This window comes from Budorcas taxicolor, chromosome 7, assembly GCF_023091745.1.
Source record: "Budorcas taxicolor isolate Tak-1 chromosome 7, Takin1.1, whole genome shotgun sequence".
NCBI classification, from domain to species: Eukaryota; Metazoa; Chordata; class Mammalia; order Artiodactyla; family Bovidae; genus Budorcas; species Budorcas taxicolor.
Genome location: NC_068916.1, coordinates 95311968 through 95600039, shown reverse-complemented (window position 1 = coordinate 95600039; position 288072 = coordinate 95311968). Strand labels below are relative to the sequence as shown.

General features: G+C 42.4%; 2 protein-coding genes across 13 annotated transcripts; one reads left to right on the top strand and one right to left on the bottom strand.

The window, feature by feature from the left end:
* Positions 1–104796: 104796 nt before the first annotated feature.
* On the top strand, positions 104797–142756 carry ERAP1 (endoplasmic reticulum aminopeptidase 1). The gene is made up of 19 exons (XM_052643728.1): positions 104797–104834; positions 110360–110900; positions 113004–113142; positions 116064–116198; positions 119093–119213; positions 119901–120055; positions 120414–120527; positions 121869–122000; positions 125374–125505; positions 125666–125737; positions 127036–127190; positions 129449–129528; positions 130303–130486; positions 132332–132488; positions 133124–133308; positions 134973–135134; positions 135576–135716; positions 136263–136344; positions 140505–142756. Exons 2-19 carry the CDS (start codon positions 110374–110376, stop codon positions 140658–140660), a joined length of 2829 nt encoding a protein of 942 aa, XP_052499688.1. The 5' UTR covers positions 104797–104834; positions 110360–110373; the 3' UTR covers positions 140661–142756.
* CAST (calpastatin) lies at positions 142450–278062 on the bottom strand. 12 transcript variants are annotated; one of them, XM_052643730.1, is made up of 32 exons: positions 277931–278062; positions 261695–261757; positions 236386–236457; positions 200453–200512; positions 193281–193346; positions 192516–192557; positions 191087–191143; positions 190601–190714; positions 189084–189170; positions 185169–185237; positions 183774–183872; positions 182183–182263; positions 180575–180613; positions 179990–180082; positions 179428–179517; positions 178312–178413; positions 174335–174418; positions 173351–173398; positions 170937–171032; positions 168765–168860; positions 163466–163567; positions 162940–163023; positions 160269–160319; positions 160024–160095; positions 158799–158897; positions 157105–157209; positions 154446–154538; positions 152839–152886; positions 152316–152408; positions 150928–150999; positions 145825–145890; positions 142450–144650 (listed from the first exon to the last, which is right to left on the bottom strand). In XM_052643730.1, the coding sequence occupies exons 1-31, from the start codon at positions 277997–277999 to the stop codon at positions 145840–145842; spliced, it is 2397 nt and encodes a 798-aa protein (XP_052499690.1). In that variant the 5' UTR covers positions 278000–278062; the 3' UTR covers positions 142450–144650; positions 145825–145839. The 12 variants fall into 12 exon arrangements, with proteins under 12 accessions (XP_052499690.1, XP_052499693.1, XP_052499698.1 ...); XM_052643729.1 differs by having other exon boundaries at positions 142452–144650; positions 157105–157212; positions 277931–278061; XM_052643731.1 differs by lacking the exon at positions 277931–278062 and adding an exon at positions 276996–277040 and having other exon boundaries at positions 142452–144650; positions 157105–157212.
* Positions 278063–288072: the final 10010 nt, after the last annotated feature.

Here is a 288072-nt window from a genome sequence, read left to right as displayed (position 1 = left end):
TGGAAAAGATAACAAATCTGACTTTGGTCCAGCCACTTGGAAAGGATAGCTCCCAGCCAGGTTTAATGGCCTTTAACAGAGGTGCTAGACCCCCTTCCCTCCGTCTGTAAACTGCCTGCCTCCTGGGCATAAAGGGGCTGTGTCCCACCTTTATGTCTCTCCATCTTTCATGAGTCTTCTCTTCCTTTCCACCCTGTGTATGGGCCTTCCACAGAGAAAAAGCCTCTGTTCTCTGCTCTTGTCCCACTTTACTCTTTCCCTAAGAGAATATGTTCATTAAGGAGTTTTCTCACTTACCCTCAGCCATCCCACCTTTCTCTCTCCCAGTCTCTCCTCTGCTGCTGCAATTCCAACAGCCCGATGGACGGCCTTGGCACAGATGTTCTAACAACTCACACGTTGTCTTGTTTTGCCAAAGCAGAAGGACCGGAGCCTTTTGATTTAGCTTCAGCTTCATCTGCTTCACGTCTTCCGCTGCTGTCCATGATTTGGACCACATCGCTGTTTTGATTCAGCTTCACTCTGGTTTGCTACCAAGTTCTGTTGATTCTTCCTTCTTAATCTTTTTGTATCCAACATAAAAAAATTGGTCTCCACAATCGTGAAAGCAGATCATGTCATCACTCCTCACCATGGCCTTCAAACAAGACTTGCTGCTTCTCGAGACATGTCCTTGCAGTCCACCCATACGGTGCCCGGCAGCAGATTATTTCAGACACTGCTTGATCATGCCATGTGGAGAAGAAAATGGCAACCCACTCCAGTCTTCTTGCCTGGAGAATTCCATGGACAGAGGAGCCAGGTGGGCTCCCATCCTTGGGGTCGCAAAAAGTTGGACACAGCTGAGCGACTCTCACGCACTCACACTCACGCACTCACTTGATCACGCCATGCCCCTGCTCCAAAACTTTCCATGGTTCCTTCCCCTGTTTACACACAGAGGCAGTTCCCATGTAGAGACCGTGCATGGCCCACTGGCAGCCTAAAGGCCACAGGACCTCGTACAAGGCTCGTCTGGTATTTTGTTTAGATCCTAGTACGTTAGAGGGCCGCACACACACACACACACACGTTTTCTCACGTGAAATGTAACAGGCTTGGCTCCTGTTGTCCTTAGGCCTCCTTCACACACTGGTTTTCATGCCTTCTCTGAGGTGCATCCCTATATGTAACCTGTGCTTTGGTTTGACGTTCACATCCTGCCATAGTTAAATCCTACTTAGCTCTCAAGCCTTCATTTCTTTCCTCTTTTTATATTTTATCGTTCCAACCCTAATAAAGCAGAAGGAGCAAAACCAAGGAGGTGGCCTATACTTAGGGCCACAGGTGCAGGCCTGAACAGAATCTCTCAGAGTGGGATTTCCTGTGGTTAAAGGGGTACCGCAGGGCAGGGCGGAGGATAGAAACAGGTGACTGGGGTAAGTATTAGTCACTGAGTCGTGCCTGACTCTGCGACCCCATGGACTGTAGCCCACCAGGCTCCTTCGTCTGTGGGATTCTCCAGGCAAGATTACTGGAATGGGTTGCCATTCCCTGCTCCAGGGTATCTTCCTGACCCAGGGATCGAACCTGGGTCTCCTTCATTGCAGGCAAATTCTTTACCATCTGAACCACAGGGAAGACTGGGGTAAACTGGCCCTTGGTGCCAGTTCTTGGAAATCTCATTTTGCAGTGGGGGAGCGGTGGGGGGAATGAGGAAGTGTAGCAAGCTGGGAGTGGTTCTGTGACTTTATCACAAGACCCAGCCCAGTCGTGTGTGTCTGTGTGCGCTCAGAACTACCCCCTACCCGTGAGAATGGAAGTGATGACAGAGAACGGAGAGAAGAGGCTGTCAGATTGAGCTACTGAGTTTCAGAAGAGGAAGATGAGTAGGGTCCAGGTGACTTCATAGTGTATTATTTAAAACTGCTGCTGCTACTGCTGCTAAGTTGCTTCAGTCGTGTCTGACTCTGTGCGACCCCATAGATGGCAGCCCACCAGGCCCCTCTGTCCCTGGGATTCTCCAGGCAAGAACACTGGAGTGGGTTGCCATTTAAAACTATTTCTCACCAAAAAGTGTTTCTAATCCTTTTATTTCCTAATAAGGGAATAAGCTTTGGGTGTTGGCTGCACAGAATTCACACACCACTTCCTTCTGGTCTTCTGATCTGTCTCTTGCTCAGAGACTCTCCTTTTTGGCTCCAAACAGAGTAGCAGTCTTCAGTCCACCCCTGCCGCCATCCAGCGTGTATCCATCAGCTTGCTCTTTTATTCCTTAGCATTGATCAATTCCTGAGTAACTATGTATTGATTTATTCGTTTTATTTGTCTCCCCACTGGAACTTGGGCTCCCCAGGTGGCTCAGGGGGAAAGAATCCACCTCCAATGCCAGAGACGCGGGAGACCTGGGTTCAGTCCCTGGGTCAGTAAGATCCCCTGGAGGAGGAAATGCACCCCACTCCAGAATTCTTCCCTGGTAAATCCTATGGACAGAGGAGTCTGGCGAGCTACAGACCATAGGGTCGCAAAGAGTCAGACACGATGGAGCACAGCTTGGCCACAGCATGCCTCTAGAACAAGCGCTCCTTGCTGGCAGGGAGTTTGTCTGCTCTGCTTGCCTCCTAACACCTGGAGTCTAGAGCAGAGCCTGGTGTATGAGACCTTCAGGAAACACATATAAATATCTGCTGGACATGTGAGCGCATTTGCAATACTTTTTGTTTTTTCTTTCTAGATTGCCCTATGCGTGCCCCTTGTTTCAGGCAAGCCAGGGAACTTTCCATTTCTGCACGAACCCAGTGTTCCCTCACCTTTACTGAGGCTGCCACTGTGAGCAGTTCGTCTTTCTCAACGTCCCCTGTGTAAACTTCTCACTGTCAGGCAAATGCCTCCTCCAGGAAGTCACCTTGGAAGTGACACCTCCCTTCCATTCCAGTCCCTAACTGCAGGCACTTGTTGAGTCAGTTCCATTGGCCCTTACTTCACACTCTGACGCTTGTTCTTCATGTCCTTCCTTAAACTATCAACTCCTGAAGAAGCCTGGGGCCAAGCACTATGCCTGCACCCCTCTCCAGCACCTCTCAGAGCATCGCGCACCGCGGAGGCCCTCAACAAACGGGCAAGAGTGAGTGAGTCGAAGTTTCCAAAAAGGTGAAACACTTATTTTTCAAAATGCTCAAAGTTTTTTTTTTTTTTAATTAATTTTAATGGAAATCTTTCTCATGAAAATCACAGCTATTTCTATCCCCTTAGGGTATCCCCAATAGATTTAGAATCATAGTGACCCAAGTTTTTAATTACAAACTGGGCCTAGAATCAAGAGAATTGGACTTGAAGCCATCTTCTGAAAATAAATCATTTCTTTTCCAAATTAGAGGCATGAATACTTTACTAATACTTTATTACACAGGATTATTGTCTATTTGGAGAAGGAAATGGCAACCCACTCCAGTATTCTTGCCTGGGGAATCCTGTGGACAGAGGAGCCTGGTGGGCTGCTTGCTGTCCATGGGGTCGCACAAAATCGGACACAACTGAAGCGACTTAGCATGCAAGCATACATTGTCTACTGGAATCAATTTGAGGTAATGTGGAAGACAGTTTATAAATGTTTTATAAAATAAACTTTAAACTTGTTGACATGTATCAGCTACCTTAATAACAATAATCAGTGATTCTGTTGGGTTATAGTAAAGTGCTGCCCTTGAGGCAAATGAAAGGTAACAAATGCTCCCATGTTGCTGAATTGTTAAGGATATTATGCAACGTTTATTCCAGGTCCCACATTATCATCAAATTTTTATTTGCCTTTTGTTGTTACCTTCAGACATCCTCAGCTTTCTCCCTAGACCTGTGTCCAGACTGTCCCTTCTACAGGGCCACAAGGTGAAAACTCAGCAAATGAAGCTAGCTTGACACTATTTCAAACACCCAGATGCCTTAAAAATTATTTTCTAGTGCTGCCTGTGTTGCAGGTGGGGAGAGTTCAGGATAAATGAAATGATAAATGGCGTCCTGACAAATGCGATGTCCCTGAATCTCCTCCTCGCTTTCTGCCGTTGAATTTCCTCCCCTGAACACAGCTCTGCATTTGTCCAGGCTAGATGGTATCACGCTGAACACCTGCCAACTTCCGGGCTTAAAACCACTTCCTCTTCTCTGCCTCTAACTTCTTTTCAAAAGGATCTCTAAAATTCTGTTGAAAGCACTTCGTGGAATTATTCTGTCTCTGTATAACTTCAAATCAAATGATGTCAGAATCTATAACATGGTTTTAAAAATCTTAACAAAGAAAAAAAGGTTTCTAATACCACAAAGATCCAGGGTCTATGCAAAATACAAGGTGGTACATTTTATCGTGAAAGCATTTTATAGTTTTTCAAAAATTCAGCTTCAGCAGAAAATTAAATGAGCATAATGGTAGAATTTTAAGTCAGTAACTGATAGATGGATTTTCAAAAATTTAGAGCTTTAGTAAGTCTTACACAACATTTACTAAAAGTAACAACAGAAGGCTGCAACAATAAAAACAATCTTGCATTGCTGAAGTAGAACACACATTAAGCAAACCTGACTTTGAATCACGAATGATACACAGGTGGGTGAATGCATGGACGCGAAGCCTGCAGCTCCTGGGGGCTGACTGTGGTCTTTGTGATACCATTTCATAGCAGGGACTTGAGCACTGCAGGGTCTTGGTGTTTGTGGGGCTCCTGGAACCAAAGCCCCAGGTGTGCCGATGGGTGACTCTACCCACATTTCGAACTTTTAATAGCCAAACGAAAATTTTTGGTGCTTCTGGCATTTTCCAGGGAAAGATTATCTAAATAACTGATGACACACTTTCAAACAAGAAACATTGTTGCAAAATAAGCCAGTGGTTCTGAGCTTGTTATATACCTTATTCTGAAAGGAAGATTTTGTGCTTCCAATTGATAAAACCAACGGATTGAAGTAAATGAGTATTGCTTGGCTTCCTATTACTTAGAAGACTTAAAGGTCTGTGAGAATTTCTACTCTGGCCATTAACGAGTAGGGGCGGGGATTTATCCTCTCACTTTAAACACCACCTCACCCCCACCCCCCCAAATGGATAAAAGACCGTTTTCAGATAAGTGCAGGCAGCCATCCTGGAAAGATGCACCCAAAGGCGTTCAGGGCCGCAACTGTCCCAGCTCAGCGCCCTGAGACAGGTTCTTCGTGCTATGCAGAGAAGGAAGCCCGTGGCAGAGCCCGGGGAACTTTTAGGTCGAGGGAGAGCTGCTGAGTCTGGGAGGCCAAGGAGAGGAGAATTCACAGGACGGATCCAGAGAGGACAGAGCTGGAGAGAGAGATGGGGAGAGGAGGGAGAGGAGAGGAGAGAGACAGAGAGGAGAGAGAGACCAGACAGGGAGAGAGGAGAAGAGAGAAGGGAAGAGAGATGGAGGCTGAGACAGCGAGAGGGAGGAAGGGAGAGAGCCGGCACTTGGGAGACCCGCTCCCTTTGCGGATTCAGCTGATCACTGAGCTGCACAAACATGTGCGGAAAACCCAGAGCCCGAGGCTGAGCCACTGGAAAAATGGCAGAGGCTGCGGTTCATGCAGCGCTCCGGCCCAGAGCTTGGGGAGTGGAAGGACCTGCATCCACCGGTCAAACTGGAGAACGTCAAGATCTGCGGGCCCGCAGGTAAAGTACCCAGAAGGGTGTTGACTCGGCAGTGCGGAGCAGTTGCTGCTGCTGCTAAGTCTCTTCAGTCGTGTCCGACTCTGTGCGACCCCACAGACGGCAGCCCATCAGGGCAAATTCTCTGTTTTATCCAAGAGGAATTAGAAGCTGTCTCTTTCCACTAATGTACCTTGTTTATACATCCCCCAAATCAGTCGGACATGACTGAGCGACTTCACTTTCACTTTTCACTTTCCTGCATTGGAGAAGGAAATGGCAACCCACTCCAGTATTCTTGCCTGGAGAATCCCAAAGATGGAGAAGCCTGGTGGGCTACAGTCCGGGGGGGTTCGCAAAGATTCAGATAGGACTGAGCCACTTCACTTCACTTCAGTGGGAGGAGGTTGGTCCCTCCCTGCCCGCTCCCCCAACTTTCCTAGGTCTCAGAAAGCCTCTTACAAGACCTTTTACTTGGATACCATCCTCATTTACCAGAACTGTTTCAATCTGACTAGCTGTCTGATTACTTTATAATAGCTCCCCAAAGTTGATGGTCGGAAGACTGAGTAGTTTTTATCCCACTCAAGTTCAGTCTTTCCTAACTCAATGCTCATCACCTCCTTCAGCTCTCTCTGAACTCTCCAGAGAGTCAGGTAACCATGTCCTTCGTATGCCATTGCAGCTACAAACACCCTGCCATCAGTCCTTCTTGCAGCTGGATTGCTCCTGCCACCTTCTTTTATGGGAATTTTCAGACTACCTGTTCCCTCTAGTAAATCTGTAAACTATGTAAAAGTGGGTGGGCTTGTGGTTACACTTTTGAAATTATGTTAAGTAGGCAAATTCTCTGTTTTATCCAAGAGGAATTAGAAGCTCTCTCTTTCCACTAATGTACCTTGTTTATACATCCCCCAAATCAGTAATTGGTATAAAACTAGTCAGTATATAGTAGGGAATGTAGAGTAGGAAAAAAATTTTTTTTTTAATAAATTTATCAACCAGAGAAGTCATGTGTTAGTGTTAAGGCCATTTACGTGTACTTCAATACTTAGCCCTTTGAGCTGTAATAATTAGCCCTTTGAACTTACTGAAATTAGCAAAATAGACTTGTCACCTTGCTCTCAGAACAAAGCAACCCTAAATTTCACATCAAGGTCATCCAGTAGCCAACCAACAAATTCTCTTGAGAGGAGACCAAAAGCAGCGGTAGCTTCACCTAGTGGTGACGATGATAGCTGCAGAGGGTCATTTTTCATAGTGCTGGCTGGTCCTTCAGGCAAACATACATCCTACGGTAAATCACACAATCTTAAAAACAATTAGACGCATTCATCCAGTGTACAGCCCAGACCTAAGATAATCAGATTTATAGGCTTGGATTTTTGACATGTGAGCTTGAGAACTAGGGATCAGAACTTATAGGAGTCTACTACTAAACATAATTTGGATACTTGAATAACTATGCTTTGGGATTCTAGCTTTCTTTATATCTGTGGGGACATTAGAAATGGAAGAATTGGACCTCCCTTCAAACCTGTCCTGGTTGGGTGCTTTAACCACATTTTTTAAATAGAAAGTTTTCTACCAATTGCAGATCTTGAATGATTTTTCCTGTGTCTGCAAGAATATTCAGAGACCTTTTCCATTATTTGGACAAGAATTTCACTTGTTTTGAAGATAATAAGGAGGAGTGAGGAGGTCACATGTCAGTTCAAGGCAAGAAAAGCCAGCATTATCTCGGGGACCACACTCTTGTCACCCCCGCTGTACTTGTAATTATTGCCTAAAAGACCCATAGAAAGAGTTCTGGACACAGAGAGCAAAGATGAAATACTGAAATACAATATTAGCTTTAATCCAGGATTCTTTTTCTTCTGGAGAGAAGTATGTCTTTTATTTTTGGCTTCAGATATGCTTTTTGATATTAAAAATGTTGACAAGAAATTGAACTTTTTCTTCTCTTTTTCCTCCTCCTTGTATTAATAGTAATTAAAAAGCTAATTTGCATTGCCTTCAATAATTTTATATTCTACTTTTCATTTTTTCCACCTCCTGTTTTTCTCTGGATCTTTCCTACGATCAGCAGTGGAGGCAGGTGACTGGAAGCAAAGGGGAAAGGTCCTTTTGCTTGTCAGGATACTGCTTACCCAGCTCTCTTTGGTCCTTGAAGCTGTCTGAGTGTGACATGCTTGCATATGCGTTCTCTTTTGTGGATTTGTTCTTAGTGTTTTTGGCTCTCTGCTCCTTCCTAAATGTCTTTCAAATTACTAGGCTAGTTTTCCGCATATCAATAAGATTATCACTGAACACACACACGGTTCTATGAATTGGATGGCTGCTAAGAAAATGTTTAAAGTTTTAGCCGACACCTAAGTAAATCACTTTGAAAAAAATATATTGTTCTCTTGCACAACCTATTAAATCTTTCCAATATTCTAACAAAGTTACTACCGAAATTGCATCTTTAAAACATCCAAATCCAAATGATCAGATATAATATAGCTTACTGAAAACAGAATTCCATTTCAAAGCATTGTATCCCTATAAGAGCTTAGATAAGTCCCTTTTATAATTAATTGACTTTTAACATTTTGCTTTACAATTATATTTTATGAAAAATAACCTTAAACCCTGAAATATGACTTCTGTTTATCATTTGCTAGAATGTTTCCAAGCAATTTGTACCAACTTGATGCATACTGACTATGCGAAAGCCTTTGACTATGTGGATCACAATAAACTGTGGAAAATTCTGAAACAGATGGGAATACCAGACCACCTGACCTGCCTCTTGAGAAACCTATATGCAGACCAGGAAGCAACAGTTAGAACTGGACATGGAACAACAGACTGGTTCCAAATAGGAAAAGAAGTATGTCAAGGCTGTATATTGGCACCCTGCTTACTTAACTTCTATGCAGAGTACATCATGATAAATGTGGGGCTGGAAGAAGCACAAGCTGGAATTGCTGGGAGAAATATCAATAACCTCAGATATGCAGATGACACCACCTTTATGGCAGAAAGTGAAGAGGAACTAAAAAGCCTCTTGATGAAAGTGAAAGAGGAGAGTGAAAAAGTTGGCTTAAAGCTCAACATTCAGAAAACGAAGATCATGGCATCCAGTCCCATCACTTCATGGGAAATAGATGGGGAAACAGTAGAAAGTGTCAGACTTTATTTTTTTGGGCTCCAAAATCACTGCAGATGGTGATTGCAGCCATGAAATTCAGACGCTTACTCCTTGGAAGGAAAGTTATGACCAACCTAGATAGCATATAGCATAAGCAGAGACATTACTTTGCCAACAAAGGTCTGTCTGGTCAAGGCTATGGTTTCTCCAGTGGTCATGTATGGATGTGAGAGTTGGACTATGAAGGAAGCTGAGTGCCAAAGAATTGATGCTTTTGTGGTGTTGGAGAAGACTCTTGAGAGTCCCTTGGACTGCAAGGAGATCCAACCAGTCCATCCTAAGTGAGACCAGTCCTGGGTGTTCATTGGAAGGACTGATGCTGAAGCTGAAACTCCAGTACTTTGGCCACCTCATGCGAAGAGTTGAGTCATTGGAAAAGACTCTGATGCTGGGAGGGACTGGGGGCAGGAGGAGAAGGGGACAACAGAGGATGAGATGGCTGGATGGCCTCACTGACTCGATGGATGTGAGTCTGAGTGAACTCCGAGAGTTGGTGATGGACAGGGAGGCCTGGAGTGCTGTGATTCATGGGGTCTCAAAGAGTCGGACATGACTGAGCGACTGAACTGAACTGAATTGATGCATACAAAAGGTAGCAAAGTAACCTGAAACTTTATCACTATCATCTCTTTTTTTTTTGTACTGAGAAACATGTCATTTTCAGTGTACATTCATTTTCCTTGAAGTTCTAAGAACACAGAGTATTACTTTGAGAGAAGAAGGAGCATTTGTTTGATAATCTAAGTGAAAACACAAAGACTCACAGGCTGATGTATTTGGCATAAGTTAAATAATGTTTCAGAGAAGGCAATGGCACCCCACTCCAGTACTCTTGCCTGGAAAATCCCATGGATGGAGGAGCCTGGTAGGCTGCAGTCCATGAGGTCGCTGAGGGTCGGACACGACTGAGCGACTTCACTTTCACTTTTCACTTTCATGCATTGGAGAAGGACATGGCAACCCACTCCAATGTTCTTGCCTGGAGAATCCCAGGGACAGGGGAGCCTGGTGGGCTGCCGTCTATGGGGTCGCACTGGTGGGCTGCCATCTATGGGGTCACACAGAGTCGGACACGACTAAAGCGATTTAGCAGCAAATAATGTTTAGCTCAGTTACTATATTAATAAGGCAATCGTAATTGCTTTGGAAGGTAACAGTGTCAAATAACAATGTCAGACCTCACTCAAATACAAGTGAAGGTGGCAACATTATTTAACAGATGCGTACTGTGTTTACATTTTGGCAAAATGCTATATTAGGTTCATCCAGGGAGTGAAACAATCCTTGTGCCTGTTTGATGGATCTCGTACATTTGAGTGTGAAAGTGCATGAATGCTTCCACATTTGAAAAACCACAGCGATATATGCACGTAGTAAGAAAAATCAAGTATTTATAGTAGAAAAGTCACAATGAAAAGCAATGGAAAGGCTCTGTCCTCCTTCCTTCTTCCAGTCACATTTTCCAGAAGCAACTATTTATAAGCTTCTCTGTTTTGTTTTCTGGGTTTTTTTAGCCGAATTTTCAATAGTATTTTGGAACACTGTATCTTAACATGGGGCTTCCCTGGTGGCTCAGTGATAAAGAATCTGTGTGTCAGTGTCAGAGACGTGGGTTCGATCCCTGGGTCAGGAAGCTCCCCTGGAGAAGGAAATGGCAACCCACTCCAGTACTCGTGCCTGGAGAATCCCATGGACAGAGGAGCCTGGTGGGCTACAGTCCGTGAGGTTGCAGAGAGTCAGATACGGCTAAGGGCTCAGCACTCATCCTAGGAGAAGCAAGTGTGCCAGCACTACTTTTTCTATCTCTTGAAATATTTGAAGGCCTTCCTTCATTCATTTCTTCCTTTATATGATCAAGAAATCTTTTTGAAAGTTTGCTAAGTTTTGGAATATACAGAAGGGAGGTAGAGATGACTATAGTAAGAAATATAGTACTGTCTAGGCCCTTGACCCTTGCCTTAGGAATTTATAGTACAGAATTTACAACATACCTGGGGTCAAAGAAGGCTTTGAGGAGATGAGGGAGTATAAACTGGGCCTTAAAGAATGATAAGAATTTGAAAAGGGAAATGATACAAAATGAGCAAAGTGATAGAGATGGGATTATTTTTTTCTAAGAGATGAGATTGCTAAATTGCCAGCTTAGAGCAAGTGGTTTGCACTAGGGGAGTGTGTCAATGAAAATTCAATTAGCAATCAAGCTAATCAGAAAAAAGAATTTTATTCAAGTCAAAGTAGAGGTTATAACTTGGGAGACAGACTCTCAGAAGCTCTGAGAGTTCGTCCACTGGTCAGAAGCTAAAGTTGCAACTTTATACATTTTCGAGACAAAGAATTGTCAATCACGTTGACAGGTTAACGTTATACATAAAATTTATCAGAGATGTTTTGGTCAGGTATGCACATACAGAGCAAGCCTTTAGGTCGGTGGGACCTGCTGTGCAGGATGAAAAAGTAATTTTAGTCTTAAAAATTACAGTGCTGGCCTTAGGAAAAAGGGATCATTTTTCTCCAAGGTTGCTTCTGTCCTCCTGCCTTGAGGAGGTCTGGTTAACCTGTGGGCTTCCCTGGGGGCTCACATGGTAAAGAATCCGCCTGCGATGCAGGAGACCTGGATTCGATCTCTGGGTCAGGAAGATCCCCTGGAGAAGGGACAGATATACACAGTGTATTGAAAAGCCCGACACAAATGGGGGCATGTTATGTGTGTTTCAATTCTGACAGTTAATTTGATTATCCTGCCATAGAGAAATGTATGATTTTTCCCCATTATTTCCCCGCTTTGGAGCATGAATCTTTGGAGAGAAAGTGTTAAGTGATCAAACATTTTGTCCCCTGATGCCAGGGTGTTTTCTTACCATCCTGAATCCATGATGTCCCTCTAAGCTGGGTCTTGATAGTTTGGTTTTTTCTTTCTTTCTTCTGGGGATTATACTATTAATAGTACAATGCTTGGCAGGGACTGGACTTTCAATTCTAGGATGTCCAATAGAATTTATGCCAATTGTATCCCATATGTGCATTATGTGTGCCCATTACCCTAAGTAGAACTATAGATATGATCAATAGTTTCAGATTATTTAAACATTATTATTTTATTTGGAATTGCAAATATACAGCAAAAAGCACAAGGGATTATTACTCTATAAATAATATGGAATACAATCAATATAGCCAAAAACAATAGTAAAGTCATGAACAGAGATTAAACCATAAATCCCATTGCTGAATTATTTACCTGAGATTTCATTTAGGCAGAGTATCCTTCAATGTAGAAATGTGATTTTTCCTGGAAGTCACTAAATGGGCCATATTAGAGGGCTCATCTGGTATGAAAATACAACATTCATTTGGGATTAGAGTATAAATTCCCCCCTGTAACAAAGATCATGGCATCTGGTCCCATCACTTCATGGGAAATAGATGGGGAAATAGTGTCAGACTTTATTTTTTTGGGCTCCAAAAGCACTGCAGATGGTGACTGCAGCCATGAAATTAAAAGACACTTACTCCTTGGAAGAAAAGTTATGAGCAACCTAGATAGTATATTCAAAAGCAGAGACATTACTTTGCCAACTAAGGTCCGTCTAGTCAAGGCTATGGTTTTTCCAGTGGTCATGTATGGATGTGAGATTTGGACTGTGAAGAAGGCTGAGTGCCTAAGAATTGATGCTTTTGAACTGTGGTGTTGGAGAAGACTCTTGAGAGTTCCTTGGACTGCAAGGAGATCCAACCAGTCCATTCTGAAGGAGATCAGCCCTGGGATTTCTTTGGAAGGAATGATGCTAAAGCTGAAACTCCAGTACTTTGGCCACCTCACGTGAAGAGATGACTCATTGGAAAAGACTTTGATCCTGGGAGGGATTGGGGGCAGGAGAAGAAGGGGATGACTGAGGATGAGATGGCTGGATGGCATCACTGACTTGGTGGACGTGAGTCTGAGTGAACTTCGGGAGTTGGTGATGGACAGGAAGGCCTGGCGTGCTGTGGATCATGGGGTCGCAAAGAGTCAGACATGACTGAGCGACTGAACTGAACTGAAAGCTGTTTTAAAATTAAGAGCCATTCAGTTTTATAAAACTGGTTCTCTCATCATGGGCTTCCCTGATAGCTCAGTTGGTAGAGTCCACCTGCAATGCAGGAGACCCTGGTTGGATTCCTGGGTTGGGAAGATCCCCTGGAAAAGGGATTGGCTACCCACTCCAGTATTCTTGGGTATCTCTTGTGGCTCAGCTGGTAAAGAATCCGCCTGCTATGCAGGAGACCTGGGTTTGATCCCTGGGTTGGCAAGATTCCCTGGAGAAGGGAAAGGCTACCCACTCCAGTGTTCTGGCCTAGAGAATTCCATGGACTGTATAGTCCAGGGTCACAAAGAGTCAGACACAGCTGAGCGACTTTCACTTTCTCTCATCATGGAACTTTAGAACTGAGTAAATTAATCAAATATAGTAAACAAGCATGCTCAGTTGCTAAGGCATGTCCCACTCTTTGCAACCCCATGGACTCTAGCCCACCAGGCTCCTCTGTGCATGAGATTTTCCAGGTAAGAATACTGCAGTGGGTAGCCGTGCCTTCCTCCTGGGGATCTTCTAGACCCAGGGACAGAACCTGTATCTCCTCCACTTGCAGGCAGATTCTTTACTACTGAGCCACCTGGGGAGCCCAACAAGCACAGAGAAGGATATAGTGATGGGGAAACATTTTGTAGATTACAGACTTGATCAGTCATCTTGGTTTGCTGTACAATTGTACAACAGTGCTGTTGGCAGCAGGCTTGAAGCAAGAAGTGATAGGTGCCATGAGTAACTTGGTAGCTAGGAAAAGAATAATGACACATTTTATGAAAATAGTAATCATCTGTAAAGCGGAGCAGGAAAAATTGCCTAGTCCTGAAAGGAACCAACTGAACAGATCATTTAAATGATCAGTCTTTCTTACATCTTGTAACCATTTTGCAGTTTGGAAATTATTTTTCCTAGGTGCATCTCAACTTCTCTGGAAATCTTGATGTTAGTGCAACAAATAATCTGAACAGTAGTAGAAGCACTTCCTTTTTTAGGCCAGTAGAAAATCTACAGCAATTCTATTATCTAGTACTACTTGGGCTAAGGAGTTTAGGAATGTTTGTTACGCTGCAAGGCTTTTTGTAGTCTCTTGGGCCATTTGACCAATGGTGGCTGGTAGATTTCCGCACATACCCCTGTTTACATATATTCTTGCAGTAGGAACCAAGGTTCCTTAAAGCTGTTGCCATCAGTTCTCTTGATACCCTGCTAGTATGGATCTCCTGACTTCATTGAGAAGAGAGAGAAGATCCGTCTGTCTCTGTGTATATAGACAGTGGGCTAACATAACACCCCAGTAAGTGTAAACTTTCTACCTGCTAGCTATTAATTCATTTATGTGCCCGTCCTTGGGAAGGTGGGTCAATTCCAGTATTACATATGGAGACAGAACCTGGAGGAGCACAAGTGATTCACTTAGTGCTCTCATTGGGAGCTTCATCAATTGGAAGTTTTGTTAACACAGTATTAAATCATGGGTCACTTTGCAGGCTTTCCGACATCTATTGTATGATGTGAGAGAGTTGCTGGCATAAGTGACCTGTATGCTTCTCTTTGGAGAAGGCAATGGCACCCGACTCCAGTACTCTTGCCTGGAAAATCCTATGGATGGAGGAGCCTAGTAGACTGTAGCCCATGGGGTCGCTAAGAGTCGGACACGACTAAGTGACTTCACTTTCACCTTTCACTTTCATGCACTGGAGAAGGAAATGGCAACCCACTCCAGTGTTCTTGCCTGGAGAATCCCAGGGACAGGGGTGCCTGGCGGGCTGCCGTCTATGGGGTCGCACAGAGTCAGACACGACTGAAGTGACTTAGCAGCATGCTTCTTTTTAAGACACTTGTTAATTAAGTAAGGGACAGAGTGAGGTGGTCTTAGGACAAGTTGTGTCCAGACTGTTAAGGACCTACAATAGTGTTGAGCAGGAGATGGGCATATTAATACACTGGAGAATTTGGACCTGAAAGGTTAGAGGGAGGCCAATCTGAGTAAATAGTAACATTAGGAACATCTGAAATCAGTGATAGGAATTACAAGGGGTTTAAAGCAGCCTTGAATTGAATGAGAAGTTGGATAACAAATCAACAATCAGTTAAATTGCCCCTGTGATAACTTTACTAAGAGTTTTCTTTCTACTTTAAACAGTGGGGCAAAAACATAGCTAGAAATAAAACAACTTGCAATTTTGATAGGCGTTTGGTAAATGGCACAATTTGAAAGAATAAAAGAGGTCTTAGAGTCCTGGTCTGGACACATGGGTTAGCTGTCTGCCATTGCCGTTGTCTTCTTCTCTTCCTGGCTTGGTGGCATCAGTCTCAGTCGAAGCCAGGTTTTAGAAACGGTACATTCAGGGAAGGATGCTTTTCTGAGGCAAGAAAGGTGAATCCAAGAGTTTACTCCTTTGAGTTTTGCAGCACAGAGGTTTGTTTGTAAAATCTCTTATGGTCCCTTCCAACACGGCAGTAAAGAGTCCTTTATCTGATGGTTTTCCAATAGACAAAATCTCTAGATTGTCACCTGTAGTCCTTAAGGTCTTTGTATTCATGGAGCTCACTTTTGAAGGAGTCAGTTAACTAAAGTTTCATCTTCTTTAAGCACTTCGAGTCCCTGACAAAAATTTAAAATATCACTTTTAAGAAGTGGTTCATATATAACTTCATCTAAATACATCAGTTCAATTCAGTTCAGTCGCTCAGCTGTGTCCGACTCTTTGTGACCCCATGAATCACAGCACACCAGGCCTCCCTGTCCATCACCAACTCCCGGAGTTCACTCAAACTCATGTCCATCGAATCGGTGATTTGCCACCTTTGGGGCAGGTGCAGGGACTGCAAGCCGCCAGATGGCTGCATTCTTTATGTGTAAACCAGACTGCGGGGAAACGAAATCCATTCCTTCCTCCCGAGGACCTGGCTTCCTCCCCTAAGAAGGCTGTGCAACCCCATGTCCAAGGAGCAGCAGCTGCGTGGGTGCAGGAGGGCCCAGAGGAGCTACTCCACGTTCAAGCTCAGGAGAGGCAGCCGTGAGGAGATACCCCTCGTCCGAGGTAAGGAGTAGCGGCTGCGCTTTCTGGAGCAGCCGTGAAGAGATACCCCACGTCCAGGGTGAGAGAAACCCAAGTAAGACAGTAGGTGTTGAGAGAGGGCATCAGAGGACAGACACTCTGAAACCATAATCACAAACAACTAGCCAATCTGATCACATGGACCACAACAGCTTTGTCTAACTCAATGAAACTTAGCCATGCTGTGTGGGTCCACCCAAGATGGGAGGGTCATGGTGGAGAGGTCTGACAGAATGTGGTCCACTGGAGAAGGGAATGGCAAACCACTTCAGTATTCTTGCCTTGAGAACCCCATGAACAGTATGAAAAGGCAAAATGATAGGATACTGAAAGGGGAACTGCCCAGTTCAGTAGGTGCCCAATATGATACTAGAGATCAGTGGAGAAATAACTCCAGAAAGAATGAAGGGATGGAGCCAAAACAAAAACAATACCCAGTTGTGGATGTGACTGGTGATAAAAGCAAGGTCCAATGCTGTAAAGAGCAATATTGCATAGGAACCTGGAATGTCAGGTCCATGAATCAAGGCAAATTGGAAGTGGTCAAACAGGAGATGGCAAGAGTGAATGTCAACATTCTAGGAATCAGCAAACTAAAATGGACTGGAATGGGTGAATTTAACTCAGATGACCATTATATCTACTACTGTGGGCGGGAATCCCTTAGAAGAAATGGAGTAGCCATCATGGTCAACTAAAGAGTCCGAAATGCAGTCCTTGGATGCAATCTCAAAAATGACAGAATGACCTCTGTTCATTTCCAAGGCAAACCATTCAATATCACACTAATCCAAGCCTATGCCCCGACCAGTAACACTGAAGAAGCCGAAGTTCAATGGTTCTGTGAAGACCTACAAGACCTTTTAGAACTAACACCCAAGAAAGATGTCCTTTTCATTATAGGGGCCAGGAATGCAAAAGTAGGAAGTCAAGAAACACATGGAGTAACAGGCAAATTTGGCCTTGGAATACGGAATGAAGAGGGCAAAGACTAATAGAGTTTTGCCAAGAGAATGCACTGGTCATAACAAACACTCTCTTCCAGCAACACAAGAGAAGACTCTACACATGGACATCACCAGATGGTCAACACCGAAATCAGATGGATTATATTCTTTGCAGCCAAAGATGGAGAAGCTCTATACAGTCAGCAAAAACAAGACTAGGAGCTGACTGTGGCTCAGATCATGAACTCCTTATTGTCAAATTCAGACTTAAATTAAAGAAAGTGGGGAAAACCACTAGACCATTCGTGTCCAACTCTTTGCAACCCCATGGACTGTAGCCTATCAGGCTCCTCCGTCCATGGGATTTTCCAGGCAAGAGTGCTGAAGTGGATTGCTATTTCCTTCTTGCAGGCAGACTCTTTGCTGTCTGAGCCACCAGGGAAATCCCACTAGACCACTCAGGTATGACCTAAATCAAATCCCTTATGATTATACAGTGGAAGTGAGAAATAGATTTAAGGGACTAAATCTGATAGATAGAGTGCCTGATGAACTATGGATGAAGGTTCGTGACATTGTACCGGAGACAGGGATCAAGACCATCCCCATGGAAAAGAAATGCAAAAAAGTAAAATGGCTGTCTGAGGAGGCCTTACAAATAGCTGTGAAAAGAACTGAAAAGCAAAGGAGAAAAGGAAAGATATAAGCATCTGAATGCAGAGTTCCAAAGAATGGCAAGGAAAGAGAAGAAAGCCTTCCTCAGCAATCAATGCAAAGAAATAGCAGAAAACAACAGAATGGGAAAGACTAGAGATTTCTTCAAGAAAATTAGAGATACCAAGGGAATATTTCATGCAAAGATGGGCTCAGTAAAGGAGAGAAATGGTATGGATCTAACAGAAGCAGAAGATATTAAGAAGAGGTGGCATGAATACACAGAAGAACTGTACAAAAAAGATCTTCACAACCCAGATAATCATGATGGTGTGATCATTCACCAAGAGCCAGACATCCTGGAATGTGAAGTCAAGTGGGCCTCAGAAAGCATCTAAATGCATGGGCCATCCATTTATTATTTCTAAAGGAGACAGTTGATGTTTACCTAAGTTTGAGGAGAACCAAGGAAAGAGCTTTTGTCCATGGAAGATTAAAAGCCTCTGAAAATTTAGCCAGTTGGGGTTTAATATTATTGTTCTTTTTTACCAGCCCTGGAGATTGAGGGTGATAAATATAGTGAAAATACAGCATTATCAGCCATGTGTTACAAATGGATTTAATAGTCTGTCCAGGAAAATACATTCCTCAGTTGCTTCGCAATTCAGAAGGAATTCCCCACACTGGAATTATACTTTCCAAAAGTAATTTGCCTACTGTTAAAGCCATTTCTCCTCTGCAATGAAATGCCTCCACCTGATATGAAGACATGCATACCGTTACCAGGATGTATTTGCAGCCCTGTAAGGGAGGTACCTGGATGGAGTCCAACTGCCAAATTTCAAAGGGCCCCTAAGGGAGGGGAAAGCGGCCTTGAGAGGGATTTACCAGAATTATATTTAGACAGATAGACCATTGATCATAAACCTTATGAGCTACAGTGGGAGAAAGTTTCCAGAAACATTGCATTCTCCATAATATCATTTTTTTTCAGGTGTCCAGTGGGTCAGGGAATGCACATGTTTGAGTGAAAGTAACTGGGCATTTGTAAGTTTTATAGGCCTTTTATATTTGTGGGATGGGATTAAAAAAAAATCCCCCTTTTTTTCTTTGAGGCCTGCTTTTCACTTTCTGAAGCCAGTTCTTCAGCCTGCAAAAGAAATTTCTTAATAATTTCATCAGAATCATGTTTGAACAGAGGCTATTCTCGAAAATGGACAGAGGCAAGGCTTCCCAGGTGGCACTACTGGTAAAGAACCTGTCTGCCAATGCAGAGACATAAGAGATGCAGGTTCAATCCCTGGGAAAGGAAGATCCCCTAGAGGAGGCCATGACAACCTGCTTCAATATTCTTGCCTGGAAAATCCCATGGACAAAGGAGCCTGGTGAGCTACAGCCCATAGGGTTGCAAAGAGTTGGACATGAACAAAGAGACTTAGCGTGCACACTCACGGCTTAGGCATCTGTTCAGCTGCAGCATCAGCCACTTGACTCTCTTTGGTTTCCACTGGATCAGGCTTGAAGTGTCCAGGTATTTTAATGATAGCCAGCTGTTTGGGAAATTGCATGGGTTCTAATAGTTTTGAAACTAGTTATCCTTTTTTTTTTTTTAATGGATTGGCCAGAAGAGGTGAGAAATCCTCTTTATTTCTACAACATTGCAAGATCGCGAGCCACTCCAAAGCCACAGTGACCGTCAGTGTAAATTTCTATTTGATCCTTAGATAATTGCCAAGCCCTAATTAATACAGCTAGTTCAGCCTGTTGAGTCAATCTGATGTCTGGTAAATAAGAACTTTTATTTATACCATCAAGGTTATTGTGTACCTAGTTTGATAATGCCTTGTCCTCCTTTAAATAGGATCCACCTGTAAACCAAATTAAATCAGCATTATCAATGGTAATTTCTTGAAAGTCTGTCCTAGCAGTAGGAAGTTAGTCAGTTAACATAATGTAGTCATGGTTGTCATCATCTTTAGGTGCTGGAAGCAAAGTTGTTGGGTTATAATTGTTATAGCAAACAAAATAATATTGATTGAAGAGAGTAACAGTATTTCATAAGAAGCCAACTGGCTCACAGAATAGTGCTAAGATGAGAATTTAAGAGAGATTCAACAGAGTGAGGAACATAAATAGAGACCCCATTACAAATTCTTCACCAGCTTTGCATAAGAGAGCTGTCACTGAAATAGTTCTCACACAGGGTGGGAGCCCTTTTGCCACCTAATCTAGCTTCTGATTATGCGGTCTGTGGATCGATGCTGGTCACCAGGCCTCTGAGTTGGTACACCCAGGGTGTTTCCTTTTCTTTCATGCCAAAAGAGGAAAAAAGAATGGCAGTTTATAATGAGAATGGCCTACTGCTGGAGCCTGAGTCAGTGCAGATTTTGAAGTGCCTATAGCCTTTTCTCCTCTGTCATCCATGCAGCTGGGTATGGTTCGACAGGTTTAAGTAATGCATAGAGAAGTTGGGGCAATAAAGGGAAAAAGAGCTACCCAAAGGGAAGCCTGGCATGCTGCAGTCCATGGGGTCGCAAAGAGTTGAACACCACTGAAAAACTGAACTGAATTCCTACAATATCTGGTTAGACCCCGAAATCTCCTCAGTTTGTTTTATTTTGTTTTGAGAAGTTAGAAAGTTAAGATTCTCTTAATTCTTTCAGCATCAGTTAACTAGTCTTTCTTAGATAACAGACGACCTGAATATTTCATAGTTACTTAACAGAATTGTCTTTTGACTTTGGAAACCTTAGGTCCCTTAGAGGTTAATTATTGTAGCAGATGGATAGTGTCTATTTGGGAGTCCTATTCAGTTTCAGAACACAAAACAAGATTATCTACATATTGAATTAAAGCAGAGTCATTAGTAAAGTTTACATCAGTCAAATCAGCTTTAAGTATTTGAGCCTTCAGTATAGCCTTGTGGCATAACTGTTCATGTATAGTGACCATCTTCCCACATGAAGGCAAAGAGTTACTAGCTTCCTTCTTCCCCTGGAATACTAAAGAACATCCCACCTGAAAAACAACAGGTAGGATGAGAGCGGGGTGTGAGGATTAAGAAGCACAGGGTGGTAAAGGATGACAATGTTATTTATAGTGCTCACATCCTGAACAAACCTCCAGCCTTTTTCATTTTGCTTTCTTACTGGTAAAATGGTGGTGATGGGGTGGGGTGGGGGTATTGCCAAGACTGGTACAAGGAATTACAAGTCCTTTCTCAGGGAATTTCTGAATAATAGGTCTTATTCCATTTAATTTAACCATCCTTTGATTTAAGTGGATATTGTCAAATATCGGGTAGAAGCTTGGAATTATCAATAGTTGCTTTAGTTAGAGTGGCTGTGTTAATTTTCCCAGTATTTGAGGAAGAAGATGACCATAAGTTCTCAGGTACACATACTGTCAAAGTGTCAGTTCCTCCTGACCTGTTTTCATAACCAATAATCTCTCAGTTGTCACGCTCTGACCTCTATCTACGTCTTCTAAATCTAAAATCATTTCACCCTCAGGTGAGAAGGCAATATGGGAATTCTATGCCTCTAAAAGGACTCATCATATTAACTGGACCACAATTTCACCAAAAGAAACACGTGTTTTCCTGTGATAGTTCCTAGCTGAAACGTTACTGACTCTAATTTAAAAACCTACACAGGAAAATTTGAAACCTTTACCATTTTAATTCTTTATTCTGGGGGAGAGGCCAGTGAATAAGGACTTTTGCCCAATCCATTCTCTTTGGGAAGATTTTTGGTATAGCCTGATAGAGCTTGTGGGCAATTTCTCTTCATTTCTGGTGGTCTGAAGCCTCATGTTTATGAAAATCTTCCATAGGCATCTTCTAATTTAGCTCTCTGAGCCATTCTTTTGATTTATGTCCAGAGACTAGTAAATGTACAAGCTGGTACAAGTCTGAATATCCAGGCTTATACATTCTTACTGTAAGAAAGATCAAATACTTTAGAAAAACTCAAGGGATCCTGTAAGGGATCTGGAAAATCCTTAGTTAGGTTCTGTCTCAGTCCAAGGAGTCTATTTAAGAGCGAGTTCCCCTTTGTCTCTGAACTTCTCCTTAAGGGAAGCTGCTGTTACCTCTGGGCTGCTGCTTTCATTTTCTGCCTTGGACTCAGGTTTTTGTTTTTTTTTTTCCTTTTGGTGTTGGAGGTAGGAAAGCAGACAGGGCAGGGCAGGGGAAAGGCAAGAATACAAAGTTCGGGGGAGACTTCTGAATGGAATGGCTTCTGAAGTTTTTTGCTAATTTGGCCACCATTAGTCATGATTTTTCCATTTGCATCATTGAATGAAGAAGACATTTTCTCATTTCCCTATGTTGAGGCTTTCAGGTACCTACTAAACATGTCTCCCATTCTGGTTGTTGGATCTTATAGCCTTTTTTTTTTTCTGAGTGTGCAAATAAGTCAGTTTAGATCAATCAGAAGTGCCCCATTTTAACAACAGGCCCCATGGGGTAATGGTTAGCACTCTGGACTCTGAATCCAAAAGTGCCCCATTTTGACCATCTCAGGGAGAAGTTATCTTTGTTGTATCTTTCCATTTAGTTAAATGTTGCAAGTGTTAGGCCCATAGGCCACTATACAGAAACCTAGCTGGTGTTCCCTCATGTGGCTGTCTGTCTGCCTTTGAAGCATGGTTTCCCATTATTAGCTAGGTAGCCTGATTCAGATATGATCTGAACAACTTTCTAAGGACCATGTGATAGATTGGATGTGCGCTGCTTCTGAGTCTGGCTCTCCAAGGAGCTACCTTTGGGTCGATTTGACTATATTATGTCTCAGTTTCTCCTTCCAAGAATCGAAAACCACTGCGGGTTCCCCGAGCACTAGCTGATCAGTCTCTGTCCTGTTCCCTGGAAGAGCAGTGCTTACTTAGTGGTTATGGTGGGGTTCTCTGGGGGGCCGCTGCGCAGCACCAGGATTAATCCTCAGACACCTCCACCAGGCTCTGTCATCTGAGAATGCTCTGTGCCCGGAAGAAGCAGGTATCTGTTTGGAGGTGAATTCAGGCACAGTCTCTCATTTCACTAGCAGTTTGTTCAGACTGTATACCAACTTGTTTTTCAGTTTGAGCCAACTTCAACCAAGATTGACTTCCCTGGTGGCTCAGATGGTAAAGCGTCTGTCTACAATGTGGCAGACCTGGGTTCGATCCCTGGGTCGGGAAGTTCCCTGGAGAAGGAAATGGCAACCCACTCTAGTACTCTTGCCTGGAAAATCCCATGGATGGAGGAGCCTGGTGTTCATGGGGTCGCAAAGAGTTGGACACGACTGAGCAACTTCACTTTCTTTCTTTTCTTTCTTTTAACCAAGATTAGTGACTTATGTTTTCCTAGTTGCCTCCCTAGATCACCCTCTAGGTCCTCGCCCCTGAAGACTCCAAGTTTTAAGTAGAAACAGCTCAAAATTCTTAGGATCATCACTTCAGCATGAGGTCCTGATGTCAGGAGAACTCACCAGAATGCCTGAGAGATATGGGGAAGCCTGTGGGGCCCGATGGCCCCATGCTGGTACTGAGCACAGATCCAGGCATCCTCTAGAGGTGCTCTGGAATCCTTCTGACTACACCGTGAAATGTTCCAAAATCCAATTAGCAATCAAAATCTGTTGCAATCTCTTTTTTTCCTACGAAGGAAAAAATAGAATCTTATTCAAGCCAAACTGAGTATTATAACCTAGAGAGACAGACTCTCAGAAGCTCTGATGACTGTTCCACTGGTTAGGTGCTACAGATGCAGTTTTATACATTTTTTGAGACAGAGAATTATGAATCATACTGACAGGTTAACATTATGCATAAAACTCATCAGATGTTTTGGTCAGGTATGCACAAACAGAGTGAGACATTAGGTCAACACAACCCCCTGTACAGGATGACATAGTAATAGTAATCTTAAAAATTACAATGCTGGCATCAGGTAAAAGCAACCATTTTTCTTGAAGGTTGCTTATTTCCTCCTGCCTTGAGGATGTCTGGTTAATGTACAATGTCTATGCACATAGTGTGTTGAGAAAAGGCCCATCACAAATGTGTGTTTCAGTTCTGACTTAGTTTGATTATCCTGCCATGGAGAAATTTAAGATTTTTCCTCATCAAGGTGTGATTTGAGCCTGATCATTTGTGCCTTGAACTAAACTGCTGAAGTGTTGTTCAGTCGTGTCTGACTCTTTGCAACCCCATGGATGGTAGCCCACCAGGCTCCTCTATCCATGGAATTCTCCAGGCAAGAATACTGGAGTGGGTTGCCATTCCCTTCTCCAGGGGATCTTTCTGACTCAGGGATCAAACCCAGGTCTCCTGCATTGCAGGCTGATTCTTTACCATCTGAGGCACCTAGGAAGCCTGCTGTTAAAAGGAAGAAGAAAAACAGGACAGTGTTTGGGAAGTGAGAACATGATCAGAGGTTGAAGAAAAGTTTACATTAATAGTACAGTAGAAATCACTGCAGATGGTGATTGCAGCCATGAAATTAAAAGACGCTTACTCCTTGGAAGGAAAGTTATGACCAACCTAGACAGCACATTAAAAAGCAGAGACATTACTTTGCCAACAAAGGTCTGTCTAGTTAAAGCTATGGTTTTTCCAGTGGTCATGTATGGATGTGAGAGTTGGACTGTGAAGAAAGCTGAGCATCGAAGAATTGATGCTTTTGAAAACTGTGGTGTTGGAGAAGATTCTTGAGAGTCCCTTGGAGTGCAAGGAGATCCAACCAGTCCATCCTGAAGATCAGTCCTGGGTGTTCATTGGAAGGACTGATGTTGAAGCTGAAACTCCAATCCTTTGGCCACCTAATGGGAAGAGCTGACTCATTGGAAAAGACCCTGATGCTGGGAGGGATTTGGGGCAGGAGGAGAAGGGGATGATAGAAGATGAGATGGCTGGATGGCATCACTGACTCGATGGATGCGAGTCTGAGTGAACTCTGGGAGTTGGTGATGGACAGGGAGGCCTGGCGTGCTGTGGATCATGGGGTCGCAAAGAGTCAGACACGACTGAGCGACTGAACTGAATTGAACTGAACTGAACTGAAGTGAGAAGAAACTTGAACATATTGTTGAGCAAGGGGAAAGAGAGGAAATGACAGAGGAGTGAGACTCTGGAGGAAGCACATGGAAATAGGGTAGAAGTTTAGCTCTGGAGATAAGCCCACAACATATGTTTTGGGTGTTTTCCATAAGTGCATTGGAAACCCACTGGGGGATATAGAGCAAGAAACTGACATAATCCAATTTGCATTTTGAGAATACCACTTTGCTATATGGATGCTGGGTTAAGTTCAGTCGCTCAGTCATTTCCGACTCTTTGCGACCCCGTGAACCACAGCACGCCAGGCCTCCCTGTCTATCACCAACTCCTGGAGTTCACCCAAACTCATGTCCATTGAGTTGGTGATGCCATCCAACTATCTCATCCTCTGTCGTCACTTTTTCCTCCTGACCCCAATCCCTCCCATCATCAGGGTCTTTTCCAATGAGTCAGCTCTTTGCATCAGGTGGCCAAAGGATTGGAGTTTCAGCTTTAGCATCATTCCTTCCAAAGAAATGCCAGGGCTCATCTCCTTCAGAATGGACTGGTTGGATCTCCTTGCAGTCCAAGGGACTCTCAAGAGTCTTCTCCAACGCCACAGTTCAAAAGCATCAATTCTTCGGTGCTCGGCTTTCTTTATAGTCCAACTCTCACATCCATACATGATCACTGGAAAAACCATAGCCTTGACTAGGCGGACCTTAGTCAGCAAAGTAATGTCTCTGCTTTTGAATATGCTATCCTTGTTGGTCATAACTTTCCTTCCAAGGAGTAAGCGTCTTTTAATTTCATGGCTGCAGTCACCATCTGCAGTGATTTTGGAGCCCAGAAAAATAGTCAGCCACTGTTTGCTCTGTTTTCCCATCTATTTGCCATGAAGTGATGGGACCAGATGCCATGATCTTCATTTTCTGAATGTTGAGCTTTAAGCCAACTTTTTCACTCTCCTCTTTCACTTTCATCAAGAGATTCTTTAGTTCTTCTTCACTTTCTGCCATAATGATGGTGTTATCTGCATATCTGAGGTTATTTGATATTTCTCCTGGCAATCTTGATTCCAGCTTGTGCTTATTCCAGCCCAGCATTTCTCATGATGTACTCTGCATAGAAATTAAATAAGCAGGGTGACAATATATAGCCTTGATGTACTCCTTTTCCTATTTGCAACCAGTCTGTTGTTCCATGTTCAGTTCTAACTGTTGCTTCCTGGCCTGCATATAGGTTTCTCAAGAGGCAGGTCAGGTGGTCTGGTATCCCCATCTCCTTCAGAATTTTCCACAGTTTATTGTGATGCACACAGTCAAAGGCTTTGGCATAGTCAATAAAGCAGAAATAGATGTTTTTCTGGAACTCTCTTGCTTTTTCCACGATCCAGTGGATGTTGGCAATTTGATCTCTGGTTCCTCTGCCTTTTCTAAAACCAGCTTGAACGTCTGGAAGTTCACCATTCACGTATTGCTGAAGCCTGGATTGAAGAATTTTGAGCATTACTTTGCTAGTGTGTGGGATGAGTGCAATTGTGCGGTAGTTTGAGTATTCTTTGCCATTGCCTTTCTCTGGGATTGGATTGAAAACTGACCTTTTCCAGTCCTGTGGCCACTGCTGAGTTTTCCAGATTTGCTGACATATTGAGTGCAGCACTTTCACAGCATCATCTCTTAGGATTTGAAATAGTTCAACTGGAATTCCATCTCCTCCACTAGCTTTGTTTGTAGTGATGCTTCCTAAGGCTCACTTAACTTTGTATAAATAGGAGAGGACAATCTTATCTTAAATATACACACCCAATACTGGTATTGGAAATATGATTCAGTGAAACTTTCAATGTATTCCAGAGGGGTGAATGAATTGGGCAATCATAAAGTGAAGTTGCTCAGTCATATCTGACTCTTTGTGATCCCATGGACTGTAGCCTGCCAGGCTCCTCTGTCCATGGTGTTTTCCAGGTAAGAAAACTGGAGTGGGTTGCCATTTCCTTCTCCAGAGGATCTTCCCAACTCAGGGATCGAACCCAGGTCTCCCACATTGTAGGCAGATGCTTTTACCGTCTGAGCCACCGGGGAAGTCAGGCCATCATAAGTTGAAACTTAACCCTTGAGTATCTCCTTCTACATTTCTTAAGTTCCAGAGTGCTGGGTCTAAGTGGCTTCTATAAGTGCTGATGTAGTAAGGAGTTAGTCGCTCAGTGGTGTCCAGCTCTTTGCGACTCCATGGAATGTAGCCCTCCAGGATTCTCTGTCCATGGACTTCTTCAGGCAAGAATACTGTAGTGGGTTGCCATTCCCATCTCCCAGGGAATCTTCCTGACCCAGAGATCAAGCCTGGGTTTCCTGTATTGTAGGCAGATTCTTTACCATGTGAGCCACCAGGGAAGTCCAGAGTGGACTTTAACATCAGACAATTTTGGACACAGTTCTTGGTTCTACCATTTAAAAATTGTGTGATCTGAATTACCTCTCTGAGTTTCAAATTCCTTCTCTGGAAATTGCATATAAAAACTGCTTCAGTTCAGTTCAGTTTCTCAGTTGTGTCCAACTCTTTGGGACGCCATGGACTGCAGCATGCCAGACTTCCCTGTCTATCACCAACTCCCAGAGCTTACCCAAACTCATATCCATCACGTTGGTGATGCCATCCAACCATCCCATCCTCTGTCGTCCCCTTCTCCTCCTGCCTTCAATCTTTCCCAGCATCAGGGTCTCATTGGAAAAAATGAGTCAGTTCTTCGCGTCAGGTCGCCAAAGTATTGGAGTTTCAGTATCAACATCAGTCCCTCCAATGAACACCCAGGACTTTAGGATGGACTGGTTGGATCTCCTTGCAGTCCAAGGGATGCTCAAGAGTCTTCTCCAACACCACAGTTCATAAGCATCAGTTCTTCAGCGCTCAGCTTTCTTTATAGTCCAGCTCTCATTGTATGTTCATTGTAATGAAATAGAATCAATATCTCAATAATAGTTGTGCAAGGAAGCTCTTTATATTTTTTCATATCTTTCACATTTGCTTCGTAGTTTTATAGTGTCTCAACTTTAATATGCTCATCTTAAAAGGAAACAGGAAGTGCAAAAGGTAGAAAACTCCATGAGTTCAAAGAGAAAGAGCAGTAGAAAAAGAGTCACGAAGGGTGAGATCAAGCCTGAGATAAGCGAGGCTGGGACCGGTGTGCCAGGTCCCAAGGTGAAGACAATGGCAGGAAGACAAGAGCAGAGTGAGGGGCCCTGGGAGCCTGGGTGTCCGGCAGCAGGAGGGAATAAAGCACGCGCCAGCCTGGGGTGGTTGGAAGGAGGAGGGCTGGTGATGGGAATCCACCGAGCTTGTGATGGAGAGACTCTGCCACTGACTGAGGGTGACTGGCTGAGGGCAGGGCAGGCGATGAGACCCACTGGGCAAAAACCTGGGGGGCTTGGGAGAGGAGCCTGAGATGGTAAGGTTGAGAAGCCAAGATTAAGGCGAAACAGTGGGTTTAGAGATGTGAGATTGGAGGGCATAGTGCAGGTGGGTCTTGAAGAAAAACATATTTATGTCAAGAAGGAAGTTAAGCCTTTTTTCATGTTCCAAGAGCCTAAGTTAACACGGCAGTTGTGCTGGTTTTATTAGACCCTGTTTGACCCCGATACGAGTGAGGATAAGGCAGGTGAGGTCTGAAGCCGCTCAAGAAAGGAGTAACAGCAAAATGGCAGGGAGATGGAGAGCGTTTGAGAAATGAGACTGCCCCCCCCAACCCCTTCCTGGGAATGGGCCTGGAGAAGGGCTCAGGGAAGGTCTGGCAAGGAAAATTCCTCTTTCTGCTTAACCTCTCAGTTGCTCCATACGCATCCTGGGATGCGGCAGGGCCTGGAGAGTAATATATAGTCGGCCCCTGATGGCTTCAGAGCAGGTGACACTGTGGCCATCAGGAAAACACCAGCTTAAAATGTAACACAGGCGGTCCTTAGAACTCGTTAGCTACTGAAAATCAACCATTCACTAGATAAGGTATTGAAGGAGTCTTGCAATGTCCTTTGTTCACACCCACTCAAAGTTCAGTTCAGTTCAGTCGCTCAGTTGTGTCTGACTCTTTGTGACCCCATGAACCGCAGCACGCCAGGCCTCCCTGTCCATCACCAACTCCCGAAGTTCACCCAAACTCATGTCCATTGAGTCGGCCATCCAACCATCTCATCCTCTGTCGTCCCCTTCTCCTCCTGCAGAGACTTTCAGAAGTTCTAGCTCGTTGTCATACACTGAGAGGCATGCTTCAAGCTGTCTTCTGATGTCAGTGGATGATTGGTTTAGCTCATTCTCGGGCCACCTTTACCTTGGTGGGCAGCCTCAATATCCCTAATAAGACAGCACATTAGTTAGCTTAAGGAGTTTGCTTTTTTTGAGACATGGCACTCAGGTGACAATGTCTTGTCAACTAAAGAACTTAAGAGCAGTGATCGCCCTTTATAAACATTTAGTCCCCTATTTATGGGAATGATTTCCTAGTTCGAGCTAAGCTTCAAAATATACCTTGGTTCACAAAAAATACAAGTTGTTTTAGGACAGGAAAGGTATTGGGATGCTTCAGACTGCAAATTTATTTTGATCATAAAAAGTACTGGGTAAAATTAGTACTAAGTAATTGTCATAGAATTTCCATAAAACACGACCTTTTCTCTGCTCCCCTAGTAATGTCCTGTGGGAATCCTTTGGCATTTTATTTTACCCAGCACTTTTTATGATCAAAATAAGTTTGCAATTTGAAGCATCCCAATACGTTTCCTCTTGTAAAATAACTTGTAGTGAAGAACAGGGAAGCCTGGCATGCTGCCTGCCGTTCATGGGGTTGCAAAGTCAGACACAGCTTAGCAACTGAACACAAATGCCGTAGAATTTCCACAAGACGTGACCTGCTCCCTTAGCGGAGTGTGGAGTATAAAGGCTTCAGAGTTAAATAACCTGAGTCCAAAGCTGTGACATGCACTTAGATTAGGTCAGTTAGTTAAGTTCTGTTGCCTCAGTTTCCTTATTTGTAAAGGGAGGATACTTAAAGTACCTTGTTTGAAGGATTAACTAGATCAAGTGACATGGTACACTGTAGAGCCTGGTGTATGATAAGTACTTGGTACATATTAGTCATTACTCTTACTGATAGTGACGGATGTTAGCAGAAGCATCCAAGGAAACAGTGCCAAGTCAGGTTCAGACTTTCAAATACCTTCCATTTTATTTGGAGCTGCTTCTGAACATTGACACTGTCTACATGAAACCTTTAAATGAGAATCAGCAAACAGCAATCCAAAGCCACTTAGGTTTTTACCATTGGGGTTCATGTTATTCTTCATAAACTAAGATAGTCCCTCGTTTTGCCTGAGAGTTAGTTGCCGACTGCCCTGCTGAAGGATCCATGTGTTCTTTATCTCTGTGACATCAAGATGTTTGCAGGGAAAACTCACACCCATGCCATTTGCTCCTGGGTACTGCCGCAGATAATAAGACTCGTGAATCCCAAGGTCAGGCACTCTTTCTCACACCTCCTTTGCTGTGAAATGATTGGATGCAGTATCTGTGGTGTTCAAAGATAAATCGGGGCATATTAAAAATTGGAAGAGTTTCACTTGCACAAAACTAGCTTCCAATGGACCAGTGCCAGAGCAGAAGTGGTTAGGAGTGTTCCACTGATGGGAGCTGGGATGCATGCGGGTGAAGGAGAGGGGATACTTTTATGGAGAAGTGTGTGAGTGCGAAGTCACTTCAGTCGTGTCTGACTCTCTACGACTCCATGAACTGTAGCCTGCCAGGCTCCTCTGTCCATGGAATTCTCCAGGCAAGAATACTGAGGTGAAGAAGCAGCAGAAGCAAAGTAAGGAAATCATTTGCCTGGCTATAGTTTTAGCTGTTGCATTACGAGGGCCAGGCTTGTTGGCTACTAGTGACTGGTTGTCCTTAGGTTTCCATTTCTCAACCTTAAGGCATTTTATAGGCTTAAGCTTTGGTTCCCTTACATAGGCTGCTAAGAGAACTACCTCAGACTAATGGCCTCCTTGTTTAACTCATTTAACAGTGGAACTTTTTTAAGGGATTTTTTGGCAGTTCAAAAAATTGTTATGAGGTTAATAGAAATAAATTGACTTGCAAACGTGCCAGAAAATAACACCACAATTTAGCCACAGGAACATGTCAGAATTGTGACCTTAAATAATTGCTCTCATTAAGTAGCTAGATTGCTCTGCCTACACCATGTTTAGGGGAGAAAAATGAGGCTGCAGCCACCTGAAAGCTGGTTACCATGAAGTGTTGCTCACTTCTGAATCAAAGTACATTAGTGCAGAAGACTGGAAAAGCACCTTCGCTGTAAGGGAGGCTGTGTAGTTAAGTTCTTTGGGACAGTGGGACTGCAATGTGAGACAACGCTCGTGAAGACGATAAACAGCTACCGAATGACACCGTCTCAGCAGATTGTTCCACCTCCCTTCTTATCCTCCTTCCCTGGACCCTAGACAAGTCCTCATTGAAGTCTTCCATAAACTGACTCTTGCCAAACGAAACCTTCCTCATGCCCTAGACTGCACTGGGTTACAAGACTGTAATTCATAAAGGTGGGGACCGTGCCTGTCTTGCCCAGTGCTCTGTCCTTAGTATCTAACACAGGCTGTTTAGCACAGAGTAGCTGCTCAATAAATTTGTTAAACGAATGTTCAGTTGCCAAAGTGGAAGGAAGAGAAAGTCACTCAGTCATGTCCAACTCTTTGGGACCCCATGGACTTATACAGTCCATGGAATTCTCCAGGCCAGAATACTGGAGTGGGTAGCCTATCCCTTCTCCAGAGGATCTTCCTGATCCAGGAGTCAAACTGGAGTCTCCTGGATTGCACACATATTCTTTACCAACTGAGTTATGAGGGAAACCCCAGTCGCCAAATCATCTCCAACTCTTCGTGACCCCATGGACTGCAACCCACCAAGGTTCCCTGTCCCTCACCATCTCCCTGACTTTGCCCAAGTTCATCTCCATTGCATTGGTGATGCCATCCAGCCATCTCATCCTCTGTTGCCCCCTTCTCCTTCTGCTTTCAATCTTTCCCAGCATCAGGGTCTTTTTCAATGAGTCAACTCTTCGCATGAGGTGGCCAAAGTATTGGAGTTTCAGCTTCAGCATCAGTCCTTCCCATGAGCATTCAGAATTGATTTCCTTTCAGACTGACCAGTTCCATCTTCTTGCAGTCTAAGGGACTCTCAAGAGTCTTTTTCAGCATCACAGCTTGAAGATATCGATTCTTTGGCATTCTACCTTCTTTATGGTTGAGCTCTCACAAACAGTTAAATTAATATGAGCTATCTATTCTCTTCTGTAAATCCAGCCTAATACCACCACAACCAGCAACCCAGGCCTGATTTATAATTAGGGCATGTAAAATACAGTCATACTGGTAGAGATATATGTATGTGGGGGCTAAAATTTGTCTCGGAGTGACACAAAATTACACACATGGAATGCCATCCTATGTCAAGTAACTAAACCTTAGCCCTGCCTGGCTGCCCCAGGCAGAAAATATGCTGGCCGTCCTTCTATACCATTTGGACTGTATTTCCAATTTCACATGTGAAAAATCTCCCTCCAACAGTAACACAGCCTACTTGACATTACTGATTTTATGAAGCTGAGGTCACTAGGTCAGAGTCACAGAAAACAGCCAAGACTGAGAATGCCACAAATACTACCAATAATACCAGTTACATTTATTAGGCTTGCTTACAGCTGTAAAAGCACTTTCATATAGATTATACCATTGATCCTGAGACCAATTCTGTACAGAATTCACGGCATGTATTACCTCATTTTACAAATGAGTAAACTGAAGCTTGATGAGGTTAAGTGACTTGTTTGGATCTTACTAGTGACCACTGGAAGCATCAAGGCAGGGGTCTAGCCTTCCAGCTTTGTCCGGGGCATTCTCTACGTTACAAGGCAACCAGAGGGACATTGAGGCCCAGATGGTCCCCACTCTGGAGAGAGCTGAGCAGGGACCACCCTCCTCCTAGAGGAGAACGTTCCTCCTGGTTCAGAGCACAGTCTGGCAGCACTGGGCAGCCAGCAAACCCCTGCTCTCAGCACACAGTTGCCAAAGAGTAGCTGGGAGGGTGAAGCCAGAGCCCGCCTGCCATGGGTGGCTGTCCGCTGACTCTGAAGGGCTCTGTGCTCACGTGGAAGGGCCCGGGAACAGCCTGCATGGGGCGAGAAGAGTGCTCCTGTGTGGCTCAGAGACCAGGTCAGCAAACCTCTGATGCCTAATAAGCCAGCCTCTGTGCTAGTTACGGGGGTCCAGAGGTGAGGAAAGGAGTTCTGTGCATGTGTATGGGGTGGGGAGGTAATCTAACATGAGCTTCATCTTTCTCATTTGAAGCATCAGTCAGCTCAGTCGCTCAGTCGTGTCCGACTCTTTGCGATCCCATCGACTGCAGCACGCCAGGCCTCCCTGTCCATCACCAACTCCCAGAGTTTACTCAAACTCATGTTCATTGAGTCAGTGATGCCATCCAACCATCTCATCCTCTCTCATCCCTTTCTCCTCCTGCCTTCAATCTTTCTCAGCATCAGGGTCTCTTCCAGTGAGTCAGCTCTTCACATCAGGTGGCCAAAGTATTGGAGTTTCAGCTTCAGCATCAGTCCTTCCAATGAATATTCAGGACTGATTTCCTTTAGGATGGACTGGTTGGATCTCCTGGCAGTCCAAGGGACTCTCAAGAGTCTTCTCCAACACCACACTTCAAAAGCATCAATCATTTGGCACTCAGCTTTCTTTATAGTCCAACCCTTACATCCATACATGACCACTGGAAAAACCATAGCTTTGACTCTATGGACCTTTGTTAGCAAAGTAATATCTCTGCTTTTTAATATGCCTTCTAGGTTGGTCATAGCTTTTCTTCCAAGGAGCAAGCGTCTTTTAATTTCATGGCTGTAGTCACCATCTGCAGTGATTTTTGGAGCTCCCCAAAATAAAGTCTGTGACTGTTTCCATTGTTTTCCCATCTATTTGCCATGAAGTGATGGGACCAGATGCCATGATCTTAGTTTTCTGAGTGTTGAGTTTTAAGCCAACTTTTTCACTCTCCTCTTTCACTTTCATCATTTGAAGCACAACAGCCAATAATATGTTCTGAAGGAGCAGCCTTCAGAGCCAGGCTTCTTAGCATTCTTTGGTGGCTGATACCATTTGATTTGTATGCGCCTATGAACGCAGCACACACGGGAGTTTTAAAATGAGAACATCTTGTCAGTATTCAACTTTGTTATTCTTTCTTTTCTCACTTATATTCCCTTGCTGGCCTTCCATTCTGGGCATGAAATATTAGGGATATTGACTATTTATTTGCATACCATGATTAATCTAAGTTAGGGGCTTCTCTGGGCCCTATTAAGTCAGCACATCTGACAAGTGAAATGCTGGCCCGGGGGAGCATTGCCATGTGCTGTAAATCTGGTTAACTCTGTTACTGAAGACAAGCACTGTCAGCCACATTTAAGGCTCAGAGATATCCGAGAAATGCTCAATATTCTTTGGCATAAGCCACAAGTCGAATGGCAGTCACCAATCATCAAGTTATTAGTTCGAGGTTATCAGGTGCAGTGCAACAAAGAGAAAGTTCATGACTGTACCATGACTCAATGTTTGCCATAACCAAACCGATCTCCCATTGTGGCTTAACGGCAAAAGCGTGTAGAAGCTACAGTCCCGCCTCTTTGCCCCTCCAACCTGCTGCTCCCTGTTCTTGTTCTCACAAATTCCCATCTCAGCTCTGCCCTCTGACCCATTCTGAACACATTTTGGGGACCTGATCTTGGCTTAACCTTTGGACATAATTTTAAAAATATTTTCCCTCTGAGCTCACTTGTTTTCTTCGTTACTCTCTTCTCCAGCCCCAGGGGACCTGCCATCTAGGCCTGTATATAAAATAAATTTTATTGTCAGGATTAAGATAGGCTGAATAAATACATTTTCTCACCAGATACACGTCTTTTAAATTTAAGGGTATTTTGAGCTAATGGGAAACAATACTGTATTAATGGTATGATTTTACCCCTCATAACTCACGAGTAAGAGGCATAGAGTAGTGATTATAGAGTCTCTGGAGACAGGCTACCGGGATCTGAAACTTGGTTTTGTATTACTTGATTGTGTAACTTTGGGAAAGTCACTTCATTTCTCTGTGTTCACTTTCCTCATCTGTAAAGTGGGAATGATAAGATAGCTGCTTCACAGTGACATGAGAAATCGTAACAGTTTATGTTGCATCTTACTTTCATAGTTCATTACAGAATAAAATGTATTGAGAGTTTTCGATGTCAGGCAGTGTGCTAGCTATTGAGGAAAAATGAGCACAAGATGCCGTTTCCCCCCCAGAGAACTCATCTCTATTGGGAAAAACAGAAAGGTAGCAATGGCTTAGTGTAAGTGTGTAGGAAGAGTAAGACAAGATGCTCTGAGAGCATGTAGGAGCCTAATTGAACCCAGCCGTGGGCAGTCCAGGAAGGCTTTCTGGAGGAAGTGACATGACATTGAGTCCTGACAAGATGAGAGGGCGTTAGCCAGGCAGAGTGAAGATCACATCCTAGGCAAAGAAAGCAACACGTGCAGAGGTCTGGAGGCAGAAGAAAAAATGGGTCACACTGGGAGTAACTGGTTTAATGGAGTGATTGTGGTACAACCTGAGTGAGAAAGATCTGTGAGGATGAGGCTCTGAGGGAAGGAGCCCGCTGAGACTGCAGCCATCAGGATGCAGAAAGAGCAGATGGCAGTCAGGGTCCAGAGGGGGGCGATAAAAGAAGCGACTGATCAGTGTTCACAGGTCCAGAAGAGGTAAGAGATGCAGGACCCAGCAGAAGACCGAAATTAGTAAAATGAAGACATTTTAATCAGAAAGTCAGTTCAGTTCAGTTCAGTCACTCAGTTGTGTCCAACTCTTTGGGACCCCATGGATTGCAGCACCCAACTCCCAGAGTTTACCCAAACTCATGTCCATCGAGTCGGTGATGTCATCCAACCATCTCATCCTCTGTCGTCCCCTTCTCCTCCTGCCCTCAATCCCTCCCAGCATCAGGGTCTTTTCCAATGAGTCAGCTCTTTGCATCAGGTGGCCAGCGTATTGGGGTTTTAGCTTCAACATCAGTCCTTCCAATGGACACCCAGGACTGATCTCCTTTAGGATGGACTGGTTGGATCTCCTTGCAGTTCAAGGGACTCTCAAGAGTCTTCACCAACACCACAGTTCAAAAGCATCAATTCTTCAGTGCTCAGCTTTCTTTATAGTCCAACTCTCACATCCATACATGACCACTGGAAAAACCATAGCCTTGACTAGATGGACCTTTGTTGGCAAAGTAATGTCTCTGCTTTTTAATGTGCTATCTAGGTTGATCATAGCTTTTCTTCCAAGGAGCGAGCATCTTTTAATTTCATGGCTGCAGTCACCACGTGCAGTGATTTTGGAGCCCAAGAAAATAAAGTCTTTCACAATAAAGAAAGTCAGTGGCACACATTTCATGTAGTGTTACATGGGAGAGATGGATGACAGCAGTGCCCTTACTGAGAACAGGGCCTGGGGTGGGGGATATGGGGTGGGCCAAACATGGCTGGGGGGACCAGCCATGAATCTATCAGTTCAGTTCAGTTCAGTCAATCAGTTTGTCCGACTGTTTGCGACCCCATGAATCGCAGCACTCCAGGCCTCCCTGTCCATCACCAACTCCCGGAGTTCACTCAGACTCACAGCCATCGAGTCAGTGATGCCATCCAGCCATCTCATCCTCGGTCGTCCCCTTCTGCTCCTGCCCCCAGTCCCTCCCAGCATCAGAGTGTTTTCCAATGAGTCAACTCTTTGCATGAGGTGGCCAGAGTACTGGAGCTTCAGCTTTAGCATCATTCCTTCCAAAGAAATCCCAGGGCTGATCTCCTTCAGAATGGATTGGTTGGATCTCCTTGCAGTCCAAGGGACTCTCAAGAGTCTTCTCCAACACCACAGTTCAAAAGCATCAATTCTTCAGTGCTCAGCCTTCTTCACAGTCCAACCCTCGCATCCATACATGACCACAGGAAAAACCATAGCCTTGACTAGACGGACCTTAGTCGGCAAAGTAATGTCTCTGCTTTTGAATATACTATCTAGGTTGGTCATAACTTTCTTCCAAGGTGTAAGCGTCTTTTAATTTCATGGCTGCAGTCACCATCTGCAGTGATTTTGGAGCCCCCCAAAATAAAGTCTGACACTGTTTCCACTGTTTCCCCATCTATTTCCCATGAAGTGATGGGACCAGATGCCATGATCTTCGTTTTCTGAATGTTGAGCTTTAAGCCAACTTTTTCACTCTCCTCTCTCACTTTCATCCAGAGGCTTTTTAGTTCCTCTTCACTATCTGCCATAAGGGTGGTGTCATCTGCATATCTGAGGTTATTGATATTTCTCCCAGCAATCTTGATTCCAGCTTGTGTTTCTTCCAGTCCAGCATTTCTCATAATGTACTCTGCATATAAGTTAAATAATCAGGGTGACAATATAGCCAAGGGCTAATTAATGGGATGAGAGCAACAGAGCAGAAGCAGCAGGTAAGTTGATATAATGGTTATAGCGAACTGTGAACTAGCTCTTTCAATGTTCCCGAGCACAGGATGGGTGCTGGGATGTGAGACTTTGAGCATGGTGAGAGCAAGGTGGAAGTTGACATCAGAGTGCTCAAACTGAATTAGACACTAGCATATTCACATTCCAGAGGGGCTAACAACTTGTCTTTTTCCAAACTAATATTCTTTAAATATTGATATTTGGAGAAAATATATTTGTAGGGGAGGTTGAATACTGCATGTAAGGAAGAGAGAATAGTTTTTTCCCCAATGGTCCCAGCAATTCAGACGTGGGCCACGGTCTTTCCCAACACTGTACTTAACAGGACCCTCTCTTTCTTAGATGACAGTCAAGCACATTGCTTGAGGTCTCATCCTGTTTTGCATCTCAGGAATTTTAACACTGTTCCACCAAACTCCATACAGTGGTCTTCTTTATAACAATTTCAGCATTTGCAAATTCCTCCCGCCTGTGACATTTCCCATGAGGTTTAGCAAGGAGTGACATTTAAAGTATTTAATACTCGGTGTTATACACATGGGCTTTCCTGGTGGCTCAGCAGTGAAGAATCTGCCTGCCAATGCAGGAGATGCAAGTTCGATTCCTTTGTTGGGAAGATCCTCTGAAGAAGGAACTGACAACCCACTCTAGTATGCTTGCCTGGACAATCCCATGGACAGAGGAGACTGCAGGTTACAGTCCATGGGGTCACAAAAGAGTCAGACACAACTTATCAACTAAACAACGATACACATACCGATCAGAATAGCATCTGCGTGAGTGCCGAGCAAAGGCAGGCTGCCTGCTGGGCCAGACAGTAAACCTTCTGTGTCTGGTTGGTGAAGGAGTCCAGAGGGGCATGAGCTGGGGTGGTGGGGAACTTCTGGAAGGTCCCAGGTGGAAACTAGGGAGACCAAAACAGGGGTCAAGAGACCTACAGGCTCAGAAAAACCGTATGGAAGTACTTCAACATTTGAAGTACTGGGGCAATTATGCTGTTCGTATCTGTTCGTCAGCAGCTCTGGTTTTGACACCCATCAGAGGTTGGTGCTGCGGTAAAGTACTTAGCTCTACTGTTTTCTGAGTCCAGCTGTGGGCTTCTGTGATGCTGAGAGGAGATGTCCTGGGGCAGAAAGGCAGGTAATCTACATGAGACACGCTGGGTGTTTACTGGAGGAGAAAAAGCACAACCTGCAAACACATACGTGCATACACGTGTGCGTGTGTGAGTGAATTTGCACTGATTACCAGAGAACCGAAAATTCCCTTCCTCTTTATCTTTCTATTCCTTTTACCTATAAGACCAAGAAGGAGATGCCTTAGAGTTCAAATTCACTTGACCGTGAAGGCAGATTTAAGTGTAGCTCAAGCTCTTAAATGGAAGAAAGGTGGAAATAACCCAAAGGTGACCAAAATTCTGCTGCAATCTCTTCTGGTGGTGAGCTAAAGCTTAAAAACTGCATCACCATTTTTTTTTTTTTTTTTTTTTAGAAAAATGCCTGGTTGCTGTGAGTCATGGAGAGGGACCATAGTCTTTAACCTAAAATCAGGAGTTGCTGTGCAATTCACTAGGGAATCCCCGCAGCCACCTTTGTCAGATAACAGCTCTGCCCACCAACTTGGGATGAGTTTTCCTCCAAAGCCTTCCTTCTTAATGCATTGTTGTTTCAAGAGTGAGAGAGTCAATGTATCTTGTGAAAATAGCTTTGACAGAATTACTGTTTACATTCTTGCAGCTCAAGTTCATGGGATATTTCTTCAATTTTCCTCAGCACAGGTAAGAGGTCCTAGTGGTGAGTACCTTCATTACGTTGTTATCCTGATCATGATGTTGTGAACATGTAGTCTGTTCTCTTAGGTGTTTCCTTAATGCCAATTCACTCAAGTGTGTTAGAAAATAAACCGAAGCTTGTTAAAAGTGTTGAGAGTTTGAGCGACAATTTGAATCAGGTAGCATCAGCCCAATCGTGTCGTGCATGCTGTACCTCCAGGAGCTCGGGGAAAGACTACAGAGAAGAGATAGAGGCAAAGCCAGAAAATTACTTGATTGGCTGGGGTTTAAGCAGCTGCTTTCTTTGAATAAGCCTGGTTGGTGATTTGTGATTGGTTGTCCTTCGGTTTCCATTTCTTAACCTTGAGACATTTATAGGTTTGGGGTTGGTTTGCTTAGTAGACTGCTAACATGTTAGAACCATCTCATTCTGTTGATTTCTTGTTTGATTGACTTACATAGGTATTTGTAAATTGGGAATAAAGGCAGTATATTGTGGAAGCTGGGTGGGTTCATACATAATTCTCCTCAGCATGTTAATGTTTCAAAGCCAAGCTTTCTCACAATTAGTGAGGAAGCTTCTGAGAGTATTAAAACAAGATAAAAGCTAAAAATTCTGCAGAAATACCTTTTCTTTGTATGAAATGTGGCTTGTTAGAGGCTTCAAGAATCACTGCATTTTCTTGTTAAGCTCTCTGGGGAGTTTCAGGTAGAGAGGAGAAGTGGAAGGATGTTTACTCCATTTCAAAAGAGAAATTAGTGATAAATTAGGCCATTCTTGGATTGTATTTTAAATTTTGGTTAAACTGATTTCTGTGGAACTGCTTGTCTTCAAGGACATTCATTTCAAAAGAAAGAAAGCATGATTCTAGTTCAAAAGGCCATAAAATTTGAGTGACTGAGGTTCTAAGGCAAATGCCCATGGAAATTTAACCATGCTAGCATAATTATATTAGAATTCTAATTGGTTTTGTTAGGGTGCTGATTTCAAAATTGTATTTTTATCAATACATATTATTATATATTATATTAGTTTCAGATATTCAACATAGTGATTCAACATTTTGATAGATTAAACTCCATATAAAATTATTATAAAATATTGGTCACATTCCCTGCACTGTACATGTATCCTTGTAGCTTATTCATTTTATATATAATGTATGCGATTAGTCACTCAGTCGTGTCTGACTCTTTGTATGGACTGTACATGTATGGACTGGCACGGACTGTAGCCTGCCAGGCTCCTCTGTCCATGGGGATTCTCCAGGCAAGAACACTGGAGTGGGTTGCCATGCCCTCCTCTAGGGGATCTTCCCAACCCAGGGATTGAACCCAGGTCTCCTGCACTGCAGGCAGATTCTTTACCGTCTGAGCCACCAGGGAAGCCCATATCGTATATATAATTGTTTGTGCTGATTAATACCCTACCTCTATCAAGCCCTTCCCCGCTCTCATCTCCCCAGCAGTAACCGCTAGCTTGTTCTCTGTATCTGTGAGCTCGTTTCTGCTTTGTTATATTAATTCATGTGTTTTATTTTGTAGATGCCACATATAAGTGATAACATAGAGTATTTGTCTTTTTTCTGACTTATTTCACTAAGCATAATACCCTCCGAGGCCATCCATATTGTTGCAAAAGGCAACATTTTCACACTTTAATGGCTGAGTGATATTCCATTGTGTATATATATGCACCACATTTTATCCATTCGTCAATGAACACCAGATTGCTTCCGTATCTTGATTATTATAAATAATGCTACTATGGACATCGAAGTGCATTTATCTACTCCAGTTAGTGTTTTCTTTTTCTTCAGATGCACACCTAGGGATGAAATTGCTGCATTACATGGTAGTTCTATTTTTAGTTTTTTGAAGAACATCCACACTGTTTTCCATAGTGGATTTTCAAATTTCCATTTCCACCAGCAGTTTATAAGGGTTCCCTTTTATCTACGTCTGTACCAAATATCTGTTATTTGTGGTCTTTTTTGATGTTAGCCATTCTGGAAGGTGTGAGGAGATATCTTTATTGTAGTTTTGATCTGCATCTCTCCAGTAGCTAGTGATGTTCAGCATCTTTTCATGTGCCTGTTAGCTGTCTGTCTTTTTAGGAAAAACGTCTTTTTAGGTCTTCAATTTTTCAGTTGGGTGTTTTTGTTTTTTTATATTGAATTGTATGAGCTGTTTATACATTTTGGATTTCATCCCTTTATCGGTCACATTATTAACAAATACTTCCTCCCATTCTGCAAGTTGTCTTTTCATTTTGTCTAAACAGTTTCCTTTACTGTTCAAAAGCTTTTAAGTTCAATTCAGTCCCATTTGTTTATTTTTGCTTTTGTTTTCTTTGCCTTGGGAGACAGATTCAAAAAAATAGTGCTATGATTTATGTCAAAGTGTATTCTGCCTATATTTTCTTCAAGGGGTTTTATGGTTTACAGTATTCATATTTAGGTCTTGAATCCAATATCTGTAAATGCTGTGAGAAGATGTTCTAAATTCATGCTTTTACATGTAGCTGTCAGGTTCTTCAGGCACCATGCAGTGAAGAGAATGTCTCGGCCCATTGTGTATTCTTACGCCCTTTGTTGTAGATTAATTGACCATAAGTGCATACGTTTATTTCTGGACTCTGTTGTGTTCCATTGAACAGAACCATATGGCTCTGTTTTTGTGTCAGTACCATACTGTTTTGATTACTGTGAATTTATAATATGAAAATTCAGGGAACATGATACCTCCAGCTCTGTTCTTCTCAAGATTGCTTTGGCTATCTGGGATCTTTTGTGTTTCCATACAAATTTTAGAATTATTTATTCTATTTCTGTGGAAAATGCCATTAGTATTTTGATAAAGTTTACATTGAATCTTTGATTGCCTTGAGTAGCATGATCGTTTTAACATTAATTCTTCCAATCCACGCACACAATACAGCTTTCTATCTGTTGTGTTATCTTCAATTTCTTTCATCACTGTCTTAAATTTTTTTAAGAACAGGTCCTTTTCCACCTTAGGTTGGTTTATTCCTAGATATTTTATTCTCTTTGATGTGCTGGTAAATGCGATTATTTTCTTAATTTCTCTTTCTGATAGTTTATTGTTATTCTATATAAATGCAATAAATTTCTTTATATTAATTTTGTATCCTGCAACTTTACCACATTCATTGACAAGGTCTGGTAGTTTTCTGTTGGAATCTTTAGGATTTTCTATGTATAGTATTGTGTCATCTCTAAACAACATCAGGCACATAGATCAGTGGAACAGAAGAGAGAGCCCCAAAGTAAACCAATGCACTTACGTTCAATCGATCTCCAACAAAGAACACAGGAATACACAATGGGGAATAAAAGTGACAGGAGTGGGCATCTTTGTCTTGTTTCTGATCTCAGAAAGAATGCTTTCACCTTTTCACCATAAGTGTGGTGTTAGCTGTGGGCTTATATCCAGCCTTTACTATGCTGAAGAACGTTCCCTCTATACTCCCTTTGTGGAGAGTTTGTGCCATAAATGCATGCTTACTTTTGTAAAAAAAAGCTTTGCCTGCATCTATTGAAACAATCATATGGTTTTTATTTGTCAATTTGTTAATGATCTATATCCCATTGACTTTGGTTTGTGAATACAGGGCCATCTTTGCATCCCTGGGATAAATCTCATTTGATTGTGGTGTATGATCCTTTTAATATACCGTTGCTTTCATTTTGCTAATATTTTGTTGGAGAAATTTTACATCTATGTTCATCAGTGATAATGGCCTATAATTTTGGTTTTTTTGTGTGATATATATGTATACATATATATCTGCTAAGTCTATTTAGTCTAATGTGTGATTTAAGGCCAATGTTTCATTACTGATTTTCTATCTGGATGATCTATTGATGTAAGTCGGTGTTAAAGTACCCTACTATCGTTATGTTACTGTACATTTCTCCCTATGTCTGTTACTATTTGCTTTATATATTTAGGTAGTCCTATGTTGGCTAACTATCTTCAATCTATTTATTTATGTATTTATAATTGTTATATCTTCTATGTGAATTGATCCCTTGATCATTATGTAATGTCCTTCTTTGTTTTTTGTTAGAGTCTTTATTTTATAGTCTATTTTATCTGATAGAAGTATTGCTGTGCCTTTCTTTTGCATGGAATATCTTCTTCCATCCCCTCACTTTCAGTTTGTGTGTGTCTTTAGATCTGAACTGAGTCTTTAGTAGGCAACATACATATGGATTGTGTGTGTGTGTGTGTGTGTGTGTGTGTGCATGCATGTACGTACAGCCTGAAGTAGTGGCAATGGTTAGAGAATGATTATTAAAAACTCAGGAGAGGAGTCAGAAATGTCCTTGGCCATGTATTTCTTCCAGTGAGGTTGTGTCCTTCAAAAACCCATCTTTTATCAACATTCATAAATAAGTGTTTCCTCCTCTTTGGGCACAAATGCAATGGCTACTATTAATAAAAGTCTCAACTGCTTTGCTTGCCTTTTAAGGTTCAGGAAAGTCATTTTCTAAGAACTTTAAGTACTTTGAGGTTGATTGGTCTTCAGACTTGTTACACTGTCTTGTATCGCCTTAGGCACTTGAAACACACTGTGTGGAGAAAGCAATCTTTTCAAAGCCAGATTCCAATGTGAGTTCCAAATTTATGACTGCCACTGGTATGTACAGGAAAGAGAGAGACAATTCCTAGGCAGGCTGATAAGTCTGGGGTCCCTGAGGAGGAGAGAGGGATCTGGGGCTCTTGAAGAGGAGATACAGTCTGGAATTCTCAAGGAGGAGGAAAGAACAAACGTTTTTTCCCTACATTCCTTAGTAAGGATTATATAACAGCAATGTTCTCAAGGCAACAATACTGAAGTGGTTTGCCATTCCCTTCTCCAGTGGACCACATTCTGTCAGAGCAATATTGCATAGGAACCTGGAATGTCAAGTCCATGATCAAACAGGAGATGGCAAGAGTGAACATCAACATTCTAGGAATCAGCGAACTAAAATGGACTGGAATGGGTGAATTTAACTCAGATGACCATTATATCTACTACTGCGGGCAGGAATCCCTCAGAAGAAATGGAGTAGCCATCATGGTCAACAAAACAGTCTGAAATGCAGTACTTGGATACAATCTCAAAAATGACAGAATGATCTCTGTTCGTCTCCAAGGCAAACCATTCAATATCACAGTTATCCAAGTCTATGCCCCAACCAGTAATGCTGAAGAAGCTGAAGTTGAACGATTCTATGAAGACCTACTAGACCTTTTAGAACTAACACCCAAGAAAGATGTCCTTTTCATTATAGGGGACTCGAATGCAAAAGTAGGAAGTCAAGAAACATCTGGAGTAACAGGCAAATTTGGCCTTGGAATGAAGAATGAAGCAGGGCAAAGGCTAATAGAGTTCTGCCAAGAAAATGCACTGGTCATAGCAAACACCCTCTTCCAACAACGCAAGAGAAGACTCTACACATGGGCATCACCAGATGGTCAACACCGAAATCAGATGGATTATATTCTTTGCAGCCAAAGCTGGAGAAGCTCTATACAGTCAAGAAAAACAAGAGCAGGAGCTGACTGTGGCTCAGATCATGAACTCCTTATTACCAAATTCAGACTGAAATTGAAGAAAGCAGGGAAAACCGCTAGACCATTCAGGTATGACCTAAATCAAATCCCTTATTATTATACAGTGGAAGTGAGAAATAGATTTAAGGGACTAGATCTGATAGATACAGTGCCTGATGAGCTATGGAATGAGGTTCATGACATTGTACAGGAGACAGGGATCAAGACCATCTCCATGGAAAAGAAATGCAAAAAAGCAAAATGGCTGTCTGAGGAGGCCTTACAAATAGCTGTGAAAAGAAGAGAAGCAAAAAGCAAAGGAGAAAAGGAAAGATATAAGCATCTGAATGCAGAGTTCCAAAGAATAGCAAGAAGAGATAAGAAAAGCCTTCCTCAGCGATCAGTGCAAAGAAATAGAGGAAAACAACAGAATGGGAAAGACTAGAGATCTCTTCAAGAAAATTAGAGATACCAAGGGAACATTTCATTCAAAGATGGGCTCAATAAAGGACAGAAATGGTATGGACCTAACAGAAGGAGAAGATATCAAGAAGAGGTGGCAAGAATACACAGAAGAACTGTACAAAAAAGATCTTTATGACCCAGTTAATCACGATGGTGTGATCACTCATCTAGACCCAGACATCCTGGAATGTGAAGTCAAGTGGGCCTTAGAAAGCATCACTACGAACAAAGCTAGTGGAGGTGATGGCATTTCAGATGCCAACAAATTTGGAAAACTCAGCAGTGGCTACAGGACTGGAAAAGGTCAGTTTTCATTCCAATGCCAAAGAAAGGCAATGCCAAAGAATGCTCAAACTACCACACAATTGCACTCATCTCACATGCTAGTAAAGTAATGCTCAAAATTCTCCAAGCCAGGCTTCAGCAATACGTGAACCATGAACTTCTTGATGTTCAAGCTGGTTTTAGAAAAGGCAGAGGAACCAGAGATCAAATTGCCAACATCCGCTGGATCATGGAAAAAGCAAGAGAGTTCCAGAAAAACATCTATTTCTGCTTTATTGACTATACCAAAGCCTTTGACTGAGTGCATCACAATAAACTGTGGAAAATTCTGAGAGAGATGGGAATATCAGACCACCTGACCTGCCTCTTGAGGAATCTGTATGCAGGCCAGGAAGCAACAGTTAGAACTGGACATAGAACAACAGACTGGTTCCAAACAGGAAAAGGGGTATGTCAAGGCTGTATATTGGCACCCTGCTTATTTAACTTATATGCAGAGTACATCATGAGAAATGCTGGGCTGGAGGAAGCACAACCTGGAATCAAGATTGCTGGGAGAAATATCAATAATCTCAGATATGCAGATGACACCACCCTTATGGCAGAAAGTGAAGAGGAACTAAAAAGCCTCTGGATGAAAGTGAAAGAGGAGAGTGAAAAAGTTGGCTTAAAACTCAACATTCAGAAAATGAAGATCATGGCATCCGGTCCCATCACTTCATGGCAAATAGATGGGGAAACAGTGGAAACAGTGGCAGACTTTATTTTGGGGGGCTCCAAAATCACTGCAGATGGTGACTGCAGCCATGAAATTAAAAGACGCTTAGTCCTTGGAAGAAAAGTTATGACCAACCCAGATAGTATATTCAAAAGCAGAGATATTACTTTGCCGACTAAGGTCCGTCTAGTCAAGGCTATGGTTTTTCCAGTGATCATGTATGGATGTGAGAGTTGGACTGTGAAGAAGACTGAGCACTGAAGAATTGATGCTTTTGAACTGTGGTGTTGGAGAAGACTCTTGAGAGTCCCTTGAACTGCAAGGAGATCCAACCAGTCCATTCAGAATGAGATCAGCCCTGGGATTTCTTTGGAAGGAATGATGCTAAAGCTGAAACTCCAGTACTTTGGCCACCTCATGCGAAGAGTTGACTCATTGGAAAAGACTCTGATGCTGGGAGGGATTGGGGGCAGGAGAAGAAGGGGACGACAGAGGATAAGATGGCTGGATGGCATCACTGACTCCATGGACGTGAATCTGAGCGAACTCTGGGAGTTGGTGATGGACAGGGAGGCCTGGTGTGCTGGGATTCATGGGGTCACAAAGAGTCGGACAGGACTGAGCGACTGAACTGAACTGAACAACAATGTATCCTGCTTGAGGACAGTTTCTCCTTCTTGAAAACCTTCTGCCTAATCCTGTTAGCTTAGAATGTATATTTTGGGAGTGGGTCTGGTAAGATCTTTACAACCTTGAGACATTCTTTTGATTTATTGTAAGAACTAATTTAAAAAAGTATATAATTCCCTTGCTTAGACTAGCGAGGGGGGCACTCTCTGTCCCCCTTCTGATGTCTATGTCGGAACCTTTCTCTGTCCCTTTTTCACTTTAATAAAACTCTGCTACACAAAAGCTCTTGAGTGATCAAGGCTGGTCCCTGGTCCCGAAGCTAAATGTTCTTCTTCGGAGACCATGAATCCAACATCGTTCACCGTAAGCTATCAAAAGGAACTTTGACTTTCTAAGTTTGTTCTCCTGTTTACAATTTGAATAAATACAACTCATATTATTTGAACCCTTTCTGGGGAAAAATGGGTCCATTGGGCGCAGTTAAGGTGGTCATAGCTGCCCTTCTTACCTAACGTGATTTTATAGCTTCGAGTTCTTGGTGTTTGTCCCTTTTTACACATTTCTAACTGGAGATAAGTATACAACCATTGATACTGCTTTTTGGAATAATTTTTGGAACGTTTCAGCATTGATATGAGGTGAAAGGAAGGTTAGTCTTTCTGTTTTGGCAGCTTCCCTGGTGGCTCAGAGGTTAAAGCGTCTGCCTCCAATGTTGGAGACCCGGGTTCGATCCCTGGATCGGGAAGATCCCCTGGAGAAGGAAATGGCACCCCACTCCAGTATTCTCGCCTGGAGAATCCCATGGAGGGAGAAGCCTAGTAGGTTACAGTCCATGGGGTCGCAAAGAGTCGGACACGACTGAGCGACTTCACCTTACCCTTACCCTAATCAGATTTACCTGCAGACTTCTGGTCTATTTCTACTACAGTCTGATTTGGTTCTACCTTCTGTCTACATTTTGTTTCAAACTAGGGCAGAGAGCAAACGACCTCTGCCCTGGAATCAGTGGCCCCAATCCTGTCCGAAGAGAGCATTGGTTTTCCCACCCTTCCTTGGTAGGCTTCTGGGTGTGACAATTAGTTTTCTTTTTCTGGTTTCAGCAGAGGTTTCGGCCTTGATCCTTTATCTACTTTGCTCTGTATTTGCTGAGTGAATGAACAAGTACACGTAGGTCAGTCCAGTCTCCCAAGCCTGCCTCTTAACACAAATCAAAGGACATGATTTTTAGCCACCTAAGAAAAATGTTTTAATAAAGTGTCTCTAGAAAATCAAATTTAAAATCATCTACAGCCTATAACATATTATTCTGCCTTATTTTACTGTGTGTACAGTGCATTCATTTTTCAAGGTGGATGAATCATAAGCTAATTTAAAACAATTTAGCCATGAAAATCCCTGTAGCATGTGCAGAACAAAGATTAAATTTAAGGCAATAATAATCCCCTGTCAGGAGAAAATGAATATATTTCATCACAGTACTTCACTTGAAAAGTAATTGAGTCACCATTTCTATTCCCATTACCATCTGAACATTGTAAACTAAATTACAAACTATGAAATTGTAATATAGTTATTTGAAAAGTCTATTTTAATTGTCCGACTTGAATGTGAGACTTTGCATCTAACACAAGTTATTTTTTCAAAAGTAGGAAAGCCCTAAATTATATTTATGGAAACATAATACCATTTGGGGCATTAAATGAAAGTACTATTCATATATCTGGTCATAAAATTTTAACTAGAAAATTCTGGGAATGGATTTTTTTCAATATTTCTCTCAAAACTAAGAACAAATCTTTCTTAAGCTACAGACTTAGATATTCAAAAATTGTATTTTTTTCCTATCTTGAGTTCCTAGTATACCCAATAGTAGAGAATTACTTTTAGAAATTCAGGAGTTTTCTTAGCGAATTCTGGGATTATGTGTTTCTTGTTCAGGGTTTATTTACTACCTGGAAGTGGGGAGAGGGCTTTAAGTTACACACAGATGGGGCAGTTGTTGGAGACAGGGGCCTGGTCCTCAAACAGCATTCATCTTCTCATAAAAATGATATTCGTTTATGTTATCACTGTCAGATTTCATGCTCCTGAGTGTACATGGCCAGAAAAATGTAGTGACGCTTTCCTTGTTACGGCAGATCAGGGAATCTGATAACCTTGGTCCATGGCAAAAGAAGTAGGGGTTTTGGAAGTGAATCAGGCTTCTACTGCAGATGTTGGATGAATGAATGAATGCATAAATAAGTAAATGTTTCTGTTGCTACAGTTTTGAGAACCAGGAAGCTATTTGTCTCTCTTTCCACAGGACAGAACTGGACTGTCTGTTTATCGCTTGTTCTCAGCTCTCAGAGGACTTGCTGCTTGCCTTTTCCCTGTGCTGTTCCTGCCACTGGTCTCCTTTACTCCTGTTTTGTTTTTTGCTTTTGGTTTTTATTTCCTCTGGCTCGTATTCTTTCTCCTATGTGCCTTGGCTTTCCTGAGAAAAGGTTAATATTGCATTGCCTTTTTCGGCCAGACTAGTCTTGCACCAGCAGCCCCAGTGTAAGGAGCAGAGCTGTCTTCTTTGGCTCCTCATGACTGTGTATCTGCTGCTTCTGTGTCATAATCCAGTCCCAGGGCTCGCGAGGCAGACTGCCAGAACACAGAGATAGTACTCACAGTGCTGGCTGCAGACATCAAGCAGAATCAGCATTTGTGTGTAGGTCTGCTGCGTCATGCTTGCAGGTTGTTTGAACACAAACCTGTAGGGCCCAGACTGGGCAAACCAAACCCAAAGAGGAAAAACTGCATAAACAAAAGTTTGACATTGTTTGATGATCAAGCATTCCAGTCTAATTATAGTGCTAGACCATGCCAAGCATTGATTTGTCTCCTAAGTTTGCAGAGGACGCTAGGCTTTTGTTTTCTCATAATTAGTTTCTAACCTAATTATTATGTAGGTTCTGATGAACCGGCTCATTCTTCATCAGTAGAAGGAGACCCCAGTGTCAGGCTTGTGTGGTGTAAGTTCACCCCATTCTCAAACTCGTGCTTTAATAGAGTAATTGCTTAGAAAATCACTTTCAGATAATCAGCTCAAACTCCTGCCTTCAATTAGAAGAAAAGTTCATTTAATTACTATAAAGTATTAATTAAATGCAGACCATAATTTAATTATCCCAGACCTACTGAATCCAGAATCTGCATGTTGACAAGATTCCTATGAAATTCATATGCATGTTAAAGTTTAAGAAGACCAGTTCTCAAACTTGGTGGCATAGTGCAATAACCCCTGGAGTTACTAAAACTTACTGCTGGCTGCTGCTGCTGCTGCTGCTAAGTCACTTCAGTCGTGTCCAACTCTGTGCAACCCCATAAACGGCCTCCCACCAGGCTCCCCTGTCCCTGGGATTCTCCAGGCAAGAACACTGGAGTGGGTTGCCATTTCTTTCTCCAATGCATGAAAGTGGAAAGTGAAGTGAAGTTGCTCAGTCGTGTCCAACTCTTCGCAACCCCATGGACTGCAGCCTAGCAGGCTCCTCCATCCATGGGATTTTCCAGGCAAGAGTACTGGAGTGGGGTGCCATTGCCTTCTCCGTTAGCTTCCTCTTAAGAAGATTCTGATTCAGCTGGCATGGGGTCTGGTTTAAGCATCAGGATTTGTGAAAAACTTCTTAGGTGTTTCAAATGTGCAGAAAACTTTGAGAATCACTGGTCAAGGAGAGTAAAAGGGTAAATAGACCAGAACAGTCGTCCTCAATCTTTGTGGGTATCACCACCAAATACAGAGAGCCAGGCTGACGGACTAGGATAGACCCTGAGCTCTTGTATGTGCCAAGTTTCCCATTGGCTCTGACGAACACCAATGTTTAAGAACCACTCAAGCAGGAAAGCATACATAACCATCAGGCAGCTTTCAGGGTCTCTTTGACATTGCTGGGGCATCTCCCTTTGGTTCTGTTTTTATCACTTGGTGAGAACACTGATATGAGTATCTGTGTGACCATCCTATTAACTCCCTATTTTATCACCGAAGAAGTATCTAGAACTGATTCTTCAGGGATTAAATCATGCCCTGATTGTTTGCTGCTGCTGGTAAGTAGCGTAGTGCTACTAAGAACATTTTTTATGTGGGACGGAGTGAGTGAGTACCCCAAGGTCACACAGAGAAAGGCAGAGTATGAGCAATAGCTCTGATAATCTTTAAAAGTTTGAGCAGATAAGCCTGCAACCTCAGCCTAAACCATATGGTTAATTATTACAAAGATAAATTAGTCCAATAAAAGAATGAAGTTTACCGGTAATATATTTACTGACATGCACGTACCATCATTTGTAGCATAATTATGCCCAAATGGTGAGGAGTTTGACTAGATGGCTATAATTGATGTTACTTTCATACTGGCATCCTTGTTTTTATCAATTTTTCTATCCCCAATTTAAGTCTGTGTTATATATCAATACAATCAGCACAAGAGCTTGGTTTTCCCCCAGTAGCGTACAGTTTGTCCTATGAAACACGCATGTCATTCTGTAGGCATTTGTAAACGTGGAGGAGAAGAAGCCTTAGCACCCCAGCATATCTGAGAAGAGACTCAGTTGGCTTTGCCCCATTTGCTCTATAACTCCTCTGGCTCCCATCTCTGCTCCTCAAAGCTGCCGTCTCTCAGCTTTCTTACAGAATCGAAGATGAGTGCCTGTAAATAGACAAACCTGGTGTCCATAGTGTTTGGATCAATTGCCCTTCTTAAATATTTGAGCAGTTCTCTCCAAAGGAAGTCGAGCGTGCCCTGCTGGGCAGATTTCTGAAGATAAGGCTTCTTTTTCATGCTCCCTTGCCATCCACTCCACCTGTGACCTCCTCAGTGTCTCCCAAGAAGCACACGGTGCCCTTGAGCTGCCCTTTGGCTGCTTGGTATTTCCCCACTGGAATTCTTTTACCAGGCCCACCCTCTAGTCGTTCTTCCTTCATCTCTCAGGGACTTGAGTATCTGATAGATTTTGATTTAAGATTCATATAGGTAATTCTGCATTAATGAGTGACCACATTATTTTAAGTTGTTGTTGTTGTTGTTGTTGTTTTTGGCACACACAGAAAAACTGGTTGTAACTAGCTTAAATTTTTAAAAAGACTTACAAAGGAAAATGAACAGGAAGGAGGGAGTGTCTCAGAGAATTTAAGAAAGAATTACACCACTTTGCCCTGGTAAAGGCAAGGAATAGGGCAGAAAGAGTACTTGAATCTTACCAGAGGAGCTGAAAGTAAAGTGACTTGTCTCCACGGCTGTGTTGGAGCTGGTTCAGAGAGGCTTGGCAGAACAAGTTATATTTTCTGGAGCTTTGCAAACCAAATGACATTACGTTAGTACCTTGAAATTGGCCATAAGGTATTTACACCAAGGAAATTGGCGACTGCTACAAAAAGCATTACCAGCATACCACCACTCAGGTCTATCTTTGTTCTGAACTTCAGATTCCAAAGGGTTGTATTGGAATGGGGCATTTTAAGTGTCCGTTTCTGTGTTAATTATGTATGGCAAGGACAACAGGGTTATAATATACAGACACGGCAAGCACTGTTTATCAATGATGCCCCCAGGAAAGGGGATCTTTATGAACTGGGAAGCCACCCAAAGCTTTTCTGCACAGTTTCTATCCCTTTTCAAATGTTTGCTTCTTAAGCGAGGTTAAGCAATTAGGAAATTATGAAATATGACATGTTTCCCTCACTGGGAGAGAATTTATGTACTTAGCCATGACTGTAATAAATGCTACAGCCACTTCAGAGGGTCACAACTGACTGCGTGTTGTAACCACTTGGGACCTTTAACAGTAGACCAGTTCCTGGGCCCCATCAGACAGATCCATGCTTGAACTGAGTGTCACCAAGTTTTAAAAGCATCTCAGCATGGAGACTGTTGTTGTATAGTTGCTAAGTCGTGTCCAGCTCTTTGCAACCCCATGGATTGCGGCATGCCATGCTTCCCTGTCCTTCACTATTTCACAGAGTTTGCTCAAATTCATGTCCACTGAGTCAGTGATGCCACCCAACCATCTCATTCTCTGCCGTGCTCTTCTCCTTTGTCCTTCCATCTTTCCCAGAATCAAGGTCTTTTCTGATGAGTTGTCTCTTTGCATCAGGTGGCCAAATCATTGAAGCTTCAGCTTCAGCATCATTCCTTCCATTGAATATTTGGAGCTGATTTCCGTTAAAAGAGTATTATTTTGTATGTTTGAAAGTTGCTAAAAAAAAGTAGATTTTTCCTGTGTTTTCATTGCAAGAAAAATAAAATTGTAACTATAGGTGGGGATGAATGTTAAGTAAATCATTTCATATATATTTCACAATATATAGATGTATCAAAGCACATTCTTCTGCACATAAAACAAATATAAGATTTCACATCAATTATATCTCAACAAGAAAAGAAGAAAGCATCTCATATAATTCCAAAGAAAACCAGGGCTGAAAACAACTGAAGTTATGAGATGGCATCATTAAAGCCTTTGTTGTTGGTGTTGCTGTTGTTCAGTCGCTTAGTTGTGTCCAACTATTTGCTACCCCATGGACTGCAGCATGCCAGGCTTCCCCGTCCTTCACTATCTCCCTGAGTTTGCTCAAACTCATGTCCATTGAGTTGATGAGGCTATCCAACCGTCTCATTGACTGTCATCCCCTTCTCCTGCCCTCAGTCTTTCCCAGCATCAGGGTCTTTTCAAATGAGTCAGTTCTTTGCATCAGGTGGCCAAAGGATTGGAGATTCAGCTTCAATATCAGTTCTTCCAATGAATACTCAGGGTTAATTTTCTTTAGGATTGACTAATTTGATCTCCTTGCTGTCCAAGGGACTCTCAAAAGTCTGTTCCAGCACCACAGTTCAAAAGCATCAGTTCTTCATTGCTCAGGCTTTTCTATTGTCTAGCTCTCACGTCTGTACATGACTACTGGAAAAACCATCGCTTTGACTGTACAGACCTTCGTTGACAAAGTAATGTCTCTGCTTTTTAATACGCTGTTTGCCATAGCTTTTCTTCCAAGGAGTAAGCATCTTTTAATTTCATGACAGCAGTCATCATCCGCAGTGATTTTGGAACCCAAGAAAATAAAATTTCTCACTGTTTCCACTTTTTTCCCTTCTATTTGCCATGAAGTGATGGGATTAAGTGCCATGATCTCAGTTTTTTGAATGTTGAGTTTTAAGCCAGCTTTTCCACTCTCCTCTTTCACCTTTATCAATAGACTCTTTAGTTCCTGTTTGCTTTTTTTTAGTTCCTCTTTTTTTTCTGCCATTAGAGTGGTGTCATCTGCATATTTAAAGTTATTCATTTCTCCCCACAATCTTGATTCCAGCTTGTGATTCAGCCAGGTACATTCTTTTCACATGATGTACCCTGCATATAAGTTAAATAAGCAGAGTGACAATACGCACTCTGGAATGAATGGAATTGTGCAGCAGTTTAAACATTCTTCAGCATTGCCCTTCTTCGAGGTTGGAATGACAACTGACCTTCTCCAGTCCTGTGACCACAGCTGAGTTTTCCAAGTTTGCTGACATATTGAGTGCAACACTTCAATAGTATCATCTTTTAGGATATGATATAGCTCAGCTGGAATTCCATCTTCTCCATTAACTTTGTTCGTAGTAATGCTTCCTAAGGCCCACTTGACTTCACACTCCAGGATGTCTGGCTCTAGGTGAATGACCATACCATCATGGTTATCCTGGTCATTAAGACCTTTTTTTTGTACAGTCCTGTGCATTCTTGCCACCTCTTCTTAATCTCTTCTGCTTCTGTTATTTCCTTGGAGTTTCTGTCCTTTATTGTGCGCATCTTTGCATGAGATGTTCTCTTGGTGTCTCTAATTTTCTTGAAGAGATCTCTATTCTTTCCCATTCTATTGTTTTCCTCTATTTCTTTGTATTGTTCTTTGAAGAAGGCCTTCTTTTTTCTCCTTGCTATTCTCTAGAACTCTGCATTCATTTGGGCATAGCTTTCCCTTTCTCCCTTGCTTTTCCATTCTCTTCTTTTCTCAGCTATTTGTAAGGCCTCCTCAGACAACCATTTTGCCTTCTTGCATTTCTCTTAGGGATGGTTTTGGTCACCACCTCCAGTACAATGTTACATACCTCCATCCATAGTTCTTTAGGCCTAATCCCTTGAGTCTATTTGTCACTTCCACCATATCATAAGGGGTTTTATTTAGGTCATACATGAAAGGCCTAGTGGTTTTCCCTACTTTCTTTAATTTAAGTCTGAATTTCGCAATAAGGAGCTCATGATCTCAGCCACAGTCAGCTCCAGGTCTTGTTTTTCCTGAGTAAATAGAGTGTCTCTATATTTGGCTGCAAAGAATATAATCAATCTGATTTTGGTATTGACCATCTGGTGATGTCCGTGTGTAGTCATCTATTCTGTTGTTGGAAGAGGGTGTTTGCTATGACCATTGCATTCTCTTGGCAAAACTCTCTTAGCCTTTGCCCTGCTTCACTTTGTACTCCAAGGCCAAACTTGCCTGTTACTCCAGATATCTCTTGAATTCCAACTTTTGCATTCCAGTTCCCTGTGATGAAAGGGACATCTCTTTGGTGTTAGTTCTAGAAGGCCTCATAGACTGTAGCCTACCAAGCTCCTCTGTCCATGGGATTTTCCAGGCAACAGTACTGGAGTGGATTGCCATTTCCTTCTCCAATAGGTCTTCATAGAACCATTCAACTTCAGCTTTTTTGGCATTAGTGGTTGGATATAGACTTGGATTACCTTAATGTTGAATGGTTCGTCTGGGAAACGAACTGAGATCATTCTGTCATTTTTGAGATTACACCCAAGTACTACTGCATTTCGGACTCTTTTGTTGACTATGAGGGTTACTCACTTCTTCTAAGGGAGTCTTGCCCACAGCAGTAGATATAATGGTCATCTGAATTCAAGTCACCCCATTCCCATCCATTTTAGTTCACTGATTTCTGAAATGTCGATGTTCACTCTTGCTGTCTCCTGTGTGACCACATCTAATTTACCTTGATTTATGAATTTAACATTCCAGGTTCCTGTGTAATATTGTTCTTTACAGCATTGGACACTCAGCACCAGACACATCCACGACTGGTCATTGTTTCTGCTTTGGCTCAGTCCCCAATTTTTTGGAGCTATTTCTCCGCTCTTCTCCTGACTTGCGGGGCTCGTCTTTCAGTGCCCTATCTTTCTGCCTTTTCACACTGTTCATGGGGTTCTCAAGGCAAGAATGCTGGAGTGGTTTGCCATTGCCTTCTCCAGCAGACCACGTTTTGTCAGAACTCTCCACCATGACCTGTTCATCTTGGGTGTCCATGCATTGCATGACTCATAGTTTCATTGAATTGCACAAGGCTGTGACCCATATGATCATTTTGGTTACTTTTCTATTATTTTGATTCTCATTCTGGAGGCCATGGGATTGAAGTTCTTGCTGCTTCTGTCTGCCCTCTGATGGCTGAGAATAAGAGGCTTGTGCAAGGTTCCTGATGGGAGGGATTGGCTGTGGGAAAGACTGGGTCTTGCTCTGGTAGGCAGGGTCATGCTCGGTAAATCTTTAATCCAATTTTCTGCTGATGGGTGGGGCTGTGCTCACTCCCTGTGGTTTGACCTGAGGCAGCCAGGTCCTGGAGTTTGCCGTCTCTATGGCAGGGCTACAGGCTCTGTGGTAGGACTAAGGGTGACTTTCTCCAAAAGGATTTATGCCAGCAGGCTGCGCCTCCCAGGATTGCTGCTGCCAGTGCCCGTGACCCCGTGGCAGGCCACTGTCAACCCATGCCTTCTCCAGAGACTCCCAAAACACTCACAGACAAGTCTGGCTCAGTCTCCTGTGGGGTCACAGCTCCTTTCCCCTGCACCCTGGTGCACACAAGGTTTTGTCTGTGTCCTCCAAGACTCTCTATTTCCCCAGTCCTGTGGAAGTTCTATAATCAAATCTTGCTGACCTTCAAATTCAGATTCCCTGGGGATTCCCAGTCCCTTTGCCCGATCCCCAGGTGGGGATGTCTGTTGTGGAGTCCAGAATCTTTGTGACAGCATGAGAATTAGGGAAGTGAAATCTTGACATGTTTGTCACTTGCTGCTAAGTCAGAAGTCTTATCTATAGACTTACACCACACATAGACTTAAATTTTACATGATATTAAAGGTTCTGAATGGTTTCTGATTCATTGTGGACTGGGGGAAAGCAATTGACATGCCCTCCAGGGTCAGGGACAAGCTCACTCCTTAGGGAATGAGAAAGAGTGCAATTTCAGGCTGATAAACTGAAAAATGATGGATTTAGGAACTTGGCAATGAAGTGTCAGGCTCTCTGCTTGGGTTAATAAATTATATAATACCTATATGTGAATCTTAAAAGTTTTGAGACAGATAGTATGGGTTAAGGGATTTTCACTATTGGAAAGATAAGAATGCTTAAAAGCAGCATTTTAGCCAGCTTTCCAAGAGATGCAGTGGAAGAGACTCCGCCTGCCAATACAGGAGAGACAGGGTCCATCCCTGGGTCAGGAAGATCCCCCGGAATAGGAAGTACCAACCCACTCCAGTATTCTTACCTGGGAAATCCCATGAACAAGAGTCTTGCGGGCTGTAGTCCATGGGGTCGTAAACAGGCAGACATGACTAGCACATGCCCATAAAGCAGCATTGACTCACTCATTTATTCCACTCTTTCCTTCATCCAGTGATTATTTATTGGGCAGGTATTATATGCAAGATGCTGTGTTAGCCTCTCGTAAACTAGCACGTAATCCTGCTGAATTTCCATTTTACCAGAAGAACCAAGAAATAAATCATTACACAATTAAGCATTTAGTTACGAATGTGGACAGTGCTATGAAAGAGAAGGACAGATTTTATGAGACCATGAACAGGAAGGTATGAGACCTGAGACCTAATCCTGGGAAGTCAGGTGAGGTCAGAGGAGCCTTCTGAAAGTGGTGTTTGAGCTAAAAATCTGAAAATTTGTGAGACTTATTAAGGAAAACTGAGGATGGAGATTGTTTCTAGAAGGTAAAATATCAATCATGCCTAGGTAATAAGATTCTTATAAAAATTCTGGACACCCGAAGAGCTCGGGTGAGTTTCCTTTTCTCCCCTGCCCTTTAAACACACACACACACACACACACACACACACACACACACACACACACACACACACAATTGTATGGGTTGTAGGAGCTCATTTCCCCAAACAGGGGTTGAACCCAGGCCCAGGTAAAGCCTGTTATCCTAAACCTAGGCCACTAGGGAACTCCCTTGGGTGAGTCTTCTGGTTGGTTATAGACATCAAATGCCCAATGGTGAAATGTCCTGGGGACACAGAAGCTTTGGGACTCTGACCTTGCCCCTGTGTCTCTTCATTTGTCTGTTCCTGATGCGTCCTTTACAATAAAACTGTAATTTTAAATATGTGCTTTCCTGAATTCTGTGAGTCACCCTAGCAAATCATCAAATCCGAGGGGTCATGGGAGCCCCTGAATTTGTAGACAGTTGGTGAGAAGTATGAACAGCAAGGAATCCCCAAGCCTGTGGATTATATCTGACATGAGGAGAGCCCTGTGGGAGGCTATATCCTTTCCCTGTGAAACTGCACCAATTCTGTTGTTCAATTGCTAAGTAAGGTCCAACTCTTTTGCTACCCCATGGACTGTAGCCCACCAGGCTCCTCTGTCTATGGGATTTTCCAGGCAAGAATACTGGAGTGGGTTGCCATTGCCTACTCCAGGGTTTCTTCCCCACCCAGGGAGTGAATCTGCGTCTCCTGCTTGGCAGGTGGAATCTTTACCACTGAGCCACCTGGGAAGCGCACTAACTCTAGGTAGTTACTCCAAGAATTGCATTGCAAATAGAGCGTCTGTGTGCGAGGGCGAGTGATTTACTCGGTTCTTTCATGTTTCTTTACTGGGCTCAAGCAGTTGTGTACTTCCTCTTAGAAGTGCTTCCCTGTGGCTCAGATGGTGAAGAATCTGCCTGCAATGAAGGAGACTCGGGTTCAGTCCTTGGGTTGGGAAGATCCCCTGGAGAAGGGAATGGCTACCCACTACAGTATTCTTTTTTTTTTTTTAATTAATTTATTTATTTTAATTGGAGGCTAATTACTACAATATTGTGGTGGCTTTTGCCATACATTGACATGAATCTGCCGTGGGTATACATGTGTCCCCCCATCCTGAAATGCCTCCCACCTCCCTCCCTGTCCCACTCCTCAGGGTTGTCCCAGAGCACCAGCTTTGAGTGCCCTGCTTCATGTTTCCAACTTGCACTGGTCATCTATTTCACATATGGCAATATACATGTTTCAATGCTATTCTCTCAAATCATCCCACCCTTGCCTTCTCCCACAGAGTCCAAAAATCTGTTCTTTACATCTGTGTCTCTTTTGCTGTCTTGCATATAGGGTCATTGTTACCATCTTTCTAAATTCCATTTATAAGCACTAATATACAGTATTGGTATTTCTCTTTCTGACTTACTTCACTCTGTATAATAGGCTCCAGTTTCATCCACCTCATTAGAACTGACTCAAATGTATTCTTTGTTATAGCTGAGTAATATTCCATTGTGTATATGTACCATAACTTGTCCATTCATCTGCTGATGGACATCTAGGTTGCTTCTGTATCCTAGCTCTTCTAAACAGTACTGCAATGAACATTGGACTACATGTGTCTCTTTCAATTCTGGTTTCCTCAGTGTATATGCCCAGTAATGGGATTGCTGGGTCGTATGGCAGTTCTATTTAGTTTTTTAAGGACTCTCCACACTGTTCTCCATACTGGCTGTACTAGTTTGCATTCCCACCAGCAGTGTAAGAGGTTTCCCTTTTCTCCACACCCTCTCCAGCATTTATTGTTTGTAGACTTTTTGATGGCAGCCATTCTGACCAGTGTGAGATTGTACATCACTGTGATTTTGATTTGCATTTCTCTGATAATGCCACTCCAGTGTTCATACCTGGAGGATTCCATGGACAGAGCAGCCTGGCAGGCTATAGTCCATGGGATCTCAAAGAGTCAGACACGACTGTGTGACTAACACCAATAGCCTGGTTCTACTAATGACAGGACTTCAGCAAACTTCTGGACTTAATTTCTCATTTTTCCTTCCTCTTAAAAACTTTTCCAACAATTTAAGGCACCATTTTTATACCTCCTTACTGTACTTGCATTCCCAAAGTCCTTCATTCTTTTCTTTGTTCTGATATTTATCCAATGTATGAAAAATAATTGATTCACATGGCTCATTTGGCTGGAAGCTACTCGAGGGCAGGGAGATTGCCTGCTTCTTCTTCAGATCCTCAGGCCCCATCCTAGGCCCTGAATGAATGAATGTTAGTTCAGTTCAGTTACTCAGTCATGTCCGACTCTTTGCGACCCATGAACTGCAGCACGCCAGGCCTCCCTGCCCATCACCAACTTCCGGAGTCCACCCAAACCCATGTCCACTAAGTCGGTGATGCCATCCAGCCATCTCATCCTCTGTCACCCCCTTCTTCTCCAGCCCTCAGTCTTTTCCAGCATCAGGGTCTTTTCCAATGAGCGAGCTCTTCACATCAGGTGGCCAAAATTTTGGAGTTTCAGCTTCAACATCAGTCCTTCCAATGAACACCCAGGACTGACCTCCTTTAGGATGGAATGGTTGGATCTCCTTGCAGTCCAAGAGACTCTCAAGAGTCTTCTCCAACATCACAGTTCAAAAGCATCAATTCTTCAGTGCTCAGCTTTCTTCACAGTCCAACTCTCACATCCATACATGAGCACTGGAAAAACCAAGCCTTGACTAGATGGACCTTTGTTGGCAATGTCTATGCTTTTTGATACGCTGTCTAGGTTGGTCATAACTTTCCTTCCAAGGAGTAAGTGTCTTTTAATTTCATGGCTGCAATCACCATCTGCAGTGATTTTGGAGCCCAGAAAAATAAAGTCAGTCACCGTTTCCACTCTTTCCCCATCTATTTCCCATGAAGTGATGGGACCAGATGCCATGATCTTCGTTTTCTGAATGTTGAGCTTTAAGCCAACTTTTTCACTTTCCTCTTTCACTTCCATCAAGAGGCTCTTTAATTCTTCTTCACTTTCTGCCATAAGGGTGGTGTCATCTGCATATCTGAGGTTATTGATATTTCTCCCAGCAATCTTGATTCCAGCTTGTGCTTCCTTCAGCCCAGCATTTCTCATGATGTACTCTGCATAGAAGTTAAATAAGCAGGGTGACAATATAGCCTTGACGTACTCCTTTTCCTATTTGGAACCAGTCTGTTGTTCCATGTCCAGTTCTAACTGTTGCTTCCTGACCTGCATACAGATTTCTCAAGAGGCAGGTCAGGTGGTCTGATATTCCCATCTCTTCAAGAATTTTCCACAGTTTATTGTGATGCACACAGTCAAAGGCTTTGGCATAGTCAATAAAGCAGAAATAGATGTTTTTTTTGGAACTCTCTTGCTTTTTCCATGATCCAGCGGATGTTGGCAATTTGATCTCTGGTTCCTCTGCCTTTTCTAAAACCAGCTTGAACAGCTGGAAGATCATAGTTCACATATTGCTGAAGCCTGGTTTGGAGAATTTTAAGCATTATTTTACTAGCGTGTGAGATGAGTGCAGTTGCGTGGTAGTTTGAGCATCCTTTGGCAGAATGTTAGAAGCAATACAGGCAGAGCCCTGCTCATTGAACTTGAGCAGTTTTTATGGCTTCTTACATGGCTTCACATTGTTATCATGGATGGACTTCGGGAAGAAGTATCTGGATAGCAGTAAGGAAGTAATAAAACTGGACAACTTTATCTCCTAAGGTCCCACAAGGTACAGAATTCAAACTGCATGCAAGAAATACTGTATTATTAACATGTACATATGGGTAAATCTACACCTCTAAATGACTGTCCCAAAACTGGGGAGAAAGGGAGCCTAAATGAAAGTGTTCTCCCCAAGTTGCAGTTCTTGGGGCTATTCGCATCAGAATCCCCCTGCAGTCATGACAACCCACTCAGCAGTCCAGATATTAGCGTATCCCTATTAGCCTACCGATGGTCCTAAGTGTTTTGCTGCTTTTTCTTATAATTTTGAAAAGCTATGTACCCTTCCAGCATTTGAAACAACTTAAATTTCTATCTGAATTTCACATATTTGAATTACTTAGATACTTTCCATAGTTGAAAATGATGTAATTTCTGGTATGTTATAAATATTGGCATTTACAACTCGTATATTACATTTTAGAATATGTCCAATAGAACAAAAATGTGACTAACCTTTGATACCTATCATATGTATACTAAAACAATGAAAATGTTCTTTTTAATAGTTAAATTTTTTCCTTTGTCCCCACTTCACTTCTTCCCCAGAATTTTAACCTAATATAATTTGTGATTGACAGTCTTTACTCAATCATGATCTTCTGAAACAAAAATATGTATATAAATGGACATGCAAATTAAGATTTAATTTCCAGTAACTAGTAAAGTCATGCTCAAAATTCTCCAAGCCAGACTTCAGCAATATGTGAACCATGAACTCCCTGATGTTCAAGCTGGTTTTAGAAAAGGCAGAGGAACCAGAGATCAAATTGCCAACATCCGCTGGATCATGGAAAAAGCAAGAGAGTTCCAGAAAAACATCTATTTCTGCTTTATTGACTATGCCAAAGCCTTTGACTGTGTGGATCACAATAAACTGTGGAAAATTCTGAGAGAGATGGGAATACCAGACCACCTGACCTGCCTCTTGAGAAATCTGTATGCAGGTCAGGAAGCAACAGTTAGAACTGGACATGGAACAACAGACTGGTTCCAAATAGGAAAAGGAGTATGTCAAGGCTGTATATTGTCACCCTGCTTATTTAACTTCTATGCAGAGTACATCATGAGAAATGCTGGACTGGAAGAAACACAAGCTGGAATCAAGATTGCTGGGAGAAATATATCAATAACATCAGATATGCAGATGATACCACCCTTATGGCAGAAAGTGAAGAGGAGCTAAAAAGCCTCTTGGTGAAAGTGAAAGAGGAGAGTGAAAAAGTTGGCTTAAAGCTCAACATTCAGAAAACGAAGATCATGGCATCTGGTCCCATCACTTCATGGGAAATAGATGGGGAAACAGTAGAAACAGTGTCAGACTTTATTTTTTGGGGCTCCAAAATCACTGCAGATGGTGATTGCAGCCATGAAATTAAAAGACGCTTACTCCTTGGAAGAAAAGTTATGACCAACCTAGATAGTATATTCAAAAGCAGAGACATTACTTTGCTGACTAAGGTCCATCTAGTCAAGGCGATTTTTCCTGTGGTCATGTATGGATGCGAGAGTTGGACTGTGAAGAAGGCTGAGCCCCAAAGAATTGATGCTTTTGAACTGTGGTGTTGGAAAAGACTCTTGAGAGTCCCTTGGACTGCAAGGAGATCCAACCAGTCCATTCAGAATGAGATCAGCCCTGGGATTTCTTTGGAAGGAATGATGCTAAAGCTGAAGCTCCAGTACTTTGGCCACCTCATGCGATGAGTTGACTCATTGGAAAAGACTCTGATGCTGGGAGGGATTGGGGGCAGGAGGAGAGGGGGACGACCCAGGATGAGATGGCTGGATGGCATCACAGACTCGATGGACGTGAGTCTGAGTGAGCTCCGGGAGATGGTGATGGACGGGGAGGCCTGGCGTGCTGCAGTTCATGGGGTCACAAAGAGTCGGACACAACTGAGCGACTGAACTGAACTGAACTGAACCTTAAGGATATTTTATTTTTTCCTACCATTTAATTCTTTTTGAAAACTTTTATTTTGTATTATAATATAGGATATTAACAGACAATGTTGTGATAGTTTCAGATAAACAGAGAAGGGATTCAGTCATACATATATCTATTCTCCCCTAGACTTCCATCCCAGGCTGTCACATAACATTGAGCAGAGTTTCATGTGCTATACAGTAGGTCCTTGTTGGTTAACCATTTATAATATAGCAGTGCATACGTGTCCATCCCAAACTCCTTAACTATCCCTTTCTCCCAACCTTACCCCCAACAGCCATAAGTTCATTCTCTAGGTCTGTGAGACTCTGTTTTGTAAGTAAATTCATCTGTATCATTTCTTTTTAGATTCCACATATATTCGTACAATCTTTCTCCTTCTCTGACTCACGTCATTTAGTGTGACAGTCTCTAGGTCCGTCCACGTTGCTGCAAATGGCATTATTTCATTCTTTTTGATGGCTGAGTAATATTCCTTTGTATATACGTACCACATCTTTAGCCATTCCTCTGTTGATGGCCAATTAGGTTGCTTCCGTGTCTTGGCTATTGTAAATAGTGTTGCAGTGAACGTTGGGGTATGTGTATCCTTTCAGATCACGTTTTTCTCTGGGTATATGTTCAGGAGTGGGATTGCTGGGTCAGACGGTAGCTCTATTTATAGTTTTTTAAGGAACTTCCATACTGTTCTCCATAGTGGCTGTACCAATTTACATCCCTAAAACCAACAGTGTAGGAGTGTTCCCTCTTAAAACTATTTTTTAAACCTCTGGTTTGCACTATCATTAGAATCAAAATAACAGAAATATTGATAATTTTTTGACAATTGACAAAACAAACATTGACAATTATTTATCATTCTTTATCTATTAAGGAGATGAATGAGTCTTACTTTTCAATCAGTGCATCTGTGTATAATTCTTTATTGCTAGAAACAGTCAGAATTCAGTGTCAATTTTATTTCTATTTTAAATTATTATTGTATAACTGCTGAAGAGCTTTGTTCATGTAAGTTAGTTGAGAATGTAATAAGTTTTATTCTGATGGTGTCACTCAATTCTTTGAACTATTCTCCACTTACACACCCAAAATCACACCTCAGTCTATCATTGATAACTGTTTCTAATTATCTATTAGCTATGTATTCCTTTAATTTTGTTGAAAGCAAACGTTGAAGTCATTTAAAAATGAAAATGGATTTATTACCCAATCATTAGAGGCATTCATTTTATCAGCTTCAACAAAAATACTTCATGTTTTTCTTTATTTGCATCATGGAGGTTTTCTTAACCTAGGGATTGCATCATAGAACGATTAGCCATGGGGAGAGGTTGGCTTTTCTTTGTAAAGTAAAGCAAAGGTGGAAAGAAGATCTTGTATGACCTCTAAACCTTAGGAGGCACTTGGATAATGTGTGAAGTTGGGGTTCTGGAACTGATCCCCTGAGAGCCACCTGTTTGCCTGGGTATCCCTTGGCTAGTCCTGTATTCCCAGCGGCCTGATTACTCCTATTGAAGGCTCTGACCTGGCGAATGACCTAGCTAATGAGGTTTATGATAACTAACAAGGAGGATGGGCCTGGACCCTTACTGCTTCTCCTGGCTTCAGATGATTTATTTACACTTCTATAACTGAATGTAGCTGTCATCATGCAGTTTAAAACATGGTCATACAGGAAAAGGGCACACTATAAACTTTGACTTTAAATTCATGTACATAGAGATACCAAATTATAAAATAATCAGCAATAAAATGTTTAAAGCATCTGTTTTTCTTTTCTTTTTTTTTTAACATGATTGCATACATTTTACTGTTAAACTGTTTGGCAAAGATTTCTGACCACAGGATTAATATTGGAGACGAGCATCTGAGCTTCTATCTGGCTTTCATTTGTGTTTTTCAAGATCCTTCTAGTGATTCATACCATTAAATGAGGGAAATGGCCTGACCTCAGTGTCCTCAGGGAACTTGGTAAGTCCCTGAGGACCCCTGATGCAGCAAGAATCACTCAACAAGCCCCAGAGCAGTTCCAGACCAGCTTTTGTCATAACCCACTTGGCAGTTCCAGTTACCTTTGAGCCTCTGGGATAGTCAACAAACAGGTTATGCTTTCCTCAACTGGCAATGTTATAATATTACCCCGAGCCACAGACAGTGTCATGGTGTTACCTTTTTCCACTGGAATCAAAGCAAACTTCTCAACCACCTGTATACTCTAACAGCTTCACAGTATTTCCTAAGATCTGGAAGTGTCCAACATATAGCAATTACTATTCTAGTGGTTCCAAATTGGTTGTATGCATAAGAATCATGTGGAAGTGCGTCTTTAAAATGTAAAATTAAAAGTTGGAGGGGGAGGATAAATTAGGAATTGGGGCTTAACAGATATGCACTGTTTATATAAACAGATAAACAAGGACCCACTATATATCTTAAGAGACTATTTTCAATATCTTGTAATAACCTATAATAGAAAAGAATCTGAAAGCTGAATCATTTTCCTGTATATCTGAACCTAATGCAACATTGTAAATCAACTGTATATCAATAAAAATAAATAAAACAAAAGTTCTTCAATCAGTTTGATTCAGTTGATCTGAAAAACTGCATGTTATTAGGGAATTATTATCTCATGTGTCTTTGCATGATCAATATTTGTATCTTAACAAAACTTTAGAAATGAATCTTCATTAAATGACAAACAGTTTGGGTTCAACACAATGCATCAATCATTCAGTAATGACAGTGAAATAGAAAAATTATTTCTTCACACAGCATCAAACACTTTCAGTGATCGCATGCCCAGGTCTGTTCTCAGTGTTCTTTACAGAAGAATATCAGCAAATTGCAGCCACTGGTTTTCATTGATTTCATTTTGATTATGTTCCTAAATCTATCTTTATTCTTCTTCAAGTAATTCATTTTGCTGTGTACCAGGCAAAATATGAAAATTCTGTCTCATTGGAAGTTTATATTCATCAAACTCAGGATGCCTCTTACCATACAACAATTTGGCAACTAAATTAAATTCTTTAAATTGGTCATGCCCTGATAACTGTGTTAAAATGAAAGAAGGAATCAATATTAACAATATGCCTGCTATGCACAGCACTCTTTATGATTGGGGTTATTATTTCCATTTTATAGATGAAAAAACCCAGGCTAGAAAGCTTAAGAAACTGTCATAGATAGAAACTGGCAGCGCTGGAATAGAAACTCAGTCTGTTAAACTGCAAACCCATGAGTTTAGCTTGTTTGTCAAACTACACACACATCTTTGGAAAAAAGAAAGTTAATGTATAGAAGGAGACTCTTGTAACAGTGAGCTAATCAAATCATTCTTCTTCGATGAAATCCCACTATAATTATGGATGTAGTTGAGTTACTAAGGAGCCCCAAATCCTAGGGTACTAACAATTTAAAGCAACTCTTAAAAAAATTAATTTATTTTTAATTGAAGTATAATTGATTTTAAATGTGTTAATTTCAACTGTATAGCAAAATGATTCAGTTATATATGTATAACTGAATGTATATATTTATATATATATATACTTTCAAATCCTGAAAGATGATGCTGTGAAAGTGCTGCACTCAATATGCCAACAAATTTGGAAAACTCAGCAGTGGCCACAGGACTGGAAAAGGTCAGTTTTCATTCCAATTCCAAAGAAAGGCAATGCCAAAGAATGCTCAAACTACCACACAATTGCACTCATCTCACATGCTAGTAAAATAATGCTCAAAATTCTCCAAGCAAGGCTTCAGCAATACGTGAACCGTGAACTTCCTGATGTTCAAGCTGGTTTTAGAAAAGGCAGAGGAACCAGAGATCAAATTGCCAACATCCGCTGGATCATGGAAAAAGCAAGAGAGTTCCAGAAAAACATCTATTTCTGCTTTATTGACTATGCCAAAGCCTTTGACTGTGTGCATCACAACAAACTGTGGAAAATTCTGAGAGAGATGGGAATACCAGACCACCTGACCTGCCTCTTGAGAAATCTATATGCAGGTCAGGAAGCAACAGTTAGAACTGGGCATGGAACAACAGACTGGTTCCAAATAGGAAAAGGAGTACGTCAAGGCTGTATATTGTCACCCTGCTTATTTAACTGATATGCAGAGTACATCATGAGAAATGCTGGACTGGAAGAAACACAAGCTGGAATCAAGATTGCCAGGAGAAATATCAAATAACCTCAGATATGCAGATGACACCACCCTTATGGCAGAAAGTGAAGAGGAGCTAAAAAGCCTGAGCGACTGAACTGAACTGATACTTTTAAAGATTCTTTTCCCATGGGTTATTATAAGATGTTGAGTATAGCTTCTGAGCTATACAATAGGTCCTCGTTTATTTTATACATAGTTGTGTTTTTATGTTACTTCCAAATTCCTTGTTTATCTCCCCCACACCCTACCATCTGTCCCCTTTGGAAGCAATAAGTTTGTTTTCTTTGTCTGTGGATCTGGTTCTATTTTGTAAATAAGTTCATTTGTATCATTTTGTTTAGATTCCACATGTAAGTGATAGCATATGGTACTCATCTTTGTTTGACTTAGTATGATAACCTCTAGGTCCATCCATGTTGCTATAAATGGCATTATTTCACTCTTTTTCTGTGGCTGATTAGTATTCCATTTGTGTGTGTATGTATGTATGTATCACATCTTCTTTCACCAATTATCTGTCGATGGATATTTAGATTGCTTCCATGTCTTGGCTATTGTAAATAGTGCTACAATGAACATTGGCAGGCATGCATCTCTTTAAATGATGGTTTTCTCTGTGTATATGCCCATGAGTGGGATTGTAGAATCACATGGTAGCTCTATTTTTAGTTTTTTAAGGAACCTCCATACTATACTTCACAGTGGTTAAAGCAATTTACATGTTCACCAATAATGTAGAAGGGTCCCCTTTTCTCCACACCATCTTTAGCATTTATTATCTGTAGACTTTTTGATGATGGCTGTCCTGAACAGTGTAGAGTGATACCTCATTGTAGTTTTGATTTGCATTTCTCTAATAATTAGCAATGTTGAGCATCTTTTCATGTGCCTCTTGATCATCTTAGATGTTTTTGGAGAAGAAGACATGTATGTCTTGTTTGGAGAAACGTCTATTTACAGTTGCTTATTTTTTGTTTGGTTTGCTTGCTTGTTTTTGATATCAAGCTGTATGAGTTATTTGTGTATAATTGGTTTTCAGTTAAACTGTTTACAAATACTTCTTCCCATTCTATAGGTGGTCTCTTTATGCACGGTTTCTTTTACTGTGAAAATGCTTTTAAGGTTAATTAGGTCCCTTTTGTTTATTTGTGCTTTTAGTTTCGTTACTGCGAGAGACAGATCAAAAAAGATATTGCTGTGATTTATCTCAAAGAGTGTCCTGCTTATGTTTTTCTCCAGGTAGTTCACAATATTGGGTCTTATATTTAGGTAATTAACCCATTTTGAGCTTATTTTTGTGTATGGTGTTACAGAACATGCTTGTTTCACACTTTTACACATCCAGTTTCCCCAGCATCACTTATTGAAGAGACTGTCTTTTTTACATTGTATATTCTACTCACTTTTTTGTAGATTAATTGATCATCGGTTCACGAGTGTATTTCAGGGCTTTCTGTCCTGTTCCACTGGTGTATATTTCTGGTTTTGCAGCACTACTATGCTGTTTTGATGACTCTACCTTTGTGGTATACTCTGAAGTCAGGGAGTATGATTCTTCCAGCACCCTTTTTTGGTTGATTTTGTTGTTTTCTCTCAAGATTGCTTTGACTATTTGGGGTCATTTGTGTTTCCATACAAATAGAAAATATTTTTGTTCTAGTTCTGTGAAAAATGCCATTGGTAATTTGATAGGGGTTGCATTAAATCTATAGATTCCTTTGCATAGTATAGTTGTTTTGACAATATTTATCCCTCCAATCTAAAAATATGGTAATCTTTTCATCTGTTTCATCTTTGATTTCTTTCATCAGCATCTTATAGCTTTCTGAGTACAGATCTTTTGCCTCCTTACATAGGTTTAATCCTAGGTATTTTATTTCTTTTGATAAAATGGCAAATGATATTGTTTCCTTAATTTCCTGTTCAGATACTTCATTGTTAGTGCGTAGAAATCCAGAATCTTATTTGTTAATAAACACAGCAGAGCTCTGTGTTATTAGTTTTGCATTCTGCAACTTTACTAAATTTATTGATGAGCTCTAATAGTTTTCTATTAGCCACTAATAGTTTTCTGTAGCCACTTCAGGATTTTCTGTGTATAATATTGTATCATCTGTAAACAGTAACTGTTGTATTTCTTTTTCAATTTGAATCCCCTTGTGGCTCAGAGGTTAAGGCGTCTGCCTGGAATGCAGAAGAACCAGGTTCGATCCCTGGGTTGGGAAGATCCCCTGGAGAAGGAAATGGCAACCCACTCCAGTATTCTTGCTTGGAGAATCCCATGGAGGGAGGAGCCTGGTAGGCTACAGTCCATGGGGTCGCAAAGAGTCGGACATGACTGAGCGTCCCCGAAGCAAACCAAAGCTATTTATTTTTATTCTCTGATTTCCATGCCTAGGACTTCCAAACATTTTTTTTAATATAAATTTATTTATTTTAATTGGAGGCTAATTACTTTACAATATTGTAGGGTTCAGGGAACACACGTACACCTGTGGCGGATTCATGTCAATGTATGGCAAAACCGATACAATACTGTAAAGTAGAACTTCCAAAATTTTAAGTAAAGGCGGCTAGAGTGAACATTCTTATGCTTCATCTTACTGGAAACGCTTTCAGCTTTTCACTGTGGAGTATGATGTTAGCTGTAGGTTTGAATTTTATCAGAAGCTTTTTCTGCATCTATTAAGATGATCATGTCCTTTTTATTCTTTGTTAATGTGGTGTATCACACAGATTGATTTTTGGATATCGAAAAATCCTTGCATCCCTGGAATACATTCCAGTTGATCATGGTGTATGATCCTTTTAATGTATTGTTGGATTTGGTTTCCTATTATTTTGTTGAGGATTTTTGCATCTGTGTTCATCAGTGATATTAACCTATAATTTTGTGTGTGTGTGTGTGTCTGGTTTTGATATCAGGGTGATTTAGCACTCATACAATGAATTTGAAAGTGTGCATTCCTCTGCAAATTTTAGAACAGTTTCAGAAGGATGTGTTAACTCTTCTCTAAATATTTGGTAGAATTTACCTGCAAAGCCATCAGGTCCTGGATTTTTGTTTGTTGGGAGGTTTTTAATCACAGTTTCAATTCTAGTACTGGTGATTCCCCTGTTTATATTTTCTCTTTCTTCCTCATTCAGTCTTGGGAGATTTCACATTTCTAAGAATTTGTCCATTTCTTCTAGCTTGTCCATTTTATTGACATGAGAAATAGTTACTTGTAAGAGTCTATTGTGATCCTTTGTATTTCTGTGGTATAGATTGTAAAGTCTCCCTTTTCATTTCTAAATTTTTTTTTATTGTGCCCTTTCCTTTTTTCCTGATGAATTTTACTAAAGATTTATCAATTTTGTTTATCTTTTCGGAGAACAAGGCTTTAGTTTTTTTTTTCTATTGTTTTCTTGGTCTCTTATTTATTTCTGCTCTGATCTTTATGATTTCTCATTGATTAACTTTTGGGTTCTTTTTGTTCTTTCTCTGTTTGCTTTAGATGTAAAGCTAGGTTATTTATTTGAGGTTTTGGGGTTTTATTTATTTATTTATTTGATATGTTTCCTGAGGTAAGGGGTAAGGCTGTATGGCTGTAAATTTCCCACTTAGAGCTGCTTTCCTGCATCTCATAGGTTTTGGATCATCACAGTTTTGTTTTCATTTGTCTCCAGGTGTGTTTTCGTTTCCTCTTTGATTTCTTCAATGATCCATTCGCATATTGTTTAGCCTCCATGTGTCTGTCTTTTTTGCAGTTTTTATTGTAGAAGATTTCTAATTTCATATTGTTATGGTAAGAAAAGGTGATTTTAATTTTCCTAAATTTACTGAGAATGGGGAAACAATGGAAATCGTGACAGACTTTATTTTGGGGGGCTCCAAAATCACTGCAGATGGTGACTGAAGCCATGAAATTAAAAGACGCCTACTCTTTGGAAGAAAAGTTATGACCAACCTAGATAGCATATTAAAAAGCAGAGATATTACTTTACCAACAAAGGTCCATCTAGTCAAAGCTATGGTTTTTCTATTAGTCACGTATGGATGTGAAAGTTAGACTATAAAGAAAGCTGAGCACTAAAGGATTAATGCTTTTGAACTATGGTGTTGGAGAATACTCTTGAGAGTCACTTGGACTGCAAGGAGATCCAACCAGTCTATCCTAAAGGAAATCAGTCCTGAAAATTCATTTGAAGGACTGATGTTGAAGCTGAAACTCCAAAATTTTGGCCACCTGGTGCAGAGCTGACTCATTTGAAAAGACCCTGATGCTGGGAAAGATTGAGGGCAGGAGAAGAAGGGGACGACAGAGGAATGGGATGGCTGGATGGCATCACCAACTCAATGGACATGGTTTGGGTAGACTCTGGAGTTGGTGATGGACAGGGAATCCTGGGGTGCTGCAGTCCATGGGGTCACAAAGAGTTGGACATGATTGAGCGACTGAACCAAAATTTGCCAAGGCCTGCTGTGTGGCCCAGCATGTGATCTATCTTGGAGAATGTTTCATATCCACTTAAAAACAGTATGTATTCTGCTGTTGGATGGAAAGTTCTATAGATATCAACTAAGTTTATGTATTCTAATGTGTCATTTAAATCCCAGTAGTGCTTATTGATTTTCTATGTGGATAATCTGTCCATCGATATAAATGGTGTGTTAAAGTCCCCCACTATTATTGTGTTACTGTTAGTTTCTTTTTATATCTGTTAATACTTGCCGTATATATTGAGGTGCTCTTGTGTTAAAATTGTTATATCTTCTTCTTGGATTGATCCCTTGATCACTATGGAGTGTCCATCGTTGTCTTCAGTGTTCATCCCCTCACTTTCAGTCTGTCTGTGTCTCTAGATTTGAATTGAGCCTCTAATAAATAACATATATCTGGGTCTTCTTTTTCATTCAGCCAGACTATGTGTTTTGGTCAGAGCATTTTGTACGTTTACATTGAAGGTAATTATCAATATGTATGTTCTTATTCCCATTTCATTAATAGTTTTGGATTTGTTTTAGTAGACCTTTTTTCTTACTTTGCTCTTTTTTTTCTCTTATGATTTGATGACTTTCTTTAGGGTTGTGTTTGGTTTCCTTTTTATTTAGGGTCCTTCATGTCTGCATACAAATTCTGAGATTTTTTTGTTGTTCTAGTCCTGTGAAAAACGTCATGGATAATTTGATAGGAATTTCATTGAATCTGTAGACTGCCTTAGGTAGCTTAGTGATTTTGATCATTTTGATTCTTCTAATCCAAGGATACTCTATATCTTTCCATATGATTGTGTCTTCTTTGATTTCTTTCATTCAGTTCAGTTCAGTTCAGTTGCTCAGTCGTGTCTGACTCTTTGCCACCCAATGAATTGCAGCACGCCAGGCCCTCATGTCTATCACCAACTCCTGGAGTTCACCCAAACTCATGTGCATCGAGTCGGTGATGCCATCCAGCCATCTCATCCTCTGTCGTCCCCTTCTGCTACTGCCCCCAATCCGTCCCAACATCAGGGTCTTTTCCAATGAGTATACTCTTCGCATGAGGTGGCCAAAGTATTGGAGTTTCAGCTTCAGCATAAGTCCTTCCAATGAACACCCAGGACTGGTCTCACTTAGGATGGACTGGTTGGATCTCCTTGCAGTCCAAGGGACTCTCAAGAGTCTTCTCTAACACCGCAGTTCAAAAGCATCAATTCTTCAGCGCTCAGCCTTCTTCACAGTCCAACTCTCATATCCATACATGACTACTGGAAAAACCATAGCCTTAACTAGAGAGACCTTTGTTGGCAAAGTAATATCTCTGCTTTTTACTATGCTATCTAGGTTGGTCATAACTTTCCTTCCAAAGAGTAAGTGTCTTTTAATTTCATGGCTGCAATCACCATCTGCAGTGATTTTGGAGCTCCCCCCCAAAATAAAGTCTGACACTGTTTCCACTGTTTCCCCATCTATTTCCCATGAAGTGATGGGACCAGATGCCACGATCTTCGTTTTCTGAATGTTGAGCTTTAAGCCAACTTTTTCACTCTCCTCTTTCACTTTCATCAAGAGGCTCTTTAGTTCCTCTTCCCTTTCTGCCATAAGGGTGGTGTCATCTGCATATCTGAGGTTATTGATATTTCTCCCGGCAATCTTGATTCCAGCTTGTGCTTCTTCCAGCCCAGAGTTTCTCATGATGTACTCTGCATAAAAGTTAAATAAGCAGGGTGACCATATACAGCCTTGACGTACTCCTTTTCCTATTTGGAACCAGTCTGTTGTTCCATGTCCAGTTCTGACTGTTGCTTCTTGACCTGCATATAGGTTTCTCAAGAGGTAGGTTATTGTGATCCACACAGTCAAAGGTTTTGGCATAGTCAATAAAGCAGAAATAGATGTTTTTCCAGAACTCTCTTGCTTTTTCAATGATCCAGTCGATGTTGACAATTTGACCTCTGGTTCCTCTGCCTTTCCTAAGACCAGCTTGAACATCTGGAAGTTCATGGTTCATGTATTGCTGAAGCCTGGCTTGGAGAATTTTTAGCATTACTTTACTATCATGTGAGATATAATTGTCAGAATACAGTTTTGTAGGTTTATTCCTAGATATTTTATCTTTGTGATGGAATGGCAAGTTGAATAGTTTCGTGAATTTCTTTCTGATTTTTCATTGACTAACACTAAGTATAGAGATGTAATAGATTTCTGTGTATTAATTTTGTAACCTGCAACTTTGCCAAATTCATTGAGTTTTAGTAGTTTTCAGGTAGCATATTTAGGACCTCCTATGTATAGTACTATGTCATCAACAACTAGTGACTGTGTAACTTCTTTTTCTACTTTGGATTCCCTTTACTTCTTTTTCTTCTCTGATTGCTGCAGCTAAGACTTCCAAAACTATGTTGAATAAAAGTGGCAAGAATGGACATCCTTGTCTTGTTCCTAATCTTAGATGAAATGCTTTCAGTTTTTCATTGTTGAGTATGATGTCAGTTGTAGGTTTGTCATAGATGGCCTGTCTTATGTTGATATATGTTCCTTCTATGTTCACTTTCTGGAGGGTTTTTATCATAAAATTTATCAAAATCTTTTGAGATATATATTTTTTTAATTTTTCATTTTGTTCATGTGGAATTCCATTGGAAATATTGAAAACTTCTTGCATCCCTAGGTGAATCCCACTTAGTCATGCTGTATGACATTTTTAATGTATGGTTGGATTTTGATGACTATTATTTTGTTGAGAATATTTGTGTCTATATTCATGGAACCAGAGATCAAATTGCCAGCATCCGCTGGATCATGGAAAAAGCAAGAGAGTTCCAGAAAAACATCTATTTCTGCTTTATTGACTATGCCAAAGCCTTTGACTGTGTGGATCATGATAAACTGTGGAAAATTCTGAAAGAGAGGTGAATACCAGACCACCTGACCTGCCTCTTGAGAAATCTGTATGCAGGTCAGGAAGCAACAGTCAGAACTGGACATGGAACAACAGACTGGTTCCAAATAGGAAAAGGAGTACGTCAAGGCTATATATTGGCACCCTGCATATTTAACTTATATGCAGAGTACATCATGAGAAATGCTGGACTGGAGGAAACATAAGCTGGAATCAAGATTGCTGGGAGAAATATCAGTAACCTCAGATATGCAGATGACACCACCCTTATGACAGAAACTGTTGCTGAAGAAGCTGAAGTAGAATGGTTCTATGAAGACCTACAAGACCTTTTAGAACTAACACCCAAAAAAGATGTCCTTTTCATTATAGGGGCCAGGAATGCAAAAGTAGGAAGTCAAGACACACCTTGAGTAACAGGCAAATTTGGCCCTGGAATACAGAATGAAGCAGGGCAAAGGCTAATAGAGTTTTGCCAAGAGAACGCACTGGTCATAGCAAACACCCGCTTCCAACAACACAAGAGAAGACTCTACACGTGGACATCACCAGATGGTCAACACCGAAATCAGATTGATTATATCCTTTGCAGCCAAAGCTGGAGAAGCTCTATACAGTCAGCAAAAACAAGACCAGGAGCTGACTGTGGCTCAGATTATGAACTCCTTATTACCAAATTCAGACTTCAATTGAAGAAAGTAGGGGAAACCACTAGACCATTCAGGTATGACCGCAATCAAATCCCTTATGACTATACAGTGGAAGTGAGCAATAGATCTAAGGGACTAGATCTGATAGATACAGTGCCTGATGACCTATGGATGAAGGTTCATGACATTGTACAGGAGACAGGGATCAAGACCATGGAAAAGAAATGCAAAAAAGCAAAATGGCTGTCTGAGGAGGCCTTGCAAATAGCTGTGAAAAGAAGAGTAGTGAAAAGCAAAGGAGAAAAGGAAAGATAAGCATCTGAATGCAGAGTTCCAAAGAACAGCAAGAAGAGATAAGAAAGCCTTCCTCAGCGATCAATGCAAAGAAATAGAGGAAAACAACAGCATGGGAAAGACTAGAGATCTCTTCAAGAAAATCAGAGATACCAAGGGAACATTTCACGCAAAGATGAGCTCAATAGAGGACAGAAATGGTATGGACCTAACAGAAGCAGAAGATATTAAGAAGAGATGGCAAGAATACACAGAAGAACTGTACAAAAAGGATCTTCATGACCCGGATAATCACGATGGTGTGATCACTCATCTAGAGCCAGACATCCTGGAATGTAAAGTCAAGTGGGCCTTAGAAAGCTTCACTACAAACAAAGCTAGTGGAGGTGATGGCATTCCAGTTGAGCTCTTTCAAATCCTGAAAGATGATGCTGTGAAAGTGCTGCACTCAATATGCCAACAAATTTGGAAAAGTCAGCAGTGGTCACAGGACTGGAAAAGGTCAGTTTTCATTCCAATGCCAAAGAAAGGCAATGCCAAAAAATGCTCAAACTACCACACAATTACTCCCATCTCACATGCTAGTAAAGTAATGCTCAAAATTCTCCAAGCAAGGCTTCAGCAATATGTGAACCGTGAACTCCCTGATGTTCAAGCTGGTTTTAGAAAAGGCAGAGGAACCAGAGATCAAATTGCCAATATCCGCTAGATCATGGAAAAAGCACGAGAGTTCCAGAAAAACATTTATTTCTGCTTTATTGACTAGGCCAAAGCCTTTGACTGTGTGGATCACAATAAACTGTGGAAAATTCTTAGAGAGATGGGAATACCAGACCACCTGACCTGCCTCTTGAGAAAGCTATATGCAGGTCAGGAAGCAACAGTTAGAACTGGGCATGGAACAATACACTGGTTCCAAATAGGAAAAGGAGTACGTCAAGGCTGTATATTGTCACCCTGCTTATTTAACTTATATGCAGAGTACATCATGAGAAATGCTGGGCTGGAGGAAGCACAAGCTGGAATCAAGATTGCCGGGAGAAATATCAATAGCCTCAGATATGCAGATGACACCACCCTTATGGCAGAAAGTGAATAGTAACCAAAAAGCTTCTTGATGAAAGTGAAAGAGGAGAGTGAAAAAGCTGGCTTAAAGCTCAACATTCAGAAAACCAAGATTATGGCATCTGGTCCCATCACTTCTTGGGAAATAGATGGGAAAACAATGGAAACAGTGTCAGACTTTATTTTGGGAGGCTCCAAAATCACTACAGATGGTGATTGCGGCCATGAAATTAAAAGACGCTCACTCCTTGGAAGGAATGTTATGACCAACCTAGACAGCATATTAATAAGCAGAGATATTACTTTGCCAACAAAGGTCCATCTAATCAAGGCTATGATTTTTCCAGTGGTCATGTATGGATGTGAGAGTTGGACTGTGAAGAAAGCTGAGCACTGAAGAATTGATGCTTTTGAACTGTGGTGTTGGAGAAGGCTATTGAGAGTCCCTTGGACTGCAAGGAGATCCAATCAGTCCATTCTAAAGATCAGCCCTGAGATTTCTTTGGAAGGAATGATGCTAAAGCTGAAACTCTAGAACTTGGGCCAGCTCATGCAAAGAGTTGACTCATTGGAAAAGACCCTGATGCTGGGAGGGATTGGGGGCAGGAGGAGAAGGGGATGACAGAGGATGAGATAGCTGGATGGCATCACCGACTCGAAGGACGTGAGTTTGAGTGAACTCCAGAAGTTGGTGATGGACAGGGAGGCCTGGCGTGCTGCTATTCATGGGTTGGCAAAGAGTCAGACATGACTGAGTGACTGAACTGAACTGAATTGAAGTTTGTCATAGCTTTTCTTCCAAGGGGTAAGCGTCTTTCAATTTCATGGCTGCAGTCACCATCTGTAGTGATTCTGGAGCCCCCCAAAATAACATCTGTACTGTTTCCATTGAGAATTCCATTGAGAATATCTCTGAAGAGAACATGATTAATATGGTTGAAACATCCTGCACCAGTAGTCAACACTACCCTGAATTTTATGATTGTTGCCTTGCTTTTAAGTTTGACTACATTATATATTCCTGAACAACATGTTATTAATACTGCTTGCTTTAGAATTTTGTATTATTAATATCACACTATATGTATTCTGCTACATAATTTTTCTGCTGAATATTATATTCATGAGATTTATCTGTACTGATGCATGCAGCAGTAGTTATTATTTTTACTGCTTTATATTTTGCAATTACATGAATATCTCATCTTGTTGATGAACATTTGGATTGTTTCCAGTTTTTAGTCATCCCTATACTGCCGTGGATATTCTTTGCATGTCCCCTGGGTACATATTGCTACAGTTTTCTGAAGTTACATAGCTGGATGGTGCTCATTTTCTTCTCTAGAGAAAATTTGGGGCCTAGGATGATGTTATTTTCCTCCAAAGAATATTTTTGTTTCCTTCTATCAAGTGTCAGAATTGTCATCCAACTTCAGGGCCTCCTTAAGGACCTGGAACTGGTCTGCAGTTGGTGTGATGGTTCCTTTCCTTCCAAGTTTATCCTTATTCTTGGGGGGGAGGGGGGGGGCAGGGAGCAGCCTTCCTGTGTCTCATCCCACAGTGGGATAGGGTTTCCCAGGGTCCCCAACTTCGGATGACCCTGGACTCCAACTTTTTCAAAATTTCTTTCAAAGTGACCCCAAATGTCTTTCTTTGACATCTCATTAGGTGTTTGGCAAATTTTTTAAAAATTCCTTTTAAGAATTGTCATTCTTTTTTAGTCATCATTGGGAAAATTGGTCTGTTTTCCCTCATCATTAGCAAAGGAAGAAATTCCACACTTTCAACCCTACTAGTTAATGCCAACTTGGTATCCAAACATGTTTTATGTACTCACTAATGGAGAACAGCATTCCCACTGATAAGAGTGACTTACTTTCCCATGTGTACCATTTTGTACTCTTTGCCTTTTGTGCTCGGGCATATATTAGTCATTCAAAAAATACATATAAAAATCATGAAAAATAAAAGAGTGAATCATCATTAATTTATAAGGCAATTTGCCCTCAAGGAAACTAAACCACATGTTGCAATTTCTTAATCCTGCTTCCTAGTGTTTTCTTTAATTCAATATTGAGCTGATTATTATGTCAGCCAGGAAAGTTTTTTTTATAGATAACAATGTCTGTGTTCATAGAACCTAAAATGGTTAGTGTTGTTGGATTAGAATGTATAAAAAGATCACAGTAATGGGGAAAATGCAATCAGGAAGTCTTAATGTATATAGAAAAATGGCTAGTTCATTTGTTGCTATGGGGAAAATGATGGTTTCAATTCCTTCTGCATTAACGGCATTCTTGGATTTAGTAAAATTTAAAACAGGTCAGCATGCCAGTAATGTTAATGCTGTAGGATATAATGGTTTAAAGAAACTCATACTGAATTCTGAAAATCCTTTGTATTTTATTTAGTATGTGAAAAAAACAAGTAATCTTCTAATAGGGCACGTGTCTGTACACATGTGTAAGTTATTTGGGATGAGCTCCTAGGGAACTGCAGAGTTTGTTTAAGGTAATGAAAAAGCAGAACTAAAATGCCAGGAAGAAGAATACAAAGTTAATTTTGATTGCAGTGAGTGAGTAATTTCTTAAAGTCTAGATTATTTTGAAGCGTATTGGCTTTTCCCTATCAGGTATCTAGAGTTGCTGAAATGTAACATGTAAGTAATGTTTATAACTGAGAATTTAATATCTAAAAGACTAACACCTAATGTGTCCAATAAATGCTTATTGTAGGGAACAAGGTTTAAGGAAGGTTGAGAAGTGCTTGCAAACGAGACTCTCAACCAGGGCTGAACATTCTTGCAAACGAGATGTTCAGCTAAGAATCCTGTTTGTTCCTGTGGGAAAAGAACATTTCTTGCACACAAGGATGTTTCTCTGATTCCTCAAAAGGAACAGACCCAGGGACAAAACGGATTCTAAGTTGATAAGGAAGTTCCCCAAAACACAGTCTTAGCTGCAGTAAATAAGTCAAGGTAAAGGTTATCTCGCCCTGCGCCTGCGCACTGTATAGTCTCTGAATCATAGTGCTTGGCAGCTTGCCCTGTAGCTTGTTGTGATAGGGATATAAAATAAAATAGCTGTAAGAAGCAAGTGTTAAAATATAAAGATTTAAACCACTCTGCAGTGTTGGTGTTTCATTCCGTCTCCAGCAGCTTATTATTATTACTAAAATACATTTAATACTGAGTCTAGAGCCTTTTATATTATTAGTAATCCATTTATTTTTATTTTTATCCATTTAAATTAAATAGTTGATTATAAACTTTAAAAATGTATCAATATTTATTTTGTAGTTATGTCCCAGGTGGCTCAATGGTGAAAAATCTGCCTGCAGTGCAGAAGCCACAGATTCGATCCATGTATCAGGAAAATTCCCTGGAGAAGGAAAGGGCAGTCCACTTCAGTATTCTTGCCTGGAAAATCCCACAGACAGAGTAGCCTAGTTGGCTACAGTCCCTGGGGTCGCAAAAGAGGCAGATATAACTTAGCAACTAAACAATAAATGATCCATAAAAGACCTATAAATTAGATTATCTCAATAACAAGAAAAAAGTATTTGAGAAAATGTAACACCCTTTTTAGGAGAAGGCAATGGCACCCCACTCCAGTACTCTTGCCTGGAAAATCCCATGGATGGAGGAGCCTGGTAGGCTGCAGTCCATGGGGTCGCTAACAGTCGGACACGACTGAGTGACTTCACTTTCACTTTTCACTTTCCTGCATTAGAGAAGGAAATAGCAACCCACTCCAGTGTTTTTGCCCGGAGAATCCCAGGGACGAGAGAGCCTGGTGGGCTGCCGCCTATGTGGTTGCACAGAGTCGGACACGACTGAAGCGACTTAGCAGCAGCAGCAGCAGCAGCAACACCCTTTTTAGGACAAAAACCCTGAACAAGTTGGTTATAGAAGGAACATACCCCAAAATAATACAGGCCACAAATAACAAACCTATGTCATACTCAATGTGAAAGGTTGAGTGCTTTTCCTCTAAGATCAGGAATAAAGCAAGGATGCCCACTCTCACTAATCTTATTCAGCTGGTAATCTGAGCTACAGAAATCAAGCGTGATAAAGAAATAAAAGACATGCAAATGGTAATTATATGATGGGATGGAAGTGTTAGCTGATGCTATGTTGTTAATCATTTTTAATACGTAAATATATCAAATCAACATGCTACACACCTTAACTTACACAAATTCATACGTCAATTATATCTCAATAACAAAAAAATCTATAAAGGCTTGATCCTGTAAGAGGTAGAAAATTCAAAGGTACTTGGAGTTAGACATCACAAAAGGGAGGAGAGATGGTGCCTGTATTTTCAAGGGTTCTATTCTGTGTGTGCTTAATAGGAAATTTCTATTTTTATTTAAAAGCCTGGAGAATTTCAGGCTGAAATTTAAAATAATTTACAAGTTGAGTGTGGGTCATTTCTAATAGACCTAATTTATCACAGTAGCTTTAAATAGGTTAGTCTGTGAATTAAAAAGTCTTATTGGAAAATAATTCTAAAACCTAATAAAGTTGACTTTAAACTGGCCCAGTAGAAAAAATAATGGTTACTGTTTCAGAACCCACTGCTCTTCTGTTACCTTCATTGAGTTAACCAATACAGAGGTCTAGTGTTCTTTAAATAAGCATTTGAAACCTTCAGGGTTTTTTTTTTTCTGTTTGTTTTTTGGTTTTTGTTTTTGCAGGGCTGAGGAGCATGCAGGGAAGAGGAGGCAGGGGGAAAGGTGAGGTGGAGGGGAAAAGGAAATGGAAACTTCTATTAAAAGATGAAAAGCAGCCAATTCCAGAGAATGTCTTTGTATTTTCGTTCCTTAAAACAGAGGGAAGCATTTCAGTTTTATTTTTAACTTCCTAATCACTTGTTTTCTATAGCCAATTGACTTTTAAAAGGATACAAAAAAGCACTTATCCCTTGTGGCCATGAATTAAAGGACTCCGTAGAACTACTCCAGGTCTTTGCAGTTTCATTCAAAACTATCTCCCTGTGCCTGGGCTCTATTAAAATCTAAGCAAAAACACAGGAAAGCTCTATTTTGGAAGGTGTGAATTAGAGCTAGGGTTTAGAGGGAGGTCTCAGATCCCAAAACGCTTGATACAATTTTAAACGTTAACATCGTGACACTATTTTTTATTCTGTCCCCTCCCCTCTTCAATACTACCTCATAAATACCGCGGGTGTTTAAACCTTGTGGGAATAGAGGCAAGGGTTATTTTTACAGCTACACCCTGCCCCAATAAGTATATCTAATAAACATTTCTATAATCCAGTTTATTTCAACTTCAGGGTATCGTTTTTTTTTGCAGTTAGAGAAACGGAACCATCTCTAATGGCCAATTAATCTCAAAATCACGGTGAAAAACTTAAGAGGCCATGGTGAGCTGGAGGTCTTCCTGGAGAAGAAAACCACACATTCAAGCCAGGGGTCAAAAATGCAGATACTTTCAAGGGTCCTGTGGGTAATAGGAATATGTGAAACTACTGCAGTAAAATTGTTCAGAAATGATGTGCTGGCCAATGGGAAAATGCCCTGCCAATTCACATGTTTAAAAAACACCCCGCTGGCGGAACTGAGTGGCCATATTTACTCCATCACAGTAAATACGGGTTCCCAAAGGAACCCATGTGGAATCCTTTTTTAAAAAGTCCTGTATAAAAGAGATGAAAAGGAATAGGGTTTATTTGACTAGGGTAAAACCCTTGAGTTTTACTTCTTTTTTTCACTTTTCCTAAATAGACATTAAAAAACAAATAAAACTTAGACAAAAACCATCTCAGTGAATCAGTTCAGTTCAGTTCAGTTCAGTTACTCAGTCATGTCCGACTCTTTGTGACCCCACAAACCGCAGCACGCCAGGCCTCCCTGTCCATTACCAACTCCCGGAGTCCATCCAAATCCGTGTCCATTGAGTCGGTGATGCCATCCAACCATCTCATCCTCTGTTGTCCCCTTCTCCTTCTGCCCTCAATCTTTCCCAGCATCAGGGTCTTTTCCAATGAGTGAGCTCTTCGTATCAGGTGGCCTAAGTATTGGAGTTTCAGCTTTAACATCAGTCCTTCCAATGAATATTCAGGACTGATTTCCTTTAGGATGGACTGGTTGGATCTCCTTGCAGTCCAAGGGACTCTCAAGAGTCTTCTCTAACACCACAGTTCAAAAGCATCAGTTCTTCAGTGCTCAGCTTTCTTCACAGTCCAACTCTCACATCCATACATGACCACTGAAAAAACCATAGCCTTGACTAGATGGACCTTTATTGGCAAAGTAATGTCTCTGCTTTTTAATATGCTGTCTAGGTTGGTCATAACTTTCCTTCCAAGGAGTAAGTGTCTTTTAATTTCATGGCTGCAGTCACCATCTGCAGTGATTTTGGAGTCCCCCAAAATAAAGTCAGCCACTGTTTCCACTGTTTCCCTATTTCCCATGAAGTGATGGGACCGGATGCCATGATCTTAGTTTTCTGAATGTTGAGTTTTAAGCCAACTTTTTCACTCTCCTCTTTCACTTTCATCAAGAGGCTTTTTAGTTCCTCTTCACTTTCTGCCATAAGGGTGGTGTCATCTGCATATCGGAGGTTATTGACATTTCTCCTGGCAATCTTGATTCCAGCTTGCGCTTCCTCCAGTCCAGCATTTCTCATGATGTACTCTGCATAGAAGTTAAATAAGCAGGGTGCCAATATACAGCCTTGATGTACTCCTTTCCCTATTCGGAACCAGTCTGTTTTTCCATGTCCAGTTCCAACTGTTGCTTCCTGACCTGCATACAGGTTTCTGTATGCCTTAGATGAGACCACAGTGCTGGATGACACCTTGAATGCAGTCTTGTGAGACTTTTAGCATAGGACCCAGAGAAGTTGTGCCTGGACTCTAGACCAACAGAAACTGAAACAATAGATATATATTGTTCAAGCTGATAAATTTGTTACATAAAATAGGAAACAAATACAATGTCCTTAAGAGCATCTTTCTGTTCCCACCCACAGGCAAATTTTAATTATCAGATAAGAAATCATGACTTTCTATTCACACTCTTTCTCAATTTGTTCATCTTACTGAACTAGTTATAGCCTCTCTGCCCAAGACCTGGCTTTTGAATCTGTGCAGGGTCCTAGTTAGAATGATACCTCCGCTGGACTTTATGTAGCTGTCTGGGCCCACCTTTTCCCTGGATGATAATTTTTATTCTATTTCCCTTTCCACCAATCCTCTTGTATCCTAATCCCACTTTCCTACACTCCCTGCCCTCCTTCCCCATCAGGAGCTGTTCTGTCTTAATCCCTTGCCAATCTCTGGCTTCCCAGGTAAGATTTATGGGACCCTTGCTTGTATAGGGTGGCAGTTTAGACAGGAGACAAAAAGAGAACAGACTGAATAAGGCAAAGAGATTCTAAGTTAAAATACTAGTGAAGATGATACTATCTATATAATAACATAAGTGAAATGGTTAGAGGTTGTGGGAATGGAAACGAAAGATTCAAGACAACTTTTGTGAGTAATATTGACAGGACCTGGTGGGGCTGACTGGCAAAGGAATGAAGGATCCTAGATGATGTTACTTAATTGACCTAGCTTGGAGGAATAGGTCAAAGGCAAAATCTTTAGTTCAGTTCAGTTCAGTCGCTCAGTCGTGTCCGACTCTTTGCGACCCCATGAATCGCAGCACGCCAGGCCTCCCTGTTCATCACCATCTCCCAGAGTTCACCCAGACTCACGTCCGTCAAGTCCGTGATGCTATCCAGCCATCTCATCCTCTGTCGTCCCCTTCTCCTCCTGCCCCCAATCCCTCCCAGCATCAGAGTTTTTTCCAATGAGTCAACTCTTCTCATGAGGTGGCCAAAGTACTGGAGTTTCAGCTTTAGCATCATTCCTTCCAAAGAAATCCCAGGGTTGATCTCCTTCAGAATGGACTGGTTGGATCTCCTTACAGTCCAAGGGACTCTCAAGAGTCTTCTCCAACACCACAGTTCAAACACATCAATTCTTCGGGGCTCAGCCTTCTTCACAGTCCAACTCTCACATCCATACATGACCACTGGAAAAACCATAGCCTTGACTAGATGGACCTTAGTCAGTGAAGTAATGTCTCTGGTTTTGAATATGCTATCTAGGTTGGTCATAACCCCACTTTAAATAGTCTACCCCTCACTGATGCCAAGATAGCAGACAAGTAGAAAGCGGGAGCACTTAATCTCTAGAATTCATCCTTGTCCCATCGCTAACTTGGCTCTGTCATTTCCGAGCCATATATCTCACAGCTAACCTTTCAGAGCCTCCATTTTCTCAATGGAAATGATAATGGTATATACCCTGTAGGGTTGTGAGGAATAATGACACAGTTCATATAAAGTGTTGGATGGTGCTTGGCACACAGGAAATGCTAGAAATATTCCAGATCTTATTGTTGAGATGTGCTCCCTCTGGTCCACTCATGCTTTTACCAGGCTCAGATTTCCTACTGTTTATTTCTTTTTTAAAAAAATAACATTTATTTACTTATTTATGGCTGTGCTGGGTCTTTGTTGCTGCTGGGGCTTCTCTCTAGTTGCAGCCAGTGGGGGCCACTCTCTAGCTGTGGTCTATGGGTTTGGTTGCTCCACAGCATGTGGGATCTTCCCAGGCCAGGGATTGAGCACATGTCTCCTGCATTGACAGGCAGATTCTTTACCACTGAGCCACCAGGGAAGCTACCAGAGGGCAGACAGAATGAAAACCATAATCTCAGAACACTAACCAGCTGATCACATGGACCAGAGCCTTGTCTAACTCAATGAAACTATGAGCCATGCTATGTAGGGCCACCCAAGATGGACCAGTCATGGTGGAGAGTTCTGGCGAAACATGGTCCACCGGAGATGGGAATGGAAAAACATTTCAGTATTCTTGCCTTGAGAACCCCATGAACAGTATGAAAAGGCAAAAAGATAGGACACTGAAAGAGGAACTCCCCAAGTCAGTAGGTGCCCAATATGCTACTGGAGATCAGTGAGAAATAACTCCAGAAAGAAAGAATGAAGAGACGGAGTCAAAGCTAAAACAATGCCCAGTTGTGGATGTGACTGGTGATGGAAGTAACGTCTGATGCTGTAAAGAGCACTATTGCATAGGAACCTGGAATGTTAGGTCCATGAATCAAGGTAAATTGGAAGTGGCCAAACAGGAGATGTCAAGAGTGAACATCGACATTTTAGGAATCAGTGAACTAAAATGGACTGGAATGGGTGAATTTAACTCAGATGACCATTATATCTACTACTGTGGGCAAGAATCTCTTAGAAGAAATGAACTAACCCTTATAGTCAACAAGAGTCCAAAATGCAGTACTTGGATATAATCTCAAAAATGACAAAATGATCTCTTCGTTTCCATGGCAAACCATTCAATATCACAGTAATCCAAGTCTATGCCCAACCAGTAATGCTGAAGAAGCTGAAGTTGAACAGTTCTTTGATGACCTATATGACCCTCTAGAACTAACACCCACAAAAGATGTCCTTTTCATCACAGGGCACTGGAATGCAAAAGTAGGAAGTCAAGAGATACCTGGAATAACAGGCAAGCATGGCCTTGGAGTACAGAATGAAGCAGGGCAAAGGCTAAAAGTTTTGCCAAAAGAACGCACTGGTCATAGCAAACACCCTCTTCCAACAACACAAGCGATGACTCTAGGTGTAGACATCACTAGGTGCTCAACACTGAAATCAGATTGATTATGTTCTTTGCAGCCAAAGATGGAGAAGCTCTATACAGTCAACAAAAACAAGACCGAGAGCCGACTGTGGCTCAGATCATGAACTCCTTATTACCAAATTCAGACTCAAATTAAAGAAAGTAGGGAAAACCGCTAGCCATTCAGGTATGACCTAAATCAAATCCCTTATGATTATACAGTAGATGTGACAAGCAGATTCAAGGGATTAGATCTGATAAAATGTCTGAAGAACTATAGAGAGCGGTTTGTGACATTGTACAGAAGGTAGTGATCAAGACCATCCTCAAGGAAAAGAAATGCAAAAAGGCAAAATGGTTGTGTGAGGAGGCCTTTCAAATAGCTGAGAAAAGAAAAATGAAAGGCAAAGGAGAAATGAAAGATATACCCATCTGAGTGCAGAGTTCCAAAGAACAGCAAGGAAAGTTAAGAAAGTCCTCCTCAGTGATCAGTGCAAAGAAATAGAGGAAAACAATAGAATGGGAAAGACTAGAGATCTCAAGAAAATTAGAGATACCAAGGCAACATTTCATGTGAAGATGGGCTCAATAAAGGACAGAAATGGTATGGCCCTAACAGAAGCAGAAGATATTAAGAAGAGGGGGCAAGAATACACAGAAGAACTATACAAAAAAGATTTTAATGACCTAGATAACCACGATAGTGTGATCACTCACCTAGAGGCAGACATCCTGGAATGTGAAGTCAAATGGGCCTTAGGAAGCATTACTATGAACAAAGCTAGTGAAAGGGATGGAATTGCAGCTGAGCTATTTCAAATCCTGAAAGATGATGCTGTGAAAGTGCTGCACTCAATATGCCAGCAGATTTGGAAAACTCAGCAGTGGCCACAGGACTGGAAAAGGTCAGTTTTTATTCCAATCCCAAAGAAAGGCAATGCCAAAGAATGTTCAAGCTACCACACAGTTGCACTCATCTCACACGCTAGCAAAGTAATGCTCAAAATTCTCCAAGCTAGGCTTCAATAGTACATGAACCGAGAACATCCAGATGTTCAAGCTGGATTTAGAAAAGGCAGAGGAACCAGAGATCAAACTGTTAACATCCATTGGGTCATAGAAAAAGCAAGAGAGTTCTAGAAAACCATCTACTTCTGCTTTATTGACTACACCAAAGCCTTTGTGTGGATCACAACAAACTGTGGAAAATTCTTAAAAAGATGGGAATACCAGAACACCTTACCTGCTTCCTGAGAAATCTGTATGCAGGTCAAGAAGTGACAATTAGAACCGGACATGGAACAACGGACTGATTCAAAATTGAGAAAGGAGTACATCAAGGCTGCATATTGTCACCCTGCTTATTTAATTTAAATGTGGAGTACCTCATGCAAAATGCCAGGCTGGATGAAGCATGAGCTGGAATCAAGATTGCCAGGAGAAATATCAATAACTTCAGATATGCAGATGACCCACCCTTATGGTAGAAAGCAAGGAGGAACTGAAGAGCCTCTAGATGAAAGTGAAAGAGGAGAGTGAAAAAGTTGGCTTAAACCTCAACATTCAAAAAAACTAAGATCATACTGAGTGACTGAACTGAACCAGGGAAGCTCATCAGATTTCCTCTTGTTTTGAAAGCTCCTTTAAAAAAAATTAATTAAAGGGTTATTGATTTACAATATTGTGTTGGTTTCTGCCATATATCAACATGAATCAGTCATAGGTATACATATATCCCCTCCCTTTTGAACTTCCCTCCCACCTCTCTAGGCTGTCACAGGCCTGGTTTGAGTTCCCTGAGCCATACAGCAAATTCTCCCTGGCTATCTGCCTTGCATATGGTAATGTAAGTTTCTGTATTACTCTGTCCATACATCCCACCCTCTCCTTCCTCCCTAACCCCCCCCACCCTGTGTCCATAAGTCTGTTCTCTGTCTGCAGCCCGTTGCTGCCCTGCAAATATGTTCATCAGTACCGTCTTTCTCAATTTCATATATATACATTAATATACAATATTTGTTTTTCTCTTTCTGACTTACTTCACTCTGTATAACGGGCTCTATGTTCATCCACCTCATTAGTATCGGCTGAAGTGTGTTCCACTATATGGTTGAGTAATATTCCATTGTATTTATGTATCACAACTTCTTTATCCATTCACCTGTTAGTGGACATCTCGGTTACTTCCATGTCCTAGCTATTGTAAATAGTGCTGCAGTGAACAATGGGGTACATGTGTCTTTTTCAATTATGGTTTTCTCAGGTTATATTCCCAGTAGTGGGATTGTTGGGTCATATTGTAGTTGTTTTCCTAGTTTTTTAAGGATTTTCTATCCTGTCCTCCGTGGTGGCGGTATCGATTTACATTCCCAACAACCATGCAAGAGCGTTCTCTTTTCCCCACATCCTCTCCAGCATTATTGTTAGTAATGCTTTGATGATGGCAGTTCTGACCAGTGTGAGGTGATATCTCATTGCAGTTTTGCTTTCCATTTCTCTAATAATAAGTGATGTTGAGCATCTTTCCATGTGTTTGTTATTCATCTGTATGTCTTCTTTGGAGAAATGTCTGTTTAGGTCCTTGAGATCTCCTTTGTAAGCTGTATGTTTTATCTCCTAATTTCCACTGAGCTCCTGGGTTAGACGTGTGTCACGCGAGTGTGTGTTCCTCGATTCTTTGTCTCATCACAACAAAGATTTGGAGAGACGGACATTAAAGCCCCCTCGGCGTGTTACAGCTCTCGGGTCTTGAATGGACCGTGTTATAGCTCTTAGACAAATCAGTGTTACAGCTCAGTGTTACAGCTCTATCTTATTTAGAAGATAGCAAGAAAATCTATCTTCGAGGCGTGAGGGCACGTTGATCTAAAGACACGAGGAGAAGAGCGCCCCAGCGTGCAGGAGAGAGCGAGCTGGCTCTGGCTCCTCTGTTTATACGTTTATCTCGCCCTGGGCCTGTCCTATGTAAAGTGGGCCAGGCAGGAGTGTTGTTTGTTTTACCTGAGGTCCTCACTCCGGCCCTCGGACCTTCTTTTGCTTTATTTTTGCGGGCGTTTTTCTTCCTTGTCTTGTAGCCACCACCATTTTGGACTCCTTTTCCCAGTCTACCTACCTGACACTTGTTTTACCTGCTTTGACTTTGGCACTCATCCAGGTATAAGACATGCTCATCAGTAGCTGCTCAAAGATAAGGAATCCCTCTGCGCCTTGCCCTTTACTTTGTCTTGCGTTTTTCTCAAGTCCGTGGGACTGAATGATGAGTCCTGTAGATTCACCAACGGGGTCAAGAATCAAAAAGGGAAGATAGAAGCAGGTTATGGGCTTGTGAGGGACGAGGGCAGCTTCTTCTGGAGTCTGTTGAAAACTTCCCAAAATAAGTAGTGTTAATAGAGATACACGGTTCAGGAGAGAAATCAAAGTAAGTAAATACATTTGAAATTATTCATGTAAGAGTGGTATCTCTAAAACCAAGGCAGGTAAGAGATTGCAAGTGAAACTATTACCTCCGATTGGGACTCAACCCCACATGGCTGGGACTCAAACCCAGCCAAAACCTTGCTTGGGACTTGAACCCATGTGGCTGGGACTCAAACCCCAACAAAACTCATAGTACCTGGTTTCAGGACCTAATGAAGCTCAGGTTCTTGATGTCTCCTCGCAGAAAGAATTCAGTGAGAGACAAAGTGATAGGTAAGACGTGGATTTATTCAGCTACAGAGAGAGAAGCACACTCCACAGATGGAGTGTGGGTCATCGCAGAGGGTGAATGCAGTCTTGAAACTTGGAGTGGTTAGTTTTTATAGGCTGGATAATTTCATATGCTAATGAGTGGGAGGGTTATTCCAACTATTTTGGGGAAGGAGTGGAGATTTCCAGAATTTGGGCCACTGCCCACTCCTTGGTCATTTAACAGGGCTCTCCTGGCGCCTCTGGGTGTGTCTTTTCACTTGTTGATTGAGGATTAAGGTCTAGTCTCGTCTGCCATCTTGGTCCCATGTGATTCTAATCAGTTTATATTGTGTCCTTGGGCCATGTCATTCTTTCAAAAGTTGTGCCCTGCCTCTTTCCCTCCTGTTACACAAGGGAGAGGTTATAAATGACATCAAATACTGCACTTAAAACGAACAGGGTAAAAAGTGAAAAAAGAGCATTTGATCTGGCAACTAACCAGAATTTTCTGTTCACAAAGGATATGAGTCTTTTTTTTTCTTTTTTTTTTGACAAGTGAAAGAAAATTTCTTTTTCTGGAATAGTCAACAGTTTTATAGGACTCACTCTAAAAAAAACCTTATGTGGTCTTATTCATGGTTTATGCTTTCATCAACAGCTTAAGGAAAACTAGTAATTTTTAGACGATAGCATATTTTCGTAAGACTTCAGTCTCAAACGTCATTTGAGTATGCACTTTTCCCATGAAATATACAAAAATGCATTTTTGAATGTTAAGTAACCCCTTTAAGATACTTAATGAAATTGTAGAAGGCAGCTTCAAATTGTTTCGCTTTTGCCACCTCAGAAATTGACTGTGCCTGTGACGCTGACTTGAGACCAGCAGAAGTGGACTGGGATGTGGATTCTGAATGGTTGGGCAGGACACTCAAGGCTTCTCCTGGAGCTCCAGCCAGAATAAGCCTGAGCAAGGCCTCTGATTGCTCTGGTTTGAGTCACGTGCCAGTCCTTGGACCTATCACTCTAGCTAGAGAACGCAGATGCTCTGATCATCCCAGACTCACACTGAGCCACATGACTGTGTATTTCCCAGAAGGAGCAGAAGAACCAGTGCTGAATGGGCAAAAGGGGAAAAAAATGAGGCCCTAGAGACATTTCAGAGATACCACATCATACCCTGTTGCTTGACAATATGCTTACATCACAGCAGTACTCAATCCCACTCCAAAGTACCCCATGCTTCTCATAATCTAAATGTACCATTGATTTCCCAGTTATGTTTTTGTTCATAAAAACACTCAAAATTCCCTGAGGTTTCCTCATAGTTGTTTCCTTTCTTTTTCATTTGTTCAGTCTCAACACCGTTTAACATCGGGGGTGTAGATTGTATCTGGTTCACTCAGTACCTCATCCAGCCCCCTTTCAGGATTCCTTACTCCACTGCAGAGTCTGGAAAGCAAAATCTTCATCTCCCAGAGGCCCTTGCTCCAGGTTCTGAATGTTCATCAGGCTCGGCCAAACAGGGGCACTGGTAGGAGACTTGAACCTGGAGCTGAGTTAAGTGGGGAGAGAGGCAAAGCTTGAGTTATTCCTTTGGCTGGGACAGTTGTAGCATCCCCGACATAGTTCAGGAGCCAGCAGCTATAGTAATTGCTGCCCAGAATAGCAGATAGCTTCTGGGTCATGGCAAGGGAAGCAGCTTTGTTGGTGGCCAAGTTCTACATGGTGGCTTTGGGATTTGTTCTGGAAGCTCCTTCCAGTGTGTGTGTTTTAAGCCTTCCCAATGATTATGTAATAGCCTGTAATAAATCATTTTCTGGTTAAATAGCTTGAATAGATTCAGTTCTCTGTGACTGAACCCTGACTGATACATCATAGAGGTTAGATTTTTAAATGTCACTGGTCTTTTTGGCAATTTTATTTTTCTTTCTCATCTTTGTAATTACATGGATACAAGCTTGAAGTGAGGTTGGCATTGTTTGTTGATTTCAATGCACTGGTCAGTTGTAAGGTGATCACCGTCCCTAACTGACCTGTGGTTAGTTAGATTCCCAGGGACACACTCCATTATTCAATATACCTATGCTGAGATCTGCCATTCGCGTCTCCAGATCCACTGGGCACCCTTCTCATTCCATTTCACACCCTGGGCCTGCCCAGCAGCAGGGGGCTCCCTTGTGTTCTGACTTTGCCAGTGAGGAGGCCTGCTTTATGCTGGCCCTCTGCCCCTCCCGGCCCCCACTACCCCTCCCCATCAGGGAGGCATTCACTTAGTTTTTCAGAAGTTTCCTTGCTGGTTTAGCCCTCCTATCTGTGGGCCATCTTTCTCCCTAGAGTTCGAACTCTTGGAACAGTTCTCATGTATTAATTTCTCCCTGTACAGCCTCTTTCACAAGCTGAGGATTCAGAAACCAAACCCACAAAGAGAATGCCCTCTCTGGCCCTTTCCCAGCATTAAATGCACGTATTTTGATCTCCAAACTTGAAACTTTCCCATTCTTCATTGGTAAAGAGCAGTTTGATGGAACGCTCTAGACAGTTGTCAACAACCATAGCAGACTCCAGACACTGTTCGCCTCTTTCTTCCTCTATCTGCATTATTTTCAGTAGTTTCTCCCAGGTTCCAGAACTCAAATAGCTGGTGCTGCCAACTTTTGAGGTCTGGCCCTCAGGAGTTCACTAATCCTCCTACTTTTCCAGCTAAGGTATGGAGAATGCCCTTTGTCCTCAGGGCAGCAGTGTAAACAAAAAAAAAAAAAAATTTTTTTTTTCTCTCAGAGAAAGTTTATACTTTCCCTTGAATTTAATGTATATATCAACCAAGATCGGTTGAATCAGAATTTCTGATGGTGGAGGTAAGGAATCTTTTGCTAGGACAACTACCCTAAAATTATTCTGGTGCATTTCTTTGCTTCTGTTTACTCACTGCATCAATTAATATCTGTTGAAAGGAAGGAAGGTAAAGAAAAAAAAAAAGAAATTTCAGTAGTTTGGGTATTTTATTTACTAGTGCACTACAAAGGTTAAATGAGTAATATAAAATTGTACTGTATTATGATTTTTCAGTTTTCACTCTTTAGAAAGGGGACTGTTGGATGGCTAGGCTAATATAGATGCTGTAAAAGTTTAGCAAACCACCACCAGGACTGGGAAGCTCAGAGAGGGAAAACAAATCCAACACAATGCTACAGAAGCAGAAGAGCCCAGTATTTTCACTAATTTAACTCGAGTTTCATTTTGACATCTTTGGTTGAGCCACCCACTCATCGCTGGACTCTTCCCCTTCTTGTGGCCCTTCCGCTGAAGCAGGTTAGCAATTGAACAACCAGAATCTCTGGTGCTGGACCCAAGTGACTCAGGTCTGCAGTGCTCTGCAGTGCTCTGCAGCTGCCCTGGCCTTCTCAGATCTTGCCCGGACTCTTTGACTTTGGGTTATTCCTGGACCTTTAATACATTCCCTATCCTGTATAAGCTCTTTCTACCTTTGGTCACCTTCTTTATCAAATCCATTTACTGTTCAGATCATTTTATTCAGCTCTGATTTCTTTATTGGTTAGAATCTCAGGTGTAATCTTTCTTCTGAGCTTGGAATAAGTTCTTCTGATAGAAGCTGACTCATTTTCCATCAGTGAACATTTTCAGCCTGCTATTAATTTCTCATTTCTTATTTGGGAGATATTCACATTTTCAGCAAAATGAAGAATCAAATCTTTCGTTTCTGGAGTTGAGGTCCTTCCTTAGTTTCTGATCAAGTATTCCCTCATCAATCACTCCCCAGAGCTACATATCCTTCTTGCCTCAATGAGATAGGCTGTCATATCCTGTGATTACAATAACAGAAATACCTAGATGTACAGTGTACAGTAATATTAATGTGGCAAATAGGCATTTTCCTCTCCCCTCTCTCATGTGAGAGAACATGAGAACTGTTTGGTAGCATGATACTCTGGTTCTTTAGAAAATATAGTTGACATCTATTTCTGCTTCATTGACTATATTAAAGCCTTGACTGTGAGCATCACAACAAACTGGAAAATTCTTAAAGAGATGGGGATACCTGCCTCCTGAGAAACCCGTATGCAGGTCAAGAAGTGACAGAACTGGTCATGGAACAACAGACTGGTTGAAAATTGGGAAAGGAGTATGTCAAGGCTGCATATTGTTACCCTGCTTATTTAATTTAAATGCAGAGTACGTCGTGCAAAATGTCGGGCTCTATGAAACACAAGTTGGAATCAAGATTGATGAGAGAAATCTCAATAATCTCAGATATGCAAATGATACCACCCTTATGACAGAAAGTGAAGAGGAACCAAAGAGCCTTTTGATGTAAGTGAAAGAAGAGAATGAAGAAGTAAGCTTAAAACTCAACATTCAAAAAACTAAGATATGGCATCCACTCCCATCACGTCAAGGAAATTAGCTGAAGCTCCAATACTTTGGCCACCTGATGGGAAGAACTGACTCATTGGAAAAGACCCTGATGCTGGGAAAGGTTGAAGGCAGGAAGAGCAGGGGACGACAGAGGATGAGATGCTTGGATGGCATCACCAACTCAATGGACATGAGTTTGAGCAAGCTCAGGGAGATGGTGATGGACAGGGAAGCCTGGGTAGCTGCAGTCTATGGGGTTGCAGAGTCGGACATGTGTGAACAACAACCTATGTTTTCAAACCAATATTTTTATTATTTCTTTTGGAATATGCAAAGTACATGCTCACTCCTGGGTAACTCATTTGTTTTTCTCAGCTTTTTGTTGTTGTTCAGTTACTGAGTCTTGTCCAACTCTTTGGTAACCATGAATTCATTCTCTAAGTCTGTTCCTGTTTTGTGAATAAGTTCATTTTTTTAAAGATTCCACATATAAAAGATATCATACGATAATTGTCTTTCTGACTTACTTCACTTAGTATGATATAATCTCCAGATCCATCCATGTTGCTGCAAGTGGCATTATTTCATTCTTTTTAATGGCTGAGTAATATTCCACTGTATATAGGTACCACATCTTCTTTATCCATTTATCTGTCAGTGGACATTTAGGTTCCTTCCACGTCTTGGCTATTGTAAACAGTGGTGCTATGAACATTGGGTACATATATCCTTTCGAACCATGGCTTACTCCAGATACAGGCCAAGGAGTGGGATTGCTGGGTCACATGGTAGCTCCACTTTTAGTTTCTTAAGGATCCTCCATACTGTTCTCCATAGTGGCTGTATCAATTTACATTCCCACCAACAGGGTAGGAGAATTCTGTTTTCTCCACATCCTCTCCAGCATTTATTGTTTATGGACTTTGATGATGCCCATTCTGACTGGTATGAGGTGGTACCTCATTGTAGTTTTGACTTGCATTTCTCTAATAGTGATGTTGAGCATCTTTTCATGTGCCTATTGGCCATCTGTATGTCTTCCTTGGAGAAATGTTTCTTTGGGTGTTCTGCCCATTTCTTTTTGACTGGATTGTTTATTTATTTCTTCATTTTGATATTGAGCTGCATGAGGTGTTTGTAAATTTTGGAGATTAAGCCCTTGTCAGTCGCTTAGTTGCTTCGTTTGCAAATAGTTTCTCCCATTCTGTAAGTTGTCTTTTTGTTTGGTTTATGGTTTCCTTTGCTGTGCAAAAGCTTTTGACTTTAATTAGGTCCCATTTTGTATATTTTTGTTTTCATTTCTGTTACTCTAGGATGTGTACCCAAAAAGATGTTGCTGCAATTTATATCAAAGAGTGTTCTGCCTATGTTTTTCTCCAGGAGTTTTATAGTATCTGGTCTTACATTTAGATCTTCAATCCATTTTGAGTTTATTTTTGTGTATGGCATTAAAGAATATTCTAGCTTCATTTTTTTAAACATGTATCTGCCCAGTTTTCCCAGCACCATTTATTGAAGTCATTGTCTTTTCTCTGTTGTATATTCTTGCCTCCTTTGTTATAGATTAATTGACTGTAGGTGTAGGAGTTGACCATAGGTGCATTTGGGCTTTTAATCCTGTTCCATTTGGTATATATTTCTATTTTTTTGTGCCAGTATCACATTGTTTTGATGACTATAGATTTGTATAGTTGAAAGTTAGGGAGCCTGATTCTTCCAGCTCTGTTTTTTCTTAAAATTACTTTGAATATTCAGGGTCTTTTTTGTCTCCCTACAAATTTTACAATTTCTTTAATTCTAGTTCTGTGAAAAATGTCGTTGATAATTTGATAGAGATTGCATTGAATCTGTAGATTGCCTTGGGTAGTATATTCATTTTTTAAAATATTGATTCTTCCAATCTAAGAACATGGTATATCCTATCTGTGTCATTTTTTATTTCTTTCACCAGCAAGTTATACTTTTCAGATTACAGGCCTTTTGCTTCCTTAGGTAGCTTTATTCCTAGGTATTTTATTCTTTTTGATGCAATAGTAAATGGGATTTTCCCCTTAATTTATCTTTCTGATCTTCTGTTGTTAGTTTATAGAAACACAACAGATTTCTGTATATTAATTTTGTATCCTGTAACTTTACCAAATTCATTGCTGAGCTCCAGTAGTTTTCTGGTAGCATCTTCAGGATCTTCTGTGCATAGTATTGATGGCTTATGGTGTCGGAATCGTGATCTCCAAAGAAGATTTAACTTCAGGACCAGGGACCAGGCTTGATCACTCAAGAGGTTTTGTATAGCAGAGTTTCAGTAAAGTGAAGAGAGACGGAGAAAGCTTCTGCTGTAGACATCAGAAGGGGGGTGGAGAGTGCCCCCCTCTCTAGTCTAAGCAAGGGAGTCACATAATTTCTTAATTAGTTATCGCAATAAATCGAAAGAATATCTCAAGGTTGTAAAGATCTTACTAGACCCACTCCCATAGTTTACATTTTAAGATAACAGGATTAGCCAGGAGGTTTTCAGGAAGGAGAAACTGTCCTCAAGCAAGGATACATGTTGTTATATAATCCTTAGTAGAGAGTTTAAACCGAGCTGTTTGATGTATAATCATCAGTTCCAGGCTTAGAGAAAAAAGACATTTTATGTGACTAAGACTAAGGAACATAGAGAAGAAGAAAAAAAAAGATATTTGTTCTTTCCTCCTGCTTGAGAATTCTAGACCCCTATCTCCACTTTGATAGCCCCAGACCCCTTCCTCCTCCTTGGGGACCTGGGACTTCTTATCAACCTGCCTAGGAACTGACTCTCTCAATATCATGCCATCTGCAGACAGTGACAGCTTTACTTCTTTCCCAACTTAAATTCCTTGTATTTCTTTTTCTTCTCTGATTGCCATGGCTAGGACTTTGAAAGATATGCTGAATAAAAGAGGTGAAGTTGAACATCTGTGTTTTATTCTTGATCTTAGAGAAAATGATTTCAGCTTTTTGCTGTTGAGTATGATGTTAGCTATAGGTTTGTCATACATGGCCTTTATTATGTTGAGGTAGATTCTTCTGTGACCACTTTATGGAGAGCTTTTATCATAAGTGGGTGTACAATTTTGTCAAACGCTTTTTCTGCATCTGTTGAGATGATCATATGGTTTCTATTCTTCAGTTTGTTGATGTGGTGTATCACATTGATTGGTTTGTGGATACTGAAAAATCCTTGCATTCCTGGGATAAGTCCTATTGATCATGGTGTGTGATCCTTAATGTATTGGTTTCAGATTGCTTGTATTTTGTGGAGGATTTTTACATATATTTTCATCAGTAATATTGGCCTGTAACTTTCTTTTTCTGTGGTATCTTTGTTTGGTTTTGGTAGATCAGGGTGATGGTGGTCCCATAAAATGAGCTGGGGAATTTTCCTTCCTCTGCAATTTTTTGAAATAGTTTCAGAAGGATAGGTATTAGCTCTTCTCCAAATGTTTGATAGAATTTGCCTGTGAAGCTGCTAGGTCCCAGGCTTTTGTTCTGTGGAGTTTTAAAATCACTGTTTTGATTTCAGTACCTGTGATTGGTCTGTTTATACTTTCTAGTTCTTCTGCTTCATGCTTGGGAGAGTGTACCTTTTTAAGAATTTGTCCATTTCTTCTAGGCTGTCTATTTTGTTGACATATAGTTGCTTGTAGTAGTCTCGTACGATCCTGTACATTTTTGTGGTGTCCATTGTAAATTCTCCTTTTCTACTTCAAAATTTTATTGATGTAAGTCCTCTCCCCCTTTTTTTTCCCCTTGATGAGTCTGCTTAAACATTTATCAATTTTGCATGTCTTTTTAAAGAATCAGCTTTTAATTTTATTGATCTTTTCTGTGGTTTTCTTTATCATTATTTAATTTATTTCTGCTTGGATCTTTATTTCTTTCCTTCCACTGGCTTTGGCTTTCGTTTGCTCTTCTTTCTCCAACTGCTTTAGGTATAAGGATAGGTTGTTTCTTTGAGATATTTCTAGCTTTCTGAGGTAAGGTTGTATTGCTATAAACTTCCTTCTTCAAACTGCTTTTGCTGCATTCCATAATTTTGGGTCGTCACGCTTATGCTTTCATTTTCATTTGTTTCTAGGTTCTTTTTGCTTTCTTCAGTGATCCATTGGCTTTTTAAGTAAAATATTGTTTAACCTCCACGTGTTTGTGTTTTTTAGTTTTTTTCTTGTAGTGATTTTTAATCTCCTAGTATTGTGGTTGGAAACGGTTTTTGATATGATTTCACCTTTTAAAAAATTACTGAGGCTCAGTATGTCATCCAGAATGTGATCAGCCCTGGAGAATGCTCCACGTGCCCTTGAGAAGAACGTGTTGTTGTTCAGTCACTCAGTCCTGTCTGACTCTTTGTGACCCCATGGACTGTGGCACAGCAGGCTTCCCTGTCCTCCACCATCTTCGGAAGCTTGCGCAAACTCATGTCCATTGAGTCAGTGATGCCATCCAACCATCTCATCCTCTGTCGTCCACTTCTCCTCCTGCCTTCACTCTTTCCCAGCATCAGGGTCTTTTCTGATGAGTCAGCTCTTCGAGTTAGGTGGGCAAAGTTATTGGAACTTTAGCATCAGTACTTCTAATGAATTTTCAGGGTTGATTTCCTTTAGGATAGACTGGTTTGATCTCCTTGCAGTCCAAAGGACTATCAAGACTCTTCTCCAACACCACAGTTCAAAAGCATCAGTTCTTCAATGCTCAGCCTTCTTTATGGTTCAACTCTCACATCCATACATGACCATTGGAAAAACAATAGCTTTGACTATATAGACTTTTGTTGGCAAAGTAATGTCTCTGCTTCTTAATATGCTGTCTAGGTTTGTCATAGCTTTTCTTCCAAGGAGAAAGAGTCTTTTAATTTCATGGCTGAGAAGCACATGTATTCTTTTTCTTTTGGGTGAAATGTTCAGTTGTTGTGGCAGAAAGAGCCATAAACAAGATCAAACCTGAATATCAGGTTTCCTGAACCACTATTTGTTTAATGTTCAAGTTAACAATATCTGGTAAACAAACTCCAACATCTCAAATAACTTCACAAAGCAGGTACAGGTCTGGGATTTTAATAAACTGACATGATTCGTTTAGACATACTTGCAGGACTGCTTTGAAACAACAAACCTTACTGATTGTGATATTTTACATTTTTAATAGAATTCAGGGATTTCTCTGGAGTGTCATAGAAAATTTTTATGTAACTAAGTAATGACTTTCTAGTAGATAAATGGGCAACAAACATAAACATATAATTCTCAAAATAGGAAATAAAACGTAAAACATCTAATCAACATATATTCAGTATAGTGTTGAACCTCACAGTAATGAAAGAAGTGCAAAGCTTAAAAACATGTGTTAATGATGACTTACTTCCTAGTTGAAATGAACAGAGGGAAAACCCACAGGAATACAGATTATCGGCTGGAGGGGGTGAGGTCGGCCTGTCATTTACTGAAGAGGGACAGAAGAGGGTGAGGTCTCTGGGTTCCGTCAAGCTGCAGGAACTAGGGGCACGCTCAGATTACTCTAGGTGGCAGAAGTTTGTCAAATAGATGTCTAGGGTGGGGAGAATGGGAAACAAGTCATCAGTCCTCAAGGCACCCAAAAAGTTCTCCACGAGTCCTAGCAGTCTGACTGCAGTTTTGATCACTTATTGAGAACTCTTGTTGTTTACTCTTAATAGAATCCACCTATACAGGTACACTCTGAGGATTCAATGAGATAGAGTACATGTAAATACTTTCGCACCACAATGTTTTAGAGGGACTTATTAGTTGTTGTGGGGTCACTGGCCTTCTTTGAAGTAGTGTTTCTTTTAACTTGACATCTATATTTTCTTCCTTTTTTTTTGATTTTCAGTACAATGGTATAGATTTTGTTGAGTAGGCCTGGCTTGTGATTTGGCCTGTAGGGGAGAAAACTATCATTCTCTTTGTTAATATCAAGATATCAGGAATATCAAGAATGAGGGACATGGCTCTTTTTTGTTTGTTTGTTTTATTCTTTTTTAAGGTGGTGTTTATAAAATTAAGTTCTGGGGTCATAGGAGCCTATGGAGGTACCTAAGCATTCACAGTGTGTGTGAGGGGGTAGATGTGGGAATGGAGTTGAGAGCCAGTTGGCAAGGACTGAACGGGCGGGTTTGTTCCTCTTCATCAGAACAGCTCTGTCTGTTTTTGACATCATGATTATGGGTAAGATTTTACATCGAAAAGGAAAGTGGTGACAGGTTCAAATGGTAGCAACTTTGGCAGCAAAAGAGAAGAAATGAACCCAATGCTGACATTAATTGGCAAAAGCTAATGAAGACAGAGAGGCCTGGCGTGCTGCAGTCCATGGGGTCGCAAAGAGTTGGACACAACTGAGAGACTGAACTGAACTGAACTGAATGAAGACAGAACTGATGCAATTAATCAGAGCAAAACTGAACACTACTTGATCAACATCTGGAATCCAAGCTGGCAAAAGAGAACTGATCAACAATAAGCCACCGCAAGGAGATCTAACCAGTCCATCCAAAAGGAAATCAGTCCTGAATGTTCATTGGAAGGACTGATGCTGAATCGCCGATACATTGGCCACCGGATGGGAAGAGCTGACTCACTGGAAAAGACCCTGATGCTGGGAAAGATTGAAGGCAGGAGGAGAAGGGGACGACAGAGGATGAGATGGTTGGGTGGCATCACCGACTAAATAGACATGAGTTTGAGTAAACTCTGGGAGTTGATGGTGGACAGGGAGGCCTGGCGTGCTGCAGTCCATGGGGTCGCAAAGAGTTGGACACGACTGAGCAACTGAGCTGAACTGAAGCCATGGTTGTGTGTGTTGCAATGGCTAAAGCCTGGGATGGACTGCCTCCTCCTCCCGGGCTCCGTCTGAGACTAAGGACGCTGAACTTTTGAAAGGTAAGACTCCTCTGACCCTGTTACACTGTGTGGAGGACAATATTAGTGTTTTCCAACCTCGCCCTGTATTTGCAGAAGACCATGTAGCTAGTTCTGGTCAATGAAATGTGAGTGGAAGGGATATATAGTATTCAGCAATGAGGTGGGAAAAAGCTGATGCCTAATTCTTTGGACTTACTCTTCCTTACCGCAGTGATCAAGAAGGCCAAAAGCTTCAGATGAATGTACCAACAGGATGATGGTCCTCCAGCACGCTGAGCCCCAGCTGGCTGTGCAGGGCAGAGGACCCTGCCTACAGACAGTGCACCATGAGCAAGGAATAAAGCTTTAGATTCTTTAGCTACTGCTGTATAGAGCAGCATATACTGAATATCCACCAGGAGGTGGAGCAGCATAACTGAATATCCACCAGGAAGAAATGGGGAGGCTCCAGAAAGGTTTTTCAAGGTGGGAAATTCCCAGGGGCTGCTTGGAAGACAGCAAAGCTAGAAGTGCCAAGTGAAGCGGTGACAAGGTGAAGTGGGTGGAGAGTACATAACAGCTAGCTGAGGAAGGGGTGTGAGTCAGTGGAAAAAACATGTACTTTGGACTCAAATTGACCCACCTAGGGTTCAAATTTAGGTGCTTTTTTTTTTTTTTTTGAGCAAGTTGCCAATCTCTCTTACTTTTCTAAGTTTATAAAGCATAATACCTACATTACATGATTGCTGAAAAGATTAAATTATACATACATACATACAAATCCATTTAGCACAATATCTAACAGTTGGTAAATAATCAATAAACCTAGATGCCCCTTCTTTCTGGCCATTTCCCTCTAAGACCATTTCTGAGCTTGGTGGCTGCTAACTTTTGATCTCACGGACTCTACAAATGGGAATTCTTCAAGTTTAAAGTCCTTGCTCCAAGGTCTGCATCCCACAGATCCCTGCTGGAGCTTTGAAACAGGAAGGGAATGCTGCCAAATCCTTGTCTTAATTGTTTTATTTGTAGTGTCCTTGGATTTTGAAGAGGGAATCTTAGCACTGTAACTGAGTCTAAAGTCTGGGCAAGGGAACGGCTGTGAGAAAGAAGTCTGGTGGCCAGCGTTCTCCTTACTGACATTTCAGTTCCCTTCTGCCCAGTATGGGTGAAAGAATTCCCCTCTCCCTGCCTTAACTGGTCATTTAGAGCACCCTCTGGGCTTCCCCGGTGGCTCAGCTGGTAAAGAATCCGCCTGCAATGCAGGAGACCTGGGTTCGATCCCTGGGTTGGGAAGGTCCCCTGCAGAAGGGAAAGGCTACCCACTCCAATATTCTGGCCTGGAGAATTCCATGTCCATGGGGTCGCAAAGAGTCTGTCACAACTGAGCAACTTTCACTTTCTTTCCCACCTGTTTGGTGCCTTCACTTCCTTCCATTCTGACCATCAAGAAATCTTTTCAAAGAAACTAAGCTTATTAGAAACTGAAGGGAAACACCAAGTCCCAAAATACAAATATGAAAACAAAGAAATGCAGGAGTTTACTGGACCAGTAGCTCTCATCTGAGCAAACTGGAATCATTCCCTGACACCCAGAGGCCTGGGCACCATGAGTACAATGAGATCGTGGGAAACAGGCAGAAATTACCTGATCCCAGAGTTGGTTTTATGGTTGAATTTTAGTGAAAATACTTCCCTTGGTCCCTCTCTGGTTGGGCTCGGGGACAGGGCGTTAATTTTTTATTACAAAATAACCTTGACTGGAGAGACTATGCAGAAGAAAAAAAATTGTATTTTTTAAAAGGAGGCATAAGATCGAGGGGGAAAAGAACTTGAGAAATACTCTTCGAGTAACTTAGAACCCCAGGGTTTCAAAGGCAGCAGAGAAGGAAGTGAGAAAAGAAAGCCTGTATTTACTGAGAAAAAGGTCTGAGAGAGGCCAGGGCAGCACTCTGTGAGTAGGAACATTTGTGTCTTCTTGGCCTCTTACCCCATTTACTCTCAACTGTTTAAAGGTGGGCTTCTTGGGACATTTCATCCAGTCTTAATGTTCCAAGGGGAGCACAGAAATGGTCATTCGATTTGAAAAAGTAGGGAGAATTTTATTGAGTTCTTTATTTTTAAGGAACTTTAGTAAGTTCTTTATTAAGATTCATTGATTCATTTTACTGGCTGGGTTGACTCTCTCGTTCTTGCATGAGCTTTCCTCCAGTGGCAGCAAGTGGGAGCTACTGTCTAGTTGCAATGCACAGACTTCCTTTGCTGCAGAGCAAGGCCGGGGCTCTGGGGCGCAATGGCTTCAGTAGCCGGGGTGCCTGGGGTCGTAGTTGCAGCTCTTGGGCCCAGAGCACAGGCTCAGTAGCTGGGGCGCACAGTCTCTGCTGCTCTGAGGCATCTGGGATCTTCTGAGATAAAGGCTTGCACACATGTCTCCTGCAATAGCAGGCAGACGCTTCACCACGGAGCCACGGTGGAAGCCCAGGGAGAAACTTGTAGTGTGGGTGGAGCATCTCCGCGGGGTCCGAGGGCCCCTTGTATGGGTGGGGCAGTTCTGCACCTCTGTTTCTCTCTTCTTCCTCTTCCGCGTCTGCAGCCCAACGTCTCTGCAACGGAAACGCTGAACCAACCAGCATTTTGCAGAGCAGTTCTGGGTTCCTGCTTGGTTCTGAGGCGGGCCCGGGGCTCTCGGCTCATTTGCGGAGGTGAGATGATGGACATGCCTTGAGTCCAACGGCGCTGTGAGCTGGTTCAGGCGGGGCAGGGGCGGGGGGAAAGAGGGGAGCTCGGCTCCACCCAAGTGCCCTCAAAGAGTGCCAGCCCTCTCCTTATGTCCCCAAACCTCCGCTGCCCCAAAGGCTAATCTATTGGGGAAACCACCCTCCCCCCATCTCCAGAGAAGTGTAGGGAAAATAATTTGCATCCCTAAAGGGGTGCTTCTGCCCGCTGGTTCCCTCTGCCCCGTACGCCTTATTGTTTTGTGAGTCCCTGTCTTGGGATGGCATCAGCGACTCGATGCACATGAGTTTGGGTAAACTCCGGGAATTGGTGATGGACAGGAAGGCCTGGCTTGCTGCGGTCCCTGGGGTGGCAAAGAGTCGGACACGACCGAGCGACTGAACTGAACTGTCCTGGGAACATGGGGGTCTGCTCGTCCCGCCGGGTTTCCCCTGCCTCAGCTAGCCACCCCCTCGGCGGAGGCTCCCCTGCGCCTGCAGGGCTCGGCCCAGCGCCCCGCGCGCCTGTGCTTGCCGCTCCGGCTTCACTTTCGTTTTCACTTTTGGTCCCGGTCCCGGGGCGGCCAGGGCAGGCGACAGCGGCGTGGTCCCCGAGTCCCAGGTACTGAGTGAGAGAGACCCCAGTACGTCCCGCTGTGGGGGGAGGCTGAGTGTTTGGGGGAAGAGCGAGGCAGGGCATCCTTTCCGCGCCGAGAGGTGTGGCGGTCCAGGGACCCGGGGAGGAAGGGAATCAGCCGGGGGCGGCGGCGAAGTGGGGCCCGGGGGGTGCGGGGTGGGTCGCGAGGCTGGGGATCGTGTCCGCGGGGAGGGTGGTGGGGTTGGCTCAGGCTCAACAGTGGCCTTCCGTCTTTCTGCACCGGGGGCTGGCCAGGGGCGCAGAGCTCCCCTAAGCCCCGCCACTTCCCGGCAGGCAGGCAGGAACCGTCCTCTGCGCTTCTCCTTGAGGCTGGGTTCCTGCCAGCCTCGCCTGCTGGACTCCAGAGGAGGGCCAAGTGAGGTGGTGGGTGGATGGCGGGGGAGAAGGGTTGGGGTTTGGCCAAAGAGAGCACCTGGCCGGTAGTAGTTGGAGAAACAAACCTGAGTTCGGTGAGTTGCAGGCGCAGGGATGTCGGCGCAAGGACAGTTGAGCGTGGAGAAGGCAATGGCACCCCACTCGAGTACTCTTACCTGGAAAATCCCATGGACGGAGGAGCCTGGTAGGCTGCAGTCCATGAGGTCGCTAAGAGTTGGACACAACTGAGCGACTTCACTTTCACTTTTCACTTTCATGCATTGGAGAAGGAAATGGCAACCCACTCCAGTGTTCTTGCCTGGAGAATCCCAGGGACAGAGGAGCCTGGTAGGAGGCCGTCTATGGGGTCGCACAGAGTCGGAAACGACTGAAGTGACTTACCAGCAGCAGATCAATTCAAGTCTGTCCCTTCTTCTGCACTTCTTGCCAATAGTTGTCTGTCCTCCCTTCGCTGTGGCTCAGTCTGGAGTTTACTGAGTTTAAAGGCCCTCCTGTTGGAGCAAGTTAAAATTCCCTCTTGGTGTCTTACTAGCCTGGTGGGCCTGCAAGTTAATTTCGGGAGGAAGGAGAAAATGCAGACACTTCCTTACCTTTTTCTTGGAGGTTCTTTGTGAGGCCAGGTTCGGAAAGAAGTGCTCTGATTCCTACTAAATCCCCAAAGTGTTTGCTCACAATTCGGGATGGAGTCAACGACTTTTAAAAAAAAAAAAAAGACTGAAAAATTGGCCAGCTTGTCTCTTTTTGCACGGAGTTGTAGTGGTACTGATAGGCAGCACATTTTCAGGTGGGCCTAAATAGAAAAGTTCTAATACATTAAAAAACTGAATCAACATTTTAGAAGTATTTACTACCGGTAACTAGCTGTCATCAGTGCTTGTTAATTTCATTGCTCAGAGCCTTTGGAAGAAGGCCTGCTTGTTACCTCTTAATGATGGATTTGACATTACATGGTGTCCCAAAAAGGGAAGGAGGAGACAGCCAAGGACCAGTCGCCCTGACTTCCTGTGTGAGTGGGAGAAGTCAGAATCACCAAAGGCAGTTAGTATCTTGAACTCTTTCTGGCTGTGAAAGAAAGTTAGGAACTCTGTTACTGCAGCACTTTAATCCACACCATTGATTGTCAAAGAACATTTAGTAAGATCAGATGTTGAAGGAAGATACTTCTTAAAACCTTAAAGGAGTACAGTCAAGAACAGGAAATTCCTTTAAAGCCCTTATGTCTCAGTCTGTGTATATTTAACTGCCTTCTTATTTCCCCTTGGACATCTCATAGACATCACAAATTAAACATATTAAAAAATAAAGCCTTGGTTCCCTCTCCTCCCTTTAAATTTTTCCATCTCCGGCCTTCTCCATTTCAATAAAGGAAACCTACCACCACCCAGATGTTCATTCTAGAAACCTGGCAGCCATTCTGATACATCCTGTCCTTTCCCTCAGTCCCTACTTCTCCAGTTCCAGTTCAACCGCTCAGTCGTGTCCTACTCTGCAACCCCATGAATCGCAGCACGCCAGGCCTCCCTGTCTATCACCAACTCCCAGAGTCTACTCAAACTCATGTACGAGTCGGTGATGCCATCCAGCCATCTCATCCTCTGTCGTCCCCTTCTCCTCCTGCCACCAATCCCTCCCATCATCAGGGTCTTTTCCAATGAGTCAACCCTTCGCATGAGGTGGCCAAAGTATTGGAGTTTCAGCTTTAGCATCAGTCCTTTCAATGAACACCCAGGACTGATCTCTTTTAGAATGGACTGGTTGGATCTCCTTGCAGTCCAAGGGACTCTCAAGAGTCTTCTCCAACACCACAGTCAAAAACATCAATTCTTCGGCGCTCAGCTTTCTTTGTAGTCCAACTCTCACATCCATAGATGACTACTGGAAAAACCATAGCTTTGGCTAGATGAAACTTTGTTGGCAAAGTAATGCTTTTTAATATGCTAAGTTGGTCATAACTTTTCTTTCAAGGAGCAAGCATCTTTTAATTTCATGGCTGCAATCACCATCTGCAGTGATTTTGAAGCCCCCCAAAAGATACTTTTAAAAACTTTGTTTCACCAGCTATTTGCCATGAAGTGATGGGACCACATGCCATGATCTTCGTTTTCTGAATGTTGAGCTTTAAGCCAACTTTTTCACTCTCCTCTTTCACTTTCATCAAGAGGCTTTTTAGCTTCTCTTCACTTTCTGCCATAAGGGTGGTGTCATCTGCATATCTGAGGTTATTGATGTTTCTCCCAGCAATCTTGATTCCAGCTTGTGCTTCATCCAGCCCAGCGTTTCTCATGATGTACTCTGCATATAAGTTAAATAAGCAGGGTGACGATATACAGCCTCAGTGTACTCCTTTCCCAATTTGGAATCATTGTTCCAAGTCCAGTTATAATTGTTTCTTCTTGACCTGCATACAGATTTCTCAGGAAGCAGGTAAGGTGATCTGGTATTGCCATCTCTTGAAGAATTTTCCAGAGTTTGTTGTGATCTACATAGTCAAAGGCTTTGGCAGAGTCAATAAAGCAGAAGTAGATGTTTTTCTGGAACTCTCTTGTTTTTCGATGATCCAGCGGATGTTGGCAATTTGATCTCTGGTTCCTCTGCCTTTTCTAAAACCAGCTTGAACATCTGGAAGTTCACGGTTCATGTACTGTTGAAGCCTAGCTTGGAGAATTTTGAGCATTACCTTGCTAGCATGTGGGATGCGTGCAATTGTGCAGTAGTTTGAGCGTTCTTTGGCGTTGCCTTTCTTTGGGATTGGAGTGAAAACTAACCCTTTTCAATCCTGTGGCCACTGCTGAGTTGTCCAAATTTGCTGGCATATTGAGTGCAGCACTTCCACAGCATCATCTTTTAGGATTTAAAATAGCTCAACGGGAATTCCATCACCTCCACTAGCTTTGTTCATAGAGATGCTTCCTAAGGCCTACTTGACTTCACATTCCTGGTCTTGTTTTTGCTGACTGTATTGAGCTTCCCCATCCATTAACAGAAAATTGGATTAAAGATTTACTGAGCATGGCCCCACCCATCAGAACAAGACCCAGTTTCTCCCTCAGTCAGTCTCTCCCATCAGGAAGCTTCCATAAGCCTATTATCCTTCTCCATCAGAGGGCAGACAGACTGAAAACCACAATCACAGAAAACAAACTGATCACATGGACCACAGCCTTGTCTAACTCAATGAAGCTAAGAACCATGCCTTGTAGGGCCACCCAAGACAGATGGGTCATGGTGGAGAGGTCTGACAAAATGTGGTCCACTGGAGAAGTTAATGGAAAACCACTTCAGTATTCTTGCCTTAAGAACACCATGAACAGTATGAAAAGGCCAAAATAGGACACTGAAAAATGAACTCCCCAGGTCGGTAGGTGCCCATTATGTTGCTGGAGATTGGTAAAGAAATAACTCCAGAAAGAATTGAAGAGACAGAGTCAAAGCAAAAACAACACCTAGCTAGGTGTGCATGTGACGTGATGGAAGTAAAGTCCGATGCTGTAAAGAGCAATATTGCATAGGAACCTGGAATGTTAGGTCCATGAATCAAGGTAAATTGGAAGTGGTCAAACAGGAGATGGCAAGAGTGAACACTGACATTTTAGTAACCAGTAAACTGAAACGGACTGGAATGGGTGAACTTAACTCAGATGAGCATTATATCTACTACTGTGGCCAGAATCCCGTAGAAGAAATGGATTAGCCCTCCTAGTCAACAGAAGAGTCTGAAATGCAGTGCTGCTGCTGCTGCTAAGTCACTTCAGTCGTGTCTGACTCTCTGTGACCCCAGAGATGGCAGCCCACCAGGCCCTCCCCACCCCGGGATTCTCTAGGCAAGAACACTGGAGTGGGTTGCCATTTCCTTCTCCAGTGCATGAAAGTGAAAAGTGAAAGTAAAGTCGCTCAGTCGGGTCCGACTCTTAGCGACCCCATGGACTGCAGCCTACCAGGCTCCTCCGTCCATGGGATTTTCCAGGCAAGAGTATTGGGGGTGGGGTGCCATTGCCTTCTCCACTGAAATGCAGTACTTGGACGCAATCTCAAAAACGATAGAATGATCCCTGTTCATTTCCAAGGCAAACCATTCCATATCACAGTAATCCAAGTCTATGCCCCGACCAGTAATGCTGAAGAAGCTGAAGTTGAACGCTTCTACAAAGATCTACAAGACATTCTAGAACCAACACCCCCAAAAGATGTCCTTTTCAATATAGGGGACTGGAATGTAAAAGTAGGAAGTCAAGAGATAGCTAGAGTAACAGGTGAATTTGGCCTCGGTACCAAACAAAGTAGGTCAAAGGCTAACAGAGTTTTGCCAAGAAAATGCACTGGTCGTAACAAACACCCTCTTCCAACAACACAGGAGATGACTCTACACATGGACATCACCAGATGATCAATAGCGAAATCAGATTGATTATATTATTAAGGCTTACTGTTGCATTCCCACTCCCGCTTGCTACTGAGCATGTATTTCCTTCCTTCCTGTGTTTTAAGGACTCTGCTTTGTAAGCTTAGTGGGAAGCAAGGCCTTTCTCCTGCTGAGCAGCAGTAAGGCCAGATGCCTGCTTTGTATACCTGCCTGCTGGTGGTGTGGACACCTCACTTTTGCTGAAACAACAGAAAGTTGCAGGGTAGTAGAGACCTCCTCCTTTGATGACTTCACATCAACATCTACACATTGGGGTGGCTTCCTCTAAGGTCTAGTGTGGGCAGGGAGTGGTCATCTCATCACATATTGGTCTAATATAGTTCTAGTTGCCCATCTTTGCTTGTTTTATGAGCCTGGTTTCCCAAATGACCTGTCAATTCTGTGATCCATTTAAGGATCGTCAGCCAGAGCTGGTTCTTGCTTTCAATGGAGGATCCTGACTGATAGAGTTAATTTAAACTTTGAAAGCTAAATGATGCTTTTTAGTAGATGTTAATAATTGTTGTTAACCATAAACTTCTCTCTTCTTGTGACTCAGTAACATAGGAAAGATAATTGTACTTTCAGGGAAAGACCTAGTATTTTTTTAAGTTAGTATTTATATCTGTTAATTCTGGGTGGATGCATTCTGAAATTATGCTCTCTTGATAATATTTTAGTGATTTTTTTTTCTTTTGTACATTTGTATCTCTAGCCATTTCAAGCAAGATGATATCTCCATCCATCAAATGGCCACTTGCAACCAGGCCCTTACTGCTTTCGACAGTGTTGATTCTCTTAACCGTGGCAACTCCATCCTCATGTCAGAGCAGGGAACCAACATTTCCAAAAGCTAACAACGGGGCACCGTTTCCTTGGAATAAAATGCGACTTCCAGAGCACATCATCCCAGCTCATTATGATCTCATGATTCATGCAAATCTCACCACTCTGACTTTCGGGGGAACCACACAGATAGAAATCACAGCCAGCAAGCCCACCAGTACCATCATCCTGCACAGTCACCACCTACAAGTATCCAAGGCCACCCTGAGGAAGGGAGGTGGCGAGAGGCAAGCTGAAGAGCCGCTGAGAGTCCTGGAAAACCCACCTCAGGAGCAAATTGCGCTTCTGGCTTCCGAGCCGCTGGTCGTCGGCCTCCCATACACCATTGTCATCGACTACGCTGGCAATCTTTCTGAGAGTTTCCATGGATTTTATAAAAGTACCTACAGAACCAAAGAAGGAGAAGTGAGGTAATTTTTGTCTCTTTTTTCTAAGGTTCAAGAGCTACCCACACTAAATTTATTTCAGGTGGCTTGTCCTTTAAAACTCCCTTGATTGTTGAATTCTCTCTTTGGGTTTTGCTTTGCATGTCTTTGCATATTTAAAATGGCTTATAGGCTTTTTCTTTCTTTTTTTTTAATCTCATTTTTCATTCTATTTGAACCAATTTTCTTTCCTCCAGCTCTATCAGAGTAAATACCTATTTGTTTATTTAATTAGACTTCTGGGATAGAATAAATGTTTTAAATTCTCTTGGCTTAGGTACCAGTTTCCAAGTGCTGCTTTAACAAAGTACATAAACTGTGTGACTTAAAATAGTAGAAATTTAATATCTCACCATTCTGCAAGGAGATCCAATCAGTCCATTATGAAGGAGATCAGCCCTGGGTGTTCTTTGGAAGGAATGATGCTAAAGCTGAAGCTCCAGTACTTTGGCCACCTTATGCGAAGAGTTGAGTCATTGGAAAAGACTCTGATGCTGGGAGGGATTGGGGGCAGGAAGGGAAGGGGACGACCCAGGATGAGATGGCTGGATGTCATCACGGACTCGATGGACATGAGTCTGAGTGAACTCCGGGAGATGGTGATGGACAGGGAGGCCTGGCATGCTGCGATTCATGAGGTCACAAAGAGTCAGACATGACTGAGCGACTGAACTGAACTGAACTGGAGGCTAGGATCAAGGCGTCAGGAGGCCTGTGCTCTCTAGGTCTCTGAATGGCCTCATTCTTTGCCTCTTCCTAGCTTGTGGTGCCATCAGTCTTTGACATTCTTTGAGTTGCAGCTACATCAGTGGGGTCTCTGCCTGCCTGTCACATGGCCTTTCTCCAGGTTTCCCTCTTGTTTTAAGGACACCAGTTATATTGGACTAGGGCTTGACCCAATGGCCTTATCTGTACTTGACTGCATCTGTAAAGACCCTATTTCTAAATAAAGTCTCACTGATATTAGGTAATAAGACTTCAAAATATCTTTTGGGAGGACTCAATTCAACCTGTAACAGCCAATTAGAGGAAATATTTTTGTCTCAGCTGAAACCTTTTTAGGGATCCTCTCCTGCTTGTTTTAGTTCTGTTTTTAAAAACACAATATATTTTGGGAGATTTTATGCTAAATTTTAAAATCAAAATTTTTTAGTAGCTTATACTTACTTTTCTGATTCCATATTATTTTTTGAGGTTAAAAAAAGTCAAATACTACAGAAAAGAATTTTTGAAAAGATAAAATGTATCCCCATTATAACCCCTAGAGATAACTACTGCTTCTGGTTTAGGGGAACATCCTTTAGACTTTCTTCTGGATATACGTACATGTCATTTTATGTAAATGGAACTATGTTGTATTTTATGTTTCATGAGGGAGCTTTTTTATTAAAAATATATGTTGACATGTATTTTACATGATGACTGTCACTTTACATCATTTTAACAACTTTATTAAAATACATGTTTCTGTGTTGATTTTTTTAACTAATCCCCCTATGGATGGAAATTAGGTTGTTTCCAACTTTTTAGCATCAGCAATACTTGGACAAGCATCTTCGTAAGTCATTTCTTTAGACTAAATGCCTGGAAGTATAATTGCTAAGTTAGGGGGTCAACAAACGTTTGATATGCCTTGCCATATTTCTCACTAATACTGTGTAGTGGCAATCCTTTTAAAGCCAAAATACCAACAGATTTCCCCCTTTAATTTGTTACATTGATTATTAATGAAGCTGTGCAGCTTTTGATGTGTTTATTAACTATTTGCATGTTCTTCTTTTGTGAGTTGCCTGTTTATGACCTCTGCCTGCTATTCTGCTTGGTTGGTGGGTGAATTTTTACTTATTTTTAAGAGTTCATTATTTGTTCAGGTTATATTAACACTTTGTTAAATACCTTTTGATCAATTTTCCCTGTTCTTTTTACTTGTCTTTTAGTTTTATGATAGCTTTTGTCATATAAAAGATTTTTTGGTAGTGAGATTCATCAGGATTGTGATAACTTTAGGAATTAAGACATGATCATACACCTAACTTACAGTTCCTGGTACTTAATGCTGTGTTTTTATTTCCCTTTACGGAATTTTAGGGTACTTGCATCAACACACTTCGAACCGACTGCAGCCAGAATGGCCTTTCCATGCTTTGATGAACCTGCTTTCAAGGCGAGTTTTTTAATCAAGATCAGAAGGGAACCGAGACACCTCGCCATCTCCAATATGCCACTGGTGAGTCTAAATTGTGTATCTCTGATCAGAAGCCCATTCATTCCCTGTGGCTTGCATCTCCCCATTGACAGTTAACATTCAGGCTAGCTGTTTTGTTTGTTTTATTGCCTGACAGATAGCTAATTTTTCTTTTTCACTTCCAACCTATGCTTTTGGTTCAAGCAGCAATTTATTTATGGTCAAAGGAAAAAACAATTGTCCCTAAAACCATGCAAAATTTAGGTAAGAGTGACACTGCAGGTCATCCATGTTGACAAGAGAGACCGTATAGGAAATTCAGGTCAGGTTCAAGTGAGAGTGCCTTTCATAAAGCACTTACACTTTTCTCATATGCTCTTTTAAAAGGATTTTTAAAGGAAACGCTCTTTCGAATAAGGTCATATTCCTATGATTTAGTTATTTCCTATAATTTCTGTATACTATATTAGTAATATTAGCTATACAGCTTGTATTAAAAATAACTGGCATGAAGTTGGGCAGATGGAAATTTAAAAAGTAATCTTTTAAGGATATAATGGTAGTGAAGGTAGCTACCCCCAGTTGCCTTTAAAGGTCATTATTTTCCAGTTCCAGAGCACATGTGGATAGTGTTCCCTCTTAGTTTTATTTTTTTATTCTACTTTTTTGTTTTCCATTATGGTTTATTACAGGATATTGAATATAGTTCCCTGTGCTATAAAATGGGACCTGTTGTTTATCTATTCTAAATATAATACTCTGCATCTGTTAGGCTGAAGCCCCCCTGATTTTTAAAAGCGGAAAGGAGAAGATGACCTTGCCAAATGAATAAAATTACTCAGTGAGATCCATTACCCTGTGATTCTGGTAGCGCTGGAAACACAGAAGCTGAGCTGTCAGTCTGTCACTGATACATACCAACTGCTAAAGCACATACATCCTTTGTTCAGAGAAGCTCACCGTGGATGAGACTCAGGCTGGAAGAGGCTTTGCCCAGAGTCCGGAAGGGTATCATACCTCATCCCTATGCTGGGTGGGGAGGCAGTATCTTCACATGAAGGGACTCAGAGAGCCATGAGCCAACCTCCAGTGTAGTATTTCCCAAGCTTTTGAACTCTATATTGCTCACTGAATCCCTTAAGGACCCCCTAAAAGAGATTCCGACATTCTGCACCAGAAGCCTGTATAAAAGGCAGACTTGTGAATCCTTACCAGACAAGAACTTTTGTCTCTTTCCCCAACACACTTGTATATAGAAAGATGAGAAACAGTTATGCTGTTTTCCTAATATAAATTTGAGATAGAGAAAATGCTTTTTCAAATTATAATTCCCTCCCCAAATATTATGGTATTCCTGCCTGGGGTGGGAGTGACTTCTCTAATTAGAGAATTACAGCTTAAGAAGAATAAAGGAACAGGGGTGGTTTGGAAGTGAGGGACAGACTGACCCACTAAACAAGACTGGTAGAGATTTCATAGGTTTGCAGGGGGAAGGGCAACGCCCAGAGGCTCCACAAAGATGCTGGAGTCCAAATCTGTGAATGTCTGGGACCTACTTGTTGAGGATTCTCTAATGTAATCTTGCTCTTGGATGGGCCATCCCTCCTCTTGGCAGAAATCTAACAGAGGCACCTGAACTTAAGCTTCAGACATGGGGTTGAGGGGAAGGACAGCGGGGTTTCAAAGGGTCTTTTTGGAGACTACAGAAGAAAATATACCTTTGGAACACCCAAGTGTTTGGGGCAGGAGTTAATCACATCTAAATTTGAATTCGTTTAATTAGCTTATTTTCCTACTAATGAGCGCAGCTTGAAGAACAGAAATTTTTGTCAGGGGTAAACTGAAGACATTTTAAAGAGAAAGGTAATTTCTGGCCCTTCAAGAATAAAGCTAGGTTGGCTGTCAGAGTCAGGGTGTGAATGCCCAAAGGCTGCCGAGCAGACAACCATAGCTTGTGGCTGGTGGGTATCACAAAGGACAAGGGCGTAGAAATAGAGGTGGAAATGGGGTCACAGGAAAAATGTGTCCTTAATGTGGATGTTCTCAGACTAGTTCAGACTGGTCTTTTCTCCAGGATCCTGCCCACTGCTTTCTGTTGGCTGAGGTAGTAGACTTTCTTCTCGGGAAGCCGACCTCTTAGCCTGCACCTCTGTGGCTCCAGCCCCACTCTGCAAGGCTGCTCCCTGATTACACGGCAAAACCTGACTTCAGTGAAGCAGATCAGAGTCTGGAGGAGACTTTGCAGGGTCGGGCCCAGGCATGGGTTTCTTTGAATTGTTTAAGAAAGCAGAAGCTCTTTTAGGTTATCCATGGTGACACATCACCCGGTTAGACACTGCATTTCCAGATTTTTCTCGCGCTTTGTATTATGTGGGCTACATCCTGGCAGAATCGGCAGTCTCGGTTTTGCTTTTTCCCAGCCACGTTACCAATCCTCATGTGCCAATATGAGCCAGTTTGTAATCGTCTAGCTTATTTAGAAGAGATTTAAGTGGTGATGGTTATATAACTGTGAATATAATTAAAAAAAAGAAAACACTGAACGGTATACTTTAAAACAGTGAATTTTATGGTATATGAATTATATCTCAATAAAAACATGGAGGAGAATGGTTTGGCTTTCCTATCTAAATTACTTAAGAAAGGGATACGTTTTTTGAAAAGTCTTTATCGATTTTGTTACAGTATTGCTCTCGTTTTATGTTTTGGTTCTTGGTTGTGAGACGTATGGGATCTTACCTTCCCAACCGGGGATTAAACTCACATTCCCTGGATTGGAAGGCAGAGTCCCAACTGCTGGTCCACCAGGGAAGTCTCTGAAAGAGATATTCTTAAATAACTATACAAATGTCATGTCATATACTTTCAGTATGTCTGAGACTTAGGACTATTTCTCTGTATAAAATGTTTTCAGTGTCTTGGGTAGTTGGATTCTTTGATGATCTCAGTTATCCTGATTTTAGGTTAAATCTGTGACTGTGGCTGAAGGACTCATAGAAGACCACTTTGATGTCACCGTGAAGATGAGCACCTACCTGGTGGCCTTCATTGTTTCGGATTTTAAGTCTGTCAGTAAGATGACCAAGAGCGGAGTTAAGGTGAACTTGTGATTGTCACGTAGGGTGACCTGCTTGCCCTGGTCTGCCTGGGGCGGTCCTGGTTTTATAACTGGAAGTCCCACATCCTGCAAACACCCCTCATTCTCGGACAAACTAGTTGGTGGGCCTTCCCACTGTCACAGATGCTCATGTTTGCAGCGGGGTTCTAATAGCAGAAACATGTGGGGAGACGCGGCCTGGCCTGGGTCATGGTGCTGGCTCCGCCAGTAACTGGCTTTCTGCTACCTTTGGAGATGAGCTTACAGTCTGTAAAATGTATAAGTTGGATCAGATCCTGCAGTGGTTTCTCAGGTTGCCTCTTCTGTCTATAACTTTCTGCAGTTTGGAAGTGAATGTCACTGACTGTCCGAGCCAGGGATTTCTAGCCATGGGAAGGAAGGAAGAGAAGACAGCTTGGAGTATTAAATGGCTCTGGGGAGAGCATCTGGGTCAGGGAGTACTGGAGTGTCAGGGGAAGAGGTCTTGTTTGGAGGAGCTCTTGCCACTGGGTGGGTCTCATTGTGTAGTGAACAACCTACGCAACTGTACGCTGCGGCCCTGAATGCGGAGAAGATTTTCAGAGAGGAGGCAGGGGACATTTTATTTAAAATGACCTCATTTATTTGTGCTAGTTTTAACTGACGCCTGGGATAGTTAGGATTTCTCTTCTGAATTGCCTTGTCTTCTGTAGGGCCTGAATAAGGTCCTGAATAAAGGGTCTTCTTATCCTTGTGGAGATATCTCTGCTTACCTGGGGATGTGAAGCTAAGGCTTGAGACTTGGCTGTAGGAAGCAATCTAAGTTCAGCAGTGAAATTAACAGTAAAAACACCCACTCACTAATTTGCCCACTTCAGTGAATCCTTTTTGAATGGTTATTTTCATGTGTCTTTCATACTGTGATATTGTAATTCATAATAATAAATATGTTATTTGGTCTTCATCCTTGATGAAGGCTCAGAGCTACTAAAACTCTTAGAATGTCCTATGTGTTGAGAACCATAAGTATTATCTCTTGTTATGTTAATAAAAATTTTCTAGGTAACCTAACTAAGGCTGGTTGACTGGGAACCAACCATGTGATGGGAGAATTGGGACTGGAGACTGTTTCGTCACCAAAGGTCAATCATTTATGGCTGTGTAGTGAAAATGCCATAAAAACTCAAAGGGTGACTCCTGTGAGCTTCTGGGTTGGTGAACCGGTGGAGGTGTAGGGAAAGTGGTTTGTAGGAGAGGGCATGGTCGTTACACTCCCTTTTTCCATACCTTGTCCTAAGGCACCTCTCCCATGTGGCTGTTCGTTCCTGAGTTATGTTTGTTTATAATGGACTGGGAATCTTGTCGAGTAAAATGTTACTCTTGAGTTCTGTGAGCTGCTCTAGCAAATTAAACTCAAGAAGGGGGCTGGGAACCTCCAGCCAATAGCTGCTAAGTCAGAAGCATGGGTGATAACTTGCACTTTTGATTGGCATCTGAAATCGGGTTAGGGAGCAGGCTTGTAAGACTGAATCCTGTAGAATGATGCTGTCACGCCAGGAGGGTCAGCATGGAACTGAATTGTAGGGTACCCAGCTGGTGTTGGAATGTTGCTTGGAGATGTGAGGGAACCGCCCCCTCCCACATGTATCTACATTGGGATTAGGTCCCCAGACCGCTTTTGTGTGCCAATAGTTTGAGCTGTTTTCTTTCTTTAACACATTGAACTCGCACTTTATATCGTGTCTAGAAGTTGTCATATATGAAGTCTTGGTGTGGCTGGTGCTGTGATTTGTTGTTTCTGAGGCTCTCGTTCACGGTGTCTTGTTCCCTTGTGCTGTGCACTGTGAATTGTGTCTGTGAGCTTTTCTTACCTGAGTTGAAGGTGAATTTTTCCAGAGAGAATTTGTATTTTGCTCCTGTCAAGTGACCTGGAGACTTTGCAGCCTTGGGAATCACTTTAAATTATGGCTTCAGGTTTTTGGACCACCTAGGTTTATTGTGAGTTCAGCTGTTAGACGGCATGAAGTTTCGCTTTTAGCAATAAATTCTCTGAGGACATTCTCTCACTATTCCTCATACATCACCAGGGTTTGAATAATGCATTTTTCCCCCCTTGCAGTCTCCTGGAGGAATTTGGTGATTCTTTCTAGTTTAGACTTCCAGTAAGGGCTTGGTCCTTTGGGATCTACCAGGGGACATCTCCTACCTACCTTGAGCAGGTTCTGGATTTTGTCTCCTTTCCCTGTTGAGTTCTCCAGTGCCATGAAGACCTCAGCTCAAGTCCATTTGTATTGAGCTAGTGTCTTCAGGGCAAAAGCTGGCTCCAGTGACCCTCTGCTGACTTCCCAGGGTCCTGCGGTCATTTCAGTTTGGGAAAACTAAGTTGTCTTTACCTTTGCACTATCTCATGTAAACATTTAGGAAGACATTTTTATATTTGTTACTCATCATCTGTTGTTTTCAGTAGGGGGATTGATGAGAACAATCAGCATTAATATAAGAAATAGCAGCCTGCAATTGTTAACTTTAATACTGGCAACCATGTCCCACACTGCTGCTGCTGCTGCTAAGTCGCTTTAGTCGTGTCCGACTCTGTGCGACCCCCATAGACGGAAGCCCACCAGGCTCCCCCGTCCCTGGGATTCTCCAGGCAAGAACACTGGAGTGGGTTGCCATTTCCTTCTCCAATGCATGAAAGTGAAAAGTGAAAGTGAAGTCACTCAGTCGAGTCCGACTCTTCGCAACCCCATGGACTGCAGCCCACCAGGCTCCTCCGTCCATGGGATTTTCCAGGCAAGAGTACTGGAGTGGGATGCCATTGCCTTCTCCATGTCCCACACTAGGAAGCTGTTAATGTCAGCCTTCTAGAAAAGCTGCGACGGCATTTGGATAACTTCCTTGTGTCTTCCTCTTCAGGTTTCCGTATATGCCGTTCCAGACAAGATAAATCAGGCAGATTATGCACTGGATGCCGCGGTGACTCTTCTAGAATTTTATGAGGATTATTTCAACATCCCATATCCGTTACCCAAACAAGGTATAGATCTTGCACAGATGTTTCAAACTGGCATTTAATGACCCCAGCAGTAGATTATATCTTCCTAACTGGCATCTTCCCCCATCAGCTCAGCAGCCTCTCAAGTCATTAAAACCCCAGCAGGTTTTTGAGGCATGTAGCATGGGGAAACTTTTGCCTTCTGATTTTAAAGACAAACACAACTCTATTAGTGGGCAGATAGCAAAGGACAGAGGCTGCATTTTTTCCCATGATTGGCATGCGTTTGGTAGGAGTACTCAATAAATTTTTTCAATGAATTCCGTGATAGAGCATAAGAAAATCTGCATTTTCTTTCTTACATGAGCCCTTAAAACTATTATGTGTTTGAGTTTTTAGTGCGTGGGAGTCTTGGGGATCCCAGCTAGAGTGGATTATTGAGACAATTTTTAAGACTGTCCAGTCTCCAAACACCTTGTCAGAGAATTAGAAATGGAGTCAGGAGGTCTGAAAGCCAAGCGTGACTTTATCATGCAGCAGCAGAGTAACTCTGAATGAGCCACTGAGCCCTTTTTCTTCACTGTGAAAGGTTCTTTAGTCCAGAACCCAAGATTCTGTGGGGGTCACTCAGTTTCTCTTTGATCCCTGCATCCATCCATTCTGAGAGTTGGTGTGTTTGGGCCATGTGTAGGTTAAGACTGATAAGGTGTTTTTTGCTTCCTTCCCAAGATCTTGCTGCGATTCCTGACTTCCAGTCTGGTGCAATGGAAAACTGGGGACTGACAACGTACAGGGAATCTTCTCTACTGTTTGATGCTGAGAAGTCTTCCGCCTCAAGTAAGCTCGGCATCACAATGACTGTGTCTCACGAACTCGCCCACCAGGTATATGAGCTCAATCACACTTTTCAAAACAGTATAAACTATGTTTTTATTGCTCTTCTGGGACATAGGCTATTCATATCGATATATGAATTCTATGGATTCATTTTTACTTTGTCTTTTTCTCCCAGAGGAAAATGTATGTCTTCAAAACATTAGGTACCATGTTTTAAAATACATATTGAAAAGTTTTTCTTTTTACTTTGAAAAAAATATTAGCTTTATAAATATGTTAACATTCATATACTGACATTACACATACAGAATATATTTCCTTCTGAATGTTGGACGTTTATGGTCGTGTACATAATCCAGTTGCCATAGAAATCTGTGGATAAACTGAGTAATATTTTCCTTTCAGTGGTTTGGGAACCTCGTCACTATGGAATGGTGGAATGATCTTTGGTTAAATGAGGGATTTGCCAAGTTTATGGAGTTCGTGTCAGTCAGTGTGACTCATCCAGAACTGAAAGTTGTAAGTTATATTTACTTACTTTTTTTTTTTTTTTTTACATTTTAGGTTAATCTGTTGCTGGAAAACATTATATTTACCAATGCTTGGTTATGGAATTTATAGAAAGATTGATAACCTCCCTAGGAGTTTAAAAATGGATCAGGTTTCCAAAATGCTGGTGTACTTTAAAGATATCTCATAAAGACTTATTTCCACACTCAGTTGCTTATTTCCAAATCTATGAGTTATGAAGTTAGTACTAAATTGTCCTCCCTGAGTGTCAAAGAAACAGAAATAATGACAACTTGTTGTTCTGTATCGCTTTCCCTCCTTCAGGCTGCTCACTGGAGAAGTATTAGGTACAGATTGATGTTATTTCAATATGGTCCTACTTGCCAAATCAAATGAGTTTTAAGATAATTGCACATTTGATTGCATAAGAACCTAGACTCATGGGTCACAGACTTACTAGTTTGGAATCTCTACATGATAATTTCAAAAGTCATGTGTTTAACTTGTGAAAATCAAATGCAGTATAATTAGAAACATTATGTAAAAACAATCCTTTACCATATTTTGATTTTCATTTGTACATATTCATATTCCCATTTTCATCTTCCTATATACATAACTTATATGTGAAAAGAAAGTGAAAGTGAAGTCGCTCAGTAGTGTCCGACTCTTGGCGACCCCATGGACTGTAGGACTGTAGGACTCTAGCTTACCAGGCTCCTCCATCCATGGGATTTTCCAGGCAAGAATACTGGAGTGGGTTGATTACAATATAGTAGATCATAATAAGTATTTTCCTGTTTCCATATAGTCTTTAATAATAAAAATGATCATGTATGCTTATTGTTTTATTGTGTAATATGCCTTTATCAGATTATAGTTGGAATTTGTTCTCCATTGCTTTTTCTTTCACTACATGGTTAAAGCTAATTTTTTTTGCTTTAAAACCACTACAATATTGTAAAGTAGTTAGCCTCCAATTAAAATAAATTAATTAATTTACAAAAAAATAGTATAGATGAAGACTGGAGATACTGAAACCATTATATAATTTAGTTTCATATTTGGGTATGATCGGGCTGTAGGCATAATGTTTTTATTTTTAATAGGAATGTTCTTTATTCTAAGGTGATAAATATTTAAACAACTTTTCAATATTGAGCTAAATCACTGTTTTCTGTCTGTTCCTTAGAAGATAATTCTGTTTAATTTTGTAAATTCTATAAATATATAATAGGTCACATCAGAAATGTGGAGTGTAAACCTGTTATCCCACGTGCAGCCAGCCTCATTTCATAGTTTTTGATCTAAATGTGAATCACTGGTGATGTTGTCTTTTGATCTTAATAGGAAGAGTATTTCTTTGGTAAGTGTTTCGATGCAATGGAGGTGGATGCATTAAACTCCTCACACCCCATGTCCACACCCGTGGAGAATCCTGCTCAGATTCAGGAGATGTTTGATGAAGTTTCTTATGAGAAGGTAAAAATGTATTTTAAGGATACAGTTTGCACACTAAACTTACTGGAGTGGAGAGGCTATAGCTAGGGCTGTGGGGGGACTTTCCCTTCAATAGGACCGACCTGGATTGAAGGCTTTCTCTTCTCACTCAGGCTTCCCAGAGCCAACTTTTTTAAGGCCTAACTTTAAGTATGGCTTAAAGTCCTAAAGATTATACTGTTGTCAGTTCTTCATTTACCTTTGTAAGTGAATATTCACAGTCTACAGAAACTTTTTATTTATCCTTCAGCAAATAGGTCTTGATTGAGCTTTAGCTTTGTATCAGGCAAAAACACCTGCCCTTTTGTAGCTTTGGGTGCCTTCAGAAACAGTTATCATGCAAAATGTGTTTAATAAAAGAAGTGGAAATTGTTGCCGACGTATAATAGCTGGGAGATTTTATATGAAAATCCATATTACTGGCTTCTCTTTGAAGGAGATAGAATTCTGGTTATACCAGGCTTCTATTTCCCTTAGCAATTTGGACTGGAGGTAAGTCATCGCTAGTTTACAAGATCAGGATTCTGCTTTTCAATTTTCCCTTCCATCCCCAACCATTTCCATTATCCTCACTAAGGCAGAGAACGTGTCATTTATCATAAAGCTTGGCTGCTTTATGTGTAACAAAGGGAAAAGTATTTCATGTTTGCATGTTTCCATCAATAGTGCAGAGTAGATAAAAGCAGACGAAAACAGACATATAAACTCACACATAGATCAATGCAATCGAATAGAGCCCAGAAGTCAGCTCAGGAATATAAGGTTAACTTACGAGAAAAGACCCAAGAATACACAATGGTAAATGGAGTCTCTTAAATAAACGATCATTTAGTTCTTCTGACACCATATACAAAGGAAGAAAACTGCACCACTGTCTTACGCGACTCACAGAAACGAACTGAAATGGATTAAAGACTTAAATGTTAGGATCAGAAACCATAAAACTCCTAAATGGAAAATAGAGAGGAAAAGCTTCTTGACATGTGTCTTTGCAGTGATTTTTGTGTTTTTTTTTTTTTAATATGTGACACCCAAGCAACAAAGGCAAAAATCAGCAAGTGGAGTCACACGAGGTGAAAAACCACGTGCACAACAAAAGCGGAGTGAAAGGCAGCCTGCTGAATGGGAGGATATCTGGAAACCAGGTGTCCGACAAGGGATTAGTGTCCACAGTATATAAAGAACGCGTCAACTTGATTACTAAACAATCTGATTTTATTTTTATTTTTTACACTTTATTTTTAAATTTAAATTCTTTTCATGGAAAGGCATTTTAAATATAGCATTGTGTACATGTCAATCCCAAACTCCCGACCTCTCCCTCCCCACCACCCTTCCCTCCTGGTAATCATAAGTTTGTTCTCTGTTGAGTCTGTCAATATGTTCATTTGTATCATTTGTTTTAGATTCCAGATTTAAGCAATATCATATGACATTTGTCTAGCTCTATCTGATTCACTCCAGTCAGTATGATATAATCTCCAGGCCCATCCATGTTGCTGCAGATGGCACTATTTCATTCTTTGTACTGGATGAGTAAAAACAATCTGATTTTAAAAGAATTGAATAGAAACTTTTCCAAAGACACACATATGACCAATAGGTACATTATAAAGTGCTCAACGTCGCTAATCCTTGGGGAAATGCAAGTCGAAACACAATGAGACACGGCTCCACACCTTAGAATGGCTAGTCTCAAAAAGATGAATAGCAAGTGTTGAGACGATGTGGAGAGGGGCAACCCATGTGCACAGTGGTGGGGATGTAAATGGGTCTGGCCACTGTGGAAGACAGGATAGAAAACAAGATATTACAAAATAGAGATACCATAGCCAGCAATTCCGCTTTGAGGTATTCAAAGAAAACAAAAACAGTAGCTAAAAGAGAGACATGCACCCCGTGTTCCTGGCAACCTTATTTGCAATAGGCCAGATGGTTATTTCCGCAAGTGTCCATTCCATGGTAGAATATTCAGTCATAGAAAAAGGAAAGCTTGGCACTTGTAACTACATGGATGAATCTTGAGGGCATTCTGCTAAATGAATTCAGACAAATCCTATATGGCCCCACTTATAGGTTAAATCTAAAAACAAAAACACACAAAGAGTGAGTTCATAGGTTGGTGGTTGCCAGGGGCTTAGGGAATAGGTGACGATGTCAAAAAGTAAAATCTTGCAGTTATAAAATACATCATAGGGATATAATGTACAGCATGGAGCTGTAGTTAATAGCATTGTATTGTGTGTTTGAAAGTTGCTAAGAGGAAATCTTAGAAGTCCTCCTCACAAGAAAAAAATTGTCGTGATGGGTGTTAATGAGGTGTACTGCGGTGATCCTTGTGTAGTACATGCAAGTATTATACACCTGAAGCAAATGTTATCTATCAATTATACCTTCATAAATTATACCTCACAAATCCTCATCCTCTTGGCAGGGATATGCACCAATGCAGACCTTCAGGGACCCAGGCTCTGCCCATCTAGTGACTACTGTCTCCTAGAACCAGAGAGAGGGAGACTGTCTCTACCGTGAGGGGACCTAAGACATTCTTTTGGAAAAGGAGATTTTGAGTTATGTCTGAAAGATGAATTGAGGCCTTTCAGGAAGTGAAGTAGGAAGGGTTTCCTAGGAAGGGGGACTCATGATTTCCTAGAAAACTCAGGGTGGTGTTTTGAGCGAGAGGGAAGGAGGAAGGAGGAAAAGTTCTTGGTGGTTAGTTGTATGAAAAGTTCAGGGGGAGACAAAGAATGTGAAAGCATTTTTCTTATCCTTGGACTCCCGTCCCTCGTTTGTCACCTGTCTGACCACTGGAGGTATTCGAGTTTGTGGTCCATGATCTAGGAGAGTGGGCGAAGAGGGGGGCAGCTCTTATCGCGGGAGTGCAGAGTGCCTAGGAGTTCTCTTGCCCCCTTTCTCACCTTGCTCTTGCTGGGCCAGTTTTCTGTGCTCAAGGCTGCCAATTCTTGCCCAGTGGGCTCCGCCATTTCTCACCTGTTCTCACCTTTGATTCCATCTCTCCCCACTCCTGCCCCAGAGGGGCGGCGGGAGAGCCACGTGGTGGTCCAAAGTCCCGTGTTTATTCTGCACCATCGCCCACTCGCCTGTGAATCATGGAAGCTGGCAGATGATGGGGAAGTTTGAATGCTGACAAAATAGCAGTCCTGGTGACTAAAGCATGAAGAGTCACATTGATCCCCCGCCTCAATCGGTCCAGGTGTAACCCGGTGTTTCTAACTGTTCTGCAAGTGATCAGACGCTAAAAAGGTTACGCATCTTAACGAATGGCTCCAACACAGTGACAGTAGGTGAGACGGAGGTGGACGACAGCTAACAATTATTTATGTGGTCTTTTCAGGGAGCTTGTATTCTGAATATGCTAAGGGACTATCTTGGTGCCGACGCATTTAAAAGTGGCATTGTAAAGTATCTGCAGAAGTATAGCTATAAAAACACGAAAAACGAGGACCTGTGGAATAGTATGGCAAGCGTGAGTATGTTTTCACGTATCTCTGTGTTTGGGGTTGGCAGGCTTATTGCCTTATTTTGTTTTTGTTCTGTACCACATTAATCCCTCTGAGAAGAATCACGAGTGGTTTTTCTTTTTTTATCCCAAAGGACTGAGTGATGTGTTTATTTTTGGTTTTTAGATTTGCCCTACAGATAACACGCAACACATGGATGGATTTTGTTCTAGAGGTGAACATTCATCTTCAACCGCAGTAAGTTTTCACATCTGTATGCGTTACCCCAAAGCCCATTCTTTTACTCCCTTTCCTTTGAAGGAAAACTCTGTGCCAAGCTTTCTGAGATCCTGGATCTTATCAGTTTCTCTGTAGATAAGGCTGCATTTAAACTATACCAGAGTGACAGCCTTTTACAATTTTTCTTAAGTCTCGCTATACAAGGAAGTTTTCCAGCCATCTTTGGTAACATTATCTCACTGATATTAATTTCTTCAGCTTCACTCTCTGGAAAGCAGTAGATTTATGATGTGCTTCTGTGATAGATTAGGACTATATCCATCAGGCTGTGTCGATTGTTTCCATAGCCCTTCATTTGTGGGGGGAAAAAAAAATAGATGGCGTGAGCATTCTCAGGCACTTACGATGTGTCAGGCATGTGTGAAGCACTTATGTGTATAATCTGCTTTATTCTTCACAATAAGCCTATGAGCAAATGCTATTACCCCTATTTTTACAGCTGGGGAAATGAAATCCAAAGGCATATGATTAGTAAATTGCAGAGCAGGGATTTGAATTGAGATCTAACTCATGTCTCTAACTGCTAAGCTATAAAGAATTCATAACACCTGAATCACAAAGCAGCCTGAGTCTCTGTTTATCTGGCCTTGTGGAATATTTTCACAGGTAACTCAGTGTGAGCCTGGAGATTCAACAGAATTATATCCACTCGATTTTTATTTTCTTGGCTGTTTTGCTTTCAGAGACAGATTTATTCCATAGTTTCTAGATGTGTCCCGTGGAATGTTTTATCCTTTCATTAGCTCTTAAATATTATTTGAAAGCTTTTTTAGTATCAAAGAGTAAATGCTCGTTTGAGTTAATGGCTGGCTCTTGGGTTGTGGGCCACGTCGGTTTTATCACTTGGGAAGTACGGGCTCTCAATACAGCACTTTCCCCCCACCTTGCTTGTTGGATAGATAGCATCCTTACGGAGGTGTTGCACACCTGGCCACTTTCTGTCCTTTCTCTCTCTGCCTTCATACACATGCCTGCTTTTGTGCCCAATGCCAAACCCAAGGTCTGCCCAGGAGAACCAGCTGTGGTACCTGTTTTTAAGACAGAAGAAAGGAGAGAATGAAAAGCGACTAGTTGGTGCTCTGGTGGATATGCTATGGCTGGAGCCAGCAGGGGAAGGGAGCGGGCTGCGGGCTGGGAGCAGCGGAAGGGACAGAGGAGAGCTTCACTGGCTGCAGCCCCTGCAAGCTCAAGCTTGGGTTCTCTTCTTAGAGGTGGGTCCAAGTAGTTCACGTATCTGCCTTTCTCGCATAAACCAGCACTGGCGACGGGAAGGCCTTGATGTGAAAACCATGATGAACACCTGGACGCTGCAGAAGGGTTTTCCCCTGATAACCATCACCGTAAGAGGCAGGAACGTCCACATGAAGCAAGAGTACTATGTGAAAGGCGTGGCCGATGCCTCAGAAACTGGGTAAGGTTCACAGGCAGAAACTCATCTGTTGCCTCGGTAGTGACGTCTGCCTGGGAGGATGAACCTTTGTTCTTGAACTAATGCCCTTCCCTTTGTTGCAAAACACGTTAATTAAACCTAAATACCCTAAGAAGCTGACTTACACACCACCATCTTTTCAAAAGGATAAAGATGATCTATAATTACTTAAACATTCTCATGGTTTGTAGTTAGACATGATGGTAATTTTCAGTTACTGGATGGAAGTCAGCTCTGAGCATTTGTTACTAAATTACAACAGTGCCTGTCGGTAGGGTTGGAGCTGAGGACATAAACATTCAGGTGATTTCCGGGAAATGCAAGGGACTTGATTCTCTTCTTTGCCAGTCTGATTTGGATCCCCAACCCTGTTTGTCAGCTTAACACTACAGAGGGCATCGCTGGAAATGAGACACTGCAACTTGGCTGACGCTGCTGCTGCTAAGTCGCTTCAGTCGTGTCCGACTCTGTGCAACCCCATAGATGGCAGCCCACCAGGCTCCCCCGTCCCTGGGATTCTCCAGGCAAGAACACTGGAGTGGGTTGCCATTTCCCTCTCCAATGCATGAAAGTGAAAAGTGAAAGTGAAGTCACTCAGTCTCTGGATGGACACTGTTAAAAAAAAATTTTTTTTTTGAAATGATTTCAGACCTCTGGAGAAGTTATAAGGAGAGCAAAGAATTCCCGTATAATCTTGGCCCAGATATGTGTTAATTCTTCACCACATTTATTTTATATGTCTATATATAACCTAAAATATCAAACAATTCCAAAAGTATGATCTTTATTTCTTTCTGTATATATGGCAAACATATTTTTAACTGTTTGAGAGTAAGTTGGAGGCATGATTCCTCTTCACCTGAAATACTTCAGTATGTTGTTCAGTTGCTAAGTCGTGTCCAACCCTGTGACCTCATAAACTGCAGCACGCCAGGCTTCCCTGGCCCTCACTGTCTACTGGAGTTTGCTAAACTCATGTCCATTGAGTCGGTGATACCATCCAACCATCTCATCCTCTGCTGCCCCCTTCTCCTTTTGCCTTCAATCTTTCCCAGCATCAGGGTATTTTCCAGTGAATTAGCTCTTAGCATCAGGTGGCCAAATTATTGGAGCTTCAGCTTCAGCATCAGTCCTTTCAATGAATATTCAGGGTTGATTTCCTTTAGGATTGACTGGTTTGATCCCCTTGCTGTCCAAGGGACTCTCAAGAGTCTTCTCCAATACCACAGTTCAAAAGCATCAATTCTTCGGCACTCAGCCTCTTTATGGTTCAACTCTCACATCCGTACATGACTACTGGAAAAATCATAGCTTTCACTACATGGATCTTTGTTGGCAAAGTGATGTCTCTGCTTTTTAATATGCTGTCTAGGTTTGTCATAGCTTTTCTTTCAAGGAGCAAGCGTCTTTTAATTTCCTGGCTGCAGTCACTGTCTGCAGTCCAAGAAAATAAAATCGGTTATTGTTTTCACTATTTCCCCATCCATTTGTCATAAGTAGTATTTTCTAAAAAGAAGAAAATTGATTTATATAATCACAGAAACTTTATTAAAATTATGAAATGAACTTGATACAATACAATTATCAAATGTATCAACCTTATTCAACTTTACTCAGTGTTCCTAATCATGTCTTTATAGCAAAAGAAAAAAAAAAAGAAAAAACCTGGTACAGGATTTAATATAGGATCAGATTGTATTACTTGTCATATCTCCTTAGTTCTTTGATTTCTGAACCAGTTCCTCAGTCTGTCTTTCTTGACCTTGATATTTTTGGAGAGTAGAGGATAGCTCTTTTAAAGAATGTCCTTTGGTTTGGGTTTTCTGCTGGTTTTATTTTTTCACAGTCAGATTCAGCTTGTGCATCCTTGGCAGGAATTCCATGGAAGTGATGCTGTGCTCTTCTGAGTATATGATCTAGCAGAAGGCACAGGCTGTCAACTCCTCCACTTCTAGTGGTCTCACTTTTACAGTCATGCCCCCTGAGATCCCTATGAGACTATCAGGGCTTCCTTGAGCCCAGATTCCTGGCTCTATTCAAGGAGTCCAGGAAGAATGAATCAAACCCAAACTGGCAGCTCCCACAAAGCTGGAAATGGGCTGGGATGTTTTGAGCTCTTAACTCTAGCTGTTTCGGGTACCCTCTTTCTTTAAACAAGCCAGTGCCTGGCACACGGTGGGTGATTTAGGAACTGCTTGCATTGAATCAGCAAGTGAACTGTCTGTCTTCCTTTCTCTTAGGCTCCTGTGGCATGTCCCACTGACATTCATTACCAGCAAATCAGACGCAGTCCAACGCTTTTTGCTGAAGACAAGAACAGGTAATTTATTGTGGGCCTAACTAGCTTACTTCAAGAAGGAACTGTTTAAATGTATAGGATTTAGATAATCAGTTTTCCTGGGTATTTATCTTGGGTAAAACAAAAATGATTGGGTCAGACTTCATCTTCAGCAGATCCCTGACTTTCAATTTCTAGTGAAGAATATAGGTTTGAAAATACTGTCCGATTGCAAAAAAGGAGGCCAATATCTTGCCAGGTAGGGAGTAAAACAGGTGAGTTATATAATGCTGAGGACGAGAGACACTTGGGAAAATCGCCCCCACCTTTAACGTTGATAAGTTAAGTGAAGTTGCTCAGTCGTGTCCGACTCTTTGCGACCCCATGGACTGTAGCCCACCAGGCTCCTCCGTCCATGGGATTCTCCAGGCAAGAATACTGGAGTGGGTTGCCATTTCCTTCTCCAGGGGATCTTCCCAACCCAGGGATCGAACCCAGGTTTCCTGTATTAGAGGCAGACACTTTAACCTCTGAGCCACCAGGGAAGCCCTTAACTTTGATGGGTTGTATCATACATGTGGCCTGAAACATTTACATTCTCATAAGTCTATAAATCTCACAAAATTCGTCTCTTAAACTAGTATTGGCTTTTGTCTATTGGGATGCTGTTTTCTGGTTTCTAAAAGCAGTGCGTTTGATATGAAACTCATTTCAGTATTAAAGTTGTTGAGTATTAAGCCTGCCTTTAGTCTCTGATCAGAAAAGCTTTTACCAGTCGAGAGAAAACGGAGCTGTGATTTACTTTATTTGCTCTAGATGTGCTCGTCCTCCCAGAAGAGGTGGAATGGATCAAATTTAATGTCGGAATGAATGGCTATTACATTGTGCATTATGAGGATGATGGATGGGACTCTCTGACTGGCCTTTTAAAAGGAACACACACGGCAATCAGCAGTAATGATCGGGCCAGTCTCATTAACAATGCATTTCAGCTCGTCAGGTAATGCAAGCCCCCCTCACAGTCTTGGTTTATTCCTGAAAGCTGCTGTTATCATTCAAATCTCTGATTTCTAAAGATGAAAACGATTGATTGCTAGTAAGAAATTGAAGGAGGTTTCTCCCAAGTTCTCCTAACAATTCAGGGTTGCTTTTAGCCTCAGGATTAACCTCTTATCTGTGTCTGCTGAGGACCGAGGTAAAGAAAGGAATCTGTATTTTAATCTTTTTTATTAACTACTTGGATCAGATGGAGGCAGAAGTGTAGAAAACCAGGAGACCAACATCCCGGAGAAGCCCCTTGCCTGGCCCTTAAAGCCTAGCCCAGCAGCTTTTCCTGGCCTTGCTGTATGTAACAGATCAGGTTTCTCCCTGCTGGGTGAAGGCTTCTTAGAAGACTGAGGTCACCCAGACCCGAGCTGTCGTCATTACATCTCTTGGACTAGGGAGAGCGGTTCCCCTGTCCCATTGCCATGCTACCCAAACTGGATGCCTGGACGTCACAGCATCTTTTTGGCATGCAGCTCAGAGGACATGGTCCAACCAAGTGACCTTTGAGTGGGAGAGGATGTTCACTTTTTTTTTGCCCCATAACATTGGCTTTTCAGGAAATCTTCCCCATGCCTAAAACTCAAACTTCTTCACTCTTTAGGTAGAAGTGATGTCCAAGATGTATCCCCCAAGTGGGAGAGAATACTGTAATTCTCAGCTCCATGTCTCTCTGCTCTAAAATGTTGAGTTCTTCCTTTGGGGGGCCTCTCAAGGTGACAGAAAGCAGTGGGGGATAAAGATAGGGGTTGCTTATGAAGCCGTTTCTGCCTGCCTGAATATATTCCCCTCCACAGTGCTGCTGCTGCTGCTGCTGCTGCTGCTGCTAAGTCGCTTCAGTGAGGTCCGACTCTGTGCGACCTCTTAAGTCACTGTTTACTTACGCGCGCACGTACCCTTTCCCTGAGGCTTTTAAGACCAACTCTCATTATAATGATGAATTTTTTAGATCTCTGTTCAGTTTCTTTTTGTATTGTTGTTTTTTAAAATTTGTACAAATTTTTAAAAAATTTATTTATTTTAATTGGAAGCTAATTATTTTACAGTATTGTAGTGGTTTTGCCATACATTGACATGAGTCAGCCATGGGTGTACGTGTGTCCCTCATCCCGAACCCCCACTCCCACCTCACTCCCCATCCCGTCCCTCTGGGTCATCCCAGTGCACCATCCCGGAGCACCCTGTATCATGCATCGAACCTGGACTGGCCATCTGTTTCACATATGATCATATACATGTTTCAATGCTATTCTCTCAAATCATCCCACCCTCGCCTTCTCCCACAGAGTCCAAAAGTCTGTTCTTATATTCAGTTTCTTTTTGAAATGGAGATGAGGATGTATTAACTCCAGGGACTCATACTGGTGACTGAGTGGCGCGCTCTCTGGTGAAGCTTCCTGAGGGATCTTTGATCACAGTTCCTGTTTCACTCTGGCAGTCCAGCAAGGTTCGATGTTTCCTAGAGGGACAGATGCTGACCTGCTGCCATTGCATCTTAACCACAACCAGTAGAGCTCTACTATTATATGTGGGTATATAATATAATATATTACATTATATTATATTATATATTGTATGTGGTTAGCTCTACTATTCGAGAAAGTTCCTTCACAGTGCAAACACGCCATGTGTTATGTTATATGTGACAGGAAAGCTATTAGTATAAAGGCCATTATCTGTAAGGAGTTGTCTATATCTGACTGAATATTTTGCTGGAAGCTTGTTAAAATAACTTTTGAAGCAAATAGTTGATTTCCTGGATTTTTCTTTCAAACTGCTAACCCCGGTGTCTCTTGACCAGCATTGGAAAGCTATCAATTGAAAAAGCCTTGGATTTAACCTTGTACCTGAAGCATGAAACTGAAATCATGCCAGTGTTTCAAGGTTTGAATGAGCTGATACCGATGTATAAGTTAATGGAGAAGAGAGAGATGAATGAAGTGGAAACTCAATTCAAGGTAAAAGGCTGGAATAAATTGAATAGTTTTAGATAACTGGTTTGCTTTGGTGCGGGTGTGGAAAAGATTTCTTACCATGGTGTATATTTTACACATGTCTTGATATATTTTAAAGAACATTGCAATTATCTCCATATTTGAGTTGACCCATGAAGATTTTGGTTTTATTTTGGCACTGAAAATAGGCATGGCACTGTTAGACACTTATCCATCCCCTCGTGTGGCTAATTCTTTATGTCATTTTACTTCTGTGTTGTGGTGGTTGCTCTTAAGATTTTCTGGGACTCAGGTACTCAGGTACTTAAGTAACGACACAGTCGTTACTTTTGGCAAAATGTCATGAAGTCTTGTATAGTTTGCTCTCAAAATGTCACATTGACTGTCTTTTAGTGAGTTTTGAAAGTGGCAGCTCATCCTGATTTTAAGTAGACAAAGTATATAAGATGGTTAGGGAAATACTCGAATCATTCATCATTTCTTGCTTTTGACCCCTTTTATAATTAAATAGAAACCGAACCACATGGTTTTGAAAATCTGAGTTGGCCTAAGCTTTAAGAAGCAATCCCCATCACCCGAGGGTGTGCTGAGATCTATAAACCACGAGATGACTGGTGACTGGTGTGGCTTTCCCGCAGGCCTTTCTCATCAGGCTGCTGAGGGGCCTCATTGACAAGCAGACGTGGACGGATGAGGGCTCCGTCTCGGAGCGAATGCTGCGGAGTCAGCTGCTGCTCCTTGCCTGCGTGCGCAAGTACCAGCCCTGTGTGCAGAAGGCAGAAGGCTATTTCAGACAGTGGCAGGAAGCCGGTGGAAACCTCAGGTCTGTTTTTCTTGAGCAACTAGTTTGTTCATGTAAGGGGTTTCTTTTCTGTTTTCTATCATCATGACTCAATGTTGGGGGCAAACAAGAAACAAGTATAGATAAGACTCTTCTGGTGCTCTTCGGGGAAAATAATGTTTTTTTTCTTTTAGATTTATCTATGCCCCTCTCAACTTTCTGTTTGAAGAAATGCTAAGAGGAAACTTCTATGCATAAAAGTCAAATATCTGAACAGTTAGAAAGGGATTAGAATATTTACTGGGGTTTTTTGTATAGCTAAGGATACAAAAGGGCTTCCCTGTGGCTCAGCTGGTAAAGAATCTGCCTGCGATATGGGAGACTGGGGTTTGATCCCTGGGTTGGGAAGATCCCCTGGAGCTAAGGGAAAGGTTACCCACTCCAGGATTCTGGCCAGGAGAGTTCCATGAACTGTATAGTCCATGGGGTCACAAAGAGTCAGGACACAACTGAGTGTGACTTTCACTTGGCCCCAGATAATCCTTTCTTTTGAGTTTCCCTGATAGCTCAGTTGGTAAAGAATTCGCCTGCAATGCAGGAGACCCTGGTTCTGCTGGGGTCGGGAAGATCTGCTGGAGAAGGGATAGGCTACCCACTTCTGTATTCTTGGTCTTCCCTGGTGGCTCCGCTGGTGAAGAATCCACCTGCAGTGCAGGAGACCTGGGTTCGATCCCTGGGTGGGGAAGATCCCCTGGAGCAGGGAAAGGCTACCCACTCCAGGATTCTTGCCTTGGGAAATTCCATGGACTGTGTGGCAAAGTGTGCACAACTCTCACAGGAGTGACATGGGGTGGTGAAGAGTCGGACACGACTGAGCAACTTTCACTTCACTTCACTTTAAGGATACAAAGGTGGCTTCCCAGCTGGCTCTAGTGGTAAAGAACCTGCCTGCCAATGCAGGAGACGCAAGAGACACAGGTTCTATCCCTGGGTTGGGAAGATCCCCTGGAGTAGAAAATGGCAGCCTGTTACAGTATTCTTGCCAGGATAATCCCATGGACAGAGGAGCCTGGCAAAGTCAGACATGACTGAGCGCGCACACACACACAAGGAGACAAAACCTTGTTAGAACTGAGACAGCTGTGCTGGGCAGGAAGAGAGGCAGTGCCTCTCATCAGAGCTTTTTCAGGCCTCTCAAGCTCCCGACAGGTGGGGAGGGGACACAGAGGGATACGGGGCCGGGACCAAGGCCTTTTATATTTGTGGCTTAAATCCCATGCAGGAAATACTGAGCTAACAATATACGTACTTCCATTTAAAGAAGTGCCTACAAACAGTGGTCCTATTGGGGTCCTGACTTTTGTTCATAGACTTCATCTTAAGTCTAGTTTGAATTTTTTTTCTTTTGTCTTGAAAAGTGACTACTATTGAGTCACTTGGCATCATTCAAGTATGTTAGAAACAGATGTATTTAAAGAAGTGGCATTTCACAGTGTATTTTTGAGAAAGCTACTTAAAACCGAACTCAGTTACTCTTTCTTGCCTCTTTCATAAAATGTTACTGGAGGAAAGAGGTTATTTTGGTTTATATTTCCAAGCACACGTCTCTGATTGTGGAGCCGGTTTATCACTTCATAAGTAAGTCTCCTGCATGCAAACACACTTCCTTCATCCCAGCCTCTCTCCTGCTGTGTTCTTTTCCACAGCCTGCCCAACGATGTGACCTTGGCAGTGTTTGCCGTGGGGGCCCAGACCCTCGAAGGATGGGATTTTCTTTATAGTAAATACCAGTCATCATTGTCCAGTACTGAGAAAAACCAAATTGAATTTGCTCTCTGTATCAGCCAAAATAAAGAAAAGCTTCAGTGGTGAGTAATTCATTCATGTTCATGTAGCCAAGAGGAACTAAATGAGAGCAGATCCTTCTGGCACCTATTTTTGTTCTCTTGGCCAGGAACCACGTTTTCTGCTGGGAACATTTATGCAGGGTGCGGGGCGGGGGGCACATATCTAATGTGTATGGTAAATAATTAGGGAGCAGCGAGTGTTAGGAAAAATATTTTGAGGAGTGTGTATTTGTGTATCTTTAACACATTTAGAAATATATACTTGGTATCCTTATTTAGCCACTTGTGAGCAAAAAGGGAGACTATATGAGAAGGGGTGTTGTAAATATAAATGTTAGTTTTTATTATTATGTAGCTATAGTGAGTTTCTCAGCTTTTTTTCTTTCCACACATCATTGTATTACAAAGTTCAGAACTTTTTCAGGGCCTCTTCATTGCTAACATGTCTCTTAATCATTCTAGGCTACTAGATCAAAGTTTTAAGGGAGATGTAATAAAAACTCAAGAGTTTCCAGATATTCTTAGAGCTATTGGCAGGAACCCAGTGGGATATCCATTGGCCTGGCAGTTTCTGAGGGAAAACTGGAACAAACTTGTGCAAAAGTAAGTCATGCCAAAAACTGTGCTGTGACTGGGAAAAATTCCTGAACCTCGCTGTGTTTTAGCCGAGTTTGTCAGATACCAGGGGTTATCCAAAGGGATTCTTTTGACTGAAGATAGGAGGTAGAGGTACCCAAAATATCCTTAGAAAATATGAAACTCTGATTCAGTGCTAACTAGTGGATCTGGGTGGTCAAGTTTTTCATGCCACGTGGAATAATCTCTTCCTGTACCCTGTGACCTATATGAAGCCTTCTTCTGCACAGTTCAATCCAAGTCTTCTATTTAGTACTTGCACATTGCATCTGCCCTTGTAAGTAGCACTTATTACTTGTGTCATTTTCTTTTGGGTACTTTATCTTTTATTCAGTGGCTGGCGTGTTTATTTTTACAACTATATCTTAGCCCCTTGGAGCCAAGGATCATGTCTTATCTTTTTCATGCCTAACTAGTGTTTGGTGGATTGCTATAACATATGTTGAGGCATTTAAAAGTACATATGGAATGAGCAAATACTTTATAACACATTTTCGCAATTTCTATTTCTAGGTTTGAACTGGGCTCAAATTCCATAGCCTACATGGTAACGGGAACAACAAATCAGTTTTCAACAAGAGCACGGCTCGAAGAGGTAAAAAAAATAAAATAAAAAGCTTTCTTTTTAAACCTAAGTGACAGTTAGCTAGTAAGTTACCTAATAAATAGGGGGTCAGCAAAATACTTGAAGGGCCTACTGAGTTAGAAATGAATTTTGTCACTGAGTGCATACTCTTTCTGGATGTGTGTTTTGTTCAGTATGGTGGTTTTGATTTTAGCAAAAAATCAGTCACAAATAATTGAAAGCTGTGCCTCTCTCCAAACATAGAAGTCTTAGCTCTGCCATTGGAAATTTTAGGGCTTAAAAAAAATTACTTTAGACATCTAATCCCTGTTTAGGATGTTAAAAGTGATTATTGGAGGAATAAGTGACTGAAGTGATCATCCAGTTATTTTGAAAGAGGCCGGTCTGGAAACTAGGTTCTCCACTATTCAAGCTCAGGGTTTCCCATTGCTTACTTTATGTACTATCTACTTTCAGAAAGGATTTTAGGCCACTTGTAAGGTCTATATATAAAACAATGTTAACAAAGAGCTGCATAATGTTCGGAAAGAGGTAATTGTATGAGGGGTTTTCGCTGAGGACAATTTATTGCAGTTGTACCCTACATTTATCACAGCTTCCTAGCAGCCAAGCAAAGATGAGAAAACAGTATGAGTCATTGTCAGGCAAGAGAGACCCTTGGAACATGCAATTTTTCCACAAAAGCAGACTTTTCAGTCTTAATGGCTCGTTTTGTTGTGGTGCATGTGTGTGTGGTGTCACCTCAGCTGTGTCTGACTCTTTGCGACCCCATGGACTGTAGGCTCCTCTGTCCGTGGGATTCTCCAGGCAAGAATACTGGAGTGGGTTGCCATGCTGTGCTCCAGGGGATCTTCCCGACCCAGGAGTCGAGCCCTCAGCTCCTGCAACTCCTGCACTGCAGGCAGATTCTTTACCCACTGAGCCACCTGGGAAGCCTGGCTCTTCTCTAACAGTGTTCTCTATAATAAAGTTATAGAACACATTTTACGTGGCTTTAAAAATGTTGCATTTAGGTAAAAGCCGAGAGCTTAATATTCACTTTTTTAGGAATGGTTCAGTTGTGTAGTTCCATCATCTAGCTTGATAGAGACTGCTTTGAAAAATGAAAAAGAAATGTGACAACCCTTATTTCTCCAGTTTTTCACCCAGGCTTGTAATTAACTTGTACACAATAATTCAAGCTTGAGCTTCTAGTGAGGTCTACGGCAGACATACTCTGTGTGATGACTGCAGAACCAGCCAGGGGCTGTGACGATGTGTAGCAACAAAAGATTTCATTTACTGAGTGATCATTCATTTATTTTCTCATTAATTCATTCAAGACGTATTTCATTCTTACTCGCCAGCAGTTAACGGTTTTAGGTGTCAGGGCTACAGTGATGAAACAGGATATACAAAGTCCCTGCCCTCACAGAGCTGATATTCTACCGGGAGAATCAGACAGTCAGGGACACGTCAGCCTATGTCGGGTAGTTATATGCCCCAAAGATGAATAAGGCAGGGGAAGGAGAGTGAGTGACTGGGTAAGGGATGATGCTGTTCTGTGGGATGACGAGTGGACGTGTGAGCAGGTGCAGACGGAAATGGAGACGTCTAGGAGGCGGGTGTTGTGTGCAGAGGGAGCATCAGGTGCAAAACCCCTGCGTCAGGACATGTAAACGAAAGAGCCTGACATGTTGTCCGAATGGAACGTGTGCTGCTGACATTTAAAATGCGGCGCCAGCCCGAGCCCTTCCTTCCCCTCGCCTCCAGTTCCTCCTGAGTCCTGCTGGCTCTGCTTCCGGCTTGTCCATCCTCTCTGTGCGCCTCTCTGCTCTTAGCGCAGCCAAGCCTTTCTCATCTCTCGCCTGGGTCTACGGTGATAACCTCCTGACTGGCCTTCCTCCTGCTGCTTGGCCAGTGCCAAACCATTTTCCATCCTGAAAACCAACCCACGGCGGACTGGGTTGGTTTTCTTGGAACTCTTGCCCGTTGCTCTTGACATCTCAAACCCCTCCTTCCCATGTGGGTGAGTCCGCGGTGACCCGGCCCCGGCCCACCTCTCTGGCTCATTCCCGAACACTTCTGTGTTCTCAGACACTCAGCCTCCCTCTGCTCCTGGGCCCCACCGGGTGTTTCTCCCGGCTTGAAGCCTCTGCACTTTTTCCTTCTTCTTCCTGGCTTGCTCTGTCCCCAGCTTTAGACTGGGAAGGTTCGTTTTATTCTGTAGAGGCCTGAGCTCAAGTGTCATCACCTCCGCAGACCACTTTGTCAAAGGCAGGCCACCTCCTCCCCAGTTGTGAATGTGGCCTGGGCTTATTTTTCTCCACTGCAGTGCAGAGTCATCCCAGTTCACTTCTTGTCTCCTCTGGCAGACTGTAAGCTCCATGAGGACAGGGTGCTTGCCTGACTCATGGCCTCATCCTCAGTGTCTTGTGCAGTAATTAAGCCAGAGGAATGATTAAGTATCAGAGTCAATGTTCATGAAGAAATGGATGTGGGTGAGTCCCTGGTACACCCTCTGGGCTTTAGGTTCTGCACTTAACCCACATTACACAACGGCGTCCTCACCATCGCTCTGCAGTGTTACAGACGAGCAATCTGAGTCCTGGAGAAGCTTATCATTTACTCTACCCATGTATCAGGCTGCTTATTGCACAGAAAATGTTCTCAAGGAGGCAAGGGTGAATCATCTATGTCCTCAGCTGAGATGCTGGATTTCCCAAGGCAGATGAAGATAGGAGTGATAAAGCTGAGTCCGGAAAAGTTGAAGGGCAGGGGTTAACAACGGGCTTTCTTAGAGCTCGTGTAGGTATCTTTTAGTACTATCGTGTTAAGCTTCTTTAGGACTAATTTAATTTGCCCAATTGGTAAAACCGCTGATGTAGTTTGACTGAAGAGTGCCTAGAGTGATTTTTTAATTTTTTACATTTTATTGAAGTATAGTTGATTTACAATGTTAATTTTTCTTGCATAGCAAAGTGACTCAGCCACACACATTTTCTTTTTCATATTCTTTTCCTTGATGGTTTATTGCAGGATATTGCCCAGAGTGATTTTTTTAAATAGCATATTAATTAATCTTGAATTCTGATAGAAAAACAGTAGGTTGAGCTACAATTTAAGGCAGGACAGTGAAGCGGGGTGTTCTCTAGGTTGTTATAGTGGGAAGGCATGCCTTCAGCTCACTGAAAAGTTCTACTGAGATTTAATTTTAAAACAACCCTGAACCATTTAAAATTGGAATTTGATCTTTCAAAAGGCTATTCTTCCCCGCCTCCTCTCCCCAAACTTATGATTATGACATGGATTTTTAAGGAATTAACTGTCTGGAATCCATGCTGAATAAATAAAACATTTTGGCTGAGACTTGCTTCCTGTCTGCGAAATCAAAAATTGATGGATTAATGCTGTGAAAATTTATGGGAAAAGGTTAAGAACCCTTGACAGTGAGAGAGAGTAGCATAATGGTCAATGCTATTGCCAAGCCAACCTATTCCTCCTGTGAGCTTAAAGGGGATAAAACACCCAGAAGGGAAACAGCAGATATTTTCGAGGCGATAGCCAAGCGACTCTTATCTCTCTAAAACCGTGGGGAATGCTGTGTGGATTTTATCTTGAGGGAACAATGCATCAATTGTGGATTAGGAGAAAAAAAGTTGGCAAGGTTTGGGGTATTACCACCATAACTTGCTAAGAACTCCGCTCCCTGCAGCGTTTCTATAATAACATATGTGGCCAGGGCCATAGAGAAAGACTGCACTTTATGGGGCTGAAGCTGTTTGGCTTGGCAAAGAAGAGATTCTGCACATTCTGCTTTTCTCAGACACGTTTAAAAATGTTAAGTTTGCATCAGTGTGTATGTCACAGACGACACATAAAATAGATACACAAGATTAAAACTTAATTATAAAATGGTAAACCCCGAAGTCTTTTAGAATCTGGCAACTGTGAATAAATTTTAAAAAGCTACAGAGAGAAAAAAAAAAAACACAACACTTGACATCATGAGGCATGAGCTCATTTCAGAGCTCAAGTTTATGTACATAATCGTATCCAGACACCTGGCCCTGCCTTCTCTGTAGAATTTTGACAAATGCTGGAATTCTGGCTTCAGTTTTAACTAGCCTGAACTTACATTTGTGTAACCTGAAAACAAAATCTTAAAAGCCTGATTTTTCCCCCACAAGGTAAAAGAATTCTTCAGCTCTTTGAAGGAAAACGGGTCTCAGCTCCGTTGTGTTCAACAAACCATCGAAACCATCGAGGAGAACATACGCTGGATGGAAAAGAATTTTGATAAGATCAAAGCGTGGCTGCAAAATGAGCAGCTTAACCTGCTGTAATGGTTCCGCTCTTGGTCGGTTCCTGTGATGTGTAATCTGCAAACTTTTGTTGAATGTGAATATTTTTGAAGTGGAGATGCGCCAGCCTGGCACCCACTGAAGATGCTTCTTGCCCCTTCAGTTCATTTCACTCCTTCCTTTTCGTGAAGCCTGGCTGCTTCACATTTTCCTCAGGGAGTTGCTGCCACCACATGTTCCATTATAGGTATGACCCCGAAATGTACACCCAAGTCGGGGGTTCCCTACTGTGGAGAACTAAAGTTCCTGTTTCTTCTTATATTGTATACTGAAGCCCCGTGGTCTCCACACCCCTGCTCCCCACGCGTTTTGTCATTCGTACTCTGCTGCGAACAGTGATAACTACTGAACCGTGAACCCCTGGAACGCTGACTGAGCCAGAACTGCCCCTCTCCATCCAACTTTCTCCCTCTTGCTGCTTGCCCCGGAGAAGGCAATGGCACCCCACTCCAGTACTCTTGCCTGCAAAATCCCATGGACGGAGGAGCCTGGTAGACTGCAGTCCATGGGGTCGCTAAGAGTCAGACAGGACTGAGCGACTTCACTTTTACTTTTCACTTTCACGCATTGGAGAAGGCAGTGGCAACCCACTCCAGTGTTCTTGCCTGGAGAATCCCAGGATGGCGGAGCCTGGTGGGCTGCCATCTGTGGGGTTGCACAGAGTCAGACATGACTGAAGCAACTTAGCAGCAGCAGCAGCAGCAGCAGCTGCTTGCCCAGGGGCTGACCTGTCCGGCCACATCACGAGGGTCCCCTGTTCTCCAGCTTCAGCTGCACTCCCAGGAGGGCAGATCAGAGCTGGGGTTGGGGAGAGAGCATGTGAGGGTCTTTATTGCCCTGGCTCCCTTGCAGGTAGCCTCAGGCTGAGCCTCCAGCCGAAGGGCTCAGCTCCAGGGAGGTGGCCCTCTTTCCCACCAGCCTTCTGCATCTCTGTGCTAGTAAGATGCTTCCTCCTCTCAACTCTGCAGGGGGAAGTGGAAGCCTGGCTTTCATTAGTCCTGTTTGGACTTGTGGTTTTCATACAGCCTGCTCATATTCTTTATATAAAAACAAAACAAAAACTCCACAAACACCTTCCATAGAGCCCTCCTGATATAATTCTAATTAGAGGGTGCCATCTATTTCTTCAAGGCCACTGACCAGCAGTGTCCCTTTTGAAAAAGCAGGGTGCTTTCAGGTCTAGGAGAAACCTTTCATTGAAAATTGAACCTGAGAACTATTGATCCTTCGGTAGGGGATGCTTCCCCTCCCTGTTTCTTATTTGGTCTGGTCTCAGTTCAGTTCAGTTCAGTTCAGTTGCTCAGTCGTGTCCGACTCTTTGTGACCCCCATGGACTGCAGCACGCCAGGCCTCCCTGTCCATCACCAGTTCCAGGAGTTTACTCAAACTCATGTCCATTGAGTTGGTGATGCCATCCAACCACTGAAGAACGGACTCATTTGAAAAGACCCTGATGCTGGGAAAGACTGAAGGCGGGAGGAGACAGGGCCAACAGAGGATGAGATGGTCTGATTTATAATCCCTAAATAACTTGTTGTTGGCACTTACTGCCAGTGGGCACTGCAGACTCTACTAAAAGTAAGCTACTGTGAAATGGAAAGTACTTGCTTATATCAGCCTAAGTGAAGACCAGGTATGGTGTTGGAGTTGAAATCTTTTATGAGTTTAATATATTGCACAACTTAAGATAAAGGAATAGGATATGAAAAATGTCAATGTGTTCTAATACACTATGGAATAGAAGGTCTTTTCTGGACATAAATGTGTCTATTATAATTCCAGTTTCATACATACTGCCTGACTTAATGGTTTAAGAACTAAAAAACAGAAATCACTGGTCATTTCTACCCCCCAGGTGTGTTCCTTCTAAAAAACATACAAAACCAAAATTTTACTGTAAAACACTTTGCTTTAATTGCATCTTGTATCTTGAGTAATGAAACATGGAAATAGTGGTTTTCGGTTTTGGTCACCTGAGGCACCTATTTTCATTTGCTTTTGGAGAAGTCCATTTTCTAAAGAGACACGCATCACACAACAGTGTGCAAAACCCTTTTTGGTAATAAAAAATGTTATTTACCTCTAAGCAAAGCTTTGCAATTATTTACTGCAAATTAGATGATGGGTAAAAAGGACTGATTTAGATCCTGTAGCTTACTCAGTTCATCATTAATTACCAGCAGACACCCAAGTCTTGAAGACATTTTGAATAAACAAAAGGCATATTCAGAGAACCTTAAATAAATATTTTCTTTTACAGGCATTTCTTAAATCTCCAGATTTGGTATGTAATTTAAAAAACTTTATATATGCATGTAAATTAGTAATACTGGAGTCATAGCTTTGCAAACACATCTGTCAATGTCAAAGGTTTCACTTTTTTTTTAAAAACAAAACAACTTTGTACTACCTATAGACACATAGTTAAAATCCCTCAGGAAAAGTGTTTATTTTCTTGTTAGTGCCTTGAAAAGGTCTGTTTAAGTTACCGTAATCCTGGCTTATATTTCCCAGATTTAAACTAATAATGCCTTTATCTCTCATGAGATGAAGACAGAGCATTTGAAGTGGATGAAGTTTGCAATCTCAGGCATATGCATGATTTTTAAAGAAAAATGTTAGACAGTATTAATAGAATTGGATACCCATTATAAGCAGTATTGTTATTTTGCTTGCCTCCTACCCCATTAGACAGTATCAGTGATACTACTTATTTTTAGTGAAATTGCCAAGTCCTAAGAAATAGTTTAAACAGATGTGAAGGGAGGCTGTACCCTCTGAAACCAGGAATTCCATATCAGTTTTATGATGTGTACCTGATATCTTTTCCTACATTCACTCTCAGAAAATGAAGATGGGATTTTGATCATTTAATTTCATCAGTGCTACGTTCATCAACCATTCAGAAAAATATGAGAAACCATTCCAAGTTGTGGGATATCAGACCCTCCCTAGTTCTTAAATGGCTATGGGGGGAAAAAAACAGATTTTTTTTTAACGTTAAAAAGATCTTTTTTCTTTATTTTTAAGCAGAAGTTTGTTTCTGTATTTGGTAATAAACCCACTTCCATTAAGCCACATGCTGTACAGTGCGAGACTGGTGTGGCAGGGGCTCTAGGCTAACAGCTGCTGTTCAGCTTTCACAGAGAGAGGATGGCAAGCCCAGCTTAAGGCAGCACTGCGGCAGAGATCAAGCCACGTGAGTATTCTAAGCATTAGGTTTTGTTATTCTTGAAACTTGTTATGAAGTGACACAGGCTGCATTTTGCTCTTCTGACTTGAGTCACGTCCCAGTGGGTCTCTGCGGACAAGGTGCGGAAGTCCTAACCTCTGACAAAGAGAAGTTCAACCTGAAAGGGCGGGGGGGGGGGGGGGGGGGGGTGTGACGCTTCCTGGTCTGTCCAGGGTCTCTATGATTAGCAGCTCAAGAGGAGACATGTGCACAACGCACAGTATTTTATGACTGACTTATAAACAACAACCCAAAGAAACATCAAATACAGTTCAAAAGTCCAAGAGGAAAGGGGTCATGAGAAATCAGAACACTGAAGAACACGCGAGGCATCGTTTTCCAAATGCTAACAACAAAAATAATTAAGTGCAAATTGAAAATACTAATGGGATTTACAGGCACTGTGGGGAGAATGTGCAAAAGTTTGCAAAGGTTTTTCCTTTTATGTGTGCTGCTTTAAGAAACTATCAAATATATCTCTTAGAAATATAAAGTTCCTTTCTCTCCCAACTGAAGACAATTTTTAAAAATTTAAAGTTTATCAATACTCAGTAGAATAACACAGGTGAACCAGACAAATTCAGTTTCTTTTCAGGAAAAGAATAACAGACAATGTTTAGGATGTCAAAAGACTCAACAAATACCACTGTCTAGAAGCCACCCAGAAATTGTTTCTGTTGTCAAAGCCTTTTGTTCTTCAGACGTCACCATCTACCTGCTGCAGATTTTATATGCAGAACCTTGAAAAAGTCAAAGAAGAAAATCCAGTGAACCATTTGATATGTTATTTTCTTATTACAGGCATAATAAATCTAAGGAGGCATTTACTATAAGCAGATATTAGAGTAGAAAATTAGAAGAAAAACTTTTTTTTTTTTTTAATTTTGGAGAAAATCTTTGGAGCAGTTCTAATCAGTATACCTTCCTCTATAGGAAATACAAGTGAATCATGGTGAGAGAGCCCAATCCAATTTAATCTCCATTGTTATTTCTTTTAGATTTTTTGCAGCAAGTAGTTATATGCTTTTGTCATTTAGAATAAGACCTCTTCTCTTTGACATTAATAAGGGCCTAGGAGAAGGCAGTGGGACCCTACTCCAGTACTCTTGCCTGGAAAATCCCATGGACGGAGGAGCCTGGTAGGCTGCAGTCCATGGGGTTGCTAGGAGTTGGACACAACTGAGCGACTTCACTTTCACTTTTCACTTTCATGCACTGGAGAAGGAAATGGCAACCCACTCCAGTGTTCTTGCCTGGAGAATCCCAGGGACGGGGGAGCCTGATGTGGGCTGCCGTCTATGGGGTCGCACAGAGTCGGACACGACTGAAGCGACTTAGCAGCAGCAGCAGCAGGTCTCAAGACAGATGTCAGAGTCTCCCTCATCCAAACCAGCTCTTCAGTTACCATAAAGTAGAATCAGGGCTTTACTTTCTAAAACTAAGATGATCACAAGTTATCAGTCTTTTCCTTTGCCCAATTCTCAAAACCCTATCATTACCATCAGACCGTAGGTATGCACTTCTCCTCACCCAACGAGTGTTTTGGGTAATATCTAGATCATGAGGCCATTTCACCATAAGTAACTTGTCAATTTTGCTTTGCCACAGTAACATGTAGTCATGAGCATTTGGGTTTCAAAGAGTCAACTAGACTTAGATGGTCATTTTGTTTAAGAGCCTGGCCTAATATTTTAAAGAGCTTTTACTTACAAGATTAATGATTTTAAACATTCTGGAAGCACCATTTATTGCTTTTCAGGGAATTACTCTACAGCTTTTGCAGTGTCCATTTCATTGCCATTAGCATAAAGAGAACATGAAATACTCAAGAAATGGACTTAACTTCTCTCACCTATAACACACAGGCTGGTAGAAGGTACAGTGGTCTTCATTTGTGACCAACACCCAACTTACCAAATAGTGTGAATTTTAACTTGTACTTTTCCCATCAGCTTTTGGCTTGGAAGTTTCCTCCTTTGCCTAAAAGGACAAGCAAAAACCATCCATGAGTTCTTTATTTTCTGGACTGAGTAACCAAAACTGATCAACCAGAAGAGCTTTATAAGGAAAAATGCTTTTCAGATTTAAAAAGGTAAAAGATGGCAGTTAGCAGGGGAAAATAAGATAGTCCTTTTTAAGTATTTTATTTAGCCCAAACACTGAATTCTTCCCCTTGAAGTTTATAAACTAAAAATAACCTTGAAGTTTATAAACTAAAAATAACCTTAAGTGATTCTAAATGTTTTACTCTAGACTTTGGTTTTGTTTGGTTTTTTTTTTTGAAGGCCAACATAATTGGTTTCCACTTGCAAGGCCTATTTTTTTCCCATCTCTTCACGTTCAGTCTGTCCTTAAATTTGAAGTGAGTTTCTTATAAGCAGTACATATAGACATGTCATGTTTTTTTTATCCATTCTGCCTCTCTGTATTCTGGGGAGTTTAGCTCATTATTTTCAAAAGTATTTATTAACAAGTATGTACGTATTGCCATTCTGTGAACTGTTTCTGATATTCTGTAGTTCTTTGCTCCCTCTTCCCTGGCTCTCTCCTTTTGTGATTTGATGACTTCCTACAGTAGCATGCTAGGCTCTTTTCGCTTTTGTGTACCTCCCAAAGGTTTTCATGTAGCTACTTTGTGGTTACCATAAGGCTTACATATAACAGCTTCCATTTATATTTCAAGTTGACAACTACTTAGGTTTGAACGCATTCCAGAGCTCTACAGTTTTACTCATCACCCTCATCTTTTATGTTTTTGATGTCCATTTTATATCTTTTTAATCTTGTGTATCCCTTAATTATTATAGCTAGCTGTTTTTTTTTAACTACTTTTGTCTTTTAAACTTCATACTAGCTTTATCAGTGATTAATATACCACCTTTACAACATTAAATTATTCTGAATTTTGCTATATATTAACCTTTACCAGTGAGATTTCTACTTTGATTGTTTTCCTGTTACTAATCAGCACCCTTTTCAGCTTAAAGAAGTCTTTTTAACGTACTTTAAACTGGTCTAATAGTGATGAACTCCTTTAGCTTTTGCTTATCAGGAAAACTTTTTTCTTCTGAATGACAGTTTTTCTAAGAAGAGAATATTCTTGGCATTTTTTTTCTTTCAGCACTTTGAAAATATATCATGATACTCCTTTTCTGGCCTGCAAAATTTCTGTTGAAAATCTGCTGAGAGTCTTAACGGAGGCCCCTTGTATGTAAAAACTTGTTTTTCTTTTGGTACACTCAAATTCCACTCCTTGTCTTTAACTTTTGACATTTTAATGTGTTTTTGGTGTGGGTGTCTTTGGATTCTTATTTGAAAGCATCTGGGCTTCCTGGTTATGAATGTCTGTTTCCTTCCTCAGGTTAGGGAAGGTTTTAGCCATTATTTATGTCAATAAGTTCTTTGTCTCTTTCTGTCTTGCTTCTCCTTTTGGGACTCCTATAATGCAAATGTTCATCTGTGTTGGTCTGTGTGATATTGTCTGGTAAGTCTTTTTGGCTATCTTTCTTTTTTTGCTGCTTTGACTGGGTGAGTCCCATTGCCCTGTCCTGGAGTTCCTGGATCCTTACTTCTGCCTCTAGTCTGCTGCTGAACCCCTCCAGTGTGTTTTTTGGTTCCGTTATTGTATTCTTCAGCTCTGTGACTATCTGTTACTTTCTTGTATTTTTCCTATATCTTCGTCGAAGTTCTCACTGTGTTCATCCATTCTTCTCCCAAGTTTGGTGAGCATCCTTACTATTGTTACTTTGAACTCATCAGGTAAACCGCTTCATTAAGGTTTCTATCCTGAGGTTTTAATCATTTGAAATGTATTCTTCCATTTCTTCATTTTCCTTGAGACTCTGTGTTGGTCCGTGTGCATTAGATAAAATAGCCACCTCTTCCAGCCTTGAAGGAGTAGCCTCGTGTAGCAGATGAACTTTACTGTTAAACCCTGCCCTGACTCTTGATTATCTCTCAAAACACTGTAAGCAGCCTATTTTATTTTCATTGGTTCAATATACAGACATAATAGTCTGGAAGGGCCACAGCAGGTGATCAGGAAGTACCCCTCTGGGGGGCAGTTACAAAAATTTGGCCTCTAGGTAAGTGTCAGAGCTCCCTTTTCTGGGAGATACTGGAGCGAGATGGAGAAATAGCTCGATGGTGGTGAGCAGCCAGCTTATGTCTCCTAGGAGCACATCTGGGCATCTTCTGCCAAATCGGAAGCCTGCTCCTTACACTGGAGCTGCAGGACAAGCAAGGAGGCCTCTTACACAGAAAGCTGGGGTGTGTTTTGGTCTGCGGCCTGTGCAGCACTCTGGGGATGGTGGCCGGCTAAGAACTGTAGCTCTGATTGCTTTGTGGGGGGAGCGGGTGCGTCTGAGCTCAAGAGCCCTTGAAGAACCTTGCCTCAGTTTGTTATGGCCTTCTCAACACAAGCTCCACTGGCTTCCCAAAGCTAGAGGTTTGTGTGCTCATTTCTCAGGTGGCCTTTAAATGTTGGGGTACTGCCGTGGGGGTTCAACCTAGTTTGCTCCTCAGGAGAAGCTCTGAGTTTTGAGTTTTCTTCTGATGGTGAGTTGACTGTGTTGGGACTGGATTTATGCTGAGAGTCTGTCCCAGCCTCTTCTACCTTCTTTGATGCTGGTCTTCTTTTATTGGCCCGATGGATAGGAGTCATTCAGATCACTGTAGGAGTTTTTTCCTAGAGGAAATTGTTGCAGACGTAGCTGTAGATCTGGTGTTTCCATGGTACAAGGTGAGCTGATCTTTTCTACATCACCACCTTGAACCAGAACTCACTGTCTTGCTTTTTAAGAGTTTGGATGCAGCTGGATTATTGTTTCTGGACCTGTATCTTTTATTTCTCATTATAATTGGAATTAACAGTCATAACCATTTGAATACTATGGTTTTAGAATTGGAGGGGGCCCAGAAGTTGTTTATCCAATCCAACTTCCATTCCTTTCCTAACCACAGTTTGAGTTATTTTAATAATAGGAAACTTTGAAAGTGCGTGCTGCATTAACGCCTAGCTCTGAGAAACCAGATCCACTCATTAGCCTCAGTTCTGCTTTCTGTAACAATGTGAAAAATGAGATACCACTTGGGAGGAAAGACTACTAGTATTTAATGTGAGTATACTGGATCTCAGAAGCTGTAAGAGCTTCTCTAGGTCTCTATACTACTTTCCTATTCCAAGATTCATAGAAACTACATTCTCTGGTGGTGTCATCTCCTTTGCCACACACACATATTTTAACATCTTAATTTGCTGTTATGATGACTAACATCGTAATCAAACTGTTGATTTTTTTCTTAATAATTGGTGATGATTTAGACTTGATGAAATAATGTATATGGATCCGTACTGTCAATGTTTATCCAAGTGGAAACATGAGGTAGGAAGTGTTAGTCTGGGTCTTTGGGGAGGTGAAGCTATAACATATTCCCCCATCCCGAAGTCTCAGTCATTACAGCATCAAATCTAATGCCCCAAAGCACACCCCGAGAGAACACGCAAACTAAGGACTGATAAGGAAACAATACAGCAACCAGCATGTCATTGCTCTTCTCAGGGAGAGCTCAAGAAGCGGGAGCAGGGGTCACAGAGACAAATCTTCCAAGGAGGTGAAGGGATGGAGGGAATAGGGCTTTTGAGTTGCTAAAGAGCTTGAATATGTTTGTATTACAAAGGAAATGAATTGAGACAAAGAAACTGGAGAGAATTCAGTTCAGTTGCTCAGCCCTGTCCGACTCTTTGTGACCCCATGGACCGCAGCCCGGCAGGCCTCCCTGTCCATCACCAACTCCCGGAGCCTACTCAAACTCGTGTCCATTGAGTCGGTGATGCCATCCAAGCATCTCATCCGCTGTCGTCCCCTTCTCCTGCCTCCTTCAATCTTTCCCAGCATCAGGGTCTTTTCCAATGAGTTGGTTCTTTGCATCAGGTAGCCAAAGTACTGGAGTTTCAGCTTCAGCATCAGTCCTTTCAGTGAGACTTACTCTTTGGGACCCCATGGACTACACAGTTCATGGAATTCTGCAGGCCAGCATACTGGAATGGGTAGCCTTTTCCTTCTCCAGGGGATCTTCCCAACCTGGGGATCAAACCCTGGTCTCCCCCATTGCTGGCGGATTCTTTACTAGCTGAGCAACCAGGGAAGCCTATAGAGAGTTAGTGACCCCTTGAGAGAGAGAGAGAAGAGGCTGCAGGCAAGGAGGGGAGAGTGGGTTTGTTAGAAGGAAGATAGGAAGGGGGTCTTGGTTATTTCCTGCAAGGCACCCTCAGTTTTCTCTTTAAGTAGAAGGCAAGGCTTTCTGCACACGGTAGGGGAGAGTAGCAACAACGGAGTGCAAGGTGTTTGGGGCTGATGAAGGGAGAGGGCCTCTGCTCACCCCAGACGAGCACAGCTGACACTGGGTCTTTGTGTGACAAGGGCTAGTAACGCAGGACGCTTCAATTGTGTTCGGAATCTTTGTTCCTTCAGTAAGTTGATACTTACTGAATACTGATTATTATAAGTAATATTGATACTTAAGTATCGATTACTTTTAAAAATAATATATATCATGGCTGATTCATGTCAATGTATGGCAAAAACCACTACAATATTGTAATGGAATTAACCTCCAATTAAAATAAATAATTAAAAAAAACAAACATCTTTAAAACTTCAGTTTCTTTGGCAAGATGTGCTAGGGTATAGATAGTGCTTAAAAACGGTCTTATTCTAAACAGACCCCAAGCAGAAAGTAAATGACTAAGAACACGCCATTCCCTGTAATTGCCAAGCTCATTTGTCATCTATCTACTGCTCTGGTGGGGACTTCCCTGGTAGCTCAGATGGTAAAGAGTCTTCCTGCAGTGTGGGAGACCCGGGTTCGATCCCTGAGTCAAGAAGATGCCCTGGAGAAGGAAATGGCAACCCACTCCAGTACTCTTGCCTGGAAAATGCCATGGATAGAGGAGCCTGGCAGGCTACAGTCCATGGGGGTCACAAAGAGTCAGACACAACCAAGCTTTGAACTTACCTTTGTGGAATCCTTTGCTTTCCCGCCATTCCTGGGTGCTTTGTCACTGGAAGCAGGCTTCTTGTCTTTGTCCTAGAGCAGAGGAAATGTAATGAGGCTGCTGCGGTCAACACCATTTAGCAACTAACCGCTGCTGCAAGCAAATCGATCCAGACTCTTCTTTTTAGGAGCCTGAAAATCTCCAGTTTAACTAAATAATCAAAAATTGAGTATTTCACAGTCATGACTTTTTGAACCACAGTGAACACACACAGAGGTATTCAAGGTGGGAGGTAAGAAGGGAAAAAAATGAGGAAAAGGTGACTCACGTTGATGTCCTGCCAATTTTCATGATCCACTGACTATATTTTGCTCATCAAAATAGAGCCTGGTTCTATCAGGGCTGGTTTCTATGTGCCAAGAGGACACTGCTTTCAGAGTTATGGAAGAATAACCTAACAACTAAGAATAATCTAACAACTCTGGAAGCAACCAGAATGAGCTAGGGCCAGTCACATACAAAAGTAAAGTCCATTCACCAAAAAGGCATTATTGATGAGGTTCCAGGAGTTGAGAAATAGGATACTGATGTGATCTAGAAACTAAATCACGCAGGATAGGGAAGACTGACAATCCAGTGACTGGGAAATATGTTTAATACCCGCTGAAACCATGTGCATTTTAATTCTTCTGAAAATAACAATGGAAGACACTCATTTCACTTTTCTTTCTATTTGGTGGATTACACTTTTTCTTCCATTCGCATTCAATCTCCTCTGCTATGCACCAGGCATTTTGCTGATGCCGGACACATGACTGCTGTCTAAAGCCCACAGCTCAGTGGGGCGAGGCCCACAGGACAGGTAACTCACAGCGCAGGGATGGCAGAGGAGAAGCCCCTGACCTGGGAAGGGAGAAGCAGGCAGGGAGAGCTTCCTGGGGCAGCTGATGCTTGAACCGGTCTCTGAGGGGTAAGGAGGAGAGCTGCTCAGGGCAGAAAAGGGGATGAAACCCCAGAGGACAAGGGGCACGGTGTATACAGGGAGGGACTGCTCTCCTTTTAAATGATCACAGATAAAGCAGTACTGTTACACGCCAATATAGCATGGCAATCGAAAATGGTGGCTATGCAGCTTATAAAGCAACATGGAAAACATTTATGATATACTCTTAAGAAATGTATTATTATGTAGAATCTAAGTATAATTATGTAAAACCTACATATGTGAAAAGACAAGAAATAACACCAAATAATGGTGTTTGGGGGAAGTAGAATTTTTTTCAAGTTTTCTAGGGCATTAATCAGTTTATTTTATGGTATAAAATTATATAATATGTGTGTGTGTTGTTTGTACAGAGATACATTAAAAAAAAAAAAAAAAAAACACCAAGAAGAAAAAGCCCAGTACCTTTGCTGTGTTTGTTGAGGTTTCTGTAGTTGAGGGACAGCTGTCCAAGTCCCCTGAGAGGGCGTCAATGGGGTCCTGGGCACCTGCAGGTTTCTGAGATGTCAAGAGAAATAACCATCAAGATTTGCTTTTTGGAAAAGCAAAGGAAAGATGCTTTGTGGGCCATTTCCCCACAGCCCTGAAAATGTGTTTGTTTAAAGCAAAGCCTTGCTGACATTCTTTTCCCAACAAACTATTATAAAAGAGATATTAAAACAGGAAAATCTTGACAGCTCTATTTTCTTCCACTCTGTTATACAAGGTGCTTAGTATTCTCTGAGCTATGATGTCTAATCTGGAAAATGGAACTGCCTATGTTGAGTGGCTCTTGGGAAGACAGAAATAATATACTCTCATATACGTGCCTTGGCATCAGACCAAGCACAGGGTAGGCATTCGCTGAATTTCAGATTCCTAAAATGTGAAAGCTGCAGCCAGAGGTTAAAAATGTCCTTTTCTGGAAATACACAGCTATGATATTTACCTCTGATGCCTCGGGCTTCTCTGATGCCTTTGGCTTCCCGGGTGTGCCCTTAAAAACAAAGCAGACAATTGGTTAAACAGATTGTTTTTGTAAAGGTTTTACTTGGGCCCAAGTCAGTATTTACATGATTTTTTATCCAGTGGAGTTCAGTGATTCCCCCGCATCTGTGGCTTCTGCAGATTGAAGCTATTTGGGGAAACAGAATTCTAGGAATTTCCAAAAAGCAAATCTTGAATCTGCCACATGCTAGCAACTGCTTATGTAGCACCTGCACTGTATTAGGTATTCTGAGCAATGCAGAGATGATCTAAAGTCCCCTAAGATTTTGGTCTCTGGGGGTCTTGGAACTAACCCCCCCTAGATACCAGGGGACAACTGTGTACGTTGCATAACTGATAAACCTGGGTCCGTATTATCTCCTCACCAGCTTTGCTTAATGACTACCTCATAACTATTCCAATAGCCTTGGGGACAACGCAAGGATGAGTCTGTTCCTGGAAGTGAAAGAAATTCAATTGTAGCAACCCTGTCACTGCTTTACTCTAGTTAAAACATCACAAAAAGTAACTTTTGCTTTTATGTCTTATTTGCTATTTTACCATATACCTATCTACTACAGCTTATTACACTTCAAAAGGATTTGGGGCACTGAAATGGTCTATAGGTGATTGTTTTTCAGTGAGGATTACAAGGACAACTCATCAGGGATTTTTCCCATCGGCAAAGGCCAGGACACTAATGAATACATTTCCCAAAGAACACAACAGGGTCAGATGGGACCATCAGAGCAGGGGGCATTCTAGCAGGGTGCACAAGCGCTGTCATGAATACTGAATGCAAGCGAGGGGAACTGATTTTTGTAACAGTAGACAGTGAAGCTGATAGTACTCTACACAGTCAAACCCTTCACAAATCATCAGTGCAGAAAGAGAAGCTGTCATTTGGACTTCCTTGTTTTTATCCGACGAACAGATCTGGAAAGGGTTATTTAGCATCTAGAAGCCAAACAGGAAGGGGCAGGGAACACAGCAGGCTGACCAGGAGAGCCACAAAGGCAGATAAACTTGTTGACGATACTGTTGCTGTATTGAGATAGAGCAACAGAGCTTTTGATTGGGAATATGGTTTTGCCAGTCTTCACTCTCAACAGCGCTGGTGGTAGTGGTGTCGGGGAAGAAAGAGAGACAGCAGCCCTTGGATCGTATTTGCCCCATGAATTATTTCCATCCTAGCTCTTTTTCTGTTCTGCTTCAACAGAGAGACTCTGCTTCAGGTAAAATTACAAATATCATTCACTGTTATTATAGCCTTTTCTTGCAGAGAATTCATCTGTGTACCTGCCTCGGAATCACTGTTAAGCATCAGTGAGTGATGGAACATTCTTCAATTCTCTTTACACCAGTGCCCAGCACAGTAAACATCCAATGATACTGACTCAAATAAATATTAAACAGGATTCTAGACAGCCTGCTCAGTGGGGACAGATTAAATGTGTCAGTCATGTTACATTTTTATGCTATTGTTACAGTATTCTGTTCATTTCAAGTGAGGTTTGAATCTCAAAAGCTTTGGAGCATAGCTCCACCCAGGACACCACCTTCACTTACCTCCTTGTTATCATCCAGAAGATGCTGGTATTTAGGTGGGATGGTGTCATCTCTTTCTCCCAGCTTGTCTCTGTGTTCAGCTTTGGCTTTTTCCTGTAAACAGTGAACATACAGCATCCCTATTCTGCTCCACCTTCATCTAGCCCATTCGAAAATGCAACATTCAGCACTTATTGGATATTTCTGAGGCAAAATATAGTCCCTCTAAAGTTTTATAAGCAACTTAGAGCAACAATGTTAACAGATTTCCAGTTGGATAGAAAAAAAAGCAAACCCAGTGCTTCTGTTTGTCATTCCACACCTATGAATTTTCTACTTGTATTTTAAACTGAAATAAGCTTTTTAAGTAGTTGTTTTCAGTCACTCAGTCATGTCCGACTCTTTGCGACCCCCTGGCAGCATGCCAGGCTTCCCTGTCCATTACCAACTCCTGGAGTTTACTCAAACTCATGTCCATCAAGTCAGTGATGAATTCTCCAGGTAAGAATACAGGAGTGGGTTAACATTCTCTTCTCCAGGGCATCTTTCCAATGCAGGGATCAAACCCAGGTTTCCCGCATTGCAGGTGGATTCTTTACCAGCTGAGCCACCAGGGAAGCCTGACTCCAGGCAAGTCAGGGCTATCAGTTCAGTTCAGTTCAGTCGCTCAGTCGCGTCTGACTCTTTGCGACCCCATGAATCACAGCACACCAGGCCTTCCTGTCTATCACCGACTCACAGAGTTCACTCAAACTCATGTGCATCGAGTCAGTGATGCCATCCGGCCATCTCATCCTCTGTCGTCCCCTTCTCCTCCTGTCCTCAATCCCTCCCAGCATCAGAGTCTTTTCCAATGAGTCAACTCTTCGCATGAGGTGGCCATAGTACTGGTGTTTCAGTCTTGGCATCAATCCTTCCAATGAACACCCAGGACTGGTCTCCTTTAGGATGGACTGGCTGGATCTCCCTGCAGTCCAGGGGACTCTCAAGAGTCTTCTCCAGCACCACAGTTCAAAAGCATCAATTCTTTAGTCTTCAGCTTTCTTCACAGTCCAATTCTCACATCCATACATGACCACTGGAAAAACCATAGCCTTGACTAGACGGACCTTTGTTGGCAAAGTAATTTCTCTGCTTTCAATATGCTATCTAGGGTGGTCATAATTCTCCTTCCACGGAGTAAGCGTCTTTTAATTTCATGGCTGCAATCACCATCTGTAGTGATTTTGGAGCCCAAAATAATAAAGTCTCACACTATTTCCACTCTTTCTCCATTTCCCATGAAGTGATGGGACCAGATGCTATGATCTTCGTTTTCTGAATGTTGAGCTTTAAGCCAACTTTTTAACTCTCCTCTTTCACTTTCATCAAGAGGCTTTTTAGTTCCTCTTCACTTTCTGCCGTAAGGGTGGTGCCATCTGCATATCTGAGGTTACTGATATTTCTCTCAGCAATCTTGATTCCAGCTTGTGCTTCTTCCAGTCTAGCATTTCTCATGATGTACTCTGCATATAAGTTAAATAAGCAGGGTGACAATATACAGCCCTGACGTACTCCTTTTCCTATTTGGAACCAGTCTGTTGTTCCATGTCCAGTTCTAACTATCGCTTCCTGACCTGCATATAGGTTTCTCAAGAGGCAGGTCAGGTGGTCTGGTATTCCCATCTCTTTCAGAATTTTCCACAGTTTATTGTGATCCACACAGTCAAAGGCTTTGGCATAGTCAATAAAGCAGAAATAGATGTTTTTCTGGAACTCTCTTGCTTTTTTGATGATCCAGTGGATGTTGGCAATTTGATCTCTGATTCCTCTGTCTTTCCTAAAACCAGCTTGAACATCTGGGAATTCACGGTTCACGTATTGCTGAAGCCTGGCTTGGAGAATTTTGAGCATTACTTTACTAGCGTGTGAGATGAGTGCAACTGTGTGGTAGTTTGAGCATTCTTTGGCATTGCCTTTCTTTGGGATTGGAATGAAAACTGACTGGAGATGGGAATGGCAAACCACTTCAGTATTCTTGCCTTGAAACCCCATGAACAGTATGAAAAGGCAAAATGATAGGACACTGAATGAGGAACTCCCCAGGTGGGTAGGTGCACAATATGCTATTGGAGATCAGTGGAGAAATAACTCCAGAAAGAATGAAGGGATGGAGCCAAAGCAAAAACAGTGCCCAGCTGTGGATGTGACTGGTGATAGAAGCAAGGTCCAATGCTGTAAAGAGCAATATTGCATAGGAACCTGGAATGTTAGGGCAAATTGGAAGTGGTCAAACAGGAAATGGCAAGAGAGAATGTCAACATTCTAGGAATCAGCAAACTAAAATGGACTGGAATGGGTAAATTTAACTCAGATGACCATTATATCTACTACTGCGGGCAGGAATCTCTTAGAAGAAATGGAGTAGCTATCATGGTCAACAAAAGAGTCCGAAATGCAGTACTTGGATACAATCTCAAAAACGACAGAACGATCTCTGTTCGTTTCCAAGGCAAACCATTCAATATCACGGTGATCCAAGCCTATGCCCCAACCAGTAACGCTGAAGAAGCTGAAGTTGAATGGGTCTATGGGTCTATGAAGACCTACAAGAGCTTTTAGAACTAACACCGCTCCCCGCTCCGCCACCAAAAAAAGAGGGCTATAAAAACTTTCAATTTAAATGACTTTTTTCTTGTACCTTGACTTTATCCTCTACAGGTTTATTCTCATCTGGATCAGGCTGTCTTTGCCCGAGACTGTCAGAAAGTTGATCCAGGGCATCGTCAAGTTCTTTGTTGTCACGCTGCTAAAAAGTAAATCTGAATTAGTCACTGGTTAGCCGCAGTAGGTCACCTGCAGCCCCAACAGTGCCTCTAAGACTTCTGTAAGCACGTGGGTTTTCCCCAGGGAGGGGGCAGGTGGGCAGAGGCACCAGCTCTTCATCCCTCGCTTTTCACTTAGCACCTCTCTGCACCTGTCGACCCTGCCCCACCCCTAGATGCCTTTTTCTTCCTAGAAAATAGGTCCCTTCCTAAAAAGCTGGGGTTCTTGGCCTGATTTTCTAGAAGTCTTATGATGCCTTCAATACATGTAATATTATGTTCCCCGCAAAATCACTATGTTTACTCTTTGATTCCCAAGTGTACTGTTGTAAATAAAGCTTTATACCTAGTTTTAATGATAGCTTCAAATAAAATATTAACTAAAACTAAAAACTCTGATGGAGGAAGTGATGGGGAAGGGATCATTCTAAAACATACTGTGAAAGGCCAAAAAGGCTTTTTGATTGTGGATGTTTCTTAATAGCCTCGATCACTATTCTAGGGACTCCTAAAATCTGAGTATTAAGAACTGACGTGTAAACGGCAGCCTGGTTATTGATGAGTCTTCCTCCTGTTGCACAGGGCCTTTTGTCACTGTGGGTGTGTGTACAGACATACACACAGACACGTGGAGAGAGGGCATTTTACTGGTTTTCAGTGCTTCATGAGAGCCCAGGGTTATAGCAGCTAATGGTGGCGCCGCCCACAGCCAGATCTGGGCTTTGCTTTTTGTGCCTCTGGATATTTTCAGATAATCCCGTGACTGACCCAACAGGAGGAAAATTCACTCAGAATCTCAGAGCGCAGCAGGAAGCAAGCTGTGCTGCTGCATCAAAAGGAAAGGGAGTCTAGCTGACTTCACTCAAGCTACTTCGTCTCCAGCTCGCGAAGCACTTCCATCTCAACCCAAGGAGCTGGGGGTCTGGTTTAGGGCCATCTCTTTATCTTTTGATGTGCCGTGGTCTCCCGCATCATGTATAATTTGGTACCGTAAAGAAAATTAATCAAGGAAGTCAGGAAAAGCATTGGTCAGGACAAGACTGGTCCCACAGTCTTGCCTCAGAACGTGTAAATAATTAAAACAATATTGACACTGAGGTTTTTCCATTACTAGCATGAAAATGACAAGTTTTTACTGGTATGACTGGGAGGAAAACAATGCTTTTCTACCAGGAGTCTGTGATTTGGTGGGCAGAGAGAAGCTCAAACGCTGAGTAATTCCTTAAAGTAAACTTAAGGTTAAATGATGAGTAATACTTACAGCATGTATCAGGAAAAATATAAAGGAAGGAAACATTGTCAAGAAAGCTAAACAATTAAAAAAATCTGAATATATACACAATGTGCATTATTGCACTTCAGTTCTAATAAAGCAACAATATATTAAGCTCCTTCACTGTGTGTAAAATACTTTCACAGGTATTGTTTTATTTAATCAGTTTAGAGAGTCTCTGTCATCTCCCTCTCACCAGTCTTACTTCTTCTGAAACAGAAGGTGACTGTGGTAACAATTTTGTTGACCCTCTAGTTGCTGCTCAAAAACCAAGTACTTATAAGCCACGCTGCTTACCGCAGAGTCGCGGGGTGGACCAGCTGCCTGGGTGGTTGGAGCTGGGGTTTGGGAAACCACTTCAGAGACGACAGCTGAAAGTTTAGCATCTTCAAATTGCTTTTGTAAGAAAACAATAACAAGAAAAGGTTTGACTCATAATATGTTGTAGCAAATTATGCCCACAATGCCATTCCTTAAATAAAACCCTCGGGACAGCTTTATGATGGTTGTTCTCTTGATCCGAATGGAAGCACAGCAACACAGCAGCTTAAGAGCCATTTTATTCTACTTTCTACTCCAAGCATGATTTTATACAGTTTCCTATTTTCTCTTCCTGCTTATTATCCTAAATATTCAGTAAGCTAATTGTTTAAGAGTTTTATGGCTTATACATTTCTTGTTGCACATTTAGGTTGATGGAAGTGTTTTAGCTTTGCCCTTTGTAATGAGTTGCTCTGAGTAAATTTCACAAGTGGCTCTCTATGGTGCTAGCTGTATTGTACCAAATACCTTCTTTTTGAAAGCTGCTAGAAAATCATGCTGCTAAAAGCAATGAATGGGTATGCCTGTCTCCAATAGCCTTGCTTGCCTATATTAGACACTTATCCTATTTTTAATTCATGTATTAGGTATAAAATATAAGTGCTACTATTGCTTTAATATTTGGCATACAGGATGAGGTTTCGGTTGTATCCTTTTTTTCTTAATGTTAAATAGTATATTATTTTAGCGTCTTTCTGAAATAATGACGTTTCTCACTTTAAAGATATACTAAATCTGTCATTGATGGGTTATTTTCCCATTGGCTTTTGGCTTCGCTTTCTGAATCAGAACTTTACTTTTTAACATTGCTGTATAATAAATCCTGGCACTGAGTTGGATTAATCTTCCCTAAAAATACTAAAAAAAAAAAAAGAAAAGAAAAGCTTTTCAGTTTTTTTTCATATTTTTATGCATTTATTTTTCAAATATATTGGACAGCTCAATTTTAAATCCTCTTTTCACGTGTGAACTTGATAGAGTGCATGCCATTGGCTCGATTAGCTACAGTGCTGGAAACACCCACTGTGCTGGGCCAATTTTTCCTGATGAAGTGCACCTTTAATGTCCACAGTGGGCTGAGGGCCACTGATTTCAGGACTGTTTCCTCATCTCTCATGTCAGATTCTGAGTCGCAAGTTTCCACTTATTTCTGCTACCCTAAAAAGTGAGGCACTAAACCCAGGACTCTCAGGAGACTTACAGGCGATGACGTGTCTGAGGGGACAGTGAAGTCCTTGGACAGAGCATCGAGGAGGAAGTCTTCACTCAAGGGCTGCAAAGAACCAAGAGACGTGTCAGCAAACACTACCTCATCAGTCTCCTCTCCAAAGTACTGACACTGCGTATATGCTGATCAGCTCATTACACAGAAAGCTCTGCCCTTCCTAAATTAACCATCAGGACTAAGGGAGAAAGAAACACTCGGAGAAAAACTGGCTTGCTTACTGGGAGCGGTTCCTTGACCTCTTTTGGCGGCAGTGGTTTTCCGTCTTTATCCTGTGCAGGTGGAGAAAAACATGGCATTGAGTCATCTCACACGTATTCTAAGTGTGCACTCTGTACATGGCATTGAGTCATCTCACGCGTATTCTAAGTGTGCACTCTGTAAACAGCATCAGAGGCTGACAGGTTATATCTGATGATGTGCACTATGAAGCCGATTCCTCATTCCAGGAAACAGATTCTCTCACCAGGAAATAGGCTCTGATGAGCTCATGTCAAGAAACAGCTGACAGACATCCCCTAGGCATGGGGGCTGCTAATGGGGCTTGCCAACTCCAGAAGCCCACGCACAACAGCTGCTGTGGGTGTGGCACAGGACACTGAGGGAACATGGGGGTGAGACCCTCGCTGGCCTGGGGAAAGCCGGGTAACTTTAGAGGCAGTGCATCCAACCACTATGCACCGACTCTGTGCCAAGCACCTATACCAAGCACTGGGAAAATCCACCCTAGGGCTGTGACGCTCAAAACCTACAGTTCAGATGATGCCAACCTTCAAATGACCCTAAGTGCCACTTCTGAGCAATGGGACAAAATCAATAAAGCATTTGGAGCTCTTTATTATTAAAAGGCGATTTATAAATAAATGGTAAAATCCCATTTGTCTACACATGCAAAAAGTGTAAGCACAAGATTCTCTGTTTGTGCACACAGTTAACCCTTGGAAAACTGCAGGGGTTAGGGCACGGACGTCCCAAGCAGCTGAAAAAATCCGTGTGTAATTTACACCTGGCCCTCGGTATCCTCAATTCCGCATCCGTGGATGCAATCAACCACAGAAGGTGCGATGCTGTAGTGTTTACTAGTGAAAAAAGTCCAAACAGAAGTGTACCCAGGCAATTCAAACCCGTGTCGCTCCGGGGTCAACTGCACAGTTCCCCTGATAACAAGGGGTCAAGGTGGTTTTCGTTTGCTTTGTTAACATTCGAGGAGATGCAGAGGTCAAGGCTATCACCAGCTTCCCTTTTTTCAAAGTGCTTTCCCCCATTTCCACATCCTCTGAGTCCTCACGGACCTTCTGATCACTGTCCAGCTAGGAGGGGAACAGAGCCCGGGGTGCGCTTTCTGCCACCCCTTAGCTGCCAAGGCAGCAAGCCTCCCAAGGGGCACACAGGAGCGGGGATGCGGGCACACTTGCTCCACACTCACACTGAGATCACCCCGAGTTTGGAAGGGGAAGCCTGCAGTCTACCTCGGGGAGCTGACTCTCCTGAGGGGGCCTGATGGGAGCAGTTGAAGAACGACACAAGGTTTAACCCCGAGACTGACCAGCACCTGGACATGTTATGAAGCCATAGATAATTCATAATGGGTGAGATTCACAGTTGAGGAGGAAACAACCACAGAATAAAGTGGTCAGGAAAGCTAATCAGCCACATTCTTAGAAGCTGCAAGGCGAGAGAGAAAGTAACCAACCTCCAACCTCCTGCTCTAAAGAGAGTGCAGGCATTTGACCAGCTTTACTGACGCGACAGCTACTTACGGGCCACATGGTCTAAGAACCTTATGAAAAAACAAGCCCAAACCAACAGAAATGCCACAGTTTCGACTGAATAGTGAAATGCAGAAAGGAAGCAGACTAAAGGGACCAGCGTAATAAACTTTCAATCAGGGAGAGCGCTCAGTACAGTTCCTATCTTTGCCACATAAATGGACTAGAGCAAATCGATGAACACAAAGAGTATCAATTTGATTTTCCTGCCTCATTCATGAAGTCTGGTAGAATATTCTCTTAAGTAGTGCTCTCTCCCATATCACTTATTCTGTACAATCTGTATATTCAAAATAAAGGAAATGGGTCAATTTATCACTGGCTATATTGCGTCACTCAGTCATGTCTGACTCTTTGTGACCCTACTGACTGTAGCCTGCCAGGCTCCTCTGTCCATGGGAATTCTCCAGGCAGGAATACTGCAGTGGGATGCCATTTCCTCCTCCAGGGGATCTTTCTGACACAGGAATTGAACCTGGGTCTCTTGCATTGCAGGCAGATTCTTTACCATCTGAGCCACCAAGGAAGGCCATATTGCTTACTATAATACAATTTCAAATAGCCTATTTTTCAACTCGTATCTAAGTTTTGTAAATCCTTCCTCAGGAAGTGATTGGTTCTCAGACGGTAGAGCGTTTATCTACAATGCGGGAGACCTGGGTTCGATCCCTGGGTCGGGAAGATCCCCTGGAGAAGGAAATGGCAGCCCACTCCAGTACTCGTCTGGAAAATCCCAGGGACAGAGGAGCCTGGTGGGCTACAGTCCATGGGGTCACAAAGAGTCGGACACGACTGAGCAACTTCTCTTTTCTTTGGTTTTCCTATCTATCTGTATAAAGATTTCCTGAGTTTTCTTTATTTCTGGTATTGCAACAAACCATGTTATCAGACAAGAAAATGTTAGACTTCTTTCACCTAAGGAAGGAATGACAGCCCACTGACAAATATTTTAGCTTTACAGCAGGTGTGCTAACAGGACATTAGTTAAGTAATACCACTTGATGGTTTAACTACTAAGAAACACGACTTTTATATCCCAGGTCTGTTCCCATGTCCCTTCTTCATGTCTATGAAATTCAATATGAGTGAAAATAAATTAGAAACAAGATCCCAGCCTGTTTACCTTGGCCTCTTCTAATCTGTAATCAGGAGGAATCGTTTCTTCTCTTTCACCAAGTTTCTCACGATCCTCTTCTTTGGCTTTCTCCTGAATAAAAATTAAACCGTTTTCATTGTTAATGCACTGTTCTCTGATAAAGTGGATGCCTGAGTGACTAAATCTGAGGTCAGTGAATCCACTGTGAGGTTCCCACAGCAACTGTGTCTTTGACGCTGCATCCTCCTGGGTTAGCAGGCTCAGACACCACTGGTTTTCAGCCTGCCGGGTTAAAGGGCAGCTGTGAGGAGCGGCAGGCAGTACCACTTCCCGCCTTAGTCCTTGGCAATGGAAACCAGGTGGACAAGGTGAGACTCAGAACTCCGATCTCTGCACGCCAGCCATCCACTGCTGCACCTAAACACTGGTACTCACTCTGGTTTCACTCATTAAACAGGACACACACCGTAACAGAGGAATCCAGCTGGCCAGGTGTTGCAGGAATTTTTTTGAAATGATAGCTCCTTTCTAGACGTTTCTGAGCTGCCATTACCTTGACTTTATCCTCCACAGGCTTTCCGTCTTCTGGATCTGCTTCCTTTTTGCCCAGGCTTCCAGCCAAGGCTTCGACAGCATCGTCTGGCACCATGCCCTTCTGAAAGCACAGCAGCGGGTATACTAAATAGATGGTTAACCACGCCTTTTAAGAGACTACAACGAACAACTCAGATGAGCATATCCTTCTTTCAGGCCTAGATAAGAAGCACATGTCATCTTTTAATAATTTGGAAAATCTACAGAATTAGAATCTAGGTTTAAAAGACCTGACGGGTTAAAAATGAGGGCAAGTTTCTTACATTAAACATTCAGAGTGTGCAATTTGTGAGCTGGCACTGAGAAGCTTACAAGATCTAACCAGCACTCTGGTTCAGGAATAGGGCAGTTCACTGAATGGGGAGGACCACGGAGAAGCCAAAAGCCAAGAAAGAATAGATGTGATCTTCAGGCGCCTGTCCTAGAGATGGCACAGGAAAGAGGCCCAGAAAAGCCCTCGAGAGGACCTTTTTCCCACTGAAACAGCCAGGCCTGCCCTGGAGGCGATGGCTCTGGCTGAGCCTGTGGGCACAGAAGCCTGTGTTCTCTGTGTGGCTTCTACTGGTCAGAGTGGACTCATGCCAGTTCAGATGATGGTCTGTGTGACCTACTAATCTGAGTGACACAGTGATAGCAGCCTGCCTGTGGTCCAGCTGATGAAAATGAAACATGCTCCCTATGATACAGTAATAACACTGGACACACTGTTATTAAAAACAAAACAAAACTGGATGAACACAGAATGTAAATGGCATAAAGGGAAAATAAAGAATAAGTTATGTTTGGGCTAAGAGATAGGACTAGAGCTGTCTTTTTTCAAACCATAGGTCATGATCCATATGTGAGCAGTGCTTAAATCAATTTAGCAGGTGGTGGTCAGGCCTATTTTTAATGAAGACTATAAAGCTGAACGCATTATGCGTATCAAGGATAAGGACCGTTGACTAAACCATTGTTGCTACTGTGTGGGCTGCAGAATTGATGAATTTCCCAAGTTGATCTTGGTCCAAAGTGTGAAAGGTCCTGAATTAAACAGTCTCAAAGATTATTCTTATCGTAAAAGATATATGACCTCACACGGAGTACATATTGGAGTAAAAGCGTCTTTCTGTTTTCTATAGCTTAGCTACCCTCCTAAGTAAGAAAATTTGTTCTGCTGCTAAGCTGCACCACAAAAGATCACCAGGGAATAAAGGGCAGTTAAGTGGGAAGGGATTTATCACCATCTAGTGGTTAGAATATTCATTGGAAAAAGGACTGATGCTGAAGCTGAAACTCCAATACTTTCGCCACCTGATGCGAAGAGCTGACTCACTGGAAAAGACCCTGATGCTGGGAAAGATTGAAGGCGGGAGGAGAAGGGGACGACAGAGGATGAGATGGTTGGATGGCATCACCGACTCAGCGGACATGAATTTGAGTAAACTCTGAGAGTTGGTGATGGACAGGGAAGCCTGGCGTGCTGCAATCCATGGGGTTGCAAAGCATTGGATACGACTGAGCAACTGAACTGAACCGAGTGGTTGGAAACTCCATAGATTTTTTTTCTCCCTCAGGGACAACAAACATCCCTGATGTCTTCAACCTGCTTGGTACTGTAACCAAGAGTTGCTGGGGTCCCCAAGTCTTCCTGAAGCGATCTCATTGCTACCTGATCCCAGTCACTCGCTCACACTTTTGTTTTCTAGTCTCTGCTGCAGAATCTTTGGAAACCAACGCTGCCTTATTCTGTGTCCTCTAGCTCAAGAAATAAGTGAAACAGCATTAGAAAAGCTAGGAGAAGCAGCAGTCTTAATAACTAACGGATCTAGAAACAGGACTATGGACAAAGGCTTCTGTTTCCATTGTCAGGTTCAGAACTAGAACTCAAATCTCCGGATGTGCTCAATAAACTTTCTTTTTCTACCACAAGAATGCAGACGGCAGACACTCATCCCCGCCCTTCTGGCTTACTGTCTGCTTTTGCTCACTCATCCTCCAGCCTCTCTGGAGTTCTCTGACCTTTATCATATTCTGTGCCTATTCTTTCTGGCTCCCGTGGGCGTCACAACCCCAGAAATGCCAAGTGACCTCAGTGGTGAGAAACTCAGCAACCGTGGTAACCAGAGTTGGTGGAGTAGAGGCCCAGGAGTGGGGATAAGAGAATGGAAAGTCCAGCGCTCCTTTTTTCCCCCCTCTCCAATGCTTGGCTCTCGACAGTCAAGGTAAAGTTGGAAAGGAGCTAACTTGCTCTTAAGCCCTGGCAGTCACACTCAGCATGACAGGTAGCGGCCGTATGTTTAGGTACAAGAGTTCTGCACTGGAATGTTGGCTACTGTCTTTTTGACTCCAATCACTGACTCTGTGCCTACTCCCTGCACAGTCTCTGCCAAGATTCTCTCTCCCACTTCTGTTCTTTACCACTCTGGCCTGTGGCCTGACTCCCACAACGTCATAGTTTTTGGAGGGTACCCTGAGAATCTACCATGCAAAAAAGGAGGTCACATCCTGTCCAAGGAAGGAGGGAGACTGTGACGGGATTTGCCGATGGCACCCAGGGTTCCCTGGCAGGGGGCAGCCACTCGGGGTACCCAGGACACACATCCCACACCTTCCCCAAGGCCCTCTTCTCTCAAACAACTAAACGCACAGACCCCAGTATCCCAAGGGCTCCACACCTCTGTGCTGGCCTGTCCCGGGCACACTGGTCTCCCCAGGAAACAGTGCTATTCTCACTTCTCAGCAGGATCCTGTCCTCCACATGCAAGCCTTTCCAAGTTCCTCCAAGAGAGGAGTTTCTTCACCCGCTTTCCTTTTTCCATAGGAGAATGATCCAACTGAACTGTGAGCATCAGACCTGGCCCATATCCACACCAGGCTTGAAGGGGACTGGGTGCAGGACCCTATCTTAAATCTAGCTGAGGTTCTGAAGGGGGAAGTGAATTGCTCAAGGTCCATTCAAAGTTCATTTTCCTCATTAATAAGAGAGACATGATCAGAACAGACTTCACGGTGTCCTCATGAAAACTGAATGAGAAGATACTGCAAAGCATCTAGAAGAAGTTAGATAGATTCAGTAAGTCTATAGTAAGGAAACATAGTTCCATCAGCTGGTATCCTCTGAGTCAGAATCTATCTGCTAATGAAAACAGAAGAACACAGATTCAACCAGTTAAATACCATACTTCATACAAAAGTCAAAAAGTCAGAGACACAAAAAGAAGAAAGGGAAAGGAAGTGAGTCCATCTGTCGCCATTCAGTTGGGAGAAAAAAGGATTCATGATGATAAAGGTTCTTCTGGGTTCTTCTGTGTATTCACAGAATTCTGTCTATACACAGAACTACACAAAAAAGATCTTCATGACCCAGATAACCACGATGGTGTGATCACTCACCTAGAGCCAGACATCCTGAAATGTGAAGTCAAGTGGGCCTTGGGAAGCATCACTATGAACAAAGCTAGTGGAGGTGATGGAATTTCAGTTGAGCTATTTCAAATTCTAAAAGAGGATGCTGTGAAAGTGCTGCACTCAGTAAGCCAGCAAAGTTGGAAAACTCGGCAGTGGCCACAGGACTGGAAAAGCTCAGTTTTCATTCCAATCCCAAAGAAAGGCAATGCCAAAGAATGCTCAAACTACCACACAACTGCACTTATCCCACACAATAGTAAAGTAATGCTCCAAATTCTCCAGGCCAGGCTTCAACAGTACATGAACTGAGAAATTCCAGATGTTCAAGCTGGATTTAGAAAGGGCAGAGGAACCAGAGAGCAAATTGCCAACATCTGTTGGATCATCAAAAAAGCAAGAGAGTTCCAGAAAAACATCTACTTCTGGTTTATTGACTACGCCAAAGCCTTTGACTGTGTGGATCACAACAAACTGTGGAAAATTATTCAAGAGATGGGAATACCACACCACCTTACCTGCCTCCTGAGAAACCTGTATGCAGGTCAAGAAGCAACAGTTAGAACTGGACATGGAACAACAGACTGGTTCCAAATAGGAAAAGTACGTCAAGGCTGTATATTGTCACCCTGCTTATTTAACTTATATGCAGAGTACATCATGAGAAATGCCAGGCTGGATGAAGCACAAGCTGGAATCAAGATTGCTGGGAGAAACATTAATAACCTCAGATATACAGATGACACCACCCTTATGGCAGAAAGCGAAGAACTAAAGAGCCTCTTGATGAAAGTGAAAGAGGAGAGTGAAAAAGTTGGCTTAAAACATTCAAAAAACGAAGATCATGGCATCTGGTCCCATCACTTCATGGCAAATAGATGGGGTAACAACGGAGACAGTGACAGACTATTTTTTTGGGGGGGGGGGGGCTCCAAAATCACTGCAGATGGTGACTGCAGCCATGAAATTAAAAGACACTTGCTCCTTGGAAGAAAAGCTATGACCAACCTAAATGGCACATTAAGAAGCAGAGAGATTACTTTGCCAACAAAGGTCCATAGAGTCAAAGCCATGGTTTTTCCAGTGGTCATGTATGGATGTGAGAGTTGGACTACAAAGAAAGCTGAGTGCCAAATGATTGATGCTTTTGAAGTGTGGTGTTGGAGAAGACTTTTGAGAGTATCTTGGACAGCAAGGAGATCCAACCAGTCCATCCTAAAGGAAATCAGTCCTGAATATTCATTGGAAAGACTGATGTTGAAGCTGAAACTCCAATACTTTGGCCACCCAATGCGAAGAACTGACTCATTGGAAAAGACCTTGATGCTGGGAAAGATTGAAGGCAGGAAGAGAAGGGGATGAAATGGTTGAATGGCATCACCGATGTGATGGACATGAGTTTGAGTAAACTCTGGGAGTTGGTGATGGACAAGGAGGCCTGGCGTGCTGCAGTCCATGGGGTCCCAAAGAGTTGGACACAACTGAGTGACTGAACTGATGATAAAGCTGCAGACTTTTGCATCAGGACAGTCAATAAAAAGTACATCTGGCTGTTGGTGGGACTCCAAATCAGCTTGAAAGACACAGGAAAGTGAAGAAGCATGATTATCCACAGTAGCTGAGGAGCTAGAAAGCATGTCAAGAGGTTAAAAACAAAACCACCTGAAATAGTGTAAACATTTAAATCTAGCCTGAGTTTCCAGCTCCTCCCTGGAGCTGTATTATCGTCCCTGGAGATAGTATAGCTATCCAAGATTTAATTTTTATCTTGTTAGAACAAGGTAATACATTGGTAATACACAGCAGGAAGGGCAGGGGAGGAAGAACACTGCTTTCTCAATGCATTTCTCAAGGCCCAGAGGGTCACTCACCGCTGGAGCTGCTGCGGGTGGAGCCGACTGCACAGAACACATGGAGGTCCGAGGCACGTCCTCTGCCACAGGCACAGGGGCAGCGGCCGGGGATGCCTGCAGAAAGAAGCAGACACAACGAAGGATTTCTGTAATACCCAGTTATTAAAATGGGACAACAATGAACCAACAATATGGTCTGCTACCCTACCCGCCATGAGCATGATTTTCTTGAATGCCTAAGGATCTTGAGCAGTGAATAATAACTCAAGGCAAGTTCAACCTCTCCAGCTTCCACTACTTCAACTTGGTTTTACCTCTTACCTTAGGTAGGTTACTTAACCTCTCAGACACAGTTTCCACATCTGCAAAATGAGAACAATGACAGTACCTACATCTCAAGGCCTTGAATGAGACAAAACATGCTAAGTGCTTTGCATAGTACGTGGGAACACAGTAAGCTCAAATACTGTTATCAACTGTCGTTATTTAGATGACTTGTCAACATATAATACATAATGTTATGTAACATAATATTATATGGCTGTACTATATATATTGGAGAAGGCAATGGCCCCCCACTCCAGTACTCTTGCCTGGAAAATCCCACGGACGGAGGAGCCTGGTGGGCTGCAGTCCATGGGGTCGCTAAGTCGGACATGACTGAGCAACTTCACTTTCACTTTTCACTTTCGTGCATTGGAGAAGGAAATGGCAACCCACTCCAGTGTTCTTGCCTGGAGAATCCCAGGGACGGGGGAGCCTGGTGGGCTGCCGTCTGTGGGGTCGCACAGAGTCGGACATGACTGAAGCAACTTAGCAGCAGCAGCAGTACTATATATATATTGCAATTATGCAATATTCAAATATATCATTTTCATATATCTAACAGCACCCTGTAAGTTGTAAATAGCTAGGTACAAATGCAAGGTAGTAAGACTATCTCAGGGGTTCTCAAAATGAGGTCCTGTGACCACCAACCTCAGCACTGCTAGGGAACTTGTTAGAAATTCAGATTCTTGTGCCCCAACTTAACACACTACATCAAGAATTCTGGGGGTGGGGCTCAGTAGTCTGTGCTTTGATAAACCCTCCCGGTCATCTTGATGCGCACTGAAGTTTGAGAGTCACTATCATTTTGTCACAAGAGTAAAATTTCAAACAGGTTGCTTTTATTCCAGACATTTATGGAAGCAAATCCTATATGCAAGGTGCTTACCAGACGATCATTAATAGTATATGATCTCTTCTTTCAAGAAATTTACTATGTAAAAATATGTACACAGGTGAGAAGTAAAGACCAAAGCAGCTAAAACCTTGTTTGCAACAAATGTCCCAACAGGGATATAAAAAGAAAGCATGACAGACTTCCCTGGCATGTTGTATTCTGCTTCTTAAAAGTTGCAAGTGTGGTAAGGTTTGGGAGACACGCAGGAGACAAAGGCCATATTTTAGCAGAGCCTTTTAGGGCTGACTACAATTTTAGCTGATCTAGAATCTGGAGAGGTTATTCCAAGCAGAAGGAACCACATGAGAAAAGCTTGAAGACGCATAAGTACTTACTATCAGAGTTTAGTGATGGGGGAAGGAAGCTGCTGGTGGTGGCATTTAGTCGCTCAGTCGTGTCCAACTCTTGCGACCCCGTGGACTGTAGCCCACCAGGCTCCTCTGTCCATGGGATTGTCCAGGCAAGAGACTGGAGTGGGTTGCCATTTCCTTCTCCAGACCCAAATAAACCAGAAGGAACTTTTTTGGGGAGGCTCTTGGCATTGGAACAGGGGGATGTTGTGGCTACAAACATGCCTGAGAAAGAATAGTGCCAGTGGACACATGGGGTGGGCTGGAAGGAGACCAAAGACAGAGGCCACGGCCGTCCTGAGGTGATGAGTGATGACAGCTTTAAGTAGGTCAGTTACAGAAGCAAGAAGGGAAAGAAAAGCATTAGTGTGAAGGCTCTCCTGAAGGGAATACTTGAGTACCGGACTCAAACTGCAAGAATATCAGGGTCAGCTTGGGAAAACAAAGCACATCCATGGACAGGCAAGACGAACACGGCATGCGAGAAAATATGGCAAGACGGGCCTTTTCATCAACTGCTTCCTGTTAAAACAGTTTTGGTCTCAGCATTGTCAAGATCATAGAAACACACTGGAAAACAACCAAAACTGGAGATTTTAAGTTTTAGAAACATACCTCTGTTTTTTCAGTTGGCTTAGATTGTTTTTCTTTACACTTAGACTGGTCAAAATCTTCTGAGAGTTCATCGATGAGTTCTGATTCACTCAGGGGCTGTAATATAAGGAATATTATATAGTATGAAAAGAATTATCATTTTTTTTTACTTTGATAGAAGAAAAACGCTTTCCTAGAGAAAAAGTTTTTCTAGGTAACATATATTAGGTTGCATTTTAGGATCTAAAACCCAAAGCTAATTTATACAGGGCATACATTTCATTCATCAATATAAGATAAATGTCACACAACAAATAATGAACACTGAACACCTGAGTACCACAAAAAATGTTAAAGGTTTATTCAGCTAAAAGTTTTCCTGATATTTCAATTTCAAAGTAATTTTGTTAAAATAAAACTGCCCATTTCCAGTGAAGAGCTGCATGGGTTTTCTTTATGTGATTGCTTTTTCTGCTTCCTACTGACTTCCGTAATGAATAAGTCAGAGGAAACACAGATCATATATTCCCTTTCTATGAGAACGTGGGTTTTGGCAGGAAAGTTCTGTTATCCCTAGTTCCTTCCAGAGAAGTGGTATTATTTATTTACTGTCATTGGTCAAAATCTCCACATGCCCTAATCTAAGAGATGGCATGTAATTCAGAAGCTCGGCCCCAGAGATGGACAGGCTAAGTTTTGAGCCCTGGGCTTGTTACTTCCTAGCTATTTGACTTTGGGCTATTTACAGGATCCTTTTATGTCTTAATTTCCTCACCTGTCAAATGCGGATAATAATAGAGTTCTCAAAATGATAACACACAAACACCATTTACTATAGTGTCAGGCACACAGTTCAGTTCAGTCTCTCAGTCGTATCTGACTCTGCAACCCCATGAATTGCAGCACGCCAGGCCTCCCTGTCTATCACCAACTCCTGGAGTTCACTCAGACTCACGTCCATCGAGCCAGTGATGCCATCCAGCCATCTCATCCTGGGTCGTCCCCTTCTCCTCCTGCCCCCAATCCCTCCCAGCATCAGAGTCTTTTCCGATGAGTCAACTCTTCGCATGAGGTGGCCAAAGTATTGGAGTTTCAGCTTTAGCATCACTCCTTCCAAAGAAATCCCAGGGCTGATCTCCTTCAGAATGGACTGGTTGGATCTCCTTGCAGTCCAAGGGACTCTCAAGAGTCTTCTCCAACACCACACTTCAAAAGCATCAATTCTTCGGGGCTCAGCCTTCTTCACAGTCCAACTCTCACATCCATACATGACTACTGGAAAAACCATAGCCTTGACTAGATGGACCTTAGTCGGCAAAGTAATGTCTCTGCTTTTGAATATGCTATCTAGGTTGGTCATAACTTTTCTTTCAAGGAGTAAGCATCTTTTAATTTCATGGCTGCAGTCACCATCTGCAGTGATTTTGGAGCCCCCCAAAATAAAGTCTGACACTGTTTCCACTGTTTCCCCATCTATTTCCCATGAAGTGATGGGACCGGATGCCATGATCTTCGTTTTCTGAATGTTGAGCTTTAAGCCAACTTTTTCACTCTCCTCTCTCACTTTCATCAAGAGGCTTTTTAGTTCCTCTTCACTTTCTGCCATAAGGGTGGTGTCATCTGCATATCTGAGGTTACTGATATTTCTCCCGGCAATCTTGATTCCAGCTTGTGTTTCTTCCAGTCCAGTGTCTCTCATGACGTACCCTGCATATAAGTTAAATAAGCAGGGTGACCATATACAGCCTTGACGTACTCCTTTTCCTATTAGGAACCAGTCTGTTGTTCCACGTCCAGTTCTAACTGTTGCTTCCTGACCTGCATACAGATTTCTCAAGAGGCAGGTCAGGTGGTCTGGTATTCCCATCTCTTTCAGAATTTTCCACAGTTTATTGTGATCCACACAGTCAAAGGCTTTGGCATAGTCAATAAAGCAGAAATAGATGTTTTTTTGGAACTCTCTTGCTTTTTTGATGATCCAGCGAATGTTGGCAATTTGATCTCTGGTTCCTCTGCCTTTTCTAAAACCAGCTTGAACATCAGGAAGTGACTAATAAATGTAGTTGTTTAGTATCATCATGACAGGTAACTATGCTAGTTAATACCAAATTAAGTAAAGGTAATATAGAATCAGAGCATTTGATAATAAGATTAGGATCAAAGTAAATGCTAATGACCTAATTTGAGGGCCCTCTTGATATCAGCTCCTATGTTCAATGAATGTCACCTGTAAACTTGTAATAGTTAATTCATGATGTAAATAATCATTAAAATGCGTGAAATGGCCAAATGCTGCTGTCAAAGGTTCCTTTCTCCTTAATCCCAGGCTGGCATATTAGTCTCCACAGTGAGATCGGGTCTATGAAAATTATCTGTTTATATCTTACAGTTGTATTGTTTTTTTTTAAGTATCAGAAAAAAACTTATTTCCTCACCTTGGGTTTTTCTTCAGCCTCTGGCAAGAGTGGTTTTCCATCTTTATCCTGTGAATGAGATTGAAAATTCATTTAAAATGAAACAAAAAATTTTGCTTTCTTATCCCATTAAGTTTGTTTTTGAAATTTCAGGATATGAGAGAAGAGACTGTCTTTTTCTGATATGGTTGAGTGAGTTTGTATTTCAAATTAATTTTTAAAATAAAGTATCAGAATAAGGAGCTGGGTTATAAAAATCAAGACCAAATTCTATAAAGTTCAATGCAAGTACTTTCTTTTAAAAGTTACTAGAAAATAATTTCCATCTTTGGATAGGGAAGTAGAATTTTTTAAAAGGTTCTTTGGCAAGAAAGATGCAGCTTCATCAAAGAAAGGCTGAAAAAAAGGTTTTGATTCTCCAACCAGGGTGAAGAAGTAGATCTCATTCCTATAAAACTGTTTTAGTTGTTTGGACTTTCACATTCTAGAATATTTCTTAAAATACTTTATACTTTCCATATATAAGCATTACAACTATTTCCCATCATACGTTTATGTGCTTTATTTCAAAGATAAATGACAAAGATAATTACAGGGATAGGTCCAGTCTCCTCACACCAAACCAAACCCACTTGCACTGAAGACACTGGTAAATCATTATATGTTTCTCTACCACTTACAAGATCTATGTGCTTTTATCCATCGGCAGTTAGAGAAAATATAAACTCCCAATTATTCCTTCCGCTTCAAGGTTAAGGATCTATCTCAAGCATGGTTAATAGCTGAACCACTTGAATTTGTGGGAATTTTAGTGACCACACACGGTCACTACTTAGGAAACCCTCTTTTAAAGGGTCCAACTGTTCAGGACAGAAAATAAGTTTCAGGGTTTCCGGAGTTGTTATCTGAACTCGGCCAGACATGCCCTGAAGCCTCCCGGGGACAGACAGGGCACCACGGGCAGGAGCAGCGAGCCGCTGGCACGCAGTGAGGTGAGCAACGTACTGTGGCCGGCTTTAATCTATACTCCGATGGGACTGTTTCCTCATCTTCACCACATTTCTTTACTTTCTCTTCTTTGGCTTTTGCCTGAGGAAAGTGGAGAGGAGAAAAAATAAGGTAAAATAAGACATCACTTTATGTACTCCATGGGTGTCGAGGAGAAGACCCAATCAGATTAAAGGGCCTAGTGAGTGGCTGGGAGGAAGGTAGTATGAGACTAAAGGGAGAGGAGAAACAAGCCAGCCAGGAGTCCCAGGGAGGCGTCCCTGCCCTGTCTCTGTGACCCTGGGAAGCCCCCCAGACTTTCTTTGCCTCAGTTTCTTCAGCTGTAAAATGGGGCTACTTCTTTAAGAACCCTTACCGAGCTCTCTTGATTTGTAAAGACCAGCAGAGAAAATGAAATAAATATTCTTTGAAGAAAGTTAAGAAGAGTGCACAAGTTAGCTGCAATGATTTTACAGCCTTCATCTGTCATACTCAATGGGGTACTTAGCTAAGGGGGAGGAAAAAAATAAACAATGCTCAGGAGTGTTAAACTTGTTCAGTGTTAAACAGATGAGAAATGGGAGAGCCATCCCATCACATATCTGGTTGATCCATGGATAACTGGTTTTACTTCTTTTAAAAGAACTCCCTTCAGTACCACCAAGACTCACTGGATTACTGAACCACGAGCAACCGAATGTATGTACATAAGAGTGGGCTACCACAGCAAATCAGTGGCTTTCAGGATGGGACATCTGCATTTTAAGTTACTGGTGGGTAATGTGATTTCATGCTATGTAATAATTTGTATCAGTATCAAGACATGGATTTAAATCACAAGCCAAGGAGCTACTGGGCACAAAAGTGTGTGTATGTATGTGTGTGTGTGGGGGGGGGAGTGGGTGGTATTTAGCTGATTCTAGCTCACCTTATTGCTCCCATCTACGTCTCAGCCTAAGATCGTGGTTCTCCATTGAATGCTTAGTCAGTTGATTAATTTTAAAATATTTAATGAGCACTTTTAATAAGCCAGATACTTTTTCTAGGCTTTGGTATTATAGTTTCATTGTTCTATAGAATAATAACTGTCATTAAGGGATGAAAGAATTAAAAAAACAATATTTCCACTTATATTCTATTTCAGGATATAGTGGACGTCCTATTACACCGTAGTTCTCCCCAGTTCAGGGGTCTGTGAGGTCTCTAGCTATAAAACAGTCCTCACGGAAGAGTCACCCTTATAGGACTGTGCCCCCACTTGGGCTTGTGAACAGTGAGTCATATGCACAGCTAGATACCTTTCTATTCCTCTTTGATCTTTATATTTCTTAAATGTCTGCACTATGGTCTGTATTCAATAGGCAATGAAAACAAACATCCCTGAACTGACATAATTCCAGACTAGTTAACTGCACTAGAAACGGTGGTGGTTTAGTCGCTAACTCATGTCTGACTCTTTTGCATCTCCCGTGGACTGTAGCCCACCAGGCTCCTCTGTCCATGGGATTTTCCAGGCAAGAGTGCTGGAGTGGGGTGCCATTCTCTTCTCCAGGGGATCTTGCAGATGCAGGGATAGAACCCTGGTTTCCTGCATCGCAAGCAGCTTCTTTACCAACTGAGCTACCAGGGAAGCCCTAGAATCAGGGGAGATTAATAATGAGGTGTCACTAGGGAATAAACATGCCATGGTGCGTTATTTATGAGAACGTCAAGCAGGCATGGACCTCCCCTCTGAAGCATCCCCTGGCATAGAATGTGCTCGAGTGGCCATGGACTCCTGTACCATACCAATCTTTATGGGGTTATCACATCAGACTACCCAAAGTAGTGAATTCACCATCAGCTGAATGTAAGGATTCAATGTAAGGATTGAGGATTTCCAGAGGATTAGAAAATCTTCATACTTTATATATAATTAAAAAGGAAAACTAGTGGAAAGAGTGAAAAGGAACGGTTCTTTTTGTTTAAATTTTAGGAGTTTGCTAGTTTTCTGGAGGAAATTTAACACATTCCCTGGTATTAAAAAGCAGAGACACTACTTTGCCAACAAAGTTCCATCTAGTCAAAGCTTTGGTTTTCCCAGTAGTCATGTATGGATGTGAGAGTTGGACTATAAAGAAAGCTAAGTGCCAAAGAATTGATGCTTTTGAACTGTGGTGTTGGAGGAGACTCTTGAGAGTCCCTTGGACTGCAAGGAGATCCAACCAGTCCATCCTAAAGGAAATCAGTCCTGAATGTTCATTGGAAGAACTGATACTAAAGCTGAAACTCTAATACTTTGGCCACTTGATGTGAAGAACTGACTTTGGAAAAGACCCTGATGCTGGGAAAGATCAAAGGCAAGAAGAGAAGGGGATGACAGAGGATGAGATGGTTGGATGGCATCACCAACTCAATGGACATGAGTTTGAGTAAACTCCAGGAGTTGGTGATGGACGGGGAGGCCTGGCGTGCTGCAGTCCATGGGGTCGCCAAGAGTCGGACACAACTGAGTGACTGAACTGAACTGGTGCCTCAGAGGGTAAAGAACTTGCCTGCAATGTGGAAGACTTGAATTCGATCCCTGGGTTGGGAAGATCCCCTGGAAAAGGGAATGACAACCCACTCCAGGATCCTTGCCTGGAGAAGTCCATGGACAGAGGAGCCTGGAAGGCTACAGTCCATGGGGTCGCAAAGAGACACGACAGAGTGACTACCACTTTAATTACTCTATATCCGTAAACTCAAACTGTTTAAAACTTACTTTGACATAACTTGTTTCACATCTACTCATCTGATTTTAGTCGCTCCTAAGAGTCTTTTCATCCTGGGATTTATGTCTATACATTCCCTCCCCAAATTATCACCTCCTTAAATCACCCTAATCAAACAGCCCCAAGGCAGAGGTGCCCTTGGCAGGCTGCCACGGAGCCCTCAGTGGTGGACCCCCAGGGTCCTGCCAGGACCACCCTTTCCTCGAGATGCTGTGCCCCCTCGCACCCTGCTGCAATCCAAGCTCCCCCTCTCCCCGTACATTACTTGGTCCTGGAGGACAAGGGTGGCTTCTCCTGCTCCCTTGCCTTCGCCATCATAAAGGCTTTCATGCCATATGGCGCCCTGTGAGTCCTCAAAGAAGGTCGACGATAGAAACTGGCCCATTGGGGACCGGGCGGTCCCAAACTCCGGGGGAGCTGCTGGAAGTGGCTGAGACCCACCTTCCCCCGGAGACCCGGAACAGGAAGTGACAGCAGAGGCTGCCGCATTGTGACAGCGACAGCCGCCAGGCCCCACCTGAGCTGGGAGGTGGGTGCTCCGGAGGGTCTCCCCACCACTGCCTGGCCAAGGGTGCCCCCAGGACATCCCTATGCTTCCCCTCCTCTTTTCCCCCCAAAGGACTCCTCAACAATCCCTTAAAAACTGAAACAACATGAAAACTCTCTTCTACCAAACACGAGCAACTCCCTAGCTCCATACTCTAAACATGCATTCGTTTAATTATAAAGCAATTATTGCTTGATTTTATTCTAATTGGCAACAAGGTTTCAACATTTTTCCCCAGAGTTATATAAAGGATTTCGCACCCCCATCTGCAGCCATCTCCCCTCTTTCTTTATATAAATAGAAGTACCTAGAACCCTTGTGCAAAGACAGATTTCTAATTTCCATACGAGCAGACAAACTTGTTTCTCACCAGGCCACCAGCTCTATGTTATCTTGTTTAGCCAGGTGTCACTTAAGAATTGGCAAAGGAGATTAGTTGTTCATTTGAAGCATTACAATTCTAGATGATTTATAAGACAAACACTCAAATATCCTTCCTGGTTGTTAACTCCCCAGCAATAAAATACCTGAATTAGCCAGAGCCTGAAAGTAAGGCAGAACAAAGCACAGCTCATTTGAGATCTCTAATAAAAACAAAAGTGGTGCAAAACTTCTAAACATGTGTTGGGCATTAGTTTTGTAACCTTGTAAGCTGCAGACTAACAGGCTTTGTACGTGAGCCCCCAGGTCAGTACCTCATCGACCTCCTTAATGGAGCTGGGGTCGAGCTCTGGCTCCGGCTTCCGGGTGCCCAGGGAGGCAGACAGGGCCTCCAGGGCTTGGTCAGTCATGGTATCCTGCGGAGAAGCCAAGAATTCTGTACGTGAAAAACGAGATGCTCTCCTCAGCCTCGATAAGCCACCTACTTCTTTGTGACATTCACATTTTGTCAGTAAATCTCTAAGAGTGAACTGTGGCTTGAGGAAGGACTCTAGGAAGGCAGTTTTACTTGAAACCCAGCAAAAAAAAGCGAAAGAAATAAGAACTTACCGGTGAGAGGAAACATGGGATAGGACCCGTTTGCACAGTAACGGTGCTCCTGTGCGGGGGTACACTTCACCTCGTAGCAAGCGAGAGGTGCACGTAGAGTAATAATTATATAACACTCGTATCAAAGTACTGTTTTTCTTTTTCTAAACATAGGTCCCTTAAAAATGACTCTGACAACCCTGTCCTTTAGCCCAGCGGAGCCCAGGAAGCAGGGGGGCCTGAAGTGGCTCACGGCTGTAGGAATTCCCACTCTCAGGGGTGTGGTGCTCTCTGCTCCTCCAGATAAAAAATAAACGGCCACCCTACGAGCCAGAGGCAGAGCAGCGCCCACAGAAAACTCCTCCCTGCAGTATCTGGGTGATCTGCAGACAGGGCAGGTCTTCTCATCCAGCCCAGAGCTGCAGGGCCACCTCTCAGGACTCCTGAGAATCACGTTATAGCTGACTGTGGTCAAGGTGAACAGAGTAACTGCAGCAACGCTCCCTTTGAGGGTCACAGGACTCCAGGCCCTTTAGAAAATCAAGTCAAAGATCTGATGTCCCCAGAGAGTGGTATGTAGAGTAACAGTGAGACAGTCTTCTCCCACCACCAAGGCACATGTGCCAAAATCACCCATAAGCATCTGCAGAAACAGAGAAGGCCTGCCTGACCAATATAAGCCTTACTGGTTTCACTATGCCACGCAGGCCCGAGGGGAACAAAGGAGGTCTACGGGTATAATGCACTACTGAGATTCCCCCCCAGTCAGCTGGATCAGCCGCAGGAAAGCAAACTGCTATCCAGGGGACCGTGCTGAAGTTCAAAGAAGTAATCATTGATACCTCTTCCACTTTTCTTCTTTTCTCTTTGGGTGGAGCAGCACTTCTGATCACCCCAGCTGACTGAGCTTTTAAAGTCTCTTCTGTAGATTTCTGAAAAATGAAATACAGAAGAAGGTTTGACTGGCAGATGAAGGAAACATATTAACCAGACGGTAAGAACCAGAAGTAAAAAGCCTTGGCATCTTGGGGCTCCCCTGGTGGCCAGCGGTTAAGAGGCTGCCTTGCAATGCAGGGGACACGGGTTCGCTCCCTGGCCAGGGAAGATCCCACATGCCGTGGAGTAAGCCCGTGCGCCACGACCACTGAGCCTGTGCTCTAGAGCCCTCGAGCCACAACAACTGAAGCCTGTGCACCCAGAGCCCCGGCTCTGCAACAAGAGAAGCCACCTGCAGAAGGCTGCATATCGCAACTAGAGAATAGCCCTCGCTTGCCCCAACTAGAGAAAGCCCGAACACAGCAATGAAGACCCAGCGAAGTCAAAAATAAAGTTTAAAAAAAAGTTGTTGTCTTAAAGTGGGAGGTAGTTTCTAACAAGTTTCCCTGAGTGCATTAAAAACAATACCTCTTTCTCAGTTTTCTTTGCATCAGCTGTAGGGGAACCGCAGGTGAAGTCTGATGACAAGGCATCGATGGCATCATTGGGCCCCAGGGGTTTCTAAAGAAACAGGCAGCATGACGGGTCACACATGGGAATCATTCAAGTGCCAGAACAGATTATAAACCCAGCAAATGGTGAATGCACTCGTGCAGCTCTTTCACTACCAAAGGAGATACTTAACGAAATAACTCAGATGAAAGCCTATGTTTGGGAGGAAATTGGATGCTCAATGAATATTATTTTTCTGTTTCTCTCAACATACTTGTTACTATGTTGGGAGGATATTCTCATCCTATTTTTAATAATATTTATTCTGTCCTAAAACTTTCTTGCCCCATTCTTTTTTCCCTCAAAAAAAACTAATTAGGAAATAAACAAGCACTGAAATGACCCCCATCCCCACCCTCTTCCTCTGAATAGATGGAAACTTCATCTGATTTAGAGATCACTATAGTCATAATCCAAAAATACAGAATTGATAACTATTCCCCCAACCAAAGACATGAAAAATGTTAAATCTGATCTTGGAAGACATTTATGCAAACTCACCGAGGAGTCTGGAGGAGACCCTGCGATCCCTTCTTCTTTCTGAAACAAATATTAGTTTTGATGATGCTGAGAAGGCAAGATTAATCCTTACAGTCAGCAAAATGCATACCTCAGTGAATGCAATGGGCTGAACTGTATCCTCCCAAAACTCACATGCCGAAGTCCCACCCCCCAAAACCTCAGAATGGGACTCTATTTAAAGATGGGGCCTTTCAATTCAGTTCAGTCGCTCAGTCGTGTCTAACTCTTTGCAACCCCATGAACCGCAGCACGCCAGGGCTTCCTGTCCATCACCAGCTCCCGGAGTCCACCCAAACCCATGTCCATTGAGTCAGTGATGCCATCCAACCATCTCATCCTCTGTCGTCCCCTTCTCCTCCTGCCCTCAATCTTTCCCAGCATCAGTCTTTTCCAATGAGTCAGCTCTTCGCGTGAGGTGGCCAAAGTATTGGAGTTTCAGCTTCAGCATCAGTCCTTCCAATGAACACCCAGGACTGATCTCCTTTAGGATGGACTTGTTGGATCTCCTTGCAGTCCAAGGGACTCTCAAGAGTGTTCTCCAACACCACAGTTCAAAAGCATCAATTCTTCGGCACTCAGCCTTCTTTATAATCCAACTTTCACATCCATACATGACCACTGGAAAAACCATAGCCTTAACTAGATGGACCTTTGTTGGCAAAGTAATGTCTCTGCTTTTTAATATGCTATCTAGGTTGGTCACAACTTTCCTTCCAAGGAGTAAGTGTCTTTTAATTTCATGGCGGCAATCATCATCTGCAGTGATTTTGGAGCCCAGAAAAATAAAGTCAGCCACTGTTTCCCCATCTATTTGCCATGAAGTGGTATTTAATTTAACTACCGAGGTAATTAAGGTGAAATGACAACATTAAGATGGGTCTTATTTCAATATGACCAGTGTTCCTATAAAAGGGGGAAGTGACCCAGAGATCCACATAGAGAAAAGACGACATGCAGATGTGTACACGTGGAAAGAAGATGTAGTATTCCACACGGAGGTTTCTACATGTGGAGACCAAGCAGAGGACCCTGAAGCAGAACCAACTCTGCCCACATCTTGACCCCAGTCTTCGAGCCCCCAGAACCGTGAGACAGTAAGTTTCTGTTGTTTAACCCATCCAATCTGTAACACTCTGACATGGCAGCCCCATCAATCTAATGCGGTGAGCTTCAGAGTAATGATAGTTTCACAAGCCCCTTATTTTATCTAAGTTAAAATAACTGGATATATTAATGTTATAAAAATTATAATTCCAAAGAGAAAACTGCTGCTGCTGCTGCTAAGTTGCTTCAGTCGTGTCCGACTCTGTGCAACCCCATAGATGGCAGCCCACCAGGCTCCCCCGTCCCTGGGATTCTCCAGGCAAGAACACTGGAGTGGGTTGCCATTTCCTTCTCCAATGCATGAAAGTGAAACGTGAAAGTGAAGTCGCTCAGTCGTGTCCGACCCTCAGCAACTCCATGGACTGCAGCCTACCAGGCTCCTCCATCCATGGGATTTTCCAGGCAAGAGTACTGGAGTGGGGTGACATTGCCTTCTCCTAAAGAGAAAACAATAAGGTGTAAATATGTAACTGTTTAACTTACATTCAAAAGTTCCCTATATTTTGGAGGAAGTGTGACTTCTCTTTTACCCAGTTCCTCTATGTAGGTAGAACTCATTGGATCCTAGGGGGGGAAAAAAAAGTACATATAGGGATTTTAGCTGAGAATGTTGTATACATAACTCTTAAATCAAAGTACTATTGCATTTTTAACTTATGGAACCATTGAGATTAAATACAAATCATTAAGAAGCCAGCACTTTGTGCAACTCTGAAATTTTATGTTTCTACAGATACTTGCCCATATTAATTGGCTTAACCCATAAATAATGCTATAAAATAGTCAAACCAATATATTAAATTTGATTCCTATACAAAATACATTTTATTTTTAAATAATTTGTATTATCTAATATTTCTATACCTACAAAAGAGCAGTTGATAAGTGAATTTCTATATAACTCAATAGACCTAGTTATTTCTTATGTAATGAAAAAAAGTCAGAGTGATGTCTCTGCTTTAGCACTCTGCAATCCAATTTTTCTTCCTTGTTTTCCAGAGATAGCCACCACCCCAAACTTTATCACATCCATCAGTATAAAGCTGAGTATATTTCAAAACAATTATTCCACATGTAGGTATCCATAAACAATATACACCATTACTTTGCCTATTTTCAAGTGTTACATAAATGGTTATCAGATCAAATTCTACTGTCATTCTTCAATGTACTATTTTTTATTCAAAATTATGCTTTTGTAATGAAACCAGATTGATACATGAACAAATCATTTTAACCACCATAAGGCATTCCACTTGTCATCATTTTGTTTCCTGTTGAATGACATTATTTCCAAATGTTTCACCTATTCTTGTAACTCCTTACACACTGGGCAAGGCCCCCTCCAGGGAATCTATCTTGATGTGGAACTGCTGGTTAGAGGGAATGCTTATATTCATGTGATATCCACAGCCTCTGTCACGTGTCAGACTTGTACACTTCTGCCAATCAGGTAAGTGTGAAGGGCTATCCCTCTGTGTTTCAGTGTCCTTTTCCTAATTACTAGAGAGACTTTCATGTGTCTACTGGTCAAATTTTCTCCTAGTTTTATACTGGATTTTTTTTTTTAATCTCTCTCAAAAATTCTTCATAAACTCTAGAAACAAGTCCCTTGCTGTGTCTGTTGCAATACTTTCTTCCAATCTATGGAATGTCTTTCTTAATACCAAAGAATGTATAATTGCTTTTTGTGAATCAGGAATAGAAATGAACTGAAGGCAGAAAACATCTAGAAATCAGAGTAAGTTCAAGTCACAGGATGGAAATATCTGGAAACCATGAGGACGTAAACCTCGAGGACAGAAAACGAGTCTTTGTGACTCAACAGAGCACATCCCAGCTATAGTCTCAGAAGAAACAAGCAATCAGTGTTTGCTGATCAACACAACTTGCATAGCTCCCTGGGACAGTTTCCAACCACAAAGTCATGTTCATTTGCTATCACTGACACCAACAACATCCTGTTTCTCTTCAAGTAGCAGAGCACGGCGCATCCTTGTGTGCATCAGGGCCATGACCTTCTAGCCCTCTTACTCACTAGGCATGAATCTTTAGAGACATCAAGATCACATACCGAAACTTCCGGTCCAGTATATGTTGTGGTATCTTCTTTCGTCTCTTCAGGTTCTCCTAAAGTGTCTATTAAGTCATCCAGAGCAGTATCCATGTCTGACTGGAAAACGGAGCAGATATGTAAATGCTACCTGCTACACATCCTTCCCTTTGACATTTTAACTACCAAAAGAAATTCTATGTAGAAAAATACCAAACACCAAAAGTTCTTCAGCTATCAAAATGGTTAAAATCTGGCCTGTAATAGAACTTATTAAAGTCCCAGCATACAAACTCTAGGTTGGAAAGATAGAAAGCCACATTCAAGTAAGAATCACAATTTCAAGTCTAAAGGCATTAACTAGGGGAGCAAGCACATGGTTCATTACGGCTGCCAGACCACTGTACCAACAGCCAAAAGAGAGAAGAAAACAAAATACAAAGACTGATGATCATGTTGCTGCATGAAAGAGGGGAAATGCTTGGTATTTTTTATCAGTTGTTTCCACCTCTTCCAAATGAAATGTATCTTGAAAATGGATTGCCCTGTGCTCTTTTTTTCATCTGTGGTTTTCTGTTCACTTGCTTGTCTGAGGATGTTTACAAATAGAAATTTCCTGAAAGGGATGTTAAATTTATAAGAAGTGACAGTTTATTCTGTCGATATGGGCTTAAAATGGTAAAAGAAACAGTGACTCCATCCTATTTCTGAGGTTAAGAATCATACATTGTGGGACTTCCTCTGTAGTCCAGTGGTTAAGACCCTGCACTTCCACTGCAGGGGGCATTGCAAGGCAAGGGTTCCACTCCTGGTGAGGGAAGTTCCACATGTCTCACAGTGCGGCCAAATAAATAAAACAACTTGCTATTTTGTTTTAAATGATTCATTGTGAAGACTAAGTTGCTTTTAAAGGGAAAAATAACAAGTTGAAGAAAGACCCTTTACTATTTAATTCAGCTTAAAAATGATCTCTTACTCTTTTTTTTTTTTTTTTCGCAACTACCATATATCTACTATAACTTCAGGAACTCACCAGACTGTGTAATAGAATCTGGGGTCTGTTAGCTTTGGGGTGATTCAACTGGAAGTTTCAGAATAAAGAAGTGCCTGGCATTCTTTAGATTTCTTTAAACCTCTGTTTAAAGAAAGTACATTTACAGGAGGGAAACTGGAATGTAAACTCCTCGATATGTTACTGGAGTTTTCAGAACAGAGGGTTACAATATAAAATGTTACAAACATACACGAAAAAAGTCACACTTCCAACCCAGTTACATTAGCTTCAAACAACAATTCATTAAAAAGGTCCTTTAAGTTACCCTCACCTCATATTGCTTGCCCTCGAGAAATGGGATCATGATAAACACAGAGACTGTGAATAAATACCTATGCAAAAATGCCCTGCTGTCTTCATACCTTTGCAGAAGGTTTACTTGGCTTGGATTCAACTGGTACGGCCGATGTTAACAATTTACTTTCTTTATTCTGGTGGGGTTGAGAAAGAGATAAAAACTCCTCATATACTTTCATCAAGTTTAATAATATTACATACTTGAAAGTGAGTACACTATAACATAAATAATATTGATCATACACTGGACATCTGCTCTGTGCCAGACACTACATGCGTTATATAATACTTTTCAGAACAGCAGAAGTAATAATAACAATGATATTAATCTCATTTAGTGACGCAAGAAACAAGGCTCAGAGAGGCTGAGCCACTTCTCAGGTCACTTAGTAAAGGACAGCACGAGGATCTGAATCCAGGTCTACCATCTCTTCATTGCTCTTGGCTGCCTCTCCCAGGACCCACAGCTAGTCTTTGCAACGCTCATGAATTCTTTCTTATCACAAGGCAGCCACCGCTTCTAGGTGCTGTTCTCTCGGTCTTTGTACCCACACATCAAGACCTCCACACCCCTCATTTTGTCAGATCATCACACACTCTTTCCTTCGTTTCCGTGAAACGAACGCCCTTCCCACCACTGCTGCAGCTGCTCCATCAGTAATTGCCAACAACTTTCTAACCTGCGATTTCCATGCCTTTGCCCAGACACAATCTTCCTTCCGTTCCTCTGCCAAGCACCCGTCTCCTGACTCTCATCTCACAGCACCATCCTGGTTCCATGCTGGCACCTGTGGCCTCTGTTCTCTGCCCCCTCTGGCAAATCTTCTGCTTTGCCCCTCGCCCCGCACACTCTGCGTGTTTCTGCTGTGCTGCTGGGCCCAGGCAATCATTCTCTAGGGTCAGGGGCCAGATGCTTTCGGGGCCAGGCAGGAACTAAATGGCGAGGTCGTTGGGTTGAAGACTGTGGGAAACTGTCTTACTTGAAGGTCTCTGCAATCTGCGCGGTAGAGCTTGGAGGCGGAGTGTACAGGCTCAGATGCTCTGGGTTTGCAAATCAGCCCCCACACACACTGGCTGCAAGAGGCCGCCGGCAGGTCATGTCTCCTTCTGAACCTCTGTATCCCCGTGTGTGAGAACCAGGGCAGTCACTGCACCTACTTCAGGGGGTTGTGAAGGTTCAATTAATTAATCGATCACAGTGTGAAAGCCGGTGGTTGGGCACATGCTAAGCTCTTCCGAAGTACTGCATAAGCAGGTGCTGTGATTGTTGTATTAAAGATACTGTGCAGGCACCAGGGTGAACCAAAGTCCTGGCAACTGAATTCAGTTCCCCGATTCATCCACAGCCTCATGCAGGTGTTCACTCAGTGTCACTCTCTCCCTGCAGCCCGCTTCTTCTCCATCGTCACCTGGGCTCCAAAGTGATGTTCGAATTGCCTCTCTCTTGGGACACCTCAGAAACGTCAATTCAGCCTGTCCAAAGGCAGGCATCCGTTTTCCGCCTCTACCAATTCCCCTCCTTCTGACCTCTGTCCACCCGTCAGTGGTAACCGGGGCCGGGCTCACTGCTTAAGAAGATGCTCGCCTCACGGGTGCTGACTCTGCACTGGCACAAACCTAGCAGTACCTGGCTCGGTACCCAGCTCTCTTGTCTCACCTTAGGGTTGCCAACCTAGACCATTCAGACGCTGAGGCCCCAGGTCATCTGAGATTTTACTGCTGCCCATCATTTGCTAAAGCCTGGAGCTTGCACCTCTGCAACACCTCCTGCCTTGCTCCCTACTCACTGATTCTATCCTAGCTCTAATTCAGGCTGACTGCGGACTCCCCGGAACAGCCCCTGACCAGCCTCCCTCTTTCCAATCTCTATGCTGTCTCATCACAGCCATTGAGGTCACTTAATCCTCCTGCAGCCTGGTTTTAATCCCATCATATCGCTCCATCTGTTCTCTGATCCCCAGTGTTTACCTGCTGCCAGCTGTACCACTGCCACGGGGATTAATGCATCTCAGTGTGTTCCTCAGCAGCGCCTCGACCTGTCTTTCTGGTCTTACTCTCCTACTCATGTCTCCAGTGCTTCACCCACACTGGAATGCCCTTTGTACTCAGATCACACTTCTATTTTTCTCTCTTGTTATGTTTGCAAGCCTGCAATCCCAGTTTTCCTTTCATGACTTACTCAGACCGTATTCACTCAAAGTCTTCCCGGGTTCTCCAAATCAGACAGAATCCCTGTCTCCACAAACAGCTCCCTGTGGGGGCCTGTTTCAATCTGTTTGAATGCAGCCCCGAGCACACTAGAGGGGCCAGGGATACCCAGGTGGCTCAGTGGTAAAGAACCCGCCTGCCAACGCAGGAGCTACAAGAGGCTCGGGCTCAATTCCTGGGTCGGGAAGAAGCCCTGGAGGAGGAAATGGCAACCTGCTCCAGTGTTCTCGCCTGGAGAATCCCCGCGGACAGAGGAGCCTGGTGGGCTACAGTCCGTGGGGCCACAAACAGCTGGACATGACTGAGCAGAGCACATCCTAAAAAAGAGAGGCCAGCCTGCAGCCCAGTGTCCTGCAGAGCCAGACCGCAGTCCACAGTGCTTCACACACAGTGTGGACTGAAAAAGAAATCGCAGGTCTCGTCAACCTCATCTTCTGGGAGACAAATCAGAGGCAAAGAAAAGTGAAATAATTTGCCCCAAGCCCCAGCACAAGCCAAGGCAAGCAGAATCCCATACAGACCTTGCCTAACTTCACTGTTTGATTTTATAGATAACCCTGGCTACATAATGTGTGGCATACATTTTCAAATTCTGAGTGCATTTTAAATCTATTCCAAGAGATCCAATCCTCTGCCTTCAATCTATCCACTTTTCCATCTGTAGCATCTAGGTATCTCTCATCAACACAAGAGTGAGGTGTACCCTGGGGTCGGGAGGGAGAGTCTCAAGGTACATACAGGGGGTCTGCGGGGAAAAACAAAACAGTTTAAAATTCGAGTATTTCCATTTAAAGTTCATGTAAATTTTGCCATCATGCCACCTGGTAGCTGCATTAGTTTGGAGAAAAATAAGCATGCCTTTTCCTTTTCAAAATCTAAGAAAAACGGATGTTTCAGCGAGATGGGCCATACTTTTATCCTATGACTTTCCTTACCATCTAGTCTGCAGGGGGATAACAGTTTCCATTTTGAGAAGCAGGAAAATAAACATGCTACTTTTTTTTTTTTTTTTTTGCTTTCATTTCCATCTTATTGTTGCTGCAATTAGTTACCTGTGGCTTTAAGAGAAATAAGTACTAGCAATTCTGGGACAAGATGACTTCCAAACTGATTACTAACCAACTGCTAACTCTGTACTGCTCTAAGTAGAAACAGCAGACCATTTCTTGTCTTACACTCTTGGGCTAGTTCCTTCAAAGGATCCAGGGAAGCTGCCCATAATTTGCTAGCAGGGCACATATACTCCTGAGAGGGCTTGTGAGACCCCCTTGAAAACCTCCCCTATCAATTCACGTAGGTGCCGTGACCACACATGATTTACTTGCTTCAAGAGGGTAGTGTTCATATGAAATGTTGAGAGTAATGCTAATTCAAATGCTCACAGCAGTTTTAAGTGCTTCATTCCAAACCTATAAATCCTGCTGGCAGGGTCTGAGTCCAGCTGCATTTTAATTTTCTTGGTATTGACACGAGGCCTTACATATGGCAGGTGCTCGGTAACTGTATTCAATACAGGAATTTAAAATTCATTTTTGGTGTCTTGCTCTCTTCTTTATTCTTTAGACGCATGCTCCTCTTCATCAAATGTCACATAGGACGTGTTCAGTTTTACCGAATGACGGGTTATTTGGGTATGACAGCGCTGGAACACTGAATGGTTAAACAGAGGCCAACCCGGGAAGAACAGGTCTTCGCTGAGCATATGTTTCTCATAAACAGACCTGACAAGCGTCAGGGCCCATGCACACGCCGTATCCTTCACGTGTGCTCACCTTGTCAGCTGGTTCGGCAGATGCTGCAGCGGCAACAGCAGGAACAGCGCTCTTTCCACCACCGGAAATCTCGTCCTGTGACTTGGTCTAAAAGAGCAACAGAACTAAGTTAACTTTGAATGACCGTTTTCAAGATCATACATTTCAAATGTTACCAGGGAGCCCCTTTCCCCTCGTGGACATCTTGTAGAGAAATGGTCACTAGCTTCTGCTGGACATGATGCAATGTGGGGGACACAGAGCTGGACTCCAGAGCTTACAGAGGCCAGGTGGGTAAAACACACAGGTGAAGTGGGCCGGGGAGGCTCACACCAGGCTGCAAGGATGCCAGTCAAGTGTTGCCATGGGGGCCCACTGCTGCCAGCGATTCCAGTTCTTCAAGAGAAGCTAGACATTGGCATTTTATGTGAACTATTCTGACTGTGACTGTTGGCAGCTAATTGAAATTCATTTTGATTACGGTAAGCCAAATAGAACACACAAGTGGCTGCAGCTGGTGGGCCACACAGCAATCCTGATACAAGGTATATTGTTGTGTACGAGATATATGGTCTTCCAAGAGCTCATAATGAAAAAGTTCTTCTCACAGATGCTTATTCTTCTTATATATGACTATTGTTACTTCTGGAAATACAGAATATTTTTCTAATTTTTTTGGCTCTGTAAGTTGATGTCTCTAGTAAGAGCCACAAAATTCTAAGACCTCCAGGTAAGGAGCAGATCACGCAGGGCATCTGAATTCCCACAGCCCATAAGGAGAGGGCTTCCCTCATAGCTCAGTCGGTAAATCATCTGCCCGCAATGCGGGAGACCCGGGTTCGATCCCTGGGTTGGGAAGATCCCCTAGAGAAGGAAATGGTGACCCACTCCAGTATTCTGGCCTGGAGAATCCCGACAGAGGAACCTGGTGGGCTACAGTCCATGGGGTTGCAAGCATCAGACACAACTTGGCAACTAAACCACCATGAGGAGAGGGGTGCAGGAGGCAGCCTCAACTCCCAGCTTCTTCTCTGTAAGACACCAGAGCCTGCTCCCTCAAGGTCACAACTGGGCACTGCTGGGCAGTGGCAGGGTGTGATGGAACATCCCCCAGACCCATCTGATGCCCTCCTCAGGCCTTACATAGTCCCAGGTCCCCTCAAGGCTATCTGCAACACCAGGAAAGGGATAACACCAAATCTTGACTATACCAGATACATTTGGCATAGCTCTGAAGAGTCACCTGCACACATCAGTGTAGGCAGAGGATCTGTATCTTATCCCCTAGCTGACATTAGTGTTTCCTCATCTATCCACCTGGTAAAGCATCTGCCTACAATGCAGGAGACCTGGGTTCAATCCCTGGGTCGGGATCCCCTGGAGAAGGAAATGGCAACCCACTCCTGCACTCTTGCCTGGAAAATTCCATGGACAGAGGAACTTGGTAGGTTCCTGGGAGAACCATGGGGTCTCAAAGAGTTGGACACGATTGAGAGACTTCACTTTCTTTCTTTCATCTATCTGTCTGCTTTACTAACCTTTGGTTTTGTTGATTTCTCTGATGGTGGCTGCTCGCTTGATTTGGAAACAGCTTTTTCCTTAGGAGCATGCTTGCTTCTTGTATCTGAGGGGTGCTTGGGTAGGCTTTTTGGCTGAAAACAAACACACCCCCCACAGGGTTAACAATATGTCACATATTGCTACTTTTCTCTGAGGAGAAAGCAATTTATAACAGTTGTGTTTTATGTAGTCAATTGTGAGAATTTAAATTAGTATGATACACGTGTGACAAATTTCACTTTGGGTACAAAATTTGAAACAATGCCATTCCTTTTCTCCCAAATTCAGCAAGAATCACACAAGCAAACTGCAATGCCTGCTGATGCCACACAGAGGTGCCATTTTAACAGAAAAACAAATAACTGCCATTCTAGGTAGGACTTAAGTGTTGAAAGATGAGAGTTCAGAATTTTATCCTTCATAAAAATAAGGAAAAAAAAAAGCTTCATCTTATGATCATTTACCTCTGTGTGTTCCTTTGGCTTTACTTCTTGGGTTTTTTTCTCATGAACCACAGATGGCTGTCAATTTCAAAAGATAAAATTGCAATTACATTCTAGGCCATTGTTTTTGTATTTTGCAAATAAGCTCAGAAACAAAGATCCCAATTAGACCATTCTGCCTCTCTTGGGAAAGGCCCAGTGAGAGAAGCGGCTGTTGATGTCTGGTTGATAATAGTCCTACCAACAGTCTGAAAATGATAATTATTTAAAAAATAATGGAAACTGTAGTATTTCATCTGGAATGACTTTTTACATAGGTATGTATCTAAATTATAGGCTGTTTATCACAATTCATGTAGATCATTTGGTAACTGCAAGTCCATCCACAGAAACATCAAAAAGATCACTGTGAACACTGAGTTTGTTTATAGGGGGATCCTACTCTAGAAATTAAATTAATTTTTAAAAAAACCTCCTTCATAGGACACGAACACTGTATTTTTTTCAGTTAAATGATTTACACGATCTTTTCTGTGTTACAAGTAGAGAAGACAGGTATCACCAGAAACCCAATTCTCTCGAGGCTGGGTAACCAAAAACATTTAAATTTGGAATAGAAGACAACTTCCACCAGCTGCTGAATTATACGTCTACAGGGGCCACCAAGAGGTCTTACACAGAATCACATAAGCTTTATCTTTTACCCAGATGACCCTGGCCCCCCACCCCTGCCTGCACTTAAAGTACTCCAGCCCAAACCGCGTTTGTGCTTTCCGACAGGAAACCTTGCGATTGTATCTGAGTAACTGCTCAAGTGTGCTTGACAGAAGTAACGCACAGCCCCTTACGGAAGAGAGACGCTTGCCCCACCTGCAGACATTCCGGGGTCCGTCTCCACACAGACGGGAATCGGCTTTCAGTCTAGACAGCCATGCATCAGGAAAGAAAGGGAGGCTGTTCCCAAGGGCAAGTGAGAGCTGTATCCTAAACAACCAATAACTAGTCCACCAACGGAGGTGAGACCACCACGGTAAACTCAGGGCCTCTGAGGAGAGGCTGTCATCTTCAAGTTATCTAGGTGCTGGGTTCAATAGACACCTTTATTCTCCATGTCTCATCATTAATCAGATACTCATCACCCTTTGTCTCTTGTCCTTTGCTCCTGTTTTTTAATTATTTCAGCTAGAACGAAGACCTAGATTTGAACAAAATGCTTTCTGAAGTAAACTGTTTTCATTTATAAAATATTATTCATCTTAATATATATATAGTTAACATTATAATTATTTTATATCCACTCTACATAATCATATTCAAAAGGGTAATCCAAAATTAGTTAGCTGACAATTTTTTTTTTTTTTTTACCATTCAGCAACCAATGTAGAAAATTGGCTATTCATTATTATTTCAAAGAATTCCAATAATTCATTAGTTGACTTAAATCATTTACCTTAGATGATTGTGGCTTCTTCTCAGGTTCTGTTTTTACAGCCTAAATGCAAAAGAAAGAAAAAGAAGGGAAGGAAAAATAAACAGAGTTTATAAAGTTTATCATATATTTTCTTCAACTAAGGGACCTAAAAGATAAGTTTTATGTATTTATAAATGTAAGTGTTGTGAGGTAAGATTATTATGCTTTTCTTGGAACTGTAACTGCTATTTATGTGGTCATGCCACATGGCTTGTGGGATCCCGGTTCCCCAACCAGGAGTCAAATCTGTGTCCCCTCCAGGGGAAGCAGAAAGTCCTAACCACTGGACTGCCAGGGAATTCCCGGAATTGTAACTCTTTAGATAAATACTGAAGCACGTCTGCTCTTACGACTGAGATGGCAATCTGCATCTTACTTCTGCGTGTATTACAGATACGTAGAGATTTGTTATCATGAACACTGTAGCTCACACATTAACAAAAATAAAAACCCTCATCCCTCAAAGCCACTAACATGACTGACCTCTTTATGAGTGGAATATTCAGCACAGGTTTCAGCTGATGAGGTACAAGAATGGGATGCTGACAGTGTTGAGAACATTGGAAGCAGTGAAGTTTATTTTTAGGGCCAGAATGTGAGTGATGGGCAAACTAAGCCTACTAGAAGTCTGTGATGGGCCAAAGCGTTACAGAAGATGGTGAACTGAGATTATTAGCTCATGCTAAGCAGCTGCAGTGACCATTAGTAAACATACGTGTCCCCTGGTACAATGAACCACATCACCTGTTTTTTGTGTCTTTTCTTGTTAGGAGAATGCGGTCCTTCCAGCTGTTTGCTGCCTGGAATAGCCTAATATAAGAGCACAGCCCCAAGTGTGACTTTATTTTCTCTGACAGTCAGGTAAGCAACACGAATTAACAGAGCTAAAGGTTTTATCAAAAGTTTTCTGAAATGCTGTCTGCACAATATTACAACGGTTTGATCAAACAGCGCATAGATTCTTTGTTGCACAATAAAAATCTAGTGATCAAATCTCAAGTTTGAGGAACGCTTCTGAAGAGCTGGCTATGATTCAGGTTCTTTAGTGGAGTATTGGACAATTTCACCCAACCAAAAGTTACCTGTGTCAAAAAAGACAATTCCTTAAGCGCACACATCCCTTCTCCATATAGGGAGGAAATGAAAACAAGAATAAAACTTGATGAAACAGTTTATGAACTTCTCAAAAAGAAGAGATTAAAAATGAAGCCCGATGCTTCCTGCTATTCCTTCCTCTTTATGTGCTTGGTGGTATCAGCACAGACTTCTATATTTTACTATCTTATCTGAAGACAGTGATTAAAACTCCTCTTAATTTATCAGGTCTTACGCTTCAGTAATGAAGGTACATGTGCTCCTCATGTAACGAGCCCTTTTATGCCAGCACACATTGCTTTGGGAAGGAAACACAGTTCATGAACAAAGAAATGTTTTTAAAATTTTGGTTCTTTTCAAACTGGATCCTTGTGAATGAGTTTCTATACTTGCAACACTGCTTTTTTTAGTTTATGCAAATGTAATCTATTAAATGATTAACAAGGAAAATAAGCCAGCTGGTATTGTAGTGGTTTGAGTCTATCAACAGCTTCTAATTTCTAATCTGGCATTATGGCAATATTTTGCATGGAAGAACTCTACAATACAATTAAGAATGTATAATCACAAGAAAGAATGTATAATCACAGAATCAAGCAGCTTCTAATGAAATATACATTTGAATCAGTAATCACTAACACATCTCTTAAGTTTATTTTTGGTGGCGGTGAGGCTGATGAACATAATAACGATGACAATAATAACTAACGTTTATTGATAGCCCCTCAGTACAAGGGACTGTTCTAAACTCTCTGAGTCCTCACAATATTCCTATAAGAAAGGTATGGTGAGTATCATTATTATCATCACCACCATCATCCCCATCTCATGACATGAAATATCACTTTGCTGTACACCTGAAACTAACACAACACTGTCAATCAACTATGTGCAAACATAAAATAAAAATTAAGTTTAATTAAGTTTAAAATCAAGTTAGGAGGAGTTTTCCAATATCATAGCCAGCATGGAACCAGGAATAAAAGCCAAGCCATCAGGCTCCAGTGTCCACTCTACAGAATCTCTAAGGGATCTCCCCTGATTAACAATGATCTGACCTTTCACCCTACACACAGCAGGGTGCCTGACAAGTGTGAGGGACATGAGAGAGAACTGAGACCCAGACATACTGCGTACAGCTAGACTGACTTTCATTTTAAAGGTGCCAAACATGACAAAGATCTCATACAGGCTTTACCTTGCATTAACACCTTTTCTCTAAAAGCTCAAAATATTTAGAGAAATATGCTCATACAATTTGCAAAAATCCCCAAGAGGAGGCTAGTATAAATGTTATAAGCCAAATATCAGAAGTATATGAAGGGAGGTGGGGACAAGACATGGAGTGGGAGGACATGAGCTCTCACGGACACACTAAAATCACAAACACTGAACAGCCAGCAACAAAAATCAAACAACAGCAGCCACAAAAAACTAAACATATATTGCAATCAAATTGGCAAAAATTAAAGACAAGGAGAAAATATTGAAAGCATCAAGGGAAAAACAGCAAAGTGGGCATGGAGAGAACATACCCCCAAATAATAAAGGCCATATATGACAAACCTACAGCTAACAACACACTCAACAGTGAAGGGCTGAGAGCAATTCCTCTAATATGAGGAACACTACAAAGATGTCCACTCTTTCCACTTTTATTAAACATAGTTTTGGAAGTCTAAGACATGGCAATAGGAGAAGAGAAAGAAATAAAAAGAATACAAATTGGAAAAGAAGACCCAAAAATGCCCTTGTTTGCAGATGACACGATACTATATGTAGAAAACCCAAAAGATGAGTCCAGAAAACTATTAGAGCTCAGCAACGAATCTGGTAAAGTTGCAGGATACAAAATCAGCACAGAGAAAACTGTTGCATTTCAAGACATCAACAATAAAAGATCAGGAGAAACTGAGCAAACAATCCCATTTACCATCGCATCAAAAAGAATAAAATACCTAGGAATAAACCTACCTCACGAGGCAAAAGACCTGCACTCCGAAAGCTGTAAGACACTGATGAAAGAAACTGAAGATGACATAAACAAATGGGAAGATACACCATATTCTTGGATTCCAAGAATCAATATTGTCAAAATGACTATACTACCCTAGGCCATCTACAGACTCAATGCCGTCTCTACAAAATAATGGCATTTTTCACAGACCTAGAACAAAAAATTTTAAAACCTGTATGGAGAAACAAAAGACCCCACACAGCCAAAGCAATCTTGAAAAAAAAATGGAGCTAGAGGAATCGGGCCTTTGGACTTCAGTCTATACTACAAAGCTACAGTCATCAAATAACTATAACAGAAATATATAAAAAAAGAAATACAAATCAACAGAATAGGATAGAAATTCTGGAAATAAACTCATTTACCTATGGTCAATTAATCTCAACAAAGGAGGCAAGACTATACCATGGAGAAAAGATAGTTTCCTCAAAAAGTGGTACCAGGAAAATTGGACAGCTACATGTAAAAGAATTAAGCTAGAAAATTCTGTAACATCATACACAAAATTAATTCAAAATGGGCTGAAGACCCAAATACAAGACCAGATACTTGTATAAAACTCTCAGAGGAAAACATAGGCAGAACACATTTTGACACAAATCACAGCAATATATTTTTGGAGCCATCTCCCAGAATAATGGGAGTAAAAATGAAAATAAACAAATGGAGCTTAATTAAAAGCTTTCTCACATTAAAGAAAACCACAAACAAAATGAAAAGACAACCTACAGAAAGGGAGAAAATGTTTGCTAATGATGTGACTGACAAGGGATTAATATTCAAAATTTACAAACAGCTCATGCAACTCAATATTAAAAAAAAAAAATGTTATAAAATGGGTAGACCTAAATAGCCATTTCTCTAAAGAAGTCACACAAATGGGCCAAGAGGAACATCAAAAGATGTGCAACATCACCAATTATTAGAGAAATGCAAATGAAAACTAAAATGAGATATCACCTAACACCAGTCAGAATGGCCATCATCAAAAAGTCTACAAACAATAAACGCTAGAGAGGGTGTGAGAAAGGGAACCCTCCCATACTGTTGGTGGGAATGTTAAATTGGCACAGCCATGATGGAGAACGGTATGGAGGTTCCTTAGAAAACTAAACGAAGGACTACCATAAGATCAAGTAATCCCACTCCTGGGGACAGGTCCAGAGAAAACCATTGTTCAGAAGGATACGTGTATTCCAGTGTTCACTGAAGCACTGTTTACAATAGCCAACACATGGAAGCAACCTGTATGTCTTTCAACAGATGAATGGATTACAAAAACATATATATATCTATATGGATATTACTCAGCCATTAAAAAGAGTGAAACAATGCCATTTATGGCAGCATGGATAGACCTGGAGATTATTGGGCTAAGTGAACTAATTCAGACATGGAAAGACAAATATCATGGTATCTCTTACAAGGGGAATCTTAAAAAAATGGTACAAAAGAACTTATTTACAAAACAGAAACAGAAAAGAAGCTTTTGGATATTAAAGGGGAAAGGAGGGGGGATAAACTGGGAGTTTGGGATTGTACACACTAGTATTTAAAATAGATAACCAACAGGGATCTTCTGTATAGTACAGGGAACTCTGCTACTCACTATTCTGCAGTAAATGGAAAAAGCACGCGCACCACAAACTACACAAACTAACACAACACTGTCAATCAACTGTGGGTGTGGGCGCTCGGTTGCTCAGTCGTGTCTGACTCTTTGCGACCCCATGGACTGCAGCCCGCCAGGCTCCTCTACAGGATCATCCCTCCTTATGAGACTATCCAGGCAAGAATACTGGCATGGGTTGCCATTTCCTCCTCCAGGGCATCTTCCTGACCCAGGGATCAAGCCTACAGCTCCTGCATTGGCAGGCAGATTCTTTACCACTGAGTCACCTGGGAAGCCTACTACAATATAAAATACAAACGAAAAGTAATTAAAATTAAAAAAAAATTAAAGAAGCACATGAAGATAAGATGATTGATGAGAACAGTGTGACTGAAATCCACCAAGGACAGAAAATTAAGGCCAAGACCGCTTCTGAGTCACCCACTGGGCATCCTAGTCTTGTTCCTCCCTCGCTTCCCTCAGTCCACGTCTGCAGGAGTGCCAAGAAGTCTCATGATTCACGCTCAGCAATGGCTGAAGCATTTGCTGACATTTACTCTGGAAAACAGGACACACTTGAAATAAGCATCGGCCCTTAAGCTGAGAGTCAGCAGGGATGAATTATAATGAGGCGTTGTGTCAAACGTGAACCAAAAAAATAAAAAAAAGGAAATCCCGTATTTCTGGCTCTCCTTTTTATCTCCTTACTTTAATTTCCATGGACTCTAAGTTCAATGAGAATTTTTGGGGGCAGGAGCTAAATATTGTTTCTATAGTCTTAAGACCATTTTAAAGATCAGATTTTCTGGTACTTTTTAAGATTAGTTCAGTTCAGTCGCTCAGTCGTGTCCGACTCTTTGCGACCCCATGAATTGTAGCATGCCAGGCCTCCCTGTCCATCACCAACTCCCAGAGTTCACTCAGACTCGCATCCATCAAGTCAGTGATGCCATCCAGCCATCTCATCCTCTGTCGTCCCCTTCTCCTCCTGCCCCCAATCCCTCCCAGCATCACAGTCTTTTCCAAAGAGTCAACTCTTCACATGAGGTGGCCAAAGTACTGGAGTTTCAGCTTCAGCATCATTCCCTCCAAAGAAATCCCAGGGCTGATCTCCTTCAGAATGGACTGGTTGAATCTCCTTGCAGTCCAAGGGACTCTCAAGAGTCTTCAACACCACAGCTCAAAAGCATCAATTCTTCGGCGCTCAGCTTTCTTCACAGTCCAACTCTCACATCCATACATGACTACTGGAAAAACCATAGCCTTGACTAGACAGACCTTTGTTGGCAAAGTAATGTCTCTGCTTTTGATTATACTATCTAGGTTGGTCATAACTTTTCTTCTAAGGAGTAAGCGTCTTTTAATTTCATGGCTGCAGTCACCATCTGCAGTGATTTTGGAGCCCCACCCAAAAAAATTTTGACACTGTTTCCACTGTTTCCCCATCTATTTGCCATGAAGTGATGGGGCCGGATGCCATGATCTTCGTTTTCTGAATGTTGAGCTTTAAGCCAACTTTTTCACTCTCCTCTTTCACTTTCATCAAGAGGCTTTTTAGTTCCTCTTCACTTTCTGCCATAAGGGTGGTGTCATCTGCATATCTGAAGTTATTGATATTTCTCCTGGCAATCTTGATTCCAGCTTGTGCTTCTTCCAGTCCAACGTTTCTCAAGATGTTCTCTGCATAGAAGTTAAATAAGCAGGGTGACAATATACAGCCTTGACGTACTCCTTTTCCTATTTGGAACCAGTCTGTTGTTCCATGTCCAGTTCTAACTGATGCTTCCTGACCTGCATACAGATTTCTCAAGTTAAGCTTGGTATAAATTTTAAGGTTAAGCTTGGTATAGTGCTTTGGGCTTCCCTGGTGGCTCAGAGGGTAAAGCGTCTGCCTACACTGCAGGAGACCCGGGTTCAATCCCTGCGTCAGGAAGATCCCCTGGAGAAGGGAATGACAACCCACTCCAGTACTCTTGCCTGGAAAATCCCATGGACTGAGAAGCCTGGTAGGCTACAGTCCATGGGTTCGCAAAGAGTCGGACACGACCGAGAGACTTCACTTTGGTATAGATAAGTAGTGACACCTAATAGGTGGTTAATCACGAATCAGATAACACATATTTTGAAAAAATTAAGAAATTAATTACTAAATAAAAACATAACTTTACATTTAAAACTAAAAATGAGTGCTAAATGACACTGGATAAGGGCTTAGAGTTTGACAGTGTGTTTCAAGATATTTGCAATCTCCTTTAAATACAGTTCAAGTAATGCCACAGGATTACTAAATAGTACTAAATTATGGTGCCAGTATTAAATTATGGCATAGGATTCTACTTGGGACAGTAAAGTAACAAGAAAAACACAAAGCAAAAATATGTTGGTAATTTTAAACAAGGGCAATTTGATAATAATGGAGCTGGGGTAGCTCTTAAAGGCACTGAAGAATATTAGCTCATAAGAATTAGTTGAGAGCATCTTGAAAAATGCTTCCTCTTTAATCTTCCATCCTAGAACATTCCCGAGAAACTCAGTTCAAGTCATAGTAAGTAGGTGAGAGGGTTTCGGTCGCTCAGCCAACTCTTTAGAAATAGGCTTATTATTCTATGTGGCAATCCCACCGTAGGCCATTCTTTTATTTTTAATTCTGAAATTCCAAGAAATTATCAGAATACACCCCAAGAGCTCAACAACGGTTTATCAATAAGATGGTGACCCACATGACTCAAATGTCAGAAAAAAAACTTCAGAAAGCACCTGAATTCTGTGTCACTTCTTTCTATGTTCATTTAGTGTAAACTTTCTCATTCTTGGATTTCGTTTTAAATGGTTAGGATAATAAAACCATTTTAGTAAGACACTAAGAATTTATATTTCTATCTATATCCTGATAAATATACTTAGAGAAATTATCTTACAATTAAAAAAACTCAAGGCTAGAACCAAAAGAACTCTCACTGACTACACTTTTCTAGATATTCTAAAATGATGTATAAGTATATAGATAGTGTTTGAAGGAAATACTGAAAGGAAAGCTGAGTTTTCAAAGACCCTCATTAATTAAGAAGAAAATATTTACTTCCATAGTGTAGGTCTCCTAGGACACACAAGCTATCTGTCAAAGTCTCTATTCATTTTGCTTTACAAAATGAAGGGCATTCACCCAAGTTGACCCTTGAAGACTCTCCATACCTTGGCTTCTGTGGGATTCATACTGGAAGACTTGCTGGCTGAAGCAGAGGAAGTAGTTACCTAGAAAGAAAAGAAACAGGAAGTTTGATTCTAGCTAACCCTCAACCGGCTTTGTCCTCCAGCTCCTTTTAACCATAGCAGGGTAGTAGTGTTAGTCACGCAATCGTGGCCGACTCTTTGCAACCTCATGAAGTGTAGCCTGCCGGGTTTCTCTGTCAATGGAATTCTCCAGGCAAGAATACTGGAGTAAGTTGCCATTCCCTTCTCTAGGGGATCTTCCCGACCCAGGGTTGGAACCCAGGTCTCTTGCATTGCAGGCGGATTCTTTACTGAATGAGTCATGGTGGAAGTCCCTTTAAAGCATACTTACTTTTAACTCTTTACCTTGGTTTTATCTCACCTAGAGATCTTCATGACCAAGATAATCACAATGCTGTGATCACTCATCTAGAGCCAGACATCCTGGAATATGAAGTCAAGGGGGCCTTAGAAAGCATCACTAAGAACAAAGCTAGTGGAGGTGATGGAATTCCAGTTGAGCTCTTTCAAATCTTGAAAGATGATGCTGTGAAAGTGCTGCACTCAATATGCCAGCACATTTGGAAAACTCAGCAGTTGCCACAGGACTGGAAAAGGTCAGTTTTCATTCCAATCCCAAAGAAAGGCAATGCCAAAGAATGCTCAAACTACCGCACAATTGCACTCATTTCACACGCTAGTAAAGTAATGCTCAAAATTCTCCAAGCAAGGCTTCAGCAATACATGAACCGTGAATTTCCAGATGTTCAAGTTCGCTTTAGAAAAGGCAGAGGAACCAGAGATCAAATTGCCAACATCCACTGGATCATGGAAAAAGCAAGAGAATTCCAGAAAAACATCTATCTCTGCTTCATTGACTACGCCGAAACCTTTGACTGTGTGGATCACAATAAACTGTGGAAAACTCTTCAAGAGATGGGAATACCAAACCACCAGACCTGCCTCTTGAGAAACGTATATGCAGGTCAGGGAGCAACAGTTAGAACTGGACATGGAACAACAGACTGGTTGCAAATAGGAAAAGGAGTACTTCAGGGCTGTATATTGTCACCCTGCTTATTTAACTTATATGCAGAGTACATCATGAGAAACGCGGGGCTGGAGGAAGCACAAGCTGGAATCAAGATTGCTGGGAGAAATATCAGTAACCTCAGATATGCAGATGACACCACCCTTATGGCAGAAAGTGAAGAGGAACTCAAAAGCCTCTTGATGAAAGTGAAAGAGGAGAGTGAAAAAGTTGGCTTAAAGCTAAACATTCAGAAAACGAAGATCATGGCATCCGGTCCCATCACTTCATGGGAAATAGATGGGGAAACAGTGGAAACAGGGTCAGACTTTATTTTTTTGGGCTCCGAAATCACTGCAGATGGTGATTGCAGCCATGAAATTGCAGCCAACCAGTCCATTCTGAAGGAGATCAGTCCTGGGTGTTCTTTGGAAGGAATGCTGCCGAAACTGAAACTCCAGTACTTTGGCCACCTCATGCCAAGAGTTGAGTCATTGGAAAAGACTCTGATGCTGGGAGGGATTGGTGGCAGGAGGAGAAGGGGACAACAGAGGATGAGATGGCTGGATGGCATCACCGACTCGATGGACGTGAGTTTGAGTGAACTCCGGGAGATGGTGATGGACAGGGAGGCCTGGCGTACTGCGATTCATGGGGTAGCAAAGAGTCGGACACGACTGAGGGACTGAACTGAACTGAAGTCTATTGCTGCCTGGTAATTAAGTGCTCAATAACCTCAGATATGCAGATGACACCACCCTTATGGCAGAAAGCAAAGAGGAACCAAACAGCCTCTTTATGAAAGTGAAAGTGGAGAGTGGCTTAGAACTCAACATTCAAAAAACTAAGAGCAAGGCATCCAGTTCCATCACTTCATGGCACAGAGATGGGGAAACAATGGAAACAGTGACAGACTATTTTCTTGGGCTCCAAAATCACTGTGGATGGTGACTGTAAGCATGAAATTAAAAGACACTTGCTCCTTGGAAGAAAATCTGACAAACCTAGACAGTGTATTAAAGAGCAGAGATATTACTTTGCCAACAAAGGTCCATTTAGTCAAGGCTATGGTTTTTCCAGTAGTCATGTATGGATGTGAGAGTTGAACTATAAAGAAAGCTGAGCACCAAAGAATTGATGTTTTTGAACTGTGGTGTTGGCGAAGACTCTTGAGAGTCCCTTGGACTGCAAGCAGATCCAACCAGTCCATCCTAAAGGAAATCAGTCCTGAATATTCATTGGAAGGACTGATGCTGAAAATGAAGCTCCAGTACTTTGGCCATCTGACTCGAAGAGCTGACTCACTGGAAGAGACCCTAATGCTGGGAAAGATTGAGGGCGGGAGGAGAAGGGGACGACAGAGGATGAGATGGTTGCATGGCATTATTGACTCAGTGGACATGAGTTTGAGTAAGCTCCAGGAGCTGGTGATGGACAGGGAGGCCTGGCGTGCTGCAGGCCATGGGGCTGCAAAGAGTCAGACACAACTGAGCAGCTGAACAACAACAAAATATCATTGTAATTTTTGTTTGTATTATTTTCAGAAGGAACATTGACTTGGAAACTTACAGAATTTTGCTCAAATGTCAGCTTTCACCATTACTAGCTCTGTGACTTTGGGTCTTAACTTTTCTAAATATATAAAATGGAGCCTATATGACCTATTTTGCAGGGTTGCATTTATTTGAGATAATGTGGGTAAAATGCCTGGCACATTCTAGGTGCTCATAAAATTGCCAGGGCATTATTTCTAAGGTATTATACAAGACAGAAGAGTAGGCACAGCTCTGGGAAATAGACTCACATAGATCAGAACTCAGAGAAGGCAATGGCACCCCAGTCCAGTACTCTTGCCTGGAAAATCCCATGGACAGAGGAGCCTGGTGGGCTGCAGTCCATGGGTTGCTAAGAGTCTGACATGACTGAGTGACTTCACTTTCACGCATTGGAGAAGGAAATGGCAACCCACTCCACTGTTCTTGCCTGGAGAATCCCAGGGATGGGGGAGCCTGGTGGGCTGCCTTCTATGGGGTCACACACAACTGAAGCGAATTAGCAGATCAGAACTGGAGGGCAAAACAGACTCCTCCCTGGAGGGCAAAAGGGGATAAACGGTAACTGAAGTATTCAAGAAACCCCTTTCCTAGTGGTGTGGTGTCAGTCCCTGCAATCTAATCACCCCAGCAGGGCAACGTGCACGGTACTAGAACTACGTACTCTAGTACTTAACTTGTATTACACTGGCTAATATTAAACACACAGTTAGTAACTTTGAGAATTTCAACTCAGGCTCATGTAAACCTCCTTAACATGTGAGTCCAGTGGGTTTTAGAGTCCAGGGGTTCCATCTGGCGCAGTTGCCTTCTTAAATAACTGGCTGTCTTTCTACCAACCAGTTCTCTACCAACAGCACCCGGAGCCCCGGGCCTGAGGGCTGGCCTGGAGCCATGTCCAAGGCTGAGTCCCCAGGCAGGATGTGACCATGCCTACTGGTCCCCAGCTCCACACCACTCTCAAGGTGACTGCATGAACCCACTGTAACCCATGGCCCATGAACATGATCACTTCTCCTACTGACCTCACTTAATGTTGAACAGAGTGGTGCTTACAGTTAAATTGCCACAATTGACAGATCAAAGCCCAAAGCTTTATTATACTGATTTTTCAAACACAGTTATATAAACTTAATTATTCCTGAGCACCCTTAGGCACCAATTGGGCACCCCCACTCTAAAGCACACGCATACACACACAGACACACACACACACATACATATACCTGGCCACTGTGGCAGGCACGAACGGTCTCTCTTACCTTCCCTTCAGGATAAAGAACTGGAGGATGTACCAAAGTAGATTGTCCCCCATCAAACTAGCAAATAAATATGTGAATATTTAGTCTTCTGTGATAATTTTTTTTAATATGTGGGAATTAACATATCCTCTTGGCTTCCCCAGTGGCTCAGTGGTAAAGAATCTGCCTGCCAATGCAGGAGACGAGGGTTTGATCCCTGGATCAGCAAGAGCCCCTGGAAAAGGAAATGGCAACCAACTCCAGTATTCTTTCTTGGAGAATCCCATGGACAGAGGGGCCCGGTGGGCTACAGTCCATGGGGCTGCAAAGAGTCGGAGACAACTGAGCAACTAACAGTTTCACTTTCACTATCTCTATGTTAATGACTGTCCTCCCACAGGTATAATTGGTTGTACAGATTTCTATTCAAACTCAAGCTCCACTTAGCTATATCCCACTCCTTTGATGATTTCTCTCAGCAATCTAAAACCACCCAAGACCAAACACTCCACAAGAAAGTGCTTTTTACGCTGCAGATCTTCAGGTGAATAGTCACTTATTCTAAACATCCAAATTTATTAAAACATTCTTGCAATTCCATAGCCTTGGGTTTTCTAGTGTGCCTTACTGGTTTATGAAGCAATACCTGGATGGGATCCTTAAACCCTAGAAAGGAGAAGACCTTCAAAGGCTCACCAAGAACAGTAAAATCTCCGTGGAATGCCTATAAATAAGCATGGAGCAGACTGTAATGGGAACTGACCTGCAGCCTTGGCCGCACCTGTTTTCAGCATGGATTCCTTCCTTAAAGTTTTATCCCACCTCTAGGGCATTAAATATTTTGAAACTAAAAGAGGAAAACCAATTCACGGGGGCTGGAAATGAAAACAATCCCACCCTGTTAAGGGCTGGTTCAACTCTGGCTAAGTGTGGTGTGTTTAATTTTTATTCTATTTGTAAGACAAGAAACGTTTACTATCTCTTAACTCTACTGAGGGATTATATACACTTTCAATTTAAATATTCTATATGGTTTGAATTTTTCTGATCATAGGTGTGAATAACTTAAAATTCAAAAATTTTGAAGAGTTAATCCATAATTCTTTGAAGAACCTTAGAAAAAAACTTTGAATATGGAGGTTTTACACAGATGAGGAAAATGGTATCTCATAAAGATGAAGTAACCTGTCGAAGTTTACCACAGTTCACTGGCTCCATAAACATTTATCCAGAACATAGTTTGTGTTAAGTAAGTACATGTTAAATGATGAGAAACTGTCAGACATGTCCCTGACCTTGTGAGAGTTATAGCCTGGTCAAAGTGAACGTGAAGTCGCTCAGTCGTGTCCGACTCTTTGCGACCCCATGGACTGTAGCCTATCAGGCTTCTCTGTCCATGGGATTTTCCAGGCAAGAGTGCTGCAGTGGATTGCCATTTCCTTCTCTAGGATCTTCCCGATCCAGGAATCGAACCCAGGTCTCCCGAATTGCAGGCAGACGCTTCACTGTCTGAGCCACCAGGGAAGCCCTCAGCCTGGTCAGAAATGATACTAATAGAACATTGACTTCAATCCCACTTCTGGGTATGCATCTGGATTAAATTATAATTCAAAAAGAAACATGAGCCCCTGCGTTCACAGCAGCACCATTTACAACAGGCAGACATGGAAACAACACATAGAGCCTACATCTTCTCTGTCCATTCTTGTGTCGATGGACATTTAGGTCATCTCCAGGTGGGCTGCCGTCTATGGGGTTGCACAGAGTCGGACACGACTGAAGCGACTTAACAGCAGCAGCAGCATGTATCTGTATATATACATAGATAGGGAGAGTGGAATACTACTTGGCCATAAAAAAGAATGAAATAATGACATTTACAGCAACATGGATGGACCCAGAGATTACCATACTAACTGAAGTAAGTCAGAAAGAGAAAGACCAACGCTGTATGATATCACTCATACGTGGAATCTAAAATATGGCACAAATGAATGCCTCTATGAAACAGAAACAGACTCACATAGAGAACACTCTTGTGGCCACCTAGGGGGAGAGACATGGGATTGTCTGATGCAAACTATTATATACAGAATGGATAAACAAGGTCCTTCCCTGGTGGCCCAGATGGTAAAGAAGCTGCCTGCGATGCAGGAGACCCAGGTTAGATCCCTGGGTTGGGAAGATCCCTTGGAGAAGGAAATGACAACCCATTCCAATATTCCCGCCTCGAGAATTCCACAGACAGAGCAGCCTTACAGGCTACAGTACTTGGGTTTGCAAAGAGTCGGACACAACAGAATGACTAACACTTTTCTGTATAGCACGGTAACTATATTCAACATCCTGTTATAAACCATAATAAAAAGAATAGGGATTGTTGTTGTTCAGCTGTTCTGTCATGTCTGATTCTTTGTGACCCCAAGAACCACAGCAAGTCAGGCTTCCCTGTCCTTCACCATCTCCTGGAGCTTGCTCAAACCCATGTCCATTGAGTCGGTGATGCCATCCAACCATCTCATCCTCTGCCATCCCCTTCTCCTCTCGCCCTCAATCTTTCCCAGCATCAGGGTCTTTTCCAGTAAGTTGGCTTTTCAAATCAGGTGGCCAAAGGATTGGAGCTTCAGTTTCAACATCAGTCCTTTCAATGAATATTCAGGATTGATTTCCTTTAGGATTGACTGGTTGGATCTCCTTGCAGTCCAAGGGACTCTCAAGAGTCTTCTCCAACACCACAGTTCAAAAGCATCGATTCTTCAGCACTCAGCTTTCTTTCTGGTCCAACTCGCACATCCATACATGACCACTGGAAAAACCAAAGCTTTGACTATATGGACCTTTGTCAGCAAAGTGATGTCTCTGCTTTTTAATATGCTGTCTAGGCTTGTCGCATGTATACATATGTATAACTGAATAACCTTGTTGTACAGAAGAAATTAACACATTGTAAATCAACTATACTTCGATAAAATAAATTAAAAAGAGAATAGTCACTTTAGTAACTACTTGCGGTAAGTGCTATAAAGGGAAAATCACAGGGTCCAATGAGAACACAGCCTAAGGCAACCAGATCTAGCTAAGGAGACAGTTAGGACAGGTGAGGCTGAGGATGCAACAACTGACATGGAGACTGAAGGATAAGCGGGCATCACCCAGAGGTGGGGAGGCCCCTCTGAGCTGTCTGATTTCTAAACCACTGCCTCTGCTGCAGGATCTACGACCCAGTGGCTCCTGCAATCAAGGGACATCCAGATTTAAAGCCATGCTGCTGCTGCTAAGTCACTTCAGTCGTGTCCGACTCTGTGTGACCCCATAGATGGCAGCCCACCAGGCTCCCCCGTCCCTGGGATTCTCCAGGCAAGAACACTGGAGTGGGTTGCCATTTCCTTCTCCAATGCATGAAGGTGAAAAGAGAAAGTGAAGTCGCTCAGTCGTGTCCGACCCTCAGCAAACCCATGGACTGCAGCCTACCAGGCTCCTCCGTCCATGGGAGTGCTCAAATACCAAAATCTCTCTAAGGGAGCAGGACTGTATATCAGACTAAAGTGCAGCCATAACCGTGCTCTCCCTCCTAAATGACCCAGGCAAATCTCTTGACATACATACAGAGTGTTATTATGTATAATCTTAAATTAATGTATAAATCAGAGCAACAGCAGAGAAAAAGTAATTATTTTCCAACTACCCACTCAACAACTGTCTAAAAAGCAACGAGCCTGGGGCCGAGGATACACAATGAATAAGTCGCCATCACAGCTTTGAAAAAGTTCATCATAAACAGACAATAAGCAGTCTGTGCAACAGGTATCAAGCAGGTTTAGTTACAGCTTAAATGCTCTAACAGGTATGGAGAAAATCCTATGGGACTGGGCAAATGTTTTGGTTCTATGTAAGCTGCAGGCCCACATGAAATAATCTTACTGGGTTATCAAATACCATTAAAATGAGCAATTATTAATAAAGAAAAAGTAACTGCAGCCATAAAAAATTAATGTTTACTCCTGCACTTACCCAGGTTGGCTTCTTATGTTCTGGCATTATTCAACAAAACCTCTTTAGATTTGTTCACCTGCTACAGTAAGAATTTTGGAAGTTTACTGCTGGAAATGATGAGAGATATGAAGGGCTTTTCAGATCCTTCAGAAATAGAAACTGATTTTCTTGTTCACATGTATTTGGCAACGGTCTCCCCGACTACAGCCATTTAGCTCTCTCACCCATTTTGGCCACATGAGTCTTCCCACGTATCTCTCTCAAGCCTCCCTCTAAAGTAGATGCAGGGGGCATGATGCCTGTAAACCACTGTATCACACAGAAAGCCTTTCTCTTGCCTTTAAAGACCCCCAGTCTCCAATCCCAACCATCTCCCAGCACAGAACATCTCCTCCAGGCAGCGAGCCCATCCCTTTCTCAGAGCACACCTCACTCATCTCTCCCTTTACATTTTTCTTTTTTTCACAAAAGTGCAACTGGTTGGGATGCTTCTCTTCCCCAAATATCCAAATCCTAAATGCCTTTCTTTCAGGTACATCTCACTAGCATCAGCCCTGACATTGTAACATCCAAACCACCACAGTCCAAAGTGGGCATCCACCCATCTTCGTTAATCCCCACTTGCTTTCTCAAAATACCTTACTGCTGCTGTTGTTGAGTAGCTAAGTTGTGTCTGAATCTTTGTGACCCCCATGGGCTGTAGCATGTCAGGCTTCCCTGTCTTTCATTATCTCCTGGAGCTTGCTCAAACTCATGTCCACTGAGTCAGTGATGCCATCCAACCATCTTATCCTCTATCATCCCCTTCCCCTCTTGCCCTCAATCTTTCCCAGCATCAGGGTCTTTCCCAATGAATCGACTGTTTGCAGTCACCATCCACAATGATTTTGGAGCCCAAGAAAATAGAATCTGTCACTGTTTCCACTTTTTCCCCTTCTATTTGCCATGAAGTGATGGGACCAGATGCCATGATCTTAGTTTTTTGAATGTTCAGGTTCAAGCCAACTTTTTCACTCTCCTCTTTCATACTTATCAAGAGGCTCTTTAGTTCCTCTTTACTTTCTGCCATAGGGTGGTATCATCTGCATATCTGAGGTTGATACTTCTGGCAATCTTGATTACAGCTTGCGATTCATTCAGCCTGGCATTTCACATAATGTACTCTGCATATGTTAAATGAGAAGGGTGACAATCTACATATAGCCTTGACATATTGTTTTTCCATTTGGAACAAGTCAGTTGTTCCATGTCCAGTTCTACCTGTTGCTTCCTGACCCACATACAGATTTCTCAGGAGGGAGGAAAGGCGGTCTGGTACTCCCATCTCTTCAACCGTTTCCCACAGTTTGTTGTGATCTACACAGTCAAAGCCTTTAGCATTGTCATTGAACTAGAGTAGATAATTTTCTGGAACTCCCTTGCCTTCTCCATGATCCAATAAATGCTACTTCCTCTGCCTTTTCAAAACTCAGCTTGTACATTTGGAGTTTCTCTGTTCACATTTTGCTGAAGCCTAACTTGAATGATTTTGAGCATTACCTTACTAGTGTGTGAAATGAGCCCAATTACAGTAGTCTGAACATTGTTTGGCATTGCCTTTCCTTGGGATTGAAATGAAAACTGACCTTTCCCAATCCTGTGGCACACTGCTGGGTTTTCCAAATTTGCTAACAATTGAGTGCAACACTTTAACAGCATCATCTTTTCAGATTTTAAATAGCTCAGCTGGAATCCCATCAGCTCCACTAGCTTTGTTTGTAAATAGTCCCTTACACAGACAGATGATGACATAATTGCGTCTCAAGGTGTCTCCTCCACCACCTTGGGGTCCGTTCAAAAGATCAGCATTGGCTATACTCATCTACTGACCCTACTCTCACTCAAGGCAGGTCTCTGTTGAAGGCTTTCCCTAGATTCTGCAGGGTGCCTCGTGAGGCTGCAGGAGAAGAGAAGCAAGACGCGGGGTGAGGTCCACCATCCTGTGATGCTAGGTGTGAGTGGCCTCGCCCATGGGTCCCAGCTGAGAGAACAAGGGTTTCTTCAGAAGGGGCGGTGTCCTAGACGGCTGAGTCATCCACTCCTCTGCCATGAAGTGCGGCTGATGAAAACATCAATCCCTTGGCCCTCTACTTCTCCGTCTCCCATGGCGCAGTCTTTTCACTTGCGCGGGCTCCTATCAGCTTCTTTCTGGACACTGTCAGAGGGTTCACAGGGACCCTCAGTCTCTCCCCTCCACTCTCTCCACCTCCCCGTGATCACCCTCCCTGCCCCCAGCTCAGTTCAGAGAGCACACGCAGAGGATGCCAGCAGATGAGTCAAAGGCCACGCCTCTCCTCAGACCTGGCTTCCTCTCCCCACCCCTCACTGTCAGCATGCCCACTCACCCTTCACACCGGAGCTGCCTTTGTTTGGGGAGGTGATGAAGATCGCTGGCCCAAGTCCGTGCCAGCCTTCCCCACCTGACAGTCCATCTGCAGTTTCACTCTGAATCACTGACCATCCTCTTCCTCCAGGGCTACTGTGACCTGGAGAGCTGCAGGGCCAATGCCCAGCCCTCTGACCTGTTTCCGTTTGGAAGCCTCTTCCACTTGGCTCCATTCTGCCCTGCATTCTTTAGTATGTAGTCACCAACCCTCTGCCTTCTCTCTCATATTCCTGCGTCCTTGGAGATGCAAGAATCCCCATGACTTTATCGTTTCCTCTGTGAACAGTTCTCAACATTTTAACAGCAGCCTTGCGTTATTACCAAACATTATTTTTACCTTAAAGGGAGGAAATCGAGAAAGAGGGAGGCTCTAAAGCCTGCTCCAGCCCTTAATTATTCTCCCAGAAGCCATCACCCTAATCTGCAAAAGGCAAGTAATACTACGTGCCTCTGGAGTCGCCCAATGATGTAATGGGGGAAACTCGCCTCTTCTGAATCAGCTGGAGTTGGCACAGGGCTGCTTCCAGCGCTCAGCACCATCCCACCCTTCTGCTTTGGTTTCCTGCCCACACTCCTGGTCTCATCAGGCAGCTCCCACACCTGGATTATATCGAGTCCTTTTTATAGCTTTCATGCCTTGTTCCCTCCCACCCCCAACCCCACTCCAATCTCCAGCTCCCAGTCCTTCTATCACTGCCTGATTTATCTGAAATGAATGCACATCAGCTTCCCACTCTGATGAAACACTACACTCTTGGGGGTTTCCTGCCATCCTTGATGAGGTTCAATGTCTTCCGCCTGGACTTCAGACTCTTCGTATTCGACCTCATCTGCTGATTCCATCGTGCCTCTTGCTATGCCCTGTACCGTATCTCCCCATCACTCTCCCCCGCCCCAGGAGGCTGTCCTTCCTGTTTTAGGAGAACTTCATCAGGCAGCATCACTCGCTGGCTGAGAGAGTGAGAGCGGACTTGAGACTGGTGGAATTTCAGCCAACACTGAATTCATGTGCAAGTTCAAGTTCCTTAACCTCTCTGTGCCTCAGTGTCCTCATCTGTAAAATGAGAAGAGTAACAATTCTTCCCTTACAGGGTTGTTTTAAGACTTAGCTAATGTATACCAACCCATTATAACAATGCACAGGAAGTGACTAATGCTGGACAAAGGCTAGTCAGTGTTGGCATCACCACCATGCTCCCATCCACCACTGAGCCTTGCATCTTGCCATCCCCATGGCAAGGAAGCCTTTCTCTGCTCAGATTCCTCCTGCCCTTGAAGACTTAGCTCAAGATGCAACACCTATATCTGCTTCAGCTCCTCCTATCTTCTCAACTCCCTTATATGTTTGTACTTCTTATTTGAACACTTAATCTTATATGCTGTCGAGGGTTACTGAGTCGCTTCTATGTATCAGTCATGTCTTATCAAAAAAGCTGTAAACTGACCAAGAGACAGAGATCATTTCCACTCCTCAAGGTGCCTACCATAGTGTGTAGCAGCAGAGAGGAGCTCAAAATCCACTGCTGATTCCAATCTTTGTTTCCATTTGCTAATTGTCAAAGTTTCATTTAAACAAAGAATGAAGTATGGTTTTAGTACCTTGCTTTTTTTAAAAAGAAAGCTAAAATCAAGAAAATAATTAATAAATCAGAAGAAATGTTCAATCTGATTGCTTCTTATGGCCATGAGTCCACAAGCAAGTCCATTAAACCTGAAAAGTGTCTAGTTTCCCACATAGGAATACCATGTACTCCACAGGGTTACTGTGAGAGAGTCAGATACCAAATACTAGCGCAATTTGAGCAAAGCACAAAACAAATATTAAAAAATTTTAAAACTAAGAAGTTCTGACAAATCAGTAACTAACTTTTAGTTAGGTCTGCTAGATGCACAAGAGAGAAATGTATTTGTTTCTGAACTATAATGAGATTCTTATTTTAATGATTCATCTCAAAAAAAAAATGAAAGAAAAAATCATAGATTTTCTTTAAAAACTTTTTTTTCACAGTTTCTGTCAGAGACCCGAACTTGAACTCCATGAGGCCAGGGACCATGCCTGTCTCAGCAGCTACACATATCCAAATGTTGCACACAATAGGTGCTTAATAAGTATTTGTTAAATAAATTAATGTATGAATTTGTACATGTATAAACATGAGTATTATGTGATGGCTCAAATCAACATTATATTAGTTTTATTCAATCACCAGAAGTTTTGTTTAAAGCACTAGTCTTCTATACCCTTACTGGCCTTACCCGGAAGTTGTATTACTTCAAAAAAATACTCAGAGGCACACAACCAAACCCTTAGCTGCTTCCTGTGAGACACCTGGAACAAACAATAGATGGCCCATGAGGGGCTTTCTAAAGAAAGCACTGCTTTTCTTCACAGACACCGTTCAGGGACCAGTGAGAACACGTTTATGGGGCTGGACTATTCACTTTAGGAAATGAATATTCAGATGTTTAACTGTCTATTGTTTGCCCTGCAGTCACACCATGACATACCATCTTGTCTCATAATGCTTTTAATTATTTTCCATAATAATGATGCTTCTCAAGAGAACCACAGTTCAGTTGCCTAACAAAGTATGATATTTAATCCTAACAAAAAATATGATTCCCATGAAATGGGTCATTTATGAATGAAGCTGAGCCATCTCTTTCAGGGAGAACATGGCTTGGTGCCAGGAGACCTAGTTAGGGCACCAATTTCTGCATCCGCACATGTGCAATATGAGGCCAGGTCCACTGTGAGAGGATCCTAAGTACAACACCAAGTTATAAGAAATCAGAAGAGGGAGACTGTATTTCTGAGATGCAGGTTTGAAGATGGCTGGGAAAACATCACAGAGGAGATGGGAACAATTTACTTAGTATTCATGGCAGTTGGGATCGGGAGGTAGGTGAGGACTATAGAACCTTCCATGGGCCAGGAACTGTGGCAGGTGCTTTAGGCATCTGATTTCAGAGTATCTTTATAAATCCTAGGACCCAATCATTATTACTTGCATTTTACAAAGGAGAATATTGAGGCTCAGAGAAGTTAGGTAACTTATCTAAGATCTCACAGTTGAGAAGCTGTAGAGCTTGGATCTGAACACAGACACTGACAATAAGGTCCATAAGCTTTATGCTATAACAAGTTGACTCCCCTACTTTCAAAAAGTAAAACAAAATATTTCAGTTTTAGAAAACAAAGAGATGGAGCCAGGGACAGGGTAGTCATTCCAGATGAGCAAAACAGCTTGAGCAAGACTCAGAGGTGGGGAAGTACCAGAGATCATCAGTCCGGAGTCTGATAAAGTAGAACATGGCAAAATGAGGCGACCTGAACACTGCCTGGGGGAAACAGAAAGTGATTCTATCCAGGCTGAGGATGCTATACACTCATGAAATATATTAAAAGGCACTGCACAGCCTTAAGATAAAAATAGAAAGCCTGAGCTCTACTTGCTCTGGGAAGTGGAGAGCACATGCATCTTTGGCCTCTGATGCAACCCTGTGGGCAGACCTCAAAATAAACATCCACACATTGCCCGGCAACCGGGACAGTGGCCACAGCTGATCTGTGATCAAAATCCAAGCCCGAGAGACCTTAGAACAGCTGGCCACACCCTGTGAGTGCCTGATTATGAGCTGAGACACAGAAGCACCCCAAACGCTTAGGAAAAAAGCCACAAAAGGCGTGAAGCTCGGTACCTAAGCCAACTGCTGCATTTTCATTGCTTTGTGAGCCCCACTTTTCCAGAGTTCCCCTTCCCTCCCTCCGGGGCTGATTATTTTGTAGGCAAGGAAAGAGCAAGCCATGCAGCCTGGATTCATCAGAGAGGAGAAATGCAGCTTTTTTTTTGTTTGTTTTGTTTTTTTTTAAGTTGTGTTCATGCCTTTGGGAGCCTGGTTACTTTACTTGATACATGAATAATTCCAACTATGTCTGACTTTGGCTGCCCCAAACAAGCCAGAGAAGTTAGACCTGGAAAAGACAGCTTACTTTCCTCTTGTGGTCCCTCCCCTAGAAAAGGTTTGCTTGGCTAGGACATTCTTAAGCTTGTGAGTCATGCAATTTAAACAGATTAGAAGTGACATAATGAACAGTGAGGAAGACAGCCCATGACAAGTTCTCTGAACTTAAGTCTTAACCTCTCTAGAACACAGTTTCCTCATCTGCAAACTGTCAGGCTTGAGAACTCTGGAGTTCTGCAACTCTAATATGATACGCTATAAATACGTAAAGTTTATTAAATAATGTACCCAGTGATAGATGTTCAAAGGGAAAACAGGAGTTTAGCTTCTGGAATTCCATAGACCTGGGGAATCACACTATCTGTGTAACTTCAGACAAGTTGCTTAAAGTTTCATGTCTGACTCTTTGTAACTGTAGTCTGCTAGGGTCCTCTCTCCATGGGATTCTCCAGGCCAGAATACTAGAGTGCGTTGCCAGTTCCTTCTCCAGATGATCTTCCCCACCCAGGGATCAAACCCAGGTCTCCTGCATTGCAGGCAGATTCTTCACCATCTGAGCTACAGGGAAGTACTAAGCTTTCCAAGATTGTGTTTTTTTATTTGTTAAATGGTATAAAGGTGACATCTACCTCATAAGATGGTAGTGAGGAATTAATGAGGGTGTGTTCATAAGGCCTGGCACATCATAAGTTAGTAAACAAAAGTAATTTGTATCATTTTACAGATATCAATTGCCTGGGCTTCCCTGATAGCCCAGTTTGTAAAGAATCCGCCTGTAATTTGGGATACCTGGGTTCCATCCCTGGGTTGGGAAGATCCCCTGGAGAAGGGAAAGGCTCCCCACTCCAGTATTCTGGCCTGGAGATTCCACGGACTGTATAGTCCATGGGGTCACAAAGAGTCAGACGTGACTGAAGGACTCTCCTCAGTCTCAGAACGGTGAAGCACTTCAGTGGTGACCACTGCTTTGAGAAGTCTCATATTGTTTATCCTACAGAGAAAGGGCAATATTATTTTATATGACAAGATTTTGTTTGGGTTGAAATGCATCACTTATTTATCCTAAAAGATTATGAACTCATCTGAAGCATATATGGTTACTGGTGATATGATTATTGTACAAGAATTAAAAATTCTGAGCTCTGGTGAACAGTTGCCTGAAAGCCTTTCAGCTTGGTTTTCATAGTGCTTTCAAATTCATTCCTTAGGCACAAAACTAACAAAGAGTGAAAGAAATGAGAACTTTTTATGGACTGCTGTGTAATAAAACCAACGGCCCATCTCAATCTCTACAGGGATGACAGGCTCAAAGCGTCTCTTAACGAAACTGAGAAGGTACCTATAAGGAAACACAGAGATGGAGCCAGCTGCGTGGTGACTGAGAGATGAGTCTGTCACACGGCCATTCTTGTAGCTGGCTTCTCCCTGAAGCATGTTCTTAATAAGAAGACTTAACTGACAGGAATTAGTACAAAGTTCCCTTCTCCAAGCTGATTTCCAAATAATGAATATGAAAATGCAGGGTGAAATAAAACATTGTTCTAGAAACCACGTAAGAAAAACAAATTCAGAAATGTACACTAACAGCAAGCTTAATCTTTGCAAATATTAAAGAGGTAATGTTATTTAGTCAGGAGAACAGCTGTGGAGGCTGACCACTTGAGTTTGGATTCCAGCTCTGCTACCAGCTGTATGACCTTGTGCAAATCTCCTAACTGCTTTGTGCCTCAGTTTCCTCATCTGTACAGTGGGAATAATCAATACCTTCCACATTTCATCCCACTTTCCCCGAAAAAAAAAAAAAAAAAAAATTCAACAGAATAGGAGAATTGATTTTTAAATAGGTTTCATTTTAAATATGTAAAAAGTTTGTAAAAATATGAACAGTGCTGCTTATCCTTAAGGCTAAGCAAAAGTTCTGCATTCCGACGCCAGAAGGATGTTTTTCACTACATATTTTACCTGTTTTTTTTTTTCTTAAATTTCCCTATATTCAGATGTGTAATTTATTCCTTCTTTACTGCCCATTAAGACATCTGACCACGGGGTCGCAAAGAGTCGGACACGACTGAGCGACTTCACCTTCACCTTCAAGACATCTGAAGAAACTCTGTCAACAAAACTCTTCTTTGCTAATTCCAATCAGTGTACAATATACTCTTTCACAGAAGCAGGAAATTTAATCAATCAGAATTTCCACAGCATTAAGATGTTGAGCATAATATTGAGGGCATAATATAATTTCTAGTGCTTTTCTGAATTTAGATACAAATTCCTCTCTCAGTTATTTAAACTGCCTGAATATAAACTACTGAGTCTAGGATTTTATGACTGGTCTACTGAAAAAGGCACTGGAATCAAATAGAACCTTGCTATCTATGTGACCCAGAGTAAATTATTTAACCTAAGCCTTAGTCTTCTCATTTTAAAAACTGTCCTAATACCCATCTACCTAGTTGCAAAATATGCAACTCTTAAGAGGATTAAATGAAATCCATAAATCACTTAGCACACTAGTTGTTTAACAAATTAATGAACAGTTGGGTTTTCTTCTTTTCATTTATTTTCCATTTATCTAGATCCTGGAGAGCTTCTCCAAACTACAGACATACTGCTGGACCTAACCCTCTCCCACAGCATTCCAGAATTATCTACAGATTATCAGAATGTCCTTTGTTAATCGTTTATTTCCTATCGGTTGTCTCTCCATTTTAAATAGTAACCAAATCTTCAGTTCATTGGTCAGTAGAAGAATGTGGAGAAGTTATACACAACAGAGAAAAGTTACGGTTTATCACTGGTTCAACTGGAAATCAACTGGGGTATTTGGCCAAGATTTTAAGTGCAAATATGTAGATCAATGTTCATCACATTCAGTCTTTGGAAACTCAAGTAGAGGTGTAAGAATACGATTGTCAGAGGACTATAGAGAATGAGACAGTTCTAATTTGCCAGGCTAGGAATCCTACCACAAGAACACTATCTGAGAATAATTCAGCACTCATTCCTGTAATAATTGAAAAAAATGCTTGAAACCAAGGAAGAACTCAAACTCAACAGCCAAAAGAGGGGAGCCTTTCCCTAACATTTTCAACAAGGGGGTACACTGTTTCTTAATAATGTGTGGACACTTCATGGCTAAAATTTCTAACAATAATTAGCTAATGAGCCAATTAAGTTAAAACTCAAGTTACAGTAGGACATCACAAAGATGATATAATTTTATAATATTGCTCGGGAAAAATGATCACTAATTTTAATCAGTGAAACTACATGAAATATGCAGGAATCCATACATATTTAATTATTTTATACTAAAATTATACATAATGACTGCTGGCAATGAACATTATATCAAGCTATTGGGCACTGTGCCAGGTCAAGCATTAACACCTTTGCTGGTTGTTTAGTCACTGAGTCGTGTCTGACTCTTTGTGACCCCATGGACTATAGCCCGCCAGGCTCCACTGTCCTTTGGACTTCCCAGGCAAGAATACTGGAGTGGGTTGCCATTTCCTTCCCCAGGGGATCTTCCTGACCCAGGGACTGAATCCATGTCTCTTGCGCTGGCAGGCGGATTCTTTACCATGGGCTAATAATTAATAAAGCCCTGTGGAGGGCAGGCAAAGAGCAGCTGAGAAGCACGATCACAGGCTTCAAAGACAGGCAGCACTGCCCAGTTTTCCAGTTTCCCTCTGGACAGGACCTCTGCATAGGAGGTGTAAGTGAAGTCACAGAGCTGCCTGGCACTCGAAGCGCTCCCCAGCATGCTCGCCAGCTTGTTGCAGGACAGGCTTGCCAACTTGGAGATGTTCTTCCCATGGTTCATCAAGGAGCGACAGGTTTTGGCTTTTATCTCTGGCATTTTTAACAAGACGTTCTGGGCACCAGGGTTATACTTCTCTGCTTCAGGGAGGGTCTCAGAATCGGCGGTCATAGTCGATTAACACCTAGCTCAGTGGTTTGGGGGCTTCCCTGGTGGCTCAGGTGGTAAAGAATCTGCCTGCAACGCAGGAGACCTGAGTTCAGTCCCTGGGTCGGAAGATATTCTGGAGAACAGAATGGGTACTCACTGCAGGATTCTTGTCTGGAGAAGTCTGTGGACAGAGGAGCCTGGTGGGCTCCAGGGAGTCCATGGGGTTGCAAAGAGTCAGACAGAACTGAGCCAATTCATTTTTCAGTGTTTTTTGGCCCAGAAGCAGAACCACTGTTGGGCACTGTGTGGGGAGGGGCAGGGCAGGAATGGACACTTAGAAACTTACAAAGGAGTTTGTCCAAAAGCACAAGGCAGGCGGAAGAGAAAGGAAGGGTTACAGCCTAAAAAGCTGTAAGCCCCCCAGGGGATTCTGAAACTCTCTGACATTGAGAGTGACTGCTTTAGGTAGTTTTAAAGGAGATGGCTTTATAGGGAGTTGGTGGAAGGGCCACTATTTTCTATTAAAACCATCTATTGTTACCCATGGGCACTTTTCTTCCGGTAACAAACTTAAGTCTCTTCCTGCTTTCATTTGGTCAAGAGAAAGATACCAGAATTCATTAGATAATGAGTCAGACTCACAAAATTACTTTTCAAAAGTACTTTCCAGCTGGTTTTGAAAGGAAGATTTGTGGTGCTGACATGGCCAGTCCAGGTTACTAAATAGCGTAGATGCTCCCTAAAAAAACAGTCCTGTAATACCCCAAAAGTACCTGTCTTCTCCAGTCTCATGACCGCAAACTCTGAGGACAATTGATAATTGGGATTATGTCTATAGTGTACATCTTTCTTACACCAGAAAAATGTAGAATATAGGCTTCGCCAAGCTCAATAGTGCTGTCATCTTATAGGCAGATATTCTGGCCCACTAGAGGAACTCAATGCTACACATATCCACACATCTAGCATACAGCTCAGTTGCAAGGATTTATTTAAGAAAAAAGTGAAGTTTTTTTCTGAAAAATTTTCAGAAACATAATATTTGTCTATTTCTGTAGATCAGGATTCTAACACTCAAATGAAAATATATTTTGGGGGATGTGAATGAGTCTAACAGGCCAGGATGAAGAGGGGGCAGGAGGCTTCATGACAAAATAGAGCGTGCAGTTATTATCTAAAGGCTTTCAAAACTTTTAAAAACACTGCGCAGGCTTAATAAAATTAATCTGAATTCTGATTCAAGAGCCCCTTTCTGTTCTAGACACATAGAAATACTGTATAAAATTTAACATTAAAACATTAATTAAATAAAGCAATAAATCAAGAGATGGTGAGTATAAAAGAGAAGTCGAAAATTCTGGAAGATAAAAATTCTGGCCACAAGTTTCAGTTCCCTGCTGTAGACCAAGCCCTCTGAACCTCATGCATCTTTGTAAACAAAATATTATGAAAAGAAGCATGTCCAAAAGCATATATCCCAGGATCTGATGATGACAAGTCATGGTAATGGCATTATATTAGACGATTTTATTTGCCTTGTTAGATATAAACAGAATTTCCTATTCCACGATAAGAAGGAAACAGAAAAGACTTACACGACTGAAAACCATACAAATAATTTTCCCTCTGCTACTCTGGCCACCCTTAGTACAGCTAATGAGGAAACAATACGCAGGAGGCTGAGTCTCTGGTTTCTCTGCAGGAGCAACTTTCTGCCCCCGCAACTCTATTCTAGACAACTCTGGAGGGATCAAGAGCTCATCGAGGTATTTATACTGAGGAGCTCAATCCATGACAGGGTCCAAAGAGTATGCATGCATACTCACCCGGGTGCCTTCTCTTATACCAGCTTTGAGTGAAAGAGGAGTGGTTCAGGCCCTTTCTTAGGCTCCAACAGAGATCAATCAGGTCAGTTCAGGGGGGCCACTCAGGATGGCTCAGAAGTCTCAGCTTCCGTCAGTAGAAGAGCCACAACTCTCAGCAAGACTGCACTGCACCGCTGCTCACAGACTGACTCTGGTGAGCCAACTCCCTTCTTAAAGCAGTGCTCATTCCACTTTTACAGGTTTAAGGATTTACCTTGAAAGCTTACTGGGCCATAGATTCCAGCAATGCTGACTGGGCAGGTGCGACCTGGGCCATCTCCATTTTTAATTAAGGATCTCAGGTGAATTTCACACAGATGCTTTCCAGACTTCATATCACGAAACACTGCATTAGAGAATTTCAAGGGGGAGAAGGAAGTACAACCCCAGGACACAGGTCAGGAGAGTCCCAGGCCCATAGATTAGCCTGGGATTATCCCACTGGACTGCCTTCTCTATTTGAGAAACAAGAAACCTCTCTCCTCTGAGGGGACCCTGCTGCTAAAACACAGCTCTGTGCAATTAAGGAAGCCCTGCTGCAGTTACAGTCCGCTTCCCCATTGCTTAGTATTACCAGTCCATGGCAGGGCTCCCTGGGAAACTCCTCACGTTCCAGAACTCGGATGATGGCGAGCCACGGAATCATCACCACTCACACACATCTTAGCCATTATGATCAGTATGTACCATGGGACCTAGAGAACTGAGGATAATTCTGTTTTGGCAATACGTAAACCTATTTACCAAAGCTAACTTGACTAACCAGTAAAAGCAGACCCAAATCTTCTTTCCAACATATAAGAAATCCTCCCAAATAAAACTGATTGTTAGTGTTTTGTAAGTGTTGCAAAGACATCTAAGGGAAAAAAACAAATACTATCAACAAAAGAGACCAAGAGGCACCTTTGGAACTAAAATAGGCCAATTATTGCTAGTGAAGGAATCAATAAAAATGATTAAGGGTGAGCAGGTGAGCATCTGAGCTTCTTCCTTGTTTTGCTAAGGATACATATCTACCACGTGGCAGCTGGCAAACATGAACTATTCAATCAGAAACGAAATGGAGACAATGTGCCCTAGAGGTAAGTGTCTGGAATGCAGGGGCAGGTTATCCTGTTGGTGAGCTTGTCTGCCCTCCCTGCATCTCACCTTGGGTTGTGAAGCAACAGGAAGATGAACAGGACGACCTGTCACCCTCAAAGCTGGTTTGGCAGACAGACAGCACAGACTCAGGCAGCTCTGGAGTCTCCAGTTAATCTGTGCACTGCACAGGACAAACGGAAATCTCAGGTTGTCACTGACATCTGATGGGAATCCTGTCTGCAGGGGACAGTTGTCAAGAACATCTCACGAGAGAGCCCTAAAATGAATCCGAACTCTCAGCCCCACATAACAGCACATGGCAAAGTGTGCGGGGGGAGATCAGAGTAACTCCACTGGTAGTCAGGGGCAAGTCTGGAAAGATGAGTCAAGAAAATAATGAATGAGGCGAGCCAATGCTTGGGGACTTGGATGTATTCAGATCTCTGAAGAGGCCAACCTTGACTGGTTACAGATCTCCTTTAAGGGACTCGTTTTACTAATGTTTATTCCCAGAAAAACAGGCCCATCATAACCTCATCCCCCTTCCCTCAAACTTGCACTGCTTCATAGCACCTTGACAGCAATGCTTTTCAGCACTTTTTACACTGTGTTTTTATACTTGTTATATGGGCCATGCGTCACGTCTGTATCCTCTGCACCATGACTGGCCATTCTAGAAGTTAAACAAAAAGAGTTCATATCGAACTCCCTGATGTTCAAGCTGGTTTCCAAAAAGGCAGAGGAATCAGAGATCAAATTGCCAACATCCGCGGGATCATCAAAAAAGCAAGAGAGTTCCAGAAAAACATCTATTTCTGCTTTATTGACTATGCCAAAGCCTTTGACTGTGTGGATCACAATAAACTGTGGAAAATTCTGAAAGAGATGGGAATACCAGACCACCTGACCTGCCTCTTGAGAAATCTGTATGCAGGTCAGGAAGCAACAGTTAGAACTGGACATGGAACAACAGACTAGTTCCAAATAGGAAAAGGAGTGCATCAAGGCTGTATATTGTCACCCAGCTTATTTAACTTCTATGCAGAGCACGTCATGAGAAACGCTAGACTGGAAGAAGCACAAGCTGGAATCAAGACTGCCGGGAGAAATATCAATAACCTCAGATATGCAGATGACACCACCCTTATGGCAGAAAGTGAAGAGAAACTCAAAAGCCTCTTGATGAAAGTGAAAGAGGAGAGTGAAAAAGTTGGCTTAAAGCTCACCATTCAGAAAACGAACATCATGGTATCCAGTCCCATCACTTCATGGGAAATAGATGGGGAAACAGTGGAAACAGGGTCAGACTTTATTTTGGGGGGCTCCGAAATCACTGCAGATGGTGACTGCAGCCATGAAATTAAAAGACGTTCACTCCTTGGAAGAAAAGTTATGACCAACCTAGATAGCATATTCAAAAGCAGAGACATTACTTTGCCGACTAAGGTCCGTCTAGTCAAGGCTATGGTTTTTCCTGTGGTCATCTATGGACGTGAGAGTTGGACTGTGAGGAAGGCTGAGCGCTGAAGAATTGATGCGTTTGAACTGTAGTGTTGGAGAAGACTCTTGAGAGTCCCTGGGACTGCAAGGAGATCCAATCAGTCCATTCTGAAGGAGATCAGCCCTGGGATTTCTTTGGAAGGAATGATATTAAAGCTGAAACTCCAGTACTTTGGCCTCCTCATGCGAAGAGTTGACTCATTGGAAAAGACTCTGATGCTGGGAGGGATTGGGGGCAGGAGGCGAAAGGGACGACCGAGGATGAGATGGCTGGATGGCATCACTGACTCGATGGATGTGAGTCTGAGTGAACTCTGGGAGTTGGTGATGGACAGGGAGGCGTGGCGTGCTGCGATTCATGGGGTCGCAAAGAGTCGGACACGACTGAGCAACTGAACTGAACTGAACTGAACTGATGGATCTTTTTCAATTACCTAATCTTTAGCTAATGGACAAACAGATATTAAGCTGTAAATGCTCATACAGCTTAGAAAACAAAAACGAATATTGTTTTACCTTTTCTGCCTACCTAGTGTAAATCTCTACACTAGCGCAACAGTATCTTAGGGCTCTGTTCAAATTGAGAGGAAAAAAAAATCTTCTTTTTCAATTCAACAAACATTCACCAAGCAATTAGTATGCAGAAGGCACCATGGAAGATGCGCTGGTGGTCCAAAGATGTGGGTCTTGTCTTCAAAGGGCTCACAGTAGAATAAAAATCTGCTATTCTAACAAGGGTAACCATAGCCAAGTGAGACGATATAGTCAAACGAGACTTCAATGTGCGTTAACTTCACCCACTGCAACTCATTTTTTAGGAAGTACTTTATGGAGAGCTGTTAAACATGTCCTGAGAAACAACACAGGGCAGTGGTTAAAAGATCAGGCTCTTGCTCTCTTAATCTGTAAAGTGGGCATGAGAAGGGTGTCTGCCTCCTCCCTTCCTCGTCATCAGATCATGTAAAGTGCTTGACATATGCCTAGAACACAGCAATTGTCAATAAGTGTAGTTATAACTATTAATGCTGTTATTTTTTTTTGTTATTTTTTTTTTGCTATTTAGTCAGTAAGTTATGTCCGACTCTTTTGTGACCCCATGGACTGTAGCCTGCCAGGCTCCTCCGTCCATGGAATTCTCCAGGCAAGCATACTGGAGTGGTTTGCCTTTTCCTTCTCCAGGGGATCTTTCCAACCCCGAGACAGAACGCACGTCTTCTGCCTGGCAGGCGGAATCTTAACCACTGAGCCAAAACGCTGATCTAATACAGATTGTGTTGATCTGTTCGTTTTCTGAAACCTATTAAAGTCACTTGCTAATAATTTATTATTATTGCCTAATGTGAACAGGAGGGCACAAGGCTAACAATGTCACTTTAGCAATAGGATTACACATAGCCTCCACCCAAATCTTCAAGGTTCAAATATATGTATGGACTTGCTCAGAAGTCAACCTGTCTTAAGAGATGCTGTAAAGGACCCTTAAAGACTGGAAACAATGGGACTGAGTAATTATATTTATGGCTTTCCATAAAAATAGTGTATCGACTGATCTTAACCATGGCGGGGGTGGGGGGCAGCATCCAATGAAGGGGTATTTTAAAATGTGTGCATGACAGCGTTTTTGTCATGCTCTGGCATTTAGTGGCAACAAGAGAGCCCGCCCAATTAAGAACTGTCAACCCAAATGCCATTAGTACTCTGTTGAGAAACACTGGGTAACTAACAGTTTTTAGTTAAAAGCTATTCACAGAGAAAAAAAATAAAACACAACTGTTTGTGAAGACCCATTGTACTTTCTCAGTATCAGTTCAGTTCAGTCGCTCAGTCGTGTCTGACTCTGCGACCCCATGAATCGCAGCACGCCAGGCCTCCCTGTCCATCACCAACTCCTGGAGTTCACTCAGACTCACGTCCATCAAGTCATCTCATCCTCGGTCATCCCCTTCTCCTCCTGCCCCCAATCCCTCCCAGCATCAAAGTCTTTTCCAATGGGTCAACTCTTCGCATGAGGTGACTGAAGTACTGGAGTTTCAGCTTTAGCATCATTCCTTCCAAAGAAATCCCAGGGCTGATCTCCTTCAGAACAGACTGGTTGGATCTCCTTGCAGTCCAAGGGACTCTCAAGAGTCTTCTCCAACACCACAGTTCAAAAGCATCAATTCTTCGGCACTCAGCCGTCTTCACAGTCAAACTCTCACATCCATGCATGACCACAGGAAAAACCATAGCCTTGACTAGATGGACCTTAGTCGGCAAAATAACGTCTCTGCTTTTGAATATGCTATCTAGGTTGGTCATAACTTTTCTTCCAAGGAGTAAGCGTCTTTTAATTTCATGGCTGCAGTCACCATCTGCAGTGATTTTGGAGCCCAAAAAAATAAAGTCTGACACTGTTTCCACTGTTTCCCCATCTATTTCCCATGACATGATGGGACTGGATACCATGATCTTCTGAATGTTTTCTGAATGTAGAGTTTTAAAGCCAACTTTTTCACTCTCCACTTTCACTTTCATCAAGAGGCTTTTTAGTTCCTCTTCACTTTCTGCCACAAGGGTGGTGTCATCTGCATATCTGAGGTGATTGATATTTCTCCCAGCAACCTTGATTCCAGCTTGTGTTTCTTCCAGCCCAGCGTTTCTCATGATGTATTCTGCATAGAAGTTAAATAAGCAGGGTGACAATATACAGCGTTGACGTACTCCTTTTCCTGTTTGGAACTAGTCTGTTGTTCCATGTCCAGTTCTAACTGTTGCTTCCTGACCTGCATACAGATTTCTCAAGAGGCAGGTCAGGTGGTCTGGTATTCCCATCAATTCAATATATAAAAAACTACAGGATAAAATAGCTCCTTCTTATGAGGCCAGACACACTGATGCTAAAACACATATCCCAGATTCAAATAGTCTCTAAAATGAGGGCACTGTGAGGTAAAGAGAAGAGACAAAGATACCTATGTACACAAGAGAACATAGGTTGTAGGCTTTTTATTTAAATAGGACTGAATGATTAAGTGGTTCATATTGTGGGAAACGTAAATACTTCCAGCTAAGAAGTAGTGATGCCTTACAGATAGTTGTTATTATAAACAATGAATAGGAACACAAATATTTCGCTGACTTTATGAACTGAATTCAAATTAACTTCCCATGTTACCCTTAATCTTTTTCAAATGATCAGTTTACTTGTTCTCTTTTAAATCTTCATTGCTAAGAGAAGAATTATACTCAGCCAGTTCATGGACAATCAAGAAACCTAACCAACGACTAATAAACTCCTCTCCGCACTGAGAATCTTCTCTCAGAGCATGAGAACTGAAACAGACACTGTTTATACTTGAAGGCACTGCTTCGTAAACACATCAGGCAGTCTGCAAAGTTCACTGTTTTTTTTTTAAACAGTCATCAAGGGTTCTTGCTGCCTGTACCAGGATTCCCCCTCTATCCTCACTGCTATTGGCCAGCTACCCCTTCTCCAAGTCGGTAGATGTAGCCTTGGCTAGTCTAGCATGATTTTGCCAAGTGTCACTATTCTGTTTTAATCTTACACAGGCAGCAATCTCCTCCCCACCCCATTCCTAGTAATACATATCCTTTAGGTACTGAAAAATCAGCGTGCAAAAGTTAAATTCAGTTTCCACACACAACATGTCAGGAAGAGGCACTCTTCATTAGAAAATAAACTTGCCAGCTTTAAACAGCAGGTGCCACTCCTTATTGACCCTCCCTGCAATGCAGAGGTTTTCCCTCTCGAAAACATCTCATATAACAGGAACTTTCCAGAACTGCCAATTAGGCAGTCCCATGCCTCTGATGTAGGTACAGGGGGATTCCCCAGGGGACTAGTCAGAGGTCCCAAGGTCCCACCCTTGGAGGACGCTTCTTAAACTCTCAGCTTCCTTTTCTCAAGCTGTAAAATGGGAATAAAGAACCAGCCCGGTACGCGTTTATAACTGAGGCACAGGACCACTCTAACAGTGCAGAAGAGACGGTCAAATCTCCACGAAAACATTTTGCATTCTTGAAAGACAAGCACTAAACACCGCTCTTTGTGATGTCATCCGACCACTGCCTCAGGCTGTGTTCAAGGAAACAGAACCAAAACAAGTCACAACATCGGCCACGCCACACCCAGCATGTTATCAGGTACACGGAGAGGTCAGTTCACTCGCTCAGTCGTGTCCGACTCTTTGCGACCCCATGAATCGCAGCACGCCAGGCCTCCCTGTCCATCACCAGCTCCCGGAGAGGTTACACACAGTGAAGTCATTCTCTAAAACGGAGGTCACCACAGCGGAGAGGGCAGGGCGCGGGGAGAAGACCGGGTCTAATCCTAAAGATCACAGGGCCAAGCCGAGTCCACAGAGCCGCTGCTCTTTATTTTTTGTCTTTCAGCATTTTTTCCAGGTCACACAAATCCCTGGTTTTGGAACTCTACCCTGTACGATCACGAGATTCATTCCCAGTCCAGCAGCCAGCCACTGCGGCACCAACAGGGAGGAGGGGTCGGCAAGTAACGCAAGGGAGCTTAGAACCCACTGGAAGGAGATGGATCTTAAAGGTCAAGGGACTGGTCGGGGCGCCCGTCCAGGCGCTGGGAGCCCGCCGGCCTGGGAAGCCGCCGCAGCCTCGGGGACAAGCGGCCGAAATCAGTACTCACTCTGCGTCCGGCTTCGGGGCCCTGGAGACTTCAGCCGGGCTTGCGGGACGTCTGCATTCCCGATTGCGCTTGGCCCCCGCGGTTTCAGTTTGCAGCCGCAGCCGAGCGCTCGGAGAGGGACGCGGCGGGGCGGTCCCGAGACGCGCGACGCAGGCCGCTCCCCGCCCTCCTCTGCCCGCCCCGGGCAGCACCTCCCCCGGAGCCCCGCGCGGTTCGTGGAGGGGGCGATGCCCGCTCTGACTGCGGGGCTGGCATCCTCCGGGCTGGCTAACAAAACAACGCGAGGCAGGTCACCCGCTGATGGCATTGGTCTACGGCTCCAAGGCTGTCTCTGCGAACACACGCCCCCAAACGTCGCTTTTAAAACTACGGAGTAAATTAACATTTTACATCCCATAACAGATTTTGCTTTCTAAAGAGTGGTTTAACAGAACCAAAATTCTACTGAATTACTGTACATTATACATTATGACTAAACATTTCAAAATAAGAATGGATTTTAAGCCACTGAATAAAATAATGCTGAATTCATACTGCCATAAATAAATGTGTTTTTATGTATACTCAACCAATTCATGGGCAATCAAGAAACTTAACCGATCACTAATAAATTCCTCTCCGCCCCGAGAATCTTGTCTCAAAGCATGCGAGCTGAAACACAGGCAGCGTTAGCCACCTACTCCTTCTTCTGTTGGTCAGCTACCCTTCTCCATCAGCCGGCAGATGTAGCCTTGGCTAGTCTGGAATGATTTTGCTAAATGTCACTATTTCGTTTTAATCTTACACAGATAGTAATCCCTCCCCACCGCATTCCCACCAATAAATATCCTTTAGATACTGAGGAGAGATAAGAAAATGCTTTTCCTTATACAAGAATACTCTTGCACTTGAAGTTGCTCAGTCGTGTCCGACTTTTCACGACCCATAGACTGTAGCCTGCCAGGCTCCTCCATCCATGGGATTTTCCAAGCAAGAGTACTGGAGTGGGTTGCCATTTCCTTCTCCAGAGGATGTTCCCGACCCAGGGATCGAACCTGGGTCTTCCACATCGGAGGCAGATGCTTTCCTGTCTGAGCCACCTGGAAAGTCAATAGAAGAATTCTAACTAACAAATATAAAATAAGTGATTAGGGTTAGGGAAAACACTGACAAAATTTTAAAGAACTATGGGAAGCCAGTTTTCCCCAAAGCCATAAATTGGTTACAATAAAGGCTCTAGACAGGGAGCTGGGGGTGTGAGCGGAGGAGGTAGTGGCAGTGGGTAGTTAAGGACCAGAAATTCAGGCCTCACTAGTGACAGCTGAGCAGTGACTCACTCCGAGTCCAGCCAAGGCAGAGGTGACGGCCAGCAGGCATTCAGAAGAGTGTTCATCTGGGCAGGCTGGTACCCACATCCACCCAGCAATCAAAGCATGCGGGGTCCCACTGACTTCTCCTGCAAGATGTTCCCCACAGCCACCTTATTTATTATCATTTTTCATTTACTTCTGTTAAATAAAGTGAAAGAAAAGCCCTTCCAACACTAATATTCTATAATTCCCCGAGGAGAAGACCCCGCCCTCATAATTCTTCTAGATGAAAATGTAGCTTAAATTCCTTTTTGGCTCATGGTCACTATGTTCTCTGCTTTTTTGTTTCTTAACCTCAGCTTATCAGTGACATTTCAAACAACCAACACGACTTACTTGGGCAGCTTCTCAAGAGGGATGAGCCCTGAGTCCCACAGCTCCAGGGTTAAGCAGCATATCTCTCTCAGTGAGGGTGAGTATATTTGAGCTCTTCAAGGGTACAGATTACTAATTACATGGTTATGAAATAAAACTTCCAAAGATGCTTATCCTGCAGGACAGGTAGAAAGGGACTCTTTTCCTTGGAGATGAAGAAGGACGGTATTGCTCCCAGATAAGCTATGTCTATTCTAGTCCTTTCTTCCAGCGTGGCCCCCACATCACCCGCATCTAAAAAACTGGAGGGTATTTATCAAATAAAGAAAATCCTGGGCCTTACCCCCTTATGAGGAATCAGGTTTTTGTGGCTTGGAACCTGAGAATCTGCCTTTTAACCAGATTATCTCTGTTAGATAATCTCATTCCCTGATCAGTTTAGGTAATCTAAGATACAAGTAATCTAAATTACCCACAATCAGCACAATTCAGCATCTCTGCAGCTCAAAATGCAGTTGCCAAACCACCAGCAGCAACTGGGAGCTTGTTGGAAAAGCAGAAAGACTCTCAGTCTCACCACAGACTTCCTGAGTCAGAATCTGCATTTTAATAAAAAAACCTCACTGACTGAATATGCACATTAAAGTGATACTTCTCCATCCATGGGATTTTCTAGGCAAGAGTACTGGAGTGGGTTGCTGTTTCCTTCTCCAGGGAATCTTCCTGACCCAGGGATTGAACCCGGGTCTCCTGCATTGGAGGCAGACCCTTTACCCTCTGAGCCACCAGGGAAGTCCTAGAATGATACTGCTCTGAATCTTGTTTCCCAAACCTCGGTTATTTGTGTATGTGTGTTATCATCCTTCAATCATGTTCAGCTCATTGCAACCCCACGAATTGTAGCCCACCAGGTTTCTATATCCATGGGGTTCTCCAAGCAAGAACACTGGAGTGGGCTGCCATTCCCTTCTCCAAGGGATTTTCCCAACCCAGGGATTGAACCTGGGTCTCCTGCATTGCAGGCAGATTCTTTACCATCTAAACCACTATTTTTTTTAAAATCTGGCATAACTATATTTACTTAATATTTTAAAAACAGATTTACGTTTTAACCATATCTAGCTTTGGCTTCCCTGGTGGCTCAGCCGGTAAAGAATCTACCTGCAGTGCAGGAGACCCAGGTTTGATCCCTTCATTGGGAAGATCCCCTGGAGAAGGAAAAGGCAACCCATTCTACTGTTCCTGCCTGGAAAATCCCATGGATGGAGGAGGCTGGTAGGTTACAGTCCGTGGGGTCGCAGAGTCAGACACGACTGAGCGACTTCCCTTAGCCTTGTTCTAAGCAAAACTACCCAAGAGATCACAAGCTGGAATCAAGACTGTCGGAAGAAATATCAATAACCTCAGATATGCAGATGACACCACCCTTATGACAGAAAGTGAAGAGGAACCAAAAAGCCTCTTGATAAAAGTGAAAGAGGAGAGAGAAAAAGTTGGCTTAAAACTCAACATTCAGAAAACGAACATCATGGCATCTGGTCCCATCTCTTCCTGGGAAATAGATCGGGAAACAGTGGAAACAGTGTTAGACTTTATTTTGGGGGTCTCCAAAATCACTGCAGATGGTGATTGCAGCCATGAAACTGAAAGACACTTACTCCTTGGAAGGAAAGTTATGACCAACCTAGATAGCATATTGAAAAGCAGAGACATTACTTTGCTAACAAAGGTCCATCTTGCCAAGGCTATGGTTTTCCCAGTAGTCATGTATGGATGTGAGAGTTGGACTATAAAAAAGCTGAGTGCTGAAGCATTGATGCTTTTGAACTGTGGTGTTGGAGAAGACTCTTGAGAGTCCCTTGGACTGCAAGGAGATCCAACCAGTCCATCCTAAGGGAGATCAGTCCTGGGTGTTCATTGGAAGGACTGATGCTAAAGCTGAAACTCCAGTACTTTGGCCACCTCATGCAAAGAGTTGACTCATTGGAAAAGACCCTGATGCTGGGAGGGACTGGGGGCAGGAGGAGAAGGGGACGACAGAGGATGAGATGGCTGGATGGCATCACCGACTCGATGGACATGAGTTTGGGTGAACTCCGGGAGATGGTGATGGATAGGGAGGCCTGGCGTGCTGCGATTCATAAGGTCACAAAGAGTCGCACACGACTGAGCGACTGAACTGAACTGAACTGAACTGATCCAAGAGATCATGAGTTTGGAAGTTCTATTTTACTTTTTCTAGCACACTGAAACACATGCAGAACTATTGAAATAAAAAAGCTTGCTTACTTAACAACATACAGAATCATCTCACCTACCACATGTGGTCCAAAGGTTCTGCGGGTGAGGCTGACACTGAACGCTGGGATGCCTGAGCATTCAGTGTCAGCTGAACGTGAGTGTCCTGAGCAACCCACAGGATGCTCAGTTTATTCCCTGCCCCCTGCCCCCTGCCCCTTATTCACATTATGCATGAGGAAAGTAGGGCTGTGCTGCCAAGGTTAACAGGTATTTATGGCAGAATCAGGACCAAAAGCACAGAAGGAATTCTCTGGTGGGTGCTTATTCCTACAGATCTTCTCCCCTCCAACTGGGAGCAAAGCTGTATGTGCCCTCTTCTGCTTAAAGGGTGTAATGTTGCTACATAACCTGTTGTTGTTGTTTAGTCACTCAGTCATGTCTGACTCTTTTGTGACCCCATGGACAGTGGCCCAGCCAACCAGCTCCTCTGTCCGTGGGATTTTTCCTGGCAAGAATACTGGAGTGGTAACCAGCGATTTTCCCTCCAGTTCAATTAGGCAGTTCGCCTGTTTTCCTTTCCATAGTAAATAGCTGGCAGCTGGCAATACATCTGAAAATCCTCATTATTGAAAGTCACTCAGTCGTATCTGACTCTTTACGTGGAATTCTCCAGGCCAGAATACTGGAGTGGTTAGCCTTTCCCTTCTCCAGGGGACTTTCCCAACCCAGGGATCAAACCCAGGTTTCCTGCATTGCAGGCAGATTCTTTACCAGCTGAGCCACCAGGGAAGCTCAGTCAATACAGCGCGAGCCTTCCCAGCCCCAGATTCCTCTGCAGCAGGGTTAAGGCACGTGACCCACACTGGCCAATCAGCTGTGCCTCACACGAGGGAGCCTGGCAATGAGCCCAGTGGAGGCGCCACCCTCTGGTAGGTCTGAGATAGAAGGCCTTCCAGCCTTCAAGGTTGTCAGTGTCCAAGGTCCCAGCATCCAGGCCTAAACGTGATAGGTGCTGAGCTGCAGTGGCAGCGAGGAGGAGCTGCCACAGGGAGGCAGGGCATTGTTCCAGGCTGTGAAATAGATTCTTTCTGCTGGAGCCTTTTGGATTTCTCTAGGAACTACCTGCTAGCCCTTACGAATCCCTCTAGCGTGAAGTTATCAGAGTGGATTCCAATGGGAACTGATAACTTTACCCAGCACATCTTCTGCCACAGTCTTCTGCAGAGACGTTCTTAATGTAAGTTCAACCTTGCTTTCCTCACCAGAGTTAGTTGGTGGTTACAATGGAAGTTGCCTGAGACTTTCGGTAAAATACAACTGCATGACTGATTATGGATCCCAGCTATTTATTCAGTAAGAGTCTAATTTCTATAGCCTCATTAGACCTCATTATTAATTTATAAAAATTAAATTTTAAGCACTAAACACCTTAAAAAATGATTTTGAGTTAGAAATATCTATGCCACTTAACACAAGCTGGAATCAAGATTGCCAGAAGAAATATCAATAACCTCAGATATGAAGATGACACCACCCTTATGGCAGAAAGCGAAGAGGAACTTAAAAGCCTCTTGATGAAAGTGAAAGAGGAGAGTGAAAAAGTTGGCTTAAAGCTCAACATTCAGAAAACGAAGATCATGGCATCCGGTCCCATCACTTCATGGCAAATAGATGGGGAAACAGTGGAAACAGTGTCAGACTTTATTTTTTGGGGCTCCAAAATCACTGCAGATGGTGACTGCAGCCATGAAATTAAAAGACGCTTACTCCTTGGAAGAAAAGTTATGACCAACCTAGATAGCATATTCAAAAGCAGAAACATTACTTTACTGACTAAGGTCCATCTAGTCAAGGCTATGGTTTTTTCAGTAGTCATGTATGGATGTGAGAGTTGGACTGTGAAGATGGCTGAGCACTGAAGAATTGATGCTTTTGAACTGTGGTGTTGGAGAGTCCCTTGGACTGCAAGGAGATCCAACCAGTCCATTCTGAAGGAGATCAACCCTGGGATTTCTTTGGAAGGAATGATGCTAAAGCTGAAACTCCAGTACTTTGGCCATCTCATGCGAAGAGTTGACTCATTGGAAAAGACTCTGATGCTGGGAGGGATAGGGGGCAGGAGAAGAAGGGGACGACCAAGGATGAGATGGCTGGATGGCATCACTGACTCAATGGATGTGAGTCTGAGTGAACTCCGGGAGATGGTGATGGACAGGGAGGCCTGGCGTGCTGCGATTCACGGGGTCGCAAAGAGTCAGACACGACTGAGCGACTGAACTGAACTGAACTGATGCCACTTAAGTGTTTTGGATCCTCCAAACCCAGGACTGTATGGCAGAAATGATATTATTTGTACACATAATTACTGATTCTGTAAGAATTCTCATTCTGCAATACATGGTAACCAGTCTCTAATATACAGCTATATACAGCTTACATAAGCTTAAATACTAAATTTTTAATACAGACTGTTTTTCTTAATAATTATAAAATTGTCACTTACTTTAACTTTTGAGTTGAATGTGTCCAGAATCAAGAAAACCAGAACTAATTCTCACTACCAATTATATCTACTATTGTCATGTTATGTGTTGGGAGAATATCATTTGCCTGTGTGTTGTGATACTTTATTGTGTAATAAAAGACTTCAAGGGGTCACAAACGCTATTAAATGATGCATGGGAGTGGTCATTTTTAAGTGATGATGATACTGAGGACTTTCAATCTGGTATCAAAAGGCAAAGTTAAAAAACTAAGAAAGTGTGTATATATATATAATGTATATGTATGCACATATATAAGTATATATTTCTAATACTCTGTAAGAGTTAAAGATATAAAAAGGAAGGAAGGAAGAATTAAATCCTGGAAAAACCAATATTCAGGAAATTGGTGAAGGAACTCCAGTCAGGAAACCACAGTGATAAAGAACAACAGAAGAGTGGGATTGGAGAAGCCAAGGAGAGAATTACAAGTTTGCCAGTAAATACTAAATCAGTCACTGTGTGGCTAAATGTCTCTACCTCCCAGCTAAGCTCCCTCCCACAGCTTCCTGAGGCAGGGGCAAGGTTTGAGGAGCATTGCCAAATTCTTTACAAGAATTCTACCTAGAAATGAGTGGATGATACTCCTGGGTAGAAAAAAGATGTAAAAGAGACTGCTTCTTACCACTAAATTCGGGGCGGGGGGCAGTGGTGGGGGGGTGGATCGGGAAATAAGGGAAACAAAACAAAAATACCTAAGTGTGATTTTCCACAAGTACTGACCCTCCAAGAGTTTGAATGAGTGAAATGAGTAAAGGCCCTTCCCAGGCAGGAGATCTGGAGAGTTACTGACACTCCAAGAGTTTAGGTAACGACAACTCTGGAAACCATTTACAAACGATTCACTAAGAATCTCCTCAGACTGAGGTCTGGCTAATGAAGCTTTGGCCACCTGATGCAAAGAACCGGTCTTTACACTGGAAAAGACCCTGATGCTGGGAAAGATTGAAGGCGGGAGGAGAAGGGGACGACAGAGGAGATGTTTGGATGGCATCGCCAACTCGATGGACGTGGGTTTGGGTGAACTCCGGGAGTTGGTGATGGACAGGGAGGCCTGGCGTGCTGCAGTCCATGGGGTCACCAAGAGTCGGACACAATTGAGCGATGGAACTGATGAAGCTTCGAATTTTTAGAGGCATAATTTAAGTGCAAGTTAAATAAAAGTCATAATATTACAAAAGATAGGACATGTCCAGAAAATATATTTTAGTTGGAGACCTCCAAACAAGAGAGTTTGAGGACTAACAAGGGCAATGGCAGCAGAGATACCCTGGCAGCCTCTTCTCATGTCTCAGCTGGGTTTTAGTTTGGGTACTTATAAGGGGTTTGGACAGCAGCTGAGGCTCCAGGAGGCTCTAAAAATGAACCCTTCACCAAGCAAGCAACATACATGAATGAGGAAGTCCACAGCCCTCCACAGGAGAGCTACCAATTCCAATGGAAAAAAAAAAAAAAAAGCTTATTTTCAATAGTCATATAGGCAATCCTGAAACAGGTTAAGGTCTGGATAATCCTGGACATACTGGAAGATCACCAGCCAAAGTGGAAGGAGCATAGCTACTTTATATATTGAAAACTACTAGCTTAAATTGTAGTTACAGCTTATCTTGAAAGATGAAATTTCAGTGGTTTTGATAAGCTGCAAAATTTGGTAGTGTTATACTACCAAAGAAGGCTTGGTCAGACTCTAAAAGGTCCAGGATCTTTTGTGAACTGGAAGCCTGGGTTTGAACCCTACCTCCATCTCATTGGCTTTATGATCTTGTCAAGGTTACTTAACCTCTCTAACCCCAGGTTTCCTCGAGTATAAAGGAATAATAATTATAAGGTTGTGACGGATTACATAAGATAATTATACAGCACATTTAGCAGGAGCCTGCTATGCTTAATACTCATAAAGATAATTTGAATTATTTTCAGAAGAAGTGGAAAGATTATATTTCATAGTATGTGCAAAAATCAAATATTTATAAAGATTTAAAATAATGATTAATATTTTTGGACACTTTTAGATACCAGTAAGAATAAAAAACAAATGTCTTTATTAGGTCTTAAGTCATCAAGTCCTTACTAAGAAATGTCATGCCTGTTGCTTTGTACCTCCCCCACCAGCCCAGAAATGATTACTTTGTTCGATTTTCAGTGATATATTTGACAAGTTTGCTTTTCCTACAAGTCCCACCCACTAGTGATACATCTGTAAAGTAGGTGTCTTTTCACGTCCAGGAAATAACTGACCTTGGTGACCGGGGCTTTTTCACCAGCTTGACTTCTGGAGAGCTGACTGCTCCCAAGGTTTGTTGCTTTTTTCTGGAAAAAAAAAGAAAATATTAGCTTCAGTGGGGGGAGATAACTTAAAAATGCGGTCAAGCGCAAATTTTTCTATCAATACAAATATCTTTTCAAGCAAAATTCAGACTAATATACTCAATGCTAAGCACACAAAAAGTGAAACAAGTTTTTTATTTTTTATATCTTAGCCTGCTGCTAAGTCACTTCAGTCGTGTCCAACTCTGTGCGACCCCATAGACGGCAGCCCACCAAGCTTCCCCGTCCCTGGGATTCTCCAGGCAAGAACACTGGAGTGGGTTGCCTTTTCCTACTCCAATGCATGAAAGTGAAAAGTGAAAGTGAAGTCGCTCAGTCGTGTCTGACTCCTAGCGACCCCATGGACTACAGCCTACCAGGCTCCTCTGCCCATGGGATTCTCCAGCCAACAGTACTGGAGTGGGTTGCCATTGCCTTCTCCTATGTTAGCCTGAAGACTATATAAATATTAAAAAGAAAGAGTGCATTGAATAAATGGCAATTGTTCAATAGTCAATGGTTTTGGAAAACTGCCAAACTCCTCGCATGGGCAGGTGCCATTTTCCACCACCATGCATTCCCAGAACAGCATCACTCACTGGGACAGGGTGCGTTCTTTCTCTCTTACCCTGAGCGCTGCAGAGAAGGTGTTAGCACAGCCTGCAGAGGGTGACTCAGCAGCAAGGATCAAAGATTCAATCCTGTCTAAGAAACTTGTCTTAGGGAAATAATAGTATAAGAGCAAAAGCCTTTTTTTCTTCACAGATATTCATCACAGTATTCTGACTTCAAAAGGCAAAAACAATATGGGTAATAATGAATGTTTATTGAGTTCGTTATTACCTATAGTGTTTTTTGAAGTTAGAATATGATGATGAATAATAATAAATGTTTATTGAGTTATTGGGCTTCCCTGATAGCTCAGTTGGTAAAGAATCTGCCTGCAGTGCAGGAGACCCTGGTTCAATTCCTGGGTTGGGAAGATCTGCTGGAGAAGGGATAGGCTGCCCACTCCAGTATTCTTGGGGTTCCCTTGTGCCTCAGTCAATCTAATCACACTGACTGACTAACTGAGCCACAAGGGAAGCCCGAGACTCTGCACATGGACATCACCAGATGGTCAACACCGAAATCAGATTGATTATATTCTTTGCAGGCAAAGATGGAGAAGCTCTATACAGTGAACAAAAACAAGACCAGGAGCTGACTGTGGCTCAGATCATGAACTCTTTATTACCAAATTCAGACTCAAATTGAAGAAAGTAGGGAAAACCACTAGACCACTCAGGTATGACCTCAATCAAATCCCTTATGATTATACAGTGGAAATGAGAAATAGATTTAAGGGCCTAGATCTGATAGATAGAGTGCCTGATGAACTATGGAATGAGGTTCGTGACATTGTACAGGAGACAGGGATCAAGACCATCCCCATGGAAAAGAAATGCAAAAAAGCAAAATGGCTGTCTGAGGAGGTCTTACGAATAGCTGTGAAAAGAAGAGAAGCAAAAAGCAAAGGAGAAAAGGAAAGATACAAGTATCTGAATGCAGAGTTCCAAAGAATAGCAAGAAGAGATAAGAAAGCCTTCCTCAGCGATCAATGCAAAGAAATAGAGAAAAACAGCATAATTTTCTTCAAGAAAATTAGAGACACTAAGGGAACATTTCATGCAAAGATAGGCTTGATAAAGGACAGAAATGGTATGGACCTAACAGAAGCAGAAGATATTAAGAAGAGGTGGCAAGAATACACAGAAGAACTATACAAAAAAGATCTTCAAGACCAAGATAATCAGGATGGTGTGGTCACTCACCTAGAGCCAAACATCCTGGAATGTGAAGTCAAGTGGGCCTTAGAAAGCATCACTATGATCAAAGCTAGCGGAGGTGATGAAATTCCAGTTGAGCTATTTCAAATCCTGAAAGATGATGCTGTGAAAGTGCTGCACTCAATATGCCAGCAAATTTGGAAAACTCAGCAGTGGCCACAGGACTGGAAAAGGTCAGTTTTCATTCCAATCCCAAAGAAAGGCAATGCCAAAGAATGCTCAAACTACCACACAGTTGCACTCATCTCACACGCTAGTAAAGTAATGCTCAAAATTCTCCAAGCCAGGCTTCAGCAATACATGAACCATGAACTTCCAGATGTTCAAGTTGGTTTTAGAAAAGGCAGAGGAGCCAGAGATCAAATTGCCAACATCTGCTTGATCATCAAAAAAGCAAGAGAGTTCCAGAAAAACATCTATCTCTGCTTCATTGATTATGCCGAAACCTTTGACTGTGTGGATCACAATAAACTGTAGAAAATTCTGAAAGAGATGGGAATACCAGACCACCAGACCTGCCTCTTGAGAAAGCTATATGCAGGTCAGGAAGCAACAGTTAGAACTGGGCATGGAACAATACACTGGTTCCAAATAGGAAAAGGAGTATGTCAAGGCTGTATATTGTCACCCTGCTTATTTAACTTATATGCAGAGTACATCATGAGAAATGCTGGGCTAGAAGAAGCACAAGCTGGAATCAAGATTGCCGGGAGAAATATCAATAACCTCAGATATGCAGATGACACCACCCTTATGGCAGAAAGTGAAGAGGAACTAAAGAGGCTCTTGATGAAAGTGAAAGTGGAGAGTGAAAAAGTTGGCTTAAAGCTCAACATTCAGAAAATGAAGATCATGGCATCTGGTTCCCTAACTTCATGGGAAATAGATGGGGAAACAGTGGAAACAGTGTCAGACTTTATTTTTTTGGGCTCCAAAATCACTGCAGATGGTGATTGCAGCCATGAAATTAAAAGACGCTTACTCCTTGGAAGGAAAGTTATCACCAACCTAGACAGCATATTAAAAAGCAGAGACATTACTTTGCCGACTAAGGTCCTTCTAGTCAAGGCTATTGTTTTTCCTGTGGTCATGTATGGACGTGAGAGTTGGACTGTGAAGAAAGCTGAGTGCCAAAGAATTGATGCTTTTGAAGTGTGGTGTTGGAGAAGACTCTTGAGAGTCCCTTGGACTGCAAGGAGATCCAACCAGTCCATTCTGAAGGAGATCAGCCCTGGGATTTCTTCGGAGGGAATGATGCTAAAGCTTAAGCTCCAATACTTTGGCCACCTCATGTGAGGAGTTGACTCATTAGAAAAGACTCTGATGCTGGGAGGGATTGGGGGCAGGAGGAGAAGGGGACGACAGAGGATGAGATGGTTGGATGGCATCATGGACTCGATGGACGTGAGTTTGAGTGAACTCCGGGAGTTGGTGATGGACAGGGAGGCTTGGCATGCTGTGATTCATGGGGTCACAAAGAGTCGCACATGACTGAGCGACTGAACTGAACTGAACTGAACTGAACTGTGGCTCAGCTGGTAAAGAATCCGCATGCAATGTGGGAGACCTGGGTTCAGTTCCTGGGCTCGGAAGATCCCCTGGAGAAGGGAAAGGCTACCCACTCCATAAGGCCTTCCCTGATAGCTCAGCTGGTAAAGAATCTGCCTGCAGTGCAGGAGATCCCAGTTCAATTCCTGGGCTGGGAAGATCCCTGGAGAAGGGAAAGGCTACCCACTCCAGTATTCTGGCCTGGAGATTCCATGGACTGTATAGTCCATGGGGGTCTCAAAGAGTCAGACACAACCGAGCGACTTTCATTTCATTTTCACTGCACATTGAGTTCTTACCATGTATCAGGTAATCGTTCTATCAGAACAATTGAATTATAGATAATAATAAAATAATGCTCTAATGATACAATATATTACAGTACTATTGTAAGTGCTCTAAGCATCATCATGTGTAACGTGTATAACATCATACAACATGTATAACATGATATAATATGTAACGTATCATGTGTAACAAGTTAGTTAATCTTAAAATTACACAATATAAAGCTGTTACTATTGTTATCCCCATTTTATGGGTAAGGAGATGGAGGAATGGGGTGAGTATATAACTTGGCCGTGGTCATAGCTCGTAAAAAGCAAGATGTCTATTTCAGACCTTATTCTCTCACCTACCTACACTGCCTCCCACGTAAGAGGTCATGCTATGAACAGCTACAGGATGAAATGTCATGTGGTTGTTTAAAGATCACGTTTAGAAGAACACTGCCTTAAGTGAAAATATTGAACTTATCTTTTACATAAAGAAAAGCCACATTATAAAGTAACATGTAGTATGATCTCTGAAGTTCATATGGGGTTATTTTCTGATAGTGGGGTTAAGAGTGCTTCCTTGTGCTTTTTTCTTTTTTTTTTTTGTATTTTCTTATATAACTACTTGGAGAAGGCAATGACACTCCACTCCAGTACTCTTGCCTGGAAAATCCCATGGATGGAGGAGCCTGGTGGGCTGCTAAAAGTTGGACATGACTGAGCGACTTCACTTTCACTTTTTACTTTCATGCACTGGAGAAGGAAATGGCAACCCACTCCAGTGTTCTTGCCTGGAGAATCCCAGGGACCGTGGAGCCTCGTGGGCTGCCGTCTATGTGGTTGCACAGAGTTGGACATGACTGAAGCGACTTAGCAGCGGCAGTGGCTTATAACTACTGAAGTGACAAAGGATAATAAGGCGGGAAGATGAAACATACAGTTGCTTTCTCCACAAGGACTTGATATCTTGTATCTTTTGCTTATGAGTTTTACTTATGTATTTCAGAGAAGCAAGCATATAAAGTTTATAATGCAACATGGCAAGATTATGATCCAGTATCTATGAAACATGAAGCATGTACTATAAGCATTGAATACATAGGAGGGGTTATCATGCAGATTAGGTAATATATAACACCGTAAAGAGTTACATTTCCACTTACACACAACTTTGGACACTTTTTGAAAAATATATAATTGAGAAGAATTTGGTTGAATTCTTTAACATTTAGAAGATATTCAGCAAAATTTATATTGTTTAACTTTGTGAAATGGTCTGCCACAATTTGAGCTGAAGTTTGAGCTGAAGCCTTATTTCCCTTCAGGGCAAATACTGTCTTAGCAAGCGGAAAAGATGAAACTCAGCTTGCTGTCCTCAAAGTCCAGTGGTTATGTGTCCACTGGTTGGCCATTCTCAGAGCCCTGCAGGGGGCCCACTGAATCAACAGGGTGGACACGTTTTAATGGGTGTCTGAGGGTCTCCAGAAGCCTCTGTAGGGGCCCCAGGCTCCAAAGTATCACCTGTAAACTAAATAGTCTCTCCCAAGCATTCAAGCACTACCATCAACCAGAGGAAGAAAAAAATCCTAGATAAATGTGATAGAAATTAAAGAGGGCTTCCCTGGTGGCTCAGATGGTAAAGAATCTGCCTGCAATGCAGGAGACCTGGGTTTGATCCCTGGGTGGAGAAGATCCCCTGGAGAAGGGAATGGCTACCAACTCCAGTATTTTTGCCTGGCGAATACCAGGGACAGAGGAGCCAAGCAGGCTCCAGTCCATGGAGTTGCAAAGGGGCGGAAATGTCTGAGCGACTAACACTTTCACTAAAAAAATTAGTACTTTGGGTGTGATACGGGAGATGGTAAAAGGAGGGGATGGCCTAAGTTTTATCCATATCACAAGTCTCTTTTCTAAATATAAGCTAAACAAATAGCTTCTGATAATCATAGTGCACAACGTGGATTCTGTGTAAGGCATTGGATATAAGAAATGAAGACGAGCATGTCGCATTGGGGCTCTTCATTATTCTTTCATTTTCCATTTCAACCTCCTCATTTCCAGTGAGGAGACTGAAGCCTGGAAAAGGCCAATCACTGTCCACTGCTCCAGCTATTAACTTGTGGTCTCAGCTGTAATCAGGGAAGGTCACGTTGCAATCCTGCACTAACTGCAGCTCCAATTCTCACATGAGAATGCATATACCAGACCCAGATTTATCTGTAAATGACTTCTACTCCACCTGTTAGCTAAGATTTGCCCACAGAAATTAAAAACTTTTGGCTGAGTTATGAAACCACTAAGTTAAAAATAACTTAATACACATGCTGTTTTTTTTTTAATTTAACATACATAATGATTTTTATTTTACCTGTGTATAAACTTAACGTTTACTTTAAAGGGTAATTTCAAAATTATTATTAAATTCAGTATCTTTTAACTCAATGGAGGATGGATATCTCAGCTTTCCTGTGGGTATGACCTTGCTTTGTTCTTTGAGACAACTGAATTACCTAGTTTACAAAGGACCAATTTAGTTTAGCTCAAACAGGAGTAGAAGTTGTAAAAAAAAATGATCTTCCATTATGTAATATTTATAGAGCTCTTAATAATGTCAGGCACTTGAAACACAGGCCAAAAGCTTAGATATGCACACGTAAACCACAGCACACACAGACCCCTTATTCTCAGATTTATATTGTTACGCATTGTTTTTGCTGATACATGACATGGTTCTCTCTTCAGCTGTACTTGACTTCACGCATCCCTTTACTCCGGGCTTCCCTCGTAGCTCATTCGGTAAAGAATCTGTCTGCAATGCAGGAGACCCAGGTTCTATTCCTGGGTCAGGAAGACCCCCTGGAGAAGGAAATGGCAACCCACTCCACTATTCTTGCCTGGAGAATCCCACGGACAGAGGAGCCTGGCAGGCTACAGTCCATGGGGTCCCAAGCCTTGGATACAACTTAGCAACTAAACCACCCACTACCACCATCCCTTTACTCACTGGACGTTTACTGAACCCTGGCTAGAAGCCTGGTCCTATTCTAGGCAGTGGTGATATAATGACCAATGGAACAAAATCAGGTCTTACTCCTGTTCTGCTTACATTCCAGTAAGAGGACTCGGACTCTAAATAAGTCAATGAAAACCAAGATGGTTTCAGAGAGTGAAGAGTGTTGTAAAGATAATAAAACAGGGTCATGTAACAGAGAGTAGCTGGCTGAGGGTTCCTTCAGACAGGATAGACAAAGAAGTGATATTTGACTGAGATCTGACTATAAATAAATCAAGCATAAAGTGTGGCACGGGGGAAGGGAGGCACGGATAAAGGTCCTGGGCTGGGTTTAGCAAGCTGGAGGAACAGAAAGAAGTCACTGCTGCTGAAGCAAGGTGGGCACCGGCATACATGGAACACGGTGATACAGGATGCTGAATCAAGATGCTTAGTCCGAAGGGATGTGGGTTCATGACCGACCCACAGTCAGGTGGGCTGGGATCACCAGTTTCTTCCAGCCTCGGCTGGCTTCCTGCCTTCTCTGGGTACCTACCATCTAATCCTTGGGAGTCTTTCTTGTCTCCATGGGAAAAGTTCTAAAAGTCCCTTGGCTTCACATCACCGTGAACTTATCTTGGGCAGTCTTCCTCACCCTCACTCCCTCTACCCCCCTCACCATCAGCATCAGTCCTTAGAAATCCCACTCTGGCCTGGACACGTATCTCACCCAGCTAGGTCTGCACATTCACAGCTCTGACGGGGCTGGGTCTACCCTCAGAAAGAATGGAATTCATTTACTCACAGTAAGGGAAAACTCAGAACAAGCTCACTCCCATAGGATTCTGCCTTTGTCTTAACACACAGACACGCTCTGGTCTCTAAACAATTAAGCTGTTACATGAGAACACCAGTACCAGGATAATTCAAAGTTTGAGTTCAACTAATTTTTCTTCGAGGCCACTGAACAGATTTTTGCTTGCCATTCAACTTCATTCCTCCTAACATTTACGAGCATGTCTCTGTTTTACTTAAGTTTTATAGAAAGCAAATGGTCAGGAACGGTCTGCCCCTCGTCTGTGGCTGAGCCAATCTTCCTGGCAGGCCAGCCTGTCATAGGGCCTCAGTCTTAAAAACAGTTGACAGAAGTGTCACCATCCATACCAGATCTGCCTCTACTGGACTCTGACTCCAGGACATCAGGTCCGGTCCATTTACAGGGAATTTGTGTGATTTTTTCCTGCTCAGGTGCAGACTCCTGAGAAGACATAGGCCCTGTTTCCACGGACCATGAATCCACACCTCCTGCTAAAAGCTGCCTCTCCCATCTCAAAAAGAAGTTCAGAGTCTGCTGGCCAGGAGACCCATAAAACGGACACCTCATCTTGAGCAGACAGAATGGATAGAGAACGCATAGATTATATCCGTCCTATCCGCTGTTGCAGGAGGACATGAAAGGAATTAAGGGCATGCCTTTCTTGGATGTCTGTTGTGGTTCATAACAAAAGTTGAGTATTGAATGGGTTGGGTATTGAATGAATCGGAACTCAAGTCTCAAAGTAAGAATTCAGGTTTTCAAAGTAACAATGAAATTCCGAGAGGCAGGCAAAGCTGCTGCGTCACTATCTTCTAAAATCTCAGGAAAGGCCCCTTAAGTGAGGCCTCATGCCAGCCTGAGACCCGATGACTCTACATAGAAAAGTGCCAAATCCTCTAGAATAATGGTCCTGCTGTTTGATACATGTTGGCAGGAAAATCCTGGCTGCAACCAAATGCCAGCTGTGAGACCTCGGTCAAGTTTATGAGCACTTCTAATGGCCGGATGGCATCACTGACTCAATGGACGTGAGTCTGAGTGAATTCCGGGAGTTGGTGATGGACAGGGAGGCCTGGTGTGCTGCGATTCATGGGGCCGCAAAGAGTCGGACACGACTGAGCGACCGAACTGAACTGAACTGAAGCACTCACTTTCTCACCTGAGCAATGGAAATAAGCCTACTTGTATCTCAGAGAGAGACTGAGAGGACTGTATGAGATGAAGTGTGGCCTGAAGTCTGTGGCTCACAGGTTAGAAATCCCTGCTCTGGGGGAGAGAGAGGCCCAAGGCCTTGAACCAGTGGCAGTGGGACAGGCTCATCAACACAGGGCAACCGCTGTGCATCTAATTTTAAATCATAATGGGTCTTAGTGGCTGCTGAGAATTTTTTTTGAGCTTTGTTATTTATATAATACATGTGCTTAGTTACTCAGTCATGTCCCACCAGGCTCCTCTGTCCATGGAGATTCTCCAGGCAAGAATACTGGAGTGGGTTGCCATGCTCTCCTTCAAGGGATCTTCCCAACCCAGGGATCGAACTCAGGTCTCCCACACCGTAGGCGGATTTTCTATCATCTGAGCCACCAGGGAAGCCCATTTATATAATAGAAAAATAATTGTTTTTTCATTGAAAAGAAAGTGATTTTTTTTTTTTTTTTAGGACTGATCATGATTCTATTACCTGGAAACAATTTGATCCTTTTGAGGTTTGCTTTTAAGCTTTGTTAGGTTGAACAAGAGCAGCCTTCAGAGCAGAACTAATTTTTTTCAATACAGTGAGTACCGTACCCAGCGATTCTGACTGGTGAGAACATGTTCTGTGACTGGTCTTACAGGAACTCTGGAGATGATATTAAATTATATATGCAATGCATCTTAGCCCACACTCAGAGATACTGCGATTACTCAATAACTGCTGTGCACGGTAAGTCACTTCAGTCATGTCTGACTCTCTGCAACCCCATGGACTAGCCCACCAGGCCCCTCTGGCCATGGGATTCTCCGGGCCAAGAATACTGAAGTGGGTTCCATGCCCTCCTCCAGGGGATCTTCCCGACCCAGGGACTGAACTCATGTCTCTTAAGTCTCCAGCATTGTGGGTGGGTTCTTTACCACTAGCGCCACCTGGGAAGCCCGATAACTGCCAGCTGAGGGGAACCTGGGACCACTTCCGGGGTCAATGCTGGAAGGCTTCCCTGATGAGCGTGGCCTGCCAGAGCCAGAGCAGCAAGTCCTGGTGTTCGTGCATCAGTTGTCAAAGATGACGGCCCCTCTGGACCTGGCTCTCTTAGGCCTCCCAGGTGTTGACAGGGTCACACGGTGTGTGAGTGTGTGTGTGGGCGGGTGATCCAGGGTCATCAAGATCCGCAGGAATAAACATGACCTCAGTGTTTCTGGGAGTGGCAAGGCTCCTTCTGAGGTACTACAGGGTGTCAGGACAGGATATGGGATAGGCGATTTCAACAGCCTTTGTGGCACATTTCAATATTAGTAAAATACCTGCAGAACACTCAAGCTCATTGCTAAATGAACAAAGAAGCAAGTCAGTGACCAGGCATATAAATGAGAAAACTGTCACAACTCAAATCCCTTCACAGTAAAAGAAGGAACTTCGGTTTGTAAGCTGGGCCACAGCCTCCTGGCAAACACAGGTTTGTTTCCCTTTTACACTGGTGACAGTCTTATGTAAGCAAATTGAGATGAAAAAGGAAGGAGTGTTTCTGCCTTAAATAACTAAAGAAAACCCTAGACCACCATATGCTACAGCAGTTTCCAGATGCTGGATACCAGTCAGCGAGGACAGGGTCCCCCAGCAAGGGAAACAAACCAGGGACGTCCTGTGATTGCCACCGTCTACTGCCCGCAGAGTTTCCAGTGGTCGGATCATGCGGTGGCTGTCTGTCTGTCTGGGCTGAGGAGATGAAGTTGGGAGTTCAAAGGTCAAGGGAAGGGCACCAGAGAAGAGAGCTGCAAAAGTTAGCTCCAGAGATGTGCATGTGAGGAGAGCCCGAATGTGGGGAAAGAAGACCCAGAAGGAAGGAGCAGAGACAGAATCAAAGGGTTTCCCGCGGGCCAGGACCAGGACGTGTTGCCAGCAGTCAGAACCACTGGGTAGGGAATGAAGAAGAAAAAGTCTCCTCCTCTAAAAGCTGCTCTGGTCCAGCCAAACAAAGGTTAAAAGCAAACCCCAAAGTGTCAAAGTGATCAAAGTGTCTCCAGTAACTTAACTATGTTCCAGAACCAAGCTCCGGAAAACTTAAAGCAACAGTAACAAAAAGCACTCACACAATATAAAAATCACATCTGTTTGTCATCTAATAAAAAATTACAAGGCATACCTAGAAGCAGAAAAATGCAACTTTGGGCTTTTCCATACACAGGAAAACTATAATGTGCAAGAAGCTTAGTACCTTGATTGCAGGGCTGGCTACGTGAATCTACAGGTAATAAAATGGCATAGACTATATATAAGTTTCCTAGTCTTGATATCATATTATAGTTGTAGACCATGTAACCAGTGGGGAAACGGGGTGAATGGTATGTCACACCAGCTATATTATCTTTGCAATTTTCTGGCAGTCTATAATTATTTCAAAATAAATAGCTTTCTAAAAGTATGTTTAAGAGAAAAATAGCAAATATCTTAATAAAACCACCCAGGGACTTCCCTAGTGATTCAGTGGTTAAGACCCTCCACTTCCATTGCAGGGGACATAGGTTCAATTCCTGGTCAGAGAACTAAGATTTCACACGGCCAAAAAAAAAAGTGAGATGAAAAATACACTGCAATTAAGAGCTGATGAGACACTGCAGAAGAAAAGATTAGTGAACGTGGAGACATGGCAATAGAAACAACCCAAAATGAAACGGAGAATGAAGACGTAGAGGACAGACAACAGAGCATCGCTGGGCTGTGGGGCAATCCCACGCCGCTAATGCATGCACAGCCACAGCCTCCAAAGAAGACAGAGATGAGGAGACAAAACAAAATAGTTGAAGAAATAATGGTCAAACATTTCCGAACTGCATGAAAATATAAACTCACAAGAAGCTCAGTAAATACCTATTAAGAGTGATGAGTTGGGTATGAAGGAGCAAGCTGGGTTTTAGACTCCCATCCCCCAAAGATTCAAGAGATAATGGAGTCAACCCAAAGGTGAGAGGTTTTCTTCTGCCCCAGCTAAGTCATGGTGCCGTATGGTGCCGTCCACTGCTGTGAAGGTGTCACAGAGTTCCAGTGATTCTCCTCTCCACCCCAAAGGGTGAGAGGGAGCTTGTCTACCTTTCCCCCAAAGTTACAGCCCTCCAGAGGAAGCAGACTAGGGATTCTTCAGCTTGCAACAATCTCTTAAGTAACAGATCAGATGCTACATTTGATGGGATTTGTGAGCACACTATTACCCAAAAACTTTTGCATTAAATGAACACTGTAAGCCCTCAAAGGTGTTTAACTTGGTAGCTGGTGTGCTTGCATGCTCAGTTGCTAAGTCGTGTCTGACTCTTTACAACCCCATAGAATGTAGCTCACCAGGCTCCTCTGTCATGAGATTTCCCGTGCAAGAATACTGGAGTGGGTTACCATTTCCTTCTCCAGGGCATCTTCCTGATCCAGGGATCAAACATGCATCTCCTACATTGGCAGACAGATTTTTTTTTTTAATCACTGAGCCACCAGGGAAGCCCCTTGGTAGCTGGAATACTCAAATAATTGCTTAAGCTGTTTTAAAAATCCTGTATGTTGAATGGTCTGCAACACATTATCTGATTATCCTTAAAAGCAAAACAAATATTTATCCTCTGAATGTCAATTTTAAGTGTTTGAAACTACTGGAAGTTAATCAGATTCATATCTGATAAATATGGGAAGGCTATCAAAATGAAAAATTGTGATTTTAATGAAAAAAATATTGAAGGGGGATATGAAACAGTTTTGTGTCCTGAATGCAAAAGTGAAATTAGTTTCAGAATTATTTGAACAATGGACATTGTAAATACATAAGTTTTCAAGTTACTACTGAATTTTGTTTTATTGATTTTAAGTCACCATTTTCTTTCCTATTGCATACTGATGCATCTTAAAATCAATATAAAGTTTTGGTCAGAGATTAATTGATAGTTATCTTTCTTTCTTAGCATTTTCTAATCAGTGCATTTTTAGATCAGTGGTGTCTTAGGCTTGATGAAATGTAGTATTTTTCAGGATAAGGACTCTCATTAAAATGTTTTGACATATTTGTTGACAAGTCAGTTCCATTAGTTAAGTCATCCCATAAAATGAAAAGCAAATATTGTGTTTCCACATGAAAACACATGATTTATTGGAAAATAGTATCTAGAAAAAGATTCTTTCCAAGGAGAGACAGATTCCCCAATACTAGCAGTTATAAGGCTGTGACTTTTATTCACAAATGTTCTTTTACACCATGGTTGTAAGTAGTCTATGGACAAATACAAATTGCTTTCACTACAGAAACAGGTATAAATGGTGTTACCCCAAACGCAGTTCAGTAAATAGGCTATGTTAGTCCCCTGCGAAACACTGCTAAATAGGTCACAATGATAAACCCTAAGATTAGCTCACAACCTATTACACAGAAATTCACTCACTGAATGAATCATCCCGTCCACAGCAGTCTTAGTAACGCACATTATGGTGGCCACCATGGAGTTCCTTTCCCGATCCCTCAGCGCCATTCATGGTCTCCAGGCAGAAGGCCTTGGGGTGGCCTAGCTCAGGCCTTTCTATCTGAGGTGGCCGCACTGACAGGGGGGTGGGAGGATGCGTTCTTCCCCCACTCTACTTGGGCTGGGGCTCAGTTTCCCTGGGGCCCCACTTCCTACCCACCAGCAGGGCGCAGCTGTCCTTACACTCCCTTATATTTTAGAGCCAAGGGAATGGAATGATTTAACCTTCCTTAAAGATCTTTCGAGTAAAAAGAGGGCATGAGGAAGGAAGACGGCAATGAAGAGTCAGGGAAGTGAGTTACAAAAACTGACAAGAGCCTTAAGAAAGTCTATGGAGTTGGCATTAGGTAGAATTTTTTAAACAGATAACTTTATAAACAGTTTTGGATACTAGTTAAGAGTATAGACTCTGGAAAATGAGTTCCACCCTGGGGTCCACTATTATATAAATGTGTGACCTTGGACAGGTTATTTAATCACGTTGTGCCTCAATTTTCTCATTAGGAGAATGGGGGTTGTTGTAAGGAGTGTGTGTGTAACCCCTACATATGTTCAATATCGAATGATCACTAGTTCTCTACTACCATTATCAAATCTATAAAGATAGTGCTTACATAATTTGCTTTCTCTCTTATTAAACTACTTCTCACTGAGATGTTAATAATTAATATATTATCCCTCCTACAAATATCTACAACTTAAAAAAGGATGCACAGGAGGACAATCCTTAATTCAGAGGTTAAGGAAGTTGCTACTGGTGGAATTTCAGACATCAACACTAATCCACCTGGGAAAATATTAGATGATACCTCCCAAACATAGCTACTCAATAAGATTCCTCCCCCTGTCCCAGGTAGCGATGGTGTGTATCTCTGAACCTATGTAAGTTTTATGTCACTTTAAAAAAAATTCTTTTATTCCTAAAAATGTGTCATTTTCAGAGGAAACAATTAGTTTTCATTGGATTTCAAAAGGACCATAAACTAAAAATAATTAACAATCCCTGCCCTCTATGCAGCCTTAGTGCTTAAAGCCTGATGCTCTGTCCATATATAAGAAGTGCCCTCCTAGCCAAACACGTGTGTACACACATGCGCGCGTGCACACACACACACACACACACACACACACAAAGGGTGGCAGCAGAAGCTTTACTCTGGAAACATCTCTTGAAGGTTCCAAAGGAAAAAGGCACATAAAACATTTCTCCCTTTAAGGTCTAAGCAGATAGATTCACAGGTTTAGCTTTGATCATTGTTAAAACACTTTCTTCCACTATCCTTTTATTATCTATGCTGTTTATTATTCTTCTCCCGCTAATGAAAAAAAAAAAAGTTTAGAATAAAGAGAAAAGTATAAAGAAGAGAATATAAAGTACTCAAAATCTTGCCACTCAAGACAACCACATTCATTTTTCTATTTTTATGCAAATACAAAATGTACACAATTTGTTAAATATATGGAATTACTGGTCTCTCATCGTCGTTTTTTTACCTGTCATAAACATCTTCCTCCATTGTTAAATGTTCTTGAAAGCATGGTGTTAAAGATGCTTTACTCACTGTTTTTGTGCTGTTAACTTCACCAGTTCATTAAAGCTGTATGTTTGTTTCTCTAGTTTGTTATTACTATAAAGAAAGCGATGGTGAGTATTTTGGTACCCAGGCATCAAGCACACTTCTGATTATGTATTTGAAACAAATTTCTAGAAGTGGAATTTCTGGGTCAAAAAAATTTAATTGTTTTTCTTATTTATGACCCTAGGTTGCTTATTTCTCATTTCTTAATATTATTATGTCTTCATTAAAAGAAAAGTTTAATCATATTTCTAATATTTCTAACCTTATAATTTGTAAGTTTTCAAATACTTGAAGAAAATTCATATAAATGTCAAAACCAAGGCCCTTTCTTAAAGCGCACACATACAGCCAACATATGCTCATTCAGAAAGACAAAATCATCAATGTATCAATATTTTGACTGCTGAGACCAGAAATACTTATTCCAACTGAACACTGCACCTCAGGAGGAATTTCCTCCTTTTAACCACTGGGTGTCCCCTGAATCCTATTTTTAAAGTTAGGCAGGTATCACCAAATCCTATCTAACAAATAGTTCAGCAACCTCTCATCATATAGCTGGTAGAAGGAATCTTCATTAGTTTTTACATGCATTATTTTAAAAATTAGTCATTCAACTTTCTTGTCAGCTTTCATTTTTCAGGGAAATAGATGCATGGTTTCAGACTTTACTGAGTAAACTCAGTGTTTTAAGAAGGTAAGCAGAAAAAAAAAAAGTAACAAAATTGCATTCAGAGAAGTAATTTTTTCCCCAAGCACTAAGTGAAACCAAAATTGGAATGTGAACATGAGATCACTTTAGCTCTCTGTTTCCTGTAAGAAAAGTGTTTTCTTTGAAACTGTATTTTGCAGACTTCAGAGTGATATATTTCTGGAAGGTGCTGAAGTCCAAACATTACGTACCTTGAGCTCAAATTAGACCGCTTAGGAATCAGAGACTTGATTTGAAAAAGAAAGAGAACAGGGGTGCCCACCTTAATGTGAAAAACCAGCCACAAAGTCCACAGTCCTAATGATTAAGATAAACATATGTGCAGAATTCATTCCTGAGCTCTTCCCAAATAATGTCTTTCTTATTTGATATTGGTCAATTGATAAAAGAATCCATTTACCTATAAACACCTGGCAAGCAATCCAAGAAATCTGTACCATGTGATACGTGGCAACACTTATCTCTTTCTGTGTAAATAAACACTGATTTAAGCTTTTTGTTTTATCTGATGCTCACTATAAATGCACGTACACTGGAAGAGAAGAGTCATCGGTGCAGAATCTCCACTGACTCAGCAGCCTCTGGCTCGTAACAGAAACAGCTCTCAAATGAATGACGATATCCCAGTCTCCAAACAAGAAAGCTCCCTCAGCCCCCAGTCCCGGGTCTATCCCCGGCCTAGACGCTCCTTGCAGCCTTCCCACCCATGACCCGGCAACACCCAGGCTCCCCTACCCCTCTTGCTGCTTCTTTGCCTCGTTCACTGGTGTCTCCTTCCTACCTCCTTCAGGAAGCCATTTATTAACCTTTGCTTTTAGTTTCTCTCTTCTTTCTCCCCATTCTCTTCTTCAATAATTTCAACCAAGAATTTTGGCAGTGAGGGTTAAAAAGGAAGATGGAATGGGAGCTTGAGCAGCTTCAAAAGAAATATTTTAAAATAGTTCATGATGAGGAAGACTAAACTGAAACATCGTCTAAAGAGGAGTCATTAAATAAGGAGTAAAAAGAAAGAAAAGAATGGGTGACTCAACAACAACAAAAGGAATGAGGGAAGAGTTAAGGAACGAGGTCCTAGGAGAAGTAGGAAGAAATAGAGTTTGCATTTCTGCATTTCTCCCGGCAACCAAAGCCTCCTTTGTGGTTCAATGACTCCTTGAAACCAGTACCCTCAGTGTGCTTCAGGGCCACACTGTCCCCAGGACATGGAGACAGGAGATGGCTGAGGGATGGGGTGGGGTGGGCAGGCATTCTAAAAAGAAAAGGAAATGAGAAAGGAAAAAAAGGAAGAAAAGCTTATATTTTCCAGGAACTGCGTTATGAGCTCTGTAAGAATCATCTGTGTTACTCGAAATGTGCTCAGAAGACCACCATCGAAAGAGTCACCTGAGATGACTGGGAAAAATACTGAAAGCCTGATCGCACCCTGATCTGGGCCCCCGAGTCTCAATATTTCATAGTATCTCCAGGTGACTCATAGGCATGCTTAAACTTGAGAAATACTGCACAGTCTCATGTAATGTCCTAGGAGATGAGGAACAAAGTTTAAAATAAGTTTTTATGATACTAACAAATTGATGCTTTTGAACTGCAGTGTTGGAGAAGACTCTTGAGAGTCCCTTGGATTGCAAGGAGATCCAACCAGTCAATCCTAAAGGAAATCAGTCCTGAGTGTTCACTGGAAGGACTGATGCTGAAGCTGAAACTCCAATACTTTGGCCACCTGATGAGAAGAACTGACTCATTTGAAAAGGCCCTGATGCTGGGAAAGATTGAAGGCGGGAGGAGAAGGGGATGACAGAGGATGAGTTGGTTGGATGGCATCACCAACTCAATGGACATGAGTTTGGGTAAACTCCGGGACTTGGTGATGGACAGGGAGGCCTGGCGTGCTGCAGTCCATGGGGTCGCAAAGAGTCGGACACGACTGAGCGACTGAACTGAAAGGAACAGTGCTCTACACATTTACTAAACGTTCTGGAATAATGCCGATTGAAATAGACTAATTTATTATGTCAACTTACTAAGAGGTTTTGACTTCACAAATGAGCTGTTTTGGGAAGGTCTTAACAAGTTATTATGTACATTGGTATATGATAAAATATTACTGACTTTATGACAAGAATCATACATATTCAGTCCTTAAATGATAAAGGTTTATTGCTATGGGCACAATTTTAGGTCATCCTCCCTTCTGAATCAGTCATTCCATTATCTTTTAGAAGCTAATAAAGCTTAGAGAGAAGACTGAAAAAAATATAAATGTTAAAACAGGATATTTCAGGATTAATATTTAATTGATTTTGTCCCTTGGGTTTCCAGGACTTAAGATCTATTCTAAAGTCAAGAAATTTAACTTCTGTTCAATTCCTTTGATATTTTTTTAACTTTGATTCTAATTTCCTATGCTATAAGGTACAGTCTTCAGAGACAATTTTGCTGGGACCTAAGATCTTATGCAGTTAGGCTCATTACTCTGAAGTGCAATAATAATAATAACTATTTTTATTAGTCACTCCCTACTACTTATATAACATTTTGTATATCACAGATTCTTAATTTAACAGCAAATTATTTTCATGTTCTTGGTTACAGAGGGACTGTATTTTCTAGCAACTGGCATATATTTCTGGGTGTTACCAGAGTTGTTTCGAAACAAAAAAAGACTACTAGGCTTAATGAACTACCAAACTTCCTTCCTTTTTTAATGGGAAAGGCTTGGCAATATATAGTCAACAAGAGACTTTGAGTCCTGGCTCTAAAGCAATAAGGGGCTAACCTTTATCGCCAAACAAGTCCTCCTCATTGGCTAATAAAATTAATAACAGTAATAATAACAATAATAGCGGCTAACACCGTCACATGTCCCAGGCACTGTTCTAGACACTTCATTTGCTTGGTCTCATTGATCTTCACATTAACTCATGTAGAACCTATCACTGTCTCCATGGACACATGAGAAAGGTACCGTTAGGGAGGCGAAGTAACCTGCCTAAGAACACCCAGCTAGGAAGCTGCAGAGCTAGGGACAAGTCCACACGCTGGGACTCCAGGGCCTGCTCTCAGCAACTACAATGTGCTGCCTCTGTGGGCACCGTGGACTGGGGGCAGGCTAACTGGGTGGGGAGTGTGGCTTTTCAATGCTCCCATGGCATGTGAGAAAGCAGATGCTCTCACCGTGGTCTCAAGATGGCAAAGAGTTTTTGTCCTGAATTTGAGAAACTCCCTGCATTTTTCTCAGAATTCAACCTGAAAACGTCTTCAGATAAACAGGCTGTTTGAATGGCTACATAATGGCTGGTATTCTAACCGTATTTTGAACTTAAATCCATAGATGGCTCGTGAAGACCCATATGGCAGGCTCCACATAAGAAAATACAAACTCTTATTACCTGCGTAAACAAGTATCAGTCGCTGAAAGGCAAGCAGTACCTAGAGTACGTCATGATGACATACACACAGAACGAGGCACACGCACCGGAAACCACTCAGAGAAACTGCAGAAAAGAGGAGACACGGAATGCTCCCGAAATCCTAAACCTCAAGCCCTTCTGTTGAAACTCATGAGGAGCTACTCACGTTAATAAACAGAACACAGTCTGCAATGAAGGCCTACTTCACAGGTTATACCCAAAGGAGGCTGGAAAAGGGGAGACTGGATTCAAGACGTGAAAGAAAGTCATTAGGAGACCACCCCAGGAATTCTACTACAAAATAATCTCAACAGCAGGTTCTACTCATCTTCTCACAGAAGAGGCTGGAATTGACTCAACCACAAAGGAAGTCAGGGAATTGCCAAAACTGGAGTAAGATCTCTACCCTGACGGTCACTGCGCAGGACCCTGTGGAGGCTTCCCGGGAAAGACCACCTCCCACCCCCTCACCACGTCCTCCACCTGCCTCTGGTTTGCAGAAAAACTTTGGCCTCCTAGGCCTTGCCTAAGTTCCAAAAAAAGACATTGAATCAGATAAGTGAGATGAAAAACTAAAGGAAAACTGTCAAGAAAGACGCCATTTTCCTGACGACTGAGACGGTAAATCTCATAAAATGATTCACTACAAGAAAATTTCAGAAAAGAAGACTGTCTGCATAGGAAACGAGATGGCACTGCCCCCGTGAAACCTGGGTATAGAGCCACAGACGCAGAGAAGATGGAGATGGGAAAACGACAGGGTGAAACAGAGAGAGAGATGCCGGAAGATTGGATTGGAGAGGGGTACAATGCAACAGGGGAAAAGGCAAAATTTAAACCTGTATTGGAAGTTTCAAGGAGCAGAATTTAGACGGCAGAAATAAAAATATGGGGGATAAACTTCAGAAACTCTCGCAGAACACAAAGGTAAAGGTCAAAGAGAAAACTGAGGCAGGTGACTAATGAGTGTCTGATCTCACAACTATATGTATGTTTAAAAAGAAACTGAAATAACACCAATAATTGCATAATAGACATTCTAGAAAAAAATTAATAGAAAAACACACATGTAGGCACATCCTGGCAATTTTTTAAAACTGTAAGAATAAAAGAAAAAGAAATCACAAATACACCAAAGCAGGAAAAACAAGTCCTCTAAAAATAAATAACAATTAGGCTCCCTCAGACATCTTTTCTATAGCACAAAAAGTCAGAAAACTATGGAGCAACAGGTAGAAAATTTTAAGGGAACAGAACTGTTACCCCAAAACGTACAATTTTGTAGTAGCATCTTGTGTGAGGCCAGCAGAAAAGCATGCTTAGATCCACACAGATGCAGAAAATCACCATCCATGTGTCTTCACTGAAAAATAAATTATCTTAAAGACATTCTAGTTAATGGGAAAAAAATCAAAATTTAGAATTTAAAAAAAAATTGGAAACTGCAATTGCAAAGGATTTTGGAACTTCCTTTAGTGAGTTTGAAGTGAAGTGAAGTCACTCAGTCATGCCCGACTCTTTGCAACCCCATGGACAGTGGCCTGCACCAAGCTCCTCCATCCATGGGATTTTCCAGGCAAGAGTACTGCAGTGGGTTGCCATTTCCTTCTCCAGGGAATCTTCCTGACCCAGGGATCAAACCCAGGTTTCCCGCATTGTAGACAGACACTTTACCGTCTGAGCCACCAGAGAAGTCTAGTGAGTTTAGTGAGTTTAGCCTTTCAAATCGGACACCCAGCAGAGTTCTGGATCTCCAGGTAAGACAGACGGGGACTGCCCTTGGGGCACCTTTTCAGTGTTGCCTCCTTCTTGGCACTGGGACATGAACTTGTCCAGCACAATCAAGTCCCCACAGTTAAAGCGGACAAGAGATTGCAATGACTTAACACCCCTTAAAATAACATTTGCTGTGGCACTCTTCCAGAATTTGCTAAAGACAGCTTTATCACTTGCTGGCGGGAACACTGTCCCAGAAAACTTGTTAACAAGAAACATGTTTTCCTCTCTCAAACACACATCACAAAATAATAACCAGATTAAATACTATATGAAATGCCAAGGTACTTAAATACGATTTTCTACGTATTTAAAAGTGGAAGTGTTAGTCGCTCAGTTGTGTCCGACTCTGCGACCTCATGGGTTGTAGACCAGCCCACTCTGTGGGCTCTGTGTCCGTGGAATCCTCCAGGCAAGAACACTGAAGTGGGTTGCCATCCCTTCTCCAGGGATGGGACCATCCTGTACTCAGGGGTGGGACCAGCATCTCTTACAGCTCCTGCTTTGGCAGGCAGGTTCTTTACCACTAGCGCCACCTGGAAAACCCCATGTATTTAAAAGCCACACACAACGATGGCTCCTTTCAATTGCAAAGTACTTATCTATCACAAAGCACACTGTTTATCGTCTTTAGTCTAGGCCCTTTTAGTCTAGTAATGTTCCTTTGTTATTTCAGCTTAAACATAAAATATGGCTTCCCTGGTGCCTCAGATGGTAAAGAATCTGCCTGTAATGCAAGGACCCAGGTTAGATCCCTGGGTCGGGAAGATCCCCTGGAGAAGGGAATGGTTACCCATCCCGGTATTCCTGCCTGGAGAATTCAATGGACAGAGGAACCTGGTGGACTGTGGTCCACAGGATCGCAAAGAGCAGGACAAGACTAAGTGACTCACACTAACACACACAGAAAAAAGATGAAGGAAGGTACTCAAAGATGGAAAGAGTGGCCATCTCTCCAGAGGCTGGAATTCTAGATGACAGTGTTTTTTCTTTAAAATTGTTGACACTTTCCAAATTTTCTTTAGAAAAAACATATTGAAATGTTTCAATAATGATACATAAGAGCTGCATCATTATTAAACAGCTACAAAAATCAGTATATATAATAACTATGAACATATAATATTATCATGATGATTTGAGAGTACACACAAAATTTTGTAGCAGCACTTACAACTTAAGTGGTAAGACTGGGTAAATACTTTTGCTTTTCACAAGTACATATTGCTTTTGCAATGAAAAAAGACTAATCTCATCAAGAGAAAAAATATGTTAGAAAGAAATTTTAAAATGTTGGAGTAATTCATGGACTTTAGAAGGAAGAGAGGTAAACACACTGAGGGAAAGAATACCACGAAAGCTGTTATGGTAAACAGAATTTATCAAATACCTTTAAGGCACAATTTCGACTCTATACATCTCCCTTTCTTTACCCATAAAAAAATATCCATTGTTAAATCTAAAGTCCTTAAAACAGGCTCTGTGAGATCATGCGCATCACTTGTCTTAAATTCTATTTCTCAGGACGTCACGGAAATATACTGCTAAGATGCTCACACTCCCCCAGGGTGGTCAGATGTGTCAGTCAAACACTTTAAATAGATTTGATTGCAGGTTTGGAAAGACTGCTCTGTTCCACTGTATTTAAAGGTGCTGCCAAATGTTTTCATTTTTCTCTTTCCTACTCTGTAGTCATTTTATCTTTGGTTTTTTAAGTCCATTCAACTTTTGGTCTCACAGTTCCGCTACACCTGAGAAGGACTTAGGTTCTTAATGATTGCCACAAAAAACAAAACATACATTTTCAAAGAAACTTACTCAACTCCATCCTCAAGCATTTATATTGCAAATGCAACGTGACAAGTGATATTTTAGTTGCAAGAGTCTATTTAAATAACTGCAGACATCCTAGGATCACTTAGTGGGTGTATAGGGGTCATATTCAAGATAAGTAAAAACCATTTATGGTGGCAGGAGAGAAAGAACTCTGAAATTCACACAGCTGCCTTCATCCCCAGGTATTTTTACCTATGACAATATCATAATGGTTCTTGTCTAAATCTAATCATTTTCAATCCTGGTTAAATCTTCCCGAAGCCCTTCTCTTTCACCCTTTTTCTTGCATCTCCAAATGAAAGGCACTGAAGAAGTACCCCTGAGCAGAGAAAGCACATTTTCAAACTGACTTTGTTTCAAAGGCCTGGGTTAGTCCTTGGAAGCTTAATCAGTATGTTTGCATATGCTTGGGGACAACAAGCTATTTACCCTTTGGAGGTAGATGCTAGTTTGAAAATGGATAACCAAAACCCCCCAGTAAGCTTCTTAATCTTACTTCTTGTTCAACAGAACAGTAGATAAGAAAGCATTTGTGAGAAAGAATCAGTTTTAGGAAATCTTTCTCTAGTAATCTGAAGAGGATAGTAACTGGTTGTGGGTGGTAGGCAGGGCAGATGACAAGTCCAGACTGCATGTGGTTTTATAATCACAAACACAGAGTAAAAATAATGCCCAACAGATTTCCTTGAATTGTCTCCAGGGCCATAATATGTCATCCATGACATAAAGAATGAGAGACTCCTTGGAGACAGACCACACTGGAAATATAACTAGACCACTAGATGATTCCACCTACACATCCGTCCACCCTATCAAATAGATATGGGCAGAATTTGGCGAGATAATAAGCAGTCCTCAGTCTCAGGCTATCTGAACCTCTGCAGTGATTTATGTCACGGGAGCAGGGCAAAGCCTGGCTCTCCTCTCTGTCAGCCAGCTGGGGTGGAACAGAACAGACCCAGATGACCAGGTTCTGGCACAAACGCAAGAGCTGTGAATCTGAATTTCCCAGACGTGTTATGAAACAAAGTCAGACTTGCTTGAACTGCTGATTTTAAAAAAAAAGAAAAATTCTTTCTTTCTTCTCCTGAGATGGAAGCTTAGCTTTCACTTTCAAAGAACTGCAAGCACAGTCATCACACAGACACAGAAGTCTCGAATTCTCCTCTGGTTGTCCTGATAACAGGACTCCTTATCAATTTTCCCAAGCCCTTTATAAAAATGAAAATGAGGCATTTTATAGTCCAGATATCAGAAGAGATCTAACACTGGGTGAGCAGCTGCTGCCTTAACCAATGGTATCTGTACGCTCAAGACATAATATTTAAGCTTCCACATAAAAACGTAATTGTTGAGAATAATCCTCTAAGACCTAGGATTCTTAGAACTAGGTCACTATCCAGTCACTTGATTGAACTGGAAGATTTCCTTTCTTGTGCAAATGTTTTCAACTTGATTAATATTAACATAAAGAATAATATCTAAAAACATTATTTCCTGATCTGGACAATAAAGAGACACTATAGTTGTCTCTTTATTCAACAGGAAAACTATTTGGTAGATAACTTATCTGGGAATATATTTAAAGAGTAGGATTGATAGGGGAACTGAGTGATATTAGGTACATAGATCTTCGTGCTAGTAAAAGTTGGCTTATTCCCATGGAAAAAAAGTTTAAATAATTTAACTAAGAGCCAGGATAAAACCTTAATAAAAGTTTATTTTTACTTTGTAAAGAAAATTTTCTTCCATGGAAACAAAACAAAACTATTCACTGCAGGTTTGCATGGTAAGAAATAATCTAAATTATATTGACTTGGGTGTTGGTAACGGAAACAATAGTAGACAGCTGAGGACTATAAACCTTCGTGCAGAATTCATAGCAAGTTCTAGTCATAATGGCCTCCTTCATACTGAATATATGGAAATATATGGAATATTTCAAAACTGCAGAAAATAAGCAGAAAGAGAAGCTAGATTTCTGGAAGCATGTTAATAAGAGAGAACACCCCAAATGGTTACTTTATGCTTTTTAAATTTCCAGGTACCTTTCAGGACCTGGCTCTTTTACAAACTGGGGTGAATGATGGTAATTATTTCTACTGAATGAAGATGAATATTTCATTGAGATTTAAAATGTAAAAAGCAGCAAAAGGAAGCAAGCCTAGGAGCCTCTCAGAGGCTAGAACTTTCACATGACCCTTCCATGGAGACCAGACGATGCTGATGGTGAACATAATGGGGTATCATTCAGTGAAAGGAGAAATTCACGGACTCAAAGACAACCCATCTCAAAGTGAGGCTTGCTTTCACCAGTATTTCCACAGGATGGAACCAAATAAAAATAGTCCTTTTCTCTCCCTTTTATTTATGAACCTGAATGACTGGTTTAATCTAGGTTATCACTGTTCTCCTTTCACGATGACTCTCATAAAAAAAAGATTTCCTTTTCAACAGTAGCATTTGGCTTCCCTTCTGTATGTTTTTGTTCAAAAAAAAAAACAAAACAGTTAAGATTCACCAATTCCTATAAAGACAACACCCTAAATAACTGAGTTCTACTCCTAAATAAAAACTATTTCTGGAGGAAATAGTTCTTCTCTGAGGAACACTTTATTTATTTTTAATGATTTCCTCTTACAGCACTGAAGCAGCTCTTAGTTAAAACTAAATTTGCGAACATTTTAATAGGAGATATTTGCTACCTCATTATTTATTTCACGATAGAATTCACAATTTAAAAACAAGAGAAAATGAAAATTCAGTACTGTAGAAATTACCTCGTCTGATCCTTTCTTTTCTCCTGACTTGGAAGGCGATCTACTGGTTCTTCCACTGACATGCTGTAAAAATATTAAAAGAGATAACGTTTAATAGAGGGAGGTGATACAAGATAATATAATAGTGACTTTAATCCCAAAGGGCTAAATATACAGACTATAAAAAAGGACACCTTTAATCTTCCTCCTGAGAACTGTTAATAATTCTCCATCGACATAGGTGGCCTTCAAAAATAAAGGGAAGCTACAGACATTTATTTAGGATGCAGAAAGTAAGTCTGTAATTAACCAGACACAGATCTGATGGTGGTGCCAAGCCGGCATCTCGTCTCCTACAAAATGCCTCCTGGAATTTCAAAGCCCAAATTGCCAGCATAGGCTACATCTGGTTCCTCATGGAGATGAGATGTCTGAGGACCATATTGAGCCGAAGCCATTACTTAAGCCTCAGTTCAGCATGAACTCAAGGGAGGAAATTCTCTGGAGTTCTGTCTGTTTATTTACCAACACAGAAAGATAAAGCGTGCATTGGGAAGACCATACCTCCAACGCTCATTACCTATGGCTTTAGAATTTCATTATGTCCTGAATCAGAATTGTTTTTCTCACTAGGACACTGGTAATGAATGGAAGTATTTTTGCATGCATGTTAGGTTGCTTCAGTCATGTCTGACTCTTTGCAACCCCATGGACTGCAGCCTGCCAGGCTCCTCTGTCCATGGGATTCTCCAGGCAAGAACACTGGAGTGGGTTGCCATGCCCTCTTCCAGGGAATCTTCCCAACCCAGGGAGCCAATTCACATCTTTCTCTGACGTCTCCTGCACTGGCAAGGAAGTATTTTTATGTGGTATATAAAAGCTTCAAGTAGTTTACATGCTATTTGGTTTGATAAAAGAAGCCATGAAGATTATTGAATTTTTAAAAAAATATTTATTTTATTTATTTTTGGTGGCATTGGGTCTCAGGTGAGGCGTGTGGCCTCTCTAGTTGCTGGTGTGGGGCTTAGTTGCCCCATGGCATATGGGATCTTAGTGTCCCCATCAGGGATCAAACCCTCACCCCCTGCACTGGAAGACAGACTCCCAACCACGGGACGAACAGGGGAGTTCCCATTCTTGAATTTTTTTGATAAATGAAAATATTTCATGTTCCTGAAAATTAAGGACAAAGAATTGTTTTATTTCTTGTACAAGTGGGATATGCAAGAAAGTGGGAAAAGGAACCTAAATATAAGAAAATGAAAAGCTCACTATTGGGTCTTAGCCCAGTCATCTTTAGTTAAATTGAAACATAAAACCCGATCATGTTCCCTACAGTGGAATCAAACCTGGATATGCAGGTCACTTGTTATTCAAATGAAAAAGAATGACAATAATAGTAAAAATAATAATAATGTTTACCATTTTTTTTTTTACTTACAAGGCACTTTCATATACATTTTTATCTGAGACAAAAAAAGATGCTCACGTGATTTCATGGATTAAAATAATTAAGAATAAAAGTCATGTGATGTGCTTTTCACAAAGACATATACCTAGTAAATGAGAAAAGCTTGCAAAGCTGGTTTTCTGACTGTAAATCTATTGTCTCTATACTATGATAAGAGCTTCCCCTGTGGCTCAGTTGGTAAAGAATCTGCCTGCAGTGCAGTAGACCTGGGTTTGATCCCTGGGTTGGAAACATCCCCTGGAGAAAGAAATGGCAACCCACTCCAGTATCCTTGCTTGGAAAATCTCATGGACAGAGGAGCCTGGCAGGCTACACTCCATGGGATCACAAGAGTTGGACATGACTTAGCAACTACACCACACATACTATAATAAATGAAACAAGATAATGTTTCTTTAAATCATATCAACAGATATTTTTGTAAAATAAAAAGGCTAAGCAATATTAGACATGTGTGTGAAATCTTTCGGTAGTTCTTTGTATAAAAACTAGAAAGAAATCACTTTCACGAATGGAAAACTTTTCCCCAAACAGAAACCTCTCATGAATTTCTGCCCACAGAAAAGCAGGCAGACTGCAGTAGCTTGGTGAATGAAGCTCTCTACAGGGCTTGTTTCACCCAGACGACCTAGTCAAGAGTTTGCCCAACCCTGGAGAAGGAAATGGCAACCCACTCCAGTATTCGTGCCTGGGAAACTTCATGGACAGAGGAGGTGGTGGTGGCTTAGTCACTAAGGTGTGTCCTGCCCACGCGACCCCATGGACTGTAGCCCACCAGGCTCCTTTCTCCATGGGATTCTTCAGGCAAGAATACTGGAGTGGGTTGCCGTTTCCTCCTCCAGGGGATCTTCCCGACCCAGGGACTGAACCCGCATCTCTTGAGTTTTCTGCATTGGCAGGCGGATTCTTTGTACTAGCACCACGTGTGAAGTCCCATTTTAGAAACGAGAATACAGACCCACAACTCGCTCTTGTCTTGGGCAAGGCTCCAGGCTCTCCGCAAGGTCCCACTTTGCTTCTTGCTCAGGTGGCAAACATACAGTATGATTTACCCTATGGTAAACATGCAGACAGCCTTTTCTCTTTAAAATAAAGGTAGATAGATATCTTACTATAAAACGTTTATAAAGTTGATTCCCTGGTATTTCAAAATTGCAGTCCTCCAGATTAACCAACATCATCAGTTACTTGCTTCCACTGAAATGCTCAAAATCCCTCACAATTACATAGTTTCCAAATAATAGTTTGAGAGGGATATATATATAAAACAAATGCTGGTTTTTTTTGCTTAAAATGTCTATTATAAATATATGTTTTACAAAATGAGGTTTTAAAAACACAAATGCTTTTTAAAATGTTGAACTGTAATGACAAATTATAAAAACTATGTACTATAAAAATTGTCATTTTTTAACTTCAAAAGAAATATTTGCTCTCAATAGAGTAAATATAATAATATAAATAAAAGATCACATAGTGAAATGACAACATTTTTTAGTAACTATCAGGATTATACTTTTTCCAGTTTTTTTAACCTGGCTTTTTATTATAAAAATTTTCTAACATACAGAAAAGTTGAAAGAAAAATACAATGAATATCCATAGTCCCACCACTGAGAGTCAACAATTAACTACTGTTGCCATATACTGATATCTCATCATATATTATGGACAGACATATAATCTACATATATTTGCATATGTACCAGCATTTGAAAGTAAACTGTAGATATCCTGAGACTTTACCCCTAAACATTTTATCAAGCATGTCCTTAAACTGAGGACTTTTTCCTCTATAATTACAATACATCCTCACTCTAACAAAACTCTAACAGAATTAATAAGAATTACCTAATGCCATTCAATTTCCCGTAAATGGAAACTTTATAAGAGAATCGCTGCCCTCACCATTTCTTGGCGCTTATTCATATTCAGTAGCTGGTGCTGTGCTGTGCTTAGTTGCTAAGTCGTGTGCAGCTCTTTGCAATCCGAAGGACTGCAGCCCGCCAGGCTCCTCTGTCCATGGGATTCTCCAGGCCAGAATACTGGAGTGGGTTGCCATGCCCTCCTCCAGGGGATCTTCCCAACCCAGGGATCGAACCCAGGTCTCCCACCACTGCAGGTGGATTCTTTACCATCTGGGTCACCAGGGAAGTCCATTCAGTAGCTCATTAATGATACAACATCAGTTATATCCTTTCATTGAAAGAGATTCAAAGTGCCTGATTTCTACATTCATGGAATAACTGTGTACTTTCCACATTCTTTCCATTCTGCGGATGAAATAAATGTTTGGAAATTACACACTTCAGATTTGATTCAGCTTAGGAAACTGCAGCAAGCGTCTCAAAGAGTGAAGAAAGAAACCTTCGTCTGCTATCACTACATGTAGTTGACGGTTTGGGAAGAGCTGAGAGAAACATGGAAAAGGGAAGGAGTCAGGAACTGAACCACAAACCTGAAATATCCAGGAAGGACTTTTCTCTAAGAGTGGAAAGAAACTAACATGTTCTAAGCATCTACTTTGTGAGCCCAGCGCTGGGCATTTCCTCTCTGTGGTCTCCCTGACTGCCGTAGCAGTAAAAAAACTCTAGGGACAGAACTGGCAGCTTATTTTATTGATAAAGAAATAGGATGTGAAACGTGAGCTCCTCCTCAGTCACACTGCATGTCAGCTACATGCGTGGGTTACACTCTGGAGGCCAGAGACTGGGCTAGTTAGCAGCTAGCTGAAAACTTTCGATGCCCATCAAGAAAGTCTCAACCCAATGCTCTAAAAGGAAAACAACTCAAAAAAATCAACAAAACCCAATAAAACCTTCCTATTCTAAAACTGTTCTTTTTTTTTTAATGAAATTAATCAGACACACAATACCAAAGTGTCATCCTGTTTTAGGATGTTTTAGGAGCTGGACAGGAGCAAAGACAGGAAGTGCAGGGTGCCGGCCCTAAAGCAGGAGACATTTCACTAGGAGGATGAGCCCCCGGAAGCCAGGAGCTAAGATGAAAACACATGAGAGAACAAGAGAGACAGGAGTTTAGAGGCAGAGAAAATATCAGCTAAAGGGCTTTTTGGTTTTGCTTCAAAGAGAATTTTCCAACCTGTTTCCACTTCCTGGCATCGCTATATATTTGGTAAGCATAGCTGTCCTTTGTCCTCATTCTAGAAGACAGCATTAATATGCATCCAGTTTTCTGCCCTAGCAATCTCACAAACATGTCGGGAAATCAACAGGAGCAAGGAGCCATGAAGCTTGGCACTGTGCTCCCACCCAGCTAAGGACGTATGCCAGCGGCAGGCTTTGGCTCTGCAGCATTTGGGGCCGCCTCCCCAGTGCTACCCAGATACACCCTGACACACTCAGAAACAAGGGTATACGTCACAGGATGAGCTGAAGCTCAAACTTTTACACATATTAGAAGAGAAGGAAGACAGACAAAAACCTGAGCTTCTGCAAGCCTAAGCTCAGCTCTGAAAGAGCACCAAAACCTAGTGTGCTTCTGAAATGCCTCTATTAGATTTAAAACCCCCAAAAAAGGTACTGAGTTTCACTTAGGGGGTAACAAAAACATTGCAAAATGACCTTTAAGAGATGCTTGGACAACTCTGTACTCAGTACTAATAAAAATAATAACACTGAGTTAATAAAATGGGGCTTCCCTTGTGGCTCAGCTGGTAAAGAATCCGCCAGCAATGCAGGGGACCTAGGTTCAATCCCTGGGTGGGGAAGATCCCCTGGAGAAGGGAAAGGCTAAGCACTCCAGTATTTTGGCCTGGAGAATTCCATATAGCCCATGGGGTTGAAAAGAGTCGGACATGACTGAGCAACTTTCACTTTCAATAATAAATATTAAAATAATAAAATATTTAAAATACCAAATTGTATGTTTTAAAGGGTAAATTATGAATTATATCCAAATAAACCTGTTTAAGAAAATAATAAAGACTATGTGAAAACAGCTGGAAGGTCTTCCTTCTGCAATTTGGGGAATGCTGATGGAGATCAACGTTTGCATGTCCAGTGACAGCTGTGGCAAAATCAAGAAGTAATGAAACGTGATCCCAGAGCCCTCTGGAGCCTGGTGCACACCACTTAGCTCACTCCCTGCACCACTGCTGCATACAGAGACAAAGGCTTGCTGGGGAGGGTGGGGTAGGGGTGCTCCCTAAGGGTCAAAAAGCCTTCATTTAGCTGTGGGTTTCTCCATGGAAGAAAAGCTATGACAAACCTAGACAGCATATCAAAGAGATGGGAATACCAGACCATCTTACCTGCCCTCCAAGAAACATGTATGCAGGTCAAGAAGCAATGGTTAAAACTGGATATGGAACAATGGACTGGTTCAAAATTGGGAAAGGAGTACATCAAGGCTGTATATTGTCACCCTGCTTATTTAACTTATATGCAGAGTACATCATGTGAAATACCAGGCTGGATAAATCACAAGCTGAAATCGAGATTGTCGGGAGAAATATCAATAACCTGAGATATGCAGATGACACCACTAATGGTAGAAAGCAAAGAGAAACTAAAGAATCTTTTGATGAAGGTGAGAGGAGAGTGAAAAAGTTGGCTTAAAATTCTTCAACATTCAAAAAACTAAAATTCTGGCATCCAGTTCCATCACTTCATGGCAAACAGATGGGGGAAAATGGTAAGAGTGACAGATTTTATTTTGGGGGGCTCCAAAATCACTGCAGATGGTGACTGCAGCCATGAAATTAAAAGACATTTGCTCCTTGAAAGAAAAGCTATGATCAAACTAGACAACATATTAAAAAGCAGAGACATTACTTTTCTGACAAAGGTCTATATAGTCAAAGCAACGGTTTTTCCAGTAGTCATGTACAGATGTGAGAGTTGGACCATAAAGAAGGCTGTGCACCAAAAAATAGATGCCTTTGAACTGTGGTGTTGGAGAAGACTCTTGAGAGTCCCTTGGACTGCAAGGAGATCAAACCAGTCAATCCTAGAGGAAACCAACCCTGAATATTCATTGGAAGGGTTGATGCTAAAGCTGAAGCTCCAGTACTTTGGCCAACTCATTGGAAAAGACTCTGATGCTGGGAAAGACTGAGGGCAGGAGAAGAAGTGGGCGACAGAGGATGAGATGATTGGATGGCATCACTGACTCAACGGACATGAGCCTGAACAAACTCAGGGAGATGGCGAAGGACTGGGAAGCCTAGTGTGTGGCAGTATATGGTGTCGAAAAGAGTCAGACAAGGCTTAGTGACTGAACAACAACTCATCTTTCAGCGCAGGTCACAAGTGCCCAACCACTTTTGGAAACGCTTACGCTAGAGTCCGGGGATTCAGATTTAGCTTATACAGGGTGATGCTGGGGACAGATGTACATCCCTGAACTTCCCCAGCTGAAACGAACACCCAGCTAGGACTGAAACCACTGCTTGGAGAGGAGCTCTGTGGGCACCAGGTCAGGAAGTGGAGGTTTCTACTCCTCCAATCACCACACTGAGTCAGCACCCATGGGAGCTTCCCCAAGTCAGACAGGCCTGGGCAGCTCAGGGCTCCTGGGTAAACCGACTGCTCAAGGCAGAAACCCAGTGCCCTGTGTTCAACCCAGCATTTCCTGACTAGTTCTGAGCCTTGTCCTGCTAATGGCACATCAGATCTTCATGTTGCATGGAAGTCTCTATTTTCTTAGTAAAGCAAACGAATCAGCACTTATATATGTTCCTGCTTACTGATTACTTCATACATGTGTATTTTGCCTGCTCAACCAGATGGTAGATTAAATTCTTTTTTTCCTAGTCCTGTGGTAGCGGTCCGACAAACAATTCTTGACTGATGACTGCATTTCCACAAATCTCTAAACATTCCTTGAGAAATACTTTTGCTCTTTTCAGCTTAGTAGACTAGGTAAAAGACTTTTTTAAAAGCTGAAAAAAAAATAGCCTGAAAAATTAAGAGACTATATGCAAATTGGATTTCCTGCAAAGTCCCTTAAAAATCTATTTTTGCTTGTATCTGCTTTCTAAAACAAGACTGTTCAGCAAACAAACATAAGGCTCAAGATGGAAAGCTGGTTTTGCTTTAAAACAGGCTCCCTGGTGCAGACCGATGTAGACCTGCTTGCCCTAGGGTGGGCTCCATGCCCTGACCCCGGTCAGTTGGTGTAGCAGGAGTGTGTGATGGCTGCCTCCATGGGGGCCTCCTGCAGGACAGGCCAGCAGTGGTTTCAGCTTCTGCAGGGTGATCCTGCTTCCGCTCCAGTCTAGGAATGGTAGCAGCTTCCTAGATTTCTAGCCCCTGTGTTGCCTCATCTATCCCAGTTGGCTTCCTGGCCTCTTCTGTTACCTGGCAACCAGCTCCCTGCATTCCATTCCACTCCCCAAACTCCGATAAGACAGGAATGTGGGTCTGAAACGCTATGAGACTTTGAGCCAATAATTTAAACTTTCTGTTTTCTCCTTGTAAAATGCAGGTCATAATGCCTACTCCAGGGGCTGGCTTACTTATGAAACAAGTGAGGAGGAGCCTGGTCCACCGGCTCATTCATTTTAAGAACACAATAAAGGTCATTTCACTCCCTTCTTTTTCATTGGCATGGTGAATTATGAGACAATAAAATGAATATGAGAAGAAACAAAGGTTTAAGCTTTTATTTTCTAAGGCTATAAATAATATAGCAGGGAATTTAGATTTTAATTTGCCATAAGTACAAAGGAACAAGATTCATCTGATAAGTTTACGGTTTAGTACTTTGCCTACCTCAGGACACTGTATTACATTAGTCTCACATTTCCAGGTTACAAATGAGGAAACGAGGTACACAGCGAATAGAGAACTCATTTTCTCAAACAACAAACACCAAGCTGGTCACAGGGATAGCACTTATTGTGCAATTCCTAGGCTATAAAATACTTCAAGGGTGTGGGGTGTGGGTGTGTTGGTGGGGCTTCTAGTAAGATAGATAAGGCAGGATAGACACAATGTTACAATGTTGATAATTATAGAAGGTGACGGGTACAAGAGGAGGGTGTTATATTATTCTCTCTGCCTCTGCGCTAAAAAAAAAGTTTTAAAATTTTTTGACTCTTCTTAAGAGCTTGTATCTCCCTAAAGTTACACAAAGGGTTTCCCTGGAGGCTCAGTAGTAAAGAATCCATCTGCCAATGCAGGAGACATGGGTTCGATCCCTGGGAAGGGATGATTTCCCCTGGAGAAGAAAATGGCAATGCTTGGGAAATCCCATGGAGAGAGGAGCCTGGCAGGCTGCAATCCATGGGGCTGCAAGAGTTGGATACAACTTAGCAACTGAACAACAACAGAGTCACACAAAGGGAATATCCTAGCTATTTTTACTTGCTTTTAATACTGAAAACCCCAAAATAATGGAGAAAGCTAGTATGAGAGGAAGAATTCATTTGCTAAAAAAAAATCAGTGATGGGGGATAATTATTTAAATAAAGTAAATGAAAGGTATGATGCATGATATTTTTCTGCTTCTCTAAAAACATTTGATATCAAACTATAGAAATACAGGATAACCTTCTTTGGGGTTCTCATATAAAGGAAGACACAAATTAAGGTTTAACTGCATATGTATAATTCTGAAATCCTCATGTTTCCCTGAACTCCGTTTGCTTTTCTCTAACATTTTAACATTCTGGTGGGTACGCCCAGGTGGCAGTGCAAGGGCACACCTTCATTTTGCTCAGTTTTCAGAAGTAACACTGATTACCTTTCTGCCTTGTTTCGCTTAGGGGTTCCACTGTAGTAAGGCTTTTTAAATTTCCTCTGAGTCAAAGATGACGCCGTGAGAATTTCAATAGCTACTCTGCTACTTTTGTACTAGTCTTTAGGCTGTGCTTGTGATTTTTATCTATGAGAAATGCAAGAGAAGACCAAGAATGGACCATCAGCACAATTTCTGTGTCCAGGGCACCCTGTTCAAAACAGGACGCATAGTAGGTGGGCAATAAGCAACTGTGAACCTCTTCGGCCTTTACGAAAGCACTTTTATATTCTATAAGTTCTCCAGAGTCAGAAGGAATTCCATAAATTTTAGGAAAACTAACCATAGACACTTTTTTTTCTGGAGTTAAATGGCTCTCCCATCTGAGGAAGCAACTTACATAGATGGTACTCACTGGATCAAGTAATTTCACACTTCTCTTAAGTGAAAGACACTGGATATTTTTTCTTAATGGTAGCTGCAAAGCTTTCTGGGTCATTTTTTTATGAAAAGAAAATGAGACAACTTGAAGAACAGAGGTTTGCTACTGCTGCTGCTAAGTCACTTCAGTCGTGTCCGACTCTGTGCGACCCCATAGACGGCAGCCCACCAGGCTCCCCATCCCTGGGATTCTCCAGGCAAGAACACTGGAGTGGGTTGCCATTTCCTTCTCCAGTGCATGAAAGTGAAAAGTGAAAGTGAAGTCGCTCGGTCGTATCTGACTCTTAGTGACCCCATGGACTGCAGTCCACCAGGCTCCTCCATCCATGGGATTTTCCAGGCGAGAGTACTGGAGTGGGGTGCCATTGCCTTCTCTGAACAGAGGTTTAGAATCACATTAACAGGATTTCAATCCTTAAAGGGAAGATTCTGGGAAGAAGAAGTAAGAGGTACCAGGAATCCATCCCCCTACCTGGAACAAAATCTCCCTGGCAGAATCTGTTTGATGAAACTACTGTGAAGTTCTGGAGTCTATCAAAGACTTGCAACTTCCAGGGGAACATTTAAATGGTAAGTTTTGGTTAATTTGCATCCATTTCACCTCTGCTCAGCGGCAGTTGCCCATTCCTCATCCCCAGTTCTCAGCTCAGCTGGCTCAGGGGTAAAGAAGACTCAGGAGACGTGTTTGATCTCTGGGTTGGGAAGATGTCCTGGAGGAGGAAATGGCAACCCACTCAAGTATTCTTGCCTGGAAAATCCAGTTGTCAGAGGAGCTGGGCAGGCTATAATCCACGGGGTCGCAAAGAGTCAGACAGGACTGAGTGACTGAACACACACAACTCACAGCAAGCAAGTGTGCACTGGAGCATGCAAAAAGGACTCTGCCTTCCCAATACTGCGCATCTGTATTCTGATCACGGATTGCTCACGCCCAGGGAAAGGTGCAGAATCAGAAAAGTCCTGAGAAGCTCTTCAGTGTACGCTTTTGGCTGAACCTTGGCACAAAAAGAGCCCATCATTATCAAAAACAAAACAGCAAACCCTAGGGAAAGAGGAGAATTTGATTTCCAAAATTTTCAATGATTCAAATGTCCAGTTTTCAACCAAAAAAAAAAAAAAGAAAAGAAAAGAAATCACAAAGCATGCAAAGAAACAGATGTATTGCCCAATCAAGGGGAAAAAAATAAAAAAATAAAAACCAGAAACTGTCCCTAAGAGCTGATAGTAGATACACTACATAAAAACTTTAAAACAACTGCCTTAAAGATGCTCAAAGAACTAAAGCAAGTGTGGAGACAGTCAAGAAACCAATGCATAAACAAAATGGAAATACCAATAAAAAATAGATAATCTAAAAAGAAACCAAAAAAACAATTCTAGAGTGGAGACATATAATAACTGAAATGAAAAAAATCCCTAGAGGGATTCAAAGGCAGACTTGAGGAGGCTGAAGAAAGAATCATTGCAATCAAAAATAGGACAGCTGAAATTATAGAGTCTGAGGAAGAGAAAGGAAAATGATTAAAGCAAATAGAGCCCACAGGGTGTCCCTGGTGGCTCAGATGGTAAAGCATCTGCCTGATGCAGGAGATCTAGGTTTGATCCCTGGGTTGAGAAGATCCCCTGGAGGAGGGCATGGCAACCCACTCCAGGATTCTTGCCTGGAGAATCCCGTGGACAGAGGAGCCTGGCGGGCTACAGCCCATGAGGCTGCAAAGAGTCAAACACGACTGAGCGACTAACACAGCAACAAACAGAACCTACAGGACCTGAGAGGCGTTGTCAAGTACACTTGGGTTGCTTCCGTGGATGGCCGTGTTTTGAGAAACAACCTTACTGTTTGCCACAGTAGTTGTATGGATGAGCACAATAATGTGTGTGTGTGTGTGTATGCGTGTGTGTGTTTCAGCCTTAAAAGGAAGAAAATTTTGATATATGCTTTAACACGGATGAATCTTGAGGGGATTAGTGAAGTCGCTCAGTCATGTCTGACTCTTTGTGACCCCATGGACTGTAGCCTAACTGGCTCCTCCATCCACGGGATTTTTCAGGCAATAGTACTGGAGTAGGTTGCCATTTCCTCCTCCAGGGGATCTTCCCAACCCAGGGATAGAACTCGGGTCTCCCGCATTGTAGGCAGATGCTTTACCATCTGAGCCACCAGGGAAGTCCAGTGAAATAAGCCAGTCACAAAAAGGCAAATACTATAATACTCCACTGATGTGAGGTGCCTAGGATAGTCAAAATCATAGAGACAGAAAGGAGAATGATGGCTGGCAGGGACTGACGGGAGAGGAGAATTCAGAGTTACTGATCAACAGGCATTAAGTTTCGGTCAAGGGAAATGAACAAGCTCTAGAGATCTGCTGTACAATATTGTACCTCCAGTGAACAATAACACACTGTATACTTAAAAATCTGTTAAAAGGGTACATTTCAGGTTAAGTAAGTAAGTGTTAGTCGCTCAGTCGTGCCCACCTCTTTGCGACCCATTAAATGCTTTCATAATACAATAAAAGTGATAAGGAACACAGATAGTGGAATATAGTACCATGCGTTTAAATGTAGATATGAAAATTGAATGAGAATTTATTAATGGGTATAGAGTCCCAGTTCTGCAAGATAAAAATTGTTCTGAAGCTAGATTTTGTAGTGATAGTCGCACGAGAATTATGAATATTTACTTCCACTAAATTTTACAGCTATAAACGGTAAAGACGGCAAATTTTCTGTAATTTTTAAAAAACCTCAAGGAAAAAACAAAACAAAGATGGGTTGCTTAGAGGTTTTATACTCCATTGAGACAGTCTACTCAGAACTAATTACCCACTAGTTCACCTGGGAACCTCAAGTGGCCACCCACCATTTACACCACCAGCAGCAAGCTACCTCATTGTTTAAAAAGTATTTATAGAATACAATTAAATTTCTGGGAAGTATTAAAATGGATTAAAGAATATCATCAGGTGTATTCTTATCTGCAATGGGAAGCAAATCATTTCAGAGACTGTGGCGGGGGGGGGGGGGTGGGTTGGGGGCGAGGCAGAAGGTGGGGGTGCTGTGCCCTTTCTGCAGAATCTATAATTTACATTCCTTACTCTTAAAAGTCACTGCAGCCAAGTGGTCTGTCCTGCCAGGGAAGGTTTGTGACACTCTTCCCAGGCTGGTCACAATGACAGGGCCTCCCAAATGACTGCGCTCCTAGATGACTCCGCCATTGGACCAATAGGTCTAATTAGGCTAAGAAACATCTTTAATTAACACAGTCTAATAGAGTCAACTTATGACTCAGAAATATGATTACTGGTGTCAGCCAACCAAATTTATTCTCCTTCATGCTTCATCATTATGAAGGTCATCAGATGTCCTTCAAATCTAGCTTTGTAAATTTTCTGTTTGTTTTTTGTACTAAAGCCACATAGTTCTTCAAAAGATCAGATCCATAATACTGGTGGTATTCACTGGGAAAATATATACTGAAGCGTTTCTTTGATTGGCTTTATAGGTGGCAATCCCTTAAACAAAACACATCACAGATACACCCTTCAATTATTTTACCTTATTCTGCCCAAATTTTTAAAGTTAGCTCACTCACAATCTTTTTCAGTAATTAAAGGATCTCATAAAGACATTTTAATTACAGGACTTAGTGAAGCATGATATACATATATGCAGATATGCATTATACAGTGTTTTGTATAAAATTTTTGTATTAATAAACTGCATAAATGTTATATTTAATAGCATATAATATAAATCACATATATGTGTGTATACACATATATAAATTGGCTCCATGGGTCTTTAAGGGATTATAGATGGTCTTCTGTGTGCGCGTATGTTTTGTTGTGGGAAAGTGGTCCACGACCTTCGTATAATTCTCAAAATGGCTGTGGTCATCCCCTCACAGCCACCAAAGGAAAGTGGCTAGAAACCAATGTCTAGAGCTACACTGTCCAACACAGTAGCCATTAGCCACTCATGCCTATTAAGCACTTGAAATACGTACGTCGTGTTAACTGAGATGTGCTCTAACTATAAACACACACCAGATTTTGAAGAAAATTAAAAAGAAAATTTATAATATCCCAATGATTTGCACATTGATTCCATGTTGAAATAGTACCGTTTGGGATACAGTGGGCTAATTAAAATATGTTGTTAGTATTAATTTCCTGTCAGCTAATGAAACTACTAGAAAATTTAAAATCACATATATGGCTCACACTATATCTGAACAGCTCTGGTTGGGGAAAAGTTAGAGCTTCATCACTGGCAGGTTGCTGATTCTAGGAGGTTCCGACTAGCAGAAAAAGAAAATTTAGAATAGTTCCAACACTGAATTATAAGAGAGGTTTCAGCGAAGATGTCAGACTGTGCCTAAACATAATAGGGTTAAAAACATACCTTTAAACTATTCTCATCCCAATATTCCAACATAATCTCCTTTGAAGAATCATGAATTTGGAAGAAAAGTGATGTTAGCTCTGAACCACTGTTATTGATATTTGCAGATAATTCATGTGGTGCATTTTGATAAGAACCTTTAGGACCATAATGACTCCAAGTAAACTTTTGCTCTTAGCACATCAATAAGATGCTACATTTAAAAAAACACAGAAAATGTACAAGGAAATGGAAATTTTCAATCATTAACAATGTATGGGTATGGTACTTTTATTCAGGAATTAAGTCTTCAGCAACCCTTATGTGGTACCTATATCACCCACGTTTTATAGATGTGGAAACCGGTTGAAAAAAGAGAACAAGAATTCTGTCCCATTTTCCACTTTGAGGCTAATACTGAGTCTGACACATAGTAGACGCTCAGTGAATGGCCACTGGATGAAAAGGGACACGTTACTGATCCCAATACAAGGTTTCTCTCTAAAGAGTGTCTGATTACAACACTCTTGCTGTTCCCAATACCACATGATGAGAGAGAAGGGTGTACTTCACTATTTCTTTTTCCAATTCTCATCATAAATCAATGGGATATAAATATTTCTATCCTTTCTGTCAACAAGACTTACGTGTATTATTATTGTTTTGGAAAGCATCCTAATATTATATTAAAGCATGCTTCCTGGTTCAAAACACAAGTACCAGCTTGACTGGATATCACACTTACATGGTTGGACAACCATTCAGTGCATTAAATAAATGGAACATCCAAGCAATAAAGATAGAGTCTCCCTCCCTCTCTCATTCTCAACAAGGGTCTTGATCTCAGTTGTTTATGTTCCTTGGAGTTTTGGGGTTTTTCTCCTGCTCCACCCCACTATCTTTGTTACCTCTCTACTTCGCGCTGGCAAATGCACGCCCAAAAACACGCCTCTGAAAGTTTTGCGCTTTACTTATGAGTTAAAAACAAACTCTAGAGCTGAGCGCTTTCTGAGTCCACGTTCATCCAAGAATCCGCGTCCGAGGGCAGAATTCGTCCAGAAACAATCCCTATGCCATTCAACTTGTGAGCCTGAACTCACGCCGACTAGCACGTGTACGTATGTCTGAGCTGGCTCCCACATACCACAGCAGGGTGGGTCTCAGCCTCTCCCGGAGCCTCCCCTGAAGGTCTGAGAGGAGGTATCAACCTGCTCCCCAACCTTCGCCCGCAAAATCCTGAACAGTGACCTCGCCTACAGCCCAGGAAGGCAGAGCACATTCCCTTCCCAGTCCTGCCCAGGGACGATCGCTCCTATTTACCGTCTTGTACCACCAGCTTGCAAATGCCATGGCGACGATGGATGTGCTCCGAGAGACGCAGCGAGGGACCCGGCGAGGACACGGGTGCAGCACAGCAAGGGGCCGCCGGCTCGCACTCCACCTGCCACAGACCTGGCTGGGGCTGAGTTCTGGAAGTCCCACGGCTGTCAGGGGGTGAGCAAGGCAGCTAGGCGGGGCCTATCTAGACCCCGCCCCTCCTGTTGACCCCGCCCCAGCCCAGCCCCGCCCCACCCCGCCCCGCTGGTTTGGCTCAAAGCTGCTTAGGGAAGAAGTGTTATTGCTCCAGGCAGCCACGCCCTGCAGCCTGGACTGGACGCGGAAGACCCGACTTTTTTGCTTGTGCCCTACAGACTCCGGAATGCCGCGGGGTCCCAAATGAACTTCACTCTCCTTTTGCCCTTATCCGCTTCTCACCCACCCCTGTCTCATCCACCAACTTTTCCCAACGCATGAGTGAGAAGTGAGCAAAAGTCGCTCAGTCGTGTCCTGACTCTTTGCCACCCCACGAACTATCCAGTGCAGGGAATTCTCCAGACCAGGATACCGGAGTGGGCAGCCAATTCCCTTCTCCAGGGGATCTTCCCAACCCAGGGATCGAGCCCAGATCTCCCGCATTGCAGGCGGATTCTTCACCAGCTGAGCCGCCAGGGAAGCCCACTCCAATGTGGCTTGCGCCGCGCCCAGTGCACTTGGCCGGCCCCCAGGGCCATCCGCGGGCCCCTCCAGTCACCTGCCCAGAGGCAGGTTCTGAGTCCACACCCCCGTCTCTCCAGATGCTTCTCCGTGCCCGGGAGGGGTGGCGCCCAGGGACAGCAGGCCAGGCAGGCTAACCCCCCTCTGGAGGTGGACCCGAGGCTTCGAGGGGCCCCGAGATCCTCCCCGCGCTCAAGCCCGGCGGTAGGAGCGCCACTCACCTCCTGGGTGTGGCGGTCAGCGCGCCGGGGCCGCGGGGAGGCGGCGGGCTTCGGGGCCGGCTGGGACATGGCGAGGCCGGTGCGAGCGCTGCCTCCGGGCGGGCGCGGCGGAGCCTGGAAGGGAGGCCCGAGCCGGGGAGCGCTGGGAGGGAGCGAGGGCGCGGAGGGGCTGGCGGGCGCGCCTGTGAGGCAGCTTTTCCGACCCAGCCCCGACCCGCGGGAGCTCCCCTTCGCCGGGCAGGGCCCTCCCCTTCCTGCCTGCAGCTGGCTGCGCCCGGGCGGCAGCGGCCCGGGGCTCCCTGTTTGCAGCTCACACCCTGAGTCCCGTATCTTCTCCCAGGGACACCCCACCCGACCCGAGGTCTCCTTGGGTGCCCCAGTGGGTAGCAGAGAGGAGGGGCTGGAGATGGCGGGGTTCTCCCTCCGACTTGCCTAGACTTGGCTTGCAGTTGTGCAAGGAGAGCGGAACCGGGGCGTGGCCCCGTCTACACCTCAAGCCCCCTCCCTAAGAATCTCAAGAATTAGACAGCTTTTCTGCAATCTGCTCTGGGTTAACTAGGAGGAGAATTTACCAACTCAGATGGCCCGGGGCCTGAACACTCTGGATGAGGAAGCGGATTGTAGAAACAAATTGGTCTATGTGTGACTCCGTGTGTTGTGAGTGTGTGTGTGTGTGTGTACACACAGGGGCCTGGGTATGTTTTATGTGGCTTTACTTTGGGGTGCGGTGGGGAGTAGTTTTGAAAGTGCAATGATGTTTCATGTGGAAGAAGTCTTAGGTTCCAAACAAAACCTAAGAACAGTCCCAAGTTTAAACCCCATTGCCTTTCAGGAGGCTGTTGAATTTTGTTTGCGAGGAGGCCGGATTGCTTTTGTCTTTGGTTCATCTTAAACAGCACTTCCTGGTTTGGGCCTGTGAAATAGAACAAGCCTGAAGTGAAATGTTACAAGCCAGACTAGAAAAGGCTCCTCTGCAGTGAGTGCCTGCCTGTGGTTGCTGCCAGTTTGTGAAGATCTGACAGAAGAAAACCTGTTAACCCCACCATGGCATTGACAATGTGGGCCTCGGGGGTCACTGCCTTCTGCGGTGCTGTGTTTCAGACAGTTGGGGAGGGGGGGTGCAGGTTACAAGGAAAGGCTGGTCATGCTGAATGGACCTTGGCAGAATGGAAGCCTTGTTTCCTTCTCCCTTCTCATTTTGGGCATTCTGACTTCCCTTTATTCAAGGGACCGGCTAGCTTCATTCTTTCTGGGGGGGCGGGGGTGGGGGGAGGAGAGCAGGGAGGGATGATTTCAAAGCATTTCTTCTCTAAGGAAATACCTGTCTATCTGATATTTCCAAAAAACAGCATTAACAGGTTTACTTCTGTTGTACCGTCACAACCAGCAGCAACCAGGCAGGCAATCACTGCAGAGGAGCCTTTTCTAGTCTGGCTTGTAACATTTCACTTCAGGCTTGTTATAATCCACAGCCCCAAACCAGGAAATGCTGTTTAGGATGAACCTAAGACAACTTATACGTAATTTGAACCAACTTGGATATGGGGCCTATGATTGCCCGTTCAAGAAAAACTGATTGATGGCATCAGTTACATTCACAATTAAAGAAAATATGTCATAAACCTGAAAAATGCTTTTATGATTGTGATCAAACACCTGCAGTAATTTAAGCAAATGTAAAACGAAAGGGGTGATATAATGGCCCTACCTCCAGGCCCAGGAATTGGAACCACCTCTCCCAGGATCCTAAAGGGCCTAGATTCAATATCCCAGAGTACGTTATTCTGACTCTGGAAGAACAGTTCCCGTTAAAGTCTGTTATTTTTTAATGGAGTATTGAAATTGAACTTAGGACTTCCCTGGTGGTACAGTGGATAATAATCTGCCTGTCAATGCAGGGGACCTAGGTTTGATCCCTGGTCCAGGAAGATTTCACATGCCACACGGGGCAACTAAGCCATGACTACTACCATGTGCCATGACTACTGAGCCCACAGGCTGCAGCTACTGAAGCCCATGCACCTACAGCCTGCGCTTCACAGCAAGAGAAGCCTCAGCAATGAGAAGCCCATGTGCCACAACGAAGGGTAGTGCCCCTTGTCCAGCCAGAGAAAGCCTGTGCACAGCAATGAAGACCCAGCGCTACCAAAAGTAAAACTGAGCTTAAACTGGCTAGTTTCATATTTGAAAGGCTTCCATGTAAAGCACGATGAAAGGACTGTAGAGGGAGCAATATAAAGGTTAAAATACATATTTCCTGCCCTCCAGGGACTTCACAGTTTAGCCGAAGTCATATAGCATTTGTAACACATGATCATTCAGGTGGCATTGAAAGATACACAGTGGGTCAATAAATACAAATGCACTTTGGGAATTTGGGGTTCTGTGGGTTTGGGGAACTATAAGAAGGGAAAGCAGGCTTGAGCTGGCTGACTGGCTGGTGGAATGTGGTTAGAAGAAAGTGGGGATCAGTTCAGTTCAATTCAGTCTCTCAGTCATGTCCAACTCTTTGCAACCCTATGGACTGCAGCGTGCCAGGCTTCCCTGTCCATCACAAACTCCCGGAGTGGAAGTGAGAAATAGATTCAAGGGATTAGATTAGACAGACAGACTGACTGAAGAACTATGGATGGAGGTTCCTGACATTGTACAGGACACAGGGATCAAGACCATCCCTAAGACAAAGAAATGCAGCAAAGCAAAATGGTTGTCTGAAGAGGCCTTTCAAATAGCTTAGAAAAGAAGAGAAGTGAAAGGCAAAGGAGAAAAGGAAAGATATACCCATTTGAATGCAGAGTTCCAAAGAATAGCAAGGAGAGATAAGAAAACCTTCCTCAGTGATCAGTGCAAAGAAATAGAGGAAAACAATAGAATGGGAAAGACTAGAGATCTCTTCAAGAAAATCAGAGATACCAAGGGAACTTTTCATTCAAAGTGGGGATAGATCAGGAAATAAGAAGGAGCCCACCCACCTGGCTAGAGCCACTGGTTCAAATTCAGGAGTAATCAATCCATGTATGAGCTTATTATTAAACAGCCACACTGTGCTCATGATACAGTTGATACCAAAATCTGTAAGAGAATGAATTATTTCAGCCTTTAGGCTTTGCTCAAGAGTCAAAATTCACATAAACAGAAAAATACAAGCTAAACAGCACATTAATGACTACAAGTAAAGAAGAATTTCAAAAAAGGTGAAGAAGAAGATTGATGTTTTCACTTTCTCTCGTAATTGGTGAGGAATTAGGAACTTTGATACAGTGACCACCACTTGAGGATCTTGGGAAGCTCATTTAAAACATTTATGGCAACTTTTACTGTATTTTTATTAGGACATATTATAAGTAGAGGCATACCACTGACATATTGCAGGTTTGGTTCAAGATCACTGCAGTGAAGTGACTATCACAATAAACCAAGTCACATGAAAGTTTTGTTTCCCAGTGAAGATAAAGGTCATTCAGGTATGACCTAATCAAATACCTTACAACTGTACAGAGAAAGTGACAAATAGATTCAAAGGATGAGATCTGATAGACAGAGTGCCTGATCAACTATGGACAGAGGTTCATGACATTGTACAGGAGGCAGTGATCAAGACCATCCCCAAGAAAAAGAAATGCAAAAAGGCAAAATGTTTGTCTGAGGAGGACTTAAAATAGCTGAGAAAAGAAGAGAGCCAAAGGCAAAGGAGAAAAAGAAAGATATACACATTTGAATGCAGAGTTCCAAAGACTAGTAAGGAGAGATAAGAAAGCCTTCTTCAGTGACCAACGCAAAGAAATAGAGGAAAACAACAGAATGTGAAAGACTAGAGATCTCTTCAAGAAAATTAGAGATACCAGGGAACATTTCATGCAAAGATGGGTTCAATAAAGGACAGAAGTGGTATGGACCTAACAGAGGCAGAAGATATTAAGAGGTGGCAAGAATACACAGAAGAACTGTACAAAAAAGATCTTCATGACCCAGGTAAACATGATGGTGTGACCACTCATCTAGAGCCAGACATTCTGGAATGTGAAGTCAAGTGGGCCTTAGGAAGCATCATTATGAACAAAGCTAGTGGAGGTGATGGAATTCCAGCTGAGCTGTTTCAAATCCTAAAAGGTGATTGCTGTTAAAGGGCTGCACTCAACATGCCAGCGAATTTGGAAAACTCAGCAGTAGCCACAGGACTGGAAAAGGTCAGTTTTCATTCCAATCACAAAGAAAGGCTATGCCAAAGAATGTTCAAACTACCACACAATTGGACTCATCTCACACGCTAGTAAAGTAATGCTCAAAATCCTCCAAGCCAGGCTTCAACAGTACATGAACCATGAACTTCCAGATGTTCAAGCTGGATTTAGAAAAGGCAGAGGAACTAGAGATTAAATTGCCAACATCCACTGGATCGTTGAAAAAGCAAGAAACTCCCAGAAAACATCTACTTCTGCTTTTTTGACTATGCTAAAGCCTTTGACTGTGTGGATCAAAACAAACTGTGGAAAATTCTTAAAGGGATGGGAATACCAGAACACATGATCTGCCTCCTGAGAAATCTGTATGCAGGTCAGGAAGCAACAGTTAGAACTGGACATGGGACAACAGACTGGTTCCAAATAGGAAAAGGAGTACGTCAAGGCTGTATATTGTCACCCTGCTTATTCAACTTATATACAGAGAACATCATGAGAAATGCTAGGCTGGAAAAAGCACAAGCTGGAATCAAGACTGCTGGGAGAAATATCAATAACCTCAGATATGCAGATGACACCATCCTTATGGCAGAAAGTGAAGAGGAACTAAAGAGCCTCTTGGTGAAAGTGAAAAAGGAGAATGAAAAAGTTGGCTTAAAGCTCAACATTCAGAAAACCAAGATCACGGCATTCGGTCCCATCCCTTCACGGCAAATAGATGGGGAAACAATGGAAACAGTGACAGACTTTATTTTTTGGGGCTCCAAAATCACTGCAGATGGTGACTGCAGCCATGAAATTAAAAGACACTTGCTCCTTGGAAGAAAAGTTACGACCAACCTAGATAGCATATTCAAAAGCAGAGACATTACTTTGCCAATAAAGGTCCATCTAGTCAAAGCTATGGTTTTTCCAGTAGTCATGTATGGATGTTAGAGTTGTACTATAAAGAAAGCTGGAACTAACATCCATGGACCTAACATTCCAGGTTCCTAGGCAATGTTGCTTTTTACAGCATCGCACTTTACTTCCATCTTAAGTCACATCCACAACTGATTGATGATTTTGAAGAATGATGCTTTTGAACTGTGGTGTTGGAGAAGACTCTTGAGAATCCCTTGAACTGCAAGGATATCAACCACTCAATCCTAAAGGAAATCAGTCCTGAATATTCATTGGAAGGACTGATGTTGAAGCTGAAACTCCAATACTTTGGTTACCTGATGTGAAGAACTGACTCATTGGAAAAGACCCTGATGGTGGGAAAGATTGAAGGTGGGAGGAAAAGGGGACGACAGAGGATGAGGTGGCTGGATGGTATCACTGACTCAATGAACATGAGTTTGAGTAAACTCCAGAAGTTGGTGATGGACAGGGAAGCCTCGCGTCTATAGTCCATGGGGTCGCAAAGAGTTGGACGTGACTGAGTGACTGAACTGACTGAACTAAAGATGAAAGTTATGTTTACACCATATCCATTAAGTGTGCAATAAACAACATTTCTTAAAAAGTGATGTACATGTATTAATTTAAAAATATAAACCAAAATCAATTATCATGTTAACATCAAAGATCAATCATCATAGATCACCGTAACTATAATAATAATGAAAAAGTCTATAAATTTGGCGAATTTGCAAAAATATGAGATACGATATGAGCAAATGCTGCTAGAAAAATAGCATTGATAGACTTGACCCAAGGAAGGTTGCTGCAAACGTTCAATTTGTAAAAAAACAAGGTCTTTGTAATGCACAGTAAAGTGTGTTTGTTGCTCAGTCACGTCCAACTGTTTGTGATTCCATCGTCTATAGCCTCTTTTCACAAAGCTCTCCAGGCGAGAATACTGGAGTGCGTTGCCATTCCCTTCTCCAGGGGATCTTCCCAACCCAGGGATTGAACCTGGGTCTCCTGCATTGCAGGCAGATTCTTTACTGTCTAAGCTAACCAGTTCAGTTCAGTTCAGTCACTTAGTCTTGTCCAACTCTTTCCAACCCCATGGACTACAGCACACCAGGCTTCCCTGTCCATCACCAACTCCTGGAGTTCGCTCAGACTCATGTCCATCACATCAGTGATGCCATCCAACCATCCCATTCTCTGTCATCCCTTTCTCCTCCTGCCCTCAATCTTTCCCAGATTGAAAGGCTGGGAAAGCTAACGAGGGAAGCCCTTATGCACAGTAAAGCGAGGTTGCAATAAAGCCTGGATGCATGGCTCTGTTTTATTCCTTTATTTAGTCTGTAACAGGATGCCTGCTCTATGTCAGGCTCTGGGGAGGCAACAGGAGCTCAGGGACCTCACAGTCTAGTAGGGAAGACAGATGAATTAATCCACGATGACCGTGTGATGAGGGCAGCTGCCAGCAGAGACAGCCTATGAGCCTTGTTGGTTCCCTGGAGGGGCTTCTCTTTCTGACTGAGGGACGGGTGGGCTGGGGACAGGGGAGAGCTCAGGGCTGGGTCCTCCCCTTATCTCTGACTTGAGTTGAAACCTGCTCTGAACAATCTCCACACTGTATCTCCTCCGCAGCCTCACCACCCACCTCCTCCACCACCACTGTGCAGGAACTCATCACTTTTCATCAGGAAGTGTGTGAAGGAGAAAAAGAAAGGCAAGATGATGTCCGGAGAAGAAGCCAGGGCAACCTGAGAAGGTGCAGGCAAGGAGCAGAAGGAAGATGGTGGAGAAGTAAGCACTAAGGTTCTGGGAGGAGGGCCTTCTAAAAGGAAAGGCTGACCCCCGGTGTAAGTGAAGGGAAGGGAGGTGAAAGTCGCTCAGTCGTGTGCGACTCTTTGCGACCCCATGGTATACAGTCCATGGAATTCTCCAGGCCAGAACACTGGAGCGGGTAGCCTTTCCCTTCTCCAGGGGATCTTCCCAACCCAGGGATCGAACCCAGGTCTCCGCACTGCAGGTGGATTCTTAACCAGCTGAGCCACAAGGGAAGCCCAAGAATACTGGAGTGGGTAACCTATCCCTTCTCCAGTGGATCTTCCCCACCCAGGAATCGAACCAGGGTCTCCTATATTGCAGACAGATTCTTTACCAGCTGAGCTAACAGGGAAGCCCTGCCCCATGGTATAAAACCTCACTCAAAAGTTGGGTCAGACAAAGCAGGGAGTGTCCATTGGCTCTGACAGCTGAGAGCTTTTTGGTAACACAGCTAGTGGGTAAAAACTTAAAAGAAGGCAGAGCATTTTTCGAAGGGATCCACAGTCTGGACAGTGCCCTTCACTTTGGATGGATTTCTTTCTACACCCCCAGAGGGGAATTTACCCCCGAAAACCTGGATCTCCTGGCTGACATCCAAGTGCCCTCTGATGCTACTGAAATGTGCTTGTCCTGTTGGCCATTTCAACATTCTCAGCCAAGTTTGCTCCATTCCATAGTAATGTTTGCCTAAGTAAACCAGAAAATCAACAGTCGAGCAAACCAGCAAAGACGGAGTAGCGAAATATTCAGAGGCTCTCAGAGGCTCCTTTCCCTTTTAACAAACATGTCTCTGAGTAGGAGCTTCATGCTTCTGACTTGAATTATCTAGAAGAATGCCGACAGGGGTGAAAAAGTGAAAAGTGAAAGTTGCTCACTCGTGTCTGACTCTTTGTGACCTCATGGACTATACAGTCCATGGAATTCTCCAGGCCAGAATACTACAGTGGGTAGCCATTCCCTTCTTCAGGGGAATCTTCCCAATCCAGGGATCAAACCCAGGTCTCCTGCATTGCAGGCGAATTCTTTATCAGCTGAGCCACCAGGGAAGCCCTGAAGTTCTGTGCATAAAGGAAATGGAGTGCTGACCTGGAGGAGGTGATGTTTAGACCACAGGAGGCTTGCCATTGCCTGAATGTGTCCCCTCAAATTGCTAAGTTGGGATGCCAATGTCCAAGCGTTAGTAGGTGAGACCTTCCTAAGTGTTAGGTCCTGAGGACACAGCCCTCATGAATGAAATTCATGCCTTCATGCAATATCCCTGTGAGAGCTCCCTTGCCCTTTCTACCTTATGAAAATGCAACAAGAAGTCTGCCACTTGGAAGAGGCCCTCACCGAACCAGGCTGGCACTCTGATTTCGGACTTCTGGCCTCCAGAACTTTGAGAAAAAAACATTTCTGTTCTTTCTAAGCCCTGCAGTCTGTGGTGTTTTGTTATAGTTGCCTGAATGGACTAAGACACCTTGCTTCTCAGCTCACCCCAGGCTTGTGCGTGGATGGCATATGAGGAGGCGGAGGGAGAAAGAATGGAAGATTAGAGGGTCAGAGGAGGAAGACAGGAAAGAGAATCAAGAGGAGATTAAATAGCTTTTAGTTTTCACTACTAGCAAACAAGAACTTGAATCATACACACACCTATACAGGGGATCTCAGGTTTTACTTCTCAGCCTTTATGTCCCTCCAGGGAGTAAGACATTACTTTGCCAACAAAGGTTCATCTAGTCAAGGCTATGGTTTTTCCGGTAGTCATGTATGGATGTGAGAGCTGGACTATAAAGAAAGCTGAGCACCGAAGAACTGATGCTTTTGAACTGTGGTGTTGGAGAAGACTCTTGAGAGTCCCCTGGACTGGAAGGAGATCAAACCAGTCCATTCTAAAGGATCTCAGTCCTGGGTGTTCATTGGAAGGACTGATGCTGAAGCTGAAACTCCAATACTTTGGCCACCTGATGCGAAGAGCTGACTCATTTGAAAAAACCCTGATGCTGGGAAAGATTGAGGGCAGGAGGAGAAGGGGATGACAGAGGATGAGATGGTTGGATGGTATCACTGACTCAGTGCACATGAGTTTGAGTAAGCTCCAGGAGTTGATGATGGACAGGGAGGCCTGGCGTGCTGTGGTTCATGGGGTTGCAAAGAGTTGGACATGACTGAGCGACTGAAATGAACTGAACTGAAGGGAGTAAGACACCCGCATATACCTTCAGGCCTTGTTCTTGAGCTGGACACAATTTTCTGCTTCTTGTCTGGGTGGAACACTGAGGGCTGAGTTTCCAGGGCGATATTAAGGACTGCTCTTGGGCTCAGTACCTGGTTAAGGTAAGGAAAGATGGGCAAAGGAAGAAGTTGAGCTGGAGTGCAGACCTGGCAGAAGTCTCACATAATCCTGCAGGGAATGACGAAGATATGATGCCCTTTAGAGATGTCCAGGGTTGGCAAGAGAGAGCTGAGCCTTAATAAGCCTGCATCAACCAGTCCTTAGATGTAGTTGAAGGGGGAGGGAGCGTGACTTTAAGGAAGGGGGATGTCTCCGTTAAGTGGTGGGAACCTCCAAGGGGGCTGATGAGAGTTACCAGCTGGCAACACTCCAAGGAGCTGGGGTAGGAACCTGGATAGGGCTCTTTCATCCCTTGGCGGGATTCAGGTAGTTTATCACATCTGCTACACCCCTCAAGGCTATGTAACACCGTGCTAAGTCACTTCAGTCGTGTCCGACTCTGTGTGACCCCATAGACGGCAGCCCACCAGGCTCCCCGTCCCTGGGATTTTCCAGGCAAGAACATTGGAGTGGGTTGCCATTTCCTTCTCCAATGCATGAAAGTGAAAAGTGAAAATGAAGTCGCTCAGTCGTGTCCGACTCTTAGCGACCCCATGGACTGCAGCCTACCAGGCTCCTCTGTCCATGGGATTTTCCAGGCAAGAGTACTGGAATGGGGTGCCATTGCCTTCTCCGATGTAACACCATAGAACATTGCAAAAAGAATAGAGGAGAGAATAAATGTTGCAAATACGTGCTGTCAAACTGCTATATAACAGAACATTAGGCTTGAAAGCATAACCCGTTTAATTAAAATTTTCCTCCTTTTACAGCTGAGTTTGTCTTCAAGAAGGCAAAAGTGAAGAACCCCTTGCTTCACAGAGCAGCCATGCTGTCAATACTACTATCTAGATACACAGAAACAACAATTTTAAAACTCTTATTGCTAAGAATGGGTAGAAATAAAGAGAAAACAACCTTTTTTTTCCCTA

Excerpts from the sequence above, each read along its gene's own strand:
- CAST (XM_052643729.1), bottom strand. The coding sequence starts at position 277,999 with ATGTCCCAGCCGGCCCCGAAGCCCGCCGCCTCCCCGCGGCCCCGGCGC. Across the intron at positions 190,715-191,086 it reads AGCCAAAGGAACACACAGAG|CCAAAAAGCCTACCCAAGCA; the intron begins GTAAATGATCAT and ends GTTTGTTTTCAG. Across the intron at positions 154,539-157,104 it reads CTGTAGAGGATAAAGTCAAG|GAAAAAGCCAAAGCTGAACA; the intron begins GTACAAGAAAAA and ends CACTGTTTACAG.
- ERAP1 (XM_052643728.1), top strand. The coding sequence starts at position 110,374 with ATGATATCTCCATCCATCAAATGGCCACTTGCAACCAGGCCCTTACTG. Across the intron at positions 110,901-113,003 it reads ACCAAAGAAGGAGAAGTGAG|GGTACTTGCATCAACACACT; the intron begins GTAATTTTTGTC and ends ACGGAATTTTAG. Across the intron at positions 135,135-135,575 it reads AATAAAGAAAAGCTTCAGTG|GCTACTAGATCAAAGTTTTA; the intron begins GTGAGTAATTCA and ends TAATCATTCTAG.